Below are 255,566 nucleotides of genomic sequence, written 5' to 3' on the forward strand. Positions count from 1 at the left end.
GCCACTACCAACCTTGTCTAAATGAATAAGAAGATGAACAGGCTTTTTTCCCCCTAATCGGTTAAGCCATCTTTCCCTGGCACATCAGTTTCTCTTGATTATCAGTGAATTTAAATGATGTAAGGGATCATTGACAAAGTTATCAAATAACACATAATCAACAATAACCTATTCATTAGCTTCAGTCAGGACCACTCAACTCCTGACCCCATTACAGCCTTGGTGTATACTTGGACAAAAAATCTGAAGTCTCTGCAGCCTCTCCCATTGACAAGCAATGACATTCCAATTGCTGAATACTCCTCCTATCAATATTAGGGCCTTGCCATTGGTTAGGAATTGTCGTGGCTACAAAAGCAGGAGTGATTAGATATTCTGCAATGAGTAACTCATCACCTGGTTCCTCAAAGCCTGCCCACATTCACAAGGCACAAGGCACAAGGCACATTGCCAATTGACTGAGGAGCGTGCAGAGAGGTATAAACAAGATAAAGTAGTGGGCAAAAATTCGGCAGATGGAAAATATTGTGGGAAAATGCAAGGCTAACTGGAAGAGTAGAGGAGTTGAATATTATTTAAATGCCAGCAGGAAGCTACAAAGTGGAGAAATTTTTGAGTCTTCGCCATGAGTTGCAAATAGCTAGCATCTAAATCTAGCAGGTAGTAGAGACGGCAAATGGAATATTGGCCTTTATTTCAAAGGGATTGGAATATACAAGTAGGAGGGTTTTCCCAAAACTGTACACAGCACTAGTCAGCTGGAGTACTGTAAACAGGTTTGGGCCCCTAATCTAAGGAAAAATATATGAGAATTCCAGGTGGTTCATTGAAGGCTCACTGGAGTGATACCAGGTATGGAGGTAATGTCTTATGAGAAGATGCTGAGGGAGACAGGGCCTGTACTCATTGGAATTTAAAAGAATGAGAGGTGACCTGCTTTGAAACATACAAGATTCTTAGAGGACTAGATAGGGTCAATGTGAAAGGTTGCTTCTCCTAGGACTGGAGTACCTAGGACAGGCGGGCATAACCTCAGGGAAGAGGTGTCACACATTTAAGGGTGAGATAAGGAGGAACTTCTTTTTGAGTGTCATGAGACTGTGCTGCAGAGAGTGTCCAGGCTGGGTTGTGAAGTATATCTAAGGCTGAGATAGGTAGAGTTTTGTGTTAAGGGAATGATGGGTAATAGAGAAAAGACTGGAAGGTGGATTTGAGGATTACCCAATCAGCCATGAGCTCATTGATTGGCTGAGCAGACCTAATGGGCTGAATGGTCTAATTCTGCTTATATTTATGATTCTATTGTCTTCAGAAATTTGACATCGTCTAGGACAAAGCCGCCCATTTGATAAGCAGCCCATCCACGATGCTTAACATTTTCTCCTTCGATCTGGATCACCGTCACTTACAAAAGAAAAATTACACTAAGAGTGTTTACAAAGTACCGTGTGTCATGTGGAATAGTTGCCACTGTCGTGGTGAAGTGTTGTCACATCTCTACTACCACATGTCATGTTTTGGAATCATCTTCAATTTACGTCTGCAATTTCCTTCAAGCGGAATGTATTACTATTCCTTGAATATGCAGGGAGGTTGCAATCTCAAGAGCAGAACGCTTGAAATCTTTGACCCTAATCGGCATCCTGCACTGATCAATAGAGTCTGTTTGACTTGAAAGACGAAGAAGATACCAAAAAATGATTTTGGAGATAAAGATTTGCTCGGAGGCTAAAGCTCCCAATGCTGACCGATGTCAACAGGGATACACCTGATAGAGATTTTTTTTCAAATAATGACCCTTGGCTTGAAACAGGGTTACAGTGGATTTTTTTTTGGCATCCTCAAATCAGTGATTCAATTGCTTGAATAGATTGAGGAAATGTTGCGATGCAACCTAGCCAGAAGTTCCAAGATTTTGGCTCTGCTGTGTGCAATGTAAAATGTCCTTTGTATGGAGAGATTGAGATGAAAATCTGGAGGAAGCAGAGGATGATGACACAGTTGACCACAAGAGGGAGCAAGTGGCTGTACAATGAGTAGTTCGGAAAATACGGTAAATATCCACCGCCAAAATTTTAAGTGCTTTTATAATGCCAAGTTAAAATATTGCTTCCAAAAGACCCAGTTGTACATCAATTCCCATGAAAAGGACAACATTTTCCAACAACAAACTTAAGATGCTTCCTGTTGAAGGAACTGTAAGGATACATTCCAGCATCAGTCAGACAGTCCTACATTAATCCCCTGAGTATACAGTCCAGCTGTCTTTTTTTCCTTATTACTTTCTCTCAGGGAATGTACAGTTTTCTGTTCATGTTCTCCTGTACTGTAAGGAGGAAAGTCCATGGCAGAGCTCTGGAAAAAGCAATGCAGTTCTAGTGTTATGGCTTTTGGTTGTGTTAATCTGATCTTCAACAAGGTGGATTCAGATCACCTGAGCCATACTGGAGCTAAAACTGTTCTGAGCACCCTCTCTAAGTGATTTGGGAGATGTTTGCATGCACCTCCAGCAATTTCCATGATCTTGATTTTCTATTCATAGCTTTGGAACAGGAGGTTCAAAGGTGATATATCAGATAGCTTGGCCTGGAGTACCCATAGAATTTGGTTAGTCTGTTATGTCATGCTGCCCACACTGAATCCAATGTACTAGGTATGGTGCCTATCATATCAGCCTATGTGTGTTTCTCCCAGTCGTTTGACTACTAAATTGATACAAAATCAGCAAAAAAAACAATTGAAACGTCCAAAACAGAAATTGCTGGAGAAACTCAGCAGATCTGACAGGATCTGTGGAGAGAGAAAAACAGAGCTGACTTTCCGAGCCCAGTGAGCCTTCTTCAGAACTGAAGATGAACAGATCTCAGAAGAAGGGCCACTGAACTTGAAATGGTAACTTTGTTTTATCACCATAGATGCTGCCAGATTTGTTGAGTTTTGGTCATATTTGCTAAGCATTTTCTCTTTTTGTGTGTTTCTAATCTCCAGTATCGGCAGTTCTTTGTTACATTATATACAAAAAGTAAGTTGCCTTTATCTCTTAAGAAACAGGTGAATGTGCATTGCAACTTTTATGGTCAGACTCACATTTGATGAGTTCTCTGCTGTCACAGACTGAATTTATGTGTTCCCTCATTGCCCATAACCAGTATGTTTTAGGATGAGAGATGAATGTTTCACTAGTCTCAGAGTGTGTTTGTGATCCAATTAAATTTTTTGAGCAGCAGGGTTTTGAGAAAATAAATATAAATCAAATTATTTATTCTAACTCACGTACCACCACCCCTTAAAAGGTAACATATTGTTTACTGCTCTCACACACATTCTTATGCACAAAAATAGGATACAATTCAAGGAATTATCCTGTTACAGACTTTAAAGTAGAGCTGGATGAACACTGCAGGCCAAGCAGCATCAGAGGAGCAGGAAAGCTGACGTTTCAGGTCGAGACCCTTCTTCCATTTCTGAAGAAGGGTCTCGACCTGAAATGTCAGCTTTCCTGCTCCTCTGATGTTGCTTGGCCTGCTGCGTTCATCTAGCTTCACACCGTGGTATCTCAGATTCTCCAGTTCCTACTATCTCTCACAGACTCTAAGGATCTCAGTCTCTTTTGTGGCAGTCCTGTTGGGCTGAATTTTAACAGTTATTTAGCTTAGCGTGACACAGGTTTGGTGGAATAATTCTCACTGTGAGGCTGAGCAAGTTTTCTTGCCGTATCTTACCAAACTTACCAATGTCAAGAGTTGGCATTTCAGCTTCATACGTGGCTTCTGGGCGCAGTCACGGTGGTCATTAACAGGCCCAAATAGCTGATGCACGAAGGGGATACTGTCTGCAACAGGGGGTGTGAGAGGATGCAGTGTCTGCGTATATGTAAAGGCCCTCTCTGACCAGTGGGCACTTCAGAAATTTCATTTCGATTTGAACCATGACGCTTAGTTGAAAGCTTCAATTTTGTTTTTGTAATAGTGAGCCTTTCCAAGTGGGGTGTTTTATTACCTACAGAAGAGCAACAAAAATTTTGCTAATACTGACTCATTGATCCCACTGCAGTTTTCCTATTGATTGTTATTCATTTGCTATCACTTTCATATGTGGCTCCTCAATCATGCATCTCCACTTGCTACCTTATAACTTCTATCCTGCTCCTCGGTAACAGTTACGACTTCAGGATGTCTGTTAGACATTTCCTTTGGGTTTTTTTTTATGCCTGTCTCCAGGTTAAAAATACTCATTTTGAGAAAAAAGAAACTCAGTGACACGTTTCAGCACCGCATATGCACTCGCAGTGTGATGTATTTCTCAGCACTAAAAGTTGCATGCATAAATCATCAGGACCTTGTTTTATGCACGCAAAAGGAAGTTGTGCTTATATTGCAATTTTTTTCAACAAAAAGGAGAAATGGAGACAATCACTTGTTGTTGAATCCCCCCGGCAATGTCCTGACCAATCAGAATTCTGCTTTGAGAATTAAGATTGATAGTTAACAGTTCTTGCTGCACCTCCGTCCCAGTTAAGGCTCAACCAATCAGTACCCACTTCTCACTCCGTATGAAATGACATCTCTTTCTTCAAATCTCTTCCTTGTGCCTGAGTTCTGATGGATGCAGGGTGGAAAGCTTCAACTTCTAGGTTCCTTTGAGCAATTTTTTAAAAAAAGATTTCCATGTCTAAGCATTAATTTATAAATTGCGCCTTTTTGATCTGCCTGAAAACAACTAAACTCTCACCCACTTTCTTAATAGAGTCTTTGTCAAGTATTTGCTGAGTCTGCTCCACACATTTGTTGGGGTCGCGTACAATTTATATTACCCTGTTCCATGTGAATTCCCTCACAAAGACCGTGGACTTGGGAGTGAGGAGGGAATAATATTACCACTGGCAGTCATTAATGCGGCCGTCACCAGATCCACATTGTCTCGAGTAATACCAGCTCACTCCCTCCACAAGGACTGCCTCTCCAATCAGCAGGTCAGCAGCTCAGCAACCTCAGTAGCGCCACTACTCGGGGTGGCCATTGCTGGCATTACAGCTGCACAGAGGTAGTGCTTTAATGGCTGGGAGTACTCAAAGAAGAGCAATTGGGCTTGGGGGACCCAAAGGCCAGGAATGCAAGCTTTGACAATTGGGTGAGAGAGGCAGAATTGGGGACATGAACAATGAGCTGTGCCATTGCCACAGAAGTGGCCATAATATAACACTGTCCCCCAACACTCCCTACTCCCCCTCCCACCTCTTGAAACTCAAGCCTGCTAGGAAGCGACGTCCATTTACCGCCTGCTGGTGCGAAACCTTAGGAAGATGTTGGGCATCCCCTTGTCGCTTTGCCAAGTCAATTTACCAGCCTTCCCATCTTTCAGCCTGTCTCCAAAAGGGTGGGTAGGATTCCAGCCAATGTCACCCTCTGCCCAAACTGTCCTGCAACTGCTGTGAAAGGAAGAACTTTAAATGTTATGGCCAAAGGATGAGGAAACAGGCAACAGTTGAGCAAAAAGGAAAGCAGGCACTTCATCTGAGTTGGAGCTGCAATTTTACTAATCATGTCTACATGGGTTTTAAAATGTGAGGGCCCTTTTGAAGGCTGCATTGCAACATAGCTCCAGTCTGAGTGTGTGGTGTATTCATAAGAGTGCATGCAGCACCATTTCTGCTCAGGTACCCATCTTCAATCCTGAGAAGCATTTTCACGTTTTCTTCTGTGGACTATAGAAATTGAATCCCTCAGTGACTCTGACTCTGTTTTGCTTTCTCCTGCCATTGATACTTACCTCAGTGCCAGGATTTCTGCAGATTTTTAAAGCTGGCCTCATAATAATTGGATGGGAGTAGGCCACTCAATTCCTCAATTCTGCCTGTTTGATACTGGCTCGTGCATACAACTCAAAGTGTACACCTTTTCTCTGCAACTGTTCATTCCTGCGCGTAACGAAAGAGAATCAATCTCAGCCTTAACATTTGGCCCAGAATCAATTAAGTTTAACAGAGAGGGTTCCAGGGATCCATTGTACTTATTTGGAGCTTTTTCCTGATTTCACACCTAAATAGCTACTTTGAATTTTATTCTCTTTTATTCCAGATTTCCCCTTGATTTTTATTTCTCTCCGTTGCTACTCAATCAAATCTCTGAATTCTTTTGAATACCTTACTTATGTCATTCCTCGAGTTAATAAGAGCTGTTTCTACAACCTGTTCTGATAAGTAATCATTTTAAGCGGTGTTATGGTTTTGGCAAATCTGCGCTGTACACTCTCCATGGTCAATATGATATTCTCAGAGGATCAATAACCAAAAATTCATGCTGTACACTCCATGGGGTCTGAGCAAGACCCTGTACAAGAGTTTGAGTATGCAAAAATTCGACAGAGAGAAGATCTTACAGTCCATCCAGACTGTCCATGATGCCTTATGCATTTTCATAGCTCCATTCAAGCTCTCATTCAGGTGAATAAGAGGAATTGGGAAGTCCTCTCTGATCTCTGTCAGAAATCAAAACTAGACCAGGAGATCACATGGGCCATAAGACCATGAGATACAGGAGCAAAACTGGGCCATTCAACCTATCGAGTCTGCTCCATCATTTGATTATGACTCATATGTTATTCAATACCATTTTCCTGCCTTCACCCTGTAACCCTTAAACCCTTTACTAATCAAGAACCTATCTATCTCTGTCTTAAACACAGTCAATGAATTGGCCTCCAAAGCCTTTTGTGGGAATGAGTTCCACAGATTCACCACTCTCAGGCTGAAGAAATTCCTTCTCATATCAGTTATAAAGTGCCACCTCTTCACTGTGACGCTGTGTCCTCAGGTCCTAGAGTCTCTACTAGTGGAAACATTGTCTCCTTGTCTACTCTAACCATAGAACATAGAACATAGAACCTCGATGTTGCGCCGACCTGTGAACTAACCTAAGCCCCTCCCCCTACACTATCCCATCATTATCCATATGCTTATCCAAGGACTGTTTAAATGCCCCTAATGTGGGTGAGTTAACTAGATTGGCAGGGAGGGCGTTCCACGCCCTTACCACTCTCTGAGTAAAGAACCTGCCTCTGACACCTGTCTTAAATCTATCACCCCTCAATTTGTAGCTATGCCCCCTTGTACAAGCTGAAGTCGTCATCCTTGGAAAAAGACTCTCACTATCCACCCTATCTAATCCTCTGATCATCTTGTATGTCTCTATTAAATCCCCTCTTAGCCTTCTTCTCTCCAACGAGAACAGACCTAAATCCCTCAGCGTTTCTTCATAGGGCCTGTGCTCCAGACCAGGCAACATCCTGGTAAATCTCCTCTGCACCTTTTCCAATGCTTCCACATCCTTCCTGTAATGGGGTGACCAGAACTGCTTGCAATATTCCAAATGAGGCCGCACTAGCGTTTTGTACAGTTGCAGCATGACATCACGGCTCCGGAACTCAATCCCTCTACCAATAAAACCTAAAACGTTGTAAGCCTTCTCAACAGCACTATCAACCTGGGTGGCAACTTTCAGCGATCTATGTACATGAACACCAAGATCACTCTGCACATCCACACTACCAAGAATCTTTCCATTGACCCGGAATTCTGCCTTCCTATGATTCCTCCCAATGTGAATCACCTCACATTTATCTGTATTAAACTCCATTTGCCACCTTTTGGCCCAATTCTGCAGTTTATCCAAGTCTCCCTGCAACCTGCAACATTCTTCCACACTGTCCATCACTCCACCGACTGTAGTGTCATCTGCAAACTTACTAACACATCCACCAATGCCTGCGTCCAAGTCATTTATAAAAATGACAAACAGCAGTGGTCCCAAAACAGATCCTTGAGGCACACCACTAGTAACTGGAATCCAGGCTGAATATTTTCCATCAACCACCACTCGTTGCCTTCTTACAGAAAGCCAGTTTCTAATCCAAACCGCTAAATCTCCCTCAATCCCGTGCCTCTGTATTTTCTCCAATAGCCTACCATGTGGAACCTTATCAAAGGCTTTACTGAAGTCCATGTATACCACATCAAATGCCCTTCCCTCATCCACATGCTTGGTCACCTTCTCAAAAAACTCAATGAGGTTTGTGAGACATGGCTTGCCCTCGGCGAATCCATGCTGACTATCACCAATCAAATTGTTGCTTGCTTGATGATTATAAATCCTATTTCTTATTATCCTTTCCAAAACTTTTCCTACAATAGATGTAAGGCTCACAGGACTATAATTACCTGGGTCATTCCTACTGCCCTTCGTGAACAAGGGCACAACATTTGCAATCCTCCAGTCCTCTGGTACTATGTAGACAATGAGGACTCAAAGATCAAGGCCAAAGGCTCCAACACATCCTCCCCAGCTTCCCAGACAATCCTCAGAGAAATCCCATCTGGCACAGGGGATTTATCTATCTTCACACCTTCTAGAATTGATAACATCTCCTCCTTACTAACCTCAATCCTTTCAACTCTAGTAGTCTGTAGCTCAGTCATCTCCTCTACAATATTCTCCTGTTCCTCAGTGAAAACAGATGAGAAATAATCATTTGGCACCTCTCCAGTCTCCTCAGGGTCCACACACAATTTGCCACTTCTGTCTCTGACTGGCCCTGTTCCTACCCTAGTCATCCTCCTATTCCTCACATACCTATAAAAAGCTTTAGGGTTCTTCTTTATTCTACCTGACAATGTCTGGTCATGTCCCCTCCTTGCTCTTCTTAACTCTCTCCTTAAATCCTTCCTAGCTAATCTGTAATTCTCCATCGTCTCATCTGAACCATCTCGTCTCATTGTCACATAAGACTCCCGCTTCCACTTAACAAGAGATACAATTTCTTTAGTAAACCACTGTTCCCTGGCCTTATCGCTTCCTCCCTGCCTGACAGGGACATACCTATCAAGGACACGCAATATCTGTTCCTTAAACCAACTCCACATTTCGATTGTCCCCATCCCCTGCATTTTGCTAACCCATTCTATGCCTCCTAAGGCTTGCCTAATTGCATTATAATTGCCCTTCCCCCATCTATAACTCTTGCCCTGTGGCATGTTCCATTCATAAGTAAACATAACCGAATTATAGTCACTCTCTCCAAAGTGCTCACCTACCTCTAAATCAAACACCTGGCCTAGTTCATTACCACGTACCAGATCCAGTGTTTCCTCCCCTCTTGTCGGCCCTTCGACATACTGTGTCAGGAAACCCTCCTGCACACATTGGACAAAAACCGATCCATTTGACGTACTAGAGTTATAGCAATTCCAGTCAATGTTAGGGAAGTTAAAGTCACCCATAATGACCACCTTGTTCCTTTCACTCCTGCCCAGAATAATTTTGCTGGTCCCCTCCTTTACATCCCTGGAACTTTACGGAGGCCTATAAAAAACTCCCAGCAGTGTTAACTCTCCTCTCCTGTTTCTGACCTCAGCCCTTATCACCTCAGTAGATGAGTCCTCATCAAAAGTTCTTTCAGCCACCTTTATACTGTCCTTGACTAACAAAGCTACACTCCCCCTCTCTTTTACCACCTTCCCTGACCTTAATGAAAGATCTAACCAGATTTCTCAATATTTTGTAAACTTCAATCAGATCCCCTTTCATCCTTCTAAACTCAATTGTGTCCAAGCCATCGCTTACGCTACGTTATAATCTAATTTTCCCTTATGAAGATCTTAGCTTTAACCAGGAACAGACCCAGCTCTTGCTTGAAAGCATACAAGTTAGTATTTCCTGAATGAACAAGAAACATTGTGCACAGCCCCACTATTTCCTGGAAAAAGAAAAAAAATAAAAATCAAACAAGCTCCCAATCTAAAATAAATTGTAAGTGAGATCACTAAGCTTCTTTAAACTATTTACCAAAAAAATTACGAGAACATAATCTGAGTTTATAAATCTCAACCAAAGTCTCCTGTCAACATTTTTATAAATGAATAGACTCCCTACTTCATTGAGCCTGTTTAGCTGACTAAAGAGTTTTAAGCTCAGGACAGCTCCTCCTTTACAGCAAGATATCCTTGGAAATTGGAAGTCGCACACCCAAGCATGTCATTTGTGATTTTCTCAGTGGTTGAGGTTTCAAGCAGACAGCTGACTATTTAAGTCATCTCCTGTCCCCATTTCAATCTCATTTTAGTGTCCCGCTTCCTGGAATCAAGCATCTGTTGAGTAGCTCATTCAGAATAGGTCTGTGGTTGGTGTTTTATGGACGATAATGGAATAGTGTGGGTTAGATGGGCTTCAGATTGGTTTCACAGGTTGGCGCAACAGTGAGGGCTGTAGTGTTCTATGTTCTGTGTTCTTTCTTTTAAGGGCAAAGTTTTGTGTTCTTTGGCGAGGGGAAGACATGGGTCATGCACCATCTGCATGTGCTTAAAAATTGTGAGAATCCATTGGAAGGCAATTGGTGGTGCAGGCTCACAGGGCAGAATGGCCTACTCCTGCACCTATTTTCTAAGGCAGCAAGTACAAAGAGGAGCCGGGGTTGGTGTGGTGGGTATGAGGAGTTAAGTAAGATACAGGACATTAGATAGCATGTAATGTATGTTTTATTATGAGGGTGGATAAATTGCATGGGTGGGGCTTGGGGGATAAGTTTAACATGGATGGATTGTGGCAAATGCATATGGGAGGAGAGGAGTACAAGGCGTGATGTTGGATGACTAATTTTAGTCTCAGTAGGTTTTTGTTAAACTTAAACTTTGGGGTGACACATTGGTTGGCACTGCAGCCTCGCAACGCCAAGGACCTGGGTTCAATTCCAGCCTCAGGCAACTGTCTGTGTGGAGTTTGCACATTCTCCCCGTGTCTGCGTAGATTTCCTCCAGGTGCTCCCGTTTCCTCCCACAGCCCAAGGATGTGCAGGTTAGGTGGGTTAGTCATTGTAATTGTGGGGTTATGGGAATAGAGTAGGGGGTGGTCTGGATAGGATGGTCTTTGGAGGGCCAGTGTCGACTCAATGGGCTGAATGGCCTGCTTCCACATTGTAAGGATTCTATGATTACACACAGTGACAGTGTATGGTGCTTGCCACAAGCCTATCCTGCCTCCTCCCTTATTCTGGAGCTGCACAAAATACCCTGCCTGGAATAAAAATCCAACCTCCATGAACTAGTTTTCCCATGTCAGGTTCACATAGTCAAGAAATGTCCCATCTCTAAATTCCCAATCTTGATACAGTACTGTAACTGAAACCTAAGATCTTACACATGGAATAAATTATGTGTTTTGTTCAGAGAATTGTCCTAGATCACTGTTTAATTTTGTTATAGCTTCATTGCATTGATATGGCACCTTTTCAAAATTGCAGAACTAAACAAGCAGTTCTCACCAGTTCAGTATTAATATTTAATATGTTCTTTTCCCTGTAGGGTGAATATATTTTTAGTCTTTGGCCCATCCATAACTTTCTGAAGTTAAAAGCATTTTGCCAACACACGCCCAATCCCACAGTACATCTACATCTGCTTGTAGTCGTTGAATATTCTTAACAGTTCATATTTGCACACATGCTTTGGTATCATCCTGAAAACCTGTTGGTCATTTCACTAACACCTCTTCAGATACACAATGATAATAGTGGATTACAAATGTTCAAACAGCAATTCCAGCAAAGTATCACTTCTAACCAGTCTCTCAGAATATCCAAACTGATTGGCACCCACTTTCTGCGAGTGATTACTTAGTTAATTCAAAATTAACCAGTGATTGCTAGTAACTTCCCTCTCACAACAGATTACCATCAATTCCTCAAGCTTCTGTCTTGTCAGAAATCTATTATTCGGCATTATATCAAAAGTCTCCAGAAAGTCCAGGCAGGCAATCCCTGTCAGGATACCCTTTTACCAAACTTTTAATAACCAAACCAACTGCAATCAAACCAAAGCATCCCTCGCTCACATTTGAATTACGGATCCTTTCTCGTGAAAATTAACGTGGCAAGAGCCTTTACTTTTAATCTGCAGACCAGCTTTTAGTGATATGTGCGCCAAAATCCCTTTGATCCTGCAGATCCTTGTCTCTCACGAAAGTACTTGTTCTGGGAATTTGTCAGAAATAAATTAAATACTCCATTCTTTCCCAGGTCAAACATCATCTTGTCTTTGCAGCCTGTGTTGTCTTGTCACTTTTTGCTCCATCTGCAGTATGCAACTGATTGACCTGGATTGCTTTCTTTTGAGCACCGAGGGAACTTCGAGCAATCCTCTTGAAGGTAACTGTTAACAGGTCACCAAGAGGCAGGTGGGCTACTTGGAGCACTAAGAGAGGTGGTCACTATTATGCAGGTTAGGGATTGTGAGGGTTCCTCAAACTAGAAGCCCTCTTTCAAGACCCCTATAACTTTTTTTATTCAAGTGAGCAACAGCAACAGAATCATACCCCGGCATAATCTGCATATTCCCCCACTCAGTCAAAGAACATAGAACAAAGAAAATTACGGCACAGGAACAGGCCCTTCGGCCCTCCCAATCTGCGCTGATCCAGATCCTCTACTTAAACCTGGCACCTATTTTCCAAAGATCTGTATCCCTCTGCTCCATGCCCATTCATGTATCTGTCTAGATACATCTTAAATGATGCTATCGTGCCCGCCTCTACCACCTCCACTGGCAATGCATCGCAGGCACCCACCACCCTCTGAGTAAAGAACTTTCCACACATAGCTCCCTTAAACTGCTCGTCTCTCACCTTGAAATCAGGAACTCTAGTAATTGAGTCCCCGACTCTGGGAAAAAGCTTTTTGCTATCCACCCTGTCTATACGCCTCATGATTTTGTAGACCTCAATCAGGTCCACCTCTCAACCTCCGTCTTTCTAATGTAAATAATCATAATCTACTCAACCTCTCTTCATACCTAGCGCTCTCCATACCAGGCGACATCCTGGTGAACCTCCTCTGCACCATTTCCAAAGCATCCACATCCTTTTAGTAATGTGGCGACCAGAACTGTGTGCAGTATTCCAAATGTGGCTGAAACAAAGTCTTATACAACTGCAAATGACCTGCCAACTCTTGTACTCAATAGCCCGTCCGATGAAAGAAGCATGCCGTATGCCTCCGTGACCACTCCATCCACCTGTGTTGCCACCTTCAGGGTACAATGGACCTGAGCACCCAGATGTCTCTGTGCATCAATTTTCCCCCAGGGCTTTTCCATTTACTGTATAATTTGCTCTTGAATTGGATCTTCCAAAACGCATCACCTCGCATTTGCCTGGATTGATCTCTATCTACCATTTCACCGCCCAACTCTTCAATCTATCTATGTTCTGCTGCATTTTCTGACAGCCCCCTTCACTATCTGCTCCTCCCCCAATCTTAGTGTCATTTGCAAACTTGCTAATCAGGCCATCTATACCTTCCTCCAGATCATTTATGTATATCACAAACAACAGTGGTTCCAACACGGATCCCTGTGGAACACCACTGGTCACAGTTCTCCACTTTGAGAAACTCCCTTCCACTAAAACTCTCTGTTTCCTGTTGCCCAGCCAGTTCTGTATCCATCTAGCTAGTACACTCTGGACCCCATGCGATTTCACTTTCTCCATTAGCCTACCATGGGGAACCTTATCAAATGCCTTACTGAAGTCCATGTATATAACATCTACAGCCCTTCCCTCATCTATTAACTTTGTCACTTCCTCAAAGAATTCTATCAAGTTGGTAAGACATGACTTTCCCTGCACAAAACCATGCGACCTATCACTAATAAGCCCATTTTCTTCCAAAGATAAATAGATCCTATCCCTCAGTATCTTCTCCAGCAGCTTCCCTACCACTGATGTCAGGCTCACTGGTCTATAATTACCTGGATTATCCCTGCTACTCTTCTTAAACAAGGGGACAACATCAGCAAGTCTCCAGTCCTCTGGGACCTCACCCATGCTCAAGAATGCTGCAAAGACATCTGTTAAGGCCCCAGATCTTTCCTCTCTCGCTTCCCCCAGCAACCTGGGATAGATCCCATCTGGACCTGGGGATTTGTCCACAATAATGCCTTTTAGAATACCCAACACTTGCTCCCTCCTTATGCCGACTTGACCTAGAGTAATCAAACATCTATCCCTAATATCAACATCCCTCATGTCCCTCTCCTTGGTGAATACCAATGCAAAGTACTCATTAAGAATCTCACTCATTTTCTCTGACTCGTCACATAACTTCTCTCCTTCATCCTTGAGTGGGCCAACCCTTTCTCTTGTTACCCTCTTGCTCCTTATGTATGAATAAAAGGCTTTGGGATTTTCCTTAACTCTGTTTGCTGAAGATATTTGATGAACCCTTTTAGTCCTCTTAATTTCTCGCTTCAGATTGGTTCAACTTTCCCAATATTTTTCCAGCCATTACCATTAAGCCAGGGGGTCAACCTGGACAGTGCAGGATGGCATGCCAGGAGCAGTACCAGGCATACTTAAAAATGAGCTGTCAATCTGGTGAAGCTACCAAACAGGACTACCTGCATGTGAAATCAAGAAACGGTTGGAGGCACTGGATACTGCAAAGGCTACAACATTCCAACAAGACTTGTGCTCCAGTACGTATGGGTCTCCTCGCCAAGCTGTTCCAGTACAGTTACAACACTAGCATCTACCCGACAATGTAGAAAATTGCCCAGTTATGTCCTGTACATCAAGAGCAGGACAGATCCAACTCAGCCAATTACCGCCCCATCAGTCTATTTTCTCAATCATGAGTAAAGTGATGGAAGGTGTCACCAGCAGCACTGTCAAGCAGCACCTACTCAATAATAACCCGCTCAGTGACACCAGTTTGGGTTCCACCAGGGCCACTCAGCTCCTGACCTCAGTACAGCCTTGGTTCAAACATGGACAAAAGAGCTGAATTCCAGAGGTGAGTTGAGACTGACAGACCTTGATATCAATGCAGTATTCAACCAAGTGTGGCATCAAGGAACCCTAGAAAAACTGGAATAATTGGGTATCTGGGGGCAAACACTCCGGTGGTTGGATTCATACCTGACATGTAGGAAGATAGTTGTGGTTGCTGGAGGTCAATCATCTCAGCTCCAGGAAATCTCTGCAGGTGTTCCTCAGGATAGTGTCCTAGGCTCAAACATCTTCAACTGCCTCATCAATGTCCTTCCCTCCATCATAAGGTCAGAAGTGGGGATGTTCGATGATTATTGCACAATGTTCAGCATTATTTGTGACTTCTCAGATACTCAAGTAGTCCATGTTCAAATGCAATAAGATCAGGACAATGCCAGGCTTGGGCTGACAAGTGCCAAGTAACATTCACACCACACAAACACCAGACTATGGCCATCAGCAAGAAGAGACGATCATTGACATTCAGTGGTGTTACCATCACTGAATCCCCACTGTCAACATCCTGTGGGCTATCATTGACCAAAAGCTATACTGGACCTGCCAAATAAAAATGTGCATTAGCCATGGGAAATTTAGGGTTAGAGGGAAAGGGAGGGTGGCAGGTCTGGGTGAAATACTCTTCAGGCGGTCAGTGTGGACCTGTTGGGCCAAATGGCCTGTTTCCACGCTCTAGGGATTCAATGATTCAACAGCAGGTCAGAGGCTAGGAGTACTGCAGTGAGTAACTTATCTCCTGACCCTACAAACGATGTCCACCACCTACAAAGCACAAGTTAGGAGTGTAATGGAATACTCCCCACTTACCTGGATGAGTGTAGCTCCAATAGCACCCAAGAAGCTTGACTCCATCCAAGACAAAGCAGCCCACTTAATTGATACCACATTCACAAACACCCACTCCCTCCACCAACAATGCTCAGTAGCAGAAAATGTGTGCTATCTACGAGATGCTCTGCAGAAATTCACCAAAGATCCTCAGACAGCACCTTCCAAACACATGACCACTTCTATTTGCAGGAGAAAAGCAGCAGATATTCTGGAACACCACCAGCTTCAATTTCCCCTCCAAGCCACTCACCATCCTGGCTTGGAAATATATCACCATTCCTTCACTGTCGCTGGGTCAAAATCCTGGAATTCCTTCCCTAAGAGGATTCAGAATCAAACTACGGCAGGTGAACTGCAGCAGCTCAAGAAGGCAGTTCCTAACCACCTTCTCAAGGGCAACTGCGAAGGGGTAATAAATGTTGGCGCAAGCAGTGACACCCATGTCCCATGACTGAAAAATAAATTAAACCAGTTGATGTCCTCTCACTTCTTTGTGTATTCCCACCGTCTCACATATTGCTTTGTGAAAAAATTGCCAAGAGATGTTGGGAGTTGTGAATCCATCACACCCTTCATCTGTGCAGAATTGCTGGCATTCTCATCTCCTAACACACCTGCCTAATAAAATCTCGTGGTCTGCCTCTCATGGTTTAGAGCGACGTGCAAAATGTGAAATCTAGCTTCCTATTCCCTCACCCAACTATGTGTTAAAGTATGTGTTGAGGTACATCTTCCTTGTTATATCCTGCAAGTCATATAAAATTTTCTATATCTTATTCACCAACCAATTAACCACCCACATGACAAAATTATATTCAATACTGTGCACTTACACTTTTGTCAGAGATGACTATTAGAAACCTACACAGCGTTATCAAGATGGAGGGAATACGTTCCCCAAAGGGAAATTCAGCAGAAGCGCCTCTACTCAGAATGTTTGGTTTAAGGAGCTAGGGTCCACAAAGTGTAGTAGAGGAGGCGAACATAGATGCATTTACAGGAGTGTTAACTAAATATTTGTGGGAGTGAGGCACAATGAAGTACTGATGAGATTGCTGGAAGAAAGATAGATGGAAGCTCATGTGAATCATAAACACTGGAATGAACATTTTAGACAAAATTGCATATTCTTGTGCGGTTAACACTATGAGATTGGGCAATATTGTTTGTTATGTCCCCTGTCTGATATTGTAGTGACCTTCTCAGAAAATAGAACTCGATTAACCGGGCTTGAATAATTGAGTTCCATCCACCCATAGCCATGGTGTTTTTGTTTGCAAATAAAGTTAAGTCCTTTTCTGGCAGGGACCCAAATTTAAAATTCCTAACCTTGTTTTCAGTCAACTAAGGGACTTCAGCCCCCTTTCTAACCTCCTACAACCCTGTAACCCCCCCCCAAGAGGTCTGCACTCTGCCAATTCTGACTCCTTGTGTCATTAATTTTCATTGCTACACCATTGGGTGTTGGTATCTTCAACTGCCGAGAAACTAAGTTCTGGAATTCCATTGTTATATTTCTGCCTCTCAATCCACCTCACTCTCTCTCTCCTCCATTAAATCTTGTCTTAAAGCCAACCTCTTCAACTAAGCTTTTGGTCAACTGTCAAAATTGGTCCGTTAACACTCATATTTTGCAACATTAAAGGTGTTCAATACATGCCAAGCAGCAAAGTGTACAGTTAATGTTACAAGTCATGGGATGAAATATTCACTTCTCTACCTCTCCGGTCTGTTCTGCTGAGTATTTCAGGCATCTTCTGTTTTATATTTCAGGTTTCCAGCTCCTGTAGCATTTAGCTTCTCTGCAGTTTGTTGCCTACATGTAACTATCTCCTGTAGTTTAATCTCCTTTATTTCCTGACAGTTTATTTAACCCTGTTTCATTTGACAAGAAGCTACCTCTTCTTTTTGTAACTTTGGCAGGTTTCTAGAGGCTCAAAGACAATTGGGATGTAATCAAATATTTGGACTGTCACAATTCATCACTCATATGCTCTCCTGCATTGAAAGCCCCCAGGCACAGAAGTCACTTAGATAGAATATAGAAATGATTCATTGATAAGAGTCAGAAGAATTTCATTTTAAAATCAACTTTTATTTGTTACTTTAGAAATCCCTGATGGAATATAGAGGATTTAAACCCAGGTAGGTTTCTGAGAGCTACTTTCAAATTTTGATCGAACTTTGGTTGCCATGACAGCTAGAAAGAGATAATTTGGTGGGAACAAGAAACTCTGATCATTTCTCGAGTAGGCAGATAGCTGTGACAATTGGATTTGGAAATATATATACATATTAAGTAGGAGCAAATCAGCTTTGGTGTATATACACAACCCAAACGAAAAAATGAGCGTAACAAAAAATTCACTCATGATCGTGATAACTTAACACCCAATCATGCTCTGGTCTTTAGACCACAATCTCTCAAACTGTTAAAAGGTGCTGGAGTGAGGAGCAATGCAATTGAGTAAACAGTGCTGCCTATTTCCCTTACATTCTGACCATGTTTATCCCAGGTAATTCTGTTAACTATAATTTGTAAATAATTTTATAAAATATGCCAGATATATAGATACAATTTTACACTGATAATTGAAGACACTAAGATAACTCAGAAAATTATTGTTGAAAGGATGGCTTCCAAAGATAATCAGTCTTCATGTTGCTCTGATTGTAAAGTGATGTATCCATGACCATTGTTCTTCTTTATTGTTTTGTAGTTTAATCTATGGAGAGGAACTTGAATGGTGCTATACAAAAATCCACAGGCATGACAGTTATATCATTCATTGGGGCTGATCTGTGAGAAAACAAAAGAAAACTGCTTAAATCTTTAATGTCTTTCAATAGATTTAGATTCACAATGGTATAGTACACACTGTGATATGCACACAATTGAAAGTAACACTACTTGTCTATATTGGAAATCGTTTTAAAATCAATAACAAACTCATGAGTGCATTTTTATATTCAAAGTCATGATTTTGTAACAAATAACAAAATAAAACCTCCCTTTGTGTATTTTGTCTTCATGTCGTCTTCGTGACAACTTATACCTATCTATATTGTGGCAAAAATGTAAAACATATAATTTTACAGGAAGCAGAGGGAAACAATGAGCAACTGGGTCTCAAATGGGATGAAGTTTATATGAATGTTCTGTAGGGATCAGCACTGGGAAAATTGCTGTTTATGATATCTCTTAATGGTTTGGGCTTGAGTGTACAGAGCAGAATTTCAAAATCTGGAAGGGTAGTGAACTGCAAAAAAGATAAAGATAGGCTTCATTAAGACACAGACTGGCAAAATGGATTGGCATATGACAAATGAAATTTAAGTGTGAATGATGCATTTTGGTTTGAAAAACAAGGAGAAGCGACATAAACTGTACAATTCTACAGCTGGTGCAGGAGTAAAGAGGCTTGGCAGTACATGTGCATAAATCATTGAAGGTAATAGTGCAGGGTGAAAAAAGATCTCTTCAAAAACAACATGGGAATCAAGGCTTAAATAGAATTTAAGTGTTCAAAGTCAAAATATGTCACAACGAGCCTTTCTAGATTTAGAGTGTTGTGTCCAATGCTGGGAATTTTAGCAGGTATGACGATCTCAGAGAGGGTACTGCGGAGGAGCAATGATTGTTTTCATTGCTCCTTTTTTTGGATTGGAGAATTGCATCTTCAAGCTCATTGTTTAAATCCCAAGTTACTCAAGTTCCTATATCATTCCGAAAGAAACAGTGGGAGTAAAGTCAGGCGAATGCTTTGTTGAAATTCCAGTTCCCTTTGTTCTGGATTCAAATGAAATGTCAACTTTGGCATCACTGCAGCTAAAACCACTTCAACTCTGTAGTGCATTGGAACTCAAATTAGTTGTAACATTCATGTATAGATGTTAAGTGTAACATTGCCATGCATCAATACAGATATGTTGACTTTAGCTTGTTAAATAGGAAAACATGAAAGAAAAGTTCACTTTTTTAAACAAAAATTCCTGAATTCTGCATGAAATTCATAAATAAACATGAGTCAACAACAATCACCTGAACAATATTATTAGATCTGTCCAAAATGTTATGAGGCGAGGTGACAGAATTGGGAGTGAATGTTCTGAGCTGTTTAAACAACAGGTTGCAAGATAAAAGGGCAAGCAATGTAGGTGTCAGGATAGGTTAATGATACCCTGCCATGTTAAATTGGCAGAAGTTGCAATCTTGATGTCAAGCTGCCAGTTCAGCCATTTAAGCACCCAATCAATTGCCATTTCCACAGGCAATTGCCCCATGTCAGAAAATCTATGCGGGGATGCCAGGTAAACCTTGGCGGCGCCCCAACTGGTTTTTAGGTGAGAGCCTTTCTGATGGGCAACTCCACAAAGGGGAACGTCTAAGTAGCAACTGACGCTCGGTGCTTCTTTCGCCACCGTTGCAATAACCTCATCTTGGCCTACCAGCTCATTCAGCCAGCTGGCCCAGTCGCAGCCCACACCCCCAACCCCCACCCAACCCCCTGCACCAAAACAAAACTAAGTCTCATGTCTTTGCCAACATTATTGCGTTCCTTTTCCATACAGTTTAAGGGATGTAAGTGTGGGTCCAGGACTACTATTTTGAATTTAAACTAGAGTAACAATGAGGACGCGAGGAAAAGAGCTAGCAAAAGGGAACTGGCAATTAAAGTTATGGGATAGTTCAAAAGAGATACAGTGGCAAACATTTAAGAGGATATTCTAGAAAGCACAGAGGGGCTACAGTCCAACAAATAAGAACACTTCTAAGGGACAGACCCAACCATACATGGCAAACTAAAAAAAGTCAGATAGTATCAAACTCAAAGACATATAATTCTGAACACAGAGGTGGAAGGTCAAAAGATTGGACATGATCTAAAAAGAATTATAAGGAAGGGGTAATTAAAAAAAGAAAGTCAGCCAAAAATATGAAAACAGACAAGAAATTTTTCTTCAGATATTTTAAAAAAAAGTTCATAAAGTAAGTGTCAGTCCAAAAGAAAATGAGTCTGGAGAATCAAGAAAAAGATAATGGATAAAGAGATGACTGATGAATTGAACAGTTTTTTTGCATTGGTCTTCACTAGAGCTGTAAATCAGGAATTGAAAGAGAAAGTTAACTCAAGAAAATGTACAAATACCAATTAATAGTTAGAATTAAAAGTTGACAAGTCCCAGGTCCTGATGGGTTTCATCCTGGGGTCTTAAAAGAAGTAGCCAGTATAGTTAATGCAATAGTTTTAATTTTGCAAAACTTGTTAGATTCAGGGAAGGATTTTTTTTCCAATGGGAAAAACAGCTGATGTAACTCCTTTGGTCAAAAAGAGAGGGGGGAAGAAATCAGGATATGATGAGCAGAGCATTTGTCATGGGAAAAATGTTAGAAACTACTATTAAGTACATTATAACAGAGTTTGGAAATGTTCAAAGTAATGAGGCAGAGCCAGCATGGTTATTTCAAAGGCAAATCATATTTAACTAATTTATTGGAGTTCTTTGAAGAACTAAATTGAGCTGTGGATAAAGAAGAACTAATGGATGTATTGGACTTAAACTTCCAGAAGGCATTTAATGAGGTTCACATCCAACGTCATTGTGGGAAATAAAAGTTCATGGTGTTGGGAAGAACATTGGCATGGATAGCAGACTAGCTCACTAACAGGAAGCAGGAAGTACGAATAAGTGGATCTTTTTCAGGCTGATGGGATCTCATGAATGGAGGGCCACAGGGGTCAGTAATGGAGCCTCAACTCTTTATAAATTATATAAATTATTTCAATGAAAGATCAAAGGTATGAGAGGTAAATTTGCTAATGCACTAAAATAGATGAGAAAGTGAGTTGTGAAGAGGACTTAAATAGTCTACAAGGGTTATAGATAAGTTAAATGAGTGGACAAAGATCTGGCAAATAGACTACAATGTGGAAAAGTGTGAAATTGGCCATTGTGGCAGAAAATAAGGCAAGAAGTATATTATCTAAATGGTGAGGGGTTGCAGAACTCTGACATGCAGAGAAATCTGGGTGTCCTAACACATGGATCACAGAAAGTTAGTATGCAGGTACAGCAAGTAAGCAAGAAAGCCAATAGAATGTTATGTTTATTGTGAAAGAAATCGGTGCAAGAGTAGAGAGTTTAAGTTTCGGTTGTACAAGGCACTGGTGAGACTCCATCTGGAGGATTATGTACAACAGTGGCCAGTATTCATTGAATATTCATATTAATGCCTTGGAAGCAGTTCAGAGAAGGTTTACTGCCAGGAATGAGTGGATCGCCTTATGAGGGAAGGCTGGAAAGGGTAGGCCTGTATCCTCTGGAGTTTAGACGTCAGGGTGAAACTTATAAGAATCTGAGAGGACTTGACTATGTGGATTTTGAAAGGATAAGGAAAAATTTTTTTCTTCTCAGAGGGCTGTGAATTCTCTTCCTAAAAAGGCGGAGGGTGTAGAACATTTAAATACTTTTAATATGGAAATAGATGGAACCTTGATTACCAAGGTGTTGAAAGATTATCAGGGATAAGTGCGTTCTCTTTGATGATGAAGCCTTGGCATCATCAATTGCTAGCTTTGGCATTGTTGAGATTGCTGGGTGACCATGAGATTTTCAGGCAGTTCCCGAATGGATGGCAGTCCTGGCAATAGCAGCAACCTGTTACATTGCCACTGCCAGCAAAATGGTGCCCAAGTATCCCATATGCCCCCTGGTGCAGCATTGTCTCCTACTTTCAGCCCCTACAAGATGATCTGACCATCGGTTTGTCATTGAGTTTGAGACAGTTAAATGTATTTCTGGAGGAAGAATAGAATGAACGATACTGTAACAAGGTGGCAGATCAGTTAAACCAACTAAAGGGCACTTTCCTGATTCAGAATGTTTCCATGAATTTCATTTTTTTTTCTTGACATTAGCAATTTTCTTTTTTTTCTCTTAACATTAGCGTGTTAAGCTAGTGGGTTATTTTAGTTCATGGCCTGGATGAGTTATAGCTGCTATCTTTGAAGTTTGCAGTTGGCTATTATTTAAGTAACATCAAAACTGTATCCCTCCCCCATTCCTTTCAAGGAATACAGCCCTAATTCAGTGAGAGGTCCTTTCACTGGCTTTAATTAAAGAGACTGGCCTGTTACAGTCATTCCAACACTGTATAACCATGGACAAGGATTTCAAAGAAGCATTTTTAATACTAATATACAAAACCCCTACGGATAAGAACAGCTGTGGTTCTTTACTGCTGGCAATAACAATTGTGTTTTTAACCAATTCACACCCCCACCACTTTCTCTCATGAGGAAGAATCTTGGACAGCTATTGCTTGAGATGTGTCAAAACCACATAGGAACAATAAGAGTTAGCTGGACGACCGACATGATAATTGCCTTAATTAACTAAAGCATAGAGGTAAAATAAATTAGCCCAAACTCCATGTACTTTAATGTTGTTTACTAACTTCCTGTGTGGAACTTTATCAAAAGCCTTCTGAAAATCAAATTACACCACATCCACTGGTTCTGCCTTATCTCTTACTCTCCTGTTTTTGCTTTCTCTCAAGTGGTTCAACACATTACAGGATAAATGAAGTGCTTCTGAATGAAGCTACCTCTACCTGTATATGTGGGTGTAATACAGTGCACAGTTCCTCACCTAACCTCGTTGTACCTTTGCAGAGGGACTACTTTGTAAGTCTATAAAATCAAAGATCATATGCAATAGGAACAGGAGCAGACCATTTGGGCCCTGAAGCCTTATCCGACATTCAATAGGATTATGGCTGATCCAAAACTCATTGTGTCCACTTGCTTGGTCTTTCCCCAGAACCCTTGATTCCTTTACTAATCAAGAATCTATCTCAGCTTTAAATATACACAAGGATTTGGCCGTGTCAGCTTTCTGTGGCAAGGAGTTCCAAAGACTCTTAACCCTCTGAGAGAAGAAATTCCTCCTCTTCTCAGTCTTAAATTGACACCCCTTTATTGTCTAGTCTGAGACTCTCCCATGAGGGTAATCATCCTCTCAGTACTTAGTGTGTCAAGCCCCTTAATAATCCTATATGTTTCAATGAGATCACCTCTCATTTTTCTAAACTCCAGTGAGTAGAGTCCCAAACTGTTTAATCTTTGCTCATAAGACAGTCTCTCCATACCAGGCATTATCCTAGTGGACCTTCTCTGAACTGCCTCCAATGAAATGATATCTTTCCTTAAATAAGGACTGATCAGTTCACTTAAGTGAAGATGTGTTCCTTCATGGAATGGGAGAGAGGAGGCGTTTTTGATTTTGTTTAAATACTAATGCACTGCCAACTTCAAAGCCAGCAGCTATAACTTATCAAGGCCATGAACTAAAATGGCCCTTGAGCTTAACACACACATTCATGGATAAAAGGCAAATACAAATATCAAGAAACAAAAACTACAAATAAATGGAAACTTCTATAAGTCAGAAAATGTTCTTTTGATCGTTTAAGTGCATCTTCCACATTCTTATTACTCACAGTGTTCCACATGTGGTCTCACCAGCACATTGAACAGTTGTAGTAGGGCTTCCCCACTCTTTTTTTTATAGGTGACAAGAATGATTGATGAAGGATGTTGTCTACATGGACTTTAGTAAAGCATCTGAAAAGGTACCTCATCACAGACTGGTACAAAACAGAGTTTCATAGGATCCAGGGTGTGCTGGCTAGATGGATACAAAACTGGCTTGGTCATAGAAATCAGAGATTAGCAGCAGAAGGGTGCTTTTCAGAATGGAGATCAGGAACTAGTGATGTTCTGTAGAGATCAGTGCTGGGACCTTCATTGTTTGAAGCAGAAAGACAAATGATCTGGAGGAAAATGTAAGCAGTTTGATTAATAAGTTTGTGGATGACACCAAAATTGGCAGAGTTGCAGATAGCATGGAAGATTGACAAAGGTTACAGTAGGATAGAAACGGATTACAGACTTGTGCAGAGAAATGGCAGATGGAGTTTAATCCGGACAATAATAACATGATGCATTTTGGAAGATCAAATTCAGGTGCAAATTATTCAATGAATGACAGAACCCTTTGGAGAATTGGCATACAGATGGATCTGGGTGTACAGGTCCATAGATCGACAAAAGTAGCAAAACAGGTTGATGATGTGGTCAAGAAAGAATACAGCATACTTCCCTTCATCGGCCAGGGCATCAGTTATAAAAGTCGGCAAGTTATGTTACCTCTGTTTAGTTAGGCCACATTTGGAATATTGCATGTAGTTCTGGTCACTACACTATCAGAAGGACATGGAGGCTTTGGACAGGGTGCAGAGAAATTTTACCAGGATGCTGTCTGGTGAGGAAGGTTTTAGTTATGAGGTGAGGTTGGATTGTTTTCACTGGAAGGAGGCTGAGGGGCAACTTGATAGAGGTCTACAAAATTATGAAAGGTACAGATAGGTGATAGTCAGAGGGGTTCTCCGCAGGGTGGGCAAGTCAACTACAAGACAGTACAGGTTCAAGGTCAGAGAGAATAAGCTTCGGGGAGAAGTGCAGGGAAAATCTTTCACAGAGTGGAAGGTGGATGCCTGGAATACAGTGCCAGTGGAAGTGGTGGAAGCAGGCACATTAGCAACATTTAAGGCATATCTTGATAGATACATGAATGGGAGGCAAACAGAGGGATAGAAACCATGCATGGGCAATAAATAATGCATCATCTGGTTTCCCTCTATCCACTTGGGTTAAGATTTCCCCGAAAAACTCTAATAAATTTGTCAGATGCAATTTGCCTTTCATGAAGCCATGCTGAATCAGCTAGATCAGATTATGACTTTCCAAATGTTCTGCTATCATTGTCTTAGTAATTGGCTCCATTATTTTTCCAACAATAGACATGAATGTAATTGTCCTAACTTAGTGAGGTATACTAATTAGAATGGGAAAACTAATAGGTTTCAGGGAAATTGATATTGGTTACAAATGGAATGTTTACGACTCACAATGTGGAGCAGGTTATTTTTCTTCTAATATCAGGCAGCGTGCAAACTTGTGTATGAGATCATCTTCGTGGACAAATTAACAGACAAGTCACATCAAGTGGTTTTATTGGAGAGTTTTGGATTATTCATTAGGAAGAGCCATTTAAATTGGCAAGGGGTAAATCTATCGGTCACAGGTGCCGTTAAGAATTGATCTGTTCATCAGAGACAACAGTTCATCACAAATGGTTAAACATTGTAATCATTAGATTGGGGGTGGGGGGTGGGATTGGTAGCAGTGTGGGTGCAGATATTTGGAGATGATAGTGGAGTCAGAAAAGTTGAAATCTTTCTTTTCCACTACAAAAATGGTTTTCCTCTTCCTTTCTGGCTCCATGCTGTTTTTATGTGGGCATTTCACAGGTCTGCAAGGCCTTGGGCGATGACCGTACACATCTCTCCTGAGGTTAAGGGTGCTATTGTAAGTCGTACCACAAGTTTGAACCTGCTCCTTCCACAAATTTACATTTGCTGGTACAGATTTTGAAGACTTTAAAAACTCTACGTTATTGGAGAGTCTGTAACAACTGCAGACTGCCTGCAGGTGAGTCAAAAATATACAGGCTAGTACTGAGAATGATAAACGTTGCTATTAGATTTTGCTATTGTATTGCAACTGCGGCAATTCATCATAGGCCTCTGTGCTGAAAAGGCTAATTTGGCCAACACATTCATCAGCATTTTCCCAAATGTTGAGATGCATTTGTGTACTATTCCTCATTTAGAAAGTGGCTCAGTGTGTGTTCAAGACATCTGAACAATATCTTTCCAAATTCCTATCATGTTTTGGCTGCCAGGAGAACATTACCTTCAAACAAAAAAAAATCTTCAGCTGTTGTGAGTTTAAAAAAAGACTAGGCATGTGTTCCATGCTATTGATTGAGAGGCTATCTGCTTTGAAATGGAAAGGAACACCACCTTATCTGTAAAAAGATGGAATTATGATAGGCTCCATTGTTTAGATTTCCTGTACTTCTGTTATTATAGTGGAACCTAATATGAATGTTTTGCTATCTTTTCAATGTTCCAGAGCCACTTGTATCAGCAAGGCACTGTATTCACAGTTTTACTAACAGTTTTAAGATGTTATTAAAGGATTAGAGTTCTTTGATGGCATCAGTGTTTGTTTGATTTTATAACACATTGATACTTTGAGAGTGTTTATATTTTTCTGAATGGCTTCTCGAAGCAACAATTTTTTTTTCATCACAAAGCACTTTTAAACAAAAGTTCTACTGACTTGTTAAAAGGTTATCATTTTATTGTCCATTCAAAGATATTCTTTGATCTGCTCATGGTGGATACTGTTTGGGCTGTAATGGAAGATACACAGGATGGCTACCCAGTGGCTAAGGAAGTATTAAAGGGCTTTTAGCAGGTATTACATATATGAGGTTAGCTTTGAGGTGGCATAGGTTGTGTAGGGAATGAGGAGCAAGGTTTTTAGGGTATTAAGAAAATTGTTGAGAGCTGTGCTGCAGTCTTTTAGAGTGAAGGCAGCATTCTGAGTAGTTCACCTCTACAAACGAACCATAATACAGTTCATAAAACCTCATTTCGCCTTCTCTGCATCTCCCAGAGACAAAAATATGACAGGAATTTGATTCCGAAGAAAGCTCAGGTTTTAGAGAGTTAATGCCTTTCCCTGGCCTGAGAAGAAAATTCAGGTGAAAGAGTTTTGAGATGTACATTTAAAGAATAGTTTATCTTGGTTGCAGTCATGATTCAGTAATATGAGTTAATGAACCATATAACAGAAATGTTGCAGATGAGATCATTAGTAATGGGAATGTTACAAATTATAGAATAGTTAGATACTGATGACAGAATTAATATTGTACAAATTCACTAAATACACAGTATAATATCTGAGATTTTGTTGCTAGTGAAATGCCTTTTTTTTGCTGTCTACTGCATGTTTTTTAAAAATGGGATTTCTTATTATGACTCACTTTTTCCTTTGATAACTCAAAAAACAGCCACGATAAATACACAACAATCCAAGAATGTTTCCTGCTGTTTTTCACACCCTCAGTGGATTTTGCATTTGTTTAAAACAAAAATAAACCTGGTGAGTTCTGCCAGAACAACTAATCATACAATTGAATTGAATGAGAAACCTATTGTCCTGAAGTTATCTATCACAAAAGTGAAATCTTGGAGCAGAATTTGAATTTTGTTTCTGAAGGTTTAACTTGTTAATATTAGCAGCTTGCATAGCAAACTATCTTTATCTTCAAGTTTGCTCCACATCATAATTAGCTGATGGACAATGAGAAGCTTGCCAGTCATCAGTGCTTTTGGCCCTGTACCTATATGCTTAAACGCAGGGTATGTGAATTACTGAGACATAGAACATAGAACATAGAACATTACAGCACAGTACAGGCCCTTTGGCCCTCGATGTTGTGCCGACCTGTCATACCGATCTAAAGCCCATCTAACCTACACTATTCCATGTACGTCTATATGCTTGTCCAATGACAACTTAAATGTACTTAAAGTTGGCAAATCTACTACCGTTGCAGGCAAAGCGTTCCATTCCCTTACTACTCTCTGAGTAAAGAAACTACCTCTGACATCGTCCTATATCTTTCACCCCTCAATTTAAAGCTATGCCCCCTCGTGCTCTCCGTTACCATCCTAGGAAAAAGGCTCTCCCTATCCACCCTATCTAACCCTCTGATAATTTTACTCTCAATCACCAGTAAAGTGATGGAAGGTGTCGTCAACAGCACCTGCTCAGTGATGCCCAGTTTGGGTTCTGCCAGGGTCACTCAGTTCCTGGCCTCATTAAAGCCTCGGCTCAAACATGGACAAAAGAGCTGAATTCCAGAGGTGAGGTGAGAGTGACAGCCCTTGATAACAAGGCTGCATTCGACTGAGCATGACATCAAGGAGCCCTGGCAAAACTGGAATCAACGGGTATCAGGGGACAAACTCTGCACTGGTTGGAGTCATACCTGACACATAGGAAGACGGTCCTGGTTGTGGGCAGTCAGTCTTCTCAGCTCCAGGACATCTCCGTAGGAGTCCCTCATAGTATTGTCCTAGGCCCAACCATCTTCAGCTGCTTCATCAAATACCTTCCCTTCATCATAAGAGGCTGTTCACCAATGTTTGCACAGTGTTCAGCACCATTTGAAATTCCTCAGGTACTGAAGCAGTCCATGTTCAAATGCAACCAGAGATTGACAAAATCTAGGTTTGGGCTAACGAGTGGCAAGTAACATTCATGTCACGCAAATGCCAGGCTATGACTATCTCCAATAAGAGACAATCTAAACAACGCCCCTTGATATTATCCCTACCATCAACACCCTGGGAGTTACCATTGACTAGAAACTCATCTGGACTTGCCAAATAAACAGTGGCTACAAGAGCAAGTCAGAGACTAGGAACACTACGGTGAGCAACTCACCTCCTGACTCCCCAATTCCTGACCACCACCCACAAGGCAAAATTAGGAGTGAGATGGAATACTCTCCACTTGTCTGGATGGCTGCAACTCCAACACACTGGAGAAGCTTTACCCTGTCCAGGACAAAGTAACCTGCTTGTTTGAAATCACATTCAAAAACATTCACCACTGACACCCAGTAGCAGCAGTGTGTACTACCCTTAAGATGCACTGCAGAAATTCACCAAAGATCCTTTGACAACATCTTCAAAGAAAAACTCACTTCCATCTCAAAGGACAACACTACCAACTACACATTCTACTCCAAGCCACTTCACCATCCTGAAATGGAATTATACTGCCATTCCTTCAGCATCATAGAGTCAAAATCCTGGGATTCCCTTCCTAAGGGCATTGTGGGTCAACCTAGAGCACATGGACTGCAGTGGTTCAAGAAGGCAGCTCACCACCATCTTCTCGAGGGCATCTAGGGATAGGCAATAAATGGTGGCTTAGTGAGCAATGCCCACATCCCACGATTGAATAAAAAATAACACAGATAGGGAACCCCGAACCCCTGATATAGAGCCATGAAACTGTGGATACCATTCATAAAACACTGACCACTACATCCAATCACTGGAAACAAATATCAGAAACTGAGCTTGGAACGCAGACTTTAAGAAAAGTCAGTGCATAGACAATAGTCACCAAAGTGGACATTGGACAGTGGTGGGGTTTGGGCACAGGACACCTATTCATGCAAGAAACTGAGTCTACAACCCTCATTCAACCTTGGGGGAAACACATGTTTAAGGAAAGATCTGAATCAGGTTAAATCACAGATAAACACCTGACAGACTTTATAGCTTATGGAATGTCATAAAGCCCTGAGAAAGATGTCCTGCCCAATCTGTTAATCATTAAAAGTAGCCGTGAAAGTTTGTTAGTGGAGTTTTAGGGAAATAGCACAGTTGAACTTAAATCATACCCATGCTCCTTACAGCATCATCCCTCTGAAATGGGCACTCCTGCAATGCACCAACATGGACCACTGTCCCTCCCAGGAATAACTTTAATTCCTCCAATGACCCCTGCATCCATGTGTAAGCCCTGTGACCAGTCCGTACATCGATCGTGTCTGCCTGCTCTGGAGGGACGGTCACCATCGCTGGGAGCCCCACACTGGAATCCATCTGTCTGCAGTCAACATACAGCTCCATAGTGATCAGGTCACGCTGGAGGCCACTGATCCGCAGGATGATGGAGTGAGTGTTTCCATCTGACAAGTTTGCATTTTGTAAATTCACAGACTGAGTCTTCCCATCTTGTCTCAGGTAGCAGACAAGCACTCTTTGGAGACAAACTACTTTTCATTGAAAGAATAGCTATTTGAAGGATTTGTCCTGTTCTTTGTCCTTTATTAGGAGTCAATTGTATTACACTTTCAGATTAGTTTGTGTTTAGTATGATCAGCAGGGTTTAGTTACTCTACTTTGAGTATCAATTCAGCTTAGAGACAGAAGGGATGTGTTGTGTGTGTGTGTGTGTGTGTGTGTGTGTGTGTGTGTGTGTGTGTGTGTGTGTGTGTGTGTGAGCGTGCGTGTGCACGCCAGCACAACTGTGTGTGTGTGTGTGTGTGTGGTCCAATTGGCTGGTTCCAAAGATCAGGCTTTCCTCACCACTCCCCCACTGATTTCAATGAAATATCAACTTCATTCCCTCTTGAAATAAACTTGGCTTGTATCAGGGTACAGTTGTAGTGCCAAAGTTTTGCAACTCGAAGCACAAGCGTGTACTTGGTCAGATCAGCAGTCTAAGTCGAACTTAAGTAGTGATCCAGAATAAGTTCCTTAATTAACCTTTGAGGTCATTGAATTACTTAGTGATAAACATAATCACTGTTGTACTTGTGTTACAGATATGTCCTAACTGAAATTAGTGAACTAATTACAAATGTTTTCATATCTGACATTATGCAGTTCTAATCTTTAAAACCAGCTGACCCATTACAGCATCTAAAACTCATTGTATTTTGAGATAAATGATGATTTTGAAGTATTACAAACGTGTTTGAGACAGGCTACATTATTTCACATGAAATGAGTGCTCTCAATGAACACTTTCAAAGTAAATGTTATGTTGCAGATATCAGTATTGAATCCACGTGGTGCAAGTCACAAATCAATTTCTACACATAAATATACATTCACTGAGCTTTATGTGACTTTTCCTTTAGAAGAGCACCAGCTGGAAAACCAGCTGTTTGAAATAAATATTGACATTGGCAGGATAACCTTACATCACGTAACATGTGGTTGCACGATAAAGGCTAAAACAAAGGACTCATTTTGGTGCTGGACCTGCACAAATTTAGAAGTAATTACTATTAGGTTTTTATTTTTGTTTTCTAAAGTAGAATCCCTTTCTGTAACTGTGTCAGTCATGGTCCATTTGGTGGTCCAATTGCTTCTGAATCATAAGGTTCTTAAGAAATGCAGTTTTACAAATGAAATATTCAAACCTCAACATCATCTACCTGCTCGGTAAATGTTAGAGGGCATCATCTCAAAGCGAAGCAGGAACATTACCCCACCAAGACTTGACTGATGTTTATTCCTCAGTCAATTGCACACAGCATCTTACCTGATCATCGCTACAATTTTGATTGTGAGAGTTTAATGAATGCAATAGCTGTCATGATCACACTTTAAGAAATAGTTCATTGGCTGTAAAGCATTTTGAGGCATCTGCAGGTCACAAAAAATTTTGTAAGTGCAAGCCTTTTTATAATCTCAATGTGTTGAAATGAAAACTTGATGTTGTATCTCCTAATTTGATTGACTTTCTTTCGGTAACACGGAATTGTTACTGTAATTGTTTTCGTTCTGTTGCATTCTGAAGTCTAGTCTCTCTTTTGCAATGATCTAATCAAGAATGTATGCGAGCCATCAAAGCAGCAAAGGTTTGGAGTCGATGAATGGAAAGTCTTTGTGGCTGATTGTACTCATCAGCCAGGAAACACATAGATATAGCAGAAGATACAGCAAATGACCAGATAACAAAAGGAAAACCCAGCCAAACAAGAAAATATCAGGCAATTTCAGGTTCATGTTATTCATCTGAGCCTGCTGAGGAAGGGATCACCACTTAATTTGGCTTCTACAGCCACAACAGATGATGTTCAATTGAGAAATGACATTCGTACTGGTAATAATCCATCATCTTCAGACTAGATGGTCTAACATTCCTGCTTGTTGGAAGTGCAGCAGATGATTTTACACTGAAGTCAATGCTTGTCTCTCATTCAGGGTAATGAAGGGCAATTTGAGGATTAAGTTATTGTGTGAAGGGCAAACAACAAAGTGTGAGGTAAACCAAACAATTTTGAAATTGGTTTATATCCTTAATTTCTTTACTGCTTATTGCCAAGGATTTCTTTTAGCTAATAATCTCACTAAAAAAGTCTTTGACTCACCTGGGCAGTGCTCCTTGGTCATTCTATGGCTCTTGAATGACCTCAGTGAAAATGACAAGGTGATCTACCCTAGCACCTTCCTCTTTGTTTTTTTTATCCTATTGATCAAGGACGACTAACAAGGTCCAATATCAAAGAAGAATCTTTGGACAGGCCATCGGGGAAACTTAAGGTGATCATGCTCCTACCCAAAAGGAGTTTTAAACAAATATAAGATTCTTAAGATAACTAATCATCTCTATGAGGTTACATTACCCACCACGAATGGTGGGTGATAAAAGTTGTGGTCAGGCTGTGTTAGAGTTGATGGCACTCTGGAACATATTGGGAAAATCCATGAGGTGAGTGTAGAAATGGGAAAATAAATCGGATAAACTAAACACCAAGGACGTTACAGAATTGTGTGTCTCCTTATCAGAGATTTGTCTACCAAGGGACTAAAAGAAGTTGAACAGAAAGTTTTAGGGGAGAGAGATGACAAGCAGTAAGGTGAACAGCCAGCCAGCTAACACTTTCAACTCATGGCCATATGATGATGCCATGAAAAAGCTTGAAGACACAATAGCCATTCTCTATGACGAAGATTTGAGCAAAGAGAACAGTACAAGAGTGAACAGAAGGGCCAACAATGCCGTCAGTTATTATAGGGAGTTCTACAGAGAGCAACTAAAAAGAAATGGCTGCTGGAAAGATTAATTTAAATGTCTACTGCAAAGAACCCTTCAAAGGATGCTGCAAAGTGTCTTTAAGCTCTCTTTGTAGAAAACTTTCCAGTAGCCCTCCAGGAGTTCTTATTAACTTCTAATGAATCCACCTCTACAATCTCTCATCCATATGTGAGGCTTCGTAGATTCCACATTAGGATTAATTTATTATTGATATTTTCTAAGTTCCCTTAATTTTAAAATCTAAATGTGGACTTGTGGGCATAGCGATAGCAAACCTATTTCTGCGCCAAAAGATCTGGATATGAATCCCATGCCAGGATATGTTGGCCATGGAAGGAAGGTTCCTGGAGTGGTCGAACAGGTTTATTATTAGCCTGTAAATCCTTCCATCATGTCCAATGGCAGATGACCACAGTAGGATAGACTGCTGATCAACCAGATTGGTCTACTGCAGGAGGCAAACAGCTACAGTACATTGTGTATAAGCATGGACAAATCTCATGGAAGCCCAGGACATAACTCTCATAAGCAAGGCCAGGAGAAAAGATTGACAAGCAGAATATGTATGGAAATTATGAGGCCAATTGTGGTAAGGTGATACGAGTGAACCAGTAACCCAAAAGCCCAGTCTAATGAGCATGTAAGGCTCAGGTTATACAGGATACTAAAGGGGATTGTCATTATAAGACTCTAAAGGGGATTGACAAAGTAGATGTAACGTGATTTTTTTTGCCCTTGTAGATCAATTTTGACAAGAGATTCTGATTTTAGACTGATAGGTGACATATTTAAAACAGACATGAGGAGGAATTAATTCTCTCAAAAGGCTGTGAATCTGTGGAATTCACTGCTCCAGGGGTGGTGGATTCTAGGGCATAGAATACATTTATGGAGGAGACAGACAGATTTTTAGTTAGTAATGCAATGAAGGGTTATGAGGAGCTGGCAGAAACATAGAGTTGAGGCTGGAATGAGATCTGCCATGATCATATTAATTGACACAGCAAGCTTGAAGGGCTGAATGGTCTACTCCCGCTCCTAATTCTTATGCTCCAAAGCGCTGATTACGTGGGCTTAAATTTAACCATGGCAGATTGTGCAATTTAAATTCAATTAATTAAATCTGGAAGTAAAAGCCAGTGTCAGTAATGGCAGCCATGAAATCACTATTTGAAAAACTCATCTGGGGTTCTGATGCCCGTTATTAAGGCAGGACCTACATGTGAAACCAGATGCAGTTATTTTAGGTGACTCTTGACTTTCCTTTGAAATAGTACACCAAGCTATTTTGTTCAAGAGAAGTTAGGGGAGGGCAAACAAATAGTGGCATTGTTAGCGCCATCAACATCTGAAGAAAATATTTAAAAATGTATATTCTAAAAGCCTTCCCCCAGGAATGTAACCCTGCTTATAACATCTCATCTATGTTTGACAACATGTTTTTTTTCTGGTAACCAACTAATGCTGTTAAGCGAAGATTTTTGTACTATTTGCTTTGACTTCTTTCCTTCTCTATTCTCTGATTGTTTTCCTAGTGTATAGGTTATTGGGGGTGTGGAGAAAATTGTAATTGAGACTACAATCAAATCAGCCACGACATTATTACACAAAGTCAGAAATCACAGTTCTAGCCCAACACTCCTCCTTCAGGTGTTAGGAGTGAGGCTCCAATGGCTTGTGTTTTTTACCAAACCTGTTGGACTTTAACCTGGTGTCATGTGATTTCTGACATTATCCACCCAGTCCAACACCGGCAGCTGCACATCATGGTATTATTGAACGGTGGATCAGGCTGGAAAAGCAGAATGGCCTAATGATGCTCCTAATTCATAAATTTGTATGTTAGTATGTTCCACTTTTGTTGCTATGTGTACTTTCGGATTTTAGCCTAGATTTTTTAGTGACAATTATTGTACAACTCAAGAATGTCCAATCTGTACCTGCAAACTATTACATTCTCATAATTTGTGCTATGACTTAGGAATGATTTTACAATGCACTGTGTACTCGATTCTGCCTTTTCAGTCAGTTTTAAACATACGTCCTTGCTTATTCAATACTTTGAAAATTCTTTTCTGTTTCTATCAGCAAATTATTAAGGCATTGATAAATGATCCTTACCGTCAAGTGATTCAAGAGAAACGGATTTCAATATCGATGTCAACTGCTGTAGGATTTGTGGTATAGTCTGAAACGTTTTTCGTATAAAAATGAAATCGGGAGAATACACTAGCTGTTGCAGCTCTGCGGGATGGACAGCCTTGGCTCCGATAACAACGGGCACGATACCAGCTTGCTTTACTGCATGTGCTGCCTGTCCAACATCATCTCTGGACTTTCCAGCAGTGATTAGCACCAGGATCTGTGTAGCTCCCATATCTTGTCTGCTCCCAGCAGATGCGACAAAGATATTTCTTGTGACATAGTTCAGTGCCGCACCAGTGTTGAGGACTCTTCCAGTTTTCCGCCTGACCTGTGCTGCTGCAGCCAAAACTTCATCTTTACTTGCATAAGTATTAAGTCCAAATTCAGTTTTTGTGTCGTGACTGTATTGCACCATAGCAACTTGATCTTTGTCAGGGCCAATATCGAGTTCTTGGATTACTTTAGCCAGAAATGCACGAACTAGAGGGAATGCTTTACCCATTCCAAGCGTACCATCAATAAGGAAGACAATATCTCTTTGCCTTGCTGCAGGAGCTAAACAGAAATATAAGGAAAGAGCAAAAAAATCATAATTTATATAATGAATTATATAAATTCATTATTTATATAAATACATTAATTTTGCAAATGGTATTCTGCTAACATAACAACTTTAGCACAACAAAACATCCCAAAGCACTTCGTCAGAGCATGGTCAGACCAGAAATATTTTAAACAAGATCCTTTCTAAAGGCTCAGTGAGAGGTGGAGAGGTCAAGGGAGGAAATTCCAGAGGTTCTTTTCTCAACTCCAGAAGGTGAGGCTGAAAATAGAGTAACAAAGGAAGTATTGAATGCATAAGGTCAGAGTTAGGCAAGTACTGGGCTCTCAGAGGATGGTAGATCTGGAGAAGTTTACAAATGTAGGGAGGTATGAAGCTATAAAGGGATTTCAACAGCAAAATTCGAATTTTAAAGTGAACATTACAGTGAACTCAGGATGATGGATTAGCTCAAGGTTACAGAGCATGGAATTTGGTTTTGTGGTTTTTAAAATTCTCTTTCTACCCCAATAATTATTTAATTAGCATGTTAGTTGCCATTTCTTACCATTTCACCAAGATATTGAATTTACACGTAACTTAGAGAAGAACAAATCTTCTCTTAGCATCTAAACCTTTATTGTGCAATTATCAGTTAGAGGTTACCAATGTTCTAAATTTCCTTCTCAAATTTAGACTACAATTCCATGTACAGTAACAAGTTCCTAATATAATATTTTATATGTTTGGATGAAATTTCTGGGGGGAAATATTTAGACTCAGGAACTGATTATTAGAGTGCACACTGAAATGGGATATGTACATTTTCAAATAATTCCCTGTTCAATTATTTAATAACAGTTAATTGTAATTAGCAATTTGTGGAAGTCTTTCAGTGTTGAAATAAATCTAGAAACATGTGGAATCTGTTGTGACTTTGATGTCACTATACCCTTATTGGCACCAACCACAATGATCATTATATCATGATTCATTGTATCCGTTAATCTCCAAACATCAAGAGTCCAGACCCGAAACATCAGCTTTCCTGCTCCTCCGATGCTGCCTGGCCTGCTGTGTTCAACCAGCTCTACGCCTTGTTATCTCAACATCACTCACTGATATCCCAGCAATGATGATAGCAAAATTAACGAAGCTGCATTTGAGTCCAGTATGCTCATAACAAAGTTCCATGCACTATCAGTGTTTTGGGATCTCTTTGTTTTTACTTGTAACTTTGTTTAATAAATTGTTCAAAATCTCATCTTCTGTTAAGAATATATTGAAGCCAAATTCAGTTGTTGAATTGAAATGATAGCATACCACAACAATCTGATCTTTGACCCAAAATCGAGCTCCTGAATTATTTAAGGAGCTTAAGTAATACTTACTGTTTATTACATACTGTTTAGTTACTATTTCATTCTGCCTGTTGCTATAATTTTTTTAGTTACTCATTCGTAGAATTTGGGTGATACTAGCTGATGCAGCACTTATTACTCATCCCTGATTGCCCTGGAGAAGGCGATGATGGTGAGCCACCTTCATGCATCCTTACAAGCCCAACACAAGCTTAATGTTTTCTAATTGCAAATGTTTGCACAGACTTGACCTGGGTAACAGGCACTTGAGGTTTATTTAGAAACAAAAACAAAGAAATTTCTTTAAAAGATCAGCAGGTCTGGCAGCATCAGTGGAGAAAATCCAATTTAACAGGTTTCATGTTGAATGACCTTTCTTCAGAACTGATGGTGGCTAGGGAAGTATAATTTACATGCAGAAGATAGCGTGGGGGGGAAGAAGTAAGGAGTAAAAGATTGGTGAGGATAGAGCCCAAAGAGAGAGAATGGTTGGACAGAAAAAGGAGTGGTAACAATCTGGCTAAGAGGGTAAATAGCTACTAATGGGGACTGTTAGTGGCTAACAATGGGTTATGTGTAATACCATACGATGTGATAACAAGGCTTGTTGTGTGGGGTTGTGGTAGGGACAGTGGAGATCTCAAGCCTTCTGCATATAAATCGACATTTTTCTAGTTACCATCAGTTCTGACGAAGAGTCACTTGAGCCGAAACGTTCACTCTGATTTCTCTCCACTGCCAGACCTGCTTTGCTTTTCCATCAATTTCTGTTTTTGTTTCTGATTTACAACATCCACATTTCTTTTGGCTTTTACTTAAGGTTTATCTACTGACTCTAAGACTTATTAACAAAACACATCTGGCTTCATTAATAAGTAGCCCCATTGAAATTCATTATAATTGAGAGAATCAAAACAGGCCATCAGCGTATGACACTTTGCTGGAAAAGCGAGAAGCAGAAAGATGAGAAGGGTTCTCAGCTGTATGCCATCTCCAGCCATGGATGTTGACAGATTAATTTGCCTTTATGAACCTCTCAGACTAACAAATATTTGAGACACCTGTACTCCAGTAAGGATGTCTTCACTGAAATCTGCTACATTCTGCAGGAACAATTGCGACTGCAGTTACAGTAAGGGGCGGCAATAAACTTTTATGTGCCCTGCACTTTGGAACTGAAGATATGCACATTATCATTTGTAGTTAGTCATCCACTATTGTGTAAGAGAGGTCATTGAATTTCTCTCTTCTTGAAGACAACCAACTATATTCCACTCTTTCCTTTTAGCAGAGAATGCACAATGTTTCATGAGGAACGCCGATCTCCCCACTGACTATATGCATATTTCTCTGTAGGCTCTATCTATTAACTCTATCCTGAACCAAAATTGGAAGTCATTCCATTTCCTCAATCTCCAACTGATTTCTGAGCGTGCTCAGTGAATTATGTAGGTCAATGCCTTAGTATTCTGGCTGCAGCCATGAAGTCTTCAGTGCCAGCCCTGTTTGAGCCACCGAGACAAAACAAAAATGTGAGTAATAAATGACAGTGGAGTTGACAACACTCACAATGATCCTGGTGTGCAATCCATAATCACATGTGCATGTCAAAGCACTGACACATTAAATCAGCATTTCTGTACTGCAACACAGCAGGCCAAACAGCAGATGGGCACCACCCTTAACATCCCTATCAACATGATCACAAAGCAATGGAATTGAAAAGAAAAGAGCCTAACAACGCCCAAGAGAACTTTCCTGTTATTCAGCAAATTCAAGTAACAATTTCGCTCGGCAATAGGCAATGATTATTCATGATGGATAACAGTACCAACAGTCCTTGGTTTCTTCTGTTACTATTTCCGGCTCAACCAAGGAAGCTTGAAATTGACAGCCTTAAAAGGAAAAATCGCTTCCAGGGTTAAAAATTCATTCAGAGACAGAACTGAGCTAAAATAGTGATTGTTCAAGGGAAATAAAGTGATTTATAGACAACAAGGCAGACATTACACCAGCAAAAACACAAGCCTGTGTCAGGAGGATACAGATGAATGCTGCGCTGCCACGCTGTGAGATATGGTGGCCTGCCTATAAGAGATTACTCTTGATGTTTCAGGATTTATGGATGCCCATGAATGTCCAACTAATCTCGTATAATCTTCTTTACCAGACACAACACCCTATGGATTAGAGAAATGCACTGATAAGTAAGTCACAAAACTCAGCTTGTGTACCTTCTTCACTTGTAACCATTGATTCGCCAGCAATTACAACTGACTCTTTAATTGTTACGGTTGGAGCAGTTAGTGTTGACAATGGTGTCATCAGCCTTCCCTGTACCTGGGGTAGATTTTGGAATTCCTTTACACTGAAAACTAAACTGGGGTCAGTTGCAATTTCTTGCAGCTGTGCTTCATCTGCATTTCTTATTGCAACAGCAAATGTTGTTATGGCAGCTCGCTTTAGTTTATCGGCATACGGTTTAACAGCATCCGTTGATCTGCCGCCAGTGAACAACACCAGAAACTGTGGAACTCCTTGCTCTTTTCTGCTTCCTGCATGGCCAGTAAAGTGGTTCCTGAAGACAAAGTCCAGTGCTGTGCCAATATTAAGCATCGTGCCACCTTTCAATTGGAGTCCTTTGACATGGCGCAGAATGTCAGCTTTTGACCAGTAGGTGTTAAGATAGAATTCTGTTTCTGCATTGTGGCTGAACTGTGCCAGACCGACTCTTACATGGCCACTTCCAATATTGAGATTCTCGACTATATTTCTGATGAAATCATGCACAAGAGGTAAATTTGTGTTTCCAACATTCTCTGATCCATCTATAAGGAACACAATATCTCTCTTGTTCATTTCATCAGGTGAAACTGCAAAAGAATATAAGTACAATTAGCAGCAGATCATGTAAGAACTGATAGCCATTATACACAATGAGTTGAATGTTTTGTTCTTATTGTGATAGATACAAGAATTGTATGGCAGACAGGGTGACAATAAATGAAACCATAGAATCATGGAATGCTTATACACAGAAAGAGACAATTTGTCCTATCAAGTATGTGGGCTCCCCTTAAGAGCAGTTTTGCCAGATGCATTACCCAATCCTTTCCCTATAGCCAGGGATAGCAAGAACTGCAGTTGCTGGAGTGTTGTTTTTACCTTCCTTCTGACAGCCATTCAATTTCATTTAAAAAACCATATTGAATTTGCCTCTATCACTCTATAAATATTGCATCTGGTCCCAATCACATGCAACACTAAACATTTTCCTCAAATCATCTTTGGTTCTTGAAACCTGAGACTTCTTATTTCTCCCTCTCTATTAACTGGAACTCTCATAATTTTAACACCTCAGTCAAATCTTTTCTCAACTTTATTTTTATCCAACAGAAGAACAACCCTATCTCAAACCACAGAAAGTGCAACATTGCCCCTTCACCTCTTCCCTGCTCACATCCAAGGGCCTAAGCAGTTTTTCCAGGTGAAGCAGCACTTCATCTGTACGTTAAATTACATTTGCCACATGTATGCCCATTTCACGAAGCTCTTAAAGTCTAGAAGTCAATCATTACCTCCCTACAGCTCTCAATTATTTCAAAGTTTTGTCATCCTCAAGTTTTGAAACTGTAACCTACATCCAAGCCAAAGTCATGAATAAATAAGATGAAAAGCAGCACAGAGAGTACAAACCCTATTGGGAATGCCATTGTATATGTTCCTCCAGCTTGGAAAAATAAAACAACCATTCATCGCCACTGTATCTCTGTCACCCAGACCACTTTTTGTTCCTGTCTTTTTATTGAGCTGACAGCCAATTATACCAAAAGCTTTCGGAAGCCCACACCAATCACATTATCATCATCTTTGTTCCATTCTTTGTCATCCACAATCTGTAGGAAATCTAACAATGTTTATTTGTCGATATCATTTCTCATTTGTAAAAAGAAAACTGAAATAAATCAACAAAATTAAATCCAGAGCAGTCAATCCAGGAGGGAAAAATAGTGGATCAAGGAAACGTGTGTGGCCTTTCATTTAAAAGTCTGCCTCATTGGCCTCTGACCCTGCAGCTCATAGCATACCGGTGACATTGGAGAAATGTTGATTTATTTCCAATCTTAAATAAACCCTTCTCGGATCAGCACATTCATGTTATACAAGGTTAGTGCACTTTCATTCCAGCAACTTTGATATCAAAATAGAGTCATAATATCACCTTCATAACATCATTATAACTGTTTCAATTCTCACAAAATAAAATCTTTGCACCCTAAGCAGGATCATACATTTAGCCTAAGATCATTCAGCAAGGATTAGAATTTGACTGCCTTTGTCTAAATTGATATCTGAAACCAGATTGATGACAAGCTGATGACCTTAACCTGACAACATTTGTATGAATAAGCAAATTAAAGCATTTTTCGAGACAAATATATGATTTTTCAGACCTGAGGGTACTACAAAAGTATGAAGTAAGCTGTTTTTTGCATCCATCTACAGAAAGGAGTTGGATGTTGTAAAATTAACACTAAAAGTGAAAAGGAAAGTTACGGCCAAGATAGTTATATCGAGAAAAGATTTGCTGACTGAATTAGCATTATTGAAAATTGGTAAATCAATGGACCAGATGGAACACATTTTAAGTTACTGCAAGATGCATAATATGGAAATTGCAGGGCCATTGGCCAAAAATATTCAATGTTTGTCGGTGAATGAATAATGTCAGAGGATTGGACAATTCCAAATTTTAAACCAATACTCAAGAAAGAGCCAGGAAAAAAGAAAGAATAGAAACTATGGACTACGAGATAACAAGGTGTAGAGATGGATGAACACAGCAGGCTAAGTAGCATCAGAAGAGCAGGAAGGCTGACGTTTTGGGCCTATTTTCTGAAGAAGGGTCTAGGCCCGAAACGTCAGCGTTTCTGCTCCTCTGATGCTGCTTGGCCTGCTATGTTAATCTAGCTCTATATCTTGTTATCTCAGATTCTCCAGCATCTGCAATTCCTACTTTGGGCTACTGTCAGCTTAACATTGGTGATTGGAAAGTTATAGAAACCATTCTCAAAGATACAATAAACTTTAATATGGAATGGCATAGGTTAATCAAAGGGATCTAACGTAGATTTCTGAAAGATAATTCAGGATTTTTCGTTTGATAGAACCCTTAAGCAGTATATAATAATGATAAAATATTATGGACATGTCTTTTTAATTCAGGGTAAAATAGAGTAGGTCATATAACTTTTTCTGAGGGCTACTTCATTCAGGTAGTTAATTATCATAGACAAGCTCAGACAGATAAGGCTGTAAGAAGTTCATGGTTGAGTTAGTCTCTGATTCTCCAAAACCCTGAGAAAGTTGATTAAGGTTTTTGGGATCAAGATTAGTTAATTGGCACTTCTACTGAGAAACAAATCTAATGTGATTCACACAGGGATGAATGCAGAGGTAGCCATTTTTGAGATTAGGTTTCAGGATTTCTTAGAATTTCGCTGAATACAGTTATTCGCAGGTTGCCGCTGCCTGGGTTAGTGGACTATCACAGCCAGATATGGGAGAGTAATAGCTTCCAGTCAAAGTGACACATCCCACAGCCATTTCAGGAATCCAGGAGATTTATACTCTTGCAGTCAGAGGGGAAGAATCATCAGGACAGTCTTTACTGTAGTAGTGAATTTAGGAAATTCTTTGAAAACAAAGGGAAACACCTAAAGACAATCATTCGATGAAATAGGGAATCATAAAAAAAAGGAGCAGAATTAATTTGTCCCCTCAGCTGTACTCTGCCATTCAATAAGTTCAAAGCTGATCTCATTGCGACTTTAACTCCATTTTCCAGCCAGCTCCCATAACCCTCAAATCTTTAGCAATTGAAAAGCAACTGTTTAACTCAGCCTTGTACATATTCTATAATACTTAACCTCCACTGCATTACTGGAAAAGGCCATTCAGAACACAAGCAAACCCACTGATAGTTGGGAGAAGCAGTGAACTGCTTGCAACGCAGACTGTAAATCTGTGGACAGAGTTACAAGAAGTCACCATAGGGCTGCACTTTCATGAGAGACAGATGACTGATAGTGATTTAACACAAGGGTCACCACGCCACAGGTGATTGGGGGGGTGGTGGTGGTGTTGAGAAGGAGAGAATTTCATTATAACCTCAGTGGAGCAGGAATTGAATCCACATTGTTAATGTTACTCTGCAATTCACACCAGCCATCCAGTGACCCAACCAACACCTCCCCCACCCAGAGAATGATGCATGAAATATATAAAGGGGGAATGCTCCTTTCTGTAATTTAAGGTATAAGGGAAGAAAGTGAGGTTGAATTAGTGTCAATTTTAGTCATTTTTTTAACAGAAAAAAATTTAAAATGGAGTATCTTGAAATGTCGCCCATTTAATTATTAACTAGAAATTTACATTGTTTCAAGTAACTGCTTTCTGCATTGATCGTCACAAGTATCAGAGAATGTTGATCAAGGCCATATTGTAGATGTTTTATGTTTAGATATTCGGAAGGCATTTGAACAAGTGCCACTCAGGTGATTTATTCAATTCAAAGTCCATGAAATTAAGGAGACGATGAGGGCATGGATAAAGGTTTAGCACATTGCCCAAATGCAACATAGAGGGTTGAATATTTACAGGCTGGGAGGTGGATTGCAGAGTAGTTTCCTGAGACTCATTCTGGGTCTATTACTATCCTTGATTTTTAAGCGTAAAATCGACTTGGGCCTGGGGAGAAGAATTGTGATATTTTCAGATGATTCTAAAGTTTGCACTGCACTGAGTAATAATGAGGACAGTTACAGAAATTGTGGTGAAATTGCCAACAGTATGGTAGATGCCAACCAGTGTTAAGAAATGTGAAAGCCATAAAGTGCCTTCCTTATCCTTGTGATCTGCCAAAGTGCTTTATCTAGTCACGATGAAGGGTGTAAACCAAAAACATTGATGCATTGGGGCGGCACGGTGGCTCAGTGGTTAGCACTGCAGCCTCACAGTGCCAGGGACCCGGGTTCGATTCCAGCCTCGGGTAACTGTCTGTGTGGAGTTTGCACATTCTCCCCGTGTCTGCATGGGCTTCCTTTGGGTGCTCCGGTTTCCTCCCACAGTCCAAAGATTTGCGGGCTAGATGGATTGGCCATGCTAAATTGCCTGTAGTGTTCAGGGGTGTGTGGGTTATAGGGGGATGGGTCTGGCGGGGATGATCCAAGGGGCGGTGTGGACTTGTTGGGCCGAAGGGCCTGTTTCCATACTGTGGGAAATCTAATCTAATCAAATGAAGTATTGTTTGAAGTCTGCCTGTTTATGTAAAGAAGGACACCTCGAAGCCAATTTGCACATAGGAAACATTCATAAATAGAAATGGAATAATGTTCAACCTGCTTTTGTGATTTGGATTGAAATCTGAATCTTGGCCTGGGCACCAGCAATAACTTCCTTGGCATCTTTGAAATAGTTGTACTGAATCTTTTTATGTCCATCTTAGAAAGTGCCTTAGAATTGGAATGTTTTAACATTTTTGCTCAGAGATACCATTTTAAACAATGCGGGGATTACGGAATCCCTTCACTTGAGTTTAAGTATTGGCTAGTATCTGGGGTTTAGGTGGTGCACTTAAAGAGGGCTAATATAGATATTAATAGGAACAACCAGTACATCTATGGAGAGAAACAGTCAACATTTCAGTTGAGGAGATATCAGCAAAGTTGGAAACTTTCTCCTTAAACAAAAGGTTAAGAGTTGACCTAATGGAGGTTTCCAAAATGAGATATTCAATAGTACTGTAAGAGAGAAAAAAAATCCCCATGGTGTGCGGCTCAGAAACAGGAGTCCTAAGTATGAAATCATTAGAAATTACCTAGGGGAGAGATGAGATTATATGTCACTAGGAATTGTCAAAATGGGAACCATTGTACCTGAATAGGTGGTGAAAGCTAATTTTGTGAACAATTCTAAAAAAATGAACTGGTAAGGTATTTGAGGAAGTTCAACTCAGAGGATTCCAAACAAAATGAGAAAAAGCGTGGCTCTTTTTTTTCTTTCAATGTGCCAGTGCAGGCACACAGGATATCTGGCTTCATTCATGGTTTCACGTTTCTATGAATCTATGGTTTCACAGTTTCACCTGCTACTTAATTGAAATTTAGATGATGTTGTGTAAATTAATGGCACAAATTAAACATAATCGCTCAAAGGCTTCTTACCTTCAGGAGTAATAGTAGTTATTTCCTCAACAATGAAGACGGTTTTAACTTTAGATACCAGCTCCTTTTGAATACTTTGTAATTCCTTAAAATCTCCCAGTTTCAAAATAAAATTTGGCTCATATACGATCTTTTGAAGCTCTGCTGTGTCTGCATCCTTGGCTCCAATAGCAATGGGCACGATACCAGCCTGTTTCATTGTATCTGCTGCCTGTCCAACATCATCTCTGGATTTCCCAGCAGTGATGAGCACCAGGATTTGTGAAGCTCCAGCATCTCCTCTGCTCCCTGTGGATGGACTGAAGACGTTCCTTGTGACATAGTCGAGTGCAGCACCAGTGTTGAGGGGTCTCCCTGTTTTCAGTCTCATCCTTTTAATTGTGTTTAAAACTGCATCTAGAGTTGAATGAGTGTTGAGGCCAAATTCAACTCTTGAGTCAGAACTGTACTGTACCACAGCAACTTTGTCTTTGTCGGGTCCAATATCAAGCTCCTGAACTACGTTCTTAACAAAATCACGGACTAGAGGGAAGGATCTTCCCATTCCAGGAGATCCATCAATTAGGAAGACAATATCTCTCTTCCTGGCTGCAGAAATTGAGCAGAAATTTATATAAATATTTAAGTAGCTATAGAGTAAGGTATGTAATTAGGAATCTGATGCGAAAATTAAAAATACAGTTTTTTTTAGGAGGAGCTATACGCTAGGTCAAGTATTTGGATTTGCAAGATTCAAACCAAAGTGCTTGCCCATCTTTGATACATGTGCATCCTCAGAGCTCAGTGAGGTGCCAACCCTGCTGTAGGCCATTGCAGCTTATCTCCTTCAACATGTTTCTTTCATCTTGGGATCCAATCAAGAGTTCTTTAACTGTGCTCCTCACTGTTTTGGGCAATGACAAGGGAGAAGAAAAATCTATTCTCAATATATGACCACAAAATATAGCTCCATAACGCCTTATAATGTTGATGCTATGGGCGCTTTTGCAGGACCAAAATGGTGTCACATTGTGTGCGCAAACATCTGGCATGGCCTGCCCTAGGCGCCATATCGGTAAGGGCATTAGAAGTGTCCAAAATAGATACATTGTGATGTCAGGAAACATGCAAAGGTTATTTTGACAGCAGTTTTGATACTTTTGTCCTTACAGCTCCAGCTCCCTTTCTTCATCTCCTATAGCTCCATATGTGCTCACCAGCAAGAAAGGAACTCCACACTAACCAGCACTTACTGTTTAAAGTGATCATCAACCACATGCAGGTCATTTGCGGGTTGAATCCCATGGGGATTTTCAAATTTTGTAGAACTGTCATGAGTTTTCTCACGCTGTTTAAAGTTCCTGAAATTGACCTGCAGTGGTTATGTATGTGAGGAAGCCCTTAATTGTGACTTCAAGGACTTGTACATGGGTTGACTCCTTATTTGCAATCATGGATGCTGCAGTTACCAAGCCCCTGCCTGCACATGAAAGGGAGATTGAACGGAGAAATTGCAGAAGAAGGCGAGGTGCTCAGTGAGGAAAAGGAGGGGCACAAGGTGTCTTAGCAGCAGGCCTTAACTTGCTGATGTCTTCTGCTGAGACTTTCTCTCACCTCAATCCAAGTGAGGGGGAGCTCAGTAAATTATGCCACCTCACACAAACAAACTTACAGGCTCAGAGCACAGTAAGAACAGCGCCACCAAAAATTATCGCAACAGTGAATCAGGATCTTTCTGACCTGCTACAGATACTAAGAACAAAGAAAATTACAGCACAGGAACAAGCCCTTCGGCCCTCCAAGCCTGCACCGATCCAGATCATCTATCTAAACCTGGCACCTATTTTCCAAGGATCTGTATCCCTCTGCTCCCTGCCCATTCATGTATCTGTCTAGATACATCTTAAATGACACTATCGTGCCCGACTCTACCACCTCCGCTGGCAACGCGTTGCAGGCACCCACCACCCTCTGTGTAAAGAACTTTCTACGCATATCTCCTTTACATTGTTCGTTTGTATTCTACTACTGCTTAAGAAATGCCCTTTACACCAGGAGAGTGGAGCACATTGTTGTTCTCACTGCATAGGCTTTGGCAGAATAGTCAGCTCCTGCATGGACCAGGGTTCCATTAAACTACACATGCCCGACTGCTTTATGTCACATCTAAATGGAGAGATGGATCATAGCCATAAAGGGTTCCACTCCCAGTTGGCGCCGAGCACACCGTGCAGGTCATGGCCAATGTCCTGGCAGCAGTCACAATGTTGTTACTCTGCTTTCTGTCGCCTTCAAATTGGAGCCACCAGGTCAAGTGAGATTGCGGTTGTGGGTGACAAGGGCTATCTGCTGGCTACCTGGCCAACGATAATGATGTACATCCTAATGAGTATATAGCCAGCATATACGTAATGAGAGTCAAGTTCCCGCACAAAATATCATTGACCAGACCTTCAGAATTCTCAAGTAATATTTCCACTGGCTATAGAGTTGTGGAATAGCTTTGCAGTCCTCTAAGCATGTGTCCAAAATCACTGTGGTCTGCAGTGTGTTATTCATCATGCTAAAAGCACAACCTTTCTATTAGAGTTAGCAAACATCATTTTCTGAATCTGCAACTTCCATCATCTCAAATGACAAAAGCAGCAATGTATGGGAACATCCCCACCTGGAAGGTCCCCTCCAAGCCAAATACCGTCCCGGCTTTGAAATGTATCACTGGTCCATGATTGTCACTTTGTCAAAAACTGGGATCTCCCTCTTTTATAACACTGGGGTATGCCTGCATCTCGAAGCTTACCACCAACTCCTCAAAGCTAATTAGTCGACAAATGGTCAACAAATTCTGGCCTGGCCAGCAAGGCCTGCATTCTGTAAATGAATTAAAAATGGTGGGACTATGAATAATGTGTATGAATTGTGATTCATAGAGAATATTTGTAGTTAAGCCAAGGTGAAGCGGTGAATTAAGCAGTATGTGAAAGACGGATAGTATATTTGTAAGGATATATATTTAAAGAGACATTCATTGATCATGACCACATCCATGGGGTCATTAAATTTCTTCAAACATTACATATAGGTGCATTGTTTGAATTGGCAGGAGTGGCTTTCTCCTCTGGCTGCATTTGTCATGACTTAGCTGGAGGTCAAGGTCTAAACAAAGGATTTGTCTCTCTTCCTGCCCATCTCCTGTGCCAAGGCTTCATATCCTCACTCTCTCTGTCCTGCGTTTTCACTTTCCCTGCAGGTTAGGCAGCCTTCCTCAGTCACTTCCAGCATCTGTTGCAGCCAGGATGTGCTTCATCTTTAAGAAGAAAGCAAAATGCAGTGGATGGCAGAAATCCAAAATAATGAAAAGCAGAAATGTTGGAGAAAGTAAAGCAGGTCAGGTAGAATCTGTGAGAAGGGAAACAGTGTTAACATTTTGGGTTGAACCTGTCGCTTTCTTCAGATGCTGCTGGAATGGTTATTTTAACATTTTCTGTTTATGCTTCCCTTTAATGGTACAAGCCGGCTTTATGTCGGACATGCAAGCTGTGCACAAGGTTAATCTCACCTGAACAAGAGACCCTGCAGAGCAACATGTTTAGCACATGTCTACATACTCATCTTATTTAAATTTAGAGGCAACATAAAGCCCATCTTCATGACAAAGAACATTCCATAGATTGATTACGTGTCGCAATCCTCGTGTCATTTTTTGGAAATTTTCCAATCTTTCTCACTATTGGTAACTCTAGTGGTAATGCAATCACATCTGCAAAAAAAAGATAAAACTTGATTTGTGTACCTTCTGTTGTAATCACTTGTTCTTCAATACTTATTGGTTCTTCGATAACAGTAGGTACTGCCAGTGTGGTCAGTGGTATTATCATCTCATCCAGTAAATCTGGCAGAGACTGGAAATCATTGACACTGAAGATCAAACTTGGGTCAATTGCCATCTCTTCTAGCTGGGCTGGGTCTGTGTGTTTGACTCCAACAGCAAAGGTCATTACTGCAGCTCGCTTCAATGCATCTGATGGTGCGTCCACATCATCATCGGACCTTCCAATAGTAACAAGCACCAAAAACTGAGGAATGTTTTCTTTTATTCGACTTCCTGCTGAGCTAGTAAAGAAGTATTTACTGGCAAAATCCAATGCTGAACCAGTGTTGGCAGTTGTCCCACCTCGCAATCTGAGGGTCCTAATATGAGACAGAAGTTCAGCTTCTGAAGAGTAAGTGTTTAGATAGAATTCAGCTTCAGTGTCATCGCTGTACTGTGCCAGACCTACTCGCACCTGGTCACTTCCAATGGCCAAATTCTGAACTATTCTTGTGATGAAGTCCTTGACGAAAGGTAAATTGGTGTTTCCAACATTGTCTGATCCATCAATAAGGAAGACAATGTCTCTTTCACTCATTTCCCTTCGTACAACTGGAAAAAAAATAAATATCAGGTCAGACAAAGTCTCTGAAATATCTGTTGTAGCTGCAAGATTGCCATGCAACAAGTTCCTAGAAAGTGTTCTAAATTTAATTGGCGATTTTAACCATTTTTGCATTGTTTGTGCTTTCGAAGACTCAAGGGAGGCCTACACTGCACAGATATATTTTTCAACCAACAATAATTAATGAAATGTTGCCTCAGTGGAATCTCAAAGGGAATAATCTCTGGATTATTACACAAGCCAAAAGCAAATTGCCTTGGAGTGAATGAAATTAATGAGTTAATAATCTGACTCAAAGATTATTGTGTCAGAATTGTTTTTCAATTCATAGTGTACTGTTTCCAGCACTGGAAAAGTGAGAGCTGTGCATTTTGGGGGGCCTTCAAATGAACTATGCTGGGACACATATAATGGTGCTTTGTAAAATGAGGACAGTAGGGAGACCTTTAAACTATGCAGTGGGGATGAGGGAGAAAGCGAGAGAAGATGTGATTAAGTTAAAAAAAAAGAGAATGCAAGAGAGCAAGTTAGCAATTTGGAACTGACAGTCTGGGCGGGAAGGGAAAGAGCATTCAAACTTCATAGCACCAGACAATAAGGCTAGGAGTGGTGGAAATAATGTAAAGGAAGGACTAATGGCCCTTTATTTGAATTTAGATGATGTTTGCAATAGAATAGATAAACTGTCATGGTAAAGACCTAGATGTGCGATGACCAAAATTAGGAACTGAATGGAAAAAGAAAAAGAAGGTGTGGTTGAGCTGTTAACAATGGATGTGATCACAACATCAGTGGGACAAGATCCTAAATCGAAATATCAAGGTGTAGATTCAATTTGAGTGCAGGTAAGAAACAGCATGGGACAACAATAATTGGTAGGCGTTGTTTAGGCCATTAAACAGCCATGGTAATATAAGGCACATTACAAGTCAGGAAATTAGAGGTCCGTACCATAAGATTAATACAGCAATCATTGAGTTCTTCAGTCTGACTGGGTAAACCTAATTCACAATAATGCCATGGAGGACAAGCTGCTAGAATGTATATGAGATGGTTTTCTAGAACAATGTGTTGAGGAAACACCTATTAAATATCTAGTATTACTAACTGAGAAGGGGGTAGTTAATAATCTAATTATAAACTAGCCTATAAGAAAGAGTGATCATAATAGGATAGAAATTTGCAGTATTTTTGAAGAGGATGTACATTAATCTGAAAATAGAGATTCCAATCAAAACGAAGGAAACTTTGAAGGTGTGCGATGAATGACCTTTGATGGATTAGGAAATTATATCAAAAGGTATGATAACAGGCAGGTAATGGTTTACATTTAAAGAGTTAATAAAAGCTTAAAAATATTCTTTTGAGGCACAGATATCTTGCAATAAAGTTGATGCAAACATAGCTAACAGAATAAGTTAACGATGGTATCATATTAATGGGAAGCTTATCAAACTTCCAAATGAAGTAGTCAATTTGAGGATGGGATAACAAGGTGTAGAGCTGGGTGAATACAGCAGGCTAAGCGCTATCATAGGAGCAAGAGATCTGACAGTTCGGGCCTAGATCCTTCTTCAGAAATGGGGGAGGGGAAGGGAGTTCTGAAATAAATAGGGAGAGAGGGGGAGGCAGATAGAAGATGGATAAAGGAGACGAGATATCCTCTATCCATCTTCTATCCGCCTCCCCCTCTCTCCCTATTTATTTCAGAACTCCCTTCCCCTCACCCATTTCTGAAGAAGGGCCTAGGCCTGAAATGTCAGCTTCCCTGGTCCTCTGCAGCTGCTTGGCCTGCTGTGTTCATCCAGCTCTACGCCTTGTTATCTCAGAATCTCCAGCATCTGTAGTTCCTAGAACCTCTGAAACAGTTTGAGGATGGGAATGTTTAGAATTCAGCAAAGGAGGACTAATAATTTAATAACGGAAAAAAATAAAGTAAAGTATCAAGGGATTGTTAATTGGACTAAGAAAGTTTTTGTAGGCATATAAAAAGAAAAAAATATGAGACGGGATAAATGTGGATCCTCTGCAGGCAGATGCGTAAGAACCAGTAATGGGGAGTAAGGAAATGACATATGAACATTACAAATGCTTTCTGTTTGCCTTCATGTTGGAAAATGCTGAAATCCTCCACGATTACTAGGAAACCAAGGAAGAATTGAAAATGAACAACTGTTATCTCCTACAATTCTAGAGATTTTGGAGTAGTTCTTACAGACTGGAAAGGAGCAAATATAACCCCACTACTTCAGAAGGGAGGGAGGGAAGAAAAAAGGGAAGGACAGCCTTGTAAACCTGACACTAATAGTGAAGGTAATGTTAGAATTTGTTATAAAAGATGTCATAACTAATTGCTGAGAAGATAGCGGTGGGATTGAAAAATATCAAAATTGGTTTATAAAACAGAAATAACAGGTTTGACAAACCTGTTACAGATTTTAAAGAGTAACAGGCAGAACAGATTAGGGGACAACTAGTAGATGCAGTGTATTTGGATTTTCAGAAGGTGCTTAAAGAGTTTTATAGAGCAAGTTATCAACCAGAATTAGAAGACAGGGGATTGGGGGTAGTATATCGTATGGATTAATAGGCAGAAAACAAAGTGTAAGAATAAATGTGTCATTCTCAGGCTGACAGGCTATGACCAGTGGATCAGTAGACATTGAAACATAGATAACAGGAGCAGAGCAGTATTTCAGCCCCCAGCTATTCACAATCTGCATCAATGGGTTGCATGTCGGGAAGAAATTTAATATTTCCAAGTTTTCTGATGACACAAGACTGGGTGGGAAAATGAGTTGTGTGGAGAAAGTAGAGTGTTCCGGCAGGTTAAGCCAGACTTTGTAAATGGTAATGAGCAAGGTAGATATAGGATAATGTGGAGAAATGTGAAGTTATTCTTTTTCAGTAGAAAAACGGAAGTGCAGAATATTTGTGGATGTGAGTTTGCTCGCTGAGCTGGAAGATTAGTTTTCAGACGTTTTGTCACCATTCTAGGTAACATCATCAGTGAGCCTCCGATGAAGCGCTGGTGGTATGTCCCGCTTTCTATTTATCTGTTTAGGTTTCCTTGGGTTGGTGATGTCATTTCCTGCATTGGTGATGTCATTTCTTATTCTTTTTCTCAGAGAATGGTAGATTGGCTCCAAATCAATGTGTTTGTTGATGGAGTTCCAGTTGGAATGCCATGCTTCTAGGAATTCTCATGCATGTCTCTGTTTGGCTTGTCCTAGGTTGGATGTGTTGTCCCAAACAAAGTGGTGTCCTTCCTCATCTGTATGTAAGGATACTAGTGATAGTGGGTCATGTCGTTTTGTGGCTAGTTGATGTTCATGTATCCTGGTGGCTAGCTTTCTGCCAGTTTGTCCAATGTAGTGTTTGTCACAGTTCTTGCAAGGTATTTTGTAGATGACATTCGTTTTGCTTGTTGTCATCTACAAAATACCTTGCAAGAATTGTGCCAAACACTACATTGGACAAACTGGCAGAAAGCTAGCCACCAGGATACATGAACATCAACCAGCCACAAAACGACATGACCCACTACCACTCGTATCCTTACATACAGATGAGGAAGGACACCACTTTGATTGGGTCAACACATCCATCCTAGGACAAGCCAAACAGAGACAAGCATGAGAATTCCTAGAAGCATGGCATTCCAACCGGAACTCCATCAACAAACACATTGATTTGGAGCCAATCTACCAGCCTCTGAGAAAAATAACAGGAAATGACATCACCGATGCAGGAAATGACATCACCAACCCAAGGAAACCTAAACAGATAAATAGAAAGTGGGACATAACACCAGTGCTTCATCGGAGGCTCACTGATGATGTTACCTAGAATGGTGATGAAACGTCTGAAAACTAACCTTCCAGCTCAGCGAGCAAACTCACATCCAGAACCTCAACCTGAGCTACAAATCTTCTCAAAACTCGCTAATGCAGAATATTTATTAAATGGTGAGAGTTTGAGAAGTGTCAATGTCTGAAGAGACCTGGATACCCTTGTTCATAAGTTAGCGAAAGCCAACATGTTGATGCAGCAAGAAATTAGATTCCCTACAGTGTGGAAATAGGCCCTTTGGCCCAACAAGTCCACACCGCCCCTTGGAACATCCCACCCAGACCCATCCCCGTATAACCCACACACCCTTGAACACTATGGGCAATTTAGTATGGCTGATCCACCCAGCCTGCACATCTTTGGACTGTGGGAGAAAACCAGAGCAAACCCACGCAGACACAGGGAGAATGTGCAAACTCCACACAGACAGTCACCCGAGGGTAGAATCGAACCTGGGTCCCTGGTGCTGTGAAGCTACAGTGCTAACCACTGAGCCACAATGCTGCCCCAATGCATCAATGCTTTTGGTTCACACCCCTCATCATGACTAGATGAAGGGTGTAAACCCAAACATTTGATTTCCCTGCTTCTCTGGTGGTTCTTAGGAATGCAAATGTTATGTTGGCTAATATTGCAAGAGGAGCTGACTACAGGAATAAAGACGTCTTAATGCAATTGTGTAAAGCCTTGGTGTAACCACACTTGGAATATTTTGTACAGTTTTTGTTTTCTTTCCCTTTGAGGGCATGCAATAGAGGTTCACCAGACTGATCTCTGTTCTATAAGTGAGTTTTTCTACTATTCATTCATGGAATGTGAGTGCCACTAGCTAGGCCAGCATTCATTGGCCATCTCTAAATGCCTGGAGGGCAATTAAAAGTCAACACATTGCTGTAGATGTGGAGTCACAAGTGGGCCAGCTCTGGTAATGATGGCAAATTTCCTTCCCTAAAGGATATAGTGAACCAAATGGGTTGTTACAACAACCAACAGTGGTTAAAAAGTTTTTTTAAAAAATATTATCAATAGTTTAGAAGAATGAGAGGGATCTCATTGAAGCATAAGACTTCGAACAGGGCCGAGAGAAGGCAAGAACTGCAGATGCTAGAATTACAGTCAATACAGTGAGGAGCTGGAGGAACACAGCAGGTCAGGCAGCATCAAGTGAGCAGGGACATCAACATTTAGGGTTTACAACCTTCATCGTGACTAGGTGAAGGGTGTAAACCCAAAAATTTGACTTTCCTGCTTCTCTGGTGGTTCTTAGCCTGTTGTGTTCCCTCTGACAGGGCTGAACAGGGTGGCATGCAAGAAGGATATTTTCCCTGCCTAAGGGGTGGAAAATCAGTGGGTGTCGTCACAGAATACAACAGTAGCCTTTCAGGATTGAGATGAGGAGGACTTTTGTTTTCACTCATACCTAGTTTCCTTTGTCTCATTATTATTGGCTGTCTTCAGCTGTCTAGGCCCTAAAGTCTATAATTAGTTCCATAAACATATTTGACTCTTGCACACCCTCTCTCTCCCTTCAAATTACTGCTGAAATCCTACCTCCTTGATCGAAAAGCTTCTTTTTAATATTTGTGTTAATGTTTCCTTACATAACTTGGCATCAAACTTTGTTTGGTATATATTCTGTGAAGCACTGTGGGACATTTTATGATGGCAACTGGAATATGTTAAAATTGAGGAATTTTTTATATGAATCTAAAACTGCCTCCCAGGCCATTTAAAAAAATGAACAATTTAAAAAACAATTTTTGTTTAATTCTGGGAAATGAACTGTAGTAAATGAATTCTGTGAATACAGAAGAACAACAGAGAGATTGTGACAACAATGTGGTTAGCTCTAATTAAATGTTAGGTCAGAGAACATTTTAGAATATCGAATTAAACACAATCTTCGTGAATATTTCATTGTATGTGTTTAATCAAGCACAGTGATCATACGGTCTGTTTGAAGATTATAATGCTGAACTTATTAATTTTTTTTCCTAATTTGTTTCTAAAATTTTGTACCTTGGTACCTTCTATCTAAGATGGTGCAAAGGACCGTAATGCCGAAATTATTATTTCTTTATTTTTCCAACTTATTCCTAAGATCCTGTACCTAAGTACCTCTGTACCCAAGGTAGCACTGTAAGTGGCCACTTTGTAAACTTTTCACTGCACTTGTGAGTACTTGTGACAATAGACCTAACTCTAATTCTACATTATGAATGTGATGCAGGGCTAGTTATAATGATAAAGCAATAGAAATGGTGCAATAAGCTGAACAAGAAATGACAGGCAACATAAGACAGAGTATTTATTGATGGACAAGAAGTAAAAGATTATATTTGCTGGTTGTTGCTGAAATTTGTGTTAAATATGTCAGGAATCAGTGTGAGATTAACTTTTGTTGTCTGGATGATTTGGACTTGGTCTTTGAAAGTACATTACAGAGGCTTGTAACAATACAAAATATGAAAGTGCTGGCAAACACAAAAGAGATTGTAAAGGATTTGGTGAGGAAATAAATTAATTATAGCATCAGGAGATAGACCACATGTATGATTTAGGAAGTTTTACAATGTATTTACAACCCACAAACAGAAAATTCAGCCCAATAGACAGGGATTACTCCACACAAGCTTTCATCCACCCTTCATCATCTAACCACATCAATTTAGTCAAGTTACTAATCAAACTCCTACACGCAAGAGTTCATAGCTGTACTGTCTGAGGTTTCTATGGACATGGACAATAGTGCGTTAAACCTCATTGTGGTACTCTTTGCCAACAGTTTGATTGATGAAGACTGTTAAAATGCAGATGTAGGACTCTCATCTGAGTTCCTGGCATTAAATATAAAAGAACTGTTTATGCATTAGCAATTCGTTGTATGTTATCTTCAAATATGCTTTTCCGATCAGAGTTTTCTTGTAACCGTCTCGAGCTAATCTGCCTCCTGTTCATAAAGCTGTTTTAAAATTGACTAAAAAAAACTCATTGATCTGTTGCTTTATTCCAGAATCTAGTGATAAAGCTCTGACACTACTTGCTAGTGTCTGCTACAGTAAGCACTCTTTCTCAAAGAAAATAATAAGTCAAGGGCTGGTAATGGTAGCAAGAAGATTTTTAAAATTATCAGTCTCGATGTTGAAACATATGTTGGGCTGGAACATAAAAACTGCAAGATCTGTTCTATTTTTCACATGTTCACGTTATTCCATCTAAATCCACGCTTACTGAGGATGCTAATGTGTCACCAACAGACGTGAAAGTGTTATTTAGTAAACAGAACTTGAGTGTTGCCAAAGCTGTTAATGTTGTTCATTCTGCACTCATATGGGCTGACATGAGAAGGTAAATTTTTAAAAGAGACAACTATTTATATTGTGTGGGAAACACAGAAAACGTGTTTATTAGTTGGTACATAGACAACTATTGGTCAAGGCATTACCAAACACCAATGAACATTTGACATAGGTTTTAGATATGATTAGGCAACACTTGCTGACAAATTGTAGGTACACCAAGGATTACACGAATAATATACTTAAAATTATCAGATTGCAATGTGGCTTACTTAACATTTGTTCAAAGCTAGATGTATCGATAGGCAGACACCTCTCCCTTGCAGGAAAAAGAAAGATGTCTAGGCATCTTTTTGAATTAGCAGAAGTGTCGGGGCAATATTTCTTTGATGAATTCTCCGCAGCAATAGTTCAGCCAATCATAGTCAGCTTGCAAAACAATCAGCAGTATTTTCTGTGTACAGTATCAATTGTTCCTTCTTTTGAAACTTTACCCATTTTTGCGGCTGTCCTAATGAGTGCATCATCACCAATACTGAAAGGACATACTTTCAAGGCCTCTGATTTGTTAGTGGTATGAGTAAGAACTACTAATTTGGATCATATGCCCCTGCATTAAAATTCTTTGCAAATAATTTAATGAAGGAACTTGTTGTGTAGAACATCCTTGCAAATTTTAAATCTGCAATCTTGCTTACCTCTTTCAAATTAATCAATCCCATTCAGTTTGTGTTTTTTAACGTAAATTAAGTCACTAAGCAGTTTACCTTCAGTGGGAACTGTTGGTTCCTCAATCACAGACACTGCTCTAACTTTAGACAATAACTCTTGTTGAATAGTTGTCAATTCATGGAAGTCTCCCAGTTTCAAAACAGATTCCGGATTAGACACTAGCTGTTGTAATTCCGTTGCATCTGCATCCTTGGCTCCAATAGCAATGGGCACGATACCAGCCTGTTTCATTGTATCTGCTGCCTGACCAACATTGTCTCTGGATTTCCCAGCAGTGATGAGCACCAGGATTTGTGAAGCTCCAGCATCTCCTCTGCTCCCTGCGGATGGACTGAAGACATTCCTTGTGACATAATCCAGTGCAGCACCAGTGTTGAGGGGTCTCCCTGGTTTCAATCTCAGCTTTTTAATTGCATCTGAAACTGCATCTCTAGTTAAATGAGCGTTGAAGCCAAATTCAAGTTTTGGGTCAGAACTGTACTGCACCACAGCAACTTGATCTCTGTCAGGTCCGATATCGAGCTCCTGGATTATTTTCTTCAGAAAATCTCGGACTTGTAGAAATGATCTTCCCATCTCAGAAGAGCCAGCGATTAGGAAGACAATATCTCTCTTTCTGACTGCAGGAACTGAACATTAATATACAACATCAACATATTAAAACAATTCATGGAAAATATATTTCTGATTAATGGAATATAATTAAGATCATTATGATAATCTGAAAGGAAGATTTCAAATGTCAGTTTGCTGTTGTCACTGTGGTCCAATTTTGGTTATGCTTTTGTTCTGCCATTAAAGAAGCATTAACATTTCCTGTCCAGAACTACCCAATTTGAGTCCAACAAAATTGGATCAACACATCTTAAGAATATTATTTTAAATGGTAGAATTTGTTTTGTCTTTTCCTGTTAAATTTTGTTCACTAAGATGCAAGATTAAGACCATGGGAAATGAAATTCTTCCCTGCTTTTGCCACATTAGGTTTGAGCTTCTTTTTATGGCTTCAGCTCACTTGTTTGATTACACCAGAAGTGTATAGCATTTCTCGAGATGAAGTCTCCTTTCAAACAGTTTTTGATCAAATTCATTATCACTGAGATTAAGATGGTATGGTAGAAATTTTTTAAAACTTTTAGCAAATTTAAAAAAAAACAGGAATTGCTGAATTGAAGAAAGACAGCAAGCAGAAATTTACTTGCAATAGAGAACCATGCCAACCATGGTTAAAATTTTGTTACTAGTCAAAATAGGGCAAGAATAGATTTGCTTTTTAGCATCCTTGATCAGTGGCCTCTTTAAAGGCAGTATCAGGGGAAATGACTGACAGTCAATGATGCTCTAGCAATCCAATAAATAGGAAGAAAACAGTGAAACAGGCAAATCCAGAAACACCTACATTTTCACTAAACCCTCACAGTATAACCTTGTAAGTGGATGAGAATTCAAACTAGATATTAGAAATCTCCACATACATTCACAGAGTGCCAAAACCTTTGATTCTATTACACTTTATCTGACTGCTTAATCCCAACGTTAACTGTGTTACAGTAACAAGAGCCTGATGCTTAGCCTGCATCCAATCAAATCGCCATCATGGAATATCTGGAGATACCTGAGTAAAATTAAATATTGAATCGCTCAATTTGCCTTATTTGATTTGTGATCTATCTGCAAAATTTAACAAAATATCAGCTACAATCAGCAAGAAGCAGCCACAGAATGGGAAGGGGAAAAAGAAGTGCTAAGAAATGGGGATAATATATATATCTACATGTGCATATAGCACCACCGCAAGCAATACTGTGCAGAGTTACATCGATTCCCAGACTGCGTATCAAGGTGCTAAATGGGCTTTCTAATGTGATTTGAGTTGCAGGCAGCATAGTGGCTCAATGGTTATCACTGCCACCTCATGACACTAGGGACCTGGGTTTAATTCCAGAGATTGTTTGTGTGGAGTTTAAATGCTCTCTTCGTGTTTGAATGGGTTTCTACAGGGTGGTCTGGCTTTCTCTCAAAGTCCAAAGTTGTGCAGGTTAGGCGAATTGGCCACGATACAATTTCCCTGTAGTGTCCAGGGATGTTCAGGTTAGGTGGATTAGCCATGGTTAAAGCACGGTTGCAAGGATAGGATAGAGTGTGATGGGGGGCTGTGTCTGGGTAGGATGCTCTTTGGAAGACTGGTGCAGAATTGATCAGCTGAATGGCTTCTTTCCACACTCTGGGGATTCTATGATATGGAAGGATATTGTGTGGGTGACAGGTCCCAATCGCCACCCCCGACATTGTGACCAGTTTTATACAATTCGCTCACGTCCAATACGATACAGATTGAGGAGAGTGTCAGTAGGAACTTATGTCTTTCCCTTTAGTAGTCTTAGTAATTAAATTTTCTTGTTCTTCAGATTCCTCTGTCTGGATGAGACTGAATCTCACCTGAAACTTACCCCCTTCCACCTTTGACTCCAGTTTCCTACCATCTACAAAATTATGACAAGTCTCATCCTTAATTCCCATAGCAGACCTATGGGAGACTTTCTTCTGAAGAGTAAGAGCACCCTTTGTATTTCCTGAGAGGACCAGTGCAGAGGGTAATGTTTAAACTTTGTGAGTGGTCTCGTGTCTAATATTTTTGATTAGTTGGAGAAAAATATTTCCAGAATTTCGGAAATGGTGACAATTTTCCGGCTCCAATTTCCACAAGCTCTGTACCAGCAGACATATAACACAGAAGAGATATATGTATTAATTTTCATAACATCTGTTGATATTTCCTCAGCTTTTATTCCCCAAACTACACGACAATATGCTCAGCCTTCCACTCCCACTCTCAAAGATTGCCTTATTCAATTCCTGTTTTTGGACAAGGCTGAGAAATAGAAACATTGTATTCAAATCTATAGGGATGCATCGGTGATATTAAAGATTTCTGATGTAAGCCTATGAACATATCAATCTTAAAAGTAATATTAACAAGTACTTAACAAAATAAAATTTTAGTTCAGGTACCTTCTGTAGGTGCAACAGTAGGTTCTCTGATGTCTACTTTTGGCTCATCGATAATTATTTGTGGAACACGCAGTCTTTGTATTTGGGGCAATACCTTTTCTTGTATGTCTGATAGTGAATAGAAATCCCTCAAATTGAAGACCAAACTGGGTTCAAATGCTATTTCTTTTAGTTGTGCTGTGTCAGTATTTCTGGCTCCAATGGCAAAGGTCATGATAGCGGCTCGTTTCAATGTATCTGCAGATGCTTTGATATCATCTCCAGACCTCCCACCAGTGATCAACAGTAAAAACTGAGGAACACCTTCGTCTTTCCTGCTGCCTGAAGACTGGGTAAAGTGGTATCTGAAGACAAAGTCCAGTGCTTTGCCAGTATTGGCTGTCATGCCACCTTTAAATCTGAGTGGTCTCAGGAGAGACAGAAGTTCATCCTTTCTTGAGTAGGTGTTAAGATAAAACTTAGTTTCAGGAGCGTCACTGTACAGTACCAACCCAACACGCACTCTGTCACTTCCAATGTCCAGGTTCTCAATTAATCTTGTGATAAAATCATGCACATGTGGTGCGTTTGAATTCCCGATATTATCTGACTCATCAATCAGAAACACAATATCCCTCTTGATTTCAGCTTCAGATGTAACTAGAAAAAATACAAACCAAGTAATATGATTACTTTCAAGGAAAATGATCAGAATTAGATTTGGACAGAGATATGGAAGAAAGTAGAGGATTATTGTACTGGTTTCAAGGCTTTTGCTGTTGAGGGTAAAGTACAAAGATAACAGTCAACAGAATCAAAGGTCATGCGGTGTAAAATGGATCTAAATGAAAGATTCTAGTTGTATGTCTCTATAATTAATATTTAAAGAGAATGAGTGAGAGAGAGAGAAAAGGATTGATATAAATTAGCAAAATAAATCAAAACCAATGTTTGAATTCTATTATTACGATTGCAAAAGGAACAAAAATTATTAACAAGTTCAATTTATTTTTGTATGAGTTTCTTCAGAAACAAAGGTTGTGACCAAAGTTTTGCTTCAGATAATCTATGTGCAGGTTGTGAGGAATAGGAGTCTCTACCTTGCTTAAGATTTAACTAATGAAACATTCTGTCCTTTCAAATGCTATTTTCACAGGACAATCTACTTTCCCATTGACAGGAGTTCTGTCATTTACATTTATGCTAGTTGTTACCTTAACCAAAAAAAAACAAAGAACTATGGATGCAGGAAATCTCAAATGGAAACAGAAATTCCCGGAGAAATTCAGAGGGTCTGGCTGCCTCAGTGGACAGAAAGCAACGTGAATGCTTCAAGTCCAGTGATCATTCAGAACAAGAGATTTTCAAGGATGTTGCCTGGGCTGGAGAGTTTCAGTTATGAATAGAGATTGGACAGCCTGGGGTTGTTTTCCTTAGAGCAGAGGAGATTGAGAGAGGACAGAGTGAAATATATAGATAGATTAGGTTGACCGGAAGAAACTTTTCCCTTGAATGGTGGGATTCAATGACCAGGAGGCATACATTTAAGATAAGGGCAGATGGTTCAGAGGGGATGAGAGGAAACTTATCTTTTTCATGCAGGATAGGGGAACATGGAACTCACTGCCTGTAAGGGTGGAAGAGACAACAACTCTCCTGACATTTTACAGGTATTTAGATGTGCACTGAAGACTAAGGCATGCAAGGCTATGTGCCAAGTGTTGGAAAGTGAGATTGGAATAGTTATGTGTTTGTTTTTGACAGACATGGACAGGTTGGGCCAAAGGTCCTTTCTCTGTGCTGTATATTTCTCTGAACCTATGACTATGATTGGAAACTCCTGTCAGAAATATAGAGTTCTTCCAGTACAGATAAAAATTACAAGGAGATGGGTGGCAATCGGCATGTGATTACCAATCCTTGGAAAATACTGCTCCTTAATTTAAGCACGTGCCACATTTACCAACATCAATTATAGAGAAACCCTGAGGTGGAACAATAATATTTACATATGATACAAAAGGGAATGATTGTTTCTTTCAAGTAGTTGTTTCATGACCTCCTGGATAGGCTGTCAAGCAAAGCATTTAGAATGACAAGTCACAAGTTAGTCTATTTGTACAGTCCAACAGTTATAATGAGATTCACTTAGCTCAATCGAAACAACACATTTAGCTAACTTCATTGAATTTTTGAGAAACTAACATGATTGATGAGGATAATGCGATTTACGTGTTAAATATTGACTTCTGAAAGACTTTTGATAGTATGTAATAGACTTGTCAGCAAAGTCGAAGCCACTGAAGAACTGCAGATGCTGTAAATCACAAACAATAATGGAAGTTGCTGGAAAAGCTAAGCAGGTCTGGCAGCATCTGTGAAGAAAAAATCAGAGTTAATGTTTCAGGTCTGGCAATTCTTCCTAGGAACTGACGGTAGCACGAAAATGTCGGTTTATATGTGGAAAATAGGGAGGGGTGGTGGGGTAGGGAGTAAACAGTAGGCTAGAGCCCAAAGATGAAGAAGAACAAGGGCTGATAAAGACGTTGCTCTGGCTGAGAGGGTGAATCATTGTTAAAAGGGACTGTTAGTGACTAACAATAGGTCGTGTGTACTTTAACACACCACCCTCTTCCCTAGAGCCCTCCAGGCTCAATGTCGAGTTCAATCATTTTCGGGCCGAAACACTTCCATGTCCTAGGCCCCTACCCCACACAATTTATTTTTGCATGAATCTTCAGAAACAAAGGTTGTGGCCAAAGTTTTGCTTCAGTGCAGGTTGTGAGGAATAGGAGCCTCTACCTTGCTTAAGATTTAACTAATGAAACATTCTGGCCTTGTCATCACATAGCCTGCCATTACACACTAACTAGTCTTAGTCACTAACAATCCCCATTAACAACTATTCACCCTCCTAGCCGATCGTTATCAACTCCTTTGTCTATCCAACCGCACTTCTCTCTCTTCGGGCTCTTTCCTATCGATTACTCCCTACTCCATCGCCCTCCCTATTTTCTGTATATAAACCGATGTTTTCCCAGCTACCATCAGTTCTGAGGAACGGTCACCGGACCTGAAATATTAGCTCTGATTTCAGTTCACAAATGCTGCCAGACCTGCTGAGCTTTTCCAGAAACTTCTGTTTTTGATGGAATAAAAGAGATAGTGGCAGCAGGGACCTAATGTTGGTTGAGTGTCAGAAAACAGAACATTGGCGTGAATAGTTTTCTTTTCATACTGAAGGAAGATTATCCAGAGGTCAGTGCAAATTATTTTTGTGTTCAGTTTCAAACTTTACAGATGACAGACAATTTATAAGATTTGTTAATTGCGAGAAGGTTAGTGATAGAATTCAAGAGGTTTTATACAGGCTGGTGCAATGGGTAGATACAGGACAAATACATGTTAGTGCAGAGAAATATGAAGTGGCACACTTTGGGAGGAAAAATAAATGAATTGTTACAATTCTAAACAGGCTGCAGGAAGAGAGACTCACAAATAAACGTGTGCTGATCATTAAAGCTGATGTGACAGGTCGAGAAACTGGTTAAAAAGGTGCATGGTATCATAGGGTTTATAGAGACACTGAGTACAAAAGTAAAGAAGTCATGATAAATCTCTATGAAATAATTTTCCAACGTCAACTGGAGTATTGTGTCCAATTCTCAGACTATGCTTTTGGAAGCATTGTACAGGCTTTAGAAAGGGTGCAGAAAATATTTACATGAACACTTTCATGCTTTAGCTCTTCAGTTCCATGGATTGATAAGTGAAACTGATGCCATTCACCTTAGAAAAGAAAAGGAAAGAGATGAAATTTGATGGAAGTATTCAAAAACATGAGGAGTCTGGGCAAAGGAGACAGACAGAATATGTTCATGGGAGCTAAAAGATCCAGCACCAGAGCACATGGGTAAAGGTGAGTGGCAAAAGCACCAAAAGTGACATCAGAAAATGTTGTTGTTTAATGCAATGAGTGATTAAACTTCACACCGCCTGAGATTATTGTAGAGGCATATTTAATTGTAACTTTCAAAAGAGAATTGGATAAGCACCTGGGGATTAAAAAAGGAAAGTTTGGAGTTACAGTGAAAAGGATAGGAATTGAGACTAGCAGAATTGCTCTTACAGACATCTAAACTGGACTTAATGGGCAGAGTAGCCTTCCTCAGCTCTGTAGTTATACATTATACTGTCTGGCAAACAGCTGTCAGCTGGTGGGGGGTGGGGGGGCGGGGGTGGTGGAGGGAGGGGCAGCGATACTTGAGCATCACTAAGCTGGCATGCAAATACATATTATATTGAGTTAACCAAGACATTGTCTATCTCATCTACCACATAAACAAAACATAATCCAGTCAAAGTTATCTATTTGATTCTTCCTCTGAACTGATCACGTAGACAGGTTTAAGACTTGACATGAATTAGTTTATTTTCTTTGAATTGTTCTGAAAATGGGTGGACATTGCAAGGACTTTAATTCAGGGCATGATCTGGAATTCCTCACCTACTCTTCTGAAAGACATATTAGTTCTTCTCTTGCTACGAATGAATATTCTGTGATTAAGACTGAAACAAAGTAGAGAACAAAATTCTTTTACCTTCTGGAATGGTGTCAGTTACTCTTCCAGCAATCACTTTTGACTTGTCATGAGTTACTGGTGGAGCAGCCAATGTCAATAATGAGGATGTCACTTGTTCCTTTATGTCTGGCAGGGAATGAAATTCCTGCACATTGAAGACCAGACCTGGGTCACTTGCAATTTCTTTTATTTGGGCTGGGTTAGCATTCTTGGCTCCTATCACAAAGGTTATCATAGCATCTTGCTTCATTTTATCTGCTGGCGTTTTAACATCATCTCCAGAGCTTCCACTAGTGATGAGTACCAATACTTGAGGAACGCCTTCATCTTTCCTACTTCCTCCATGTTGAGTAAAATGATAGCGGAGGACAGAGTCCAGTGCTGCACCAGTATTAATGCTCCTTCCACCTCTTAGCCTTAGACCTTTCACATGCGTTAGTACTTCATCTTCAGAAGAATATGTGTTCAGATAGAATTCCGTTTCTGCATAACTACTGTACTGTACCAGACCAACCCTCACCCTGTCGCTCCCAATATCGAGGTTTTCCATTATACTTGAGAGAAAGTCACGGACTGAAAGAAAATTTTCCCTTCCAACATTGTCTGATGTATCGACAAGGAACACAATGTCTCTCTTGCTTCCTCCATCTGGTATAACTGGAAGAAATAGTATAATTTCTTGTAAATGTACAAAATTAGGAAAAATTGTATACATTACAGCAATTCTCTGGATAGAAAATTAAGGGGAGATCTAATTGGGATTGTTACGATAGTGAAGTGAAATTATAGGACAGCCCATAACGAAGGGGCATTACAACTTGGTCAATCCAAAGTAATGTCAGAAAAGAGTGTGTTCACACGAGGACAGTGGATGTCAAGAAATCACCCACATAAAAAACCTGCTGAAACTGACGCTGAGGAGTTCGGCAGTCAATAAAAAGTTTGATGCTGTGATCACAAAAATTTTGTTGGACAAGTGTAGGTAGAGCTGTGACAGAAATAAGGCATGATTTAATTGAATAGTAGAAAAGACCAGAGGGTCTGAATGGCCTGCACATTTTGTTACATCCCAAAGGAAGTGCTGTGGGTGCATATGTAACATAAATAATTTATCTGTGACTGAAGCCAACATGCTGGATTTTTTAAAGTTTCCAACAGTTGCTGCTCAGTTGTTTTGCAACATTATTTGTAGGAAATTGTTACTTTGAAAGTTGCAATGGTGACCAAGCCAATGTCACACAATTGACAACATTGTCTAAAGTCAAAATTGGCCCTTTCAAATTTTAATCAAATGGAAACTTTTAATCATCATGGATATTTTATTGATGTTCAAAAATTGTAACACATTAATCATGTACAGCTGTCAATTACTCAGAGATAAAAGAGTCAAAGTGGCAGAGTAAATGCAGTTTTAAGTTGAAATTTGAAATCAAAATATCGACTGCTTTTTTTGTTTACAGCTACAAAGGTACGCATCTATCAGGAATCAATCATAAAATGTTATGGTTTGTTCTAGTAACATTCTAAAATTTTTCCAACAACAGTGTACATTCTTCCTGCAACCGCCGCATTTACTGTTGGAAATGTTTTCTCGTGTGAAACCCAGACCTTTTACACAGGCAAGTGGGGAATCAAATTGGACAGGAGGCAAAAACTTCCCAAAAGCAGCTTAAACTTGTTGCAATCAACTTTTCAGGCACATTAGTTTTCTCAACCTCTACAGCCAGAAACCAGTTTATTAGCATACCACAAATATTCTTCAATGCTGCAGCCTGCTGGAATTACATACACAAGTGAAACCTTGAAAGCAGGAAACCTATGCATTCCGAAACCTGAATCTCTACATGAGGTGTGTACGTGTTAAGGTGGATTCCTTTCCCCAAGCTCCAGTGAGTACAAACCTCTCCACTAACTTGGCTCCTTTAGAACCAAGAGATAACAAGTACTGTAAATGCTGGAGTCAGAGACAACACAGTGTGGAGCTGGAGGAACACAGCAGGCTAGGCAGCATCAGATGAACAGGAACACTGACATCCTGAAGAAGGGTCCTGACCTGAAACCTCAACTTTCCTGCTCCACTGATGCTGCATGGCCTGCTGTGTTTATCCAGCTCCATACCTTGATGTCTCCTTCCAAACCAAGCTGTTTCTGGGTGCAAAACTCCACAGTGTAAGGCTTGAAACAGCTCTTTTTCAACCAGCAGTTGAAAAGCCTCAGACCCTTGTGGGCTTGCCTTTTGTATTTAAAAGCAAATAGTGTAAAAGCTGAAGGGTGACAGGGTCTGGACAAGTGAGACAGCTGCACTGCTGGATAGTAGCCAGAATAGGTAAGCATAGCTTAACTGGAAAATAGTCTGAAATGAAACAGGAGTTGAACAAAAAGAAAAGTTTGCAGAACGTGGGCTGGGCAGAAGACCAAAGGAGGGAATTCAACTTAAAATGTATACATTTGGTGGTGGTGGTGGGGTGGGGGTGGGGGGGTGGTTTAGAACGATCCTGGCGAATAGTGGAAGCAAACTGAGATGTGGAGGGCAAAATCACAGTAGATAATGTCAGGAGGTCCGAAAGGGTTGAAGGTGCATGTTAAAGGCAAGGAACACAATGGGGCCGTTAACTGAGGCTGAGGCGGGAGAACAAGCAGGTGGATAGGATATGGGGCAGCATATGGGTAAAGCTGAGCATAGGGGAATCCAGATGGGAGTGGAACCGCTGGAAGAGTAAGAACGTCAAGGGAGATCATGATAAAGCCCGTAGTCACAGGAGGAGATTGAAAGGCAGGGGGATGCCAGAGGAAAGGCTGTCTAGTTATGAGAATAAATTGCACTCGAGAGAGGGAGGCTAAAGAGTGGATGACACCAGAGAGAAATTTACAACTTTTCTCCAAATCTCTATCTTTTCTCTAAATTGGTTTATAAAAGGAAGCTTCATCGAGAATATACAGTGAAATGGAACGGGCCCCAGATCTGTTTGCAAGTACTTCCACTCAACCACCCGAGGGAATGGAAATAGGAACATAAAAATACCATTGCACGAGCACTCAGTTAAGGACTTTGCTCTGACTGCACCTTGACTGCAAAATTTAAAAAAAACAATAAAACTCTTACAGCCCCAAACTCTAGCATCCCAGTCAGGTTCCATCATTCACTAACCCTTGGCAAGAATGGCACTAGCAGTGATGGAGGCGCTGGGCGCAGTTATTCAGCCATTCAGGAATGTGCACAGGCCTGTACATATCGGAAGCTAAGGAGATGGGGATGACACCATTATGCAGGCTGTATATTGTATGACTGCATCACGGAGATATTGAAGGCCAGGGGAGTTGGATTGAGCTAATTGCCACAAACATAAGAGGCAAAATAAAGATCAAAGCTACAAATTTCTTCCATTTGACAACATTGAGAAGGGGAAAGCAGTTGTGAGTTATGAAGGCTGTACCTCGCTGTGTAGAGGTACCTCTAGGGCAGGTTGTCACCCTGACATGAACGCCTGCTAAGAGCAGAAAGGATAGATTGACTCTGTCAAGATCACATGGAAAATTTACATTTTAGCTCAGTACTCCCATGCCAGACATCTGACCACTCAACTCAGCTGCTTTGTTATTTTTACTAAGATCAAAATAAGAAGGAGAAGAAGGGACGAACAACCCGAGTAACGGCACAGGCATGATGGTCAGTGGTTAAAGCTGCAGGCACTCAAGCAGCAGATGAAGAGAAGAATCAGGGTCTTCAGTGCTATCCAACAGTTTATAAAGGAAAGTTGTACCTGCAGATGAATGAAAAGCAGTGCAGCAGGTATATCTGTGTGACGAGGGATAACGTCACCTCCATCTGCCATCTCCTAATAACAGACGTGCGGCAATGAGACTTGAGAATTGGCGCTGAAGTTTCAGCCTCAAAAGTCCAAGCCAACTGCTACTTTTAACCTCAAATGGGGATATGTGGGACTTTGCCCAATTGGCCTCCCACATTCGTATAAGACCGTAAGAAATGGGAGCAGAAATTAGGCCATTTGGCCCATCGAGTCTGCTTTGCCATTCAATCGTGACCAATAAGTTCCTCCACCCCATTCTCATGCTTTGTCCCGGTAACCCTTGATCCCTTTGATAATCAACAACCTACCTAGCTCAGTCTTAAATGTACTCAATGAGTTTGTGAGTTCACAGATTCCCTTTCCAGGAAAGGGATTCACTTTGTCGAGTTCATCGTGAACCCAGACAGCCAAGGTGTCAAAGCCATTGGATCTGTAGCCATAGATGTGTTCCTTCAGGTATTAGGGGCCATGGACTGTACAAAAGTGGTGCTCAGATCTAACACAGTGTAGAGCTGGAGGAACACAGCAGGCCAGGCAGAATCAAAGGAGCAGGAAAGCTCGCAAAACCTCTAAAGCTTGCAACAGCCATCTTTCAGTTGGAGTAAGAATTTCCGACGTCATGCCCATTATTTGGGAAGCTTAACTCATTCAATCTTGCTGTTGGAGACTGAGCCCAGTATGAGGAAAGAATGTGTTACTGTTTTTCTGGGCAAAAGTCATTGGCGTAGATGAGAAGTAATGAGTGACTTTCCTGTCAGCTTGTGGACCTGCAGCCTTTTTGGTCATTAGGAGCCGAGTGTTCCCTGAGGCACCAGATACAAAAACCCTTCAAGAGTTGATGGATTTACTTAAGGAATATTGTGACAACAAGCCACACCTAATTCTGTGACATTATGAGTTTTACTCAGCAGTTCGAGAACCAGGGGGATCCGTGTTAGGAGTTTTTGGCCAGTTTAAGATGACTGGCAAATGCACGTCACTTTGGCTTACTGAGTAGCGAAGAGACCATTTTAGTATGTAGGATGAATGATGTAATGATGCAAAAGCGTTTACAAGCTGAAGCCCAACTGTAATTTATACAGGCACCAAAACTGGCTTTGACATTGGAAATAATGGTAAGTGGAGCAGATGAGTTACAAGGTGTGCTGTTGAAAGTGGACACCCTCTCCAGACTAACCGAGCTTGGGGGACATCATGTGAGTGAAGGCAATTGCATAGCCTTACTCAGGACATCGCCTGAACAGAGGGACTCTAGGTCAGCCCACGATAAAAGCCCAAAAACAAAGCTAAGCCTTGACTAAACGGTTAATATTTTCTTCAGGATCTGGGCTGGCAAGCCAATGTAGTTGTTGCCAGTATGTAGATTTGAGACAGCACAAGGGCCTCACTGGGCCTGAACTGAGTATGAGAGCTCATAGACAGGTATCCAGGAGAGAGACATCCTGGAAAGCCCACCTACACCTAGCTTGGAACAGTTAAATTGCTTAGCAACATCCAAGTCAGAACCAATCAAAACAAATATCTGGTTAACTGGTTGCCCAGCTCTAATGGAGGTTGATGCCGATGAGAATACATCACTGATTGCAGAATCAACCTTTAACAAGATTCACTTTGGACTCCAATCCTTAAGTTTACGTAAGATCTCAGCTAGACTGAGACCCTGTATCGGGGAATCATTACAGATTAAGGCTACAATTTAAGGGGTGGCATGGTAGCTCCGTGGTTAGCACTGCTGCCTCACAGCATCAGGAGCCTGTGTTCAATTCCACCCTCAGCCAACTGTCTGTGTGGGGTTTGCACGTTCTCCCTGTGTCTGTGTGGGTTTCGTCTAGGTGCTCCAGTTCCCTCCCACAGTCCAACATGTGCAAGTTAGGTGGATTGGCCATGCTAAATTGCCTGTCGTGTTTAGGGTTGTGTAAATTAGGAGGATGGTCTGAATGGGATGCTCTAAGTGTCAGTGTGGATTTGTTGGGCTGAAGGGTCTGTTCCCACACTGTAGGGATTCCGTGAACTTTGGCTCATGCCTCACATGAGAAGCAGCTGGTTGGGTTACAACTGATTGTAGAAAAACACTCAGGCCAAAGACTATGGAGGTGAAATTGGTTGAGAAAGATCTACCTAGGTTGGCTCAACATTTTGCAATTAGAAAAATGGCTGCCTGAGTGAAGTCCAAATCAAATGCCTGAAAATTTTCGGAAAGGTCTAGGGGCCATCAAAGGAGACAAGGCCACTTTACATGTTGACTAGGAATCAGTTCTGCAATTTTGCAAGGCCCACCTGGTGCCAATTGTCTTATGTGCAAAAGCACAGGCAGAAATCAGAAGGTTGGAAAGCAGAGGAATCATCAAACCAGTGCAGTTTGCAGAATGCACAGCACCAATCGTACCAATTGCAGTTTGCATTTATGAGAATTCTAAACAAGTAGAAAACCATTTCTTGCAACTGGATACATATCCAATCCCTCACATGGACAACTTAAATGCAAAGCTGGTGGCAGGTGGGGGGAGGGTGGGCCGTCCTTCACAAAGCTGGACATGAGCGATGCAACCTGCGATTGCGGTTAGCAGAGAATTCCCAGATGTATGCTGCATTTAATTTGCATAACGTTTTGTGCCATTATATGAGTTTGTCGTTTGATGTATCATCAGCCTGTGCCATTTTTCTGCAGGCGATGGAGTACATTTTACAATGTTGACCCTAGGTTGTAACTTATCTGGATGACATGCTAATAACAGGGAAGACCACTTAGATAGAGTCCTTCAACAGTTCTCCAGGGTGGGTGTATACCTTAGAAGGGAAAAACGTGTGTTTCAGGCACCCCAAGTGACCCACTTGGGCTACAGAGTGGATAAGACCAGGTTTCTTCCCCCCCCCCAGTTAGAAGATAAAGTGAGGGCGATCAAAGGTGCCCCGGCTCCTATGTATGTACCGGAGCTTAGGTCTTTACATGAATTGGTGCATTACTACGTAATCTGGTCTCCATCCTGGCACCCTTACATCTGCTATTGAGAAAAAGGCAGTCTTGGAAATGGTCTCCTAACCAAGATGTAGCCTTTAGGGAAGTGAAGAAGCAGCTATCATCATCTAAGGTGTTGGCATACTATGATCCTAAACAAGACTTGGTGCTGACATGCAAAGCCTCCCCATACAGTATTGGGGTAGTGTTAGCTCACAGATGGCCCAATGGAGAGGAGCGCACAATAGCATAGACTTCTTGGACTTTGGCACATTTACAGGTAAATATGCCCAGGCTTAGCAGTAATCTTTGGTGTGAGAAAGTTCCATCAATACTTTTATGGTTGTAAATTTGCAATAGCAACACAAAACAAATGCCTTAAAGGAGGCAGGGCTGTGCCACCCATAGCTTCAGGTTGAATTCAGTGGTGGGCTCTCATTTCTAAATGCGTACAATTACAAGCTGGAACATCGTCCAAGAGGCCAAGTAGTAAATGCAGATCTTTGGGCCACTTCTGACTGGTAGATGCACCACCTGTCATGCTGCCATTTGAAGAGTCCATTCTAGTTTTTATCTTTCTGGACACCTACCCGATCACCGCTGACAATATCAGAATGTGGATGCAAAAAAATCGGATCTTGGCAAAACCAAAACACCTGGTGGTGATGGGGAAACTAAAGGGCCATCAAACCCGAACTGAAATCTTTATTGATTGAGTAAGACTGGATCACCACAGGGAATGACATTTTATTACAGGGAGCAAGAGTGATTGTTCCGAGCAAAGGCCACCGCCAAATAATGGCTGAACTCTAGCAAAGTCATTCCGGTGGGGGTCCAAAATGAAGATGGTGCTGACACGTTTTGTCTGGTGGCCGGGATTGGATGCAGATATGGCCACATTGGTGGGGCAGTGTCCATGGTGCCCACAAGGACAAAAATTCCTGCCAGCTGGTCCCCCACATTTATGGGAATGCCTGAGTAAACTCTGGATTCAGTTACATGTCGATTGTGCAAGTCCTTTCATCGCTCAATGTTTTAACTCATAGCGAACTCCCACTCACAGTGAATGGACGTGCATTGAGTTCAAACGCCAAACACGGGGACGATGATAGAAAAGCTGTAAACATATTTTGCAATACACGGGCCCGTTGGTCACGACAACGTGCCATCATTTCCCAGCAGGGAATTTGAGTATTTCCTAAAGTCGAATGGCATTTGGCATACAATGACAACTCCATAACTTCTATCATCCAATGGTCTGACAGAAAGAGCAGTCCAAACTTTGAAGGCAGGCTTAAGAAACAGCCTACAGCTTCACTCGATTCCAAGCTCTCCTGGTTCCTATTTGATTATAGGACCATCCCTCACACAACTGGCAGAGTTGCTAATGGGTGGTTGAGGGAGTGGTGAAAAGGTATCAGGAACGCCAAGCCAAACACATGACTGCGTTAAGTGAGACAGTTTACTTCAGGGAACAAAGTTTTGTGCTGAAACAGAAGTGACCCTACATGAGTAAGGAGCACGGTTGACTTGAGGTCAGGTCCCATAACACATAAAGTTAAGGTCAGAGAAGCAGTTCTTACAATGTGTGTGGACCACATGAAAACTGTAACCTTGCAAACAAGACAGGAGCAAAGCACACACAGGACAGGAGGAAAGCCTCTCAAAACCCATGGGTTCTTCCTTCTCCGTCTAGCATCAAAGCAACCTCGAAGTCTGAGATGGACATGGCAGATATCGCAGCCTCGATACTTTCACTGCCTGAAGAAGAGGATGGACTCCTTGTGAGATGTTCCGGGCACAAGGGGCAGGCTACTGCCCAGTACAAGGCTGAATCGGAGGAACCAGACCAGAGGAGGAGCTACAAGAGAAAGAGAAAGGACCATCTATGTCCGCGGACTCAGAGGGGGAGGGAATACAGTGATTATAATGTGGTCAGCCAGGTAGACCTCATAGATTATGAGTTCCCTGATTGAGGCTTTGGAATTATTTCCCCAATGACACTGGTGTCCCACAACTGAAATTAAAAAAATGCTACTCCTGCCTTTAATTAATATGTTTGTGCTGAATCTGGCTGTTCGCAGCAACTACCACTCAGCCCAAGGAGGCAACTGTGCACTCATATGCTGGGGCCGTGTCATCAGAGCTTTCCCTACCCTTTTGCTCCAGTCTACACATGAGCAGAAGAACAAGTACCAGGAGTCAAAAGTGCACAACAATGACAGCTGGCATGATCAAAAGGATCGATGTTTTAGAAAGGTTGGGAGGTAGGAGGTAAAAAAGAACGAGGAAGAAAATTTCCATATGAACTGGCTGCACAGTATGAGAGACAAACTATGCAAACAATGGGAGGGGAAGGCACACATGTGACAAAAGTGACAAGGGGTTGGACAGTACATGAAAAGCAACTGTAAAGCTCATGCTTCAACACAGGAAACATAATTGCCCATTATATGACAGAGTGAAGGGTGTGCACAACAGACAATCAAATGGGCACTAAGCCACACATCACAAAAAGCATGCCGTGGTGTGGTGGGAGTTGAAGGAAAATTAGGACCTTATATTGGATACGCCATCTGGCACCACAGCCAGACTTTCCCCTTCTTCCTTCTGCTTCTCCGTCAGCTGACATTAAATCCTGGAGGAGTGCAGCTCAGTGTTCATCGTAACATGGGACTGGAGCCAAGTTCCCTTGAGCTGCTAAAGGACACTGACCTTCACGGCCACCACTGCCCAGGCCGCCTTTGTCAGTTAGGTTGACTTTCCATTGCAATCCCTAGGGAAGAGTGCTTCCGTTTTCTCCTGGAAAACTTTCAGGAGCGCCTTTTAAGAAGGCATTGTTGAATGGTGGCTCTAGTTTTGGTTTGGTCTCTGTCACTGGGTTGGGAGCAGACTTTCCTGCCTTGTTGTCTGTAACGTTTTGTGTTTTACCCGTGCATGGACATCCAGTAAGCTGAGCTGCGAAGAAATTACCTGCGTCAGAAAAGCTGGGCTGTTCCCAAGTGGAAGTATCTCATGCAGCTGGAAGAAATGGCACACTTAGTGTCAAAAAGAAACAAGACTTTGCACCAGACATAACCACTTTTTCAAAGTTTGACTGCCATGTTTCATGCCCTGAAAGTTTATAATTTCTGAATTACCATAACTATCATGATGATGATTTTCTAGTGCTGGATGGATTTCCATCAGCAGTAACATCCTATACACCTTGCCTCGAACATAACAAAACATTAATTACCTGGTTCAACGACAGCAGTTGGTTCTTCAGGTATTACCCGTGGAGCTGGCAGAGTTGATAATAGTGTGGTCACCTCTCCTTGTATATTCAGTAAAGCACGGGATTCACTCACTCTGAAGACCAAACTGGGATCAATGGCAATGTCGTTCAGCTCTGCTAAATCTGCATTCTTGACTCCAACTGCAAAACTCATTATAGCAGCTCGCTTCAACGCAGCAGCAGCACGACTGACATCATCGCTAGAAGCTCCACCGGTGATGAGCACCAAAAACTGAGCGACACCATTTTTCTTCCGACTTCCGGCAGAGTTGATGAAATGGTATCTATAGGCATGATCCATGGCTGCACCGGTATTCCGTCTGGTCCCACCTTTTAGTCTCAGTCTTCTCACATGAGTCAGAATATCAGCTTTTGACAAATAGGTGTTCAAGTAGAACTCAGTATCTGCATATGTGCTGTATAGTATCAGGCCTACTTGAACTTTGTCATGTCCAACGTCGAGATTGTCTATTATACTTGTGAGAAAATCACGGACAACAGCAAAATGAGTGTTTCCAACATTATCCGACGCATCGACAAGGAACACAATGTCTCTCTTCATCACCTCTTCAGAAACAACTGGAATAAATATGCATTATAATTCACAGTGCATCAGATAATGCTTGTACAAATTGTAAGAAGTTAAATTTGTATATATGTAGCTGTAATTATATTACAGTATCTCAAGAGGCACTTTAAATTACGAGCAGAAGAACTGGTACCCAGAGTCAAGTTGCAACAGCAGCGATTGGTATAACCAAAAGGGTCAATTTTGTAGAAGGGTTGGAAGCTAGGAATTAAAAAAGAATTAGAAAGGAAGTTTCAGGATAGGGTGGCAAACAAGGGAAGAGGAAGGTGCACATGCGACAAAAGTAATGGGGGGTGCACGGTTCATGAAAAAAACAACTCTAAAGCTCATGTTTCAACACAGGGAATGTAGTCGCCAGTGACATGACAGAATGAAGGGTGTGCATAACAGACAATCATATGTGCACTAAGCTACAGATCAGGAAATCATGTGCCATGGCATGGTGGGAGCTGATGAAAATCTTAAATTGGACACACCACCGCACATTGAACCAGTGAAAAATGACAAGGATAAGATTAATGGGCTTGTGGAATGAGAAAGGAGATATGAGCTGAAATGTTTTCAATTAGCCAGAGTTTGTGCCGAGTGAAACTGGGGTGACTGGGAGGGAAAACATGGTAGAAAGCAAAATTTATGAAAATGAAAAAGAATTAAGCTTTTGTGCTTGATGATATAAAGTGCAAACATTCGATAAGCTATAATACACTGTCTACCACATTATTGCATTCCAAAACCTAGGTGCATCAATAAAATTAAACTATAACCAGAGTCAATAAGGAATTAAACAAAATGAATGAATCTAAGGGAAAACAATGCTGGTTTTGGAAATGTAAAAGATCCGACATAAGTGACATTTCAGATCAATAAGCCTTGTTGACCATGACTGTGAAATCTTGAAAGCTAAATTGCTGGATTATCATTGTAATGGAAGTAACTCGAGTTGGGAAATTTCCCATCTCTGTGCTCCCACCTGGTGAAAATTGGCACAAATGGAGTGACCTTCATTCTGGGGGTGTGGGTATGGGAAAGAGTCTGCCCACCATCATTGGATGCAGATTAAAGGCAGCTACAGAAACTGCTGAGCGCTGCAGTGGGCCGGTGTAAAAGGCCAGCTTCCGTCTCTAGGACTTCGTCCTGGTCTTGTAAAATATTACGTCTACCAGCTCTCACACCCATCATCCTTTTGCTGTGCATGCAGTGTTGGTTCTTAGGGGTCAAATGAAGGTCAAAGGCAACATTGTTTGTGTTTGCAAATTGCACTTAGGCATCACAATAATGTTCAGGAGAGCAGCAACGATGCTACAGACAGGTCAGTCCTGTCTGTCAGGGAGTTACAATTCAACCATCTTCCAAAGGTTCTCCGTGAGCCACGTCAACATCCCATCGTCATCTATCATGTAAGTGATACATTGGTCTGTAATAAAGGCAGTATGAAGCTGAGTATGTGATGCAGTTATTGGGTTGGTGGCATGTGAGGGCACTCCTTTCTCAGTAACACTGGGTGTCCACTCAGCTGGCACAACATCTTCAGAAAGCTAGTGCCCAGGCTGAGCCTGAATGTGCATGGATGATGGAGCCATGTATCTTGTTACTTGCCTTCATGCATGTCTCAGTAAGGTGAAGTGTACTCAGCCTCTATCTGCACAGTAAGCTGTTGGTAACTGTTCTGAAATCTAAACTTTGTCACTTCTTCCCTTCCCTATTGAGGTCCTTTCCACTGAAAGTCCTGTGCCCATCTGCTGGTGGGATGTGGCTACCTACTTAACCAGGCAAAGGTTAGATGTAGGAGGACCAGGGATGAGAGATGGCCCTGCAGCAGAAGCAGACCAGTGTGAAAGATGAGCAGTGCCCGTCCCAGGGAGAGTTTGCAGTCACCACTGCACCTCAGGATAGATTGGGTGCATATGTTGCCCAAGGTTTTCTGAGCGCAACTCCACTTTCTGGGAACGAGCAAGGTGCAGTGTCATCGGAGGCTCTGTACGTCTCAAGGCATAGTGCTGGAACTGTTCCAAAAGCTGGAGCAGGACCTGAAGGCCATAGGAGTGGGAAGGCATCCTCTCCTGGTGGCTGTGAAGGTGACTGTCACTGGGAACATCTCTGTGACTGGCTGCTTCCAGGGAGTATGAGTGACCTGTGCACGATCTCTCAGTCCTGCAACCCCTAATGCATCAGAACAGTGACCGATGCTATTTGTGCATTTTCCAGTGAGGTGGTCAGTGCTGTAGACCAGGCAATGGAATTGAGAACATAGCTGGTACGCCTACGTGCAGGGTTCTATTGACTGTACACACATCACACTGAGAGGGTGCATCACAAAGTTGTGAAATTTGCCAGTACTAAAGACTTCCATTTGATTAATGTCCAGATGATCATTGATCATCATTATCACTTCCTGGAGATGTGTACCCACTACCCTGGCAGCTGCCATGACTCCAACAGCCTGGAGAACTCTCATGTACCCAGTACATTTGAGGGCCCAGGTTCATGGCTACTAGGGTCAAAAGTTACTCTCTGTCACCATGGCTTGTGATAACATTGTGCAACTGCCTGATTGATGCTGTGCAAAGATACAGTGTTGCTCATGCTTTGACCAGAGGTATGTCGAAGCAGATACTAGGGCTGTTGAAGATGTCGTTCTGCTTCTTTGACCAGTCCTCCATTATAGTCCAGACAAAGTGTACCACATCATCCCGGTGTGCTACTGGAGCAGGTAACAAGGCAATGTGCTGGATATTAGGAAACTGGAGAAATGGAAACAGTGTTTCAAATAGGAGAATGAGAACATTGGGGAAAATGGAAGCTGTTTTTGACCATGATAAAACTCAGCTACATTGGACACTACAAGCCAGACTAAACCTCACTGACATCTGCTTCAAGTGATTGAGAGCTGGGGGAAGCAGACAATTTAAGAATGTGAATTTATGTTTTTTGGTCCTGATGCAGAAATCCTGTTTATATTATTGGGGTGAACTTCAGTCTCTATTAGATTTGTTATGTTCCTTTTCGCTGTTGGTAAATAGAAGCACATGCTTGATTTTGTCCAGTTGCTTGCCTGTGCATCATGTTCCCTACTGAACAACGACAAGATTGGCAGATGGCATCAGGGACAAGGCAACAGGTGTTTAGAAGTTGTTCAAACAGGAAGTAGGTACAGAAAGTTAAATGGTGTGGCATGGTGGTTAAACAGTAATAAGGGTGAGAAATTGCAATGCATGTGCAAGGAAATTTCAGCCGAACCGTCAATGATGACTTTGAGCGCTGTTGGTCTGTGATGTTGCTGGGGAGCAGCAATGCCAAATTGCTGGTTCTTGTCCAGACTCACATCAGTCTTTCTGAGAGGGCACAGGCACAAGTGTTGCCAGGCAGTAGATATCTGCTGAATGATAAGTTGTTCCTGGATTCGTGCGTGGTGAGATAGGACATACATTAGACATGACAGGCACCGTAAGGGACTTGCAAGCTAATATGCATTGAAAAAGAAATGTGAAAATTCATTGGCCTGTGCCAAAAAAAATCTCAATGCAACTTGGAGCTAGTCAAAAAAAAGTTCAGCCCAATGTTTTCATCTCTAAATGGAAAAATGAATACCTTAAGTTTATAAAATTATCTTGAGCTTTTAAAACCCACCAATATGAAAGAAAAATGCAAATTGTCCATCTTAAAAACAAAATCTGTACTTAGTTGAGGTGTGAGAGAAAGAAATAAATAGAGTCATAGAATGATAGAGTGATAGAGTTGTGCAGAACAGAGACCGACCCTTTGGTCCAACTTGTCCGTGCTGACCAGATATCCTAAGTAAATCTAGTCCCATTTGCCAGCATTTGATCCATATCCCTCAGAGTCCTTCCTATTCATACAGCCACCCAGATGCTCTTTAAATGTTGCAATTGTACCAGCCTCCACCACTTTCCCTGACAGCTCTCTATGTGTGGAGGCAATGGCCTAGTGGTATTATTGTTGTAGTGTTAATCCAGAGACCTGGGGAACCTGGGTTCAAATCCTTCTATGGCAGGTGGTGGAATTTGGCCTCACTGAAATATTTAGCATTAAAAATTTAATAGTGACTACAAGCTGAGTGTTAGGGTGGGGTGAAACCCATCTGGTTTACTTGTGTCTTTTCAGGATGGAAACTGCCATCCTTACCTGGTTTGGGCTACATGTGACTTCAAACCCCCAGCAATGTGTTTGACTCAGACCTACCATCTGGGCAATTAGGGGTGGGCAAAAAATGCTGCCTGGTCAGCAATGCCTTCATCTTGTGAATGAATTTTTTAAAATGCTGAGTCTCACCTATGAAACATACTTTCAAGTGTCTTCAATTCATTTATTTTTAATTTCGTACAATTAACTTTTTTTTTAAAAGTTAATTTGCTCCATGATCTTTGTAAACAGGCCTGTCATGTAACAGTAATAATTTCTGATGCATATATTCATCCATACATCAGCTCGCAGTTGAGCATTGTCTTGATTTTAAATTGTCACTTGTGTTTTCAAACTCCGTTGTGGGCTTGCCTCTGCCTTACTTGGTATGCTTTTCTAGCTTCACATCCCTCTCAGTTACCTGCACTCTTTAATTCTGATTTGTTCATGATCATGGGCTTCAGATTGGTTTCACAAGTCAGCACAACATCGAGGGCCGAAGGGCCTGTACTGCACTGTAATGTTCTATATTCTATGTTGTTGGTGGCTGTATCTTTTATTTCCTCTGGAATGCTCCCTGAAAACCTGTTTCCCTACCTTACTTTCCATCTTTAACAAACTCCTTAAAATGTATTTTCTTTTAACCAATATTTTTCCATCTGGCCAAATTTTCCTTTGTGTGACTCTTTGTTATGCATTGAAGCAACTTCGAACATTTTATAATTATAAAGTGCCTTTACCTTAACTTGTGGTTATTGTTGGCAAGCATGGCACAATTGAGAAGAACAGGAAATGTAAGTACCTTGTTTAACAGGAACAGTTGGCCTTTCAGCTGGTACTCTTGAGGCAGCCAGAGTAGATAATGGTGTCATTAACTGTTCCTGTATATGTGGCAGAGAGCTGAATTCTTGGATACTGAAGACCGAATTAGGATCAATCGCGATTTCTTTTAATTGTGCTGGGTCTGAATCCTTGGCTCCTACAGCAAAGGTTATGACAGCAGCTTGCTTTAATGCATCTGCAGGTAGGTTAATATCATCGCTGGATCTTCCAGCAGTGATGAGCACCAATAACTGAGGAACACCTTCCTCTTTCCTACTTCCTGAAGATCTGGTAAAGTGATTTCTAAGGACGTACTCCAGTGCTGCTCCTGTGTTAAGTGTATTCCGGCCTCTCAGTCTCAGTCCTTCCACATGGGAGAGAATTTCATCTTCAGATGAGTAAGTGTTCAGATAGAATTCCGTTTCTGCAAAATTGCTGTACTGCACCAGTCCAACTTGCACTCTGTCACTATCAATATCGAGATTTTGTATAATACTTGTTAGAAAATCACGGACAAAAGGAACATTTCTGTTCCCGACATTGTCGGATCCATCGATAAGGAACACAATGTCTCTCCTGCTTCCTCCGTCTGGCACACCTGGAAGAAACATACAGCTTCAGTCCTTACAGTACAATTACAATGAATGGGAAATATAAGAAGTTTAGGAAACTTCCCTCCCAAACATGCGCAGAACAGTTTCTGTTTTGTCTATCCTAGGTTTATGAAATAAAGCTTCAGTTCAAGCTCACATTTTTATTTGCAAAATCACAACCCTTGGTTAGAAATTTCCACAGCGAAGGAGGCTGAGACGATCTGAGCTGATTTCATAGAATCATAGAATCCCTACAGTGTGGAAGCAGGCTATTCAGCCCAACAAGTTTACGCTGCCCCTCCGAAGAGGATCCCACCCAGAGCTATCCCGCTACGCTTTCCCCGTAACCCTTCATTTCACATGGCTAATCCACTTAATTTACACACCCCTGGACACTACGGGCAATTTAGCCATACCAGCTAACCTGCACACCTTTGATGACTGTTGGACAATTAAGTTGCCTCAGAGCAAGACTTCTAACCCATAACAAAGAGAAGACATGATTTATTTTATGTAACAATATTGAGATGATACTTTACCTAGTTTACAAAGGGTTCATTCTATTATATGGATCAGAAAACCCCCAGGAACCTAATGAATGAGTCATTTCAATGAGCTATATTCCAAAGGGAAACTGGGACAGCTATCAAAGTGATAGCAGATCCATGTTGAGTGAGTGGACAGTTAGTGGCCCAGCTGCCATAGCTGCTTTCACCTCAAAGATAGAATACATTAATCCAGTCACACTCACTTGTGAACTTATTTGATCAAATGAAACATTTGGGTGAGAGTTTTATAACAACTTTGATTGGAAGCGAGATTATAGGAACTGCCAATGCCGGAGAATCTGAGATAACAAAGTATACAGCTGGATGAACACAGCAGGCCGACATTTCAGGTCTGTACCCTTCTGAAACATCAGTTTTCCTACTCCTCTGATGCTGCTTGGCCTGCTGTGTTCATCCAGCTGTGCACCCTGTTATCTTTGATTTGAAGAGATTGTTTTCCTGTCTTCCTCTGGATGAGTATTTGTAAACCACAATACAGAACAATACCCTCTTATCAACCAGAGATATTGAGAAGTTTTAGGTCTGTACATAGAATCATAGAGCTGTATAACATGGAATCAGAGCCATCGGTCCAACTCGTCCATGCCGACCAAATATCCTAAATTAATCTAGTCCCATTTGCCATCATTTGGTCCATAACCCTCTTAACCTTTCTTCTTCATATACCCATCCAGATGCTTTTTAAATGTTGTAATTGTACCAGCCTCCACTGCTTCCTCTGCTAGCGCATTCCATACTTGCACCACCCTCTGTGTGGAAAAGTTGCCACTTTGGTGTCTTTTAAATCTCTCCCCCCCTTACCTTAAACCTATGCCTTCTAGTTTTGGACTCCCCCAGTCTGGGGAAAAGGCCTTGGGTATGCACTCTATTCATCCCCGTCATGATTTTATAAACATCTAGAAGCTCACCCCTCAGCCTCCAATGCTCCAGCGAAAATAGCCACAGCTTATTCAGCCAGTTCCTATAGCTCAAATTCTTCAACCCTTACAAGATTCACAACATCCTTCCTATAGCAGGCCGACCAGAATTGTATATAGTATTCCAAAAGTGGCTGCAACATGACCTCCCAACTCCTATAGTCAATAAGCTGACCGATAATGGCAAGCGTGCCAACACTATCCATCTACCTACAACTCCACTTTCAAGGAGCTATGAACCTGCATTCCAATGTCTATCAGTTAGCACAGAGAAGGCTGATCTGATGAGTTTGCATCTGTTCTTAACCAGTAACACTTCTGTTGACATCCCAATGATATTCTGTTACTGATGGTGGATGTCCATATGCTAATATTCAGTCTACTTGATTGGGAAAAGGCACATCAGTCACAAAGTTAAAGTCTTGAGACAATGAAATGAAACCAATGTTGGTTGGGCTCTGGGAATTCTGATGTTCCACAATCCCTCAACAAATGAAACATGGCAACCTTAATCAAAATGAAATTATTTAAATAGTGGTGACTACAGCAGTTATTACGTTGGGAGTCTGCGCAATGTTTATTTGCTGCTACTCACCCAACAGGAGTCTATTAAAGTCTAGCACTTAGCGTTTCTTAGTTTGGAAAACATTGTAAAGAAGTGTCTACATTCTTACAATTTCAATTGTCTCGTCACTCTATGATAAATTCAACCCTGATACCCTTAAAACCTCTCAACTTATTCCATCTAATGTATCAGCAACAACCCCAATTGAATTATGCCAGGCAGCATCAGAGGAGCAGGAAAGCTGACGTTTTAGGTCAGGACACTTCTTCCGAAGGAGGGTCCGAACCCAAAATGTCAACTTTCCTGCTGCTCTGATGCTGCCTGGCCTGCTGTGTTCCTCCAGCTTCACACCTTGTTATCTCAGACTCCAGCATCGGCAGTTCCTACTATCTCCAATTGAATTATGTTGCTAGGCCTTTAGCCAGTAACACATTTGTTAGTTACTTTTACTGAGCCCACTATAAAGCTGGCAATCAGCATTAAAGGTTTTTGGTACATTACACAATCTTGAAAATCATTCATAGTTGAATTAACATTACAGTTAAAGCAGGAAATGAATTAAAATACCTGGGTTTACAGGAACACTTGGGCGGTCTGTGGATTCTCCTGGTTCAGGCGGACTTGTCATTGAAATCATCAGCTGCTCCTGTACATGAGGCAGAGAGCGGAATTCATTAACACTGAGAAGCAAACTAGGCTCACTTGCAACCTCTCTGAGTTGTGCCGAGTCTGCATTCCTGGTTCCAACAGCAAACACTGTTACATCAGCTCTCTTCAGTGCATCCACAGATTGTTTGATATAATCCCTGGATCTTCCAGCAGTGATGAGCACCAGTAACTGAGGAACACCGTCCTCTTTTCTACTTCCTGAAGATCTGGTGAAGTGATTTCTATAAACATAGTCCAGTGCTGCTCCAGTGTTTAGAGGCGTTCCACCTCTCAATCTGATCCCTTCCACATGACGCAGAATTTCATCTTCGGAAGAGTAAGTGTTCAGATAGAATTCAGATTCTGCATAATTACTGAACTGTACCAGACCAATTTGCACTCTGTCACTTCCAATGTCAAAGTTTTCGATGATACTTGAGAGAAAGTCACGGACAAAAGGAAAATCTGCATTTCCGACATAGTCTGATCCATCGATAAGGAACACAATGTCTTGTTTGCTTACGTTTCCTGCAGAAGAGAAAGATAGAGTGTCATAGATCAGATGAGCTAAAATTTGTCGAAATATGTGTTGACTAAATTGGCAGTAGCCATCACCAGTAAGTTCAATAGACGAGTTTAAAGCTTTTTGTTTTAAAAGATATTCTTTTGTTTTCATTTGAGATGGAATGACATGATTTTTGGCTATTTGCTATCCTTTAGGCTGAAGATTATTTGAGGTCAAATATTAATATCATAATGCCCAGATTTTCTAATCTCCAGATTGTCAGAAATTGAACACGCAACCTAACATGTTCATGAGGTGCTGGGGAAGACCTGACCTAACTGCCCTACCCAGATGCTACTTTTTCCAATTATCTCAACTTCTATAATTCCCTTACCTCACTTAAACTAGCCCTTTACCTTTCCCACCCATTTACACATCCATCCTTTTACTTATACATTCATTCACCAGCAATCTGAGAAGCTTTGGGGTATTTAACTGCACAGTTTTCAGAATATCACTGCATGCCGTGGACAGGAGGTACGGACAACAGTGAGGTGTGTGCTGTGAGACACTGCTGTGGTTCAAGACTTTCTGCACTGAGGCAATTCAGTTAGGTCCTCCATTGGAAATGGCCAGAAAAATCAGGGGAAGTTATGTAGGTAGGTTTTTTGTCTAGTCAACATAAGACACAGGCATCACAAAACTGATCAGAAGATTTGAGTCAACATCTTCAATCACTCTTGTATGCAAATTCCATTATCCATTAACTTTCAGGAGACTCACCTTTATTTGGATAGGCTCGAATTAAAGTGATAAGCTTCATGAACAGTGAATCCTGGTATTTATTTCTGTTCCTTTGTAAAAGTTTTCCTATCTTTTGAAATGATAGATCTACATGGTAGAGCTAACTTTATGTTTCAAATTTTCAGCCAAAATGTGAAATAGTCAATCAGTTCTTGATTTGTACTGTGATGCCATGCAATTATCTTTTGGTAACTTGCATAGGGACAAAGAGATATACTGCACAGAAACAGACCCTTCGGTCCAACTTGTCCATGTCAACCAGATATTCTAATATATCTAATCCCATTTGCCAGCATTTGGTCCATATCCTTCTAAACTCCTCCTGTTCATGGACCCGTCCAGATGTCTTTTAGTTGTACGTGCTTCCACCACTTCCTCTGGTAGCTCAGTCCATACACGCACTACCCTCTGCATTGAAAGAATCTGTCCCTTAATTCCCTTTTATATCTTTCTCCTCTCACCTTAAACCTATGCCCTCTAGTTTATGACTCCCCTATCCTGGGAAAAAAAACTTGACTATTCACTCTATCCATGCTCCTCATGATTTTATTATTTCTATAAGGTCACCCCTCAGCCTCCAATGATCCAAGGAAAATAGCCCTAGCTGATTCAGTCTCTCCCTATAGCTCAATACTTCCAACCCTGGCAACATCCTTGTGCATCTTTCAATTTCAGAAGCTACCTTAGATTATCTTTCCTGCAAGATTTCAGTTCATTTGACTTATGAAGTGCCTTTTTAAGTCCCTCAGGCATCCAAGTTGAAGTGCATCTAATTATGTACTTTTTTCAAAAGTGTGGTCACTGTCATAATGTCAAAAGGACCAAATTTATACACATCATCATTCTGCAAACAATAATCAATTTCTGGCTGAGGCTTTGTGACAGATGTAATGGTAAGTCTATTAAGACTTATTGTTACTAAGGGATGAATTAGACAACAGCTTTCAGTGTGCAGTTGAACACACAAATCAGTATGGTTGTCGGCATGGCCCTGCCCCTTTAGAGGATTCATTTCACTAGTACCTCACAGATAGTCTCAGTATTCTACCACCACACAGCAGGAAGTATATTCACCAATCTCCAGTAAATGGGCAACGGCAGAAAAGTTAAGGCTTCATCAATCAAGGGTAAGTTAGTTTGTAATGATGTGAAAAGCTTAAATTACTATCAAATAACACCTCTGACCTTGAACATTTACTTTTAAAATGAATTTTGTATTCATTGAGGTTTTAATTATTGTTGGCATAGATGAAAGTTGCATGTGGGAACTGTGCAGAATCCCCATCGGAGCACATTTTGAAGGCATTGTTTGGGAAATTGAGATATCCACTGGGCAATTCCATTAAGTTTGGAACCCTCTGAAAGTGTCCATTAAAATTGTACTATTAAATATATTGTATTATATTCACAGTCTAACTTCTGAGTAACTACTAAACTACTTTCAAACTTATCTCACATACACTCAACTATACCTCCTATGATCATGACTTGTCACCCTTATCCCCATGGGACCCAATTCTTACCTCCCACAACCCAACTCCCTGCCAGACCCAAACAAACGCTACACCCCTCCCACCCCATCACTGGTCCTGAACCGAAACCAGCCCTTCCTCACTGGCCACCACCCAATAACACTCTTACTTAGCTGCACCTTCTCCAACTTACTCATTTAGCTCCCTAACCTCTCAGCAGCCTAGCACCTCACTTACCTTGTGTATTTACCCTTTGGCAGCAGTTGTGAAGGTGGCTGTCAGGACATGTACTTTTAAGAACACAGCAGCTGACTGTTGTGAGAATGGGACATGATTTGCCTTCTCCCTGACTTTTCAACACTATGGAAGAACTGTCAGAGTGGGAGTACAGCTCTGCACTTCTGTGAGAGACATGAGCAGAATCTCTTCTTAGAAACACAGAGCTCTTCTCCTATGTAAAAAGTGACTGAAATCGCAATCTGTGTTAGATTGACATTCCTCAGAAAGTCCTGGCTCTTTACTTTTGTTTATTTTACACTTCCTTTGTCTTTTTATGTCTCTATCTCATTTATCCATCTTTATTTCCTGTACACAGTCTGACATTGAATTGGACATTGTTATTTACATTTCTTGTATTGCATTGCATGCTCTATAAGGATCGAATTGTTTAATGAAATACTTAACTACTTGGCCTGCTCACACAGACCTTAGATCCCCTGTGTTGCTTTGACTGTCTGATCATCACAAATTGCACAGTTTAAGTGCTCACAGAATGGTTGTTGGCAAGGATTTGTAAAATGAACAACAAGCACCATTTATTCACAGCTGAATACGAAATCTTGACTTGGAATTTGTTTACAAATATTGACAGAGCGCTAAATACTATCTGGGACACTAAGGAAACTCCCTTCCTGTTCTTTGAAATATTGCCATGGTATCATACTTCCACTTGAGGCACAGATGGAGCTTCCACTTAATGTTTCATTCCTCTCGTTGCTCTTGCATGGGTCTATCGATGTCAAAGTGGGAACATCATGAACATTGTCATCACCAACAACATATCAATTATCCACCGTACAAAATATTTGTTATTGTTTCACTATAGGAGATGTTCCGTGAATTGTGATTGGGCAGAAAATCAATGATTTTATTTACTTAAATGTGAAAACTCTTTTGAACACCGAATGTGTCACATTGGGCACTGATGTTATAAAGCTAGTAATCTCAAATATCATTGGGTTAAATTAGTAAGAGCATTCATAGTAATGCCCCTGAAGTGCAAGTGTGTGTTCTATTTCAGTTCTGTCACTCTGTGACGGTCAATGATCCTTTTAAAATAACACACATAGCACAGTTTGTGAGTATTAGAACCATGTTAGGGTGCCTGATGCATTGTTTGTTTGTGCAGTTTTAATTTTGGCTTTGCCATCCCCAGACCTTCGCATCAACAAGGTGTCTGATGAAATATATGAAGCAATACTCCCAGGTATAAATAGTTTTAGAGGGTTTTTCTTAGTTTCAGCAGACAAGACAGCATTTTGAGCTGCAATTCTGAGATGCCCTTGGGGCTGCAGATTTATTTCATCAATGTTCTTCTGATGAATATGGCATTGTCGATGCCCAATCTACCACCTTTTGATGCACCTTTGGATGTCTCCATGCTGGCAAAAATGGTTTTGAGGGCACGATGAACAGTTTTGCAATACAAATGGCTAAATAAAAAGAGTGTTGCATATATGGAACGAGCTGCCAGAGGAAGTGAAAGGAGCAGTATATTGTAACATTTAAAAGACATTTGAACAGATACATTGATAGGAAAGGTTTAGAGGGATATGGGGCAAACACAAGCAAATGGGACTAGTTCAGTTTTGGAAACCTGGTCAGCATAGGTGAGTTGGGCCAAAGGGCTTGTTTCTGTGCTGCATGACTGGAATGGGTTTACTTCTCTACTGCTGCATTGAAGAATTGGAAGATATCTTTGAGACACGAAGATCTAAAATAAAACATGTACAACTCATCAAAAAATGCAGAAACAACCTCGTTCATGACCAAGAAAAACACAATCTGTGCAACGGTTGTCTTCTGACACCTTAAGCAAGAAGCAAAAGACTATATTTGACCAAGCGTATCATTAAGGAGCCCTAGCAAATGGAGGGTTTGCTGGAATCAATGGGAATCAGGAAACAAACTCATGCCTTGTAGGAAGATGGTTATGGGTGTTGAATGTTAGTTATCACATCTTTAGGACATCTCTGTACAAGTTCCATCTGCAGCTGCTTCATCAATGACTTCCCCTCCATGGTAAGGTCAGAAGTGGGGATGATTGCCGATGATTGCACAATGTTCAGCACCATTCACGCCTCCTCAGGTACTGAAGCAGTCCATGTTCACATTCAACAAGAACTGGACAATATCCAGGCTTGGGCTGAAGATGGCAAATAACATTCATGCCACACAAATGCCAAGCAATGGCTATCTCCAACAAAAGACAATCTAACTACCGTCCCTTGTCAGTTAATTGCATTGCCATCACTGAATCCGCCACTACCAACATCCTGGGGAGTTACCATTTATCAGAAATATTACCTGGACTTTCTATATAAGTACAGTGGCTATTAGAACAAGTCAGAGGCCAGAATGTTTGTGACAAATAACACACCTCCTGATTCCCAAAACCTGCTCATGACCTACAAGGCACAAGTCAGGAGTACTCTCCACTTGACTGAATTAATGCAGATCCAACAAAAATCAAGAAGCTTGACACCATCCAAAATAAAGTAACATGCTTGATTGGCGCCATGTCAACAAGCATCCACTCCCTCCATTACCAATGCTCAGTAGCAGAAATACAAGATGCACTGCAGAAATTCCCCTCCAAGCCACTCACCATACTGAATTGGAAATATTGCCACTACTTCACTGTTGGTGGATCAAAATCCTGGAATTCCCTCCCAGAGGAGATTGTGGGTCTACCTCCAGCATCTGAACTGCAGCGGTTCAAGGAAGCATCTCCCATCACCTTCTTAAGTGTAGGTAAGGGAGGGTAACAAATATCCACGTTCCATGAGCACAATTTAAAAATAAAAGACAATTGTTAAACATCACATGCTATTGAGGCAATTAGTAGCCAAACATGATTTTGGTGATGTTAAACCTGTCAAATGGGAGATGAAACATAAATAATTGTAGGTTGTCTGTCTAGTCAATAAAGCTGAAAGCACTCATGATAGGCTTAAAACAGTCAGAGTTGCTGGAGCTAGCAAGATCCCTATCACTTTCACATCCTAGATCTACTGAACTTTCGGCTACCAACTGTAATTCGCAACACTTCATATTCAACTCCTGTAAACACTACACATGGCTGACGAGCCAGGAATCAATCTGCAGACTAACAGCACCAGTCTCACAAAGAGTGCTGTAACTCATCCAAACAATGTTTCTGCTTTGGCAGTTTGTTTTTACCCATAGTGCAATGCCTGTGGAAAACCAAACTACTTCCTTGTGTTTAAAGGGCCTAGGCCCGAAACGTCAGCTTTCGTGCTCCTGAGATGCTGCTTGGCCTGCTGTGTTCATCCAGCTCCACACTTTGTTATCTTACTTCCTTGTGTTTGTTGTTCATCAAAAAACCAGCTACCAAAATCAATCCCAATAGAAGGGTGTAACATGTGCACATAATAGCTAAATGTCAAAGTGAATGTTGCCAATGTAAAGATGAATGAAATAAAGCCAGCAAGTGCTGGACAAACTCAGCAGATCTGGCAGCATCTATGGAAAGAGAAATAGCATAAACATTTCAAATCTACAGCAACTCTTTGTCAGAATTTCTGCTATCTTCTCGGATGATGACCCTACCAGTAAACATTAAGCAGCTACTTGCAGGACTGTCACTGACTTCATCTCCTCTGAATATCTCTGCTCCATAACTTCACCTCTTATAGTCCTCCCAGAGCCAAACAGCCCATTTCTAACTCTTTCCCAAAATCCCAAAACAGGACTGCCCTGACAAACTGAGCATTTTATCCCATTTCTGCCTGCAGAACATTTGTCTTCCTGCCTTAGCTCGATCTTTTCTCCCCCATGTTCAGTCTCTTTCCATTTAGGTTCAAGATCCTTTTGAATCTTTATATCAGTTAAAAATAGTTCCAAAGAAGATTCATACAGGACTGAACTTTAACCCCATTGCTGTCTGCACAGATGGTGCCAGACTTGTTGAGTTACTCCAGAACTTCCTTTTTTGAGTCAGATTTCCAGCAACTGCAATATTTTGCTTTTATTAGAGATGGATGATCCTGAGTGCACTTTTTTTTCAGATCCAGTAACCCCGCCAGTGTAACAGTGACCACTGAATGCTTGAATGAAGACATTGTCACAGATGCAGGAGCACCTGTCAATGTCTTGGGAGATAAAACTTTCAACAAACTTTGGGGTTTCTCAATGTTCCATCAATTAAGGATGATAGAAATAATTGGAGACAAAGCACTGAAAGTTCCAGGGACTTTTGAAACGCCATTATCATTTGAAGACACCAACTACATGCCATATTCTGTCATACCTGGAGAATGTGGCATAGTAATCAGTTAGAAAACAGCAGCAGATGTGCACATGATTGCCATTAGTTGCACGATTCCTACATAAACCAGCAGCATTCTCAAATTATGTATGGACTTTTCACTGGTATTGGCGAACTGAAAGATGGTGCATGCAAGTTGTACATGGACACCAGTGTGCTCCTTGACATACATTACTTGTGATGATTGCTGTTTCACATCGAAAAACAGACTTTACCTTCAGCACTTACTTGACCTTGACATTATTAAGTAAGTTAAGGACGAGCCATAGTTTCATAGAGTCATACAGCACAGAAACAGATGCTTCAGCCCATATCGTCTATACTCTCAAACTAAATTAGTTCTACTTTCCTGTATTTGGCCCAGTCCCTCTGAATCTTTCCTGTTCATGCACCTGTCCAAATGGCTTTTACATGCTGTAATGTTACCTGCATTTGCCATTTCCTCTGGTAGTTAATTCACTGTGTAAAATGTTGTCCCTCATGTCACTTTTAAAATATTCTCCTCTCACTTTAACAATGTGCCTCCTGGTTTTGAGCTCCCCCCACCCTAGGGAAAAGAACCTGTTATTTAGCTTATTTATGCTCCTCACAATTTTATAAACCTTTCTAAACCTCAACTCTCAACCTCCTGTGCTCCAGTGGAAACATTCCAGCCTATCCAGGCTATTTTTATAATTCAAACACTCCATTCCCAGCAACATCCTGGTAAATCTCTTCTGAACCCTCTCCAATTTAACATAACAGGTCAACAAGACCTGCAATTAGTACTCCAGAAGAAACCTCAGCAAAGTCCTGTACAACCTCGACATGACATCCCAACTCCTGTACTCAAAGGTTTGAGCAATGTAGGGAAGAATGCTACATGCCTTCTTACCCGGCCTATTAATACGTGATGCAACTTTCAAAGAATTGACACCTGAAACCCTAGTTCTCTCTCTTCTACAGCACTACTCAGGGTCCTACCATTAATTGTGTAAGCCCTGCTCTTGCCTGTTTTACCAAAATGCAATACCTCGCATTTATCCAGATTGAGCTCCATCTGCCATTTTCAGCCTGTTGACTCATTTGATTAAGATGCCTTTGTAATCTTAGGAAACCTTCTTCACTATCTACAATGTCAGCAACTTTAGTATCATCTACAGACTTACTAACCTTGCCTCATATATTCTCATCCTAATCATTTACATAAATGGTAAACAGAAGTGGACCCAGTACCGATCCCTGTGGAACACTCTGGTCACAGGCTTCCAATCCAAAAAACAACCCTCCACCAGCATCTTTTTTCTCCTACCATCCAGCCAACTTTGTATCCAATTGGCAAGCTCACCCCGAATCCCATGTGATTTAATTTTACTAATCTGCAGATGACACTAAGATTGGTGGAGTAGCAGATAGTGAAGGGGACTGTCAGAGATTACAGCAGAATATAGATAGATTGGAGAGTTGGGCAGATAAATGGCAGATGGAGTTCAATCCGGGTAAATGCGAGGTGATGCATTTTGGAAGATCTAATTCAAGGGCGAACTATACAGTAAATGGAAAAGTCCTGGGGAAAATTGATGAACAGAGAGATTTGGGTGTTCAGGTTTATTGTTCCCTGAAGGTGACAAGGCCGGTCAATAGGGTGGTCAAGGAGGCGTACGGCATGCTTTACTTCATTGGGCGGGGTATTGAGTACAAGAGTTGGCAGGCCATGTTACAGTTGTACAAGACTTTGGTTCGGCCACATTTAAAGTACTGTTTACAGTTCTGGTCGCCACATTACCAAAAGGATGTGGACACTTTGGAGAGGGTGCTGAGGAGGTTCACCAGGATGTTGCCTGGTATGGAGGGTGCTAGCTATGAAGAGAGGTTGAGTAGATTAGGATTATTTTCATTAGAAAGACAGAGATTGAGGGGTGACCTGATTGAGGTCTACAAAATCATGAGGGGTATAGACAGGGTGGATAGCAAGAAGCTTTTTCCCAGAGTGGGGGACTCAGTTACTAGGGGTCATGAGTTCAAAGTGAGAGGAGGAAAGTTTAAGGGAGATATGTGTGGAAAGTTCTTTACGCAGAGGGTGGTGGGTGCCTGGAACGGGTTGCCAGCGGAGGTGGTAGACGCAGTCATGTTAGCGTCTTTTAAGATATATTTGGACAGGTACATGGATGGGCAGGGAGCAAATGGACACAGACCCTTAGAAAATAGATGACAGGTTAGACAGAGGATCTCAATCGTCGCAGGCTTAGAGGGTTGAAGGGCCTGTTCCTGTGCTGTAATTTTCTTTGTTCTTTGTTCTAATTGGTCTACCATGCAAAACCTCATCAAAGGCTTTATTAAAGTCCATGTAAACAATAGTCAAAAACAAAATTGCTGGAAAAGCTCAGCAGGTCTGGAAGCATGTGTGAAGAAAGAAACAGTGTTAACATTTTGGGTCCAGTGACCCTTCCTCAGAACTGGACCTGAAACGTTAACTCTGTTTTTTGCTTCACAGATGCTGCCAGACCTGCTGAGCTTTTCCAGCAACTTTGTCTTTGCTCCTGATTTACAGCATCCACAGTCCTTTCGATTTTAATCCACAAAAACAATATCTATCGGTCTTTCCTCAGCCATCTCTTTATTGGTTACTTCCTCAAAAATAAAATTTGTGAGACATGATTTCCCTCACACAAAGTCATGCTGACTATCCCAAATCAAACCTTGCTTCTCCAAATGCACGCAAATCCCATCTTTCAGAATCATCCCCAAAAACTTACCCACCGCCGATGTCAGGCTCGCAGGTCTAATGCTCTCAGACTTTTCTTTACAGCCTTTCTCAAATAAAGGCACAACATGAGCTACCCTCCAATCCTCTGGCACCTCACTTCTGGTTATAAATAATAGAGGTATTTCTGTCGGGGTTGTAAAAATTCTTCCATAACTTTCCACAACATCCTGGGATACACTTTAGCAGGTTTCAGAGATTTATCCACCATTATGTATTTCAAAGCCTCCAGCACTTCCTCTTCTGTAATGTGAACTGTTTTCAAAACATCAGTATTTATTTCCCCAAGTTCTCTAGCCTCTATTTCTTTCTCCACAGCAATAACTGATGCAAAATATTCATTTACTAGTAAGAACCATTTTATAAGCTGCATTGACAATGCAGTTATCAAACCAAGCCATACACTTAGCACCAGCAGTTGATGACATCATAATGAAAGTTCATGGTACTTAGCCACTTTGCTAGACTTGACCTCAATTCAGGAACCATCAAATTATACTTACAGCTGTATCAAGATATTTCACAGTATTCTCCACTTACTATGGTTTTTTTTGCTACAATTAAGGAAGGCAATGGGTTTGTCATATTATCACTTGATTATTAATCCAGAGACCCAGCTAATGTTTGAGGGACCCAGCAAGGCAGATGGTGAAATTTGAATTCAATTAAAAAAAGGAAAATCTGGATTTAAGAATCTACCGATCACCATGACATCATTGTCAATAATCGGAAAAAAAGCCATCTGATTCACTTGTCCTTCAGGGAAGGAAATCTGCCACCCTCACCTGGCCTGGCCTACACGTGACTCTAGACCAACAGCAATGTGGTCGACTCTCAATTGCCCTCTAAAATGGGCTATCAAGCCATTTAGTTGTACAAACTGCTACAAAGCCTCAAAGAAATGAAACTGGAAAGAACACCTGGCATCGACCTGGAAACTGGAAAAGACAACAGCCATAACTGCCCAGTTGATCCTACGAAGTCCCCCTCTAATGTCTGGGGGGTTAGTGCCAAAATTGGGAGAGCTGTCCCACAGACTAGTCAAGCAACAACATGACATATTCATACTCATGGAATCATAACTTACAAAAGATGTCCCAGACACCACTATCCCCATCCCTGGAATATGCCCTACCTCATTGGCAGGCCAGACCTAGCAGAGGTGGCAGCACTGTGTTATACAGTCGGGAGGGAGTTGCTCTGGGAGTCCTCAACAAGTCTCATGGGTTTAGGTTAAGCATGGGCAAGGAAAACACCTGCTGATTACAACATACCATCCTCCCACAGCTGACAAGCCGGTAAACCTCCATGTTGAACAACATTTGGACGAAGCACCGAAAATGGCAAAGGCACAAAATTAACTCTGGGTGGGGGATTTCAATATCCACCACCGACAGTGGCTCAGCAGCAGTATTACTGATCGAGCTGGTCTGAGTCTATAGGAATTGCTGCTGGACTGGAACTGCAGCAAATAGTGGGGGAACCAACAAGAGGGAAAAATATGCTTAACTTCATCCTTACCAATCTGCTGGCTGTCGATGAATCTATCCATGAAAGTTCCGGTAAGAGTGACCATCGAACATTCCTCATGGAGACTAAGTCTCAGCTTCATATAGAGAATAACCTCCAGTGCGTTGCGTGGCACTATCTCGGTGCTAAATGGGACAGACTTTGCACAGATTCAGCAACTCAAGACTGAGCATCCATAAGATGCTGAAGGCCACCTTCTGCAGCAGAATTCTACTCCAGCACACTCCCACTCAACTATTACCATCAAGCCAGGGGGCCAACCCTGGGTCAATGAAGAGTGCAAGAGGACATGCTAGGAGCAGCACCAGGCATACCTGAAGATGAAGTATAAACCTGGTGAAGCCACCAAGCAGGACTACTTGCTCACCAAACAGTGAAAGCAGCAAGTGATAGAGCTAAGCGATCCCATAACCAACGGATCAGATCTAAGCTCTGCAATCCTGCCACATTCAGTCGTGAATGGTGGTGGACAATTAAACAACTCACTGGAGGAGGAGGCTCCACAAATATCCCCATCCTCAATGACAGAAGAGCCCAGCACATCAGTGCAAAAGATAAGGCTAAAACATTTACAGCAATCTTCAGCCAGAAGTACCAAGTGGATGATCCACCTCGGCCTCCTCCAGTGGTCCCCAGCATCACAGATACCAGTTTTCAGCCAATTCAATTCACTCCACATAATGTCAAGAAATGGTTGGAGGCACTGGGTACTGCAAATACTATAGGCCCTGACAACATTCCGGCAAAAGCGCTGAAGATTTGTGCTCTAGAACTTGTTGCTCCCCGAGCTAAGATGTTGAGTATGGTTACATCACTGGTATCTACCCAGCAATGTGGAAAATTGCCCAAGTATGTCCTGTAAACAAAAAGCAGGACAAATCCAACCTGGCCAATTACCACTCCATTAGTCTCCTCTCTTTCGTCAGTAAAGTGATGGAAGGTGTCATCAACAGCACTATCAAGCAGCACCTGCTCAGGAAAAACCCACTCAGTGATCCCCAGTTTGGGTTCCACCAGAGCCACTCAGCTCCTGATCTCATGACAGCCTTGATTCAAACATGGACAAAAGAGCTGAATTCCAGAGGTGAGGTGAGACTGACAGCCCTTGACATCGAAGTTGCATTTGACTGAGTGTGCATCAGGGAGCTGTTGCAAAGCTGGAAACAATGGGTATTGGAGGCAAACTGTCTAGTGATTGGAGTCATAGCTGACACATAGGAAAATGGTGTGTTTGTTAGAAGTCAATCGTCTCAGCTCCAGGACACCTCTGCAGGAATTCCTCAGGAGAGTGCCCTCAGCCCAACCATCTTCAGCTGCTTCATTAATGACCTTCCCGCCAACACAAAGTCACGAGTAGAGATGTAAGCTGATGATTGCACAATGTTCAGCAACATTCGTGACTCCTCAGATACTGAAGCAATCCGTATTCAAATGCAACGAAAGACCTGGACAATATCCAGGCTTGGGCTGCAAGTGGCAAGTGACATTTGCACTACACAAATGCCAGGCTATAACCATTACCAGAAAGAGACAATCTAAACACTGACCCTTGACATTCAATGGTGCTACCATCACTGAATCCCCCACTATCAGCATCCTGGGAGTTATCATTGACCAGAAGCTCAACTGGACTCATCACGTAAACACAGTGGCTACAAGAGCAGGTCGGGAGCTAAGAAAACTGCAGGGCATAACTCATCTCCTGACTCCTCAAAGCCTGTCCACCATCTACAAAGTGCAGCCCCCACAATACTCAAGAAGCTTGACACCATTCAGGACAAAGTAGCCCATTTGATTGGCACTACATCCACAAACATTCACTCCCTCCAACAGCGACGCTCAGTAGCAGCAGTGTGTACTATCTACAAGATGCACTTCAGAAATTCACCAAAGATCCTCAGGTAGCACCTTCCAAACCCACAACCACTTCCATCGAGAAGGTCAAGGGTATCAGATATATGGAAACACCATCACCTTCAAGGTCCAGTCCAAGCTGCTTATCAGCCTGAGTTGGAAATGTATTGCCATTTCTTCACTGTCACTGGGTCAAAATCCTGGAATTCCATCCCTAATGGCATTGTGAGTCAACCCACAGCAGGTGGGTTACAGTGGTTCAAGAAGGCAGCTCACCACCACCTTCTCAAGGGCAACTAGGGACAGGCAATAAATGCTGGCCAGCCAGCAAGGTACACATTTCACAAAATGAATAAACAAAAAAGAAGCTCAACTTTGGAGTCAATTCAGCCGCTGAGGCATTTCAACAAATAATTGAACCGGTACTTTCAAAGCTTGCAGACATGTTGAACGTCAATGATGAGATTCTCATCGACAGACTTCCTGAAAGTGAACTCAGGACATATTAACATGCATATATCCAGCATGTTAGAGAATATACCTGCAAGTTCCAAAGAACAGCCTTATTGAAGTCTCAATGTTAACTCTACTTCTGTCTCCACAGATGCTGCTGAAATTCTCTGTACTTTCTGCTTATATTTCTGATTTTCAACATCCACAATATTTTGCTTCTGAGCCTAAATGCAGGTCAGTAATACCTGGGGTTAGAAACTCACAAGCATCCAGAGTGACACTTGTAGAGTTTTATTTAAATTAGCATAAAGCATGAAGAAAGTTCCCAGTTGTGTCCCAGCCCAGAGCTACATTACCAATCAGATCTAGCAAGATTGAATGGGAATTTCAGCCTGCAATAAGATGCTTACTCTTCCAATTACTTACTGCAGTTTCAAACTCCCAACTTCTGAGTATTCTTTAAAAGGATTATTAACTACCAACCTGCTCAATTCTCAACCTTTGATGTCACTGTCCCCGGAAAATCCTTACTATTTCTCACATTAGAGGTTATTTCGAGTATGGTGCTCTATTTGTTCCCTTGCATCTGAAAGGCACTAACTTCAATAAATCAGTGACTTATCTAACCACAGGTTGTACATATCTGCCTAAACTGCCCACTGCCCCAGGATAGCAATGGTATGTAAAAGAAGCTGGCTTCCCTTCTCCATGTCAAGTCATTCCTTAAATCCATTGTCCCGTGACACCCACAGTGGAGGGGCTCCTTCCAATTTCTTTATCATTAAATTTAACTGACTCAGTGACAGCTTTTTCCCCAAAACCCACAAAGCCAACCTTCCCTCTCAGTTTCCACTCAAAAATGCTCTAAGTCTCCTACTGGATTACCCTGATTAACAGGAAACTGCTGACTACCAGAGTCTTCTTACAGTCTCTGTGTCTTCAGATTTTGTTCACAGATCCCCCTTCAGACAATGTTTCCTAATCTTCCAAATCTGCAGTCAAAATCAACTCCCGAGAGAAACATCCTAAACTGATCTGTCTTTGTAAACTACATCCCACCCAAACTTTCCAAAAGTTGATGGTGTCCTCTAAGTCTCTGCCCATTATAGTGTAACTCCATGTTTGATTCCCTCCAATAGAGTTTTGGCTGCTGTCGCAATACTAGAACAATTTTAGTCAATTTTTTTAATATTCCTTCACAGAAGTGAGCATTGCTGGGTAAGTCAGCATTTATTACCTATCCCTGAGTGTCCTTGAGAAGGTCATAATGAGCATTTGGTTTCAACTGTTGCTGTTTGCATGAACTCCCAGAGTTCTTTTAGAGTGGGGAGTGGGAGTCACAAAATGTTGATAGTGGAGCAAGAGCAAAGCTTATGACATAGTCCATGATTGTGTTACGACATCCTTGCTCGCTTTTCTTCACTTTGCTCTAGTTGTTGTCCTTGCCCTGTTTTGATGTATCTTTTCTATCGTCCTACTGAGTGGGGCTACCTTTGTTTGGTTCTCATTGTGTTCAGGGCACCTTCAGCAATGACTTTGCTTCCTTCCTGTTACTTATTAATGTTCTATTCTACAGCAACATGATTGAAGCTATAGCATCAGTCCTCAAGTCAGTCCAGTTTGCCAAGCCCTCTCTCAAACCTTTTGTCTTTGTGTCATCAAACTAACACCTCTAACTCTGGATGTGGTGTCAGACATTTCAGGTTAGATACTGGGAATATTAAACCTGTTGGTTTCAGTTTTCATATTGAACTCCATACCCTTGCATACAAAGTCCATCATCTCTCTGTCACAGACTCAGTTGAAGGTAACCGTTCACAACTTCAGAAAATAAGGCAAATGTATATGTCAATGGCATGATGATATTTCAAGTGAAGTAACACTGAATTCAGCAGGCACATGCCATGGAGACTCTAAGAAGAGAGAATAGAATAAACTATACTCGAAAGAGCTGTGTTACATAAATTGGTATTATATGTAACAGAGAGTAAATAAACAGTTTTTTGGAACATCTGAGAGTAAGAGAATAGTCACTCACGGTAAAACACAGAACTAAATGTAGTACACTCAGAATGGAGACAGTACAGTCTAAGGGAGCAGTCTATCTGCAATGCAATGAATCCTAAAGGCATGACAGCCTAACACATGAGGACCGATCAACTGAGTGTAATATCAGTAAAGACCAATTACAGGGCAATTTCAGTGCTCATCTTGGATAACATACAATGCGTGACCATAAATGTCCATAGGGTTTACTCTCTCAGCCACTTTCACTAAGTTTAAAACTTTGTGAAAACCAAAGGACACAATGCACTCCAGCCTTTCTATTGTTCTGCAATCTCTGAACAAAATTAGATTTATTAATATTAATCACCATTGTTCTGTTGAGAATTAAATTTAGAATATTAGTGCAAAACCTTTTTATAACATAAACTCACTTCACTTTTGCAGTCCTTACGCTGGAAGTTTATATATTTTCAAACAAATACCTCCAAATAGATCGGGGCAGAATTGAATAGTTTAACACATCTTGCTTTTCTGTTTGAAGGTTTTGTAAAGAGGAGAGATGCAGGGCAATACGTTGCTTTGTTTATCTTTACTTGCAGCAAAGGCCTTGTTGCACTTACAGGCTGGATTTACTGGAAATGATGAGGGACTTGCTACATCACCACATGGGGAAGGCCCATGAAATTACATCCCATTTTGGCTGTATAGCAGTGGGCCTTCTACACAATCTAGGAGCCAAAGACAGAAGTCCCACCAGCCGAGATCTATCAGATAATCGGAGCCCATTAGCTTTATTGATTGGCAACATCACTAAAGAGAATTTGGCTGCTGCCTTTACTATACCCATAACAGGCTGAGGTGAGTCTGCTCAATATTTTAAGGACATATGATCATAGGAAATTTCCTATTTGGAATAGTAATACGAAAATAAGTATCTTCCTCTGAGTCTGAAATCTGAAATATTTTCTAATACAGCGTGTAATTTCAGATAAAAACTATGGATTTGTATTAACATTTCTGTTAATGCAAATGAATTAAAATACCTGGGTTTACGGGAACACGTGGGTGGTCTGTGGATTCTCCTGGTTCAGGCGGACTTGTCATTGAAATCATCAGCTGCTCCTGTACATGAGGCAGAGAGCGGAATTCATTAACATTGAGAAGCAAACTAGGCTCACTTGCAATCTCTCTGAGTTGCTCTGAGTCTGCATTGCTGGTTCCAACAGCAAACATTGTTACATCAGCTCTCTTCAGTGCATCCACAGATTGTTTGATATAATCCCTGGATCTTCCAGCAGTGATGAGCACCAGTGACTGAGGAACACCTTCCTCTTTTCTACTTCCTGAAGATCTGGTGAAGTGATTTCTATAAACATAGTCCAGTGCTGCTCCAATGTTTAGTGGTGCTCCACCTCTCAATCTGATTCCTTCCACATGGCGCAAAATTTCATCTTCGGAAGAGTAAGTGTTCAGATAAAATTCAGTTTCCGCATAATCACTGAACTGTACCAGACCGATTCGCACTCTGTCACTTCCAAAATCAAGATTTTCAATGAAACTTGAGAGAAAATCACGCACAAAAGGAAAGTCTGCATTTCCGACATAATCTGATCCATCGATAAGGAACACAATGTCTCGTTTGCTGACTAATTTTGGGATAACTGCAAAGGAATACAGATTTTAATCCGCCATAGATAATTTGAAACTGTAAATAAAAAATCATTGGACTCCATACAACCATAGGCAAGAAACTATGATTTTTCGAAATATTAAATAAAATTGAAAGTATGCAGCAATCTTATAAGGAAGCCTTAATCTTCAAACAAGTTTTACATAGAACATAGAACATTACAGCACAGTACAGGCCCTTCGGCCCTCGATGTTGTGCCGACCTGTCATACCGATCTCAAGCCCATCTAACCTACACTATTCCATGTACGTCCATATGCTTATCCAATGACGACTTAAATATACTTAAAGTTGGCGAATCTACTACCGTTGCAGGCAAAGCATTCCATACCCTTACTACTCTCTGAGTAAGGAAACTACCTCTGACATCTGTCCTACATCTTTCACCCCTCAATTTAAAGCTATGCTCCCTCGTGCTCGCCGTCACCATCCTAGGAAAAAGGCTCTCCCTATCTACCCTATCTAACCCTCTGATTATCTTATATGTCTCAATTAAGTCACCTCTCAACCTTCTTTTCTCTCACGAAAACAGCCTCACGTCCCTCAGCCTTTCCTCATAAGACCTTCCCTCCATACCAGGCAACATCCTAGTAAATCTCCCCTGCACCCTTTCCAAAGCTTCCACATCCTTCTTATAATGCGGTGACCAGAACTGTACGCAATACTTCAAGTGCGGCTGCACCAGAGTTTTGTACAGCTGCAGCATAACCTCATGGTTCTGGAACTCAATCCCTCTATTAATAAAAGCTAAAACACTGTATGCCTTCTTAACAACCCTGTCAACCTGGGCGGCAACTTTCAAGGAATTCAAAACATCAAAAATTTTACTCATGTTTTGAATAACGTTTCTCCCTTCCAATGTTTTTTACTGTGGATTTTGCAGACTTTTCCACTTTAAGATGTTGCCCAAATTTTCAAGAAGACAGGACTGACAGAATCTTTAATCTCATTAACAGCAAACTCAAATAATTTTGGCAGTGACATTGTGACGTATCAACATAAAGTGTGTTCATTCCCTAATGCACCCAGAATGTACACGCTACCAATGTACTATTTATGATATTGAGATGTAAGGGGTATGAAGATATTCAGCACTTTTCTATATGTATCCTGACACCCAGTCCTAACTCCCATCAACCTCTCTCAATCCTTCCGTCTCACATCAGACTGTTCATCTGACATCCAGTTCTAAATGAGCAGAAACTTGCGAATGTTCTGGAGGCCAAAGGCATTGTCTTTAGTTGCCATCACAAACATCTTTCCCTAACTACTGAATCTCTACAACCTTCTGAGGCTGAGGCAATGTGCTTATAAGATTAATGACCCAAGATGAGTTTCCCATCCAATATCCATGCCATTGCTAAGACATCGATCTCTACTTCCATAATATAACCCAACTCCAACCTTGCACCACCTCATCTACTGAAGGTTTAATTAATGTTTCTGCTATTTTGAGACTTCACTATTCCAATGTATCCAAAATCCAGAAACTTTGGATGATCTAAATCTCTGTGGACCAGTTTATTCACCAATTATCCTGTTGACATACGTTAGCTTCTGTTTATGACCATACATGGATTGTCAAAATCAAACCCTTTACAAATCCCTCCATGGCTCAATCTTCGTTATCTCTATAATTTTACGGTGTCTGGTTTTATGGGCTGGCACAATGGTTAGCACTGCTGCCTTGCAGTGCCAGGAACCCAGGTTCAATTCCACCCTTGGGTGACTGTCTGTGTGGAGTTTGCACATTCTCTCCATGTTTCCCCTGGGTGCTCCGGTTTCCGCCCACAGTCCAGAGATGTGCAGGCTAGGTGGATTGGCCATGCTAAATTACCCGTAGTGTTCACGGATGTGTAGATTAGGTAGGTTATGAGGGATGGATCTGGGTGGGATGGCCTGAGCGTTGTTGTTGACTTGTTGGGCTGAAAGGCCTGTTCCCACACTGGAGGGATTCTATGATATGATGATCTATGATCTGTCCTTTCCTAATTCCAGTCTCTTAATTATCCTCAATCTTAATTGCTGCAGCATTGACAGCCATGCCTTCTGCAACTAAGTCTCAAAGCTTAGGAATTCTATCCTCTATTCTGTATACCCCCCTTACCTAATTTAACACATGAGAAACTGTATCTATTTAATATAATACTTCCTAATATGGGTTTGTGTTGATTTTTGCTTTATGACAATCCTTTGAATAATCTTACACATGAATTTTGAAGGCAATAAGTATCGTGTACAGTTCTGGTCACCGCATTATAAGAAGGATGTGGAAGCTTTGGAAAGGGTGCAGAGGAGATTTACTAGGATGTTGCCTGGTATGGAGGGAAGGTCTTACGAGGAAAGGCTGAGGGACTTGAGGCTGTTCTCATTAGAGAGAAGAAGGTTGAGAGGTGACTTAATTGAAACATATAAAATAATCAGAGGGTTAGATAGGTTGGATAGGGAGAGCCTTTTTCCTAGGATGGTGACAGCGAGCACGAGGGGGCACAGCTTTAAATTGAGGGGTGAAAGATATAAGACAGATGTCAGAGGTAGTTTCTTTACTCAGAGAGTATTAAGAGAATGGAACACTTTGCCTGCAACGGTAGTAGATTCGTCAACTTTAGGTACATTTAAGTTGTCATTGGACAAGCATATGGACATACAAGGAATTGTGTAGGTTAGATGGGCTTGAGATCGCTATGACAGGTTGGCACAACATCAAGGGCCGAAGGGCCTGTATTGTGCTGTAATGTTCTATGTTCTATGTTCTAATATATAAATACAAACTGAGATTGTTAATGGGCTCTTCTGGCAAATGCAAAGGTTTAAGCAATGCAAGCAATTATGTGACTTCTCAAATACAAAACTCCGATCTGGTAATCTACTTTTTCTTGACACCAGTTGCCTCCAGTCTCTCCCTAATATGGCACATTCATGTATTTATTACCTTCAGAGTGCTTAGGTAAATGTAAACTGCGCCCTTGAGGCATGCATGTAGACACACTACCACTGCACCGCTGGAACACTCTCAGAATTACTTTCAGTCCAGAACTATATGGTAAGTGCCAGGCCCAGGTGTTTAAAATACCAACAATAAATGTTGTTGAACAAATAACCCGCAACTTAAATAAAAGAAGTGCAATAAATGTTTAATACACCTACTCAGTTATTCTGATGACATGAATCAACCCCGAAAATGCTGAAAATTTATTCGTTTTGATTGTTCAGCAACACGGGGATGTTCTTTATAGACTGAAGATTCCATGGAAGTATCATATCAGAGAATCATAGAATCTTAGACTCCCTACAGTGTGGAAACAGGCCCTTCTACCCAACAAGTCCACACCAAACCTCAGGCCATCCCACCCAGTCCCATCCCCCTATAACCCATCTAATCTACACATCCCTGAACACTACGGGCAATTTAGCATGGCCAATCCGCCTAACCTGCTCATCTTTGGACTGTGGGATGAAACCGGAGCACTTGGCAGAAATCCACACAGACACGGGGAGGATGTGCAAACTCCGTACAGACAGTTGCCCGAGGCTGGAATTGAACCCGGGTCCCTGGCACTGTAAAGGAGCAGTGCTAACGACAGCAAAGCAGGAACTGAGCATTAATTTCAACAATTCAAAAGTCAGATTAAGCTAACGACGAAGGCTGAGGCATTTTGCAAAAGGTACGATTGCAAGAGGAGGAACGGCTGTAAAATATACCAATAACAGAGCAAGCAAAGCGTTCCTGCAAACTGGTTCCGGAACTCAATTACAGACTGTATCTGCACAATAACATTTGTGTTTTAAACCATTACCTTTTTTAATATCCATTTGTGGGATGTGGCTATTGGTGGCTGGCCAGAATTTCTTGCCCATCCCTAATCCTTTCCAGTCAGGTAATGTCATGTGAATATGTTTAAAGTGCAATAATATTACTAACAAGGCAACAATAAGTGCATAGAGGAAATTAATTAAGATACCTTCATTAATGGTAACCATAGGCTTTTCAGTAGATTGTGGCAAGTCAGGCACTGTAGATAAATGTGTTAGCACCTGATTCTGTATATCTGATAGCAAGTGAAATTCTCTTAGATTAAAAGCCAGGTTGGGGTCACTTGAAATTTCTTTCAACTGTGTTGGGTCTGCCCTCCTGGCTCCAACAGTAAGGGTATGTACAGCTGCTCGCTTCAGAGTATCTGCCAACAGTTGAATATCATCTCTGGATCTTCCACCAGTGAATAGCATCAAGATCTGAGGAACGCCTTGCTCCTTCCTACTTCCTGCAGATTTTGTGAAGTGGTTTTTAAGCACGTAATCCAGTGCTGCCCCAGTGTTAACTATTCGACCACCTTTCATTTTAAGCCCTTTCACATGAGACAAGAGATTAGCTTTCGATGAGTAGCTGTTTAGGTAGAATTCAGTTTTCATATCATCGCTGTACTGCACCACAGCTACTTGCACTCTGTCACTTCCAATGTCTAAAGTCTCTATTAATCTTGTGATGAATTCACGGATATGTATAAAATTAATGTTTCCAACATAAACTGATCCATCAATAAGGAAGACAATGTCCCTCCTCCTCACTTCTTGTGCTACAACTGTAAGAAAATGAAAAGATTGTGATTCATTGTAGATTATATCAACTCCCTGAATATTGTAAGTTGCAGCAAAATGTCTATTCCCACCAGCATACAACTCTGTGACTATGTGTATAAACCTTCTCTCATCCTGTAACACATGCATTCCATGTTCGAAAGAGAGGATTTTGTTTTTATTAAGGTGGAGATGGCGACAAAAGTGATAAAGTAATCAGATCACTAGATCATTAGTCCTGGTTAATTCTCTGGCAAATCCCAACATGATAGATGGAAAATCTTGAATTCAGTTCATAAACTTGCAATTAAAAGCTGTACTTGTGGAGATTTGTTGATTGTTATAAAACCTATCTGGTTCACAAATGTAATTTTGGGAAAGAAATCTGCTATCCTTACCTAGTCTGATTTCCAGGTGACCCCAGAGAGCAATATGTTTTCTCTTAACTGAAGTGGGCCAGCAAACCACTCAGTTGTATCAAGCTACGAAGTCAAAGAATAGTATGAAGCTGAATGGACCAGCTGGTACCAACCTACGCACTGGAAAAGACAGTGGCAAACCCAGCTTGGTTAATTTGCCAAATCCTTCCTTATTAGCATATGGGAGCTCGTGCCAAAATTTGGAGAGCTGTCTCATAGATTGCTCAAGAAATCTGATATAGACATAATTATGGAATCATAAAACAGAAAAATGCCAAGACGCAGAACCATTAGAGGTGACAGCACAGTGTTATCTTGTCAGGAGGAACTGATGGATTCTGGACTTTATGATATTCCCATGGCATTAGGTCAAAGGAAACCTCTTGATGATTACCTCCTTCTTGACTACACCTCCATTCAGCTGAAGAATCAATTATTCTCCACGGTAAATAACAACTAAAGATGCCATGACGAGTGGTGAGGCCACAGTATATTTTCTGGTTGGAAACCTCAATATCCATCACCAAGAGTGGTTTGGTAACATGATCATTGACTGGGTTGGCTGATTTTTAAAAGAAATATTTTGAATCAGTATTCAGAAGGGAGAAGGACATGGTGGCTGGTGCTGGAAGGGTGTTTTTTTTTCTGACTGGATTTCTGGGACCAGTCTGAATTGTTTGAAGAAGAATGCAGGTGGTCTTATCAGTAAGTTTGCGGATGACATAAAATTCGGGGGAGCTGTGGATAGTGAGGAGGATTGCCAGATGATAAAGTCGGATATAGATACATTGGAGGCTTGTGTGGAGAAATAGCAGATGGAACTTCATCCAGACAAATGCCAGGTTTGGAAGGTCCGAGGCAGAAGGAAAGTATATTGTAAATGGCAGAACGCTTAGATGCATTAACATACAAAGCGATCTAGGTGTACAGGCCCATCTTTCCCTGAGAGTGGCAACACCACAAGTGGATGATGTGCTCAAGAAGGCACATAGCCTGTTTGCCTTCATTAGTCAGAACACTGAGCATAAAAAAATGGCAAGTCATGTTGGAGCTGTACAGAATTTTAGTTAGACCACATTTGGAGAATCGCATGCAATTCTGGTCACCACACTACCAGAAGGATGGTTAGGCTTTGTTTACTAGAGTGTGATCTGATTTGGAAGGTATTGGCTATGAGGAGATATTGGACAAACTTGGTTTGTTTTCACTTGATCGTTGGAGTCTGAAGGGTGATCTGATAGAAGTTTATAAAATTTTGACAGGCATGGATAGAATAGATAGTCTGGATTGAAATGTTAATTACTAGGGGATATAGGTTTCAGATAAAAGGGGGAACATTTAAAGGAGATATGAGAGGCAAGTTTTTTTTGATACAGAAGGTGGTAAGTGCCTAGATTGTGCTGCCAGAACAGGTAGTAAAAACAGACACAGTATCAATGTTTAAGAGGCATCACAACAGATATATGAATAGACAGGCTATAGAGGGATATAGACAGCATAGACACAAAAGGTTTTGGGTTAAATGGTGTCATGTGTGGTACAGGCTTGGTGTGCTGTTCCTGTGCTATACTGTTCTTTGTTCTTTGAAGTAACTGCTAGACCAAGCAGGCACCAAATGGTGAAGTAACAAACTAGAGGGGAAAACATGACATTATCCTCACCGAACAACCTGTCGCAGCTGCATCTGTTCATGGCAATATAACTACTGCACAGCCCTTGTGGAGAAGCTTACTGTTTTATTGACGATACTTCCATCATGTTGGTTGATACTGCCATCTTGTCTAATTGGATAGATTTGGATCAGATCTAGCGATTCAAAACTATACATCTGTGAGGTGCAGTGGGACACCATCAGCAGCAGATCTGCCCTCAAACAAAAGTCTATGACCTGGCATATCTCCAATTTATCATTGCCGTAAAGCTAGGGGAAAAAAATTAGCAGAATAGAAAATGTAGGGAAGGAATGTCAGGAGAAAAACTAGATGTATATAAAAAAAAATGAAATTCAGCTACAACACAGAACTATGTGCACACACGCAGCAGGACCAAGCATGCAATGGACAGGGCTAAACGACCCCACAACCAATGGATGTGGTCTAAACTTGGCAGTTTTCTGTCACATCCAGCAGCAGTCTATGTTGATCAAAAATGAAACAATAGACAGGAAAAGGAGGCTCTCCAAAGATCCACATCTTGAATGATGTGGGAGCCAGTGCAAAAGACAAGGTTGAAACATTTGGTGCAAGAAGTACTGAGTGGATGACCCAACTTGTGCTTGTCCTGCAGTCCTAGAATCTCAGCTGTCAGCCTTCAGCCAATTTGATTCTCTCCACATGATATGAAGAAAGACCTGTACGCACGAAATGTGGGGCCTCAACAACATTCCAGCAATACTACTGAAGACATGTGCTCCAGAACTAACTGCAGCCCTAACCAAGTTTTTCCAACACAAGTGCAACACTGACATCTACCTGACAAGGTGGAACATGGTCCGACACTCAAAACATCGCTTCTTGAAATTTGTTCCTCTTCAGTAATGTTCAAAATGTTTTTTTTCAACTTGGGCACTACGTGACACAAGACTTTGGACAAATGGAACCAAATGAAATTGAGTTGAACTATCGATATGGAAATGAGCATTGATCAGAAGTAGGAGAAAGAGAGTGTAGTTATAACAGATACACACTTACATAAGCAGGATGGGACTTGTGATGTGTCCCAGAGATCTGTAGTGCTGCTTCAACTTTTCACTATAATTTATAAATTAAGTGGGTACAAGCTTAGCGTCATTTATTGAAAAACCCTGATGGCAAATTAGTTTGCACAGAAGGGGAAGTGAAAATTGAAAAGTGGCATTGACAGATTAGTTGAGTGGGTCAAACTGTGGCAGTTAAGATTCAGCATGAAAGCATTCATTTTTACCTAACAAATGCAGATTAAAGTATTTTCTAAACAAAAATTTGGAACAGCAGAAAGGCTTAAGGGTTTGTAGATAAAAATTACCAAGTAATAATGCAAATGTTTAATGGAATGTTAGCTTTTAACTCAATGAGGCTGTCAGACAAAGGGATGAAAAGTCAGCCACAACCACAGAATGCTTTGGTTAGACCATGTCTGGAGTATTGTGCTCAATTCTGCGACTCATGCTTCATATCGGATTTTTTTTTGCCTTTGTATGAGACGCAGTGAGATTCAGCAGAATGATCTCAGGGCTAAGGGGATTATAATGAAGAACATTTGGCTGGATTTGGATTGCATTCCGTTGAATACAGAAGATTAAGCGGTGATTGAACTGAGATTTTTTTTTGCTGATTATAGGCAATGATCAGGCAGACAGGGTGAAGTGATTTTCTCTGGTTGGGAACTCCTGGAAAAGGGAGATTGTGGAAATTAAAGTTAAAGCTAAAGTTAAGCCAATCAGCAGTGATCTCAGGAGCACTTCTTCACAGTAGGAACAGTGGAAATATCAAATTATCTCATCAGCAAAGCAGTCAAGGCTGTAGGTCTACTGAAAATTTCAAAACTGTGATTAATAATTTTGTTAGCCAAGGATATCAACTGAAATGGATCAAAGGTGGGAAATGCAGTTGAGAAGTAGGCTGGAAATGGCAGAGCTAAGAGCTGAAAAGTCAATTCATTTTTCTAACGTCCGTGTTTATTGCCTACATCATTGCCATCTCTATCGCTACAATGTCCTTTGGTGGGAAATTCCTTCTGTTCTTCTCACCATTCCCTCCTTTAAATTCTCCAAATCACTTTCAGTATCACAGCCATTAGCCGTAACAGCTCCATCACCTAAAATGCTCTCCCTATTCTTCCCACCTTAGTACGCTTCTTCGTCTACCTCTAAATGTTTCTTCAGAACTTTCTCTTTGATATTGCCTTTAGTCACTGCCCTAATTCTTCTCTCACTTCTACTGTTCCTCCAGTTATATTCACCTTGGGAAAGGTTTAATGACATTTTATTTTAGTAGAGATTGTTTACAGATGCAAGTTTTTATTGTTGTTAATTTAGGTTAATATTAATACGTTAAATACTATTAGTGGAGTGTGAACATATTATCTAATCAGAATGGCATAATCTGCAGTGTTTTATGTTAGGAGGTTTGTACATATACAGAGATGGAATATTACTGCTTTATGTTAAATTCACCTATTTAGTATACCTCTTATTTTTATCTCTTTCAAGATTGTCTTTGATATAGAAATCTTCCAATTTTTATTCAGTACTGGGCAGTTACCAGGCTCCAGTAGAGTTAGAAAAACATGCACAGCAGATGTTCACCGCAATTCAAAGGGAGTTTTATTCAATCATTGTGCACACTGTAGTCCACATAAGCCCATGAATCTGCCTGATAATGTACCAGCATGACTCACATGTGGACACTTGACTCACCTCTCAAACATCACCATCCCAGCATAATCTATACTAAATAGAATACAAAATAATCTTTCTTTGTTAACAAGAGCAAAAGAACGCTCATATGTATGCAGATTGGGTTTGTTTTTGGTCTACATTTCTGACATTTAATTTTGCAGCTATTTAGACGTTTTAATACAATGATAATGCAGAATAAATTGACGAACAAAGTATCGTTATCAATAACTAATATTGTTCCTTTCATGTGATAAAACAGTTCCCAGATGTTCCGCATGAACTTTACAAACAAAATTTGACACCAAACCCATATAGAGATACCAGTGATAATGGGAACTGCAGATGCTGGACAATCAATGTGGACTTCACCAGCTTCAAAATCTCCCCTTCCCCCACCGCATCCCAAAACCAGCCCAGTTCATCCCCTCCCCCCATTGCACCACACAACCAGCCCAGCTCTTCCCCTACCCCCACTGCATCCCAAAACCAGTCCAACCTGTCTCTGCCTCCCTAACCTGTTCTTTCTCTCACCCATCCCTTCCTCCCACCCCAAGCCGCACCTCCATCTCCTACCTACCAACCTCATCCCACCTCCTTGACCTGTCCGTCTTCCCTGCACTGACCTATCCCCTCCCTACCTCCTCACCTATACTCTCCTCTTCACCTATCTTCTTTTCTCTCCATCTTCGGTCCGCCTCCCCCTCTCTCCCTATTTATTCCAGAACCCTCACCCCATCCCCCTCTCTGATGAAGGTTCTAGGCCTGAAACGTCAGCTTTTATGCTCCTGAGATGCTGCTGGGCCTGCTGTGTTCATCCAGCCTCACATTTTATTATCTAGAGATACCAGAACAGGTGACTCCTACAAAGCAGTTAAAAGGTAGATTTTAGTGAGCATCTCAGAGAAAGGGGGAGACTAGATGTAGGGCTATTTGGAGAGGCAATTCCAGACCTCAGGTTCTGGACAGCTGAGAGCATGGGGACTAATCAGGGATGTACAAAAGTCAGGAATGAGACCAGCGGAGATCCTGAAAGCTTGTAGAGCTAGAAGAAGTCACAGAGATTGGAAGGGCAAGGGCATGAAGGAATTGAACACAAAGATGAAAATTTTAAAATGAAAATGCCAGATCAGGAATTTATAAATTATGTTAAATATCACTTTGGAACAATAATGTCTAACAGAATAAAAATTACTGATGTAAACAGTCAAATCCTATGCTATTGTTACACTGGTGGAAATGTAGCGCAGTGGAATGGAATTGTCCATACTATAGGCCCCATCCCAAATCGTGGGAATAAGATCTTTTAAGCGATAGGCTGGTACCACATCTACTATAATTTTATTGTGGTAACCAAACCTTGAGCATATAAGTCAGAATAGTACCCTCCTGCTCAGATATGGAGAGGTAGACACTGGGAATCCCTAAACAAAACAGGAACAAGTGGGAAGGTTTTTTTTTTCTTGGCCCCTATATGTCTGGATCCCATTAACAAAGTCAATTGCTGTTGAACCGAAGATCTTAACTAAGCTCATATTGGAATCGACACTCACTCTTTTGTAACATATGAGAGTTGCTGAGAACAAAATTCTCGGGGAACTTATGAGAACATTGAAAGGCATACACCAAGAATGTTGCCATACCATCAGACATTGACAGATGAATTAAACCCCCTCTAATGTAAGGCTTTCAAGTTATGACAATCAGGGAATTTGGCAAATTAACCATCGTCACTGCTCCCCACCCCAACCCAAATCATTTTGCATCACTGTAAAATATTGTGAAAGCAATCATCTAATTTGTGGTTTGCAATGATGTGCTCGAATCTGAATGTGTGATGATCCAAGCAAATGATCAAGTGAGTTATGGATTTACTTTTCTTATTATGTGGATGGCACTAGCAATCCCCTTTTAATGCATCTGTTTCCTGCACTGAAGTTGCTGGCAATATTTAACAGTTATATCAACATCTGCCGGCAACTCCCGTCCAACTCCACTCACCAAAATAAAATGAATAAAATGCATAGAGAATATAATTAGCCCATTATGAAGTTAAAGGGCAACAACTCAGGCTTTTGTGCGTGTGGAATTAATTACAGCACAAAGCAGTCAAGTAAATCTGTCCTGTCACTTTTGATCCTAAACTTATCTAGCTTCCTCCTAAATGTACCAATAATATTTGTGCCAACTGCTTCCTGAGGTAGTGAACTTGACATTCTTACCATTCTCACATTTACACTGATATTTGTATTTTGGTGATAAATAAATCTACATACACAACTACCAGTGCAATAATAACTGCGTAAGACTGTAAATGATCAAGGTACCTTCAGTTGTAGTAACTGGTGGAACAGTCGTTGTTGGCAAAGGATTCACCATTACTGATGCTGATAACGATGTCACCACCTGATTCTCTATATCTGAAAGAGAGCGAAACTCCTTCACATTGAAAGCCAAGTTGGGGTCACTTGAAATTTCTTTCAATTGTGTTGGATCTGCCCTCCTGGCTCCAACAGTAAGGGTATGTAGAGCAGCTCGCTTCAGGGCATCTGCTGATGGTTTGATATCATCTCTGGACCTAGCACCAGTGATCAACATCAAGATCTGAGGAACGCCTTGCTCCTTCCTACTTCCCGCAGATTTTGTGAAATGGTTTTTAAGCACGTAATCCAGTGCTGCCCCAGTGTTAACTATTCGACCACCTTTCGCGTTGAGTCCTTTCACATGAGGCAAGAGATTAGCTTTCGATGAGTAGCTGTTTAGATAGAATTCTGTTTTCACATCATCACTGAACTGCACCACAGCTACTTGCACTCTGTCACTTCCAATGTCCAAGGTCTCTATCAATCTTGTGATGAATTCACGGATATGTATAAAGTTAACATTTCCAACATAAACTGATCCATCAATAAGGAAGAGAATGTCTCTCCTGTTCACGTCTTGTGGTACAACTGGAAAGAATAAAAGAATATAATTATTGAGATCATATGAAATTGCTAGGTATTCAAGAACAACAGCATTCCTGCATCATTGGAAGAGCGCACTAAGGGAATTTAATCAATTCTGCTTCTCACAGTGCTGTAGGATACACACTACGTTTCTAAAGTTAGTTTAAGAACGACTCTGAAGAAGTCATATGAGATTTAAAATGTTATGCCTTTTTCTTTCTCAGCAGATGCTGTCAAACCTGTTGAATTTCTCCAGTATTTTCTGTTCATTTTTCAGATTTCCAGCATCTACAGTATTTTGCTTTCATACATTTTTAAGTTGTTGCCCTGGAAGTTTACTTGCAGCCTTTATTATTTTTCCCCTGATAATCTATCCAGAGAGGGTATTACACATTTCTGGAGCATGTAGGACTTGAACCTGAGGTTCCCAACCACTAGCACTGTGACACAAGAAGACCTCTCCCAAGCTCAGGGCATCATCATGACTTGTTGCCTGTCAGGTGCTTTTCTGTTTTGTTGCTTCAAAACACTAGGGGGAGCATCTTCTACCAATCTGTTATTCCCTGATGTTCTGATATCACACACATCAGGAAGGAAATAATGTATTCTAGCTCCCTGTGATAAGCTAATAGTACATTACAGGCTACCAAATTCCTCTTCTGACTTTAAAGTTCACTTCTAGAACTCTAAGACAGATATATGCCTGGAGCCTGAGAAATGATACAAACAATTGCTACAGTAGTGGCCATGAAAGCTCAGCTGCAAGGTACTGTCTTATAGTACTGAATTTCCAGCCAGTAATAGAGACTGTATGGAGACGTGGTAAATAGCTGCTAGAACCCTTCCCAGGAGTCCCCAGCTTTCCCCTGTGAGGGTTAAGGATGCAGGCTGATTTGAGTTGTGAATCCGCACAGACTTCATTCCTGGCTTTGTCAGTTCTTTTGGGAAGATTCAACACAATGTGGAGCTGGAGGAACATAGCAGGTCGGGCAACATCACAGGAGCAGGAAAGTTGACGTTTCAGGTTTGGACCTTTCATCAGAACTGGGCTGATGAATTGTCCTGAGCCGAAATGTCAGCTTTCCTGCTCCTGTGATGCTGCTCAGCCTTTTGTGTTCCTCCAGGTCCACACTGTGTTAACACTGAATCCAGCATCTACAGTTCTTGCTGCCTCCTTGTAGAGATTGGCACGTCCTGGAGTCAGGCCCACTTTTAAATGATTAATTGGTTAATGATACCAGGAAATTATTAGTGGATGAGGTTACAATTTGAATGGTAAGTTCAAAAAATCTTACCGATGCCTCTGAGACATGTTTGCCACTTATCCCCCATAGACTCTCAATCATTCATTTATAGCATTCTACTTTAATAAAATATAACTTTCATAAAATAAATATATGTAGGGTGGCACGGTGGCTCAGTGGTTCACACTGCAGCCTCACAGCAGCAGGGACGCGGGTTCAGTTCCAGTCTTGGACAACTGCCTGTGTAGAGTTTGCACATTCTCACTGTGTCTGCATGATTTCCTCCAGGTGCTCCAGTTTCCTCCCACTGTCCAAAGATGGGCAGGCTAGGTGGATCGGCCATGCTAAATTGGCCATAGTGTTCAGGGGTGTGTGGGTTATGGGGGGATAGGTTTGGGTGTGATGCTCCCAAGGGCAGTGTGAACTTGTTGGGTCAAAGGACCTGTTTCCATACTGTAGGTAACCCAATCTAAATAACTCATTTCATTACAATCCAATAACAGTGTCAGTCCTCAAGCCCTTTTTAAATAGCATATCATAAACTCAAGCCTTTGAACTCTCATAGTCTTGTATTACTAAATATTATGTAAATGGCAGAGTAAATCTGAGATCCAGAGACATAAATCAAGCAATATTTTCCCTGGGGCTCAGCAATTTCAGCCCTCCATTGGATGCCCACATCGTCAGCCAAGCTTCATTATTGCATCCTAGAGGTCCCGTTTCAGAGAATGGTTTTAATTAGTTAGACTGTCAGGTTACATGCAAATGGATAAGAGCCACTAAACCTCTCCACAGACTACATTTTTGTGCATTTCTAATGCTCAAATCTCCTGGTGAGTGAATCATTTATATTTGCAAACACAGCCAAAGACAGGAGAGTTGTGCTCTACTATTGGTTGTACTCCTTTAACAAGAGAGCACCTTCTACTTACTGTGATCTGAATGATCAGTTCACAGAATTGTTATGGCCATTTGGCTCATTATGCCTACATCTATTTAACCCAGAATTGAAACCAAAATGTGCGAGGAACATATTTCAGTGCAGTAATTTGTTGTGTTGATGATACACTGTGATTAGAACATTTTTAAAATTCAGATTTGCAGTGTGAACAATCGACAAGAGGCATTGCAGTAAGTCACCCAGGTCCTTCAATGACACCTTTCAAATACATAACATCTAGCATCTAGAAGGATAAGATAGTAGATGCAAGGGAATATCACTTCCTTCAAGATCCACCCTGTCAGCCAAATGCCCTGATTGTTACTGTTCCTGCATTGTTATTTTGTCAAAATCCTGGAACTCCCTCTCCAGCATCACAATAGGAGTACTTACTCCACACAGACAGCAGCAATTCAAAGAAGCAGCTCAATACCACCTTCTTAAGAGTTTAAGGATCAACAATAAATCCTGTAAATCAGAAACAAAAACAGAAGTTGCTCGTAAAACTCAGCAATCCTGGCAGCATCTGTGAAGAAAATCATAGTTAACATTTCGGATCTGGTGACTCTTCCTCAAAACTGATGGTCGCTAGGACTATGTCAGTTTATATGTAGAAGATAGATCCTTGTTATCTCTTAGCTTGCCATTATACACTACACTATAAAATATAACACAGAAATGTGAACAGAACAGGCTTCATGGCCACTCTGGAAGCTACACTGAAAGGTAATGGACTCACAGACAAAACTCAACAAGCCATCTCACAAACTATGATCCCTAGACTGAGCTGGACGAATGAATGGGATGCCCTCAACACACACCTCATAAAGAAAAGCACTCAAAAATCTCAAGAAAGACAGGAACATCATAATCCTACCAGCGGATAAAGGGCTCATGACCGTCATTATGAACAAATTGAACTACATTGAGAAAGCACAGGCACTGCTTGCTGATGCACACACTTACCAACAGGTGGAGACAGACCAAACAATGCAACTAACAAACAGGATCACCCAAACACTGAAGAATGCAGGACAGGTAACCAAGACAAACTGCATGAAAATGAAATCAGAAGGCTTCAATACCCCCCTCTTCTACGGACTAATCAAAGTACGCAAACCAGATTTCCCCCTCACCCATTGTCTCCCTACCTAGCACACCTATACACAAACTGGTCAAGGACTTACAACAGAGACTGAAACACCTGGACAGTGATCACCCCCCTCCAACCATTCAACCTAGGAATTCCTTAACAAACTCAAGAGCATAAAAATCAATGATGACGAGATTGTGGCATTCTTTGACGGCACAGAACTATTCACACCCATTGATACATCATGAGCTAAAGCAACACTTGCCACATTACTGGTTGAAGTGGAAACGCTGACTCCAAACAGCTCCATCAGCAAGGACAACATACTCAGAATATTGGATCTATGCCTCACCGCACACTTCACCTTTAACGGCCAAATATACAAACAAATCAATGGCACGCCTTTGGGGTCACCCATCTCAGGACGTTTTACAAAGCCAGTCATGCAAAGTATGGCAAACACTACTCTCCCCCTCGTCCAGCCAAAACTGTAGATTCAACAAGTGGATGGCACGTTTGTCATTATTAAGTGCACCAAGTTAGAGAAGACACCACCATCTCATCAACAACCTTTTCACCGGGATCAAATTTACAAGAAAAGAAGAAGACAACAATCAACTTCCGTTTCTAAACGTCAGGGTGGAATGAATGACCAATGGGGTGGACCAAACCTCAGTATATAGGAAGGCAACTCACACTGACCAAATCCTCAGTTGCCACAGCAATCATCCCAACATCAAAAAACACAAAGCTGTGTTAGGACATTCTTTAAATGGGCCACAATTCACTGCAGCACACCTGAACTATGCAAGAAGCAGGAAGAGTGCCTATACAATGTCTTTGCTAACAACAGATATCCCAACAACTTCATCCGCAGGTGCCTACTAGATAAATGATGCCAACAGTACATAGCACATCGCAATACACTGGCCACACTACCCTACATCAAGAACATATTAGAACTGACAAGACTCCTATGACCACTGGGAATCACAGTAGCACACAAACCCAGAGCCACTCTATGACAAACACTCACAAGGACCAAAGACACCATACCCATGGCATGTTGGACCAATGTTGTTTACAAAATACCTTGCGATGACTGCAGCAAATATTACATTGGCAAGACTGGAAGGTAACTAGCCATCAGGATACACAAGCACCTGCCAGCATCAAAATAACATGACAAACTTTCCATTATCTCGGTGCCCTTAGACAATGAAGACCATCGATTTAACTAGGACAACATGACCACCTTAGCTCAAGCCAACCACAGACAGGCATAGGAATCTTTAGAGGCCTGGTTTTCAGCCCGTAATGCAATTAACAAACAGACCCCACATACAAGCCCATGCAGAACAAAACTGGAAATGACACAACTCAACTCAGCTGACTAGATCATGTAAATACAAAGTGGAGTAGAACAACATCACTTCATCGAAGGCCGCACTGATGATGTTCTCTAGTCTGGTGATGAAACATTTGTATGGTAACCAGCCAGCTCAGCAAGCAAGCCGACAACCTCATCCACCATCCGAACTACAAATCTTCGCAAGAACCTTAAATTATACACTAGCCATTAACGATCTCCACTAACAACTATTCACCCTCCTAGCCAAATCATTAGCTACTCCTTTGTCTGTCTAACTGCTCTTCTCTCTCTTTGGGCCCTATCCCCATCTATCATTTACTCCTTACCCCATCGGTCACCCTACCTTCTGCACATATTCCTAGTGAACATCAGTTTTTGAGAAGGGTCACAAAATCTGAAAGGTTAACTCTAACGTCTCTTCACAGATGCTGCCAGACCTGCTGAGGTTTTCCAGCAACTTCTGATTTTGTTTGTGATAGAGAAGCGGACAATTACTGGACTACACAGATTCCTTGTGCAGCAAGGTGACAAAACAATCTTAACCTCACAAGAAGCAGTGTGTGAAAAGGTCACATCTCACCAGACAAATGCCATAGATGAATTTTGTCAAGACTTGGTCTCAAATACATTCAGTCAAGCGCAACAGGAGACATTATTGTAAAGTGATCAGCACACAATACTTTTTCTTCTCTCAGGAAGTTTCAACCAGGGAACAGCAGGAATTTTTGCGCTGACTAGTATGTATTTCATTGTAGTATTACCCTGAAAAAAGATAAGATGCTTGCGTAGAGGACATCTTCCCAGAAAATCTTTGAAATGTTAAACCAGTTGACACCCTCAATGGAAATGGGTGTGTAGAGCTAATATATAATACTGCACAAAAAATTGTTTGTAATCTGAAACTTAATGCTGAATCAATATGCTTTTCCAACAATTTTTGGTTAGGTACTAATCAACTAGTCCAAAATTTTCATGTGAAAATCAGGCTTTCAAATAAGTTGGCAGTATTGGCATGGCGACCAATGTCTCTTTCTCTCTTAGCAAACTTACAACAGAAACATCTGTGCTGGCATACAGTAGTCAAAAGCAGCTTTTCTTTTTAAACAAGATCTTGGAATTCTCCATTCACAGAGTGAGAAAAAAAATTGCTCCTGTGTGGTCCTGTAAGCCCCTGTGTAATTTCATTGGCAGATAAATATGAAAGAGCACATGATACCAGCAATTGCCTATGCTGACAAGATATTAAGGAGACCAAGGTTTTGCCACCTATTCCATGTTAGGCAGTTGAGCTCATAGAGAATATTGTTACCCCTTTCAAATTGAGACATTGTCAATGTAAGTCTCCTTTCACCAACTACACCATATGAACCTCATGCAATGAATTATAGGAAAAAGAAGCACAGCAGCATCTACTTGGGTATTTGGCATGCGTTGAAATGACTTCATGTTGGTGGGGACATTCCACTAGTCTGGTGACAGGTGTAGACAGGAAAAGGCATTTTGTTTAAAATTTCACATCAGCATTGTAATTATAAAACTCTGGCTCATGACTTTCTGCTAACTGTGCCACGAAATTTAGCAAGGCCTTTCCACGACAGGAATCGGATCGTCAGATAATGTTTTAATCTTAGGATAGAATGTATTGTCCATTTCTGGTGATCATTCAATTGCCAAACAAAATCAAGAGTGGACATCATATGTTAATCTTAAGAGAAACTCAATAGTTGTTATTGGTGCAGGCAGAAAAAGATTAATGAGTGGTTAAACAGGCAATTGAAATGTGCTGAAATATGACATCCAAACCAAACGCTCTGAAAAACACACTTATAGTGCACTCATTCTTATCAGAATCATTTAGAGTATGCCATGTTGGAAGTATACTTAAGTGCACTAACATGGTATCTTGTGCATTGCTTTGTAATAGTGATGACACTCATAGTGACTATGCAATTATGTAATTTAGAATTTAGAGAGTGAAATAATTTGGTGGTATAATGGGTATGTTTTGCATTCTCAATCTTGGTGACTACAGTCTCACAATATAAAACATGTTGTTTCATTTTTAAACTGATATAATTTTGACAAAACTATAGTATATTCGACAAAAAACTATACCTTCTGTAGGAGGAATTGGTTCCTCTTCAGTAGGAAGGATCGGTTCTTCATGAGGAGGAGCGATTGGTTTCTCATCAATAGGAGGGATTGGTTTCTCGTCAATAGGAGGGATTGGTTTCTCGTCAATAGGAGGGATTGGTTTCTCATCAATAGGAGGGATTGGTTTCTCGTCAATAGGAGGGATTGGTTTCTCATCAATAGGAGGGATTGGTTTCTCATCAATAGGAGGGATTGGTTTCTCTTCAATAGGAGGGATTGGTTCCTCAACTACAGGCACAACTCCAAACATTGATAATAACCCTTGCTGAATGGTTTCCAATTCTTTGAAGTCTTTCGGTTTCAAAATAAAATTTGGCTCATATACGATCTTTTGAAGCTCTGCTGTGTCTGCATCCTTGGCTCCAATAGCAATGGGCACGATACCAGCCTGTTTCATTGTATCTGCTGCCTGTCCAACATCATCTCTGGATTTCCCAGCAGTGATGAGCACCAGGATTTGTGAAGCTCCAGCATCTCCTCTGCTCCCTGTGGATGGACTGAAGACATTCCTTGTGACATAGTCCAGTGCAGCACCAGTGTTGAGGGGTCTCCCTGTTTTCAGTCTCATCCTTTTAATTGTGTTTAAAACTGCATCTAGAGTTGAATGAGTGTTGAGGCCAAATTCAAGTCTTGGGTTAGAACTGTACTGTACCACAGCAACTTGATCTCTGTCAGGTCCAATATCGAGCTCCTGGATTATGTTATTGAGAAACTCGCGGACTTGAAGAAATGATCTGCCCATCCCAGGAGAGCCATCGATTAGGAAGACAATATCTCTCTTTCTGACTGTAGGAAGTGAATAAATTCAAAGTAGGCTCAATATACATATAGAAAAAACAGAGATGTATGTTGAGGAAATATTAAGTGAATAATAATCTGTCGTTCACCCTTATTAGAATTTCATGCTGTTACTTTGAGACCGTAACATTATATCACAGAAATATTACTTGCTTATGAGTGATTAATGTGTTGATCTGTTTATGAGATTCCTTTCTTTGATATTAATCATAATTAATAAATGGATTCATGCCCGTTTTAAAACATTGAAGAACATGAGAAATAAGAGCAGGATTCCATAACATCACGGCTGATCTTATTGTGGACTCAGCTCCACTTACCTGCCCGCTCACCATAACCCTTAATTCCTGTATTGTTCAAAAATCTATCTATCTTTACCTTAAAAATATTCAGTGAGGTAGCCTCAACTGCTTCATTGGGCGCAGAATTCCACAGATTCACAACCCTTTGGATGAAGAAGTTCCTCCCCAACTCAGTCTTATATCTGCTCCTCCTTATTTTGAGGCCATGCCCCCTAGTTCAAGTTTCACCTGCCAACAGAAACAACCTCCCTGCTTCCATGTTTTCTATTCCCTTCATAATGCTATATGTTTCTATTAGATTCCCCCCTTATTCTTCTAAATTCCAATGAATATAGTCCCAGTTTATTCAATCTCTCCTCATAAACCAACACTCTCATCTCCGAAATCAACCCAATGAAATTCCTCTGCACCCCCTCCAACACCAGGACATCCTTTCTCAGGTAAGGAGACCAAAACAGTCCACAATACTGCAAATGTGGCCTCACCAGCATCCTATACAGCTGCAGCAAAACATCCCCATTTTTAAACTCCATCCCTCTAACAATGAAGCACAATATTCCATTTGCCTTCTTAATTACCTGCTGCACCTGCAAATCAGTTTTGTTACTGACGCACAAGGACGGCAGCATACTGCAATTTTCCGCCATTTAAATAATAGTACATTTGGCTATTATTCCTACCAAAATGGATGACTTCACGTTTACCAACATTGTACTTCATCTGCCAGACCCTTGCCAACACATTTAACCCATCTATATCCCTCTGCAGACTGACAGTGTCCTCTGCACACTTCGCTCTACAAGAGAGTGATTGCCCATGAATATTATACATTCTTTAAGCTATTATTTACAAAGTAATTTCTGACGTTAGTACTTTGTAAGTGTATTTGGAAGAGTCAAACGTATATGCAATTATAGTTAGCGCGTTTTGAGAAGATTTGTAGCTCAGGTTGAGGTTCTGGATGTGAGTTTGCTCGCTGAGCTGGAAGGTTAGTTTTCAGACGTTTCATCACCATTCTAGGTAACATCATCAGTGAGCCTCTGACGAAGCGCTGGTGTTATGTCCCTCTTTCTATTTATCTGGTTAGGTTTCCTTGGGTTGGTGATGTCATTTCCAAAAAACTTCAAAAATCTGGAGAATTAAACAAGAGAGACTTCCAAAAAATGAAATCAGATGGATCCAACACACCACGCTTCTACGGACTACCAAAAATTCACAAACCATCAGCCCCCCTCAGACCCATAGAGTCGCTACCTGGAACACCAACCTACAGATTAGCCAAGGAACTACACCAAAGACTAAAACTCCTAGTAGAAGACTCCTGCCACTCCATTCGCTCCACCCAAGAATTCCTGAACACCATCAAAGACACCAAGATAGAAGAGGATGAAATAATGGTCTCCTTTGATGTAACAGCCCTGTTCACATCCATCAACATCAACCTGGCCAAAGAAACACTGACTACACTATTAGAAGAACCGAAGACACATACACCAGACACCACCAACCTCATCAGCAAGGACAACATCATCAAGCGAGTGGACCTATGCACACCACCCACTTCACTTTCAATAACAAAACCTACAGACAAACCAACGGTACACCCATGGGATCTCCGATATCAGGGTTCTTAGCAGAGGCAGTAATGCAGAGACTCGAACAAACAGCTCTGCCAATCATCCAACCCAAACTTTGGGTCCGCTGTGTGGATGACACCTTTGTCATCACTAAACAAAACAAATTAGAGGAAACCTTCAAGACCATCAATAATACCCTTTACTGGCATAACATTCACAAAAGAGGAGGAAAACAACAACAAACTGCCACTCCTAGATGTTGCAGTAGAGCGAACAGCCAATGGGGAACTTCAAACCAGCGTCTACAGGAAAACAACACATACGGACCAAATACTGAACTACAGGAGCAACCATCCCAACACCCACAAACGAAGCTGCATTAGAACATTATTCCAACGAGCCACCACACACTGCAGCACAAAGGAACTACGCAGAGCAGAGGAAAATCACCTCTACAGCGTATTCAAAAAGAATGGGTACCCTATGAACACAGTCCGCCGATTTCTCAGCAATAAACCCAAACAGACAGACAAAACGGGCTCAGAAACCATAACCACTCTCCCCTACATCAAAGACATTTCCGAAATGACTGCCAGACTGCTCGGACCTCTTGGCATCAGGGTAGCCCACTAACCCACCAACACACTAAAACAGCAGCTAATGAACTTAAAAGACCCTATACAGACAACAAGCAAAATGAACGTCATCTACAAAATACCTTGCAAGAATTGTGCCAAACACTACATTGGACAAACTGGCAGAAAGCTAGCCACCAGGATACATGAACATCAACCAGCCACAAAACGACACGACCCACTATCACTCGTATCCTTACATACAGATGAGGAAGGACACCACTTTGATTGGGACAACACATCCGTCCTAGGACAAGCCAAACAGAGACACGCACGAGAATTCCTAGAAGCATGGCATTCCAACCGGAACTCCATCAACAAACACATTGATTTGGAGCCAATCTAGCATCCACTGAGAAAAAGAACAGGAAATGACATCACCAAACACAGGAAATGACATCATCAACCCAAGGAAACCTAACCAGATAAATAGAAAGCGGGACATAACACCAGCGCTTCGTCGGAGGCTCACTGTTGATGTTACCTAGAATGGTAACGAAACATCTGGGAAAAAACCTTCAAGCTCAGTGAACCAGCTTACATCTGGAACAAAATAAAGACCCACTCTCTTGGGGACTGAGAGGAGGAGAGCGCTGTCTTGGAGGTGAAAGGAGGACGTCGGGTTGGCTGTGCACCCTTGCAACCAGTGGATCTTAATGCTGGCTTCGGCCTAACGCTGGTTCAGGGGAGCAGCCAACCTGCAACGATGGCTGCGGCAAGTGCTCGTGCCCCAGGTCAGGGGGTCCGGAACACCATCCGTGTTTCCGTAAAGAAGGTGGATGAAGGTGCACCTGTGGACCGCACCTTCTTCGTGAAGAGGGTCCTGTTGGACTGTTGTGGGTTCGCTGCTGCGGACATTTACTGCCTGCAGGATTTCCCCGGAGGAGGTTTTTACGACGTGACCTTCAGGAGTTCCAAGCTTTGCGAGCGCTTCCTGGAGGTTTTCAAGGAGAAAGGAGGTGAGGGCCCCCTCTCTGTATTGACCGCTGTCCCACTGTTTGTGATGCCAGCACAGAGGAGCCGTATGGTGACTGTACACATGTACAACCCGCATGTGCCAGCAGTTGATGTCCTGACCTTCCTCGGAAGGTACGTGAAGGTGGAAGGGGACCTAACTGACATGGTGGACCCCTTTGGCATCTGGACGAGTAAGAGACAGGTCAAGGTGACGCTGAGGATGGGCGCAGACGGGAATGTCGCACACCCACCGTCCAGCTTCGCGATCGGCGGGAGCAGGGGCTACCTGACCTATGCAGGGCAACCTAAAGTCTGCCATGCCTGTGGTAGGTCAGGTCACATGGCGGCCGACTGCAAAGTCACCATCTGCAGGAACTGCAGGGAGGAGGGACACCTTGCAAAGGATTGCCCACAAGAGAAAAGCTGCAACCTTTGCGGGGAAGCGGGCCACTTCTATAGGGCATGCCCGCGGCGGGGTACCACCTACGCCCAGGTCGCCGGCAGGGGAAATGCGGGGCCAGCCCCCCCGGAGGAGAGGAAGGCACCAGGGCCCAGCAAGGACCCCACTAATGTGCAGGAGGGCCAGGCCGTGCAGGAGGGCCCAGCCCTGCAGGATGGGCCCGAGGCCAGCAAAGCACCTCTGCAGGCTCCAATCCCCCCCGACAACCCGGAGCCAATGGAGGCGGCGACAGGCGACCCAGGGGAGTGGACTACAGTCCGGAAAGCGAGGAGGAAGGTGCGTCGACGGGCCCAGGAACCGCAACAATCAGGAGGGAAGAGACAGCTACAGGGGGGCTATAAGAGCTCCTCTGACGAGGAGGATTCGGAGAGGGCCCACCCGAAGCAGAAGTTAAAGGTCTCGAGGGGGAAGGAAAGCAGCACCCCACTTCCAGGTGACGGGAGGCGTCCTGAGGCTCACTCCGACACCCAGTCAAGTGCCGCTGGAGCACTGGAGGGCCCCCCGGAACTTCCAGGCGGGAAGGAGGAAACAGCACGTCCCCAGCCTGATCCGGAGCCGGACCCTCCTGCCTCCGCACCCCTGACGGGGGGATGCCACCCGGAAGGCAGCACAGACGGTTTCCTGAGCCCAGAGAGCGTCCAGCAGTTAGCCCGGGCAATGGGCATGAAGGGACAGATGGAGGGGCTGGACCTTGGACTTGGGGAGGGTACTGCGGTCACTGCCCACAATGGGGGTACGAATTGCGAGCATTAATGTGCGCAGCGTCAAGTCAACCGCGAGATGTGTGTCCACGTTGGCCTACCTGACCACCATCAAGGCGGACCTCCTGTTTCTGCAGGAGTGCGGGATACCGCACCTCGGCAGGTACGGGAAATGGTCCGGCGCCTGGACCTGTGGGCCTTCGATCTGGTCGGGGGGTAACGACTGTCGCTCCTCGGGCCTGGCTATTCTGCTGCGGGGGCACAACTTCACCATCTCTCAAGTTCAGGAGGTGGTGGGGGGGCGCCTCCTAGTGGCTGACATCACCTACAGGAACGCTCCCCTGAGGCTGATCAACGTGTACGCCCCAGTGGTACGGAGTGAGCGGTTGGACGTCCTGCAGCGGCTTCCACCCCTGCTGGCTACGTCCAGGCCGGTCATCCTAGGCGGAGACTTCAACTGCATCATTGATGCAGATGGAAGATCCGGCGTGGGGACAGCGGGTGGGGGGAGTCAACTGGACGTCACGTCCAGATTCCTGATGGGCACGGTGAAGGACGCCAAGCTGCTCGACGTCTTCAGCACCCCTGCAGACGGAGCGCAGCAGAGGTACACCTGGTCGCGGCCAGACGGGTCTATCCGCTCAAGGATAGACTTCCTGTTTGTGTCACGGACGTTCTCGGTCAGATCCACTGGTGTCGAGCCGGTGTTCTTCTCTGACCACTGCCTCCTGTTGGCCGACTGTCACTTACAGGACGACCAGCCGGCCGGCAAGGGGACGTGGAAGCTCAACACGACTCTGTTGACCCCAGAGAATGTCGAGGAGCTTAAGAGGGAGTACACCGGTTGGAGAACCGTGAAACCCCTCTTTGAGTCTCCAGGCGACTGGTGGGAGACGGTGAAGGAGAACATCAAGAGGTTCTTTGTCCTCAAGGGTGTTCAGAAGGCAAGAGAGAGGCGGGGAAAGCTGTCGCGACTCCAGAAAAGGGTGCAGAACCTGCTCCTTCTGCAGTTGATGGGGGTCGATGTCACGAAGGACCTCCGCGAGGTGAGGGGCCAGCAAGCCTCGCTCTTCGCCGCGGAGGCCTCCAGGATAATCTTCCGGTCCAGGGTCCGCTCTGTGGAGCAGGACGAGACGTGCTCGCGTTTCTTCTTTCAGAAGGTGCACAAAGAGAGCTCTGTGCTTAGCCGGCTGAAGGAGGACGACGGCTCGGTGACGTCGTCTCGGCCCGACGTTTTGAGGATCAGCAGATCCTTCTATGCCGGACTGTACGACACGAAGCCCACGGACAGCACGGCCTGCGAGTCGTTCCTGTCGTCTATCACGGAGGTCTTAGACGACGGCACGAGGGAGTGGCTGGACCGGCCGATATCCCTGGACGAGCTGACCAGAGCCCTCATGTCCTTGCAGAGGAATAGGACTCCCGGAAGCGATGGCTTACCAGTCGAGCTGTATTCTGCTCTGTGGGGCCTGGTCGGCCAGGACCTGCTGGAGGTGTACGATAGTGCACTTCGGGCAGGGGAAATGTGCAAGTCCATGAGGAAGGGCATCATCACCCTCATTTACAAGAGGAAGGGGGAGAGGGAAGAAATTAAGAATTGGCGTCCCATTTCACTTTTGAACGTGGACTACAAAATCCTGGCCAAGGTCATTGCCAACCGGGTCAGGTCTGTCCTGGAGTCGGTGATTCACCCTGACCAAACCTGTGCTGTGCCGGGCAGGAAGATCGCTGAGAGCCTCGCGCTCATCAGGGATACGATCGCCTACGTACAGGACAGGCGGGTGGACACCTGCCTCGTCAGCCTGGACCAGGAGAAGGCCTTCGACAGGGTCTCTCATGCTTACATGAGGGACGTCCTCTCCAAATTGGGGTTCGGGGAGGGCATCTGCAATTGGATCCGGCTGCTCTACGCCAACATCGTTAGCGCAGTCTCGATCAACGGGTGGGAATCAGACAGTTTTCCTGTTAGATCTGGAGTCAGGCAGGGCTGCCCGCTCTCTCCTGCCTTGTTCGTGTGCTGTGTGGAGCCCTTCGCCGCCTCCATCAGGAAGGACGTGAGCCTGAAGGGCGTGACTATCCCAGGCAGTGGAGGCCTTCAGGTCAAGACCTCCCTGTACATGGATGATGTCGCCGTCTTCTGCACCGATCGTCGGTCGGTGAGTAGGCTGTTGGACATCTGCGGCCAGTTTGAACTGGCCTCGGGTGCCAAAGTCAATAGGGGTAAGAGCGAGGTCATGTTCTTCGGGAACTGGGACGACCGCTCCTTCATCCCCTTCACCGTCAGGACAGACTACCTGAAGGTGCTGGGTGTTTGGTTTGGTGGAGCTGGGGCATGCACTAAGACTTGGGAGGAGCGTATCTCCAAATTTAAGCAGAAGCTGGGCAGGTGGACGCTCCGGTCCCTCTCCATCGCGGGTAAGAACCTGGTTGTCAGGTGCGAGGGGCTTTCGGTACTGTTGTATGTGGCGCAGGCCTGGCCTATTACCTGGACCTGCGCCGCTGCGGTCACCCGGGCCATCTTCCACTTCATTTGGGGGTCGAGGATGGACCGGGTCCGCAGAGATACCATGTACAAAGACCTGGGAAATGGGGGAAAGGGCGTACCGAACGCCACCCTCACCCTGACGGCTACCTTTGTGTGTGGCTGCATCAAGCTGTGCGTAGATCCTCAGTACGCAAACACCAAGTGTCACTACTTACTGAGGTTCTACCTGTCCCCGGTGTTGCGAAGGATGGGCCTGGCCTCGTTGCCGCGGAACGCTCCGAGTAGTTGGACCGTTCCGTACCACCTGTCCTTCGTGGAGAAATTTTTGAAAGGAAACACCTTTGACCACATGGCCGTCAGGCAGTGGTCAGCACGTAGTATCCTCAGGACCCTTCGGGAAAAGGAGAGGGTGGATCCCGTCGTGTGGTTCCCCACGCAGACTGCCAAAGTCGTTTGGCAGAATGCCTCATCGCCAGAACTTTCAAACAAGCACAAGGACATTGCTTGGCTGGCGGTGAGAGGGGCTCTGCCAGTGAGATCCTTTATGCATGCCCGGAATCTCTGCACCACCGCACGCTGCCCTCGAGGTGGCTGCGGGGGGGACGAGACTGTCGATCACCTCCTTCTGGAGTGTGCCTATGCGCAGGAGGTCTGGAGGGGGATGCAGTGGTATTTGTCGAGGTTCGTCCCGAGCAGCTCCGTGACGCGGGACTCCGTGCTCTACGGGCTGTTTCCGGGGACGCACACCGAGACCAACATCAACTGCGCCTGGAGGACCATCAATGCGGTGAAAGACGCTCTTTGGTCTGCCCGCAACTTGCTGGTCTGCCAGCTGAAAGAACTGACCCCGACCGAGTGTTGCAGACTGGCGCACTCCAAGGTCCAGGGCTACGTGCTGAGGGACGCGCTAAAGCTTGGGGCAGCCGCCGCCAAGGCGCGGTGGGGAAAGACCACGGTATGAACCCCCTCGTCCAGAAAAGGGAAAAGAATCCTATCTGGTAACTGGGCCCAGCTGGCGCCTTCCCCAACTGGTCAGGGGGCAAACTGGGACTGTGCGGGGTGACGACTGCCGGGGCAGTTTCTTTGCTTGGTTTCTTTTTTCTCTGTTTTGTTTTTTTTTCCCTTTAGTTGGTGTACGTACCCCCAGGTAACCCGGAGTGGCTTGCATGACTGGGTAGGTGTATAAATGTTTTATTTTTTGTACATTCTATGAATAAAGTATATTTTTTCAAATAAAAAAAAAAAAAAAAAGGTGATGAAACGTCTGAAAACTAACCTTCCAGCTCAGCGAGCAAACTCACATCCAATAATTATAGTTATATTAGCCTTAAATTCCCAATAAGTTTGTTTTGATATCTCAGTATGAGGTAGGATTTGGAACACTCAGTTCTTGGTGATATTAAAGGATAGCCGGTGTGGATTATACAATTTAACTTTTTTTTGAGGATATAATGATTTGGCACCCATAAGATTTGAATTATATAATTGTTGTACTTGATAATGTTGAACTTAAAGCAACTGGAACTTTGTACATACAAGCATGCCATAAAAAAGATGAGTGTACCCATTACACCTCTTACTCACAATCTGTTCTTACTTATAATCTGTATTTACTAATTATCTGTACTTACTAATAATCTGTGTGCCTGAGATATAGTTCAGTGCAATTGTCCCAGAAGCTCAACACCAAGGGGGACTGTTCAATGTTTCTCTGGTGAAGACATTTGGTGGAAAGTTACTGGAAAGTGTCTCACAGGACGAAAGTTTCAAATATCAGTGACTCACTGCTTCTGGGTGGTGAGTCGGTATTCAATTTCTAAACTTTATCCAACTTTCAAATTGAGTTTATCCATAATTCTGAGCACCCCAGAGTCAGGAAAGACATCACTGAGACCATACCCAACATCTTGACTCTCCAGTCTACTGTGCTACTTTTGACAGACATTGGAATAAGATTGGGAAAAATATTATAAATATTCAAATGTACAACGTTCCTAACAATTCAGCAACATACTTTTTAAAAATTCTGGTACCTTCTATAGTAGGAATGGGCTCCTCCTCAGGTTTTCTTGTTGGTTCTTCGATTATTATTGTTGGAACTGCCAGTGTGGTCAGTGGTATTATCATTTCATCCAGTAAATCTGGCAGAGACTGGAAATCATTGACATTGAAGATCAAACTTGGGTCAATTGCCATCTCTTCTAGCTGGACTGGGTCTGTGTGTTTGACTCCAACAGCGAAGGTCATTACTGCAGCTCGCTTCAATGCATCTGATGATGCTTCCACATCATCATCGGACCTTCCAATAGTAATAAGCACCAAAAACTGAGGAATGTTTTCTTTTATTCGACTTCCTGCTGAGCTAGTAAAAAAGTATTTACTGGCAAAATCCAATGCTGAACCAGTGTTGGCAGTTGTCCCACCTCGCAATCTGAGGGTCCTAATATGAGATAGAAGTTCAGCTTCTGAAGAGTAAGTGTTTAGATAGAATTCAGCTTCAGTGTCATCGCTGTACTGTGCCAGACCTACTCGCACCTGGTCACTTCCAATGGCCAAGTTCCGAACTATTCTTGTGATGAAGTCCTTGACGAAAGGTAAATTAGTGCTTCCAACATTGTCTGATCCATCAATAAGGAAGACAATGTCTCTTTCACTCATTTCCCTTCGTACAACTGGAAAAAAAATAGACACCAAGTCACACAAAATCTTTAAAGATTAAATAAAACCTGGTAAACCTGTTCTAACAAAGTTTCCCGAAGTTTACAGCAAATAGAACTTTAATAACTGATGTTTCCTCTAGGCTTCTCCTATATACTGGGGAGAGCTGTATCAAACAAAATCCATTAATCACAAAGAGAATGTGTTTTACATTAAAGACCTGAGGAAAAATAACACTACCTTTCGAAAAGGAAACCATGACTACTGTTACAGTGATAATGGGAACTGCAGATGCTGGAGAATTCCAAGATAATAAAATGTGAGGCTGGATGAACACAGCAGGCCAAGCAGCATCTCAGGAGCACAAAAGCTGACGTTTCGGGCCTAGACTCTTCATCAGAGAGGGGGATGGAGAGAGGGAACTGGAATAAATAGGGAGAGAGGGGGAGGCGGACCGAAGATGGAGAGTAAAGAAGATAGGTGGAGAGAGTATAGGTGGGGAGGTAGGGAGGGGATAGGTCAGTCCAGGGAAGACGGATAGGTCAAGGAGGTGGGATGAGGTTAGTAGGTAGATGGGGGTGCGGCTTGGGGTGGGAGGAAGGGATGGGTGAGAGGAAGAACCGGTTAGGGAGGCAGAGACAGGTTGGACTGGTTTTGGGATGCAGTGAGTGGGGGAGAAGAGCTGGGCTGGTTGCGCGGTGCATTGGGGGGAGGGGACGAACTGGGCTGGTTTAGGGATGCAGTAGGGGAAGGGGAGATTTTGAAACTGGTGAAGTCCACATTGATACCATTAGGCTGCAGGGTTCCCAGGCGGAATATGAGTTGCTGTTCCTGCAACCTTCGGGTGGCATCATTGTGGCAGTGCAGGAGGCCCATGATGGACATGTCATCCAGAGAATGGGAGGGGGCGTGGAAATGGTTTGCGACTGGGAGGTGCAGTTGTTTATTGCGAACTGAGCGGAGGTGTTCTGCAAAGCGGTCTCCAAGCCTCCACTTGGTTTCCCCAATGTAGAGGAAGCCGCACCGGGTACAATGGATGCAGTATACCACATTGGCAGATGTGCAGGTGAACCTCTGCTTAATGTGGAATGTCATCTTGGGGCCTGGGATAGGGGTGAGGGAGGAGGTGTGGGGGCAAGTGTAGCATTTCCTGCGGTTGCAGGGGAAGGTGCCGGGTGTAGTGGGGTTGGAGGGCAGTGTGGAGCGAACAAGGGAGTCACGGAGAGAGTGGTCTCTCCGGAAAGCAGACAGGGGAGGGGATGGAAAAATGTCTTGGGTGGTGGGGTCGGATTGTAAATGGCGAAAGTGTCGGAGGATGATGCGTTGTATCCGGAGGTTGGTAGGGTGGTGTGTGAGAACGAGGGGGATCCTCTTGGGGCGGTTGTGGCGGGGGCGGGGTGTGAGGGATGTGTTGCGGGAAATACGGGAGACGCGGTCAAGGGCGTTCTCGATCACTGTGGGGGGAAAGTTGCGGTCCTTAAAGAACTAAAGAAAGATGACACATTAAGCAGAGGTTCACCTGCACATCTGCCAATGTGGTATACTGCATCCACTGTACCCGGTGCGGCTTCCTCTACATTGGGGAAACCAAGTGGAGGCTTGGAGACCGCTTTGCAGAACACCTCCGCTCAGTTCGCAACAAACAACTGCACCTCCCAGTCGCAAACCATTTCCACTCCCCCTCCCATTCTCTGGATGACATGTCCATCATGGGCCTCCTGCACTGCCACAATGATGCCACCCGAAGGTTGCAGGAACAGCAACTCATATTCCGCCTGGGAACCCTGCAGCCTAATGGTATCAATGTGGACTTCACCAGTTTCAAAATCTCCCCTTCCCCTACTGCATCCCTAAACCAGCCCAGTTCGTCCCCTCCCCCCACTGCACCACACAACCAGCCCAGCTCTTCTCCCGCACCCACTGCATCCCAAAACCAGTCCAACCTGTCTCTGCCTCCCTAACCGGTTCTTCCTCTCACCCATCCCTTCCTCCCACCCCAAGCCGCACCCCCATCTACCTACTAACCTCATCCCACCTCCTTGACCTGTCCGTCTTCCCTGGGCTGACCTATCCCCTCCCTACCTCCCCACCTATACTCTCTCCACCTGTCTTCTTTACTCTCCATCTTCGGTCCGCCTCCCCCTCTCTCCCTATTTATTCCAGTTCCCTCTCTCCATCCCCCTCTCTGATGAAGGGTCTCGGCCCAAAACATCAGCTTTTGTGCTCCTGAGATGCTGCTTGGCCTGCTGTGTTCATCCAGCCTCACATTTTATTATCTACTGTTACAGTCGCAGGTTTCTGGTATATTTCCAAATGGGCCTGGTTATATCGAGAGGATGGAACTACGAGATGCAAATACGCTCAATATGAGAAACATTTTCACAGCTGTTCAAACTATAAAGCAGCCCGAGATTTTTCTGATTGTCTAAACACTGATTGTGAGTGTCCTGGCAACAGCTTCTTCTCATGCTAACTGTGTCGTATTCTTATTAGATAATGCATTTATCAAAATAGTACTTGCTAAAACAGCAGTCTACAAACCTTTTATGTCTCAGGTATAACCATCCTTTTTGCAATTTTAGGATAGTTTTAATCCTAAGAAAGATCTTAGTTTAGAAATTGGCTAAAGAGACAGGGAAGTCTGAGGTAGAATGTTTTTATTCAGTGAGTGATTATGGCTTGGAATTTTCTGATAACCAGCATGATGGAAGTGGGGGCAATCAATGGCTTCAAAATGAACTTAAAAAGCCTAGGGATTAAACAAGAGAATAAGACTGACTGGATTGCCACATGCTGAGTTGAAACACCATTGATGGCCAGATTGGTCTTCATCTGTGCAGAAATTACTCCATGGTGGGAAAAAGATTAAAAATGTTTAAAAGTAGGTGTTGAGGCAAGGACAAAGTTGAATGGCTATGTCTCACCTCTTTGTTTTAATAGGAAAGGGTTATTTTTATGGTACTCATTCCTATCAGAATTAAGAAGATGGTGCAATGTTAGGGAGTGCAGTGTATACTCCTGTATTAATGTGTTGACGTGGCAGTGGCTATGAGGTGTGTATGTTGAATTTAATGAATGAAATGACTTGATAACAAAATGGGCAGATTGCAGAACCTTAGTCTTAGTGATGTCCCTCTTACAATTTCAAAAATATTCTTTACAACCGTTTCTGCAGCTTTGAGTTTGTTTTAGTTCACTCATGGTATGTGGGTGTCTCTGGCTGGGCCATAATTTACTCCCTCTTTGTTGCCCTTGAGAAGGCGGTGATGCACTCCATGTGCTGTAGTTAGACCAACATGTTGTTAAAAAGGAACTTTTAGGATTTTGAACAGCAACACTAAAGGAACGGTGACATATTTCCAAGCTAGGGTAGAAAGTGGCTTGGAGGGGAACTTGTTGTTGGGGCTCTAGACTGAACCATTCATTGTGTGCCAAAAAAAATTACCTTCAGTTGGAGGAATTGGTTCATCAACCACAGACACTGCTCGAACTTTAAACAATAACACGTGCTGAATAGTTTCCAACTCTTTGAAGTCTTCCAGTTTCAAAACAGAGTCGGGATTAGACACTATCTGTTGTAATTCCGCTGCGTCTGCATTCTTGGCTCCAATAGCAATGGGCACAATACCAGCCTGTTTCATCGTATCTGCTGCCCGACCAACATCATCTCTGGATTTCCCAGCAGTGATGAGCACCAGGATTTGTGAAGCTCCAGCATCTCCTCTGCTCCCTGCGGATGGACTGAAGACATTCCTTGTGACATAGTCCAGAGCAGCACCAGCGTTGAGGGGTCTCCCTGTTTTCAGTCTCAACTTTTTTACTGCATCCAACATTTCACTTTTTGTTGAATGGGTGTTGAGGCCAAATTCAAGCCTTGCAGTAACACTGTACTGTACCACAGCAACTTGATCTCTGTCAGGTCCGATATCGAGCTCCTGGATTATATGACTGAGAAACTCGCGAACATGAAGAAACGATCTTCCCATTACAGGAGAGCCACCAATTAGGAAGACAATATCTCTCTTCATGATGGGTGAAGCTGAATATAAACATGAAAGTGTAAGATCAGTGGGTATCTGTAACATTGTTATGTCACGGTCAGTCCAGCAATTTCCAACAATAACATGCTGTTTTAATTTAAATGGTTAAATATGGTTTTTTATATTCCCTACTTCCTCTTCAGCTCTTACTTTCGCCATTGCCTTGCTCCTATTATAACATCAGTCCTATCAACTCCCCACTACCCTGTGACCTACTCCCTCTCATTAACTTTCATCCTTACCCTGGCCAGTTCCCTTCCTATCCCCATCTCTTCAATCTAGCCTATCAACTCAACCATTACATCCATTCCCAATATTGCTGACACTCCAATCTCCCTTGGATTTCTGTCCCTGCCAAAACATTTTGTTTCAGATAGTAGAAACAGTTAAGATTTCCTCTCATTCATGCTGTCCCGCTGCTCCCTTTATCCTTTCAGTCCCCTCCAAAGGAATTTTGCTCACAAAATAAAGCTTGTCCTTTTTTGGGAAGGAATTTAAAACAGGGCAGAGAAGTCTTCCTGTTCCATCTCTGACTCTGTTCTCACTCTTTCAGTGTCAGAGATAAGAAATATCAATAGAAGTTTACCTTTTGACAAGTAGGACAATTAGAATTGCTAAGTTTGCTTTGACAGTCAGCACTTTTAAAAAAAAATAAATTCAAATCAGGATGAGGTAAGACACTGGGTAAAGGTTTTCCAATCAGGTGAGAGCTGTTTCTGGTGCCTGTGCTATCAGAAAATCTTGGGAAATCACTCAGGTTGGGATCCCACTGTCATTCTGGCCCGCCTCTGTCTTCCCCACCAATAATTTCCAAGTACTTCACCGACCCCTGTGATTCCGGTGGGAAAGCAATTGAAGTGATTTAAGAAGCATTTTACGAAATGTTTAATCATCAACGATTTAATTCCCAACAATGCATAGCTTCCACAATGTGTGTGCTGATCAGAATCATCACTTGTGCAGCTTAAAGAGGACCTTCAGTGACACTAACAGGTTACGAAGGTCCTGACCATCTTCTCTAAAGAAACACACACATAGAACATTAGAGTAGGAGGAGGCTCATTTAGTCTTTGAGGATGTTCTGCCATTCAATATGATCATGGCTGATCATCCAACTTTATACTCTGTTCCCAATTTCTCCCAATACCTTTGATCATCTTCTTCCTCAGAACTTCCATAAAAATCTTCAATGTTTTGGCCTCAACAGTTTAAGTTCTTGCCATGACCACTTTTACAGTTATACGTTTATAGTCCAAGGATGTGCTATCATTGCTTGACAGATAATTATCACCTTTTTCTTGGAAGATCCATCAACTGCCTGGGACCTTCCTCACTTTCCCTGCTGTAAACCTTCAGCTCAGCGTTGGAGCAGTTACTGCAACTCTAACTGCTGAGGGACAGCAGCATAGACCACACCATTGTCAACAGTGTGAGGAACTGCAGCAGAGACAACACCAGTAGCTGCTGCCTTCTCTTCATTTGCAAGCCTTCAATCAGTGTGAGGGGCGAGACACTGAGTATAAGCTTAATGAAGCAAGACCCCCAACACAGGGTCTCCAGGTGGAGGATCAGCTCTGTTGAGATGTCTCAACATCAGTACCTCTGATGGCTCATGCTGATCATGACAGATCACTGCTGACATCTGCAGGTTTCTGGAAAAACAGCAGTTTCCCTCATGGACCAGCTGAACATTTAGTGGCTGTAACCGATAAAGTACCTGTGAATAGAAGACCATTTCCTGGGATCTCTGTCTCTTGCCAAATCGTGTGCTGTCTTCTCCCCAGCAGGAGAGAAAGCAGAGTGATGTGAGAAATCATCATGTTGGAGCAAAGAGGAAAAATGAACACCGTTTGTGGAGAGAGAGTTTGCAGAGCTGGATTGTGAGGAATGTATGCAAGAGGACAATTTGCTGATGGACCAGTCTGAGCATTGGCAGTTCTGAGGTGTGAGGTGCTTGCACAGACATGAATGAATAGAACTTTAGGCTGCATTGCTGCAGGAGAATGTTGGGGAAGTAAAGGAATGGGTTCTAGCCCTAAAATTGTTATACTGCTCACTGTCATACAGTGCTAAACGCCTGGGTCTAGGAGCTGTCTCCAGGTTGAATGCAGCACATTCCTTTGGCTAGATTCCTTTACAACTGCTCAGTTTGAGGGAAATGTCTTAATTTTATTTTGTTCTCTCACAGCATGTGGCCCTCCTGCCTGGGTCAGCACTTATAGCCCGCCCCTAGTTGTCCTTGAGAAGGTGATGATGATTTGCCCTTTGAATGATTGCAGGCCATGGGGGTGGGTGCACTGACAGTCCTGGAGGGAAGGGAGTTCCAGGGTTTTGATCCAGTGACATTGAACATAAAGCGTTAATATTTCACGTCAGGAAAGCATGTGACTTAGAGCGGAATCTGGAGGTGATGGTGTTTCCATACATACGCTGCTCTTGCCCTTCTTAGATGGCAGAGATTGCTGACTAAGAAGCCTTTGCACATTGTCGCTGTGCATCTTGTTGATGGTGCATACTACTGGCACGAGACAACAAGTGGTGGGGGAAGTGAATGTTTAAGGTTGCCTTCCAAGTAGTTTGCTTTGCCCTGAATGGTATCAAGTTTGTTGAATATTGTTGGAGCTGCAGCCATCTTGCAAGATGCACTGCAACATTTCACAAAAGTTCCTTTAGCAGCGACTTTTAAACCTGAAAACTCCACCAGCCAGAAGGAAAAGGGCAGCAGACACATAGGAACACCGCCACCACCTGCAAGTTCCCCTCCATGCCACTCACCACCCTGATTTTGAAATAGATCGCTGTTCCCTCAGTGTCGTTGGGTCAAAATCCTGGAATTCCCTCCCTAACAGCACTGTGGGTTTATCTACATCAGAGTAGTGTCTCCCACCCATCCTCCTCCTCTAACCAAAAAAAAAGGTTGTGTGTGCCTGATTGGTAAGGTAACAAGTTTATTTTTTATTTTTTTTTAAGTCTTGGGAATTTAGAATAATGGGAACGGAGGTCAGGGCAGAATGTTCCTCCTGCAGAATGTGGGAGGTATGGGTCACCACTAGTGTCCCTGCTGACTACATCTGCGGGAAGTGCACCCAACTCCAGCTCCTCGAAAACCACGTTAGGGAACTGCAGCTGGAGCTGGATGAACTTCGGACCATTCAGGAGGCAGAGGGGGTTATTGAGAGGAGTTACAGGGAGGTAGTCACTCCTCGGGTACAGGCAAAAGGCAGATGGGTTACGGTCAGGGGATGGAAAGGGAACCGGCAGGCAGTGCAGGGATCCCCTGTGGCCATTCCCCTCAACAATAAGTATACCGTTTTGGATACTGTTGGGGAGGGATGACTTACCAGGGGAAAGCAGTGGGGCACAGGTCTCTGGCACAGAGTCTGTCCCTGCTCCTCAGAAGGGAAGAGGGAAGGGGAGCAGAGCATTAGTCATTGGGGACTCCATAGTTAGGGGGACAGATAGGAGGTTCTGTGGGGACGAGAGAGACTCACGGTTGGTGTATTGCCTCCCAGGTGCCAGGGTGCGTGATGTCTCTGATCATGTTTTCGGGATCCTTAAGGGGGAGGGGGAGCAGCCCCATGTCATGGTCCACATTGGCGCCAATGACATAGGTGGGAAGAAAGATGGGGATTTAAGGCAGAAATTCAGGGAGCTAGGATGGAAGCTGAGAGCTAGGACGAACAGAGTTGTTGTCTCTGGTTTGTTGCCCGTGCCACGTGCTAGTGAGGCGAGGAATAGGGAGAGAGAGGAGTTGAACACGTGGCTACAGGGATGGTGCAGGAGGGAAGGTTTTGGATTCTTGGACAATTGGGGCTCTTTCTGGGGTAGGTGGGACCTCTACAAGCAAGATGGTCTTCACCTGAACCAGAGGGGTACCAATATCCTGGTGGGGGAATTTGCTAAGGCTTTTCGAGTGGGTTTAAACTAATTCAGCAGGGGGATGGGAACCAAAATTGTAGTTCAAGTATAGAAAAGGTTGAGAGTAGGGTGGTCCGAAAGAAAGTTTCAGGGACGCAAGATGGCACCGCCAAGCAAGAAGTCAGTTTGAAGTGTGTCTACTTCAATGCCAGGAGCGTCCAGAATAAGGTGGGTGAACTTGCAACATGGGTTAGTACCTGGGACTTCAATGTTGTGGCCATTTTGGAGACATGGATAGAGCAGGGGACAGGAATGGTTGTTGCAGGTTCCAGGATTTAGATGTTTCAGTAAGAACAGAGAAGATGGTAAAAGCCGGCGGGGGGAGGTGTGGCTTTGTTGGTCAAGGACAGTATTACAGTTGCAGAAAGGATGTCTGGGGACTCGTCAACTGAGGTAGTATGGGCTGAGGTTAGAAACAGTAAAGGAGAGGTCACCCTGTTGGGAGTTTTCTATAGGCCTCCAAATAGTTCCAGATATGTAGAGGAAAGGATAGCAAGGATGATTCTCGATAGGAGTGAGAGAGACAGGGTAGTTGTCATGGGGGACTTCAACTTTCCAAATATTGACTGGGAACACTATAATTCGAGTACTATAGATGGGTCAGTTTTTGTCCAATGTGTGCAGGAGGGCTTCCTGACACAGTACGTAGATAGGCCAACAAGGGGCGAAGCCACATTAGATTTGGTACTGGGTAATGAGCCTGGCCAGGTGTTAGATTTGGAAGTAGGTGAGCACTTTGGTGATAGCGATCACAATTCTGTTATGTTTACTTTAGTGATGGAAAGGGATAGGTGTATACCACTGGGCAAGAGTTATAGCTGGGGGAAAGGCAATTACGATGAGATTAGGCAAGATTTAGGGAGCATAGGATGGGGAAGGAAACTGCAGGGGATGGGCACATTAGAAATGTGGAACTTATTCAAGGAAAAGCTCCTGTGTGTCCTAGATAAGTATGTACCTGTCAGGCAGGGAGGAAGCTGTAGAGTGTGGGAGCCGTGGTTTACGAAGGAGATGGAATCTCTGGTCAAGAGGAAGAAGAAGGCTTATGTTAGGATGAGAAGTGAAGGCTCAGTTAGGGTGCTTGAGGGCTACAAGGAGCCAGGAAAGACCTAAAGAGAGAGCTCAGAAGAGCCAGGAGGAGACATGAGAAGTTGGTGGTGGATAGGATCAGGGTAAACCCTAAGGCTTTCTATAGGTATTTAAGGAATAAAAGAATGACGAAAGTAAGATTAGGCCCAATCAAGGATAGTAGTGGTAAGTTGTGTGTGGTGTCAGATGAGATAGGGGAAGCGCTAAATGAATATTTTTCAACAGTATTCACTCTCGAAAACGACAATGTTGTCGAGGAGAATACTGAGATACAGGCTACTAGACTAGGTGGGATTGAGGTTCACAAGGAAGAGGTATTAGAAATCCTTCAGAGGGTGAAGATATATAAGTCCCCTGGGCCGGATGGGATTCATCCTAGGATCCTCTGAGAAGCCATGGAGGAGATTGCCGAGCCTTTGGCATTGATTTTTAACTTGTCATTGTCTACAGGAATAGTGCCAGACGACTGGAGGATAGCAAATGTGGTTCCCCTGTTCAAGAAGGGGAGTAGAGACAACCCTGGTAATTATAGACCACTGAGCCTTACCTCAGTTGTTGGTAAAGTGTTGGAAAAGGTTATAAGGGATAGGATTTATAATCATCTAGAAAAGAATAAATTGATTAGGCATAGTCAGCACGGTTTTGTGAAGGGAAGATCGTGCCTCACAAACCTTATTGGGTTCTTTGAGAAGGTGACCAAACAGGTAGATGAGAGTACCAGAGATAATGGGAACTGCAGATGCTGGAGAATTCCAAGATAATAAAATGTGAGGCTGGATGAACACAGCAGGCCAAGCAGCATCCCAGGAGCACAAAAGCTGACGTTTCGGGCCTAGACCCTTCATCAGAGCTCTGATGAAGGGTCTAGGCCCGAAACGTCAGCTTTTGTGCTCCTGAGATGCTGCTTGGCCTGCTGTGTTCATCCAGCCTCACATTTTATTATCTTAGGTAGATGAGAGTAAACCGGTTGATGTGGTATCTCTGGATTTCAGCAAGGCGTTCGCCAAGGTTCCCCACAATATGCTATTGTACAAAATGCGGAGGAATGGCATTGTGGGAGATATAGCAGTTTGGATCGGAAATTGGCTTGCTGAAAGAAGACAGAGGGTGGTAGTTGATGGGAAATGTTCATCCTGGAGACCAGTTACTAGTGGTGTACCGCAAGGGTCGGTGTTGGGTCCACTGTTGTTTGTCATTTTTATAAATGACCTGGATGAGGGCGTAGAAGGATGGGTTAGTAAATTTGCAGACAACACTAAGGTCGGTGGAGTTGTGGATAGTGACGAAGGATGCTGTAGGTTGCAGAGAGACATAGATAAGCTGCAGAGCTGGGCTGAGAGGTGGCAAATGGAGTTTAATGCAGACATGTGTGAGGTGATGCACTTTGGTAGGAGTAACCAGAAGGCAAAATACAGGGCTGATGGTAAGATTCTTAGCAGTGTAGATGAGCAGAGAGATGTCGGTGTCCGTGTACACAGATCCTTGAAAGTTGCTACCCAGGTTGACAGGGCTGTTAAGAAGGCATACAGTGTTTTAGCTTTTATTAATAGAGGGATTGAGTTCTGGAACCAAGAGGTTATGGTGAAGCTGTACAAAACTCTGGTGCGGCCTCATTTGGAGTATTGTGTACAGTTCTGGTCACCGCTTTATAAGAAGGATATGGAAGCTTTGGAAAGGGTGCAGAGGAGATTTACTAGGATGTTGCCTGGTATGGAAGGAAGGTCTTATGAGGAAAGGCTAAAGGACTTGAGGCTGTTTTCATTAGAGAGAACGTTGAGATGTGACTTAATTGAAACGTGTAAAATAATCAGAGGGTTAGATAGGGTGGACAGGGGGAGCCTTTTTCCTAGGATGGTGATGGCGAGCACAAGGGGGCACAGCTTTAAATTGAGGGGTGAAAGATATAGGACAGATGTCAGAGGTAGTTTCTTTACTCAGAGAGTAGTAAGGGAATGGAACGCTTTGCCTGCAACGGTAGTAGATTCGCCAACTTTAGGTACATTCAAGTCGTCATTGGATAAGTATATGGACGTACATGGAATAGTGTAGGTTAGATGGGCTTGAGATCGGTATGACAGGTCGGCACAACATCGAGGGCCGAAGGGCCTGTACTGTGCTGTAATGTTCTATGTTCTATATTCTAGATTGTTAAAGAACGTAACCCACCATTAACCTCTCAAAGCCAATTAAAGATAGGCGATAAATGCTGGCCTAGCCAGGGATGTACACGATCTGTTAACAAATTAAAAACAAACAAAACCAACCCATTAGCAACGGATAATAAGATCTATCGATGATGGAGTCAGAGATAACACAGTGTGGAGCTGGAGGAAAACAGCAAGCCAGGCAGCATCTGAGGAACAGGAAAGTTCATGTTTCAGGGGGAGATGGGTTCCTGTCCAAAAACATAGTGGGACCATTACAGCAGGGACTCAGTGATCAAGATTCCAACCATTGTTTCTGTAAGACTACTGAACATTCACACGTTTCCAGAGATGTATAAATGTGTAATCAGTGTGGAATCCAGAGCACTAGCATTTCTCTCCCTCCCTCTCTCTCTTACACACTTTAATGACCAAAAGTAACAACACAGGTCAAACGTTACCTTCTTTGGCTAAGCGTGAGTTGCATCAAGTGTTGTGGAGTGATTTTCAGGCCTAGTGAATTTCCTTGCTGAATTTTACCAAATACACCTCACTAACTACCTGCTCAACACCTATGCTTCCTCTCAAACCCGATTCCATCTCCCTCTTACCATGCACCAACACCGGAACAACTTGCCACTGTTGGGATATCCCGGAATTACACAGTATCCCTGGCACCATTGCCACCTTTAAAATGCCATTGTGCACCCAGAAGTATGGTTAGTCTGGAGCTGCCCTGTAAAGCTCCTGAAATTGCCTCAGGCATGCAAACAATGAAAATTATGTGCCCCACTTTGCTCACAGGGACTTGACAGTCCTACTGGATGCGGTAATGCAGAGGACAGGCTTCCTCTTTCCAGCCCAGTCCAAGGGTCAGCACAGTCACAGCCATCTGGTAAAATGCATAACAGTGTAGGAAGAAGGTCAAAAACCTTTTCCACTTCACTACAGTAAGTGTCACCAACTCCTATCTGATACTTTGCACTCACTTTATCCCCACCTCCCTACCAACCTTCAACCAAGGCTCGTCACCTATCACTGTCATGACTGTCTACAACATCATCCCTCACTTACTGTCACCTACTCAACCTCTGACACCACTAATGCTGTGTGTGCTCTGCACTGGCACAGATTCAAGGCACCACCCTACCTATGTCTGTGCCACCCATATCCATCTCCCATAATTCCAACCAATCCTTCCTATACCAGGCAGAAATAGTCAGGATAGGTGGTGTGCAGCCCAATATTTGACTCCTTATCCCTACAGGAGAACATCCTGATTGCAGTTGCTCAAAGCAACTTACTGACTATTTTCAAACCCCTGCACCGTTAATGAAATATGCCCTTGACATATTGAATAGAGCCATCCGACCAAAGGCTTTCTAGCTTGACTGGACGGAAGACTGCTAATAACGCTGATAAATTTCCTGGCTTTATGTCTGTGCTAAACGGCCAGGCAAGACAGCAATATTTTGAGCCTGACATTTCTAGCTGAGGGGGCAAAGTACAAAAAGGCAAGGCAGGGCAGGAATGCCATGTGCATCCAGGTAGGTCCAGAGGGAGTGAACACTATGACAGTAAGCCCAAGCAGTGCCCTTGCATCAGCATTACAATGATAGCTGCAGCCTGAAACGTAGCATTGAAATGCAGAAACATACTGTAATTGGATCAGAGATGCACCACGCCAGGTGCCGAGGATTGTGTGTACGGCCGGTGCCCTGGGATGTCGCTGAAATTGCCAGGTACTGGCTCTGACTTCCACATCGTCAGCATGTTTAGTAAAGTAGGAAGTTGAATATTAATGAGGAGGATCATGTCATTAATAATGTACTTAACAGGATATAATTCCCTTCAATTGGCAATTCACCAGCGTCGAACAAGGAACACGCCTTGGACCCACCCACCCACCCCACCTGGAAAATGCATAAAATATGCAGCAAGTAGTTCCCAATGTCACAATAAGCCTTGATGTGATTTTTGCCCAATTCTGTTATGTTAAACAAGCAAGGTTCCACTCACACTTACTGTTCCCTAGCTTTTCTTCAATTAATCTTTGGCAATACTGAGCAGAATTACTTGAACTGCAGAGGGATATTCTAATGCGTGGCTGACTGAAATGGCTAATTAGATTCCCTACAGTGTGGAAACAGGCCCTTCGGCCCAACAAGTCCACACCACCCCTTGAAGCATCCCACCCAGACCCATCCCCCTATAACCCACACACCCCTGAACACTACGGGCAATTTAGCACGGCCAATCCACCCAGTATGCACATCTTTGGACAGTGGGAGGAAACCGGAGCACCCGGATGAAACCCATGCAGACACGGGGAGAATGTGCAAAATCCAGACAGACAGTTGCCCGAGGCAGGAATCGAACCCGAGTCCCTGGCACTGTGAGGCTGTAGTGCTAACAACTGAGCCACCGTGCCGCCCTATGCAATAATTGATTAGATGACGTATGTTCAGGCTCTCCATTTGCCAGCTCCTTCTCAGCTTTGACAGTTGACAGTAAACAGTTGACCTAATTAAGCAAAGCTTTTGTGAAGTCAAAGTTCCTGAAGTCAGAGGATGGGGACAGCAGAAACAGACCTTTAATGTCTGTGAGGAGTAGCCCCACATGAAGCCCACAGTGAGTTCTCATGTAAATGGTTGTACAAGAGGGCATGGCCCATTGAATCTATATCTAATGGCTCTTCTTCCTCATTTGTAAAACGGCTGCTGTGTAAACACCCCCAACTGCTGTCTTAGGAGAACTAATTAGGTCTAGGTCAAAATTACCCTGTCCACAGTTCTATTTCGTTCTGCGCCTCATTTGGTGTTTGAAAAAAAAAACATTGTTTTCTTCCTTTCAGGCCTTAAGTGGCAGAAACTTCCCCAAAATATGGATTTCCACCCCCCACCGATTCCCACCTTCCCTCCCTTCCCTCTTACCCCATCTTTTCTGCAAATCTTATCCTTTGCCATATCTTCTCAATATCTGTGATAATGGGAACTGCAGATGCTGAAGAATCCAAGATAATAAAATGTGAGGCTGGATGAACACAGCAGGCCAAGCAGCATCTCAGGAGCACAAAAGCTGACGTTTCGGGCCTAGACCCTTCATCATGAAACGTCAGCTTTTGTGCTCCTGAGATGCTGCTGGGCCTGCTGTGTTCATCCAGCCTCACATTTTATTGTCTTCTCAATATCTTCTTCTTTGGGACACTCCGTGTTCCAGTCCTCCAATGGAACTCTTCCTCATCAGTTTTCTGGTACATTGATGGTTAACAGCAGATGATTATCATCTTGACTATACTTTACGTCTGATTTTTACACACATTCAGCTGTTCCATTTCTGACTTTTCCCTTTCCATCTTTGTCTCCATTTCTGAACATAGATTGCAGCAATATTCCCTATATGCCTGCAAACTCCCGTAGCTACATTGCTGACACTTCTCCACACTCTATTTCTGAGAAGGACTCTTATTCTATTCTCCTCCTATTATTTATTCATTCATGGGATGAGGGTTGTCACTGTCTAGCCCAGCATTTATTGCCTATCCCTACTTGGCCGGAGGGCAGTTAAGAGTCAATCACATTGCTGTGGCTCTGGAATCACATGTTGGCCATGCCAAGTAAGAACGGCAGTACCCTTCTCTAAAGGACATTATTGAACCAGATGTTTTTCTCCAACAATTGACAATGGATTCATGGTTGTCATTGGAATATTAATCCTAGATTCTTTATTGAATTCAAATTCCACTATCTACCATGGCAGGATTCAAACCGGGTCCCCAGAACATTACCTAGGTCTCTGATTAACAGCCCAGTGATGACACCTCTAGATGATCATGTCAAAAATCAATCAGATTTTGCAGCCTGTTTGTCCCAATGCTTACAATGTGTCTTCCTTTGATCCTCAACACATACCAGTAATTTTCTCCCCTGAATATAATTGACAAAACTTTCCAGCATGAATAACCTATTTCATGCACTTTTGCTCACATCCCTTTCCTTCTCTCACAGAACACAGATAGGATTCCTCTCACTCTCACCCTTCAGTCCTCCAGCCAAGGTAATCCTGCACCAATTCCACAGCTTTTACTCTGACATGGTGCCGCCAACAAACAAATTCTTCCTTTCCCTTTCCTTTTCAGCACATCAAAGAGACTGTTGCCGCTTGATCTCGCTCCCACTTGGACCCCTCTGTCCTCGGTCTGCTGGAATGTTCCAGTGAAGCTCACTGAATGCATGAGGAACAGGACCTCACCATTCATCTTCAGACTCTATACTGCAGTGGTTCCTGAATAGAATTGTGAAAACGTCCTCCTTCAAATAGGCAGCAAGGTCTAGAAAGCATCCTGCCCTATGCTTGCCTTCCTCATTTTGCTATCATGGGATTTCTTTTATTCTTCTCAAGCCCATTTGAAAATGGTTGCTCACCAACTTGAACTCAGGCTGACACTTACAGAGCTGCTGCGCCATCCTGTTCGCTGACCTAGTATGCTGTTGGCGGTGGGGAGACAGATTGATTACAGTGTTACAGAAGAGAGACTGATTACAGTGCATTTGGATCAGTGGCAGATTACAGAGGGACTGATTGCAGTGTGTGAACAATGGGAAGAAAGGCTGATTACACTGTGTTAGGGGAAGGTGGATTACAGCGTGTGTTGGGGGGAGGGCTTGATTAAAGTGTATGTCGAGTTCGGGTGGAAAGGCTGATTAGAATGTGTAGGTCATCAATGGTTTTCAAAAGCATTCCACTTAGCTCATAAAACCCAGTCTGACAGTCAGAGGAGCACAGCTTCACAATCATGGGATTTAATTTTATTTCTCTTCACACTTTGATGAAGTGGGCATCAGTGACGAGGCCAGCATTTGTTGCTCATCCATTACTTGGAGAACTCTGGTGTGATATTGGTGTATATCTAAATGTGGAATGCTAAAATGACATTCAGTATCGCCTGCTGCTTCTTAGATAAGATTCATGAGCAGAGGTGTCTCAGTAATGGACAGTGGAATACATCAAATATAAAAATGTTAGTTGAACTATAATTTGTATGCATTAGTCATTACATATTAAATGTTACAATGCTGCTTTATGGCTGCCTTATGTTTATTGGCATCTGTGTTCATGAATAAATTCCAAACATTAAAAAGCAGTCACATTAGGAAATAATTTGGGAAATATTGGTCCACAGCCTTCTGGACTCAATGGTGAATGCAGCAATTTGAGATCATAATCTCTGCCTCGAACTTGTGCCATTTTCTGATGGCTTGTTCCCTGCCATTTCTCTTTTTATTCTTTCACTTTGCGGCTATCCAGTCATTTGCATCTCATCTGAACACATCTTTTTGCTTTAAGTTTGACTATTAACCCCAAACCTTTCCTTATCTAATCTCAGAGATAATGGGAACTGCAGATGCTGGAGAATCCAAGATAATACAATGTGAGGCTGGATGAACACAACAGGCCCAGCAGCATCTCAGGAGCACAAAAGCTGACGTTTCGGGCCTAGACCCTTCATCAGAGGAAGGGTCTAGGCCCGAAACGTCAGCTTTTGTGCTCCTGAGATGCTGCTTGGCCTGCTGTGCTCATCCAGCCTCACATTGTATTATCTTATCTAATCTCATCTGTGTTTTTATCCCATCACAGATCTATCATTTCTTTCTTTATAGTATTCCCTTTCCAATTCCTGAAAAGCTATCGCAATTCTGTTTCTCTCAGTTCTGATGAAGAGACACCATCAAATTCAAATTGTAATATTGTTTTTCTTTACAAATGCTGCCTGGCATTTCCAGCACTTTGTTTTTTTTTGCAGTGAGAAATGTTCGAATAGAACACAAGTTCTACAGACAAAATGAAGCCTTGCAAAGTATTCTTTTCTGTCTCATTTGAATGTCTTATCGTAACGGAGTGCTGGGGAACAAAGGGAATATAATTTGTATATTATTAAAAGAAAATATGGTGTGTAGTTAGAAATGGAGGGAAATTATTTTGAAACTGAAAAGGTGTTTAAAAATAGACTGAAATTACACATTACAATTTTCTATACACCGACATATTTATTTAAAAAAGGAATGGAAGTTAAAATAAATTAATGATACTCCAGAAAGTGACAATATTAGGATATGTTTCTTCATATGTTGTGTATGTGAAGGATTTTCATACCATAACGAGAATGAAGTATTTTGATTTGTGTTGTTTGTCTATTACTGAAAAGAACCAGAAGGTGGAGGAGACATTGTATTCTCCAAGTGTTAGATTATGTTCTAAGGAAAGGCTGCTGATATCAGACAGTGGGTACAACTAGAGACGAGAGGTGGGACACAGGGAGAGATCTCACAGTTAATGCTCTGCACGTTAATATTCATTCAACAGGAAGAGTGAGTAGAATATTGAACTTGCAACCAAAGTTAAGTGAAGGACTTCCACTTCAAAAATTACTCATCGGACATGCTTGAGATTCAAATTGCACTGTATACGAAGATCTGTGCTGAGAAAAAGAATCTACATCATGAAATCTTTCCCTTTGTCCTCAGATGGTTAGTCATAGAGTCATTGAGACTCATAGTCAACTCACCCATGCCGTCCAGATATCCTAAATAAATCTAGTCCCATTTGACAGCATTTGGTCTATATCCCTCTAAACCCTCCCTATTCATATACCTGTCCAGGCGTATTTTAAATGTTGTAATTGTACCCATTTCCACCACTTCATCTTCCAGCTCATTCCATATACACACCACCTTCTGCATGAAAAAGTCGCTCCTTAGCTGCCTTTTAAATATTTCTCCCCTCAACTTAAACCTATGCCCTCTAATTTTGGGCTCCACTCTCCTTGGGAAAAGACCTTGCATGTTCACCCTATCCATGACCTTCATGATTTTATAAACTTTTATATGGTCACCTCTCAGCGTCTGTTGCTCCAGGGAAAATAGTCCCAGCCTATTCAGCCTCTCCCTATCACTCACGCACGCCAGCTGTGCAAATCTTTTCTGGACCTTTTCAAGTTTCACAGCATCCTTCCATCAGCAGGGAGACCAAAATTGAATGCAGTATTCCAAAAGTGCCCTAGCCAATGTCCAGTGCAGTTGCAACATGACTCCCCAACTCCTATACTCGATGCATTGACTAATGAAGGCAAGCATACCAAACACCTTCTTCACTAGTTCAGAGGAAGGGTCACCGGAAAAGAAACTTTAGATCTGTTTTTCATTCACAGATGCTGCCAGACCTTTTCCAGCAACTTTGTTTTTGTACTTTCTTAGCTAACTTGTCCACCCGTGACTCAACTTTCAAAGAGCTATGAATATGCACTCCAAGTTCTCTTTGTTCAGCAACACACCATGGGACCCAGGATTCGTGAGTTATTGTGAAGTGGCCAAGGATGTGTAATCTGAAAGTGAATATTACAGTGAATGTCTGGCTATCAGACAGTCAGGGACAATTTAGGGAATCCAATACATACAGTCCCCTGGTATCAGCAGTGATGTGTGATATTATTAGTTGGTACTGGAGTAATTCGACACTTGTGCAGTAGTTTCTTACAAATAAATGACAATGAGCAGTACTACAGTGAAAAGAAAAGAACACAAACTCAATTCAGGTACCTTTTGTTGCAGGAATGGGTTCCATTGGTTTTATTGTTGGTTCTTCGATTATTATTGTTGGAACTGCCAGTGTGGTCAGTGGTATTATCATCTCATCCAGTAAATCTGGCAGAGACTGGAAATCATTGACACCGAAGATCAAACTTGGGTCAATTGCCATCTCTTCTAGCTCAGCTGGGTCTGTGTGCTTGACTCCAACAGCGAAGGTCATTACCGCAGCTCGCTTCAATGCATCTGATGATGCTTCCACATCATCATCGGACCTTCCACTAGTAATAAGCACCAAAAACTGAGGAATATTTTCTTTTATTCGACTTCCTGCAGCCCTGGAAAAAAAATATTTACTGGCAAAATCCAAAGCTGAACCCGTGTTGACCGTTGTCCCACCTCGCAATATGATAGTCCTGATATGAGATAGAAGTTCAGCTTCTGAAGAGTAAGTGTTTAGATAGAATTCAGCTTCAATGTCATCACTGTACTGTGCCAGACCTACTCGCACCTGGTCACTTCCAATCGCCAAGTTCCGAACTATTCTTGTGATGAAGTCCTTGACGAAAGGTAAATTGGTGTTTCCAACATTGTCTGATCCATCGATAAGGAAGACAATGTCTCTCTCACTCATTTCCCTTCGTACAACTGGAAAAAAATAGACACCAAGTCAGACAAAATCCCTAAAGATTAAATAAAACCTGGTAACACTGTTATCAAATCATAGAGTCATACAGCATGGAAACAGACCCTTTGGTCCGACTGGTCCATGCCGACCATGTTCCTAAACTAAACTAGTTCCACCTGCCTGCAGGTCCCGACCCGAAACGTCAAGCTTTCCTGCATTTCTGATGCTGCTTGGCCCGCTGCGTTCATCCAGCTTCACACCGTGTTATCTCCACCTGCCTACACTTGGCCCATATCCCTCCAAACCTTTCTTATTCACAAACTTGTCCAAATGTCTTTTAAATGTTGTAACCGTATCTGACGTCCATCACTTTTTGCGGCAGTTCATTCCGTGCACTAACCACCCTCTGTTCCAGACCCGAAACATCAGCTTTTTTGTTCCTAAAATACTGCCTGCTTGCTATGTTCATCCAGCTCCTCACCTTGTTCTCTCTGTAAAAAAATTGCCCTAATATTATTTTCTCTCCTTAAAGAAAATACCCTCCAATTTTGAACTCCCCCACCTAGGGAAAGGCCCATGTCACTCACCTGATCCATGCCCCTCATGATTTAATAAACATCAATAAGATCACCCCTCAACCTTCTATGATCCAATGAAAAAAGTCCCAGCCTTTCCAGTCTATTTTGATATGTCAAACCCTCCATTCCCAGCAACAACTTGTTAAATATTTTCTGAACACAGTCCAGTTTAATAATATCTTCCCTGCAAGAGTGACCAGAACTGCACACAGTACTCCAGAAGAAGCCTCCAATGTCATGTATATTCTTAACATGGTGTACCAACATCTAGTGAGCTAAAGACCCACTTAACCACTCTGTCAATACATGATCTAACAAAGTTTGCTGAATTCTACAACAAATAGAATTTCAATAATTGATGTTTGCTGTAGGCTCCATTAATCACAAAGAGAATGTGCTTTAATTTACAGACCTGAGGAAAACATACACTAGATTTTGAAAAGGAAACCATGATTAATCCCATAGTGATGCTTTTCTGGCTCTGGCAGTATTCATATTAAATAGGCACCACACAGAATGGTATTTTGGGGTCAGTTAGCTTAGTTGGCTGAACTGCAATGCAGAATGATGCCAACTGTGTGGATTCAATTCCTGTCCTGACTGCAGTTACCAAGAAGGTCCCTCCATTCCAATCTTTCCCCTTGAGCAAGGTGTGATAACCCCCATGTTGACCAAATGCCAGTTGCCTCTCTCTAATGAGGGCTGATGCTTTGTGACTTTGCTTTCTAAGGTCACTGTGTGACACTCACAAGTCTTAAGGGTTTTCCGCCTCTCGGGCATAGCTATCCTTAATTTTTCCATTCTAATGGTAATTTAATTCATTGGTTGGTTATGGCCAAGAGAGAAAATGCCTGGGGGTTGCAAGGAAAAATAATTTCACGCAACAAGTGGTCATGATCCTGAACTCACAGCCCATTAGAGTGATGGAAGTGAATGATTACTGAAGGAACATGATGGAGAAAATCCTGCAGTGATACACAGGCAGAAAAGGAAAATTGGACAGACTTGATTGTCCCATCACGTCCCAGCAAAGACTGAACAATGCCAAATTGGCTTCCTTTTTGCCTCAAGTGAGTCAATGACAATTTTATCTTTAAAGCGGGCGAGTTTTCTGGTCAGAAACCTTTAGCCTTCAAACATGAGAAGGTATGCGGGACCATCCAGCGATCAGGCAGTTGATTGGTTGTCATTGGGCTTTCTGCCAGAAATAGGACTCCTGGCCAGTTCTGCAGACAAGACAGACATCAGTAGCTCCAGTCCCCGCCAGAGATGTGATGGCAGCGATGACTGTTGCTGAGACAATACGGCCCCAGACTCCCAGAATGAAGGATTGTCCTCAGAAAAGATTATAGTTGTTTGGTGGAGTCTCATGGGGTGGACATCATGAGGAGAGGATGGAACAGTGGGATCAGGCAAGAGTGGACTTTCAGTTGGCTTTGGACCAGTCTGTCCACCATGCCCAGATTAATGCAGACCAATCTATTTAAAACCGATAGTGCAGTCACATTGGTTAATGTCAAGTAGGTGAATCTTCCTCAAGCCTCCTGGAGCTGGATCTCAAGCATTTCAAGCAGAATGACACCCCTAAAGTCAGCATTAGTTGATCCTATAAGGACTTCAATTGGCAATGGGGTCGGAAGGCGGAAGGAGTGTTTCCTATAAGGAAGGTAATTTGAGCAGTAACAAAGGTTGTGCTATTTCTGAGCCCAGAGCATTCAGGTTATTAACTTTATGATCATGGGAAAGATTTAAAAATCAATTAAGCGAAGTGTCAAATCTAAGCCAGAACTGAACAGTTACATCTCACCCCCATTTACTATAAGGCAGAGATAACATATTTTTACGCTATTCATTTCTACCAGAATCAGCCACATCACAGCATGTTCGAGTATGTTGTGCATGACTGTCTTACAATGCTGACAGCGGCTATGGAGTAAATATTTAGAATTTAGTCAGTTAAATAACTCAGTGGTAAAATGTACATATTGTGCAATCTCAGTCTTGGTGAAATCACTCTTGCAATATCAAAAGCAATCTTTTATTTTCTCTTACATAATTTTGACAAAACCTTGCTATACTTAGCCAACAATTCTACCTTCAGTCGGAGGGATTGGTTCCTCGACCACAGACACTGCTGTAACTTTAGTCAGGAACTCTTCTTGAATGTTTTGCAATTCGTTGAATTCTCCCAGTTTCAAAACAGAGTCGGGATTAGACACTATCTGTTGTAATTCCGCTGTGACTGCCTTCTTGGCTCCAATAGCAATGGGCACAATACCAGCCTGTTTCATCGTATCTGCTGCCCCACCAACATTGTCAAAGGATTTCCCAGCAGTGATGAGCACCAGGATTTGTAAAGCTCCAATGCCTGCTCTGCTTCCTGCAGATGGGTTGAAGACATTCCTTGTGACATAGTCCAATGCAGCACCAGTGTTGAGGGGTCTCCCTGTTTTCAGTCTCATCCTTTTAATTGTGTTTAAAACTGCATCTCGAGTTGAATGAGTGTTGAGGCCAAATTCAAGTCTTGGGTTAGAACTGTACTGTACCACAGCAACTTGATCTCTGTCAGGTCCAATATCAAGCTCCTGGATTATGTTATTGAGAAACTCGCGGACTTGAATAAACGATCTTCCCATCCCAGGAGAGCCATCGATTAGGAAGACAATGTCTCTCTTCCTTGATGCAGAAACTATAAAAAGCATAAATGATAGAAAGTTAGCAATAAATTTGTTTAAAACCAAATATAGAATTTAGAAATCCATCAAGCATAATTTATCTTTTATTCTTCATTCCTACACTGTCTCAGCAGTGATTCTACACCATGATTTGCCACAGCAGCTAAAGCTGATGCTACAATATTAAATTGCCAAATTGAGTCATACTAAAGCAACATAGCACTATACACACATTATTAAGAAATGGACTAAAAACATTTAATCTAATCTCATGGTGAAAATTTGAACCACAGTCTTTTAGTCCATCTGTCTCAGCTGGAATTACAACCCATCCTTAAGGTACATCTAGATATATTTTCTTAACAAATTTTCTAATGTGACAGTATGACATAAATTTAATTTTCAGTGCCTCAACAATATCAATCTGCCTGTGTGAGGCTGTTTCTTCAGTTACCCACGGTCCATCCTCTGAGCTTCCTTGCCATATTGGCCCCAGGCTGACTGTTTAAGCTCCAGCTGCTGATTTAATGCGCTGCCAAATGGCAGCTGACCTCAATCAGTCTACCCAGCATCCCCTTCCCCTCCACCATCCTCGCACTTCTGATATGGCATAGTCAATGCACTTGCTATTGGATCTGCCCATTCTCCTGCTCTTGATGATGTGTGTGGTACCATAGTGATTTGTGCTTGGGCTCCAGCTATTCACATAGACATCAGCAATTTGAATAATGGAATCAAATGTAACATTATAATAAAATGTGAGGCTGGATGAACACAGCAGGCCCAGCAGCATCTCAGGAGCACAAAAGCTGACGTTTCGGGCCTAGACCTTTCATCAGAGAGGGGGATGGGGTGAGGGTTCTGGAATAAATAGGGAGAGAGGGGGAGGCGGACTGAAGATGGAGAGAAAAGAAGATAGGTGGAGAGGAGAGTATAGGTGGGGAGGTAGGGAGGGGATAGGTCAGTCCAGGGAAGACGGACAGTTCAAGGAGGTGGGATGAGGTTAGTAGGTAGGAGATGGAGGTGCGGCTTGGGGTGGGAGGAAGGGATGGGTGAGAGGAAGAACAGGTTAGGGAGGCAGAGACAGGCTGGGCTGGTTTTGGGATGCAGTGGGTGGAGGGGAAGAGCTGGGCTGAATGTGTGGTGCAGTGGGGGGAGGGGACGAACTGGGCTGGTTTAGGGATGCGGTGATGGAAGGGGAGATTTTGAAGCTGGTGAAGTCCACATTGATACCATTGGGCTGCAGGGTTCCCAAGCGGAATATGAGTTGCTGTTCCTGCAACCTTCGAGTGGCATCATTGTGGCACTGCAGGAGACCCATGATGGACATGTCATCTAAAGAATGGGAGGGGGAGTGGAAATGGTTTGCGACTGGGAGGTGCAGTTGTTTATTGCGAACCGAGCGGAGGTGTTCTGCAAAGCGGTCCCCAAGCCTCCGCTTGGTTTCCCCAATGTAGAGGAAGTCACACCGGGTACAATGGTTACAGTATACCACATTGGCAGATGTGCAGGTGAACCTCTGCTTAATGTGGAAAGTCATCTTGGGGCCTGGGATAGGGGTGAGGGAGGGGGTGTGGGGGCAAGTGTAGCATTTCCTTCGGTTGCAGGGGAAGGTGCCGGGTGTGGTGGGGTTGGAGGGCAGTGTGGAGCGAACAAGGGAATCACAGAGAGAGTGGTCTCTCCGGAAAGCAGACAGGCGTGGGGATGGAAAAAATGTCTTGGGTGGTGGGGTCGGATTGTAGATGGCGGAAGTGTCGGAGCATTCCTGACTTTACAAAATGAGGTGGCATTGTGAGTGACAACGAAGATGTAAAATGGCTTCTCAGTCTCTTTGGAGAAGTTAACTGATGTGAAGAAATGCATGGCAGAGCTGCATAATGTGCTTACAAATGAAGTTGACCAATTGAGAAGGGAAATCAGAATGGTAGGATGTTATGGCGATAGAGTCAGGCAATTTATAGTCATAGAGTCATTCGGCACAGAAACCGAGCCTTCAGTCCAACCAATCCGACCATAATCCCAAGCTAAACTAGTCCCACCTGCCCTGTGCTTGGTCATATCCCTCCAAACATTTCTTATTCATATACCTATCTGTTAATGTCTTTTAAACATTGTAACTGTACCTGCATCCATTACTTCCTCTGGCAGTTCATTCCACATACAGGCCACACTGCATTAAAAAATTGCCTCTCGTGCCCTTTTTAAATCTTTCTCCTCTCACCTTAAAAATGTGCCCCCTAGTCATCAAGTCCCCCACCCTAGGCAAAGGACACCTGCCATTTACCTTATCTTTACCCCTCAGGAATTTTTAAACCTCTATTAGGTTGTCCCTCAAACCCGTACACTCCAGTGAATAAAGACCCAGCTTATCCAGGATGTCCTCACAACTCAAACCATGCATTCCTGTCAACATCCTGGTAAATCTTTTCTGAACCCTCTCTTGCTTAATTATTTTCTTCCTATAACAGGACTGGGCATGTCACTCCAGAAGGATTGCACAAAGTGACTTGGATCTCCTTGTACAAAACTTACTAAAAGCTAGAATGTAAGCATATCAAGCAGTGAGAAAGACAAATTGCATCCCTTCCTAGATAACAAAGTGTGGAGCTGGATGAACACAGCAGGCCAAGCAGCATCTTAGGAGGACAAAAGCTGACATTTCGGGCCTAGACCCTTCATCAGAAAAGGGGGATGGGGAGAGGGTTCTGACATAAATAGAGAGTGAGGGGGAGGCGGATCGAAGATGGATAGAGGAGAAAATAGGTAGAGAGGAGAACAAGAGAGTTGCAGTGGGAGAGAGATTCCCTGACGTTTGTCCGGAGGGAGGAGAGTAACTTCTTCAGGTTAGGCATCCCTGGAAGAAGCTTCGCAGTGAGGTTAAAATTGTATCAGAGATAATGGGAAATGCAGATGCTGGAGAATCTGAGATAACAAAGTGTGGAGCTGAATGAACACTGCAGGCTGGACTTTGGTGAGACAATTCCTGATTTATTTTATGCAGTTTTGGTTACCTCACCTAAGAAAAGATATACTTAGCACAGAGGGAGAGCAGCGAATGTTCACCAGACTGATTTTTTGATGTCAAGCTTGTTGTACATGGGGAAATTGATCAATTGGAGCTGTTCTCACTGGAGTTTAGAAGAATTAAAGGTCTTCACTGAAACATATAAAATTCTGTCAAGGCTGGACAGAATGTATACACCGTTGATGTTTCTCCTAGCATGTAATCCAGAGAGAGAGGTGCATTCTAGGGCTGCACAATGGACTATTTTGCACTGGGATGATGAGAAATTGTTGATCAGAGGCTAGTGCACCTGCAAAATTCTCTACCGCAAAAGGCAGTGCAGACCAACTCATTGAATTTAAATAGAGTTTTAAGAGACTGGAGTGTTAAAGGAGCATAGGGAAAGAGTGGAAGTATAGCATTGATGTAAAGGACCAACCATGATCATGTTGAATTGTGGAATAGCTCAGTGGGCTGAATGACCTATTCCCATTCCTATTTTCTATGTTTCTTCGTTTTTACCCCATTTATATTGCAGGTCTGTGCTGTCGTGTTTCTTTTCACAGTCTCTTCAGCAATTGTCTCTGTAAAACATAAAGGACTATTTCTCCAACTGACTCCCTCGGACATAAGCTCTTTTTTACTGATTGTGGTACAGAGGCAAAGTTCTAAATCTGTAAATCAGAAGGCTGGGGACTCAAGACCCACTGCAAAACTACCATACACAGTCTTTCAGTTGAGACTGTAAATAAGCATTACGTTCCTCTCAGGTGGATGGGATCCCATTTCAGTGTTTGGAAAAGATAAATCCCAAAGTCACATTCAGTATTTATCTCTAGATCAGTACTAGGAAGATAGGAAGACTTTCAACACATTACAGCCGTGTACATTTCAAAGCATCTGTGAAGTTTATAAGGATATCGTATAGACATGAAAAGTGCTATCAAGTCATTTTTGTCTCACTGAACTGATGCATCAGATAATATTGGGAATTCAAATCTACCACATGAGTGTGGCTTTATCTTAACAATAATTATTAAGTTTTACCTGATGTGTAACCTTATAGCTGCCCGGAATGAACTCTATTTGCCACTTGCTGCCCACTTGAATAGTCCATTTATAGCTTACTGCTGCATAACAGCATTCTCTTCATTGTCAAAACATGGCAAATGTTGTATGATCAGCAAACTTCTTCATCATACCTTCTACATTTAAGTGTAATTGAAAGCCGAGGTACGAAGCCTTTGAATCACATAACTGCCAGTAGTCACAATACGCATCATTGACCACTTTGTTTCTATGTGCTGACCTACTTGCCCTCGAATCCCATCTGTTTTCACTTAAATAGCTAATCTGCCACACGGGGCCATGGCAAAGGCTTTGCTAAAAATCGTGCAGACTATAAAATATGTGTTACCCTCACTGAATCTCCTTGTTACCTCTTCAAAACTTCATTCAAGGTGGTCAAACGTGAATTTCTTTTAATAAATCCATATTGACTGTACTTGATCAATCCATGCTTTTATAACTTCTATCCTTTTACAATAGTTTGTTTATCCCCGAGGTTAGGCTTAATAGCTAGTCATTATTCAATCCATTTCCTTCTGCCTTTCCAAGTGACGGTACCTTGTCAGTCCTCCAGCCCTCTGCCACTGGGTCCACAGCCAGAGAACATTGAAAAGTATTGATTGATGCCTCTTCTGTTTCCTAGCTTATTCCTTTTAACAGCGCAGGAAATCTATCATTTGGGGCCAGTGATTAATTTACTTTCTAAGTTGCTAAATCCGATAATACTTCCTGTCTCAAAACGTTAATACTGCCTAATATCTCATGCTGCTGCTACTTAACTACAATTTATGCATTGCCCATCTATACTTCTGCTCTGAAACACCTCAGAACAACTCCTACATTTGAAACACTCCAGAAATACAAATTATTACTGATGATTAAAATGATGTGCTTGCCTATACAATATCCTTTAAATCTGAGCAGTCTCAGGAGAGACAGAATTTCATCTTTCCTTGACTAGGTACTTAGACAAATCTCAGTTTCAGAATTATCACTGTACAGTACCAACCCAATTGTCACTTCCAATGCCCATGCTCTCAATTATTCTTTTGATAAAGTGACACACATGGGAAATTTGAATTCCCAATACTACCTGATTCATCAAACAGAAACACAATATCTCTCCTGCTCTCAGTTTCAGATGTAAGTAGAAAGAAATGCACATACAAAGACACACTGGGTAAGCTAAAAATCATAGAAATTGCATAAAAATATTTCCATTGTATTGATAGTTGTTCCAATGATGAGAATGTATGTCAAACATCTGTGATTTATAATTTTCTAATGCATGTTGCAACTGGGCTCCTATTACACCTCCAACTGTACAGTAAATAAGTTTGGGGAGTTACAGGGAGATTGCAAGTAGAACTATAATGTTGTGGTGATAACAGAGACCTGACCCGAGGAAGTGCGGGACTGGGTGTTAAATATTCCTGGATACAAGGCATTCAGAAAAGATCAAGAGGAAAGGAGGAGGAGTAGCTGCATTGGATAAAGAGGGCATTGCTTTGCTGGAGAGAGGTAATGTCCCTGAGGTTTCAAGGACAGAATCAATTTGGCTACAGCTAAGAACAAAAAGATGTAATTAGTGTAGCCTGTAGTCCAGAGTTTTTCAACTGCTATATGGTAGTACACTGGGCGGCTGCAGCAGGTGACAAGTGTGCCATGAAAGCCTTGGGAAGCAAACCTGTTTTCCCCATGCGCACGGAGATTTGGCAACACACACATGGTCATCTGTCCCCGTGCATGGATGGTAGAAAATCCACTTGTTATGCAGCCGTCCGTCTTGCCGATACATAGGCCCAAACATCCCTTCTGAGCATGCACACAATGACCAAGGACAATGTCTTCAGGATGCAAAGAAACTGCACACGTGCAGTCAAGAAGCAAGCAATAATTGAATGACTTTTGAAAGACTTTATTTCCATAAAATGGAAATAAAAAATAAAGGACAGCAAAGTAAAGGGGAATTCAAAAGTCTACTGTAGGCTTAAATAGTAAAATAGTTGAAAACAAAGAGAAGACTGATTAGGGGCCAAAAAATAAATTTGCAGACAAAGGCAGTGGTATTGGTTAAGGTATTAAATGAATGCATTGTCCATCCATGGTGATAGAGGAAGAAATTCTGTCAGTCGAAGGGTTCAAAATTGTTAAAGAAAGGTTGGACTGTGGTTGGTTCACTCACTGAGCTGGTTCATTAGTTTGAAGGCGTTTCCTTACCCTGCTGGGTAATATCATCAGTGCAGGCTCCAATAAAGCGTTGTTATATTTTCCCACTTGCTGTCTAAACTCTAGGGTCCATTGGACCAACACTTACTCGTCTCCATCCATACAGACAAGGAGGGCCATCAGTTCGATTGGGACAATGTCAGGATCCTAGGACAAGCCAAGCAGAGACAGGCATGGGAATTCTTGGAGGCCTAGTTCTCCACCAAGAAGACCATCAATAAACACATAGAATTAGACCCTATATATACACCACTGCAAAGAAAAACCAGAAATGAGGCAATTAACTAACACAGACCCCAGAGTTTAAACAGCAAGTGGGGAAATAGAACAACACTTCATTGGAGGCTGCATTGATGATGTTACCCAGCAGGTTAATGAAATATCTGCAAACTAATGAACCAGCTCAGTGAGCGAACCATCCACAGTATCCACAACCCGAGCTACAAATTTACTCAAGAATGTTAAGTGTTGGACTATTAGTACTTAAAATTGATGAGACACCAGGACTCAATGAAATGCATCCCGTGATATTGAAGAAAATGAGTGAAAGTTGCAAGAACACTAGCCATAATTTTTCAGTCCTCCCTACACATAAGAAGGTGTCAGAAAACTGGAGAATTGTGAATATGCCAGCCTTGCTCAAAAATGTTAGGATAAGTCGAGCAATTACAAATCAGTCTGTATGCCTTCAGTCATTGGAAAGCTTCTAGAAACTATTATTCAGGATAGAATTAACAATCACATGGAATAAAGGTGGCTTGATATGAGAAGTCAGCATGGAATTCCAAAAGGGAAATCACGTTCATCTAACTTGTTGGATTTTTTTGAAGAGGTAACAGAGAGGGTCAGTGATGGTAGTTGATATGCTGTACATAAGCTTTGAGAAAGCGTTTGATACAGGGCTACACAACAGACTTGTAAGAAAAGTTATAACTCGTGGAATAGAAAGGACTGTTGCAACATTATACACAATCAGCTGAGTGGTAGGAAACTGAACGTGGTGATCAATGGATATTTTTTGGACTTGAGGAAAATTTGTGATAGAGTTCCACAAGTGTTGCTACTAGGATCTTGTTTTTCTGATGTATATTAATGATCTAGATCTTGGTGTGCAGGAGACAAAGCCAGAGTTTGCAGATGATATAAAACTTGGGAGTGGTATAAAATATGAGGGGGACAGGGTAAAACTTGAAAGCGGCATAAAAATTGCTTGAGAATGCAGATAGGTGGCAGATAAATTTCTATGCAGAGAAGTGTAACATGATACATTTTGGTAGGAAGAACATGGGCAAGCAATATAATATAAAGGGTGAAATTCAAAAGGAAGGGGAAGTCCAGAAAGACCAGGATGTACATGCACACAGATCAATGAATGTGGCTAGACAGGTGAAAGGAGAAATTAATAAAACATGCAGTATTCTGGACATTATTAGTTGATGCATGGAGTACAAGTGCAAGGAGGTGGTTTTGAATTTATATAAGATACTAGTTATATCTCGGCTGAATTATTAGTTCTAAGTGTCATGATATAGGAAGGATATGAATGCATTGGTGAGTGTAGATTTAAAGTGATTTACAGAAGGAAATAATGTCCATAAGTATGTGAAAATGCAGGAGAATGTCACTAAGTCACAACACTCATATTGATTGGTCTAGACACAATGAGCCAGATGGTTTCATCCATTCTGTGACACAGGATGTTATCCAGCGGCATGTCAAGAAGATCATCCCAGACCCCAGCCTATCACTTGATGCCAGCACCACATTGAATTGGCCCTGAGGCAAGTCATGGAATCATAAATATCACAGAACTCCTACAATGTAGAAGCAGGCCATTTCGCCCATCAGGTCAACACCAACCCTCGGAAGAGCTTCCCACCCAGACTTACCCTTAATCACTGTAACCCTGCATCCACCATAGCCAGCCCTCCCGACCGACTCATACCTGGACACTATGGGCAACTTAGCATGGCCAATCCACCTGACATGCACGTCTCTTGACTGGAGAATCCAAAGAAAACCCACGCAGACACGAGGAGAATGTGCAAATTCTACACACACAGTGGAATCGAAGCCAGGTCCCAAGCACTGTGAGTCAGCAGCACTAACTACTGAGACATCATGTTGCCCTGCATGCACTGCCCAATAACACAACTAATGATCACAGCAACATATCTGAGCCTCCCACCCTGTATATCTGCCAATCCAATTATTAGGAAGGATAATCTCCCAGCACATATACGTTTACTAATGATTACTAAGAACTACCTGAGTTAATCATTCGGGGATAGTCTTTTATAAGTATCTCATGACTTGAATTTCATATGATGTAAAAGAAAATATTCAGGATATCAACCTATTTTCACCTTTTTTTCAATTCTGACAATATACAGCTAGCCCTCCCAGCTGCATGCTGCTCCAGGAGCAGAGAACTAGCATTTATAGCCACACAAGTTTACAGAGATATTAAACTAAATTCAAAATGCAAAATCCAGATGCAGAGGAAGGCGCAGCCAAAGCAGGTAGTAAAATATTAACGATCTGAATGCTGACCCTAGCCCACCTTTAACCTATCTGATTCTGGTAAAAGGGCTGGGCACCCAACCTGCACCCAAGAGGCAAGTTAACAGCTCAAACTCCTTACAAAGGACGTCATTCTCTGATTTAAGCTGATTTGCAGTTCTTGCAACCAGTGACATAACTGGTTCTACTTGACCCTCAAAGGTTCTGGCCACTTGTTCCCCCATAAAAACTATAAACCGACCCCACACCATCCCCAGCCCTGTCAAACAAAATATCCACTCTTACAATCCAACTCCAGGACAGGGCAACAGGGCAGCTCAGACACCACGGGATCAGCGACAACCTTCTCTCACGGGGATCGGACCCCTGGCCCAGCTTGTAGATCAAATCTACCTACGCCTGTGGCCTCTCCCAGATTACTTAGAAAAACCCCGTGCCTAACTGCAGGCTTGTTAGGGATGGTGAAAGCATATGGCCAAAGATAGAAATGCCACAGCATGCAGGCAAACATCATTTTTCATTTGAACTAATATTACTAGCATTTTTTGTCAATATCCATGACTACACTTCCTAATCTATTATCATTTAAAATCCAACAGATGTCTTACTGGTTTTGTGCACACTGTACGAGTAAATTAGACAGACTTTTACCTTCAGTAGGAGGGATTGGTTCATCAACTACAATCATTGCTCTAACTTTAGACAATAACTCTTGTTGAATAGTTTTCAATTCATGGAAGTCTCCCAGTTTCAAAACAGATTCCGGATTAGACACTATCTGTTGTAATTCCGTTGCATCTGCATCCTTGGCTCCAATAGCAATGGGCACGATACCAGCCTGTTTCATCGTATCTGCTGCCCGACCAACGTCGTCGAAGGATTTCCCAGCAGTGATGAGCACCAGGATTTGTGAAGCTCCAGCATCTCCTCTGCTCCCTGCGGATGGACTGAAGACGTTCCTCGTGACATAGTCCAGTGCAGCACCAGTGTTGAGGGGTCTCCCTGTTTTCAGTCTCAGCTTTTTAATTGTGTTTAAAACTGCATCTCGAGTTGAATGAGTGTTGAGGCCAAATTCAAGTCTTGGGTTAGAACTGTACTGCACCACAGCCACTTGATCTCTGTCAGGCCCAATATCAAGCTCCTGGATTATGTTATTAAGAAAATTACGAACATGAAGAAATGACCTTCCCATCCCAGGAGAGCCATCGATTAGGAAGACAATGTCTCTCTTCTTGGCTGCAGAAATTCAACATTAAATACGTCTCAATAAGATAAGGTGCTCATTAAGAAAACTATCTTAAACATTTTGAAGAACAGTAGACTCTGAATAGACAAATTCAACTTATGCTTATTTACAAACATTTTCATTCACTAAGGTTTTCAAGTAGATTTGTAGCTCGGGTTGTGGACGTTATGGTTGGTTGGCCCCCCGAGCTGGTTCATTGTTTCGCAGACGTTTCAATACCCTACTGGGTAACATCATCAGTGCAGCATCCGGTGAAGCGCTGTTGTGTTTTCCTGCCTGGTATTTAAACTCTGGGGCCTATTAAGTTTGATTACTCACTTCCTGTTTTCCTTTGCAATGGAGTATATATAGGAACTTTCTCTATGTGTTTGTTCATGGCCTTCTTAGTGGAGAACCGGGCCTCTAGGGATTCTTGTGCTTATCTGTGTTTCACCTTTTCTAGGATCCTGGTGTTGTCCCAATCGAACTAGTGGTTTTCCTTATCCATGTAGATGGAGATGAGTGAGTACTGGTCGTGTCTTTTTGTTGCTAGCTGGTGTTCATATACTCTAATGGCCAATTTTCTTCCTGTCTGTCCAACGTAATGTCTGTCACATTCTTTGCAAGGAATTTTGTATGTATTGTTGGTTCTGTCCACAGTGGGTAGTGGGTCTTGGTTCGGATTAGCAGTTGGCATTGAGTTGATATGGGTTTGTGTGCTACTCTGATGCCCAGTGGTCATAGGAGCCAAACCCAATGCCAACTGCCAACCCAAACCAAAGACCCCTTAAGCACGATGGACAGAACCAATATTACATGTAAAATTCCTTGCAAAGACTGTGACAGACATTATATTGGACAGACAGAAAGAAAATTGGCCACAAGGGCGGCACAGTGGCTCAGTGGTTAATACTGTTGCCTCACAGTGCCAGGGACCTAGGTTCGATTTCACCCTCTGGCGACTGTCTGTGTGGAGCTTGTACATTCTCCTCGTGTCTGAGTTGGCTTCCTCCGGGTGCTCTGGTTTCCTCCCCCAAGTCCGAAGATGTGCACGTTAGGTGGATTGGCCATGCTAAATTGCTTGTAGAGTTCAGGGATGTGTAGATTAGATGGGGTATAGGGGGATGGGTCTGGGTGGGATGTTCTTTGTGTTGGTGTGGACTTGTCGGGCCGAAGGGCTTGTTTCCACAGTCTAGGAATTCTATGATTGAAGGGTACATGAACACCAATTAGCAAGGGAAAGGCATGACCGATACCCACTCATGTCCATCCACATGGATAAGGGAAATCACCAGTTCAATAGGGACAACACTAGGATCCTGGGACAGGCCAAATATAGACAAGCACAGGAATTCCTAGAGGCCTGGTTCTCCACTAAGAAGGCTATCAATAAACACATAGAGATAGACCCTGAAGATATGCCACTGCAAAGGAAAGACAGAAGTGAGTATTCAATCTCAATGGACACCTGAGTTTAAATACCAAGCAGGAAAACACAACAGCGCTTCATCAGAGGCTGCACTGATGGTGTTACCCAGCAGGGTAATGAAATGTCTGCTGAACAATGATCCAGCTCGGCGAGCCAACCAAACACAACATTTTCATTCAGTTTATATAATAACATTTTCATCTCCACCACTGTAGCTTTGGAGAGTAGAGAGCATCACTTGCAGAGTTTAACAGTTGAAAATCTAACGAAAATTTGCTGGGGAGGAGAAAGAAAGCATTGATTTCTGTCGCCAATAACTTCCGAGAAGATATTTCGTTTCATTTATGAAGATCTTAAAGTAGATCAAGCAATTAGCTACAAAAACTAAGTCAAGTTGGTTATATACATAAACTGATTATAAAAGGGTTATATAAGAATGGCATGCAACGATTGTTTCACGACTCCAGCAAGTCTGAACTTCTGGAGAAATGTCTTCATTCAACATATCCTAGTCTTTAGAATTCTCTCTCTTGGGGAGCTTTAGCTGCTTGGTCATTAAGTAAACTCAAAACAAATATCAACTGATTTTTGGATGTAAAATGATTCAAGAGATATGGGAATGGTGTTGGAAGGTAGAGCTGGGAGTGAATGGTTAGCTATAATCTTATTAAATGGCAATTCAAACTCAAAGACTTAAATGTATCTAATTCTGCATCCATTTCTTATATTTATATACTTGCAGCCTGTACAGAGTTTGACCTTATTTCATCAAAACATCTCTAATGTAACTGCTCAACCACAGCATCTCCTCCATTGTCAATCATAGCATCTCTCATCCTGGTTGACCTGTCGGGCAGAACCTTTATCTCTATTCCCTTAAGTCTACAGGACATGGACTTATTGTGGATAATGGATTTAATTATTTGATCACCATCTCTGACTCAAACGCAAAAAGAACTAGATGGTCCTGCTCACTACTTCGACATTACACTGGACTGCAGGAAGAACTTCCAGCTTCCCCTCTCCACAGCAAATCATTTTTGACATCCTTTTTTCTTGATTCTTCTTTCTTCACATCCGAGTAAACAAAGGTCACAGATTTCTTGCTAGGATTGAGATCATCGAATCAGCTTTCTATCACATTCTGTTACAGTGACAAAGTAAAACTATCGGTCATTCTCCTTCTCAAACTGCAATGTCTGATACAGTTGACCACGCCATTCTCCTGAAATGCATATCCACTGTCGTCAATGTGAATGCAATTACATGTAACTGGTTCTATTATTAACTATCTAAACATTGCGGTAAAATTATCTTTCAATTGCTATTCTTTTACTCCTGGACTATTACCACTGGTGTCCCCAGTGGTGTGTCCTAGTACCTCTTGTATATCTCATCTACCTACTGGAGTAACAAGTTTGGAAAGACAGCATTAGTTTTCACAACTGAACTGACATCACCCATATTTACCATGCCACCATGTCAAAGAACTCCACAGCTATTTCTATATTGTCATTGCTCATCTGATATTGAGGCCAGATGGTCTGAAAGTTCCCTCAAATAAGTATTAATAAGATGAAAGTCATTGGGCAAAATTTGCTCATATTGAGTTAGAGTTGGTATTTAGCCGAGTGGGATTCAGGGTGTGACAGTTCAGAGTGATTTTTCTCATCCAGTCTTCTGCTTGTCACCTCATTTATTAGGTAACTGGGAACTTGGGCACCCTTACCGTAGAACCATGTGGCCAGTGGGGTACAGGTTCACTCTTGCCTAGGCCTCCTGGTATTCTAGTACCTTGCTAAAGGCCCACCACCTCAGATACTGTAAGCCAGGAAATAGCACTCACAGTCTGGCGCTCGACCTAATCACTGAGGACACTAAACACTGGCCTACAAGCAAGGCCTCTGCTCTGTCAACATCTCTGGACACCATTGTGGACAGAGTGGTGAACAGGTGGGGACAGTCCTTTCACCTGTGGAATACCACAGAAGGGTTCATCATCAGACCAAGACTGCCCGGACACTGGTTTCAGCCCAGGTCACCGCTGCATCCTGGATGAAGCTCTTGGTCTCCAAAAGAATAAGTACCAACATCTTCTTCCTGCTACCTCACAGTCATGAGCCACCCACTCCCTCTAACACTGTACACTCCTCTTACCAAGGCTTATGGACTCAGCTCTCACTATTGCATGTAACACATGCTGCCAGTGACTCTCATCCTCCTCCTGCCCCCTGTGCTTCTGACTACGTCAGTGGGGACATCACTACCTCTCTTGTTTTTACATGATTACTGACTGGATCCTCCATCCAATTCTACCACACTCAATCCCTCCCTTTGTCTCATTGCAAGAAATATTGGCCCTCAGCACTTTGACTGTTACACCTGGAAATCCACAGGCTGTTTATGTTTGACCTACAGCACTGGTGTTGGTCAAGTCCCCAGACCGCAAGGACATGGGTTCCCAGACTCTATCAGGGTCAAGTGCCTGAATCGCCATGGCCATATCCCTGGAATGGAATAAGGTGAGCCCCCCAACTGACTGTGGCAGCACTCAATGAGTGACTGTAATCCCCCTTCACCCCACGAAGGATTATTACTTTCTGATTGTCATGCGTGCTTGTTTGGAATGCTTGCAGTATTTTCTGCAGAGGCTGCCTTACAAGCTGCATTTGTAACATTGATGTACACAGGGCAACATTCCCCCTTGACTGAGTTCTGAAGAAGGATCACTGGATCTGAAACGTTAACTCTGATTTCTCTTCATAGGCCTACTGAGTTTCTCAGCAGTTTCTGTTTTTGATGCCTCCTTGACTGCTCTCCACGCTGATAGACCTTTTTGTCTGTGCTAAAAAAGGCAACGGAAGCTGCAGAGGCTGACAAGTCATAACTAAACACTGAAGACCCTGAGTACTAGGAAAGCAATGTGACCCATACAGAATGTGGCAGCCTGTAGGGTGGTGCTAAAGTCAGTAAGTGTGTGCTATGAAAGGAATGATAAGTATACAGGGGCTGGCAGTCTCCAAGTAAGTGCAACATCAGTGAGCACTAAGAAATCAAGGTAGGAGCCATAAAATGCTTCCTCTGAAGATGGAAGAGATGTGTACCTCTGTGTGCAGGGTGATATGGCAGAAGCATGCAAGACATAGTCATAGTCCCTAAACACCAAAGTTATGAAAGTCTGGTGCTGGGGTTGGTCTGTGAGCAAGCATTACAATGCAATGATTTGCCAATGAAGGGCTGAAGAGGATGGTGGCAATGGAGCATGCAGGGACGTTGTTCTGAAAGTAGAATTGTATTATGGTCTGGACCAACATTCGGTGAGCAGGTGAGCAGGCAGCAAAGTGGGGAGGTAGAACACTTATTGAATAATCAGGACCCGGCAGTCTAATATTAAATTTCAAGTTTTCCATTCCCATCCACCCACTAGCTTCAGGATAGATGTCACTGTGGAGCCATGTTACAACTTAGTCAGAATGTCCTGATTGCTGGATGTTGCAGTCTGCAGCTATCGATAGTGAGGGCAATGAAAAATATGAGCATTTTGATTTTAAATAATCACCTGTTGTTGACAGGCCATGCTTAAAATGCTAATTAAATAAATATACATTTTTTCCCTTTATTTTGCAATTACAAGTAAGTTTTAAGTGTATGATTTAAAAATGAAATGTCTTTTTTACATTAACACAATTACATTCATCAGTTCATTTAATTTTGTTATGTCCTTTAAAAGGTTAATCTTTGGATTTGCTTCAAGACTGTGTCTGAGGACAAAGATACTGTACTGTGGCTGTGTGATTTTTTTTCACAATCCAGCTGTCAAGTTCAAACCCCAACGTGGCTTCTACTGGAAACATTTGCATGAAAGCTGTGGAATTTTTCTAAAAATTGACACCCTTACCCAGCCCGTCCCATCTATAACTCTAAGGGCTGCCTCACTAAAACCAGGGAAGGACAATAAACTTTGTGTTTCAGAGTCACTCACATTCCAAACAAGAACAAAGAATAGTGCGGCCAAGCATTTTATTCTACAGCATTTGAAAAGAAGTTTAAGCTATTGTTGAGAGTTCTGAGTATTTGCAGTTTGCAATCTGAGCCTGTGGATTTTAAAGAATCCCCAAGCAGCACCACATGCGTTAACTGGAAAATGAGTGGAAGGCTGTTTTTTCATGTTGTGAGGACTTAGAAGTTTCCAAGAAGTGAAATGTTGGATCTTCCAAAGATTATTATCAGACTTTCTGCTCCTTTTATGTACTTTTGGCAAGTCTAAAAAGGACTTATATTTATGAACAAATATTTTTAAGTAAAATGATGTACCCAAATCAATACAATTTAAGTCGTTGAAAAATCTGATCTTAAATCATTTGTTGACAATTAGAGAAATATTCAGATTATTTTTAGAAACTGGATTACTTGCTGTTGTAAATTCAATTAAATAAATATATACAAAATGAACTCTTCAGCCCAGTATATCTGTTCTGGCTCTTTGAAAGCACTATTCAATGAATCCAATTCCCCTGTTCTTTCTCCATTGCACTGTTAACTTTTATTTTCAGTATCTATTTCTTTGTTGAAATGTATTTTTGAATCTGTACCCACCAGCTTTTAACATGTGGCATTCCAGATCTTTGCAACTCACTGCGTAAAACAAATGCTCTCAATTCTCTTCTGATTCACTTTTCTGTTGCACTGAATCTATGCCATCCAGGTACTGGCAATTCTATTACTGGAAGCAGTTTCTGTCTTTTTAATAATTACAACAATTTATGGCCTTCAATACCTCAATTCTCATCTGTACCTTCTCAACTTCGAGGAGAACATCCAACTTCTACTTTTCTCCAGCTCTCAGAGTGAACAGAACTTCTGATATGCCTGAAATCTCTTATCATAACATTCTAGTAAATCTCTTCTTCACCCTCCCCTGAACCTTGACATCCTTCTTGAAATGTGGGGTCAGCAACAAACAGTGCAGCAGTACCTCCCCTTCTCAAGAGGTAGTAGGGCAGGTAGCAAGACAGTAATCGGGTGGGTTGGTACCAGGGAGAAACCTACTCCTTTCTGGCCACTAGAGAAAGTAACTTCTGTGCAGGAAAGCCCATGATTGGCTTCGCGACGTGTCACCAGTGACATGCCTTTCTAACTGGCAATGTTGTGGGAATCACCTTATGGGAAGGTGATAGCCTAATGGTACTATCACTGGAATTTTAACCCAGACACTCAGGTAATGTTCTGAGGACCTGGGAGCAAATCCCACTATGGCAGAAGATGGAATTTGAATTCAATAAATAAAAACCGGGAAATAAGAGTCTAATGGTGACCATGAAACCATTGTCAGAAAACCACATCTGGTTCACTAATGTCTTTTTGGGAAAGAAGCTGTCATCCCGGCCTGGTCTGGCCCACATCCGACTCCAGGCGCACAGCAATGTACTTGACCCTTAACTGCCCCCTGGGCAAATGGGGGTGGGCAATAAATGCTGCCTAGCCAGCGATATCCACATCCTGTGAATGAGTAAAACAAAACAAGGTTGAGTAGTAACATTATGGTATTCTGGGGTGTGGGGCCTGGTGGTATTGTGGGCTTTGAGACCTGAAGATAAGGTGAGGCTGGAGCCTGGTGATTTAAATAACTCCACAGAGGCTTGTATCCCATCATCCAATCACCCTTTATTTACACGTGATTAGTACTTGATACTGGCACTACTTCCTCAGAGCCAGCTCTCAGAGTGAACAGAACTTCTGATTCGCCTGTTTATATCTGTCAGCCAGGGCTCCCTGATTGGACCAGGGAATCAGGGAGCTCGTATTCTATGAGGTTCACCTAGCTGACCTCATTACACTCACTACAGTGGTGTTGTGGGATTTAGGGCCTGGTGATGTTGTGGGGAGAAAAGGCAAGTAGTGGAGTTTGAAACCAAACTAAGTAGAAGCATGAAATAGCACCTTTTGGTTAAGGTAGCTGTGGGGCCTCAAACATGGAAGATCGTCAATCTGACACTGAGATTCAGAGGTATTCAGATAGAAGCATTTACCTTTTGAATCCACAAAAAGAAACTACCAGAACTTCCACATTTGTGAAATTTTGAAAGCAGAAGGACAATGGGGTACGCAGTTGCAATCCACCTCCTCGAATTGGATTGTCACCCAGCTCAATATGCGGCTTCATTTGAACCAGAGTTGGACAGATCAGAGACACGTTCGGGTTGGGAATCCTAAGTGCCCTAAACTTGTCTGCCCTTATTGGTTAAAAATTTAGCCCAATGTCTGTGAAACTGTGTCCCACAGTGGGCAGTTGTGATTTGCTATTCACATCTCTGCCTTTAATATTACCTCTTACCTTGCTGAAGGGAATCACCGACAAAGAATGAAAGGATTAGACCAAAGATGGCCAGCGGGGGCATTGTGCGGTACATTTTCGTTGTTGGGTCAAACCATTGGTTGCACCACCTGGAATCAAAGAAAATTTTGGTCACATTGAAAAACCTTGCACAGACCATCTTATGCTCAGCTTTAAAATTGACAATTTTATTTATTTAATCAATTAAGGTTCCCGCTGTTTTGAAATGAAGATTCAACCCATCATTTCAGACCCCGAGTGGTTCTTTCCCAGCATCTGCAATACTCGGCACTGCCTTGTCTGACTTCCTTCCAAAAAACAGAAATCGTTTAGGAGCCAACTGGAACTTTGTGTCTCAAACCCTACACCCTCCAAAGGAGGCAGCTAGCCCATAAAATAAGGCACCATGCCGTTAATGGTTTGTTGGCCGCTGGGCTGCCCACCACTTGCTCAAATTTAATAGGATGGTGGGGGAAGAGAGGACTGCATCCAACTTACATTTTAGCAGGTTGCTCCTTCCAGAGCTGCAAGGAATTGGTTTATCCTTTTCTAGGACTCTTTGCCCACCTGGCCAAGGTCTGCCTGAGATCTCCAAAGATCCATTGTTGAGCCCAGCCCAGCAGTAGGCACTGATCCTGGTCATACTGCTGGTGATGCTGCCAGCATCTGGTCAACGGCTTTCTGAAGCATCACTTTCTCCTGAAGGGGGTGACAGTCTCACCTCAGAACAACTGAAAACTGGCCAGCTGAAAAAATTAAAGCTGGGAAGGTGGTCAGGAGATGATTCGGGCTCTGGGTTGATATAAATGTCTGTCTTAGTCTGCCAAAATCATGTGATCTCTCCCTTGAGGCACACACCCTGTAAGCAGCCATCTTAAGCTTCACTTCAGTGAAGCCCGTGCATTAAACACAGTTCTGTGGAAGGGTCACTGCATCTGATACTTTAACCCTGGTTTCTCTTCACAGATGCTTCCAGACCTGCTGAGGTTATTCAGCAATTTCTGTTTTTGTTTCTGATTTCCAGCATCTGCACTCTGTTTTTGTTTTGTTAAACACAGTGCTGCTCATTTCACTCAAAAAAAGTCTCGTTTCACAAGACCACAAGATATAGGAGCATAATTAGGCCATTTGGCCCATTGAGACTGATCTGCCATTCAATCCTGGCTAATATGCTTCTTAGCCTCATTCTCCTGCATTCTCCCCTTTACCCATGATCTCCTTACTAATGAAGAACCTGCCTACCTCTGTCTTAAAGACACCCAATCATTTAACCTCAGTAACCTTCTACAATATTAAGATCCACAGTTGCATCATGTTCTAGCCGAAGAAATCTCTCCTCACCTCATTTCTAAAGTGCCAACCCTTCTTTCTGAGGTTGTGCCTTTGGACGCTTGTCTCTCCTACTTGTGGAAACATCTTCTCCATATCCACTCTATCCAGGCCACTTAGTATTCTGCTGTCTGACTGTTTCCATTATGAGTAGCAGTCACACCCTCAGCGTTTAATTTAGCCCATTATTTTTTGATTAACTTACACGGTCAGAAACATTTCAAGGCCAGTGGTGCATCAAAATACACCCTGACCATTCACTTATGTTGGGAGGTGATTGTAAATAATTGTTCAAACTAGGTTTAATTTGATCTAGCAAAATGTTTATGATTGAAGGCATCTGCATGTTGAAATATCATCGCAAAAACCCAACAATCCTTCCAAAGTTACTTGTTCATACAATGTTAGCTACAATATATCATGAGATTAAAAAGAACTGATTTATTTGTTCTACAGCAGAGATAATTGCAATCATAGCAAGAAAATCTTATCTTGACCTCAGAAGAGATTGTATGGATGCTCATAGGTCTGGTTTCTGGAATGACTTCCCAGAGTCTGGTTCTGCTACAGTATTCAGCAAATCCAATTTCTCTCTTGTATATTTTCTTATCAACTATAGTACTCAATCTGCTGCCACATTGTTAATCATTCATGGGCAACACAAGCTATATTTAATTACAGCTCTTTCAAAGCAAGTTCTTGGTCCATTGTCGGTTGCTTTTAAGCAGATCCATACAGCTCTCCTTAATATTTGAATTTCTCTCCAACTCGCAAAAATTCTTTTCTTACTCAACAATCAATATTAACTGAGTGAACATTCGTCCATGCATTTCCATAGATTACTTTGAGATATGAGCAGCTGTGGATTTTGTATCGTATTGTGGTATTATAGGATAACAAAAGTGCACAGATAAACATGGACATCCTGGCATAGCTGAAAAAAATAGCCAAATAGGTACAACCAAGTCCATATTAGCCTTCAACAATAAAACATATAATTGAACGTCCTTCTTTGCTCATGGATGTCTTCTGGAAACTTAAGAAAGTTGCAATGCAGCAGTTTGGTACAACATTTAGAAGGCATCGGGATGTGTACATGAGTAAAGGGTTTAGAAGGATGTGGACCAAATGCTGGCATATGTGACCAGATTAATATAGGATACCTGATTAGCATGGATGATTTGGACCAAAGGATCTGTTTCTGTGCAGTACAACCCTATGACTCTATACTGAGTGGCATTCTCAGCCATCTCAGAGGACAATTACGCATCAATGGGGTGGCACGGTGGCTTAGTGGTTAGCATTGCTGCCTCATGGTGCCAGTAACCTGGGTTCAATTCCAGCCTCAGGCAACAGCCTGTGTGGAGTTTGCACATTCTCCCCGTGTGTGCATGGGTTTCCTCCAGGTGCTCCGGTTTCCAACCACATTCCAAATTTGTGCTGAGTAGGTGGCTTGGCCATGCTAAATTGCCCATAGTGCCCAGGGATGCATAGATTAGGTGGGTTAGACATGAGGAAATGCAGGGGTAGGGGAATGGGTCAGGGTGGATGGTCTTCAGAGGGGCAGTGTGGACTTGTTGGACCAAATGGCTTGTTTCCATACAGTAGGGATCCCATGATTCCATGATATGACAGAAGCTCGAAGACACATGTCAGTCAGACTGTGTAAGGGGAATAAGGAAAACTAGTGAACCAGATTTTTTTTATGTCAATCCAGTGGTTTCATGATTACCATTACTGGGAGCACAGTTTTATTCCAAATTTATTAATTAATTGCATTTAAATTCCTTCCAATGCTGCATTGCGATTTAAACTCATGTTGTTAGAGCGTTAGTCAAGAATTCTGGATTACTGTTCCAACGAGTTAACCATTATGCCATCATTTCACTGATGGACATAACTTGAACACAGATGTGTTCGGAACCTATGGAGATTATTTGAAGGTCACTGAATGTGGAGTGCCACCTTGCTCTGTCCAACTTTATAAGTATAAATACCATCTTGACAATAATCGTAAATCAGGATGTGGAAGGGAGAGAGGAACTTGGCAAAATTACAATCCTGTGGGAAATGTTACTGAGCAAAGCAGCAGTAGCTGCGTTGGTGTTAATATTTTGAAATTCCCAAGACTCAGAAAAGGTTCATGGATATTTATGCAGATTAGGTCTTCTTATTTAATGAGGACTGTAAATGCATCAGAAGCAGTGCAACAGAGGGTTGCTAGATTGATATCTGGAATCGACAGATTGTCTCATGAGGACATAGATTGGACAGAACACCTCCGCTCGGTTCGCAATAAACAACTGCACCTCCCAGTCGCAAACCATTTCCACTCCCCCTCCCATTCTTTAGATGACATCTCCATCATGGGCCTCCTGCAGTGCCACAATGATGCCACCCGAAGGTTGCAGGAACAGCAACTCATATTCCACTTGGGAACCCTGCAGCCCAATGGTATCAATGTGGACTTCACCAGCTTCAAAATCTCCCCTTCTCCAACTGCATCCCAAAACCAGCCCAGTTCATCCCCTCCCCCCACTGCACCACACAACCAGCCCAGCTCTTCCCCTACCCCCACTGCATCCCAAAACCAGTCCAACCTGTCCCTGCCTCCCTAACCTGTTCTCCCTCTCACCCATCCCTTCCTCCCACCCCAAGCCGCACCTCCATCTCCTACCTACTAACCTCATCCCACCTCCTTGACCTGTCCGTCTTCCCTCGACTGACCTATCCCCTCCCTACCTCCCCACCTATACTCTCCTCTCCACCTATCTTCTTTACTCTCCATCTTCGGTCCACCTCCCCCTCTCTCCCTATTTATTCCAGAACCCTCACCGCATCCCCCTCTCTGATGAAGGGTCTAGGCCCGGAACGTCAGCTTTTGTGCTCCTGAGATGCTGCTTGGCCTGCTGTGTTCATCCAGCCTCACATTTTATTATCTTGGATTCTCCAGCATCTGCAGTTTCCATTATCACTGAATAGATTGGACAGGCTGGATTTGTTTCCTCTGGAGTTTAGATAAGAAAGGGATGATTTGATTGAAGTGTATAAGATCCTGAATGACAGTGTAGACAAGGAGAGGATGTTTCCTTTCGTGGGTGAGTCCAGAATGAGAAGTTTTAAAATTTGGGGTCATTATTTCAGAGCAGAGATGGGATGTCTTTATTTCTCTCTCAGACAGGGTTGTGTGACTTTGGAACTCAGCTTCAGAAGGCAGTGGAGGTAGTGTGATGAGATATTTTTAAGATTTCTGATGAAGGGTCTAGGCCTGAAATGTCAGTTTTCCTGCTCTTAAGATGCTGTTTGGCCTGCTATGCTCATCCAGCACCACACCTTATTATCTCGGATTCTCCAGCATCTGCAGTTCCCATTATCTCTGATTTTTTAAAGATAGGTTCTTTGTAGGCAAGAGAATCAAGGGTTATTGCGTTAGATGGGAATGTAAAACTTAAAACACCAACAGACTAGCTCTGGCGTAATTGACTGGAGGAGCAGGCTCAAGGGGCCAAATGCACCATTTCCACTCCTATTTCACATGTTTATATGTTTGTAATGTGACTGACCACCTCTCTCAGCCCTGTACCTACCAACGTTCTAACCACTCATGTCCTTTCAAAACTTTCCCCTGTCCGATAGCCCCGCATCTTCCCACTTGACCCATCAGTCAACTGCACCCTGACCTCACTACCCAGCGCTGATTAAATTGTACCACCCATCACCCCTCCTGACCTGCTGACCACCCCACCCCTCCTTCACCACTCACCCAACCCCACCCAAATTCCAACCTCTATTTTGATTTTCCTTCCTGAATCCCCTGTTCATTAATAATGCTAACGGCTCTTTCCTCAGATTCTGTCTCTTCAAGTCTACAGCCTTGAATTAAAAGAAACCCAACACATGACACTATCATCCTTGCAGACTACCAGCACATCTCCAACTTCCCTTTCCACTCAAACTGACTGTGCAGGTTGTTGCCTCAGAAGTTCATAATACCTTCTGCAGAGCTCCATCTTTGAACCCTAACAATTAGATTTCTGTCAAGATCACAGTGCTGAATTGGTGTTTGCCAAAGTCACAAATGTTATCCTATACAATTGTGTTAAAGGCAGGTAATCCTACATTAATGGTTTCTGGCCTTTCCAGTGATCCTCGTATCGCCGGAACAAATAACGTGCTGGATTTTCACAAATTTAATCCAGTTAACTACTGGGAAGAAGCCATTAGTCCAGATTGTATGGACTCTGGATGATGGAAGACTGAGAGGATGACCTTCAATGCCTAGTAGAACACTCTGGGAGTTCTGACACACTGAGCAAATCTCTCAGTGTCCTGGGACTGAGACACTGAGTTAGGTTCATGGACTTTGGACAATTCCAATTTCATACCTGAATAGATACTCAGAAAACTTTTGAACTAGTTCTGGTTTACATCTTGGGTAATTATAAACTCACATCCTTTCAAATCTCCCCGACCAACAGTCCCCAACATACTCAAACTCTGCATCTCGCGTTCCCACTCGACCCATCACTCAACTGCACCGTGATCCCACTACCCTGCCCAGATTAAATGGTACCACCCAACATTCTCCCTGATCAAGATAATAAAATGTGAGGCTGGATGAACACAGCAGGCCAAGCAGCATCTCAGGAGCACAAAAGCTGACGTTTCGGGCCTAGACCCTTCATCAGAGAGGGGGATGGGGAGAGAGAACTGGAATAAATAGGGAGAGAGGGGGAGGCGGACCGAAGATGGAGAGTAAAGAAGATAGGTGGAGAGAGTGTAGGTGGGGAGGTAGGGAGGGGATAGGTCAGTCCAGGGAAGACGGACAGGTCAAGGAGGTGGGATGAGGTTAGTAGGTAGCTGGGGGTGCGGCTTGGGGTGGGAGGAAGGGATGGGTGAGAGGAAGAACCGGTTAGGGAGGCAGAGACAGGTTGGACTGGTTTTGGGATGCAGTGGGTGGGGGGGAGGAGCTGGGCTGGTTGTGTGGTGCAGTGGGGGGAGGGGACGAACTGGGCTGGTTTAGGGATGCAGTAGGGGAAGGGGAGATTTTGAAACTGGTGAAGTCCACATTGATACCATATGGCTGCAGGGTTCCCAGGCGGAATACGAGTTGCTGTTCCTGCAACCTTCGGGTGGCATCATTGTGGCACTGCAGGAGGCCCATGATGGACATGTCATCTAGAGAATGGGAGGGGGAGTGAAAATGGTTTGCGACTGGGAGGTGCAGTTGTTTGTTGCGAACTGAGCGGAGGTGTTCTGCAAAGCGGTCTCCAAGCCTCCGCTTGGTTTCCCCAATGTAGAGGAAGCCGCACTGGGTACAGTGGATGCAGTATACCACATTGGCAGATGTGCAGGTGAACCTCTGCTTAATGTGGAATGTCATCTTGGGGCCTGGGATGGGGGTGAGGGAGGAGGTGTGGGGACAAGTGTAGCATTTCCTGCGGTTGCAGGGGAAGGTGCCGGGTGTGGTGGGGTTGGAGGGCAGTGTGGAGCGAACAAGGGAGTCATGGAGAGAGTGGTCTCTCCGGAAAGCTGACAGGGGAGGGGATGGAAAAATGTCTTGGGTGGTGGGGTCGGATTGTAAATGGCGGAAGTGTCGGAGGATAATGCGTTGTGTCCGGAGGTTGGTAGGGTGGTGTGTGAGAACGAGGGGGATCCTCTTGGGGCGGTTGTGGCGGGGGCGGGGTGTGAGGGATGTGTTGCGGGAAATACGGGAGACGCGGTCAAGGGCGTTCTCGATCACTGTGGGGGGAATGTTGCGGTCCTTGAAGAACTAGGACATCTGGGATGTGCGGGAGTGGAATGTCTTATCGTGGGAGCAGATGCGGCGGAGGCGGAGGAATTGGGAATAGGGGATGGAATTTTTGCAGGAGGGTGGGTGGGAGGAGGTGTATTCTAGGTAGCTGTGGGAGTCGGTGGGCTTGAAATGGACATCAGTTACAAGCTGGTTGCCTGAGATGGAGACTGAGAGGTCCAGGAAGGTGAGGGATGTGCTGGAGATGGCCCAGGTGAACTGAAGGTTGGGGTGGAAGGTGTTGGTGAAGTGGATGAACTGTTCGAGCTCCTCTGGGGAGCAAGAGGCGGCGCCGATACAGTCATCAATGTACCGGAGGAAGAGGTGGGGTTTGGGGCCTGTGTAGGTGCGGAAGGGGGACTGTTCCACGTGACCTACAAAGAGGCAGGCATAGCTGGGGCCCATGCGGGTGCCCATGGCCACCCCCTTAGTCTGTAGGAAGTGGGAGGAGTCAAAAGAGAAGTTGTTGAGTGTGAGGACGAGTTCAGCTAGGCGGATGAGAGTGTCGGTGGAGGGGGACTGGTCGGGCCTGCGGGACAGGAAGAAGCGGAGGGCCTTGAGGCCATCTCCATGCGGAATGCAGGTGTACAGGGACTGGACGTCCATGGTGAATATGAGGTGTTGGGGGCCAGGGAATTGGAAGTCCTGGAGGAGGTGGAGGGCGTGGGTGGTGTCACGGACGTAGGTGGGGAGTTCCTGGACCAAAGGGGAGAAAATGGAGTCCAGATAGGTGGAGATGAGTTCGGTGGGGCAGGAGCAGGCTGAGACGATGGGTCGACCAGGGCAGGCAGGTTTGTGGATTTTGGGAAGGAGATAGAAACGGGCCGTGCGGGGTTGGGGAACAATGAGGTTGGAGGCTGTGGGTGGGAGGTCCCCTGTGGTGCTGAGGTCGTGAATGGTGTTGGAGATGATGGTTTGGTGCTCGGGTGTGGGGTCATGATTGAGGAGGCGGTAGGAGGTGGTGTCGGAGAGTTGGCGTCTGGCCTCGGCGATGTAGAGGTCAGTGCGCCATACTACCACTGCGCCACCCTTGTCTGCGGGTTTGATGGTGAGGTTGGGGTTGGAGCGGAGGGAGCGGAGGGCTGCCCGTTCTGCGGGGGAGAGGTTGGAGTGGGTGAGAGGGGTGGAGAGGTTGAGGCGTGTTATTGTCTCGACGGCAGTTGGAGATGAAGAGGTCGATCTCGACGGCAGTTGGAGATGAAGAGGTCGATCTCGACGGCAGTTGGAGATGAAGAGGTCGATCTCGACCTGATCTGCTAACCAACCCGCTCCCCCAAATTCTGTCCTCAATTTTGATTTACTCCCTGTAGCTCCACTCCATCGGTTTGTTCCCTGCAAAGCTGACCCATGTTCTGCTTTTTAACTTGCTTCTCCCACCACCATCCTCACTTAACAATAGCACAATTATGATTCTGTCCAGAAGCCTGCTTCTGTTCTGAAAAAGGGTCATATTGGACTTGAAATATGAACTCTATTTCTATCTTCACAGATGCTACCAGACATGCTGAGTTTCTCCAGCATTTACTGCTTTTTTTAAAATTTCAAATCTCCAACATCGATGGTCTTTTACTTTTAACCCAATCCCTGAAATTCCTTCCTTGAAATTTCCCTCCTCGCTATCTTTCTTTGCACATTTATGGTACTATTTACACGTAAATTATTTTGATCTTCTGCCTGAGTTTTGTTCATGTGGTTTGCTTCAGTATTTTATATTTAAAGTCCCTGTGAAGCACTTTGCGATGTTTTATTGCACATGAAAGGACTACGTATATTTTATTTGGAATATAAATTGGAAAATGGAAGCTTGTACTGCAGAAAAAAAAGTTTTTCTTTTGCAAATCAGAGCAAAAATGAAACAGTATGTTTTCACTCATTGGTTACTAAACAGCATATAACTTTTGCAGAAATTGGCGTTGATACTTCTGAAAACTAGCTGGCACCAGGTATCTTTGGGATACAAGAAGAAAACAGTTTAGCAGCAGCTATTGGATTGATTGTAAGTGGCAATTTATCATGGAAATGAGGTAAGAGCAGTGGGCACATATATCTCTGAAGTGCCTGCAAATGACTGAGAGATCTCCCTTCCTTTCAGAGTGGAAAATAAATAATACTCAAGCACTCTACTAAAAGGAGGAACTTCTATTTATTGAAGTAAGGATAATCAGAGTTACGGGAACTACTCAAACTCTTTTGCTGGACAAGGACATGTTTCTTTTTTCCAGCCAATATGTTGAAAGCTGAAGTTTTGATAAAGGTAACAAATGGAGAGCACAAAACTGTTCCTTTTTACAAAGTGTGCTTAGATTGAGATTTGGAATCTGAACTGTGGCAGTCAGAGTTGTTCATAAATAAGTTCTGAATGGTGTTGACTTACTCCTGGCATAATGATTTGATTTGAGTGAAAATCATCATTTGACTTATAATCACAGAAAGTCCAAATGAGGTTAAATAGTTTATAGGGACAACTTCCAGGCATTTTCTCCATATTTGTGGTCGCCATTGAAGAAGCAAAGTCAATCAACAGAGGTTAAACTAATACCACAGTAAATATCAGGCCGGCTGAAACATTCTTTAAATATGGGAATGATTCAGAAGATGTGTTTAGTATGTCTTCCTTAAATAAGGTTCACAAAGTAGATCTGTAATTAAGCAAGTTAACAGACAGTTCATGTTGAAGCTGTGTCTGAAGGACTTCTGGTGCACTATTATGGTACAAACAAAGTAGTGATGAGGAAGTGGAGACATTCTCATAGACCTATGCGTGTGGCGTGGATGGTTGTTCATCAGATAGTGGTATCATCCAGATATTCTAAAGAGGTATCACAAGTGGAACATGAAATTTCTATGACAAAACTGTAGATTTCAGGAAAACTCAAACATCGATAACCAGGTATTTCACTTGGGCAAAACTTCGTGAGGATTAAATGCAGTTCTGTGAAATGTTCCACATTTGTCCGCAAGTGGAAAAAGCTCACCTTGTAATCAAACTGACGTCCTTAATGTTTACACCAGTTTTTGAAGAATCATTCAGTAATGTGTAAGGAGATTGTGTCTGACCATTAATGAAGACAAAAACAGGACACAATATGTCCTTACAGTCATGGATATGACAACCAGGTTTCCAGAAGCTATTCCGTTGAGGACAGTTAAAGCCAAAGTAGTTGTGCAAAAACGAATTTAATTGTTTACTTGTTACGGACTACATTCTACCCAAGGTTCCAACTTTATGTCTAAAACTTTTTAGAATATATTAAGTGATTTCGGTATCAAGCAATTTCACTGCCTATCATTCACAGACATGAGGGGTTTTGGAGAAACTCCATTAGACTTTCAATACATTGACAAATGTTGAATACACCAATGATTTTCTTTTGTTAATTGCTACCAGAAATTCCCCAATACTGTCTCTAGTCCATTAAAATTGATCCATGGTCATGAACTGAATGGTTCACTGAATTTGATCAAGGGAAAGTTTTAAAGACAAGAAGATGAATCCTCAATATTGGATTGTGTGTCTGTGTTTCTAGAGAGTCTCATAGGAGCATGCATTGTAGCACAGAAGTATTTAAAAACTTCACAGGCAAACATACTATCACTCGAATATTTCAACCAGAAGTTATTCCCTTAATGATGGAAACTCTGAAAGTGAGATTCAATGATCCAAGAAATTAAGAGGGTAATAAGGTGAATTACTTGGTATATACTTCAGATCACAGGAAGAAAAATAGGTTATGTCACAGAAATGTTTTCAAGTGATATCTTTGTAGACCTTGTAAGGTTACATAGGAATTTCAAGGAAATCTGTAGGGATACATCAAGGTGTACATCATTAGTCAGGCATGATTTGGAAATGGAGGAATTAGCACCAATCCTTATAGGCTAAGCCTGGGAAAAGAAGTTCAGCTGGAACGGAAATTCAATACGTACTGGAAAATTACTTGATTAAATCTAGATATCTAAAAATCTATTATAAAATCAGGTCGAGGTAATATAGTCGAAATAGTGTCAAACCACCTTTGAGAAGCAGAAGGAATCTCAATGCATGAACCAGTGTTGGTTCTCACTGACTTCACAAAAGCTTTTAAAATAACAATTGATTCTGGTAACTTAGGAGTGTGTGTGATCTTAATGCAAGATGATAAATCAGGAATAAAGAAGCCAGTGTTGTACTTTTCTAAGAACTAGTTTCAAGAGAAGTTTTTACAGTGGAATAGGAGACACTGGGATTGTTATTGGCTCTTAAAAATTGTGGAGTTTATTTCCAACACAACCACAAAAAACCAGACCCCGTTAGCTTTTTTAGAAAACAAAATGTGAGATCATTTCGGTGGAGCATCTGAATTCAGCCCTTTAACAGAAGAAGTATTCATATTGCTTCAAAGGATATTGCAATTAGAGGCACACGTCATCAAAAATGTAAAGATGCTGGAATAGTCTTAAAATTTAAGAAGAAAAGATAATAAGAAATTGTAAATTTCCTACATAAGGACTGATTGAAGCGAAATACTTTTGCGTGTTTTCTTGTATACATGTTTACTTCGTGAGGAAACAGGTTTAAAATTATGTTTCTTCTCTCCAAGGGTAGAGGCTTATCTTGTTTGAAATATAAAATGGAAATTGGGTTTTTACAGAGAAAGAACCAATTCTTCTTTAACTCAAAGTAAAAATGGAACTGCATGGTACTCGCTCATTGCTTACACGGGAACATGTAACTTCTGCTGAAACAAGATTTGATGCTTCTGTGAGATTTTATGTTGAAAAGAGAAACTGCCCAGGAACAGCATTGCATCGAGTGCAAGAGATAATGTTGCCACAGAACTGGAAGAAGAGAACAGTGGGCATTCAAACCTCCAAATATCTGCAACAAGCTAGATCAGTCTCTCTCCCTCTGTGAGCATGAAAGAGACAACACTCGCAGACTTTGCAAATAGGAGAAACTTTTAACTCAAACCAAGCCATGACTTCAACTAACCAACTGCTGAACTGAGGATTGCTGCAGTTGACAGCAATGTGATACTAATACCAAAACACAATATGCACTGTAAGAAAACCATTTCATTTCGTATTGTGACTTGAAGTCTTCATGCATAGATTTTGTTCCTTTTTGCTTATATTTTTGTCCCAAGATGTTCCTAAAATTCTGGTTGTCTCAATTGTCTTGTCTGAATAAAAGTGTAAGTGTTTGGTTTTATAGATGGTATGGTTTAAGATACATGCTCATAATTAATAGTCTGTTTTTCCAAATGTTAGTGGCCAAGTTTATTACAATTAATAAGATTTTGTTTCCAAATTCATTGATGAAACAAAGTGTGTTTTTTATTTAGTCTTTGATCATAATCACGATCGAAGAGATTCAATTGGTCAGAATTTATATTTGAGACGACTCATAGAATCATGAGGCGAGCTTCCCATCTGGGTCATGATAAATTAAACATGCTTTATAAATTTGGTTGTTCTGGAAGATGTGTCCAGAGTCCCAGTGGCTAAATTGTTCTGCTTGTTGAACAAAGCTGGAAAGTATTTGGAAGCCGATTAGCATCCTTGTAATTTTAATTGAAAATGATTTATGTTTGTTGCATGAGGAATAATGAATTTATGAACAGAGTTCTTCAAAATTGACATTAACATCTACCATTGGTCTCAGCATTAATAACGTTAATACAAAAGTCAGTGCAAATTCTGCTAAAGATACATGTAAGTAAGAAGGATGCCCAATGACCATTTTTTGGTTTGTGTCCTTTTGTCTTTGGTCAAAATGTATTTTTTCACATCTAATCTAATCTTGAATATAAATGGCAATTTGGCGGAGAAGTGGTTTCTGAAAAAAATGTATTCATATGGCCCTCATTTATCTTGTGTGATCTGTCCTTTTGTGGTGCTAAAATGGCACATGGTTTGGATTGTACCATTTCATGAATATGTTGATACTATTTATCATACCTAGGAAATTATTAAAAACGTATGTTGGAAAAATGCTGATTCCACATAATGAAGTGATCTAACCACACTGACCAGACTTAGCCTCAAAACAATTTTGCTCACTCAATTGGATTTAAAATCATTTGTTCTAGACCTTTTTTAATGGAATATTGTCCAATATATTGCACCACAATTGTAATGCTCCCCTTTAGAAAAGATCAGTTCTAAGTCACAGACTGGGTTATCTTTCCCTCTTTTGAAGAGAAAATGTCATTACTGAAAATAACAAAGAAGTTAGCCTTTATGGAATAATGTCCCTATCAAATTCCTCAAGAAACAAAATCACTGTTTAATTGCACACTTAAACTGCTGTATCTCAGAATTCACATATATAATGGATCAATAGGAGAAGGGAAATTTAGAAGCAAAAGTAGTAGGTATAGATCTTTCCAACACCTCACATCTGCTCTACGATTCTACATCATGAATGATCATCTGCCTAATTACCACTTGCTGTGGTATCCCCTTATCCATTCATTTCATTAGCCTTATAAATCTATTGAGCTCTGACTCAAACATACTCAAAACCCAGCTTCTACCACCTTGTGAGGTAGAGTCTTCTAAACATTTTTGTGGTTCTTTGGTTGTAGACTCATCTGCCTCTGTATCTACTCTGCCTATTCTTTTAGGAATATTGGTTCAGATATTCCGATGACCAGAAAGCCACTGCTGTGGCGTGGATCGAACTTGTCCATCAGCACTGTACAGAATCCCACTTGCATCTGACTATGTGGCAATTGCCCAGAAAAAACAAGATTCTTGTAGGCAATTCCTCTAAACTAGAAGTCCTCCTAAAGGATACATCAAGTTTAGGGAATTTGGAGGGTTCTAACACAGTTAAGCTAATAGTCACCGAGGAAAAGTAAAGGATTAAAAGCCTACTCAGAATCTCAGGTACCTCTTAAACTGAATACCAGACTCCTACAACATCATCCCAACATCATACACTCCTTGGACCCCTGAGCACCAAATCCCTCTCTCTAATAGTCCCCACCTCTAACACAATTTCACACACCTCCAGGGTCTGTTGCACATGACCGCTAGCTTTTTCCTAACCTCCCAGGCCAGACGGTCACTAGCTGCAAGTTGGAACACCCAAATCTGACAACTACCCCCATGCTGAAGCCGACACTCCAAACCCTCATAAAGCCGAAGTACAAAGGGATCTGGGAGTGCTAGTCCAGGATTCTCTGAACTTGTAGACTGAGTCCGTGATTAAGAAAGCGAATGTAATGTTGTCATTTATCTCAAGAGGGTTGTAATATAAAAGCAGCGATGTGCTTCTGAGGCTTTATAAAGCTCTAGTTAGGTCCCATTTAGAATACTGTGTCCAATTTTGGGTCCTACACCTCAGGAAGGACATACTGGCTCTGGAGCATGTCCAGTGGAGATTCGCAAGGATGATCCCTGGAATGGTAGGCCTAACATATGATGAATGGCTGAAGATTCTGGGATTGTATTCATTCGAGTTTAGAAGGTTGAGGGGAGATCTAATAGAAACTTACAAGATAATGCATGGCTTAAAAAGGGTGGACGCTGGGAAGTTGTTTCCATCAGGCAATAGAGGGGGTCAAATTAGAACGGAAATGAGATGACATTTCTTCAGCCAGAGAGTGGTGGGCCTGTGGAATTCATTGCCATGGAGCGCAGTGGAGGCCGGGATGTTAAATGTCTTCAAGGCAGAGATTGATAAATTCTTGATCTGGCAAGGAATTAAGGGCTACGGCGAGAGTACGGGTAAGTGGAGCTGAAATGCCCATCAGCCATGATCAAATGGTGGAATGGATTCGATGGGCCGAATGGCCTTACTTCCACGCCTATGCCTTATGGTCTTATGGTCTTAAAACTGACGGCCTATAGATACTCACACTCACCTCAGATCTGACAACTCTCCATACAAAAGCAACACCTCCCCTCAACTCGCAATATCCATTTCTCTCAAGTTGCTTTTTAAACATTAGAAAAAGGGGGAAAAACAGAAACATTGTAGGCTATGGTGTCACTTTGCAATGATTGATACATTGGAATACAAAGATAATGAGCTGTTGTTTCTTCTTTAAAAAACTGTTTTCTCATTTACCTGACCAGAGATATTTTCACACGCCTGTGGAACACGTAGGACTTGAACGTGAGCCTCCTGGCGCAGAGGTGTGCCACTACACCACAAGAGCCCAAAGAAACTTCTTCTAAGTTTGGAGCTGAACATGTCAGATGGCAATAACATATTATGCCCAATGCTATGGCAACTCAGCCTATCTGTCATCTGCCTATCAGCTCATTAAGTACTGACAGGCACCATGAAGTGAGTATCTTGTCCTATTAGATGCTTTGGTACTGGTGTGGCTGGTTACTAGAAACTGTGAGCCAGTCAAAGGCCAGCACTTTTTGGGTCCTGGGGATCTCTGATTAAGGCTCGCTCTGGAAGAGATCCAGTAAATAGAAAGTAAGTGTTTTTTTTTCCGTCTTGTCATAGGGTTTGCAGAAACATTCGCAGGCAAAGGGTACCAGGTGGGGCTTTCAGAAGCTATCCCTTTGCCTGCCATCCATATATCCGGTTTCTCCCAGATTTGGGCATTTGGAGGCAACCCCCTATACTTTGCAAGCAGGTCCCCTTGTTTCTCTGCCAGAACTGGACACCCTGTTCACCTGCCAGACAAGTAGATAATTTTGGTGATGGTGATTTGAGGCCTTTGTGCGGTGATTAACTGACCACTCGAAGGCCTTATTACAGTTTCCTTTTACAGTAAACCCACCCAATTATTTCTGTCTGCAATGTATATAATAACTAGCATACGGAAAGGGATAATCAGTCATGAAGTTTGTTAGTTCCGATTTCTCTTAATGCTGTAGTATTATTAATCTTTTCCCTTTGCCTTATTGTGCAATATACGTTCTTACTACTTTGAATGTTTTTCTAGTTATGCCAGGCAGCTCCTACAACTAGAATGAGCTTCCCCTTTAAGAGGTGCAGATTGTTTTTAAGTAGAGCAGATTAGCTCTAATTGGTATATGAACCTGGGTCCTGTTATAACTCAATAACATGTTTAGGTGAGACCCACTTTGCCTTCTTGTGGAGATGCACAAGGTCCCATGACATTACTTTGAAGAATAGCAATGTACAAAAGCCACGTCACTGACAAAGAAGCAGAACATTGAGTCATCATTGCATTGCTTTCTGTGGGGCCTTGCAGCACACAAAATTGTAATTGTAGATCCGAACTTGGATAATATGTACATGCCAAATGTAATGACTTACATTTTTGCTCAAGTTTACCCTCTAGAAAAAAGTGCAAAGTCCTGACATAGCTTTCCATGTAGAAACAAGTTCTCAGGAAAACAAGCCAGCCATCACCTGCGGTATGCATTGCTGCATTAGAGATAGACTGGTTTGGCATGAATTCTCAAAGGTTGGATATATAGATGTATAAAGTTGCCAGCCTATGATCACCCTTACAGCCTTAGCTCAGTCTTCAACATTAACCCTGCCGAAAGATCAACTCACCTATTCTGACATAGGATAAGTCTGCTTGCTACTCCTCTGTGAAACTAATCAGAGATAAAATAGTCTGAGCTCAAATTAACATTTGACCAAGCAGTGCTGAAACCCTTAGCTCCTGATTTCATTTTCACCTGTATGATCCATTTCATACAACGAAGATGAAAGACATCATGCATAATCATCAGACTTGCAAAGAAGGAACTTGGACACTGGAATATACAAACCAGATGTATTCAGGGAACTGTTTTTGGCAGAAAAGAAGGGAGAAATTTATAACTGGAACCAGCTGGTTAACGTTTTCTTTCTTTCAATGTCTCAAGAAGGAAGGCTGCCTGGTGATGAGACTGATTAAAAAGAATTAATGGGACACTAAGCGCTCAACGGACAACAGAAATGTTTGCTTCAGAGATAGCAGGAACTGCAGATGCTGGAGAATCTGAGATAACGAGGTGTAGAGCTGGATGTAGACAGCAGGCCAAGCAGCATCATAGGAGCAGGAAAGCAGACGTTTCGGGCCTAGACCATTCTTCAGACATGGGGGAGGGGGGGTGTTCTGAAATAAATAGGGAGAGAGGGGGAGATGGATAGAAGATGGATAAAGGAGAAGATAGGTGGAGAGGAGACAGACTGGTCAAAGAGGCAGGGATGGAGCCAGTAAAGGTGAGTGTAGGTGGGGAGGCAGGGAGGAGATAGGTCAGTCTAGGGAGGAAGGACATGTCAAGGGGGCAGGATGAGGTTAGTAGGCAGGAGATGGGGGTGGGGCTTGAGGTGGGAGGAGGGCATAGGTGGGAGGAAGGGCAGGTTAGGGAGTCGGGGACGAGCTGGGCTGGTTTTGAGATGCGGTAAGGGGAGGGGAGATTTTGAAGCTTGTGAAGTCCATATTGATACCATTAGGCTGCAGGGTTCCCAAGCGGAATATGAGTTGCTGTTCCTGCAACCTTTAGGTAGCACCTAGAATACACCTCTTCCCGCCCGCCTTCCTGCAAAAATGCCATTCCCCATTCCCAGTTCCTTCACTTCCGCCGCATCTGCTCCCAGAATGAAGCATTCCACTCCTGTACATCTCAGATGTCCTCATTTTTTCAAGGACCGCAACTTCCCTCCCCCCGCAATCAGTGGTCGAGAATGTCCTCAACAGTGTCACCCGCATTTCCCGCAACTCATCCAGATACTGACTGGGAACACTATAGTTTGAGTACTATAGATGGGTCAGTTTTTGTCCAGAGTGTGCAGGAGGGCTTCCTGACACAGTATGTAGACAGGCCAACAAGGGGCGAAGCCACATTAGATTTGGTACTGGGTAATGAGCCCGGCCAGGTGTTAGATTTGGAAGTAGGTGAGCACTTTGGTGATAGCGATTACAATTCTGTTATGTTTACTTTAGTGATGGAAAGCGATAGGTGTATTCCACTGGGCAAGAGTTGTAGCTGGGGGAAAGGCAATTATGATGAGATTAGGCAAGATTTAGGGAGCATAGAATGGGGAAGGAAGCTGCAGGGGATGGGCACATTAGAAATGTGGAGCTTATTCAAGGAAAAGCTCCTGTGTGTCCTAGATAAATATGTACCTCTCAGGCAGGGAGGAAGCTGTAGAGTGTGGGAGCCGTGGTTTACGAAGGAGGTGGAATCTCTGGTCAAGAGGAAGAAGAAGGCTTCTGTTAGGATGAGATGTGAAGACTCAGTTAGGGCACTTGATGGCTACGAGGTAGCCAGGAAAGACCTAAAGAGAGAGCTCAGAAGAGCCAGGAGGAGACATGAGAAGTTGTTGGCGGATAGGATCAGGGTAAACCCTAAGGCTTTCTATAGGTATTTAAGGAATAAAAGAATGACGAAAGTAAGATTAGGCCCAATCAAGGATAGCAGTGGTAAGTTGTGCGTGGAGTCAGATGAGATAGGGGAAGCGCTAAATGAATATTTTTCAACAGTATTCATTCTAGAAAATGACAATGTTGTCGAGAATACTGAGATACAGGCTACTAGACTAGGTGGGATTGAGGTTCACACGGAAGAGGTATTAGAAATCCTTCAGAAGGTGAAAATAGATAAGGCCCCTGGGCCGGATATTTATCCTCGGATCCTCTGGGAAGCCAGGGAGGAGATTGCCGAGCCTTTGGCATTGATCTTTAACCCATCATTGTCTACAGGAATAGTGCCAGACGACTGGAGGATAGCGAATGTGGTTCCCCTGTTCAAGAAGGGGAGTAGAGACAACCCTGGTAATTATAGACCACTGAGCCTTACCTCAGTTGTTGGTAAAGTGTTGGAAAAGGTTATAAGGGGTAGGATTTATAATCATCTAGAAAAGAATAAATTGATTAGGGATAGTCAGCACGGTTTTGTGAAGGGAAGGTCGTGCCTCACAAACCTTATTGAGTTCTTTGAGAAGGTGACCAAACAGGTAGATGAGAGTAAACCGGTTGATGTGGTGTATATGGATTTCAGCAAGGCGTTCGATAAGGTTCCCCACAATAGGCTATTGTACAAAATGTGGAGGAATGGCATTGTGGGAGATATTGCAGTTTGGATCGGAAATTGGCTTGCTGAAAGAAGACAGAGGGTGGTAGTTGATGGGAAATGTTCATCCTGGAGACCAGTTACTAGTGGTGTACAGCAAGGGTCGGTGTTGGGTCCACTGTTGTTTGTCATTTTTATAAATGACCTGGATGAGGGCGTAGAAGGATGGGTTAGTAAATTTGCAGACAACACTAAGGTCGGTGGAGTTGTGGATAGTGACGAAGGATGCTGTAGGTTGCAGAGGGACATAGATAAGCTGCAGAGCTGGGCTGAGAGGTGGCAAATGGAGTTTAATACAGACAAGTGTGAGGTGATGCACTTCGGTAGGAGTAACCGGAAGGCAAAGTACAGGGCTAATGGTAAGATTCTTAGCAGTGTAGATGAGCAGAGAGATCTCGGTGTCCATGTACACAGATCCTTGAAAGTTGCCACCCAGGTTGACAGGGCTGTTAAGAGGGCATACAGTGTTTTAGCTTTTATTAATAGAGGGATCAAGTTCCGGAACCAAGAGTTTATGCTGCAGCTGTACAAAACTCTGGTGCGGCCGCACTTGGAGTATTTTGTACAGTTCTGGTCACCGCATTATAAGAAGGATGTGGAAGCTTTGGAAAGGGTGCAGAGGAGATTTACTAGGATGTTGCCTGGTATGGAGGGAAGGTCTTACGAGGAAAGGCTGAGGGACTTGAGGCTGTTTTCATTAGAGAGAAGAAGGTTGAGAGGTCACTTAATTGAAACATATAAAATAATCAGAGGGCTAGATAGCGTGGATAGGGAGACCCTTTTTCCTAGGCTGGTGACGGCGAGCACGAGGGGGCATAGCTTTAAATTGAGGGGTGAAAGATATAGGACAGATGTCAGAGGTAGTTTCTTTACTCAGAGAGTAGTAAGGGAATGGAACGCTTTGCCTGCAAAGGTAGTAGATTCGCCAACTTTAGCTACATTTAAGTCGTCATTGGACAAGCATATGGACGTACATGGAATAGTGTAGGTTAGATGGGCTTGAGATCGGTATGACAGGTCGGCACAACATCGAGGGCCGAAGGACCTGTACTGTGCTGTAATGTTCTATGTTCTATGTTCTATGTTCATCCCTCACACCACCTCCCTGCAATAACAACCAAAACACAATCCCCCTCATCCTCATGTACCACCCTACCAACCTCCAGATCCAACGCATCATCCTCTGACAATTCCGCCATCTGCGATCCGACCCCACCACCCAAGACATTTTTCCCACCCAACTCTCATCTGCTTTCTGGAGGGACCACTCTCTCCATGAGACCCCGTCTGCTCCACACTTCCTTCTAGCCCCACCACACCCAGCACTTTTCCCTACAACTGCAGGAAGTGATACACCTGCCCCTACACCTCACCCCTCACCCCCATCCCAGGCCCCGAGAAGACTTTCCACATCAAGCAGATGTTCACCTGCACATCTGCTAATGTGGTATAGTGCATCCATCGTTCCCGTTGTGGCCTCCTCTACATCAGGGAAACCAAGCGGAGGCTTGGGGACCACTTTGCAGAACACCTCCGCTCGGTTCGCACTAAACAACTGCACCTCCCATTTGCAGACCATTTCAACTCCTCCTCCCATTCCTTAGACGACATGTCCATCCTGGGCCTTCTGCAGTGCCACAATAAGGCCATCCGAAGGTTGCAGGAACAGCAATTCATATTCTGCTTGGGAACCCTGCAGCCCAATGGTATCAATGTGGACTTCACAAGCTTCAAAATCTCCCCTTCCCCTATTGTATCCCAAAACCAGCCCAGCTTGTCCCCGCCTCCCTAACCTGTTCTTCCTCTCACCTATCCCCTCCTCCTACCTCAAACCCCACCCCACCTCCTACTTACTAACTTCATCCCGCCCCCTTGACATGTCCGTCCTCCCTAGACTGACCTATCTCCTCCCTACCTCCCCACCTACACTCACCTTTACTGGATCCATCCCTGCCTCTTTGACCAGTCTGTCTCCTCTCCACCTATCTTCTCCTCTATCCATCTTCTATCCACCTCCCCCTCTCTCCCTATTTATTTCAGATCCCCTTCCCCTGCCCCAATTCTGAAGAAGTGTCTCGGCCCAAAACATCAGCCTTCCTGCTCCTCTGGTGCTGCTTGGCCTGCTGTGTTCATCCAGCTCTACACCTTGTTTTCTCAGAAATATTTGCTATTTGCTGAAGATGCAAGAGATTGATTAAACAACAATGGTCTCAAGTTAAAATCCTTACACCTCAAAAGCACATCAAGGACTTTATACTGTAAATTATCTTTATCTACCTTTTGGTTCAGAAATTGCCCCTTTTTAACTTTATATACTTGTATGTTGGACATTGTATCTTCGAGTTTCCTCCAGTTAGCAGACAATAAAACTGTTTTCTTCCATTCAAGAAAACCTTGGAATTGACTCCTTACTGATGCTTTAGACCTTGAATAACTACATTTTTATTGGAGAGAAGTAAAGCCTCACACTAAAAAGCATATCAGCCTTTGTTGTGACTCCCTGAGAATGTTGAAACATAAGGGGCCATTTTATGCCTACTCACCTGTTCGCAGCAATACTCTTTATATCGAACATATTATCCTTTACAAGGAAATTGGCAAATTTGCAGTTTTTTCTGTATTGTTGTCATCAAACCCAAGCTTTAACACCAAAATGCAGGAGAAAGGCAATAAATGAGGAATAAATTGCACTAATTAAATTAATGCTTAATAATGTCTATTAGCTTAGGATCTGTACTTTATCACATTTGAGTTATCAGATGAGTATGGACAGCAGTAATCAGGCTGTTGACTTAACTTGAACTAATGTACTCCAATCTTTTTCATCAACTTGACCAAAAGAATGAACATTGGTTATGACTGATTGAAAACAAACAGAAGAAAAAATGCACCAACCACTAACTACAAAGCTAAAATTTCCGTTCAGATTTTTGCAAAAGCACAGCTCCTCCTTAAGGGAGGAAAAGATTGGCATCAGCTCAGGACACATAAGTGATGAGTAAGTCAAATTGCTGAGTAAACTCAAAGCAAATATCAAAGGCAGAAAGTTAATATATATATGAAACAAGATTAGAAAATACTGGAATTGACCAATAAGATAGTCAGTAACTTAAAGAGGAAAGATATGTTAAAACATACGTTAATATATGAAAGACCCATCTTCAACAGAGTAAGCTGAATGAATCTTCTGAGTGGAAAAAAAGCAACAAGTATAGTGCAAGTGTGCCAATTAATTTGTCAATGAATTCTTGTTTTCTCACCAGTTGTATATTTCTGTTTAATTTCAGCAATTCATTCACACCATTACTAACCCAAATTACTTCTTGAACATAGAACATAGAACTATACAGCACAGTACAGGCCCTTCAGCCATGATGATGTGCTGAACTTTTACATGAAACCTAAGGTGTATCTAACCTCCACCGCTACCTTATATTATCATCCATACGCCTATCTAATAGCCACTTAAATGCCCCTAATGAGACCGACTCTACTACCCTCTTCGGCAATGCATTCCACACCCCTACCACTCTCTGAGTAAAGAACCTACCTCTGAAGTCTCCCCGATATCGACCTCCTTTCACTTTAAAACTATGCCCCCACGTAAAAGCTACCTCCACCCTCGGAAAAAGTCTCTGGCTATCTGCTCTATCTAAACCTCAGATCATTTTGTACACCTCTATCAAGTCACCTCTCATCCTTCGTCACTCTAAAGAGAAAAGCCCTAGCTCTCTCAACCTTTCCTCGTAAGACGTTCCCTCCATTCCAGGCGACATCCTGATAAATCTCCTCTGCATCTTTTCCAACGCTTCCACATCCTTCCTGTAATGAGATGGCCAGAACTGGGCACAATACTTCAGACATGGCCGAACCAGGCTTTTGTACAGCTGGAGAGTAACTTCACGGCTCTTGAACTCAATCCCTCTATTAATGAAAGCTAACACACCGTATACCTTCTTAACAACTCTATTCACCTGGGTGGCAGCTTTCAGGGAACTGTGAACATGAACCCCGAGATCCCTCTGCTTCTCCACACTGCCAAGAATCTTTCCGTCAACCTTGTATTCTGCTTTCACGTTTGTCCTTCCAAAATGATTCACCTCACACTTTTCAGGGTTAAACTCCATCTGCCAATTCTCAGCCCAGCTCTGCATCCTATCAATTTCCCTTTGTAACCTAGAACAGCTCTCCACACGGTCCACAACGTGTCCCACCTTCGTATCGTCCGCGAACTTGCTAGCCCACCCCTTCCACTCCTTCATCAAGTCATTTACAAAAATCACAAATAGAAGAGGACCAAGAACAGACCCTTGTGGTTCACCACTCGTGACTGAGCACCATGTTGCATATTTTCCATCCACTACCACCCTTTGTCTTCTAAGGGTCAGCCAATTCTGAATCCACTTCTGCCTGCATCTAGATTTCTATTCGCACATAATTGACATAGATGGCACAGAAAGTTCTGAGAAATTGCAGAGCTTTAATCAGATGGAGGTAGTATAACTTTTTAGCCACTTTATTATGCTTGTCATTGGGGAAAATCATTAATTATAATATAGCCCACGTTTTGGACACATAATGGCTCCATCATTCAAATGTTGCAATAAGATTAGAGATGTTATCTTATGGATGAGACCTGAAGGCATGCATTTGATTCTTCAGGTGGATGTACAACACCCCATGACGCTACTTGAACAAGACTAAGCAGTTTTTTTTTCAAGATCCATCCATTTTCACTCAATCAAAACATGGGCATTCATGTTGCTTGCAATTCATATGAGCGCGCTGAGCCCTGACTGCTCTCTGCAGCATAACAATGAGTACATCTCAGAAGAAATCATTTCCGTTTTTAAAAAAAATGAACAAATGTTTTCCCTTCACAAGGAGTGTAAGGACATAAAGGAAACACAGAAAAGATTTATGAGACACTTCCCTGGAATGAGAAGTTTCAGTGATATAGATAGGTTGGAGAAGCTGGGCTGTTCTCCTTGGTGAGAGAGAAAAAAAATGGGACATTCGATAGAGGTGTTCAAAATAGTGAGGAAGTGTCAACAACCAGAGAACACTGATTTAATGCGATTGGTAAAGAAGTAACAGCAACATGAAGAATATATTTGTAATGTAGCGAATGGTTGAAATCTACAATTTTGTTACTGCCTGAGAGTATGTTTGAGAAAAGAGAACTGGGTAATTATCCAAAAAATAACATTTGCATGGCCACCGGAAAAGATAAGGAAATGGTATGTTGCTGCAAAGAGTCAGATTGGACACAATGGAATGAATGGCCTCTTTTTGTTTGCAGCCATTTTATGATTCAATATATATTGCAAATGTGCTTTCAATTAAATTCTTCATAGCTTCCATCCTCTGTGACAACATGATTCTGACTATGGGTGGTTCCACAAGAAGCTGTAACCCTCAGGGATCTTGTCCTAAACAGTGCCAATCCGAAGATGACTGTGTGAATCTTTAAGACATTCAACCATGGATTGCATCACATTGCACAATTCTATGTTAGGACAGCATCAGCATTTGTGGTTTCCAGGATCAATGGAAATCAGACGTCAGAAATATGCCTGACATCTTCTGTTTAGCCTCGGATTGTTTCTGCCAAACGTATGCAGTCCTCACCGAATTTGCCTAAATCAGCACAGAACATAGTCTGCATGACACAAAGCACAAGAGCAGGAAAGAGTTCTCTTTTTTGCTGGATGTAATGAAATGTATTTACACTTCTGTTGCAAATAGCATGCAGAGGAAACCACTAGCCTCTGGGTGGTATCCTACCCCAGAACAGCTTTGTGAAATATGGTTTTAGGTTTAAATTCTGCACACTGTTGTCCAATCTTTTCTTTTTTTAACGCAAATTCTAAAGAGACGAGTACTCAGAATCCATTGAAGGGCTCAAATCTCCTGACACGTATAAAACCTGAAGTTTAATCAGTTTTTTTTTAAGAAATGAAAATGAAGTTATCTAAATGCAAATTATTAACAAGCTGTTATTTTCTTAACTTTACTTGGTGGAATTAAGAAGTACTAGTTGCAGTGGAACACACTAACAAATTTTGGAATAAATGCCACAAAAAAAGTTTCAAAACAAATGCTATAATTCTCATGAATTATTTCCAAGAGAACTAAATTCTTGCTGCCTAATCAAAGATATGAAGTGATCACTTACAGCTGAGGAAGCGCCTGCAGATTGGAACTGTCCGTATCATGTACAGAATGTGTTCTCATGCAACGTTTCTTCTGTACAGTGTACTATTCATTCCTCTTCATGCTTACAGAGGAGACAAGTAATGAGTTCGAGGATCAGCCTACTCATTGGACGATATTGCTACAAGCAAATGTAGTTCTTCTGTTAAATGACAGATGAAATTCCATTTCATTGAGCTCGCCCATGCCCCTCCCCTTGAATCACTCTTTCCAAGGACTGCATAAATGTCAATTATGCTGTTGCCAGTACCTGATCTAAAGACTCAGTCTATGGCATGAAATAAATAATGGAGATGTTATTGTTGGAATTTTTATGTCCAAATCTACTGGGGGCTAACAGACTACACAAAGTGACTTACATAGCCAAATCAAGCTGCATTGCAGTTCTGTTGGTTCCATTTGTATAAGATTCACATTTTCAAATACTTTAAGGTATGATTATTTCACATCGCTATATCTTGGAACCGCACTCAATTCCAAACGATACCTGTGGGCTGACAGTAAAACAGAAGGTAAATACACCTCATTTTGCTTTTCCCACTTGCTCTCATTTTCAGTTCCCTAGCCCCACTCTCACTTTTGTTTGGATTTCAATTTGATCACATTCACCTCTATGTTGCAAGACAGAATCTCCAAGAAGAATGAATCAAACTGTCTCCCTTTGATATTAAAACACATTACCTTCACTGAATCAGCACCAATCTTTTGATGGTTATCATCGGTCAGAAACTAAACTGGATCTGCCAGAGTAGGTTAGAGTCTAGGAGATTTCTGCAAGGAATTTACCTCCTGACTACCCAAAGACTCTTCTGCCTCCAAGCTGTAATTCAGCCGTGTGATGGAACACTTTTCACTCTCTGGGATGAGTGCAAATCCGTCAGCATTCAAGAAGTTTGACACTGCGCTTGGTGAAGCAGCCTGTTGTATGATCATCCTATCCATCACTTTCACAACAAACACTCAGAGTCTAGGCCCGAAACATCAGCTTTCCTGATCGGCCTGCTGTGTTCACCCAGCTCTACACCTTGTTAAACACTCTTTGCAGCAGTTTGTTCCATCTGCAAGATGGACTGCAGCAACTTGCCGAGCCTCCTTCAACAGTACTTTACCAATACTCAAAGCTCTATCATTGAGAAGGACAAGATGAGTGGAATCATGCAAGTTCAACTCCAAGCCACACGCCCTTCTGATTTAGAGCTACATTGTCATTCTTTCACTGTCACTGCATAAAAATTCTGGAACCTCTATCCTAACTGCATTATAAGCATACCTGTAAAGATCTTTCAAGAAGAATTGTTCACCATCTCAAAGATATTTAGGGATGGGCAACAAATTGTTGGCCTTGTCAGTGATGCCCATATCACATGAAAGAACAAATAGAACTCAACCTGTTATGTTCCATGAATTACTGCAAGTATGTTGTACACAGGCAACAGTTCTCCTGACTTGGTGCCAAGTTGTTTATGTTAGTGCTAATTTGGTTTGACCAGTCCTTTTAACACAAAGGCTCAGTACCAATAACTGGGAATATTGCCAAATGAGGATGGATTGAGAATCCTAGGTGGCATGGGGTTGTGGGGGAGCTGGCAGGGGTTCATATAGCAAGTATGGTTTGGAAAAAACTGATAATTTTCTTGATCCAGGATTATCATCTTGGAGTTTGTGAGTTCAAAGTTATGTTTGTCATTTATAATTTAAGTCAATGCAAGAGAGAGATAACCACAGGCAGGGTGATTCATATAGCTGGACTTCATGTCATATTTAAATGAAGGGTTGATGGGGAATGTATACCTACCAATGTCAGCTACCACGCAGCGGGTCAGTGAAGGAAGAACAGGTTGGCTGTTGTGACAGCAAGACTAGGCAGGAAAGGCATACCCAGTACAATGGGTTAGTCCACAGAGGGTGGTGGAAAGACCAATGATTAATTCTATGATCAGAATCCACTAGCAGCAGATCATGAAATTCTGCCCTATGAAAGTTACTGCAATGCCTTCAAACACAATTGGTTCAGTATTGCCCTAGAAGACAAAAAAAACTAATCAAATTCTAGTCCATGCCATCAAATCAAGAAAGTGCCAGTACATTTCCACGACAAAAGAGATGAATAATATGTTACAACTCTTAACAGAAAGTGTTTTTTGCGAAAAAATGTACTGCTAAGTTTAGTTTTTAAAAGTTTGTGAGGTTTATATAAGAAGAACAGCTTGAAGCAGAGAATCTATATTGGTTACAGTGCTGAAGGTGGCCATTTATCCCATTGTGACCTTGCTGACTCTCTGCAAGAACATCTCAGTTCATTCCACTGCTTCACCTTTACCCAGTAGCCTTACCACTTTTTTCGCTTTGAGTGTTAAAGCAATTATTTTCTGAAAGCAATCATTGAATCTTCCTACACAACATATTCAGGTGGTGCAAGCCAAATTCTAACTATGCACAGCATAAAAAAAATTTTTCCTCACTTCCTATTTACCACTCATTTTAGATTAACATCCTATAGTTGTCAGCCCTTTTGCTAATAGGAACTGTTTCTTTTTTTATCTCACTGTTTAAACCATTCATGATTTTGAGCTCATCTACCAAATCGCCTCCTGCCATCTTCTTCCTCACGACAACAATTATAGATTCTCAAGTCCATGCATGTAACCAAAATCTCTTATGTCTGGAAAAAATTCTCATAAACCTTTACAACACCCTCTCTTAAACAATCATTCCTGAAGTGTAATGTTCAGATCTTGACAAAATATTCGACGTAAGTGTGAATCAGTTCAGGGTCACCATACCTTCCATGCTGCATGAGAGTCAAAGAGTTTTTGTAAAATTGAAAGAAGCACTTTGGCCTATTATATCCACCCCCATCATCAAACAGCCATTTTTCTAATTTTTTTTTCAGCACTTAGTCCATAGTCTTGTATATTATGGTGTTTCAGATTTTCATCTAAATATTTCTGATATGTTTTGAGAGTCGCTGCCTCTGCCATCATTTTAGGCAGTCAGTTCCAGTAACACAAAGCCCTCTGGGTGAAATTATTTTTCTTCCTTCTAAATCCCTCGCTCCTTACCTTAAAACTGTGCCCCCTAGTTATAGACTCCTCTATTAAGGGAACAAGTTTCTGTCTTTTGAGTCTATCTGTACCCCTTAGATCTTTATACACCTCAATCAGACTCCTCCTCAGCTTTCTCTGCTCTCAAGAAATAACCTCAGCTTATCAAGTCTCCTTTCATAACTTAATCACTCCAGCCCATGTAACAACCTGATGAATCTCCTCTGAGAGGCTCTCTGATGAAGGGTCTAGGCCCGAAACATCAGCTTTTGTGCTCCTGAGATGCTGCTTGGCCTGCTGTGTTCATCCAGCTTCACACTTTGTTAACTTGTAATCTCCTCTGCTCCCTTTTTAGTGCAGTCACATCCTTCCTATAGTGTGGCAACCAGAATTGCTCACAATGCTCCAGCTGTGGCCTAATTAATACCATATACAGCTCCCTGCTCTTACACTCATAGACTCCCGGCTCTTGTATTCAGTGCCTTGACTAATAAAGGCAAGTATCCCACATTCCTTCTTTACCACCTTATCTACCTGTCGTGCTGCTTTCAAGGATCTGTGGATATGTACACCAAGGTCTGACTGATCTTTTGCACTTCTTAGCATCTTACCATTAATCATGTCTACACACTTGCCTTATTAGCTCAAAATATATCACCTCACACTTTTTGGATTAAATTACATTTGCCACAGTTCAGCCCATCTGACCAGTCTGTCTATGTCATCCTATCGTCAAAAGCTTTCCTTCTCACTACTTATGACACCACTAATTTTCATGTCGCCTGTGAACTGACTGCTCATACCTTGTACATTCATGCCATTGTGTACATCATTAATATACACTACAAGCATTAAGTGACCTAGCACAGGCCTCCATGGTACACCTCTGGACATAGGTATCCAGGCACAAAACTAACTCCCAACCATCACCCTCCACTTTCTGACACTAATTTTGCACTCAATTTACTAAGTTGCCCTGAACTTTGTAACCAACGTGAGATCTTTTTAAAAGCTGAATTCCATGTAGATGACATCAAATGCACTACCCTCACCTGCACACCCTCTCACCTCTGCGAAAATTCAATAAAATTTGCTCAACATGATCTCCCCTTACCAAGCCATGATGACTACACTTGATTTGTCCTTATCTCTCCAAGTGGAAATTAATTCTGTCCCATGGGCATTTTTTTCAATAGTGTCCTTACCACAGATATTAGATTCACTGTTCACTGGTTTATCCCTACAAACCTTTTTCATTCAATGGTACCATATTAGCTGCTCTCCAGTCTACTGGACTCATTGTGTTGCTAGGAAGAATTTGAAAATTAATGCTGGAGTCCCTGCAATCTCCTCCTCAGCCTCCCACAGCAATGTAGGCAACAGCTCATCTGGCACTGGGTATTTATCCAATTTTAAGCCGGCTAAAACCTCTTTTATATCCTTTCTCTCAATGCTAACTTGTTCAAGAATATCACAATTCCCACTCTTTGATTTACATACTGATCTTATTCTTCCCTACAGTGAACATGGAGCTAAAATTTTAAAATTCATTTAAAGACCTCAGTCATATTATTTTGGCTGCCCGCACGGATTACCTCTTTGGTCTTGGCTTTTATCTGCCGTCAGTACATGTTGGAAGGATTTACAAGTTGATTCTGACCCTGCTTGGCCACATTAAAAGGGCATCTTTCTTGGCTGCAAAGCATTGGCTGAGACTTGAAGCTAGAACTTCTTGCTTAGGGATGCTACCTCGGACAAGAACTCTTCAAGGTTACAAATACAGATTAATAAAAACAACAGTCTCCAGTCCATGAGAGGTCAGTAACGTTTCAAAAGAATGAATTTGTGTTCTTCTAAAGGTAATATGAATTATTTACAACATCCTGAGCATAATTTTGTTCAAAAATAATGAGGAAATACAATCTTTCTTGTCCGAGAATTAAACACACTTTGGCAAGTATTGACAATGCTTGAAATTCCTCATTACTTTGACTGGTTACCTTCTCTAAATATTTGCTTTCATAAGGATTAGAATGACATAACAAATGATGACTATTTATTCCCTGTACGATTGTCAGGTCAACCTATAGCTAATTTCCCTCCTCTCCATGACCGCTAACTCAGGTTGAACAAAATTGTTTTCAACATCAATGTACCATTTCACACCAAACAAAGTTTCTATTTGTAGATCTTCTGTCTTACAAAGACCTCCTGCTTGCACCTCTCTAACAACCCCAGTTCCCATTTAAGAGATAGCAAGAACTGCAGAAGTTGGAAGTCAGAGTCGATACAGTGTGGAGCTGGAGGAACGCAGCAGGTCAGGCAGCATCAAAAGAGCAGGAAAGTCAATCTTTCAGGTCTGGACCCTTCACCAAATCCCAGTCCTGCTGAAGGGTCCCAACTCGAAACACTGACTTCCCTGCTCCTCTGATGCTGTCTGACCTGCTGTGTTCCTCCGACTCCACACTGTGTCAACTCCAAGACCCCTTTCATGCATCTTTTATTAACAGACTTAATTAATCTAAGTTTCTGGCCAGTTTTCTGTTCTCCACTCTTCATCCTGAAAATAGTTTTGCTCACCCGAAACTGCATTGCCTGTAGCCAATCTACACGTTGCTTCTCTGCTCAGTAAGATATACTCACTTCACAGTTCGACTCAGAACTCTCATGCATTGAATTTACTGATTAATCTCACTGAAACTCAGCAGAAAAGTTATTGCTTGTGGATTATGGCTCCATTTCAGTGGCACGATAACATGTAAAAATTGGCAAATAAAATTCTTTGGCATTGAAATATACTTTAATAAACGTGAATTCTCATAAACGAATATGGGATGAGGGCGTCATTGGCTAGGCCAATATTTATTACCCATCCCTAATTGCCCAGAGGGCAGTTAAGAGTCAACCACATTGTTATGAGTCTAGGGTCACATGTAGGCCAGACCAGGTATGGATGGCAGTTTCCTTCCCTGAAGGATATTAGTGAGCCAGATGGGTTTTTCCCCAACAATGGATTCATCGTCATCATTAGATTCTTAATTCTCGATATTAATTGAATCCAGATTCCACCGTCTGCCGTGGCGAGATTCAAACCCAGGTGTCCAAAATATTGTCTGGGTGTCTGGACTAGCCATCCAGCAATAACACCACTAGGCCATCACCTCTCTGTTAAGAGGTTTAAAAAACAAATACTTTTACCCTCAGTCTTCTTTCCATCTCTTTTAATCTGCCCCTCTATTCCACTTCGTATGCATGATTTGTCAGTAAAATTCCTGATTTTTTAGTTCCAATTTTGCATGTAGAATTTAATGTAGGGGATGATGGTTTTAGAGGCTGCTGAAGTGCCTGTGAGGAGCTTGTATCACCTACTTTCTTGTTAATTGCCAATTAGGCAGCAAATGGATCTTCCCCTGAATCAGTTTGAGCTGCTGGCTATTCACAGATTGAGAGCTGTGCAGTATCAGCACAGGGCATGTGGAGGATGCTTCCTGTGGTACATTCACTGTGGCCTAGAGATCACTGAGGAGTTAAGATACCGGATAAGTGATTGCAAACAGGAGGTCACAGGTTATGTGTCTTGGGGGAAGGGAGTTGGGCAGTGACCTGGGTGGGGGGGCAGCGCGGTGATAAATGTGATTGACAATAATAGTAGCAGCAGAGATGTAACTCCCACTTCCAGAAGCTTTGTTCCTCAACAAGGCACTTAGCATCTTTGAATGAGCAAAACATCTTGGAAGCCTACACAATAATCTGATGGTTTCCAGCTTGATTCTTGATCTGCTGCTGGGTGAATATTAGGAGTGGTGGCATGAGGCGCTTGAGTGGGCATTAATTGTGCAAATAAGTGTTTCAATTGATGTCTCAATGGGAAGGCCATCCTTAACTTAATTGGGCAAAGGTGGGGGAGGTATCAAGTCCTCAGCCACTTTCATCCACATGATTGAATATACCTCTGCCAATAGCTTATATCGAAAGAGGCATTAAAATCTGATCTGCATGTCTCATCGACAAATGATGAATTTATCACTACACAAACAAAGTTGCTGTAAAAGCTCAGCAGGTCTGGTAGCATCTGTGAAGGATAAAACAGAGTTAACATTTTGGGACCAGTGACCCAGTTCTGAGGAAGGGTCACCAGACCTTAAACGTTAACTGTTTTATCTTTCACAGACGCTGCCAGACCTGCTGAGTCTTTCCAGCAACTTTGTTTTTGTTCCTGATTTACAGCATCCACGGTTCTTTTGGTTTCTATTTAAGGTGGTACACAGTTGCTTAGCCTGTTCATAAAGGACAGCTTTGCTGCAGATGGGGTCTGCACCAAAACAACATTCTAATTGTCTATGGGAATGCACAATGGTAATAGATTATGCCAAATCCCGCCTAAAATATAAATGCACATTATTGTTGTGTTCAAAAATGATCAACAATCAAACATAACTCATTCCTCAATAAGCTAATTTTTTGGCATTAATATTCACCTTAGTCCGTGGAGATGTTGGATGAGAATGAAGGGAGAAGAGGATATATTAAAATGGGAAACTTGAAAACATAGGGTAACTAAAATCAATGGCAAGCAATTATTACATTTTGACAACAGGTTTCCCATCCACTGCTGCCAGACTGACAGGTCACCCCTACATGCTGGGCATGAATGTAACTATTCAGCTGGGTTTAACGTTATAGCAGAATATTGGTGGAACATTACAAGAGGAGTCACACTTTACAATGAAACGCAATGCCGCAAGGGAGTGGAAGATAATGAAGGAGTCGGATATCATGAAAGAGTGAGACAGGATGAGGCAATGGGACATAGTAAGGTAGCAGGACATTGTAAGGGATGGTGACATGGTAAAGAAGTAAGACAAATTGAAGGAGAGCGACATCACAAGAAAATGAGACATTACGATCGAGCTATACTTTGCACAGAGAGTCATTGATCACAAGAGCATAAGAAATAGGAGCAGGAGTAGATCATCTAGTCCATCAAGCCTCCTCCGCCATTTAATAAGAGCATGGAAGATCTTTTCATGCACTCAGCTCTACTTATTCGCCTGCTCACCGTAACCCCCAATTCTGTTATTGTTTAAAAATCTACCTTTGCCTTAAAAACATGCAATGAGGTCACCTCAATTTCTTCATTGGGCAAAGAATTTCACTGTTTCACAACCCTTTGGGTGAAGAAGTTCATCCTCAAATTGGTCCTAAATCTGCTCCCCCTAATTTTGAGGCTATGCCCCTAATTCTAGTTTTACCTACCAGTGGGGTAATGGAACATGTGCTACAGGGTACAGTGAATTAGGTATCATTGTCCACATGGTTCTCCTGGGGTAGCTTGTTGACCACAGAGTCCTGATCATGAGCACGTAGCCTTGTTGGGGCTGCAGGGATCGGCCTTGCTTCTCCTTCCTACCAGCAATAATCAAGGCACTTAATTCAAGAATGTGGCCCATCCCTCCTTTTACCTGCTGATGTCCTGGATTTTCAACATTCATTAAATTCAAAATAAAAGTACTTCTATTGTGAATGCTTGCAATGATTGCATTTTGAGGGTGAATTGGTTACCTACCCTTGACCTGTCTCCTGTAAAGCAAGAGCGAGCAGGCTGGAAGCTGGCATTTGAGAGTTTTAAATTTAAACCTTCACCTCCCAACCATCCAGTATTGGATTGAAATGCCTCAAGTCTCTGCAACCGCGTATTGCATTTTTTGAAATAAAATTGCAACCATCATATGTTAATCTATTCATTTGACTTTCCAGATTGCTGGGAATGCTAGTAGTGAATTCCACCAGGGAGTATCAGTTACATTTTGAACATCTTGAGAAAGAGTCCTGTTTCAATGGATGGAAAAATTACAACCTATATGCCCATGGATTCCTGCAGTTTCCCACTGGAAATATAGATTGCAGAATCACCTCCTCTACAGAACAAGATATCCACATTAAGATGCTCATTTCTAAATACTGGAAACATTAAAAAAAAGATGGCAGGCTTGGAAATAATTGTGACAGTTGGGAACAATTATTTAGTGGGAAGATCAGAAAGACAATTACTGAAGACAGAGAATGCCAATTACTTCCATATTGAGGGATTGAGTACAGAAAGGGAACTAAGGATAGAAAATATTTGAAATGAAGTTCCAAATAAGCTGAAGGTCATACACAGAATTAGGGGAGGTGACAGCCTATTCGTGTTATCGCTGGACTGTTGATCCAGAGAGCCAGGGAATTTTCTGGTGACCCATGGCAGATGGTAGAATTGGATTTCAATACAAATCTGGAATTAAGAGTCTAATGATGACCATGAAATTATTGTTGATTGTCAGAAAAACCCACCTGGTTTACCAATGTCCTTTTAAGGAAGAAAACTGCCATCCTTACCTGGTCTGGACTACATGTGACTTGAACCCCACAGTAATGTAGTTGACGCTTTAGAATAGGCAATAAATGTTGGCCTAGCCAGGAATGCCTTATTCACATGAATGAATACAAAAACATATTGAATTTTCAGCACAGTAAAAGGTCTTTTGGCTCAACTAGTCTATGCCAGCATTTATGTTCCACACATGATTCATTCAGTTCTCTTTTATGCCACACTGTCCACATAATCTTCTATTCCGTTCTTTTTGGTGTACATGCCTAATTTTCCTTTAAGTATATCTATAGTCGTCTTCCACATGTGTGAATTCCACATTCAATGCCAGAGATGTGGGTAATCCATTATCATTTTTCAACTGGTGAGATCATGCAAATGCCCTGTTTGGGGATTTGTTGGGATGGGATGATTGGGAATGGAGGTCCACGGTTTTGATCACAACTGAAGCAATTGGCAGAGTGGAGGCTGAAGTTCTCATTGAGGGGCTACCTAAACATTCCTGCTTCGTCTCACCCGCAAAGTCTCATTAGAAATGGTTTGCCTCTGCTGGAAGTGACAGCTCACACCTCCATTTCACAGCCAGATTTCGCAGGCATTTGAGGAACAATTCAATTCAAGTCAGGCTCCCAAATGCACATTTTAAGATGTTAAGGAAAATCCAGTCTCTTTGTACAAAAGGCAACAGGAACATTCATATTGGGTTGTGATGATTATTTTATGTGCACTAAGAGATAACCTTCAAACTCCTTCATTTTGTGGTATTAACCAGCAAGCTTTGCATTCAGATAATCAAAGCAAACTGGTGACACTGGGACCAACCTAGAAGCGACAGTGGAATCAAAGGAAGGAAGCTAAAAATGACTGGAAGAGCTAACAATTGTGAATGAATGAAATAACTCAAAAATCGGAAATGTACCGTATTGCACAAGGCAAGTGTGGCATGGGAATCATGCTATACTCAGACTATAAGCTCTGACTCTGAGAAGGAGCAGGGTACACCTCAAGAGCATTCTCTGACCATCCCACAAATTGCCAGGGTATTCTGTTCACTGGTTGCCTGGCAGCAGGTGATGATGGTAGAAAGGGGCAGCAAAAAGAAAGGAAATGAGCAGCTCTATGGACCCCTTCAGTGCAGGGAGCAGTGTGTTTGGCAGATCCTCTGAGAACCTGGAGACACCAGTTGTGATCAGGATAGCAAAGTGACCTGGTTTGCATGGTTAAGGAAAATTATCAAAAGATGCACCACGAGTGGGCCACTGCGTATTTGCTTTTTGAGAACAATTTTCAGCCGAAGTTCATTTTACAAGTATGGGAAAGGGGATAAAGGGACAATACATTGAGGATCATGACCCATACCTCTGCGGAACTCACATCCTATGGGTTCCCATTGCTTACAATCAAACTGCTGATTGAAGGAGTTGAGATCTGAAAGGTTTTTATTTGTTTTATACAGTGGTGAGCAATGGTCATCCATTGTAAGTAGGTTTTTTTAATGATAAGTTAGCAAGGGAATACATAGGGTAAATGGGGAGAAATGTTTCCCCTTAATAGAAGGGTTAATAACCAGGGCCATAGTTTTAAATTAAGGTATAGGAGTTTCAGAAGAGAGTTGAAGGAACATTTTTTTCACCCAAAAGGGTGGTGTGTATCTGGAACTCACTGCCTGAAAGAGTGGTAGAGAAAGGAACCTTCATGACATAAAAGCAACATTATGATGAGCACTTGAAATGTTAAAGTATGCAGGTATACAGTATGCTGGGATTTCACTTAACTTCTTACCCCTTGTATATTTCCAATGTGTAGACGGTAGGCTTGTTATATTTGAACCTGCAACAACATAAAAGAATTTCCTTAGATGTCTTAATGGGCACCACCCTGCACTATCTTTGAGATGTAATAGTCCAATGAGTTTCCTGCTTATCATGTCTCACTTGGGAAAATGGCCAGGGGTTTCTCTATTACTATGAACAGCAATGCTACCTTCATTGGTCAAAGTATGCATTGAGCTCATCACACAAGCTTGAAGATGCAATAGGACACATCAAAGCCATCCGGTTGAATAATAGTTACCTTGATCAGATAATTTTTCACTGTATATCATGAACAGGCCTAAGACTATCAGTTTTGATCTTAAAATGTACTCAGTCTATCTCAAATTACTTTGAAATGAAAGGGTGAACCTATCGGTTGCATACTGCTATCATGCAAAAGCAAAACAAATGGTGTTCATCGCTAACAGGATGCTGTTGTCAAGTTAAACATATGTTTTTACCTATTTCATAAATAGCAATGTAATATATGAATTTCAGTTCTGGAGTGATGTCAGGTATGAGACCCATACAGCACAAAGATGGGGCAGATCATATCAACATCACATACCCTTGTCTATTTGTAATAAGAAGGTATTACCCACATCCAGAGATAGTAAGAAGTGCTGATGCTGGAGTCAGAGATAACACAGTGTGGAGCTGGATGAACACAGCAGGGCAGACAGCATGAGAGGAGCAGGGAAGCTGACGTTTCAGGTCAGGGCCTTTCTTAAGAAATGGGTGAAGGGAAGCGAGCTCTGAAATAAATATTTGCAAAGCACACAACAGCATCCAACATTAGAGGTGATTCCGTGATTGGACAGCATTTGTTAATTAATCCTGAATGTGTAAAGAATTATGTTAACAATCAGTTTAGTGTTGTTTGTTGGGTTCATAGGCTGGTACAGTAGTTGTACTAGAAGTTACATATATCATGCAGGCCCTGTTTATTTTCAGGCTGAATGAATACATGCATAAAATGCACCTATACAACTCAAAGTATCTGGTACATGTTCTCTATTTCATTTCTCAGGTCTTGACTAAATCTGCCTGGTTTAAAATTTTAGCAAAGCTTGAAGTTGACTGCCAATCATCATTAACTGGTGCATTCTCCATGGCAATGCCGCTATCAATCAAAGGTTTCTTGACAACAAAATCAGTGCTCAATATATTTTTTAAACAATGCTAAAATAACTAAAGATAAATTGAAACAGACTTATAGACATTGGTACATGTGAACCATGTCAAGCAATTCAAATAGATAGTTGAAACAGCAGAATACAAATGTGAACAAGTTGTAATCAAACTGTACAGTGTTCAGTCAGATTTCACCCTGAATTATGTCTAATTCTGATCAACATGAAACAAGGGAAGAATTCAATCACTAGATGGAGTGCAAAGGAGAGGTAAGGGCCTGATCCCTCATGTCAAGAATTTGAGTTATGAGGATGAGAGCAAATAAACTCACATTTTTCAAGCTGGAAAGAAGCTTTGAAGAAATGTGTTGTGTAGTCAGTGGTGAGTGAGAACTGAATGAGGGACTCTGAGATGATCAGGGTAGATGGGAATGCACAATTGAAGCCACAAGCACTTCAACCATGGTCCTGCTGAACAGCAAAGTGGGCTCAAAGGGCTGAGTGGCCCACTGTTGGCTTTAATTTGGTTACTCAAATGTTGTCAAAAAGGCTCATTTGGAATATGACTTTAAGTTAAACTGTGAGCATAAAAACAATGATAAAAAGGTAAGAATATAATACAGTTTCAAATTAGCAAAATCTAACTTTGGGCCTGGTATCAGGAAACCCTTGAATAATCAACATGTGAAATGGATCACCAGAATAAGTAGAAAGGAATAAATCTGAGAAAAAAAATACTAAGAAACTAAAAGATCTGACAATGGAAGTCTTTCAGTTTATTCCAGATAGATAGATGTGGATTACACTTAAACTTAGTCAATCTCCCCCTATACGTCAGATCCGCCATCCCTGGAATCAGCCTGATAAATCTTCGCTGCGCTCCGTTGACTAAGTTCGGATTGTTTTCGCTAGAGTTCAGCCAAATGATGGAGGATCTCATAGAGATTTACAAAATGCTAACAGGACTGGACAGGGTGGATGCTGTTCCCTTAGAGGATGTTCCCTTGAGAGCAAAAGCATCCTTCCTCAGGAAAGGAGGTCAAAATTGCACATAATATTCCAGGTGTGGTCTCACCAAGACTCTGTACAACTGCAACAACACATCCCTGCTCCAAAAGTCAAAATCGATTGCAATGAAGGCCAACATACCATTTGCCTTCCTTATTGCCTGCTGCACCTGCATGCTTACCTTCAGCAACTGGCGCGCAAAGACACCCAGGTCCTACTGCACACTCCCTTCTACTAGTTTACTGCCATTCATGTAGTAATATGCCTTCTTGTGTTTGCTTCCAAGGCGAACAACCTCACATTACATGGGAGGGTGAGGGTTAAACTCCCTTTAATGTTCATTCCCTCTTCACAGTTTAGAAACGGCCAACTGTTTATCTTGACACAATAAACACTCACAGTCTCTGTACACCTGTTTACCCCTCATGGAGGGCTCTCCACTTCTTCCCCTCCCATAGGCCCAACCAGACCCCTCCACTGACATTTTCATTCAATTGGCCAATCTGATCCTCACTCTCAACAATTTCTCCTTTGATTCCTCCCACTTCCTACAAACCAAAGGGCTGGCCGCAGGCACCTATGTGGGCCTGAGCTATGCCTGCCTCTTTGAGGGATTTATGGAACAGTTAATCTTTAACAACTGTGCCGACACCATTCCTCACCTCTTTCGTGGCTATATTGATGAGTGCATCGGTGCGGCCTTGTGCTCCCATGAGGAGGGCAAGCAGTTCATCAACTTCGCCAACACCTTTTACCCTGCTGTCAAACTCACCTGGACTATTTATGACACCTCCTTCACCTTCCTGGACCTCTCTGTCTCCATCTGTGTCACCGCCAATGACCATTCCAAATCCACTGACTCCCACAACTACCTTAGCCACACGTCCTGCAAAAATCCTGTCCCATACTCCCAATTCCTCCACCTCTATCACATTTGTGCCTAAGATGAGGCATTCTACTCCATGGTATCCTCCTACTTTAGGGACCATAACTTCCCCTCTTTCCCTCTTAAGGATGCCCTCAAATGCATCTCCTCCATTTCCTGCACTTCTGCCCTCAAACCCCCTGTACCCTACAGCAATATGGATAGACTGCCCTTAGTCCTCACATACCATCCCACCAACCTCCAAATCCAACACAGTATCCTCTCACATTTCCACCATCTACATTCAGGCTCCGCCACCAAAAAGATATTTCCCTCCCCACCCCGTCCGCTTTCTACAGGGACTGCACATTCTGTGACTCCCTTGTCACTTCCACTCTCCCCACCAATTCCTCCACCTCACCTGGCACCTTTCCCTATAACGGTAGGAGATGCTACACCTGCCCCTACACCTTCCCTCTCACCTCCATCAAAGGCCCCCAACAATCCTTCCGAATCCGGCCAAGATTCACCTCTACTTCATCCTACCTGATCTGTTGCATCCGTTGCTCCCAATGTGGTCTCCTCTCTCATGGGGAGAACAATTGCAGACTCGGGGATCGGTTTGCAGAGCATCTGCACTCTGCACGCATCGACCAACCTGACCTTCCAGTTGACATCATTTTCATTTCCCCTCCTACTCCTTTGACAACAGGTCCAACCTTGGGCTCCTCCACTGTCAATGTGAGGCCAAAGGTAAACTGGAGGAACAACACCTGTTATTTGCCTTGACAGGTTACAGCCCAATGGCCTGAACATTGACTTTGCCAGCTTCAAAATCCCTCCATCCCCATCCTTATCCCAGGTCTAGCCCTCCGTCTCCTAACCTGACCTAACCTCTCCATCTTCCTACTCACCTGTCCATTCCACCCTTCACATGGACCAATCACAATAGCTCCCTACCTGCATCTACCTACCACCACCTCTCCTACCTTTCCTCCAGTCCCATCCCCTTACCTTATTTATTTCTGGACATCGCTCCCTTTCCCCAGTCCTTCCCCAGGGCTTCAGCCCAAAACGTTGACTTTCCTGCTCCTTTGATGCTATTTGACCTGCTGTGCTTTTTCAGCCTCATACCTTAAGACTCCAGAATGCCTAGTTCAAGTAAGTAATTAACCCTTCAGCATCCCTCAAGGAATTTTCAACATTTCAATCAGATCTCTTCTTTCTTTCCTAATTACCAGGAAAAAATTGGCATGTACTGTTATATGTATATATGTATACTGTATGTGAATTGTGTTCAATTATCTGTTGGTGATGAAGACTTACTAACTGGGGATTTACATATGTCACCTTATTTAGGTGGATTGAAACACTCTTGCTTGAATTTGGATGTCCGTTCTTGTAATGTGGAATTGTAAATAAATGCTTATAAAAGTGTATAAAGATTGAGTCTATTTCTGTGCTTCTGGGAGAAAAGTTCTGGTACAGCACATATATTTTTCAATTTCTTTTCAGAGGACTTCCATCTCATTGTAGGGAATCAATCAAATGAACACTCCACTCTAAGGCAAGTATATCCTTCATTCCAAAGGAAAGCAAAACTGTGGATAGTCTTCCAGATGTGGTTTCAACAAAGGCGTCGTAAATAATAATTACTGAATTATTGCTGAAAAAGGCTTATGTTGACAAATCTTTCTGTCAGTTCACATGAATACCAATTCGGGGGGAAAACTAATATGTAGACTGTATGAAAGGAAAATGCTGATTGATTGGCAAATGGACTCTGATTGATGGAGTCATTGTCATGGAGAATGCACCAATGAATGAAGATTGGCAGTTAACTGCCAAGCTCTGATGCAATCTGGCTGCTTTTCAGGACAAAGAATGACTGTCTTTGGGTCTTCCTTGAGCATGTGCAGCATATAGCAAGGAGTGATCTGATTTAGGGTAGTTATTATCCCACAGAATCACTTTAATGCATTAGATACCACAGATTACACTGTAGATATTTCAAAAATTTGAATAACAGGTGAAGCTCACCGTTTCAAACTGTTACTATGAAGTAGCAACACAATTCATGTTCTCTACTAACAAGATACTGCCACAAGCCGAAAAGATGTTCTATCTATCAAACAAGTGAATTATATACAAAGAAAGAACAAAGAAAATTACAGCACAGGAACAGGCCCTTCGGCCCTCCAAGCCTGCGCTGATCAAGATCCTCTGTCTAACCTGTCATATATTTTCTAATGGCCTGTGTCCATTTGCTCCCTGCCCATCCATGTACCTGTCCAAATATGTCTTAAAAGACACTAAGGTGTCTGTGTCTACTGCCTCCGCTGGCAACGCATTCCAGGCACTCACCACCCTCTGTGTAAAGAACTTTCCACACATAACTCCTCAAACTTTCCTCCTTTCATTTTGAACTCATGACCCCTAGTAATTGAGTCCCCCACTCTGGGAAAAAGCTTTTTGCTATCCACCCTGTCTATACCCCTCATGATTTTGTAGACCTCAATCAGGTCCCCCCTCAATCTCCGTCTTTCTAATGAAAATAATCCTAACCTACTCAACCTCTCTTCATAGCTAGCACCCTCCATACCAGGCAACATCCTGGTGAACTTCTGCACCCTCTCCAGAGCATCCACATCCTTTTGGTAATGTGGTGACCAGAACTGTACACTGTACTCCAAATGTGGCCGAACCAAAGTCTTGTACAACTGCAACATGACCTGCCAACTCTTGTACTCAATACCCCGCCCAATGAAGGAAAGCATACCATATGCCTTCTTGACCACCCTATTGACCTGCGTTGTCACCTTCAGGGAACAATGCACCTGAACACCCAGATCTCTCTGTTCATCAATTTTCCCTAGGACTTTTCCATTTACTGTGTAGTTCACCCTTGAATTAGATCTTCCAAAATGCATCACCTCGCATTTGCCCGGATTGAACTCCATCTGCCATTTATCTGCTCAACTCTCCAGTCTATCTATATTCTGCTGTAATCTCCAACAGTCCCCTTCACCATCTGCTACTCCACCAATCTTAGTGTCATCTGAAAACTGGCTGATCAGACCACCTACACCTTCCTCCAAATCATTTACATATATCACAAACAACAGTGGTCCCAGCACAGATCCCTGTGGGACATCACTGGTCACAGGTCTCCAATTTGAGAAACTCCCTTCTACTAGTACTCTCTGTCTCCTGTTGCCTAGCCAGTTTTTTTATCCATCTAGCTAGCACACCCTGGACCCCATGTGACTTCACTTTCTCCATCAGCCTGCCATGGGGAACCTTATCAAATGCCTTACTGAAGTCCGTGTATATGACACCTGCAGCCTTTCCCTCATCAAGCAACTTTGTCATGTCCTCAAAGAATTCTAATAAGTTGGTAAGACATGACCTTCCCTGCACAAAACCATGTTGCCTATCACTGATAAGCCCATTTTCTTCCAAATGGGAATAGATCCTATCCCTCAGCATCTTCTCCAGCAGCTTCCCTACCACTGACATCAGGCTTACTGGTTGATAATTACCTGGATTATCCCTGCTACCCTTCTTAAACAAGGGGACAACACTAGCAAGTCTCCAGTCCTCCAGGACCTCACCCGTGTTTAAGGATGCTGCAAAGATATCTGTCAAGGCCCCGGCTATTTCCTCTCTCGCATCCCTCAATGACCTGGGATAGATCCCATCCGGACCTGGGGACTTGTCCACCTTAATGTCTTTTATGATTTATTAACTTCAGTGCCAATGTGCTTCTAGGTTTTTAGGTTATATCAAAAAACTACACCTCACAGTCATGAACCATTTCAACTCCTTCTCCCACTCCTTGGACGACATGTCCATCGTGGGCCTCCTGCAGTGCCACAACGATGCCACCCGAAGGTTACAGGAACACACCTCATATTTCGCTTGGGAACCCTGCAGCCCAATGTTATCAATGTGGACTTCACAAGCTTCAAAACTTCCCATCCCCCAACCACATCCCAAAACCAGCCCAGCTAGTGCCCTCCTCCCTAAACATTTCTCCCACCTCAAGCCTCACCCCCATCTCCTACCCACCAACGTCATCCTGCCCCCTTGACCTGTCCGTCCTGCCTGAACCAACCTATCCCCTCCCTAACACCCCACCTACATTCATCTTCACTGGCTCCAACCCCACCTCTTTGACCTGTCTATCTCCCCTCCACCTAGCTTCTCCCTTATCCATCTTCTATCTGCCCACCCACCCCCCTTTTTATTTCAGAATCCCCTTCCCCTCCCCCATTTCTGAAGAAGGGTCTAGACCCGAAACGTCAGCCTTCCTGCTCCTCTAATGCTGCTTGGCCTGCTGTGTCCAGCCAGCTGTAAGCCATGCTACCTCAGATTCTCCAGCATCGGCAGTTCCTACTATCTCTGCAGCATATCTCTTCAGCTGGTCACAACAAGCAAGAGACTGACTGCCCTCAACCTGACTGTGCATGTAAAAATCACAACACAATGCCCAACATTGAAAGTGGTTTGACAATTGAACACCAATTAGAGTCAACAAGCATCATCTAAAACGTAAATGAAGCCTGCAATTAAACATCCATCACCATCAATTACTACATTCTCCATGGCAATATCTGTCCCAATCAGAGTTCACTTGTCAACTAATCAGCATTCCTCTTTCATACAGGATAAGTGTTTATTTTTTCTTGAATTGGTATCCTCGTGAATTGTCCTGATGAGTGCAAGACAAAATGTTTTGACAACATGTATCTTTTCGCAACAATTCCCATACCCACCAGATAACTACTTGATTAATCTTATACTCCCAGCTCCTAGCTATAAAGGCTAAAATATTATTTGCCTTCCGAATTGCTTATTAAACTTGATTCACATACAAGGACTCTAACTGACGACACTTGCCTATCACACAATTTTGAAAATATTCCGCTTTTCCATTCTTCCTAACAAAGTGGATGATTACAGATTATATCCTTCTTTTTAACTACATAGCATCATCACCAGCTTGTCAAATTACTTTGCCCTCGTTTCACGTTCTTGCTTTTCTCCTCAGATCTTACTCTCACTTCGAGCTTTGTATCATAATAAGTCCTAATATCTAAATTATTGATATTGGTTGGAATTGATTGAACAGCAATCTATGAACATTCTAACACCCCATGAGCTGCAATCTTCTGCAACATCTTGAAAGGAACTGTGTGAGGGAGGTAGAGAAGCATCAAGGATGAAGGAATCCAGAGCCTACGTCGTTGGCAACTGAACGTTACCAATGATAGAGCTGTTAAAAATAGAGATACCCAGAGGGATAAAGATATTCTGAAGGGTTCTGAGCTGAGGAGATTAAAAAGGAAAGAAGGTAAAAGGCCATGGATTTGAAAGCAAGAACAAGAATCCTAAAGTTGATCATGAAGAAATGCTGAAAATAACAGGCTTAATCATGTTTTCCAGGCTTTACTTGTTGATATTTAAAGTCTTTGTTTTTTTTTCATTTCTCTCATACCTTTGATGAGCAAGTACAGAGTTTGGTTTTATTACTGCATACTCCTCAGGTTCGGGTGCAGACTTAAATATGTCAGATTATCCTTCACTATCTAACTCTAGCCAAAGTTATGTCATCAAAATGTCAACAGGAATCTATAACATTCACATGCTTGCTATGTTAATTCATGTTCTTGCACGCCGTCCCATAGGCAGTAACATAGCAAACTGCTCTAAAACTGTTATGCCCACAGCGAGCAACATTAGAAACATGAGAATGAGGTTTGCGAACAGATCATAGTTTGCTCAATGTGTAACTGCCAATGTCAGTGATCTACGCTGCTAGGTCCAGGATTCCTAACATAGTTGGTCAATTTCGAGGCACAGGAATAACATTCTGGACAGTGAAGAGTTGGGAGCAGACATGTTGGTGTTTTAAGATTACATTCTCAGTCATGTGTGCGTGATTGTTAAGGAATTCAACTAAAGAACAAAACTTAGGAGCTGGCACTTCTACAGACAGGAAGTCTGTTCAAAGAAGACCCACAGTCTAGCAGTAGTGTAAACCATAATGGCCACTGTTATGCCATTTTTCTATTTCAATTGCCATCTACACAGATATGAAATGAGTGATGAGCATCTTATTTGCAGTAGCAAATTGCTTTATCTCTTTCCCTGTGGACCTTGGAGGCAGTAAAATAGGGATCTGAAATTCAAAGCAATTACAGTTTTCCTTGACAGTAGGAACTGCAAATGCTGGAGAATCTCAGATTCCAAGGTGTAGAGCTGGATGAACACAGCAGGCCAAGCAGCATCAGAGGAGCAGGAAAGCAACCTTCTTCAGAAAAGGTCTAGGCCTGAAACATCAACATTCCTGCTCCTCTGATGCTGCTTGGCCTGCTGTGTTCATCCAGCTCCACACCTTGTTATCTCAGATTCTCCAGCAGATGCAGTTCCTACTGTATCTGAAACAGTTTTCTTTTACATTTAAGGACATGAAGATTGCTTGTATGTGGTCTTTTGTGTCCCTGGCCTCAATGATGTAGCTTTAATGAATGTTAAGACATTCCATTCTTTTCAGTCTGCAGTTAATTTGGGATTGTTTTCAACAGATCCTGATGGCCCAAGTACATGCTTGGAAAACTCAACGATGACACTTTTATCTTCTGCCAGTGGCCCATTCTGCCATTGTTTCACTCTTGATAATAAGCCTAAACCTGGCTTCAAATAAACTGTTACTGTAATGATGTATCCCAAGGGTGCAGTAGCTATGCAACCTGCTATGTTTCCCAAAAGCTAGTTTTAAAGTATTCTGGAATTTTTCATTCCCTGTTAACTGGATGAGTCTGGAAGCCTAATGCACAATATCTAGACTGGCGTGACATCCAAGAGATTCCAATATTTTCTGTCTCTCTCTTTTGCTTAATGTGAGCCTCCTTATTTTAATTCCATTATTAGTATACGTGTAAATTATTTCATTGAATTTGGGAAATTCTGTGTCTGATTTGTAATTTAGCCATTCCATTTTATCCAAAAATTTGAAACCAGAAAGCTAACAGAACATGGATAAGTAAATGACCTTTGGCTAAACTTGTAATTAGGCATTTGCGGGGAGTGAAACTTGTATGTTGTTTTTCTTTCTCCCTAACAGTTTTTTGGGCATGGTTTAAAAGCCGAGTGAATTACCTCATTTCCAGATCTCTAATCTTCCAGCAGAACACAGCAATATTATTCCACTCAGTTATGTGTGAGTGAGAGGACCTTTGACTCCTTGCTAATGCATTTCAGATGTTTTAACTATTTTGAGAGGAGTGTGGAATCAACAGAAAGTCAGCCTTATATTTGTAATAAATTTTACTTCACATTGGCTACATAACGACCCGTCAGGCCGGGATATACATTAATAAATCTGCAGATGGGTGCACTGAAGTTTAGGGACTATAAGAGAAATTGTGACAAGGGGTAAAGCATGCATTTCATTCATGCCTTTCATACCATAACAAGATGTGACAAAGTAGTTCACAGTTTTGAAGTGTAACCACTGTCACAATGAAGGAATCTCAGCAAGTCTGCACAGCAAGTTACACAAACAGTAATGAGAAAATGCCCAGATTATATATTTTTTGTGAAATGGATCATAAGTACGGTCCAAGGGGATAACTCCTTCATGCTTCTTCAAAATAGTACCATGGGAGTTTTCGCAGTCATCTGAGAAAGTCACAGGGTGTTGCTTATTGCAGGCTTGCCCAACAGACAGCTCCGAGCACTCACAGCCTGTTGGGGGTGGGGGTTGAGGGGGGGGGGGGGGGTGGTGCGTCATCTTTAGCTCTGCTGAATCATTGCCTGAAGTACAGGTCAGTGCTGAGTTTGAAATTTTGGAAGGATCCTCTCCTCCAATCAGAGCCTAGTTCTTTTCCGTGTTTCCTGCCAATAGGTTTACTGGAGAGCCTATCAGCAGCAATTGTTGCAAAGGGCGAATCTGTCACAGGAGGAGCTAAATCCACATGAGTGCTTTTGGTTAGCTCAAAGGCTGGTTTTGAGATGATGAGTCATTGGATTGGGGATTGGGGGATACACTAGTTTGGGGTTTGAGAGTGTGAGTTGAGCCACTGTGGCCTGGCTGACATGTTTTATTGAAGTGGGGGTGGGGGGTTGGTAGTGGTGAAGAGATAAGATCCCGAATGAAAGTCAAAACTGTGTCTCAGCAAACCACTGTTAGTCAAAACGTGACACCTATTTGATCATCCATCGACAGGGAAAATTTTCTTGAGCCATGCAAGAGAATTTGGCCAATGGTGGGACAAGTTTTGAACATGACTCCTGCTGCACAGCAATGAGTTGAAACATTCAGATCCCATACTAAATGGGACAGCTCCAGGCTGTTAGTGTTTTGCCAACAGCAGACCGATCCTCCCAGAGGTGAGGAGCAACCTTCCAGATGCAGCCTTAAGTACTGTTATTTTTAATTCAAAGAGGGGACTGTAAGTATGAAAGGTAAGCCTCATGGCTCCAAAAGTGACCAGAGAGAGAAGGAGGAGGCCTGGTGAGGAGAGCAGGGATTTCATTAGGGGCAGCAGTAGCTCAGCTAGGATGTCAGCCTGGGAAAGGAAAAGCTCATGTTAAGTGTATTTTTAATCAACCTGTTCAGACATGCTGTTTCATATTGCGGTGATACATGGGATTTTAAATGGGGCCTTCTGCATGACCACTGCACTTCAAGATTCCCCTTCTTGGCTATCCCATTCTTCTCCTCAACAATATTAATAGCCAAGCTTCCCAGGCATGTGTATGTGGGTGACTGGCTTTCATCTGAATCCCACCAATATCGCTGAATACTGGTGATTGAGACTTGAAGTCTAGATGTTTTTCTAAGCTTTTTAATCAAGAAGCTTTAATCAGTTGGCCATTACAGATGCTTTATTTTAAATGCCAGGTTTATTAAACTCAAATTCCACAGTTTTTAGTAGATTAGCATTCGAACCTACGACCCAAAGCTAAGTTACGAGCTCATTCCCACAACACTGCCATCTCCCTACTGCTCTGCTACTTGGTACTTATTAGTGGTCATTTAATTAATTGCTCATTTAAATTTATCAATATTGATGTTGTCTTACTTGTTCTGTATTTTATTTCCCTGAAATTCATGTTTACTGTTGTGGAAAGCATTGTTTCAATATAATGGGCTCACTGGCCCCAATGGTGTAGCACTCTGTCGAGCAGTGGAATGTTAGCTTAGATTTTGTACTAAAGTGAGGTTGGAACCCATAGTCTAGCAAGTGCAGAAATGCATTTAGTTGGACACATGTACAGATAGCTAATAAGCTTTTTAAACAAATGAATAAAGAGCAGAAATTTGATCACTGATACAGAAGTCCTGGATGAAGTAGTATCAAGACCATTGCAATTCCTCTGCATCTTCTTGTGACTTGTATGCTGAGTTGACCTTGCCCAATTCAGCAAGTTCAGCTTAAAAGCATTGTTACAAAATATTCCTTTTGTTCACATATATATCACGTACATTGTTGTCAATAAGAGAATAAGGAAATGATGATCATATGTTGTTTACATTTAGGAGATCTTTAGTGATCTGCATCTTGCCATCTTGATATTTTTTCTCAGCTCTAAGATTGACCAAACTCTTGGGAACAACTACCTGCTGACAGAAATCATGTTCCTGGGCCAGTGACTTTTAAAATTTAGTTTATTCAATTTAATTTTTGACTGCAGTAGAATTGAATCTTATTGGCTGTATTTCTGTTTGTGAAAATGTATTCCTTCAGATGTCTTTCTTGCAAAATAAAGCTTCTTTCAGCCATTCAGAAATTTAATTTATTTCTGTTTCTCTTTTGGAAGAATATATAAATAGATGCACATGATTTGTGACATTTGTGACAACTGTTTACAATATGTATTAATGAGTTGGAAGAAAGAAGTGAATGCACTGCAGCCAAATTTGCGGTCAACACAAAAATAGATGGAAAGGCATTTTGTGAGAGGGATGCAAGCAGCGTACAGAGAGATATTGATAGTAAATAAGCAGACAAAACAATGGAAAATGGCAAATTATAATAAGGGAAAATGTGAAGTTGTTCATTTTGGAAGGGAGAACAAAAGAATAGAGTATTATTTAAATGGAGAAAAACTGTAAAAAGCTGCATCACAAAGAGTCTTGGGATACTTGTGCACAAAAAACAGAAAGTTGACAGATAGGTGCAATAGGTAGTCAGGAGGCTAGTGGAATGTTGGCCCTTATTTCGGGGGTGTTTGAGTATGCTGCAATTATATAAGGTGCTAGAGTGATTACATCTGGAGTACCGTGAGCAGTTTTGTTCTCCTTATTTAGGGAAAGATTGGAGGTAATACAAAACAGGTTAATTAGGATGATCCCTAGTGTGTAGGGATTATTTAATGAGCAAAGATCAAGCAGATTGGAGTTTAGAAAAATGAGAGGTGATCTCATTGAAATATACAGTATTCTTAAGGATAGATAAACAAGAGGCTGGAAGAACACAGCAAGCCTGGAGGAAAGGAGCAGTCAACGTTTCGGTTTAACTCTTCTTCAGGACTGGATGTGGGGGTAGAGAGAGCTGCAGATTAAGGGGGGGTGGGTGGGGGAGTGGAGGCAGAATGGTGGTGAGAGGTGAACACCGGTGGTAGATATGACCTAGTTGGTCGATGGGAGGGATGAATCTGGTTGTTGGCTGGAAGAGGGGGTCAGAAGGTGGAATGGAAAGGAGGAGGAGAGACTGGAAGGGAAGCCAGGGGGATGGGTGGGAAGGTTATTTGGAATTGGAGAGCTTGATGTTGAGTCTTCCAGGCTTTAGGGTGCCAAGGCGGAAGATAAGGTGTTGTTCTTCAAATTTGCGTTCTGAGTCACTGCAACTTTGGAGGAGGCCAAGGACAGACCTGTCAAAGGGGGAGTGGGGCATGGAGTCGAACTGTGTGGTGACCATGAGGTTAGATTGACCATTACAGACCAGGCAAAAATGCTCAGTGAAATGCTCACTTAGTCTATGTTTAGTCTCACCGATGTAGAGAAGACCACATCGGGAGCACTGGATGCAATAGACTAGATTGGAGGAAATTCAGGTGAAGCTCTGTCTCACTTGGAAGGACGGTTTAGGGCCTTGAACGGAGATGAAGGAGGTGGTGTGCAGGTAGGTGTTGCATCTTTTATGGTTACAGGGGAAGGTACCAGGCAGTTTGGAGCAGTTGGTGATGAATGTGGCAAGACCTAAGGAGTGACGAAGGGAATGGTCCTTGCAGAAGGCAGAGAGGGGTGGGGAGTGGAAGATGTCCTGGGTGGTGTGGTCTAATTGGAGATGGTGGAATTGTTTGAGGATGATACGGTGAATGTGGAGGCTGGTGGGGTGGAAAGTGAGGACAAGGGGCACCCTATCTTTATTATGTTTGGGAGGCGTGGTTTAAAGCTGTGGAGTGGTGAACAGAGGAGGCACAGTGGAGGGCTGTCTGAATGACAGAGGGAGGAAACGAGCTTTGTTTGAAAAAGGTGGACATTTGGGATGCTTGGGAGTGGAATGTCTCCTCGTCAGAGCAGATGTGACAGAAACAGAAGAATTGGGAAAATGGGACAGAGTTTTTGCAGGATACATGGTGGGAGGAGGTGTAGTCTAGGTAGCTATGGGAGTCTGTGGGTTTATAGTAAATGTCATAAGCTGTCACCAGAAATGGAAATGGAGATGCCTAGAAAGGGGAGGGAGGTGTCTGAGATAGACTGAGTGTAAGGTAGGGCAAAATTACCCATCATTTGTTGGACATACCCTGGACTTAAAAACCCTCTGAAAGCAGAAGTTGTGGGAATTTTATCGGATTAAAGTTACAGAACTCCAGAACCCTTGGGCTGCAACTGGGCAAGGAAGAGCCTGGCTTGGACAGGCTGGGAAATATACAAACCCAGGGGCAGATGTCTGGAGCAGGGATTAGCTAACTGAAGCTAAAGGAAGACCCCCATTCATGTCTCAGCTAAAACAATGCGAGCCAGTCTCAGGAAACAAGCAACTTCAACAACTTCAGACCCTTTGGAGCCGACACAGGTCTAACCCCCTTCAATTCCAAATCAGAGCTCAGGCACAAAGTTACTGAACATTCCACATCATTGTGCTACATGCAAACCTGTTTCACTTTGGATGTTAAAAAAACACCCTTTATACTGCTATGCCAGCTGAACAGATACCCATCCAAGAGAAACACTAGACATTTCAAACCCATCAAAACCACACACCTAAATCGAAAACCCATTCACACCTACTCCAGTGCTCAGGAAGCCCATTCAGCCCCTTCAAGAGGAACAATAGCTCAACAGATTTGGGAGGTGATAATGGAGCACACAGTCTGTATAACTGCTGGCTCTGATGTGGGAAAGAAAGAGAGAGAGAGCCATCCCCATGGCTACCAACAGAAGAGGGATCCCAGGCAGCTACTCTCCCTGAGAACTGTCTGCACAGCTATCTCCCTGAAACCTACCGACAAAGGGCTGTTCCATACCAGGGGAACCAACGGCAACTGATCAGGACCAGTATATCTGACCACCGAGACCTCCAAAAATGACAGACATGACTGACAAGGCCTCAGATACATCTTGAAGGGAAAACTGGCTCATAAAATCACCACAAAGTAAGAAAACCCGAGTTCTCAAGCCAGACTGAACACTGTCCAAATTCTTCAATGAAGCACCGGCTACAGCAAGTGGGAACGGCCAGCTGTATTTCAAAATTGTGTTTATCCCCAGGGTTGTGTCTATTTCCTCAAGATCCAGAATACCCAACCTAACCAGCAGGGAGGGTAAGGTCAGTTGGTGACAGTGATGGGCACCCCAAGGGCAGGAAGTCTGATTAAAGTGTCCGTGTTCCAAACTACTATTTATTTTCTAATGGTAATTATCCCGATTCTGTCAGCATCACTGTTTTGAATTTGCCTTTTTAACTCTTGTATTTTTATTCACCTTTGTTTTATTTCCCTGTCTATTACTTCTGCTTTTTTATTTCTTGTGATATGCTTATCTTTGCATTTAATAAACGCAGAGGTTCTATGCCCTGAAACACCTGTCTGCTGCCTTTTTCACTTCACTTTCCTAAATTAAGTCCAGTGTCAGAACCTGGGACCTGAGGGTAGCTCGAACCACCTAAAAATCAGCAGATTACTAATCACAAACCAGATTCCCTACTCAAGTGAATTTGAAGGCAGCGTGGAAGTTGTTAGTGAAGTCGATGAAGTCAGGAGGGTATTAGTGTGGGTGGGGGGGGGGGGGTTGCTGGATGGCTCTGTCAAAGAGGAAAAAAACTGAGGGCCTGTAGGCCATCCTTGTGGGGTATGGGCATGTATAGGGATTGGACGTCCATAGTAAAGAAGAAATACTGGGGCTCAGGGAACTTGAAGTTATCAAAGAGGTGGAGGGCATAGTTTCAGAATGAGGAAGTGGAAATTTAAGTCTGAGATAAGGAGAAACGTCTTCTCTCAGAGGGTTGAGAGTCTTTGGAACTCCTTGCCACAGGGAGCTGGGGAGGCAGAGTCCTACACATTGATGATGCCATGCTAGTCACTCACATGGAGACTCAGCTCCAAGGGCCATCGATTGACTATAAATTGTCTCCCCAACAAAAAGCATACAAAAAAATGCAGTTATGGGGCAGGTGTTACACACCCTTCCTTGATTACACTAAATAAGACTCCTGTGGATGATTTAGCAAATCCTGCTATATGAGGCCGAAACTGTGGGCAATATGTCCCCTGATGCCGAACTTTATACACATATCAGAGAAAGAAGTTACCCGCTCCAGCTGACTCCTGAAAAGTGCATGGAATAACAGCTGACACTTCATACTGAGATGCTGGTCTATGAGCCCTCGCTTCTCAACAACTTGCTGTATGGTTGTGAAAGATGGGCAACTTACAAATATCAAGACAAGGCTTCCAGCAACATTAATCTTCTCTGCAATACTTTCTGAACATCACATGAAAGGCCAAAATCACAAAATTGGCAGGCAGACTGAAGGTAAATCTCAGGTTTGTTAGCACTCTTCAAGGACTCTGTTGGCTTTGGCACAATCACAGCATGAAAAATATTCAAATTACCAAAGACTCTCTGTATCGTGAGGTAGCCAGATCCAGAAGTCAAGTATGAAGCTCTAAGTTCTGTTTCAATGCTATTTGCAATTGTGACTATTTTTCATTCCCTTCATGGGACGTGTCATTCTGAGCTGTGGCCTTAAATCCCTGCAGTCTTTAAGGTGTAGGTAGACCCACCATGCGGATAAGAAGGGAATTCTAGGATTTTGAGTCCGGCAACAATAAAGGAATGGCGATATAGTTCCATGTCAGGATGACGTGTGGCTTCAAGGTAAACTGGTGATATTCTCAAGCATCTGCTGCTCCTGTCCTTTTAGGTGGTATAAGTCATGAGCTTGGAAGATGCTGTTGGATGACCTTTGGTGAGTTACTGCAGTGTACCCTGTTCATGGTGCACCGTGCTGCCACTGTGCATCAGCGGGTGTTGAGAGTGGGTGTTGACTGTGGTGGATGAACTCCTTTGTCCACAATGAGGTTGAACTTCTTGCATGTTGATGGAATGACATTTATCCCGGAAAGTGGAGAAGGTATTCCATCACACTCCTGATTTTTGCTTTGCTAATGGTGGACCGGCTTTGGGTGTCAGAAGGTGATCAACTTGGTACAATAGCCACAATATAAGATTCGCCACAATAGCTACCGTATTTATATGTTTGGCTTAGCTCTGTTTCTGATTATTAGCAAGCCCCAGGATAGGAATGTCTTTGAATGTCAAGGTATGATAGATAGATGCTCTCTTATTGGTTATGATCATTACCTGGCACTTGTGTAGCACAAATGTTCCTTGCTACATGTCTGCCCATGCCTGGATACGATCCATGTCTTGCTGCATGTAGATGCAGTATTGATGTAGATGTAGATTCAGTATCTTAGGCATTGCAACTGGTGCTAAACATTGTGCAATTGTCAGCAGGCATCCCGACTTCTGACCTTATGATGGAGCAAAGCTCATTGATGAAGTAGCTGAGAATGTTTGGGCCTAGAACATTACTTTAAGGAACTCCTGCAGAGATGTCCTGGAGCTAAGATGATTGCCCTCCTACAACCGCAACCCTCTTCTTTTGCGCTACATATGATTCCAACTACTGGAGAATTTTGCACCTGATACCCACTGATGCCAGTTTTGCTGGGGCCCCTTGATGCCACACTCAATTAAATGAATCCTTGATGTCAAGGGCTGTCACTCTCACCTCACTTCTGAAATTCAGCTTTTTTTTTTCCAATTTAGATCAAGGCCAGAACCATGCATTTTTTAAATTGATTATAGGAGATGGATGTTACTGGTACTTATTGCCCATCCCTAATTACACAGTGGGCAGTTGAGAGTGAACCATGTAAAAGCAACATACTGTGGATGCCAGAAACCTGAAATAAACACAGAAAATGCCGGAGAAACTGGGCAGATCTGGCAGCAACTATGGAGAGATAAACAAAGTTTATCAAGTGAATCTGATGTGACTTTTTCTGTTGCAGTGGATCTGGAATAACGTAGAGGCCAGACCAGGTTAGGAAGGTAAATTTCCTTTAACAAATGGGCACTCATGAACCAGATGGATTTTCACAACAAACAATGGTGGTTACATGGTCACCATTCAACTGTAGGATCATAAAATTCCTACAGCGTGGAAACAGGCCATTCAGCCCAGTGAGTCCACATTGACCCAAACTCACCCTGTTAATCTATCCCTGTAACCCCATATTTACCATGGCCAATCCACCGAACCTGCACATCTTTGTACTGTGGGAGGAAACCCACGCAGACACAGGGAGAGACATAGTAGGAACTGCAGATGCTGGAGAATCTGAGATAACAAGGTGTAGAGCTGGATGAACACAGTAGGCCAAGCAGCATCAGAGGAGCAGGAAGGCTGATGTTTCAGGCCTAGGCGCTTCTTCAGAAATTTCTGAAGAAAATGTCTAGGCCTGAAACCTCAGTCTTCTTGCTCCTCTGATGCAGCTTGGCCTGCGGTGCTCATCCAGCTCTACACCTTGTTATCTCAGACACAGGGAGAATGTGCAAACTCCCCTGAGGGTGGAATTGAACCCAGGTTCCTGGCGCTATGAGGAAGCATTGTTAACCACTGAGCCACTAAGCTAATTAGTTCATTTTAAAATCACAGATATTATTGTATTCCAATTTTATCTTTTGCCATGATAAGATTCAAGCTCACTTTTCTGGAACATTAGCCTGAGCTTCTGGATTACTACATCAATGTTGTTACCACTATGGCTCCAGCTCCCCTTCAGTGAATTAGCCCGATTGGAGCATAAACTATCAGTAAGTGAGTTATTCCTTTGCAAGTGCTGCATGATAACACTGTCAAAGAACCCTTCCATTATTTTGCTGATGCCTGAGAACTGACAGTTTGCTTGGAAATTGGCTGGCGCAGATATGGCCTGCTTTTCATGCCCAAGAAATAACTGGATAATTTTCCACATTATGGAGAAGATGCCAATGTTGTAGTTGTGTGGAATAATTTGACTAAGGCTGCAGCTAGTTCTGGAACATGAGACTTCAGTGCTATTGCTGGAATTTTGTCAGGGACCATAATCTATGCTGTACCCATGCGAACAGCCATTTCTTCATATCTTGTGGAATGAATTAAATTAGCTAAAGCCTGGGGACCTCAGAAGGGGACCGTCCATTCAGCACTTCAGGCTGAAGATGGATGCAAATACTTCAGTCTTATCTTATGCACTCATATGCTGAGCTTCTCCATAATGGAGCATGGGGATACCAGTGGAAACTCGTTCTCATGCTTGTTGATTAATTGTCAACCACCACCTATGACTGGAAGGTGAAGGACTGCAGAGCTTAGATAGGATCTGTTGTTTGAGAAATCACTTGTTCCATCAATTGCATGATGTTGATGCTGTTTGAACGCTAGCTGTCCTGCGTTGTAGCTTCACCAAGTTGGCACCTCATTTTTATGGATGCCTGGTGGTGCTCCTGGTATGCAGCCCTGCGCTCTTCATTGAACTATTGTTGATCCCCTGATTGATGGTAATGGTAAAGTAGACAGTATGCCAAGCCAGGCGGTTACAAATTGTGGTTAAATATTAATTCTGCTGCTGCTGTTGGCCCGCAATCCCCAGTTATGCCTAGTTTTGAGTTTTCAGATCCCTTCAAAGTCTATACCTTTTACCATAGTTGCCGGGCCACAAAACACGCTGGAGGGTATCCTTAACATAAAGACAGAACTTGACCTCCTCAAAACCTATGGAGTAGTCACTCCAATTGATAGCATCACAGACAGATACATCTATGACAAATAGATTGGTGAGGATGTGCTCAAGTAGATTTATTCCTCTGGTTGGTTCCCTCTGGCTGTAGACTCAGTGTATCAGTTATGTGCCTTTTGGAGTCAGCCAGCTAAGTCAGTAGTGATGTTACTGAGCCACTCTTGGTGATGAAGATTCCCACTCAGAGTATATTTTGTGCCTTTGCCACCAACATTGTTCCTCCCGATGATGTTCCATATGGAGGAGAACTGATTCATCACCCAGGAGGTGGTGGAGTGGAGAACTGTCAGTAGATGGGTAACTAGAAGGATGTTTCCCTTCCGAGGTTTGATTTGATTCATGGGATCTGGGTTCATTGAGGACTCCTCCGCAAATCCCTCCTGACTGTCTACTCCTAGGTTATCACCTCTGGTGAATGTGTTTAGCCAGTGGGGAAGAACATTCGAAGGAATATTGATGATGCTGTCTGAAATATTGTCTGTAAGGTATGTTTCCTTGGGTATGACTATACCAGACTGTCGCTTGGCTTGTTTGTTGAACAGATTTTCCAGTTTTGACACTAGCCCTGAGATGTTAAAAAGGAGGACTTTGCAAGGCTTACATATGCAGCCTCAATACCAATTTTCATATCTAAGAAACAGTACTTGATGACAGAGGGAAGTGGTGATACGACTGAGGGCTACCGTGTACCCTATGGTGACGAGTGGCTTAAGTGCCTTGGGAACAGCATTAAAGCAGAAACCAAAACCACATAACAATGACTGGTAACAACTTAATTTGTGGCACTTGTGGCAGGACATTCTTCTCACGGATTTGTCTCTGGCCATCAACAAAAGCGTGCCATTTGAATTTACACTCACCCTAGCAGACGTGTTTTTTTTTTGCTCATTTTGGGATGTGGGCATCGCTGGCTGGGCCAGCATTTCTTGCCTATCCCTAGTTGCCCTTGACAAGGTGGTGGTGGTGAGCTGCCTTCTTGAACCGCTGCAGTTCTCCTGGTGTAAGGTTACCCATAATGCTATTAGGGAGGGAATTCCAGGATTTTGACCCAATGAAGGAATGGCGATACATTTCCAAATCAGGATGATCAGTATCTTGGAGGGGAACTTGAAGGTGGTGGTGTTCCCATATGTCTGCTGCCCTTGTCCTTCTAGATGGAAGTGGTCATGAGTTTGGAAGGTGCTGTCTGAGAATGTTTAGTGAATTTCTGCAGTGCATCTTGTAGATAGTACACACTGCTGCTACTGGTGGTGGTGGGAGTGGGTGCTTGTGGATGTAATGCCAATCACATGGGCTGCTTTGTCCTGGATGGTGTCTCGAGTGTTCTTGGGGCTGCACCCATCCAGGCAAGTGGGGAGTATTCCAGCACACTCCTTGCTTTGTAAATGATGGACAGACTTTGAAGGGTCAGGAGGTGAGTAGCTTGCCGCAGTATTCCCAGCTTCTGGCCTGGTCTTGTCGCACTCTGTTATTTGGTGAGTCCAGCTGAGTTTCTGGTCAATGATAACCCCCAGGATGTTGATAGTGGTGGGCTCAGTGATGGTAACACCATCGAATGTCAAGGGGTGGTGGTTAGATTGTCTCTTATTGGTGATGGTCATAGCCTGGCATTTGTGTGGCATGAATGTCACTTGCCACCTGTCAGCCCAAGATTGGATATTGTCCAGATCTTGTTGCATTTGAACATGGATTGCTTCAGCATCTGAGGAATCATGATTGGTGCTGAACATTGTGCAATCATCGGTGAACGTTCCACTTCTGACCTTACGATGAAGGGAAGGACATTGATGAAGCAGTTGAGGATGGTTGGGCCGAGGACACTACCCTGAGGAACTCCATCAGAGATGTCCCGGAGCTGAGGCGATTGACCTCCAACAACCACAACCATCTTCCTAAGCGTCAGATATGACTCCAACCAACAGAGAATTTTCCCCCGATACCCATTGATTCCAGTTTTGCCAGGTTCCTCGATGCCTCACTCAGTCAAATGACTTACTACGCGTCCAGCTTCTTATTTAGATGTAAAGATGCCAACAACAAGGTATTAATGTTGTCTCACCTCATTGTCACCTTGTTCCAAGCTGCATCATTTCACACTTGCTGGCATGTGATTTCATCGGCCTATTTGTCTGTTGACACATGGTGACTCTCCAATTAAATCAGATGTCGGTTATCTGTCTCTTTGATGAGAGATTAGACTTTGGTGACTTCCACGCTCAATGAGAAAACAAAAAGTGGAAACATGTTCCCTCCCCTCTGAGCATTCATCACTATTCAATGCAGTCTGTCCCTTAACCAATATCGTGCCCTTGCTTTCACTGGCTCTCTAATTTCATGGGCTCCAATACTACTAGCCATTTCATCGTGTTGTAAATTTTTAAACATCTTTTGAAATTCCAGTCGATAGCGTATCTAGGCTAGGTCGAATGACTGGCAAAAATATGGCAGATGGAGCTTAGTGAAAGAGAGAGTAAAATCATGTACTTTAGTAGGAAGATTTAAAAGGCAAATTATTATTTGAATGGACAGACATTGCAAAAATGTTGCAAGGCAGTGTGCATGAAACATAATATTAGCATGCTGGTACAGCGGGTGATTAAGAAGGCAAGTGGAGTTTTGGCCATTATTGCTTGGGGTTTGGGTTTTAAAAACAGAGAAATCCTGTTACAGGTGTTACTACACAGGGTGTTGGTGAGGCTGCATCTGGAGTACTGTGTATGCTTTTGGTCCAGATTTTTTTTAGTTATACTAGTATTGGAGGCTGTTCGAAAGAGATTCACTGGGATGGTTCCTGGGATGAAGAGGTTGATTTATCAGGAATGGCTAAACAGGTTTGGCTTTTATTCAGTAGCAGTTTGAAGAACGAGGTGTGATCTTATTGAAATATAAAAGATTCTGAGATGGCTTGACAGGGAAGACGTTGAGAAGATGTTTCCATTAGCAGGGGATTCTTGAACTAGGAGACAGTGTTTCTGAATAAGGGGATGTTCAATCATAACTGAGGTGCAATGGAATTTCTTCCCACAGACGGTGATGAATGTCTGGAGCTCTGTTGAAGAGAGCTGATGAGGTTATATCACAGAATGTATTCAAAGATGATATATATATTTAGAGATAGTGGGAACTCCAGATGCTGCAGAATCCGAGGTAACAAGGTATAGAGCTGGATGAACACAGCAGACCCAGCAGCATCAGAGGAGCAGGAAGGCTGATGTTTTGGGCCTAGATTTTAGCAAGATTTAGAGTTGACCATTATTTTGAGCTGGCACAGAAGATGAAATTTAAGCCTTAATTTTCTTGAATGGCAGGGCAGGCTTGAGGGAGTTATTCCTATTTCTTAGGTTGTCATATCAAACGTTTGAAAACTGGTATCTGAATAGCTTTTTTACCCCAGTGTCAAATAAGAAGACTGTAACTGGAATCCAGGGTTGAACATTGGACACCTCTCTTTTTACTTCAAGCCCAATCCTGGTGCACTGATATGGCGGATATTATGCCATTCTCTTCTTAATTTGTTTTGCCCGAAAAACCAGAATAATTTCATTGTTTCTTCAATTGCTGAATTTGCAGCAGAACCTCCCAACTCATAATTCTCAATTACATCTGCTTTGGGACTCCCAAACTATCCGCAATGAGACTACAGTGTACTGAAACAGATGATACTATTACATACTGCAACAAAGTATGTGGCTTGGGTCTTCTGGGGTAAGTACTAAAAGCTGTTCTGGTTTTTTAAGAATGATTAGTTATTTCCTTCAGATGCGGAATATTCTAGCTGTTACTTCTAACAAATCCAATTAAAGAACTTGTAACGGACCCATGGCATCTAATTTCCTGCAAACGAGGAGTTTATATGCTCTGTATGTAGGTGTGTGATGTTTCTGGTGTGAATGAGGTTTAACACCAAAAAGATTACAAAAAGTGCAAAACCTTTGTACTTGACAGACCACCAAACTGATGCAGAGATTTGCAAGAAGTCTTAATGTTGAAAACACTGGGGACCTAGGCTAACAGCTAAAAATACAGTAAATCTTCATTTCCAAGTCTTACAGTTCAAACTGGTCTACTTCCCATTGTGAGTTCTGAATTTTTATAAATACAAAATTACAGAACGGACAATAGGGAAAGATCACTTTGTTCATCAATCACACCATATCTAAAAATACTGCAACCATGTACCGCAGTGATCAGTCACCTGGAACTGCCGATTTAGGAAAAATTTAAAATTGTTTTTCAATTCTGTAAGCTAGTGCTTCCTAAACTGTTCCCCACAATGCCCCTATTCTGAGGCTTGTAAATTGCTGTGACCCCGCAGTGCACACGGGGAGATGGAGCACCAACAATGTGTTGGCAAAGAGAAAGGTGTGCGTGTGTTATGGGTAACAACACAATGAATCTGCAAGGATTTTTTTTTTAAAAAAGGCTATGCCCATCATTCAAAGCCCAAGTGAGTGATAAAACAGGAATGTGCAACTTTTAGTATTCAGTCAGAGCTTCACAGCATCCGTTGCTGACACTGTCCTCACAAGCTCGTTATCTGGACTCACAACCCTACTGTGGGTTACTCAGTAGCAATCCTGATTATTTTTCACAATTGTGATTATTTGCAACTTCCTCTCTGGAAACAGAAATGTCCACTTCAAAGCTAAATTCTAGTTAAAAGGTTGTAGTGTATCCAAATCAACTAATTCCATTAAGTCATCATTTCTCGAAACAACTTTAATCCTTGAATTGTACTTTCATTACTAAAAGCTCTTAGGTTGTATTCTGCTCACCAACTCTACTCATTGTCCAGAGTCTTAATAAACCTCGCCTGAATGTGTACAAGGCACTGTGCAAATGTATCAAAGCTTACATGACCATGGTATAGTAGTCTTTGTTACATACTTATTGCTTTTATGTCTACAGCATAAAAGCTGGTTTTGTTTTTCTATGGTAATCTGTCACACATAAACAATAACAATTAATTTTGTTCTAGATCCTTGACCAGTTAACTTTAATTGGTGACTTTGCATGGTCTAAGGGGAAATGGAATTTCCAAAGAACGACTTGAATTTGTATATTATCTTTCATGACCACAGGATGGCACTTTGCAAGTAACGCAGCCCATTTTGAAGTGTTATCATCATTGAACTGTGCAAAACCTAGGATTGGATTTTCATGGAGTTATCACAACTTTGGAGATCTTTGAATTGATAAGCAGGTCTCAGATTTGGATGTCTCACACCACTTTCTGACAGATCACTGTTTATTTTTGTGGGCAGGTGAAGGGGGATTGGAAGTAAATTATAAAGACGAGAAACCTGAATTCTAAAGAGTCATTTGAAATTGGTGCTAAGTTCAAAGAAACTTCATTTTGGCTGTTGCAAGAACCTTAAATCGTAGAATCGGCGTCATAAATTTCTTCAGTAGATGTAAATGCTTTCAAAGGGCAGTTAAGAACCATTTAACTGTCAAGGTCTAAGGTTAGTTAAATCATCAGATTTTTAAAAATTAAGAAAAATAACCTGGTCGCAGCCTTAGGTTAATTGCTGAGTTAAAAGACTAATCCTCTGCACTTTATCAATTGGCAGATCCTCTGGTGTGTTTTAGATTTTAAAAAAAGTTTCTAAAGAATTAATTGCTGACATATAATTCCCCAGAGGTGCTATCACTGATTTGGTCAACATGAATGTAGAGTTGACTTTCAATCACTCCGAAACATTTATATCTTAACTGGGATTGGGGTGGGGAAGCACAGCTGAGTTCACATCTTGATCGACTGTTTCAATTTAGCTATTAAATTGTTAGACGTCGTTGATGTGGTTACTGAAATAAAGGGTTCAAAAACAGAGTGACCACGAAAGGTGATTTAAAAGAATGAGAGATTTTCTATTTCTGTAATATGTATGAGCATGTATGTATACATTCAATATTTTTTATCTCCATGTGATCAGAATATAGTCGAAACTGAGAGAGTGGCAATGGAGGTGTGACTCAGAATGAAGTGACACAGGGTTATTAACGCCCATAGCAAAGTAGGTTTGAGGAGTGAGGTCCAAAGGGACTGACAGCTTTTAAAACAACTGAGACCAAGCCCCAGAGAAGCAACGTGGGTCTTCTAACTGATGTGCTTCCAGGTTTGGCAATCCAGAATCAATCACATTTCCTCTCCCCAGTGTGAGAATTGCTTGTGATAGGTCCCCTTATAAATTTTTAATAAATTCATAGATTGTGGGTATTACATGCCAGTATTCATTACTCATCCCTAATTGCTCAGAAGGTAGTTGAGAATCACCACATTGCCATATGCCTGGAGTCACATATAATTCAGATCAGGAAAAGAGGGTTGACTTCCTTCCCTGACGGACTTTAATGAACTAGATTGTTGTGTAAAAGAAAAAATCAGCAATGGCTTTGCATGGTAAGCATTAAACAAGCTTTAGGCTCAAGATAACTTAGCGTGGAGCTGGAGGTATGCAGCAGGCAAGGCAGCATCAGAGGAGCAGGAAAGCTGACGTTTTGCCTCAGGATCCTTCTTCAGAAATAGGGGAGTAGGAAGGGAGCTCCGAAACAAATAGAGAGAGAAGGGGTGGGGTTGGGAATGTTAGGTGGGATGGTGATAGGTTAGTACAGGTAGGGATTGGTGGGGATTGGTCAGCGAGGTAGGAGTGGCAGATAGGTGGGATAGAAGATGGGCCGGTTGTATCAGGTCAAGGAGGCGGGGATAATGGTTAGTCCACATTGAGACCATTGGGTTGTAGGCTCCCAAGATGGAGTCTGAGGTGTTGATCCTCCAGTTTATGGGTGGTGTCATTGTGACTCAGGAGGAGGCCCAGGATGGACATGTCACCCAGGGAGTGGGAGGAGGAGTTGAAGTGGTTCACAACTGGAAGGTGTGGTCGTTGTCACAAACAGAGTGCAGGTGCTTTACAAAGCGGTCTCCGAGCCTCCACTTGATCTCACCAGTATAGAGGAAGCCACATCGGGAGCAGCGGATGCAGTAGCCCGCAGTGACGGATGTGCAGGTGAACCTCTGTCTGATGTGAAAGGTTTGATTGGTTCCTTGGATGGAGGTCAGGAGGGAGGTGCAGCGACAGGCGTAGCAACTCCTGCAGTTGCAGGGAAAAGTGCCTGGTGCGGTGGGGCTGGAGGGGAGTGTGGAGCAGGCAAGGGAGTCATGGAGAGCGTGCTATGGAAGGCAGATAGGGGTGGGGAGGGAAATATATCCTTGGTTGTGAGGTCAGATTGTAGGTGGCAGAAGTGGTAGAGAATGATACGTTGAATCCAGAGGTTAGTGGGTGATACATGAGGACAAGACGGATTCTGTCTTTGTTTTTTTTAGCGGGGAGGGTGAGGGCAGAGGTGCGGGAAACGCAAGAGATGCAATCAAGAGCATTTTCGACAACTGAAGGGGGGAAGTCGCGATCCTTGAAATAAGAGGACATCTGGGATATTTGGGAGTGGAGTGCCACATCTTGGGAGTAGATACAGCGGAGGTGGAGGACTTGGGAGTAGGGGATCGCATTCTTGTAGGAAGGTGGGTGAGAGGAGGTGTAACCTAGGTAGCTGTTGGAGTCGGTGGGCTTGAAATGGATATCAGTTTCTAGGTGGTCACCAGAGTTGGACACAGAGAGGTCCAGGAAGGAGAGAGAGGTATCAGAGATGGTCCAGGTGAACTTAAGGTTGGGGTGAAAGGTGTTAGTAAAGTTGATGAACTGTTCAAGCTCCTCGTGGGAGCACGAGGCGGCGCCGATACAGTCATCAATGTAATTGAGGAAGAGGTAGGGGTAGTGCCAGTGTAGGTATGGAAGAGGTATCCTACAAAGAGGCAGGCATAGCTTGAGGCCTTGCTCCCATGGCCACCCCCTTAGTCTGTAGGAAGTGGGAGGAGTTGAAGGAGAGGTTGTTAAGGGTGAGGACAAGTTTGGTTAGCTAAATGAGGGTTTTGGTGGAAGGGGCTTGTTGGGCCTGTGAGAGAGGAGGAAGCAGATGGCTTTTCAGCCATCTGCATGAGTGTAACAAGTGTACAGGGCCTAGACATCCATAGTTAAGATGATGTGTTAGGCACCAGGGCATTGGAAGTCTTGGAGGAGGTGGCTGGGATGGGTAGTGTCCCAGACATAGGTGGGGAGTTCCTGGATCGGGGGGAGAAAACAGAGTCGAGGTAAGCAGAGATAAGTGCTGGGGCAGGAGCAGGCATAAACAATGGGTTGGCCAGGGCAGTCAGGTGTATGGATTTTGGGCAGGTGATAGAAGCGGACAGTGCGCAGTTGGGGAACAATGAAGTTGGAGGCTGTGGGTGGGAAGTCACCTGAGATAATGGGGTTATGGATGGCCTGGGAGATGATGTTTTGGTGTTCGGGGTGGTTATGATCGAGGGGGAAGTAGGAGGAGGTGTCGGAGAGTTGGCACCTGGCCTCAGCGATGTAAAGGTCAGTGCGCCATTCCACAACTGTGCCTCCCTTGTCAGTTGGTTTGATGGTGATGTTAGGGTTGGAGTAGGGGGCTGCATGTTGTGTGGGGAAAAGTTTGGAGTAACTGAGAGGGTTGGAGAGGTTGAGGCGATCGATGTTGCAATGGCAGTTGGAAATAAAGAGGTCGAGGGAGGGTACGAGGCTTTGGGATGGAGTCCAGAAGGATGGGATGTGTTGGAGGTGGGAGAAGGGATCTGCTGGGAGGTGGGGGGTGGGTGGGTTAGACTCCCAGTTAAAGAAATAGGCACCAAGGGGGAGGCTGTGGAAAAACAGTTCAACATCCAAGCGTGAGCAGTATTCATTGATGTGTGGGTGGAGGGAGATGAAGATGAGTCCTTTACTCAGGACTGGCCATTTGTCCTCAGTGAGGGGGAGTTCTGGAAGGATGGTGAAGGCCTGGCAGGGCTTGGGGCTGGGGTTGGCTGTAGAGCTGGTGGCTGTGGGGGTGGGGCAACATCAGCAGGGGGTGGAGCCACCCCGGCAGGGGTGGGGCAGTTTCAGCAGGGTCCTTGATGCAGTCTTAAGATCTTGTGTTGGAGTGACTTTTTATCATCATCTGCTATGGTAGGATTTGAACCCATGGTGCAGAGCATTAGTCTGGGGTTCTGAATTGCTCTTCTAGTGACATTACTACCATACTACACTCTCCCCAAAGCTGGATCTGCCAAGTCAGGAAATTTCCCAATTCAAGCAAGCCACCCTAGTAACAGGAATCTGGCACATGATACACAATTTGTGCATGGAAATGCCAGGAAAAAAGCAAAGTGGTCATTAATATTTTTTTGACATGTTAACCAAAGGGCAAACATTTGCAAGAACTTAGGGGATTACTAACACAGAATCTTTTACATCAATCTGATAGGGTTGTTGGGCCCTTAGATAGGATGGCCAGATTTTCAAAAGCCAAAACTGAAGTGACAATGAATCTTTGCGCCAAACGCTCCCCATTGTAACGCTCCCTCACCACACGAACGGATTCCCCTTTGCAGCTCTTCAGGTTCGGTGCCAGCTCTGTTGTTACCATGGTATCACTGAAGAGAAATAAAGTTGCCACAAGTTAGTGTTTTCCTTCTTTTCAAAATCAAAACCCTGTCAAATTCCCAGAAAAAGCCACACTCTACGGTTGTGAACAACTTGGACACGTTCCTCACACCTCCCTGCTGCCCATTCTCTGCCCGCTTCATCAGTTTTCCTTGTGTTACCTTGAAAAAGAATGTTGCACTGCAGGACAAAACTGCAGTGTTCGGAACTCAAACTCATTAGCTTTCATAGAACGAACGGGAAACCTGAAAACCCGGAGTTTTGAACAATTTTGAGGCGAGGGGACATTCATGAAAACACGGGACTACTCTGGCAAGTGAAGATCGTCTGGTCACTCTCGCCTTGGACTAACACTTCATCTGAAAGGCAGCACGCCCAACAATGCAGCACTCCCTCACACAGCACCAGGACATCAGCCTTGATTTATAGACCCAAGGAGTGGAAAGGAGCTTGAATGCGCAACTTTCTGACTCACAAATGGGAGTGCTGCCATCTGAGTCACAGCTGACAATCAAAATTATCTACCACACATGGCCTGAAAAAATGTGCTTTGGGTCTGTTTTCAATTTTTAACTTGTACTTTGCATTACTGGAAAGAACATGTAAGAGATTAACAGCAAAGATCACACAACGTATCGGTCAATAAAACCCAACAATTCAAACCAGTGGGAATGGCTGCAGGGAATGAATTAGCTGAGGTGTTTACTGTTGAAATCTTTCACACATTTGTCTTTGACAAAGGTTATTGTACATTTAATCAATATCTGACAGTTACATGTAATCACTGGGGATCTGTAGACATTTATCGCACACTCCGTCACAGCGAAATTAGTCCAATGGGAATGCAAGCAAGGACTAATTCATTTCTGGGGATTCATATGATATCTGAAATATCAATTGCGTTGCCTCAGGTTTTCTGATCTGGGTTGAAATTTGTACTTTAGACGCAGGTCAGACAAAAATGTTACACTATACCTGTAGTGTTTTGGATCTATCTGTCGATGGAGGAGGCTGCTCAATTCTGTAAATGAGGATATCTTTGTAGAGAAGTCCACAGGGATTAGATGCACCGGCTTTATGACACTTAGCTGTACTCTGGGAAGTAAGCAAAGTATAACGTTCTACCAACTCTTTGAAAGGCTGTGGAGAGAAGATAACTGTGCGAGAAAGTAGAGTGGCCAATGGGTGAGGAGAGAGGGTGGCAACTGGATAAGACGGTAGGGTGGTGAGGATTGGCAAAGGGGCAGCATATCAGGTGGGTAAGGGGCAACATGGCAGACGGGTAAGCCAGTGGTAGAAAGGTGAGATAAGGGGCAAGACAGCTGCCATAAATCCATGTTGACTTGTTCTAATCACACCATAGTTTTCCCGAGTGCATTGTTAAGAGTTTCCTTAATAATACATTCTGGCACTTTCCTGATAACAGAAATCTGAGTAACTGATCTGTTTCCTTGCTTTGTCCTGTCTAGTATAGCGGTTTGTAAACCTCTTAATCTGTTGTTACTGTTCCAAAGTCAAAGGAATTTTAGAAAACCATAATCAGTGCACTCACTATGTCTGCAGCAATCTCTTTTAGTATCCTTGGCTGTAGACAATCATGTCCTGGAGATCAAAAATGTGGAGCTGGATGAACACAGCAGGCCAAGCAGCATCTTAGGAGCACAAAAGCTGACGTATCGAGCCCCTAGAAAGGATCTAGACCCAAAACGTCAGCTTTTGTGCTCCTGAGATGCTGTTTGGCCTGCTGTGTTCATCCAGCTTCACACTTTGTTATCTCGGATTCTCCAGCATCTGCGGTTTTCATTATCTCAGGTCCTGGAGATCCATTGGATTTTAGTCCCACTGGAGTTGGTCTTTTAACACTGTGGTATCTCTGACCTCTCGGGCAGAAGTTTTAGGTTCAACCACATGAGGGTTTATTAGTCATGGATTTTGTTTTTCATAATGTGTTCAGACAGGTCAATTATCAGCCTGTGAGCCTTTCCAAATGCTTGATGGCTGGTGGTAAGAAGTGGAGGCTCGCCTGCTCATCTATTCCACAGAGGAATAATGACAAACCATAGCTCTACTTTGGCCATAAGTGTGGACCATCCAGTGCCTATCTTGGCCCAGCCCTTGGAAATGGACACTGGAGAAAAGGCAGACAGATAGATAGATGGCCCTGCACACTTTGTGCATACTTTTTCTCCCCTGATATTAATGTCCTTAATTTTCTCACCCTTCCTAACTCCTAGGTTATCCACCATCGCTAGTATCCATGACTTGTGTTTTCTGTCATTGATCACAGATTTTAAATCATTGGTAATCGGTCTAGACTGGAGATAGGCAGAGTCTTGTACAGACAAAGAATTGTTCAGATGTAGAATGGAAGTGGAGGGTGATTCCATAACTAATGTTAAGATCATTTTGGACTGATACACAAGCATGAAAAACTCAAAAGAGTAACAACACAATGTAGCGAGGTGGAATGAAGCATAACTGCAGTTTCTGAAAGTCATCACCAATATGATAGGACAAATGGTCTCAGTCTTTGGCTATACATTTCTAGGATACAAAGAATTAATTATTACCTCAAGCCAGCTAAGGCAGCTAATAAATATATTTAAACAGACCATAACTTTGCACAGCTAAACTGAAACAATTTAGCAGACAGGAGGAGATGACAGATTTTTAATTAGTAGTGGGTTGAAAGTTGTGGAGAGTGAGCTGGAAAGTGGAGTTGATGCCAAGATGAGATCAGCTATGATCGTATCAAATGGCAGAGCAGACTTGAGGGGCTAAATTGCCTACTCCTGCTCCTAGTTCTTGTTCTTATGAAAAACAAATGGCATTCTTTATATTCTGTTTTTTTTTTCTTAATTTATGTATCAAGCAGGTTACTGATATGTATGCTTCATCATTATTGCCCATTTGTCTACCTTACAATGAATCACACAATGTAGAAGAAGCATTCACCCATCATTGTAGGATTAACCCTGAAAGAGCTGTTAACTTGGGCACCTCCTTAAAGCTTTCTTTATAGCCTTACAAATATCTTATTTTTAAATATAGTGCCATAGAGTGATAATCATAGAATTATAGACGCCTACAGTACAGGAAAAGGCTCTTTAGCTCATCGAGTATGTGCCAATCAAAAACATGCACCAAACTATCCTAATCCCATTCTCCATCATTTGACCCATAGCCTCTTATGCATTGGCATTGCATTTGAACATCTAAATACTTAAATGTTACGTATTACAGAAATAAGATGCAATCTTTTATTCACAACAATGCCCCTTCTGTTCTTTTTTGTCAATTACCTTATGAGCTGGTCACCAGCCTTCCAGTTGTTGGAAACAATCTACCCCCAATCACTCTTTCAAAACCACTATGGACCTTTCATAACACATGTGTCTTGGCCTTGACTTCCCCAAAGAGACCAATCTGAGTGTCACTAGTTCTTTCTACGGGAGTAAAATTCCTCACCCTAGCCATTACATTCCTTCCAAGATCTTGACGTCTGTCCGAAACAGCAATGTCTAGAATTGGACATGAAAAAGGAAATTTATACCCAGGAATGAATGAGATGGAATTAATCAAAGTGTTATAAAATATGAATCCTGACTGCCAAGCTGCCCCCAAACCACCTATTGCTGATTTTAATGGAGCGATGAGAGGAATGGTCACTATTCACTCACCAGAGATGAGGTTAGCAATTTAAGTATTATAATAAAGCTGAATGTTCATGTTTCTGCACCATTTTAAGGTTATCTCTGGACAGGAACTACAAAGAGATGGAAACTTTTCAATCAAAAGTATATGTACCTTCACGCTTACCTGCTGGATCCAATGTACCTGCTTCAACAACCACCTGCAATTGGACATCAAGTCCATCTCTTCTGATTCTTCTCCTCCCTGTCATTTCATGGGATGTAGTCATTTCTGGCAAAGTTTGCATTTGTTGCTCATCCGTAATCATTTTTGAATTAAAGGCTTGCTAGGTAATTTCGGAATAATCTACTTAATGGCCTTCCTTAAAGGGCATTAATATACCAAATAGAATTTTGCAAAAGTTGGCGTTAGTTACATAGTCCATACTGTGACTAAATTTTAATGCCGAAGTGGGATTTGAATTCATATCCGGAGAGAATTAGACTGATTTCAATGTTACGAGTCCAATGATGTTGTTGCCATGGCACTGCTTTCCCCTTCCCAAGGTCTTCAACAGTCCAATTCTAACCTCTTATCCCTGAATCCTCACTCACATTGTCAGTTTAGGATCTCATCTCCTCTTACGCACTGCCCCCACACTCTGGATTTAACCCAACAGCAAGCCAGGCTCACGATACAGGGCCACCCACTCCCATTGGTTTGAATTCCCTCAATGTAATAGTTTGAATTGGATGCAATACTTGTAATGGTAACTAGAAACAAAACATAAATCGTAGTTGATGGAAGGAATGAGTCAACCATTTTGGATCAATGCTGGAAAAGATAGGAATCTTCCATTCCAATTTCCTTCTGAACTTACAGACCATAAATACGATTCTAATCAAATAAATTCACAAACATGGATACTTACATAGAATAACATTGAACTGGAATGCTATTAAGTGACTTTTTCCAATTGAGATATAAACATAACCAAACTCTAATCTGTTTTTTGGCATAGTATGTCATTTTTATCATGATCTGTTTAGTAGCATCTGCCGACACAGCGATCCATTTTATTTACTCCACAAAGTTGGACTTTGTAATATCAAATGAAATGGAAACAATTATGATGTTTTCTTAAGCAAAACAAATTACAGCGAGGTCAAGCATCTGAGACCAATAAAGACGTCTTTAGTTAAATGCTTTGGCCTATGCTTATGCAACATGGATGTTTCCAAGTTAAATTTTCCAGATGCCAATATCTATGCTTCACTGGCTTGTATGCTCATTTGAAATATCCGTTAGTGCTAAATCTGGTGGAAAGGATAGGTGGGTAGACTGACTCAGTGCTTAGCTCTTTTATCACTGCAAACTGTATTAGACTTTAGGTTAAGATTGGTAAAGCTAAGGATTCCTTCTCAGGTGCTAATAAGGGGGTTACATAGTTTAAGTCTGGATTTGTCTTGAACAATACAGATGAGTCCTTAGCACAAAAACTGCCTATAATTTGGAATGGCAAGTAGATAATTACCTTCTCGCTCAAACCATCGAAAGATTAGGGTGGGAAATGAACAGTTCTATCATGCCTCATTGGGATAGAGTGATGGTAATCAAGCCCATCATGCCCAGAGTTGACCAAAAGTTAAAGATATTTAAAAGACATACATAAAATCCCCAAAATACATGATTTTCAGTACAAGTTGATAGAACATGGATCAAGTTTCTGTACTTAACAAGTGTACTTATTTATTAGTGGTTTTTAGATTCAAGTTACAGGTAAACAATGAAACTAAATTAAGTAAACTGTCCAGATTTTGGGTAGTTTGTGAGTGCTCTTTCACCTTTATTTTTCTGCATGCTTCCACTCGTTTACAAGAGGCACAGACTGACTGGTTAACTTATGAAAGGTCTCTGATTTATCCTATTTAAAGCCACTACGTGCAGCATCTGCTAAAGGAAAGGTTTTTCTTCAGATGTAAAGTGGCCAACTGCAGAGAACTGGGAGAGGACGATTTTGGCTGCTGCAGACCTGCTGTTTCTCTTCTGGTCAGACAAGCTTCTTTCTTGTTCATGGCCCACACTGCTCAGCTAATTGACAACAATCACCTTACTGTTGGCAGACAGAGAACCTTTGTCACTGTTAAATGGTCCCCAGATCACAAACAAATCAGCTGCGCTTGTAAAAGAACTTCTGACTCCATTCCATGTACACATTGCTAGAATCCACAACCACACAAACAGGGCTCACGAAAAGTATCAAATCGCTCACTTTCGAAACATTCAGTCATCCAAGTGAATCTTTGGGTTTCAGTCTGTTCTTTCTTATTTCAGTTCACAGTTCACACAAAAATATAAAGATATGGTTTTTACAGTTCACATTGATGCAATAAGAGTGCAGACCTGTACATTTGCTTGAAGAATGCTCAGGACAGTTTAGACAATATTTTAGTCAGCAGTTAACTTGAACTGGACAGAGCACACAGGTGTATGATGCTATGGAATAAGATGAGTTTTATTCTTCATCCAACACAAATCGTGTTTGTCTTGTAAACACTGAATTATGTAATGGTGCAATTTCTTAAAATAAACTATCCATTTCAATTTTCACAGAATTCTTGTCTCTTGCTTTAACATATTCTATTCCTTCTGTTCAATGCTGTGTCTTTAAGGGGTTATTTTGTCCTTTTTTTAACAGAGGTTTTAAGGCAGAGGCAAATGAGCAGTCTACTAGAATCACTAGAGTAAACTGCTTGTGAGGCTTGGGTGCTTTTTAAGTTGGCCTGAATGGGTGTGGTCAAACTCCTACTGAATCAGGATCTTTAATATAGCTTTCAGCAGTTGCTGTTTGGGTCTTGAATGAGTGGAAGCTATTTTTTCCCTCTCTCAGTTACAGCCAAAAGCTGGGAGTCCTCTGCTTGCTGCGGGAGTTGCATGTCAGGCAATGTGTTTTCTGAATTTGCCTTTTTCCAAAGGTGTGTTTATGGGATGTTACTATATTTAATACTTAAGTAGTAATTGGTATCTATTATTCTGTCTTTCTTTTGTTGTATTTTAACTATAGTGGATAATTAAGGTGTGTTTTGCTTTAAATTCAGCACTTTGACCTTTCGAATTGCATCTGGAATACAACACCTTACATTTACTTTTAAACTAAGAAAAAGTTAGGGTTGAGACTTTCTTCTCAATATTTTGAGGGGTTTTGTCTTGTCATAACACTTTCCATCATTACATTTTTTTTGTTTATCTTTTAAAGGCAGTACAGTGGTCATCCAGAGAATTGGATAAGTAATTAGTAGCAATATGAATATAAAAGACAGGTGCAGAAGATGAATAAAAGAGTTGTGACAGTGGCAACAGCAACAAGAACATTTATGGTGGTGTTAAGGTGTCCAAGAGCACTTCAGAGAAGTGTTACAAATCAAAATGTAACTCTTGGTCCATGTGAGGGTAGGTGAACTCAAGTTTAAACAAAGTGATAAATTTTAAGAAACATCTTAAATGCACAAAATGTTAGAGAAAGTGTACGCTTTTATTCCTGGTTTCCCTTGAAAGTCAGGTTTAATCTGGATATCAATAACTGAGGCTGCCCTAACAGTAGGATGTCCCCAAATTTTCTTTACTAAAGTGAGATACACTTCAAAATACTCCAACAATAATAATAGATCGCAAGCTTACAATGCTTACAATCACAAGTGATCCAGTTTACATGGACTGGTCCAAGGATCAGACCAAAACAGGTGAGCAGCCTGCTCTGCCCCAAACTCCAGTTGATCAGATGACTCCTGTTCCTGGGCATTTTAACTATTACCCTGTGACATGTTCTCTTATACCTTTTTCCATGCATGTTGCCTGTGTGATCCTTGACATTGTCCACTCCTCAGCGATTGATGGATTAACCGGTGGCAAATATCACAAGTGTGTCACATCTATCATGATTGGTTGATCTTTTACATTAAGATATCTCCTTGTTTTCCATGGAAAGAGGGTTATCTCTTGAATTGAACAGACTTGGGCCCCTGGCCAGCCTGCTCACACAGCTTTTATAGCTTATTTCCTTGCAAACTTTTAGTTGTCCTGTCAACCATCTGACACTTGTACAGTACAACATTGCTGTTAATTACACTTTGTTTTGCTGAGAAATAGTCAATTGTTACATCTGGTGTTCTGACTTTGGTTTTAACAGGACTAGCTCTAACCCACACCCAGATATACTGTCTCAATAGTTCAGCACACCAGCTACCGAGGTTTACAATTCTTAATTTAAGCATGCACATCACATCAAAAAATACTGAAGTCACCATCCAGCTAAATGATCTCTCAATAGGATAGGTTCTAAGACAACAAGGTGTGGAGCTGGATGAACAAAGCAGGCCAAGCAGTATCAGAGGAGCAGGAAGGCTGACATTTCAGGCCTAGACCCTGCTTCAGAAATTCTAATGTTTTTTTCCCTCATTTCAGCCGACCCAGAAAATTTATGACAGCTCCTACTTGAGGGAGGCAGAATCTTGGAGCTTTGTCAGCTGGGAAACAATGCTCAAGAGGCCAGAATTAAAACAGCATAGATATCCCAGAGGGTTTGCATGAGAGAGTGGAGTATAGAGATAGGCGTTGACAAGGCCTGGAAGAATTTAAAACGAGGATGAGAATCTTAAAATCAAGGTATGTATTTGACCAGCATCCAAAGTAGGCCATGAGCACAGGGATAATATGTAGGCTGTACTTAGTACAAATTAGACATAGATAGCAGAGCTTAGTCAGGCAACATGCTTACAGAAAATGCTGGACACTAATAAAGAGTGTATTGACATAGTCAAATCTAAACAGCAGTTGACAAAAGGCAGCCATATCACTGCGTGGTATTGCGAAGCTAGAACTAGGCTTTAGTGATGATATGGATATGTGGTCAGAAGGTCAGGATTCAACATGACACCAATGCCACACGCTATCTGGTTTAACTGCAGACGGTTGCCAAGGAGAGGGTTGGTGTAGGTGGATATGAAATTAAGTTTGTAGCATAAAAATGAAGCTTATGGATGAGAACAGCCAATTAAACTGATTAAGATAACAAGCAGGAGGAATTTTGTATCCTCCCAAATTCTTGTAAACTAAGAAGCAGACGCGGCCCACCCATTTGCACCCACTTCCATCAACCGCTGGCTTGTATTTCATATGTAGAACTCCTAAAGTGTGGAAACATGCCATTCAGCCCAGTAAGTCCACATCGTGCCTCCGAAGCGACCATTCTCCTACTTTTCCCATGTCTAACCTACCTAACCTAAACATCCCTACGGGCAATTTAGCATGGTTAATGGATCTAGCCTGCAAATCTTTGGACCATGGTAGGAAATCAGAGCACCCAGAGGAAACCCACACAGACACAGGGACAATGTGCAATCTCCACACAGACAGTCACCTGAGGGGGAAATTGAACCCGGGTCCCTGAAGTTGTGAGGCAGTAGTGCTAACCACTGAGCCACCATGCTGCCGAAAGGCTATCACCTCATTGAAGGTGGTTTTCTTTTGGCAGACTCAGAGTTCTTCGAGCCAGAAGCTCTTTACTTCATTGACAGAGCTATGAACATGAAAGGACAGGGCCATGATCACACCTGATCCAGATGGGAGATTTTTCTTCTGTTCCTGTCTATCTGCCAACTAGATCCTGTTTGTTTGATTATTGCTGTACCTCAACGGAGTTAGGGCACTCATTTTTTTTCTCTGCCAGAACTGAACTGAGAAGAAAATATAGTTTTATATATCTATTGATGGGATCTGAGCATTTCTGCTTGGTCAACACTTATTGCCAATCCCTAACCGCCATTAAGAAATGATAGCGAGTATCCTTCTCGAATTGCTGCAGTCCAAGATGTGTACATACATCTAAAGTGCTGTTAGAATGGGAGCTCTAGGACTTTGCATGCTGGTTGTGAAAAAGCAGTGATAACGATGATAAGTCAGTATGGGGTGTGACTGGGAGGGGGAGTGCAAGTGATGATGCTTCTGAGCATCTGCCACGTTTGTCCAGATAGGTGGTATAGGTCCTGTGTTCGGAAGGTGCACTCTAAGGAGCATGGGCATGAGGTTGTGATGCATCTTGTTCAATTTGGGGCCACTGCACATCAGTGGTGCTGGGAGTGAATATTAAGGTGGGACATGGGGTGTCAATCACATGGGCTGCTTTGTCCTGGATTGTGATGAGTTTCTTGAGTGGAATTGGAGCTGCACAAATCCAGACAAGTGCAAGCAACTCCATGCCATTCTTAAATTGTGCCTTGTTGCTGGAATAGTCCTTGGGGAGATAGGAAGTGAAATACTTGCTGTGGAGTTCCTAGCCTCTTACCTGCTCTTGTAGCCATTGTATTTTTATGACTGTCCTAATTTAGTGTCTGGTTAAATTTAACCCACAGGATGCCGATAGTGATGAATTCAGCAATGGTAATCGCATTAAGTGTCAAAAGTGAGATAATTATATTCTCATTTATTGATAATGTTCATTGCTTGGCACTTGTGTGGTGCAAATACTACTTGCCAGGTGTTGTATGTGGACATAGACTGCTTCAGGAGCTAAGGAGTCATGTATGATATTGAACATTGTGCAACCATCAATAAACATCCCATTTGTGACTTTCTGATGAAGGGAAGGTCATTGATGATGCAGCGGAAGATGGTTAGGCTTTGGACCCTACCATGAGGAACTCCTGCAGAGATGTCCTGGGACTGAGAAGATCAGACTCCAGCAACTACAATCATCTTCATTTGTGTTAGGTATAACTCCAGCCAGCAGAGAATATTCCTCCTGTTAGTCAGTGAAGTAAGTTTTGATATGCTGTCCTTCATGGATGCTGTCTTTCATCAAATACTACCTTGAGGCCAGTCACTTTCCCCTCACTTCTGAAGTTGTGTTCTTTTGCCAATGCTTGGAACAATGTTGTAATGAAGTCAGGATCTGAACAGGACTGATGAAATCTAAACTGAGCGTCTGTCAGATGGTTACTACTGAGTAAGCTCCAGTTGATGGCATTTTCAATGATCCCTTTCATCACTTTTCCTACTTCAAGGAGTAGACTGATAGAGCATTAATTGAATTTTTTGTGCACATGACATTACTGGGCAATTTTTTACATTGGTACATAGCTTACAGCATTGTATTTGTATTGGAATAGTTTGTTTGGGGTGCAGCAGGCATGCGAACACGCCTAGAGTACTCTTGCTGAAATTTTGGGAAAGGATATGGAGTGTGACACAAGGAAGTGACCAGAAATAACCTTATCTTAGTGATGCAAGCTTTGGAAGTTTAAGCCAGGTAGGATTTCTCCGTTTAGCAGAATGTGTCACTACTCAGGTTTCTGGCAATTCAATGATGTGAATGCAATAATCCTCAACAATCTCAGGGATGGCAGGGGCCATGTTCATAAGCGAGTGGATATTCTGAAGGGAAACACAGAGAGCAGCAGTTTCAGGTGATCCCCTGACAGAGCCCATGGAATTGGCAGTGAGAGTGGAAGGCGCATAACCGAGCAGGAAGGTCAAGATGAGCTTCCAGCAGTCACACTGTCATAGATATCAGCATAATATTAGGATGAAGCACATTGTTTTGTTGTTCACAATGATGCAGCACTGAATGCTTTCATTGGCCCTTCGGAAGATAGCAAGAAAAGGATAAAATAAACTATGAGTTATCTTATGAAGGAGCCATTTTAAAGGTTACAACGCAGCTCATTGTATTACAGGTAACTTTTTGGCAGGAGTGTATGACTGGCTGCCACACTTGGGGTGGCATGGTGGCTCAGTGGTTAGCACTGCAGCCTCACAGCACCAGAGACCCAGGTTCGATTCCAGCCTCGGGCAACTGCCTGTGCAGAGTTTGCACATTCTCTTTGTGTCTGCATGGGCTTCCTCCGGGAGATTCAGTTTCCTCCCACAGTCCAAAGACGTGCAGGCTAGGTGAATTGGCCATGCTACATTGCCTGTAGTGTCCAGGGGTGTGTGGGTTATAGGGGTTGGGAATGGGTCTGGGTGGGATGCTTCAAGGGGCAGTATGGACTTGTTGGGCCGAAGGGCCTGTTTCCACACTGTAGAGAATCGAAACTCTAAAAAGCAGTTTAGGCTGAACCAAATGAATTGTAGCTAAGTATGCTGATGGGAAAGGAAGTTGTGAAGAGAATAAGAAGGGCATAATCTTACAGGGGTCTCAGTCATAATGGGAACTGCAGATGCTGGAGAATCCAAGATAATAAAATGTGAGGCTGGATGAACACAGCAGGACCAGCAACATCTCAGGAGCACAAAAGCTGACATTTTGGGCCTAGACCTTTCATCAGAGAGGGGGATGGGGTGATGGTTCTGGAATAAATAGGGAGACAGGGGGAGGCGGACCGAAGATGGAGAGAAAAGAAGATAGGTAGAGAGGAGAGTATAGGTGGGGAGGTAGGGAGGGGATAAGTCAGTCCAGGGAAGACGGACAGGTCAAGGAGGTGGGATGAGGTTAGTAGGTAGGAGATGGAGGTGCGGCTTGGGATGGGAGGAAGGGATGGGTGAGAGGAAGAACAGGTTAGGGAGGCAGACACAAGTTGGACTGGTTTTGGGATGCAGTGGGTGGAGGGGAAGAGCTGGGCTGGTTGTGTGGTGCAGTGGGGGGAGGGGACGAACTGGACTGGGTTTGGGATGCGGTGGGGAAGGGGAGATTTTGAAGCTGGTGAAGTCCCCTCCCCCCACTGCACCACACAACCAGCCCAGCTCTTCCCCTCCACCCACTGCATCCCAAAACCAGTCCAACCTGTCTCTGCCTCCCTAACCTGTTCTTCCTCTCACCCATCCCTTCCTCCCACCCCAAGCCGCACCTCCATCTCCTACCTACTAACCTCATCCCACCTCCTTGACCTGTCCGTCTTCCCTGGACTGACCTATCCCCTCCCTACCTGCCCACCTATACTCTCCTCTCCACCTATCTTCTTTCCTCTCCATCTTCGGTCCGCCTCCCCCTCTCTCCCTATTTATTCCAGAACCCTCACCCCATCCCCCTCTCTGATGAAAGGTCTAGGCCCGAAACGTCAGCTTTTGTGCTCCTGAGATGCTGCTGGGCCTGCTGTGTTCATCCAGCCTCACATTTTATTATCTTGGGGTCTCAGTCACATGGGTTATAAGATTTGTGGCAGGTTCGGATGGACTATCTGACAACCCCATCTGCCATACTTTTCAAAAAGAATGTGGTGGGTTTCTCACTAGGCAGCGGTGAGATGACAATAGAGGGGACTTATTAAATGCTCAAGTGACTCAATTATTGCTCAACTATCTATCTTAGCAAACTCATCAAACAAGCTACATATTGACAAAATTAACATGGACACCAGAGTAGGTACCTAGCGAATTTGGCTCCTCACTAGCACTGAATGATCTTGCACATAACCAAATCTCAGGGCTCAATCCTCGGGCACCAGTCAAGTGCAACCCCTTGTCCATGGAAATTGACATTTGAAATGTGACAATCCCTCGTTTCTACCATGGCGCCTGTCCAATACAACTGCAGGCCTGTTCAGAAACATGAGCATGTATTGCAAGGTGTACTGAAACTGACATTGAAAGATGACAGCTAGGACACATTGCGCCCACAGAGAGGGATTCCAGCTCATGGAATGGACGAGAATGCAACTCAAGGCTGCTCACTTGCTTTTGCAGTCCTTGTCTGTTAGCTCATACATCCATGCTTACATTGCCATGCTGTGTCATGCTGTTAGTATGTTAGCACTTCAGCCAGAACCAAAGGCTCTAAGTACTGTTATATAGACATGCTGATTTGTGCAACACACGGAACACAGGCTATTTTTCATTTACACAGTGCCCTATCAAAAATGGCTTGGGCACAAGTGATGCCAGTCTTTTGGCAGTTATCTTCTGAGTGGCAAATTGTTCTGGGAATAGCACATTGTAAGATGGAGCTAGAATTGGGTATGATGGATGCCATAGTGGTAGGGTAGGTGGTTGGTGTAGCCAGCTCAGCCAGACATGGTGATAAAATGTGACAGACATTGCTGCTGAAATCTTTCCAAACAACTCAATGAATGTCGGAATTAGCCAATTAAACATAAGATTCAGCTTAAAGCATCTAGAAAGAGATGTCAATAGATTGATGAGTAGGCAGATATTTGGCAGATGGAGTACATTGTGCACTTTGGCCGGAATTACAGAAAATAAATATGTCAGTTAAATGGAGAGAAACTGCTAACTCTAAGATGGAGGGAAATCTAGGTGCTCTCATATACAAATCAGAAATAAAGCATAAGTCTGCAGGTAAAGCAAGTTGATATTTATTGTAAGGTGGATGAATATGAAAGTGGAGGTACATATTTGCAGCTGTAAGCAGCTTGGATGCGACCGCATTTGGGAAATTATGTACAGTGTTGTTCCTCTTTTTGAACACAGCTCAACAATTAGGGTTTTCTCATTTAAAATTGAGATGAGATTTGTTTTCTTGGAGACTTGTTACTTTGTGGCATACTCTTCCTCAGAGTCAAGTCAAGACATAGCCGTCGTCTATTTTTAAAGCTGAGTTCAATAGGTTCCTGATTGATAAAGGAGTCAAAGGGCATGAGGATAGAGGAGAAACTGGAGTTGAGGCCACAGTCAGATTTGCCATGATCTTGTCGAATGGTGGAGCAGACTGAAGGGTTAAATGTTCCACTTCTACTCTTGATTCTTGCATTTTTATAAATCAATTCCAGCATGGCAGCAGGAAAGGATTGAAAAATGCTGAAAGCAACACTGCTACACCTTGAAGGCATGAGTGAAGGCATGATGATAAGTACAAGACATTTAGCAAGACACAAATAAAAGAAAATCGAGAGAAGGAAATCAAAGTGATGAGCTTAGATCAGCACATCTGGCAGCATCTGTGAAGAACAAAATCCAAGTTAACATTCCTTGATGAACGGTCAGAGGACCTGAAACATTAACTCTAATTTTTTTCTTCACAGACACTGCCAGACTTGCTGAGCTTTTCCAGAAATTTTATTCTAGTCCCTGATTTACAGCGTCCGCAGTTCTTTCAGTTTGTATTTGTTGAGTTTAGATACTGAGCAGGAGCTACTTCTAGCACAAAAATGGACATACAAAAAAAAAATCTCGTCATTCAGGCCTGGTTATGTAGCAATTTTTGGGATATAAAGAACCCAGCAGTAAGTGGATGGACAGATGGGGTGTGGTTAACTAGATTTATGTCAGAATAATATTCACTGGGGTCCTGGATTACTGTTGGAAATAAACTTGCAAGTAGTTTGCTGCTTTCATGGAAAGCGTCAGCAGAGGGAGTTAGAGGAGCATAAAAATATAAGATGTAAAATGAACAAAGTGTGTTTACCATTAACTTTTAAAGATTATACATAATAGAGGGGACCAAGAATTCTGCGTTCAGGTCCTACATATTCCAGAGATAAGTAATAACATTTCTGAATGGGTTGACTAAAAAATATCTATAAATAATAGCCCCTATTCCTTTGGTGCTTCATCCCTAGTTTTCTCTTCACTATGTTCTCTAACCTTCCTTCCTACTATCCTTTTTGGAGCACACCATTTTTCAAAATATAAGGATCTCATTTGTTGGAATTCTGGTCTATTGTGATAAAATGGAATACTTTTATAGCAGTTTTATTTTTTGCTATAATAATTTTATTTCCCATGTCAGTAGGAGGTATATATTGCTTCACAGGCACAGATGACCTTTCACTAATTCACCAAATGGCTTACTTGAACTAGACTAATAATGTGGTCCTGGCGTCACATAAGCTGCCAATCATTAAAATTCTCCAAGAAATAATAACAATAATAATGAGAGCTTGTGATCATTGATATGATGCGTGGTCACAATATGTACTTAGAGTGTCTTGAGCATCCTAACATCTTGATGTTCAAGACCCAGTCTGTGTACCTTAACTGGCAGAAATCAGTATTGAATACTGTAATATTATACATAAACTATAATGATCAATAAAAGGGAAGTTTCTGTTTGGTATAGCTTACACTGATGAAGGGAAATAAGCTTGTACTCTTGGGTGATGGGCTGTCTTGAGATAAAGCTTTATTTGTCTTGGGGATTTGGTGTATATCAAGAGGATCTCAAATTATTTCGTTCTCCTATATCAGTGAAAATGTTATCCCCCTGCCAAATGTCATGTTCTGAGTTGACCACTTTTCTAAATGCATTCTCCACTGTCCTCCAACTGTGTGGGCCTGACTTTGGATGTTTCTTTTCTATTATGCTTACAATGGTTGCAATTTCTAATCCATTACCCTCTAGTGTTCTCCAAGGACCTTCCTGTGGTCTGCTCCTGTTTCTCAGCACCACGTTGCCCCTCAGAGAGATTATCAGAAAGCCTGTAGTTAATATGTGCACGTAGACTGCTGGCACCCAATGCCTACCTCATTGACTTACAGAGTCAAAGATTGACCACCATCTGAATTACTTATCCATATCTTTGTTACCTCTTGACATGACTATTCAATGCTCTCCTGACATTCATCCCATCTTCCATCATTCATAAATTTGAAATCTTTGGCTGCCATGACTAACATGCATTAAGTAATTTCTTCCAATATCTCTGTGTTCGCTAGCCAACACTTCCTTCATTAAACATGCCTCACTTTCAAAATTAGCATCCCTGTTTACAAATTTCTCCATGGCCCTAACTCTATAACCCCATGAGATTTGTACCATTTTGTTCTTCATTCTTGGGACATAGGCGTCTCTGGTTGGCCATTTGTGGCCAAGCTTTCAGCTACCTGGGCCCTAGGTTCTAAATTCCCTTTCTAAACCCCTGCACCTGATTCCATCCTTAATTTACTTATTTCAACCATCTCTTTGAACCAAACTTTTTCTTATAAATCATATAGTTGTGTCAAATTTAATTTGAGAATATGCCAGTGAAGAATCTTGGGACATTTTACTCTATTAAATGCTATTAAATAGATATTATTGTGAGCAATCTACATAATATTTAAGAGGCAAATTTGTTAAGGACCATAAATCCTACAGACTATCAATCCTGGTATTTTCATTGTAAAATATTAGCCATGATGTTGAAGCAAAGCGGACTTGATGGGCCGAATGGCCTAATTCTGCAGTTGTGTCCTGTGGTCTTATGGTTGATGGCCATCACTCACAAGAAATCTCAGCTGTACTTCAATCCAAGCTTCCAGGAAATCCAACAAAATCCGCCAGCTTCAGGGTTTGCAGGGTTTCAGTTCAGAAAGAATATTAATGTGCTTCCCATCTTCTCCTTAAGAATGGGAACCATAAACTTTGGATTTAGCTTTTTCCCATCAGGAATCTGAATTGTAGCCTGGACCTCAGGTGTGTTGGATTTCACCTTTTGACCACCACAGCTAAATAAGAATCTGATCATTGAATTTGTGGTGTTTCACCACAAGATTCAGCAGAGGAGTATGCCATCCCCTGCTTATGACTAATCACCAGGGCAAGAGTGATATTGCCACAGGAAATTACACCAGAACGTCTGACCACAACGTGAGGAACAAAA

The 255,566-nt window shown here is 42.4% G+C and overlaps 1 protein-coding gene across 2 annotated transcripts; it reads right to left on the reverse strand.

Annotated features, from left to right (window-relative positions):
- Nucleotides 1–17,736: 17,736 nt before the first annotated feature.
- On the reverse strand, nt 17,737–197,462 carry col6a3 (collagen, type VI, alpha 3). Of its 2 annotated transcripts, XM_059647117.1 has the most exons (22): nt 197,329–197,462; nt 172,037–172,146; nt 163,700–164,284; nt 153,645–154,238; nt 150,356–150,991; nt 135,015–135,608; nt 130,945–131,583; nt 120,958–121,782; nt 113,573–114,196; nt 105,839–106,456; nt 101,231–101,848; nt 84,169–84,777; nt 80,938–81,555; nt 75,368–75,985; nt 65,383–66,021; nt 60,803–61,441; nt 57,826–58,419; nt 49,265–49,894; nt 45,493–46,080; nt 39,502–40,140; nt 35,342–35,920; nt 17,737–18,462 (listed from the first exon to the last, which is right to left on the reverse strand). In XM_059647117.1, the coding sequence occupies exons 1-22, from the start codon at nt 197,385–197,387 to the stop codon at nt 18,449–18,451; spliced, it is 12,069 nt and encodes a 4,022-aa protein (XP_059503100.1). In that variant the 5' UTR covers nt 197,388–197,462; the 3' UTR covers nt 17,737–18,448. The 2 variants fall into 2 exon arrangements, with proteins under 2 accessions (XP_059503100.1, XP_059503101.1); XM_059647118.1 differs by lacking the exons at nt 39,502–40,140; nt 45,493–46,080.
- Between the last annotated feature and the right edge of the window lie 58,104 nt (nt 197,463–255,566).

Source organism: Stegostoma tigrinum, chromosome 7, assembly GCF_030684315.1.
Source record: "Stegostoma tigrinum isolate sSteTig4 chromosome 7, sSteTig4.hap1, whole genome shotgun sequence".
NCBI lineage: Eukaryota > Metazoa > Chordata > Chondrichthyes > Orectolobiformes > Stegostomatidae > Stegostoma > Stegostoma tigrinum.

Coding starts and splice junctions, on each gene's coding strand:
- col6a3 (XM_059647117.1), bottom strand. CDS start 197,387: ATGAGAACACATTCTGTACATGATACGGACAGTTCCAATCTGCAGGCG. Junction 164,285..172,036: donor CGGTGATTCCCTTCAGCAAG/GTAAGAGGTAAT, acceptor GAATTTCTGCAG/CCAAGAAGAGAGACATTGTC. Junction 131,584..135,014: donor ACCAATTCCTCCAACTGAAG/GTAATTTTTTTT, acceptor TTTTTTTTCCAG/TTGTACGAAGGGAAATGAGT.